A 288,358-nucleotide genomic window follows, 5' to 3' on the forward strand; every position below is an offset into this window, starting at 1 on the left:
ACATCAGATGTGTTTCTGCATTATTTATAATTATTAGTGGTGCTTACTCATGCAAGCAAGCATCCCTGTTATTATTACTCAGATTAACGTTCATTTCACACACTCTCTCTGTTCAGAAAGAGCCCTGTCTGTGTCCATTAAAGGCCCCGTGGAAGCAACACTGCCTCAAAATACAGTTGAACTTAATGCTACTGTTAATCCAGATGACACTTCAGGTACTGTATGGCCTTCTGCATACTGTATCTGCATGTGCTTTATGTGTGAACAGGCTTACTTTTCATTCTGCAGCAGTGGGTATAAATAAGCCTCCTAAAGCTGTCACTCTGCCCAAGAGCCAAGATGTGCTTCTCCAAGAAGGTTCCATCTTCACTATTAATGGCAGTCGTATGTAGCTTGTTTTGTCCATTTCTCTCAGTTTTTTCTTTAGATCATTCATGAGTTTTTAACCAAATGTGCATCCTGATGCTTCCCAGAGAGTGTGGATGATGTTGGAGTTGTCAGCTACCTGTGGGAAAAGGTGGACGGCCCTTTTTGGAAACCTGAGGGGCCTGTTGACACACCTGTACTACAGCTACAGAATCTTTCACCAGGAGAATATACCTTCAAGTAAGTTTAACCTGTCATACTCGACTTGCTCCAAGCGGGATTCAAGCCGGCGTGGGTGTGGGCGCGCTAAAGACCACTTTACACACCACAGGTTTACACACACTCAGCTCTCACTGGCCTATGTCTGCACATTACATAACGACTTAGCTAAGTTTGTACTGTAACAACAATCCTTTGTATTGTATAATTTTCATTCTTCATCTACAATTTGATGTTGAAACCTTTGGTGGGCGATTCCTCCGGGGCTTTCTTTAATTTGGCTTGACCTTCTTAACTCGATCCTGTCCTGGTTTTTGCTTGTCCTACATTAGGCTGACAGTGTCTGATTCCGATGGACATACTGACTCCAGCACTGCCACTGTAAGGGTCAGCAGCCCAAAAGATGACCCTCCTCGGGCCAGACCAGGCAGTGACCAGGTCATCACCCTGCCTCTCAACCACCTCACCTTGTCGGGTAACCACAGCACTGATGACCATGCCATTACCAGTTACCTCTGGAGTCTCCATCCCAGAAGCCTGACCCAGAAAGTCACTATGCAGGTAACTAGATCTTTATTTTAGCCAGTGGGAAAATGTGTTGCACTGAAGTGAAGAACACTTACTGGAGTTTGTCAGTAATGTCTCAGATGTGTATCCTAAAATTCCTAAGAAGAAATAAATGAGACAAATAGAAATTGGAAAACAGGGAAGAACTTTATGTAACACTTTATTTTACAGTGTCCTTATTTACATATGTTACATTAACTTACCATAGTAATAACAGTAAATGATGCATAATTACATGCAACTAACCCTCAACTAAATCCTAATCCTACCTTAAACCTATAGTAAGTACATGTAGTTGCTTAATATTACTCAGAACTTAAATGTATAATTACACTGTAACAATGACACCTTAAAACAAAGTGTAACCAAACTTTATTTTACAGTCCGGTTCCCCATGTTCATAATATGTACTTATTACAGTTATTACAATAACTGGGTAATAACTAGGTATACTAACCCTAAACCTAACCTTAACCCATGTAGGTACACTGTAAGTACATGTAATGTAAAATAAAGTTCAATAGAAAACAGAAATAAATGAGACAATTGCTGTGAGAGTAAAGAGCTGTAAAACTTGTTGTCAACTATATGTTCAGAAGAGATTGTTGTCAAAAACTGGATATGAATCATTACATTGTTCATTTTATATGATTCAAAGGATTCATTTGATAAATTATAACATGACGCATGCAGTCTCTTCTGAAAATAAAAAAAATCTGGAAAATAAAGTCTTTCTCTCCATTTAATCTCATTGCTACCTTTGAGAAACAATTGATTATTAAACAATTGACATAATTCTAGGCGGCACAGTGGCTCAGTAGGTAGCGCTGTCGCAAGAAGGTCCCGGTTCGAGTCCCAGCTGAGCTAGGAGTCTTTTCTATGTAGTTTGCATGTTCTCCTTGTGTCTGCAGAGGTTTCCTTTGGGTGCTCACAATCCAAAAACATGCAGTATTGGTGATTTGGAGATGCTAAAGTGTGTGTGTGTGTGTGTGTGTGTGTGTGTGTGTGTGTGTGTGTGTGTGTGTGTGTGTGTGTGTGTGTGAGTGTGTGTGTGTGTGTGAGTGTGTGTGTGTGTGTGATCGATCGATCCATGGACAGTATCTTGTGAATGGCAAGAGATGGCCATAGAATCACCAAGAGTCGGATATGACTGAAATGGTAATAGATAGAGATAGACATAATTGTAGAGCAGTTGATGTTTTCATATGCTGTGTTTTCAGGATGTGAGATCACCTTTCCTGAAGCTCTCTGATCTCCAGGAGGGTCGGTACACGTTTCAACTGACAGTCACTGACTCCAGAGGTCAACAGGATTCGGACACCATCTCAGTCACTGTGCTACCTGGTAAAACAAACCCACTACACCAATCAGATTCAGTGTGTATAAAGAAAATCTATACATTCTCTATAATTGAATTTTTTTGTTGTGTGGTAGCAAACAAAGCACCAGTCGCTATAACAGGGCCAGACAGGCAACTCTTCCTCCCAGTCGACAGCATCACGTTGAATGGCAGCGACAGCGCCGATGATCAGGCCATCAGCAGCTACCAATGGGACATGATCAGGTACCAGTAGCATTCTTTTAACGTTGGTTCTTTACAATGAACTGGTTCATGAACCAAATTTTTTGTTTGTAAATACATTTAAAGGTAACACTTTATTTGAAGGTACATGTACTTTGTTATTTAATTTGTATTACATTTTTATGTCATATAAATTTGTTATTACTATAGGAATAACAGTAAATTATGTATAATCACAAGTAACCCTAACCCTAACTGTACTCTATAGTAAGTACTTATAGTAAGTAATATTACTCAGTACTTATTTGAGTATGTACAATGTAACTACGTCACCTTAAAATAAAGTGTAACCCATTTAAATTATATCATATATCATTATATATTATATTTTATACAAACATTTATTTACCTACACCTTCTTATTTACTGTTCAAAAGTTTGGGCTTGTAAATTTAATTTACAAAAAAATATTTAATTTAACACACAAAAAAAAACAGTAATAATGTGAAATATTGTAATAATTTGATATAACTGTTTTCTATTTTAATACATTTTAAAATATAATTTATTCCTGTTATGGCAAAGGTGAATTTCCAGCATCCTGCTCAAGAAACATTTCATATTATTAGTAATGTTGAACATAATGTTGAAACTGTGACACATTTTTTTCATGATTCTTTGATGAATAGAAAGTTCAAAAGAACAGCATTTATTTGACATAGAAATGTTTTGTAATAATATAAATCATATTTACTGTCAGTTGAAATTTACTGTTCTTTTAAAAATATATATATTGACCCCAAAACTTTGAACCGTACTGTACATAGGCATTTTATTAATATATATATATATATATATTTTTTTTTTTTTAAAAGTAAGGTACAAAATGTCCCAGGACATCTGGGAAGCATTAAAATGTTAAAGAACCATTAAATCATATTTATTAAACCAGTTCATTGAAACAAACTATTAGAAAAAATGAATTCATGAAAATAAGCCAGACATCTCAACCTCTTACGTTACTGGACAAATGTGGCATGTTTTGCTTCAGTAGAATCTGTTCTTGCTTAACCCTGTATCAACCCTAATTTTCAGTCACCCTTAGTGTTGCATGAATAGTAAAGGATTTTTGGTGAAAATTGTATTGATGTGCCATCACCACTCTCCTATGTAACGGTGAAGTGGCCCTCCAGGCTTGAAGATAAAAGATGCCAGTAAAGCGGTTGCCATAGCAACTGGCCTGAGATCTGGGAATTACAAGATCAAACTGACTGTGACAGATCAGCAGGGACAAACAGACAGCGCAGTCCTGACCGTTAGCATTAAAGAAGGTGAGCAGAATTATGTAAATGTATAAGTAACACATAATATGCATTTCTATAATTCAAACTCTGACATTTAAATGCATGAATGTCATTGCATTACAGAAAATAGAAAACCATTTGGAATTTATTTTAGCGTATAGAATGGTGCACCCTCTTCGCATGGTGGTCAAAAATGAAGTTGTTTTTTTTTTTTTTTTTTTTTTTCATGATTGATGTACTATATTTTAGTTCTATGTTTTTTATTTAACATTTTGTTTTTGGGGGGGATTTTATGGTACTAATTATATTTATGTAGTAGTTGTAATCCATACACTTTTTGAGCATAGTCCTAAAAATTAAATATCAAACTTAAACTGTCATAAATATTGAATGCTTTGGAGCACAGACTTAAGTTTGCTTTAAAGAAGTCACTCTTGACAGATTATTGCTGAAGTGAAAAAAAGTTTTAAAAAGTTATAGAATTTTTACGTTTATAATGAAAAATGCACAAAAATACTATTTCAATTTAGTATATGAAATATATATTTTCCAAAACATGTTTTACTTTAAAACTGCTAGAAAATTAAAGCCCTAAATCTAAACAAAATTTAAGGTTTATATATTAAGAAATTAATTTTCAGTAAGATTTTGTATGGGCGCACTACCAAACGTTTGCACTAGAGGAAATTTGTTGCCCATTCATTTCCAATCCAGTCATTTTTGACTGTGAGGAGTACAAGTGTGACTATTTTTTCAGGACCATTTAACCTTTTTTAATAATGTACATACATTTTTTTTTCTGCTCACATAGCAAGTGCCAAAACCTTTTCCAAGTTTCGTACCATTCCGATGAAGTAAAAACATTCTACAAAAAAATTATAATATATATTTCAGTCAAAAATGACAGAGGAGCACAAGAGGGTTATAAAGAAAGACATCACAAGAACACCTTTCAAGTGAAATATTTCACACAAAAATAAGGACTTTAAATGACAAAACAATAGATATTCTGACAAATAGCGTTCTAGGACGTTTCCAGCAATTCAGTGTGTTGTTAAATTCACAGCCAAAAGCCTTCCACTAGTGGCCCATGCCAGCGGCAGCCACACACTCACTCTGCCCAACAACTCTCTGGTGCTCCGGGGCTCGGTGTCCAACAGCGGAACAGCAAACGTGTCCTTTCTTTGGGTCCGAGATGAACAGAGTCCTGCTGCCGGGGTGAGTGAGTTATTTGTACACCATTTGCTGTGGCTCAGTGTTTTACCTGATGATCTCTCTCTCTCTGGTTTTCATATCTTTCGAGAGTAGGATGTTTTATATGGCTCAGATCACGAGGCCTTCCTTTACCTCGCCAATCTGGTAGAAGGAACGTACCTATTCCAACTCCGGGTCACCGATGCCCAGGGACGCTCCAACATGGCTACGGCCACTGTGGAAGTACGCCCTGGTAAGATATCACTCATTCATTGTAGAAAACAGTTGCTTGATATTTAAAGTGCATAATTTATTTGGCATGTCGCATAGGCTAAGAATACACTGCTGTTCAAAAGTTTGGGGTCGGTAAGATTTTTGATTCCTTTCAAAAAATAAGCTTTTTTTTTGCATGTATTTGATTAAAAACACAGTAAAAACTGTTATATTCAGTAGTATTTATTTTTTACAAATGGAAATAATTATAATAAGCTGATTTGGTGCTCAAGTAAGACTTCTTATCAATGTTGAAAACAATTGTGCTGATTAATATTTTTGTAGAAACCATGATACGCAATTACAACTTTGATGCTTCAAAAAGTTCAAAAAGACATTTTAGAACAAATCATGAATTGAGCAGTTTAGTCCAAATTTTCTGAAGAGACTCGATCACATTGATCAGCGGAAGCTCAACCGAACCTGCCTGACACGCGAACACAAACCTCTTGCGGAAGCTCAAACTGCTTAACACATAAGAATGACCCTCATTGGTTCTTGCTGAAGCTCAAACGTGCTGCGTAACACATGAGAATGACCCTCATTGGTTCTTGCTGAAGCTCAAACGTGCTGCGTAACACATGAGAATGACCCTCATTGGTTCTTGCTGAAGCTCAAACGTGCTGCGTAACACATGAGAATGACCCTCATTGGTTCTTGCACATCAAGCAAACGTGCTTGAGTTTCCGCTTACCACAACTGATGTGTGAGTTGATGAATATTTATGTGAATAAAAGCCTAAATTCTAGTTTGATGCCATTGATATTTGTGTGCAGATCCACGTGAGCGAGAGGAGGTGGAGCTTGAGCTGCAGGTGTGTGTGGCTCAGGTCAGCCAGCTGCAGAAGGACACTGTAGTGAGACAGCTGGCCGCTCTTCTGCACGTTCTGGACTCAGACATTGCACTGAAGGGCCTGCACGGCCAGTCAGACATCAGGTACTACACACACATCAATCAAACTAAAGGACAACTCCATTTTGACTTGTGTTGTTCTTAAATTAAGCTACTTAAGAAACTAACCCTAGTTTAGTTAAAGCCTAAACAGGTTTTTTTTATGTTTAGCACAGTATTTAGGTTCTCAGTGCAGGGTCCTGATGGCACGATCCCAGGCCCAAAGCTCACTCGTCTGCTGAGAAACCAGCTGTTGCGAGAGAAAACCGACTTCTTGCTCTTTAAGGTCTTAAGAGTGGACACAGTCAGTGAGTGACTTGATTTGTTATCTTTTAAAGACATTTTTCAACTTAATTTTCCTTACAACAAATGGTAAAAGTAATTCATATAATAAATTAAAAGGTTTAATGCAGACTTTCTTGTTTTACCTGAATATTTCAGTGTGTTTGCTGCTGTGTTCTGGACGTGGTCAGTGTGACCCCGTTACAAAGAGCTGTTTCTGTGACCCTCTTTGGATGGAAAACCCCATTCTCCGTTTCCTTGAAGATGGCGAGAGCAATTGCGGTTAGTGTGACCTCTCTATTCTATCTCCAAATAAGGCAAATATGTACAGTAAAGGAGACATTTTAAATAAGATAGAAGCAAGTTCAGACCTAAGGTGTGGTCATTTGCGAAATTTTGCGTTCAAAATAACAATTTTTCAATAGGATTATGCACAAGCGGGAGTTTCCTGATGTAGATTTTGCATTGGGTTAGAGGTTGGGCCCGCAAATTGACAACAGAAAGCTGTTTGGTTGGAAAGGGATTTTTGTGTGAGCTGTGCTCCATACAGTGCTATACTATTGACAATGCACGTTTTATTCCTACAAAATGTCACTAATGTGACCAGTAGCACCTCACTGCAGTACACGAGATCCAGGGGGCGGAGTTGGATCCAGATCTAAGGGGTGGAGATTGGTAGGTTTAGGGGTGGGTTTAGGGATCAGGGGGTGGAGATGGGTAGGTTTAGGTATATGTAAGGTGGGAGGAGTTGGATCCCCCCCCCTGGATTTCATATTCTGCAGTGAGGACCATCTCAACGTGACCACACCGTCATTGATGCTTTTTGCTGTGCTAAATTATATAGTGATATTTCTGATGGGCTGTCATGAAAAATCTAGAATGATTGACAGCAGTGTAAAGGCTGAGGGCTGATCTTCTGTCTCCTCTCTGCAGACTGGAGCGTGTTGTATGTCACAATCTCTTGTTTGGTGACAATCATTTTCCTCTTGTCAGTCAGCTGGATTTGCGTCTGCTGCTGTAAAAGGTGATAAAGATTCTATTACTGCATGTAAACAAATGGCCTACAAGTCCAGAATTAAAGGGATAGTTCAGCCAAAAAAAACAAAAAATGTTTTGCCATTGTTTACTCACCCTCATGTTGTTTCAAACCCATACAACTTCTTTTGTGGAACAAAATTATATGTTTTAACTGCTGTTTTCCATCAAAGAACAGTGAATATCACATTTTTAAACTTCAGGATCAACACAAAAGCATCATAAAAGTGGTCCATTTTGTCAAAGCTATTGTCTTCAGATGACTTTGAATATAGTGTACAGGTTGCTCTGTATGGACTGCTTTTACATTTTTGGTGCATTTGTACTCATTCACTTTCATTATATTCAGTGGCCATTTTTTGTTCCATGAGAAACAATGACATAATGGTGATTCTGTGTACTTGTCGTATGAATATCTTAAAACTTTGTTTTGCGCTGTTTTAGAGGAAGACGCTCCAAAGTGAGAAAGAAAACCAAGTACACAATACTGGACAACATGGATGAACAGGAGAGGATGGAACTTCAGCCAAAGTATAGTAAGTTTCAGACCTGATTTCTTGATTCACTTATTTCATACTGCAATATTGCAGAGAGGAATGAAGACAGACATTCTTGCACTCATTGGAGGCTTGTGTTTTTAAGTGGTTCGCACCATTGTTTTTTTTTTTTTAGAGGCAGACCATTAGGTTTGTAATTGTAGTTCATTCTGCATTCACTTTTCTTTGCTTTGTCATTTTAGATATTAAACACAGGAGCACAAAGCACAACTCGAGTCTGATGATGTCAGAATCAGAGCTGGACAGTGAGCAGGACAACATTTTCAACAATCGGAGATCCGATAAAGCTCGGAACAGAGCCAATGGAGTGGTCAGAAATGGAGACACTCTCAGCCTTTGTCCTGTGGAGGGTTGAGTCTCACGTGGACAAATAGACATTTCTTAATGGTGGATATTTACAACGCAAGGGTGTTGTTGAATATTCCACAAATATAGATAAAGACTGGCTGAATGAATGAGCTACTAAACGTAATGACTACTGAATGCAGTTGGTCTTGCAATGAATAATCATGGTTTGCTAAATGATTCAGTACATTTAGTTTTTCAGTTACCAATAGCATATACAATCTGAATATAAAAAGACATGTGCATTCAACTCACACAATCGCAGTTTTCCTCAGTACTGTATGTGCTTAATAATGCTTGTATGTTCAGTGACACAGTGCAAGCAATAGACTGGTTATTTTGCTATTTATAAGATGCTTCTATGATCAATTTTAGGGAGAAGCTGCAAATAACTGATCTTTTAGAAAAGCAAAATTAAAAAAGAAAGCAAATATCAATCTTCTTTATGCAAGACCATTTTAACTGTACTGAACTTTTTGAATGTTAATGCTCCTGATTAAAATGCACTCTTTTTGTTATGATTTTTAGGTATTTCAGTCTTGTCTCTGATACTTTACTGTATCTTTTTATCGTTCTGGTTTTACAAGCTTTTCAAATTTCTGCTTCAGCTGGAATTGCAATAGAAGCCATTTGTACCAGGCACATTGTGACGGGGAGATGCATTTCTTAAATATTCTTTTTTGTTTTAATGCAGCTGGAGATGAAAATAAATAAAGACGTGGCCCTTTACAGAGGTTAAGACTGTTTTATAACTAAAATAAGAGTTCAATATTTATAGTAGCATTGTCAGAAATGTCATGAAAGTGTGCATTTACTTAGTTTAGTTGATCCAATTCATCACTAATAGCAGAAGTTGAAATGTCCAGAGGTAAAGTTTCAGCTGTATTTATTAGTCTTTACATCTTCATGCACTTATCTGCAAACATTTCAATCCTAAGTACAAAAATGTATATACTTCTAAACATACAGTTTACAATACAATTAGGTATATCAATTGAGAATTAATATTTACAACAATTAAAAAAAACACTAACATTGAGGACAGTTTAATTAAAAAAGAAATACATTGGCACAACATTTGGCCACAATGACAATTTTGTTAACTTGCTAGACAAATCTCTATACAGTACTTCAATACCTCAAATCAGAACAGTTTAATCACCCAAATATATCCCATCATTTCGATTTTTAGATTCTACATTTTGCAGAAGCTTTTATCCAAAGCGACTTACAAAAGAGAAACAAAAAACCTTCACAGTCAATGTTTCATGTTTAGCAGTCTTACTCTATTTCTAGATGTACAAAAATAGAACACTTAGTAAGTTTAACATTTACACTCTGGAATAGCATTTCTTTTTTTTTTTGCAAAAGGTTGTGCTTTTATTTCTCACTGGATCAACCCTCAATCCCTATATTTGTACATCCTTAAAGGATAATTCCGGTATTTAAGACCTTGAGTCTATATTGTAGTTTGTTTTGGATGAACAAGAGTGGTGGACAAATTTTTTTTGACAATGGTTCCTCTCTCGAGTTTTTGACTATAAAAGAATTGGCCATGGACCCATTTAACATTGGAGTCAATGTGCATGTCCGAAAATGTCATTAAAACAGCCAATGATGTTCGTTTACAAATCTGTTAAACTCACCGAGTGGTTGGTGTTAGTTGATGATTATAAACAATATATCGTCGCAATATATGATTCCAATCCGTTTATTTTGCTATAGTGGAACTATTTTTTCAACAATGGGATTTTACAAAATGACGAATAAAACACGACAGAAACTGTATTTCGCAACACTTTTTGTTTCTGGAACATCAACTAACATCACTAATCACTCGGTGAGTTGCACAGTTTTGAAAAATAATGTTAAAGGTTGTTTTAATGACATTTTCGGACATGCACATTGACTCCCATGTTAAATGGGTCCATGGCCAATTCTTTTATAGTCAAAAACTCGAGAGAGGAACCATTGTCAAAAAAATGTTGTCCACCACTCTTGTTCATCCAAAACAAACTACAATATAGACTCAAGGTGTTAAATACCGGAATTATCCTTTAATCATAAATTGGGTTTGCTTATTTTTGTGTGCCTAAATGAATCAACGACAGCTACACTGCAAAAATAAAATAAAAATGAAACTTGGTAAAAAATCATTCACAAAAACGTTACATATTAAAGAAATCTCATCTTACACAATTACACAAAAATAGGTTTGTCTTGTTTTAAAGATGTTTAGCTATTTTTACATAAAAATAAAGTTTTTTTGTAGTGTATGTTAAGTCTTATTTCAGAGCAACTAGGTTACTTCAATCAGTTATGATGGACAGAATATGAAAGAGGGTAAAATGTACCACCCCTTTTTTACAGCAAATATCTAAAATACCAGTCATCATAATGTCTCTGCTCTTTGAGAACATCAATTCGTATAGTCAATATTCAGTTACATCTGACTAAAAGAGAGAATGATTCAGTGTTTTTGTAGATTATGTTTTTATGATGGTCTTGCTCGAATAATGGTACACTACAATTGTATTATTTGCTCTAACCACTAGTACTAACCATTGTCTTCAAGGAGAGAGTCCCCCCAAACACATGTACTTTACTTCCAGATACTCATCAATGCCATATTTGGATCCTTCTCTGCCCAGTCCAGACTGTTTGATTCCACCAAAAGAGGCTTCTGTGGCGGAGATCAGACCTTCGTTGACCCCGACCATGCCCACCTCCATCTGCTCGGCTACTCGCCAGATCTGACTGATGTCTCTGGAGTAAAAGTAGCCTGTTGGGAAAAAAAACAGTCTTGAATGCTATGCCACTGAAAAAGACTAGAGCTAGCTGTTCTTGTTTGCTTTATTTACTGTCCTCTAATGGGGTGCACTCACTTGCCCATCCAGATACATTAGGGTACCGTACAATAGAGCTAAAGGAAAATGTGATTTTTGTGGTTCCATAATATATATATATATATATATATATATATTCAAAATTCTAATGTAGTCGATTGTACATGCCTTTCAACCAACAAGAAACACACATCATCTTTTCAACCATGTCTGATAATAAATAAACAGGCATGTGAGAAAAAGTGGCCAAACTCAAGACTGTCCAAAAAAAAAAAACTTTGTAAACTCTGAAATGTAGAGACTACATTAGAAAAAAAACATGATTAATTTGTACAGATGGACAAACCTGCTAAACCAACAGGAGAAGCATTGGCAATAGCAAGTGCCTCCTGTTCGGTGTTGAACCTGTAGAAAAAAAACAGAAAAAAAAAAACAGTCAGCAGCTGGCAGAAGACTCAACCAGACATGTTAAATCAATTAACCTGAAACATGTCGCTCATTAAAACCTATTCACGAAACATGTTATGATGTTAAATAAAAAAAGAAACAATTTTAATAAATCTAAATATTTTCATAAAAATGAAATTAAACTTTTCACTCAAATAATGTTGGCAATATAATGAAATCTGTAGATAGATAAATCTGTAATGAAAAAGAAAATGGTTTAAATGACTACATTTGAGGTTAACAGCAAGTTACATAATACAACAACCTGTAATTACTCACTTAACAACAGGAATAAGGGGTCCAAAGGTCTCCTCCCGCATACAGAGCATGTCAGTGGTGACATTGGACAGCAGGGTGGGCTGCATGAAGGAGCCCTCCAGCCTCTTCCCTCCTCGAACTATGACTGCTCCCTGTGCCACAGCATCTGCAACCTGACCCTCCACCTGAGAGAAACACCAGCATTAAATCCTTTCATCTCACAACTATCTGTGTGTGTCAGTGTTGCCAAGTCGGGCTACTCTTATACTGTTACCACGGGGTGTTGTTTTAGTCTGCTCAAATTTTTACCCCCTGGAACGCCAATTGGGCTAGTTTTGATTAGCAATTAGACTTTTTTTAATGCAGACCTGGCAACCCTGGTGTGTGTGTGTGGGTTACCAGGTTGCCAGTTATGAAGCACCTTCTCTGCGGCGCGGGTGTTGATGAGCGGCCCCTGTGTGGTGGTGGGCTCTGAGCCGTGGCCAATCTTCAGCTCGCCATCCATAGCCTTCGCCAGCTTTTCCATGAAAGCATCGTGAATCCCACTCTGCACCAAAAAGCGGTTGGAGCACACACAGGTCTACAGCAGAGATGAGTACAAGATGTGTTACGAGTGAGGAGAACAGCTGGTTACAAAAATGTCATACACACCATGATATTTACATGCAAAGGCAAAAAAGTGTACAAAGGCACTTCAAAGAATATCATTGTACTTAATCCTGACGAGTACCTATATTTCCAATATTTTACTCATTGTTTATGAAAAATATTCACTAAACTTTTTAGGTTAGGGATACACAATATATATCGGCCACCATATCGGTATCGGCAGATATGTTAAAAAAAAATTGGCTGATATATTAAAGCTGATAAATGATGGATTATTTCCTTCAGGTGAGATATTACTTCAAAAAGGAAAATACAGTTAAGTGGAAGAAGTGCAGCACAAGTCTGTCATATAGGCTACATAAAATTATAATGAGAGCATTATAATTGTGTGCTTGGTACACTTTTGTTTTTGTAATCAAAATGTATGTAAAAATTTTGGATTATGATTCATCGGCCAATATATTCGTTATCGGCCTTTAAATATAAAGAATTATCGGTAATCGGTATCAGTCAAAATGTTTATATCGGTGCATCCCTAGTTTAAGTGAATCTAAAAAAGAAATGTATTAGTCATATTTCTCCCCAAAATAAACAGGAAAAAATTAGAAACAATATTTTGCATAAATTAATACTATTAAGATTTTTTCATGAAAATTAACCACATTTTCCTCACAATTCCCATTACTGTAATGCTTAATATAAAATTCATGAATGCAATTATAATTTAAATAAAAAAAGTTATTATTAAAATATTATACAAATATATTTATCTAAATTAAAAAATAATTCATTCATCATGCTAGCAGATTATTTCTGAATTTACAACAAAAATAACTAAGCAATAACTTTATTGTGTACATTATTGCGATTTAAAAATGACATTCACCTGGCCTGAGTTCCTGAATTTGGAGACCATCGCTCCGGCAACGGCTTTATCAACATCTGCGCTGTCAAACACAATAAAGGGAGCGTGTCCTCCTAACTCCATGGAGACCTTTTTGACCGTTCCTGCAGCATGTCTCAGTAGTATCTGCAAAAGCATTTATTTAGGTAATTACTAAATTATGGCGAACATTAAATGTTGACTGCACACATAAATGGGTGGATGTTTACCTTGCCAGTGGCCGTGGAGCCGGTAAATGAGATTTTGGCCACTAGAGGGTCCGTGCAGAGCAGCTCTCCCACAGCGGGGGTCTTTTCTCTTGAGCAGGGCACCACATTAAACACCCCTGGAGGAATGCCAGCCTGAACCGACAACTAGATAGGAATACAATAGATTATAAATTCTTTATAATCAAAATAATTCTTTATAATATAATACAAATCTTACTGACTCCAAACTTTTGAACCGTAATGTATCTATAATGCAGACTAGTTTAATGTCAAGTTAACTAAGCTTTAATGGAAACCGACAGACCTCAGCAAGGGCCAGAGCAGAGAGAGGTGTGTCCTCAGCCGGCTTCACCACTACAGTACAGCCCACCGCAAGCGCGGCGCCAACCTTCCTGGTTATCATGGCACTGGGGAAATTCCACTGTAGGGAGAGAAAGTTGAAAATCACAACTGCCAGTTTTAGTTTAGCTCATTGATTCCTGTTGGTGTTATATGTTATCAGAACGTAGAAGGAAGTCTCACAGGTGTGATGATGGAAGCCACTCCCACCGGCTGCTTGAGTAACAGGATCTTGCGGTCCTTGGCTGAAGGTGCAACAATATCTCCATATACACGTCTGGCCTCTTCAGAGAACCACTCCAGAAAGGAGGCAGAATATGTAATCTCTCCAAGAGACTCCTTCAAGGGCTTCCCCTGTACACACATATGTGTTATAACTCCTAATATCTGGATCCTTGTAAATGGACACGTTAAGAAGTTGTACACTGAATGTAATAGGTCAGTACACCTACACACTCTGCTGTGATCAACTTGGCAAGATCGTCCCTGTGCTGAATGACCAGATCGAACCATTTCCGCAACAAAATGCTTCTTTCCTGCAAAGAGAAATCAATATGAGGAGAACTGATTTTTATATAAAATGAAATTATAACTTTGTTTATAAAAAATTATAATACTAAAACAGTAATATTGTGAAATATTATAAAAATTTCTGATTCTAATATGCTGATATGGTGCTCAAGAAAATTGTGAAATTTCTTATTAGCAATGTTAAAAAAAGTTCAGCTTAATATTTTTGAAGGAACCGGTATTTTTTTTAGATTTCTTTGATGAATAGAAAGTTAAAAAATGCAGCATTTATTGGAAATAGGACATTTCTGTAACAATGTAAAAGCATTTTGTCTCTTTTGTTCAATTTAATGCATCTTTGCTGAATAAATGTATTAATGCAACACTATGGTACTATGTAAATAGACTATATTTATGCACTATATGTTACATTTTTGTTTATTTTCGGGAGAAATATGAACTGTATTTAAGGGAGAAAACAATTGTAAACTAAAGTGAATATTTTTCTAAATAATGAATGGGAAAAGTGGAACTTTAGGTAAATACCACGGTGTACACACACACACACACACACCCACACACGCATATATCTATCAAAGCGCCATGATAATACAATTTAACCACCCCCCAGTACGTTTTTAAAAACTGTACATTAGTAAAAATGGTTAACGTAAGTTACCGGTTCGTTCTTGTAAAGAAGTATATGCAGAATAGTTATAAATGACAATCCTACAAAATAATAACATTTCCCACACATTAATTTCACCTTGGCTGTATGACTCTTCCACAGGTGAAACGCTTTGTATGCAGCATTGACAGCGTCCTGAGCTTCCTTAGTACCGCAGTTTGACACCTTCGCGATTTCTTCTCCGGTGGCTGGATCTAACACGGGGAATGTGGATGCAGCGGAGACCCAGCGCCCATCTATGAAGCCTTCAGTCCGCAGGAGCTGCGCTGACACGTCGAGGCTGTACGGCCGCTGCAGCATGATGGGTGCTGTGGGTAGGCCAGAGAACACCTGCCGAAGAATACACCGACCTCTTGAGAGATATAAACTGCCCATGTTAAAACCTGACAGGCCTAATGACACAACACCTCTGTTTGTCTGTCTGCAGGCTGAGTCAAGCGCAATCCAGAGGGCGGTCGCTTTAAAACATAGACTGTAAAAAAAAAACAAAAAAAAACAAAAAACACGTGATTATGCGCTTGTAACAGTATTTCCTTATTTCTGCTCATATAATAACGTTAGCTGAAAAAATAGCTTAGTTAATTTCGGCTCTTACTCTCAAAACGCTAAAGTCGGAGTATTAAAACTGAATTATAAGACAATAATGTGGATCGTTTGGATTGCATGTTGCATACACTCTGCTTTTCACTCACTGCAAAGCAGGAAATTCGATCGGGTTCAAGAGACGGTAGTGAGTGATGGAAGGCGACATTAGCGACGTGACGACCGATTCATGAAAGAGTCGGAACTTTTTAACGAATCAATTGAACCGGTTACAAACAGTACCAAATACCTTTTAAAGGGCACCTATTATGACATTTAAAATGTTCCTAATGTTGTTTAGGGAGTCCCCAACAACAGTTGTACATGCATGCAATGACAAAAAACACTTTTGTTTTCGTATAATATGCATTTATTTTTACCTGATTTGCTCACCGACTCCCAAATGATTCGTTTAACGACTCGTTTTCCAAACCCCTCCTTTGCGCGACGCTATCTGCGTTGATTGGTCAGATGACCCAGCAGTGTTTACAGAGATAATACTTATTTTTAACACGGAGTACAATGATGCTTTTATCAATTAAATTGTATTATAATAATGATTATAGTCCACTGCTTTATAGTTTGTAGTAAAAAACGAAAAATAAGATAAATAATTTAATGTTATGTTAGCGAGCATAGCCCAGAGTTCATATTGTAAAAGCACAATCAGTCTTTGTTTGCGTTCGCCCGATGCATAAACATAACGTTTTTACAAAAAAAAAAATGCAGTTACGTTACAGTTATTACTCTATTCTTTAGACAACTCCGAAAACAACGACAAACACTTCACATATCTCAATACAATTGTCATTGAAGACCTAGAAGCTAAACGGTGCTTACACAACAAACAAAATAATAATTAAGCATGCTACATAAAACATAAAAGCAACAATTATTAATAACACTTACAGGTTGTGATACGGAGGAGGAAGCTGATGCAAATACACTTGGAACTGAACCTTCCTTCAATATCAGCCGGCTCGCGAATCCAAGTTTGATTGCATTTAAAAAGCAATCGTCTTCAAAATGACGCGAACAAAGCACAAGGCTCGGACTATACTTCTGTGGTATAGTGAATTGTAGCCACTTAGTCTTCAAATGCTCCTCCTTGGGCAGATGAAAAAAGTTTGCTTTTGAGCCGCACTTCAGAACACAGCGTCTCGTCGCCATGATATTTTCCCCTGGCCTTGGAGCGCAATAAGTGGGCGTATCGTATTCTAATAACTTGACAAGTTGACGTCATCTAGTCAGAGAAAAAGCTTCGGTCTTCTAACGATTCATAAAAATGACTCAGAGTCGACTCTCACTTTTGAAAGACAATAACTTTATATACGGTGCACTTTCATATTTCAAACTTTGCAGGATGTTTTTGTTCACTTAGATCTATGTTACACACTACATGAAAGATAAATTTCAAAATTCCATAATAGGTGCCCTTTAATGACCACACAGTAGCCTATGCTTGTTCGACTTCAACCATGCGCTGCACAGTCCGATCGGTGAATGACATCAAAGTACCGCGAGAGCGAATAGAAAGTAGACGGCTCCTTATGCTTTTGAATTGCTCTCGCGGTACTTTGATGTCATAAACCGATAGGACTGTGCACGCTGGTTCAAGTCGAACCATAACATGCCAGATATAAGCCTTGAACCGAACTGTTCAAAGGAATCGATTCGCGGAAATGAATCTGCGTGACACATAAACAACTCTAGTCTGTTACAATCAACATAAAGCTCAACAGCGCCTTCTGTGGCAACATTACATAAGCGACTGTGCAGTTTAAACAATTTAACTACAGAAAATCTCATAACGTAAATTAAAAAAATATAAAGCATGTCCTATTCTTGTGTACACCTCAAAGGAAGAATAAAAATTGCCTTCAAACAAGATGAAACTCCATTTGCTTTCTCCTTTAGTGAGAAATCACCCATGATCCACCGCTTTATTCTCTACAGCAGTGTTTCTCAGCTTCCTCAAGACCCACCTCCCAGAATGTTTCAGATGTGTCCCTGTTTTAAATAGTGAAAGATCTAAAACACCAGGACTAAAGTTGAGAAACACTGCTCTACAGGGCCGCAGGGATGCAGGAGCCTTTTCTAATGTCTCAGGCCGGGCCACACTGGACACATCACAGGACTAGTCAGAAATGAAAATATCCACACAGTAATTATGGATTTTCCTTGAGCTTTGTTCTTGTGTCCCTTTAAACAAAAGCATTTACTTGCATCAAGCTCTTGGTGTATGTTTGTACAATGAATCTCAATGCTTTTGGTAGCACCCATTTTACTGCTACACAAAATTAACTCGGCAAGTAATGCAAACATCAAGAGAACAACAGCAGCAACTGATGATGTATTATATATCTATTTATTTACATGAAACAAACTACATTATGACATTATGTATGACTTAGACTTTCATTTGAAAACTTAGAGAACAGCACTAGAAGTCCCTCGAGCGAAAAATGACGCTCCTTTATCATGGACTTTAAAATGAAATGTTTTTCGTGGGTTGTACATGGTCTCTCCACTCTGTCGCCACCAAACCTGCATCTGGAAAACATAAGCAAACATAAAAATGTCAGCTTAAATCAGAGCCATTTCTTACAGAGTATTAGTGGAGTTTTAACAATAAACCGCACCTGTCCATGTATGTCCCTGCAGTAACCTGTGGGTAACCCCTCCACATGTAATGCCAAGTTACACTGATGAACTAGTCCCCTCTGGAGCAGGTTTGCTCCCTCTTCGTCATCATCTGCATCCTCCTCCTCACATCTCACCAGTATTACCATATTACCCTGGATATCAAGACAAATAAATAATGTCTTTACACAATGAAGCATTAAATCAATAGTCTGGCATTATTTCAGGCACTGTCCCAAAAACACTGACTCACCTGTAACTCAGTGCACACAGTGGCTTGGCAGTAGAGGGTAAAGTCTAGTATTGCTCCAACAGTAACACCTAAACTCAGGAGCACACTGAGATCATCTATGAGTAACACTGGAGGACCCCATGATTCACCATCATCATGATCTCCATTCTGACGCACAGAACTTTCCACAAATCTGAACAGACCTTTCAATCCAGCACCTGGGGACCTAGAAAAACAAAATGGCAAGACTAGTTTTTTTTTTTTTTTTCATTTTTATATCTGACTTAAACATATAGGAAGAGGGAAACGGAGAGAAATTTATTTAAACTAGATTTTCAGAGCATGCTATACATGCCTGAGATAGCTCAAATGTTGTGTCCCCTGACTGCTTTCCTCCTGTAATATAGCTCCGATAGAGTCCTTCAGTCCTTCGAGAAACACTAGCTGGCCCTTCTCTCTTGCCTGGGCCAGACTCACTCCCTGCACAGAAACATTATGAACAAGTCATATCAATGTAATAATCAAAATGTCAAAAATAGAGGAAATAGACTTACCAGCCTCTGACCGACAGCACTATAGTGGCTGAAGGACTGAACAAGACCCAGAAAACACACCTTACAGCCAGCTGGAAATATATAAGTTTATAAATCAACTTATATTAACACAAGATTTCCTCACTGTGTACAGTAGGTCACTTACCACGCAAATAGAAAGACAGATAATGATGAATGAGGAATGATGCATCAGCTTGCCTGTCAGACACCAGGATGAAGTCACTCTACAAGTACAGAAGACATCGGTTCGAGTCAATTACATTTTGTCAGTTACATAAAGCGTGTAAAGAGATGTAATTACTATATTCAGTTACCGATTTGAAACTGTCTGGAGTGGAATTGAGAATATTGTTCAATTCTGGAAACATGACAACTACACAACACTTGAGCAGGATATGCTGCTGTCTTTTCTCTGCTTTTAATTTTCTTCAGTATCGTATCGTAAAGGAGAGGAAAACGCGAAAATAATATATCTAATCTAATAATGTATCTAAAGTGTCTGCAATTACATCAATTGCTTTTACATTCTGTACATAAATATGAAGAAATATCTCACGTTTGCCTGCTGTGCTAGTAACGTGGGTACGGAAGTCGCATTAGGACAATCATTCTGAAAAACGCGTTTCGATTGAGTGGTTTGAAATCAGGACTAGCGAAAGCGAGGAATTTCACTACGAAGGAAAATGTGAATAAATAAGTTTTTTTTAATAAGTGAAAGAATATCTTCAATAAAAAAATTAGTAGTAGATATACCAAACCTCAGAAATATTTATTTTGACCAAAGATAATGTAGCTGCAAGTGCACTAAAGACAGGCCCCAATAGTGTTTCATTACAAAAATAGTATATTTGTAAAAAATATACACACAAGAAATCTTAAGGAAAAACTGTTGATCTATGTTATACATCATGTGCTTGTGTCTGTTTTAAGTTAAAACTCTAAGCATTTGCTTCCATCAAACTGAAATACAATAAGCAATTCTGCTCTTGAAATTGTAAACAAGCATGAAACTAATTTCAACAGAGATTATCTAACATCGAGGTTCCCATAAGATTGTTATTTTTTACTTATAAAGCACTGCTGAAGACATCATATACAATTGAAATTCTAAATGCATATAAAAGCAAGAAGAAAAAGGGAAAAACATGGTCTTGTCCAAATGAATCACTCATTAAATAAATAGTATAATGTCCTTCAAAATATTAATATTCATTAGTTCAGATGGAAGAAAACAAATATTTTCATATGTACAGAGTAAAAATAAACTGTGAACAATAATGGTTATGCAAGCCCTTAAAATTCACGTCATGGAATGTTAATCATCAGCTGCGTACCTACAAAAACACACAGAAAAGATAATGCAAAACTTTTCTATGAGAAGGAAATCTATAAAGCATTTGATAGTTCCATAAAATTTCTTACGGCATTCATTCATTCACATTTTAAAACCTGACATACACAGATTGAACACAACTGATGATATAACTTCACTGAAAGACTGACAGTAAAAGCGGCTAACTGGGGAATTTTACAGGGAAAGACAAAATAGGCACATGGACCACGCCATGGAATGCAAGCACAGACGTGTTGCATACTTTTTAGAGCACACAACTTTGAAATGCAAATCGTGATTTAGTGTCTAACAAAACAAAGGAAATTATGGAAGATAAAAAAAAGTTAAACAACCATTGCTCATTCTTGTACTCTAAATAGAGTAAGTTATCTTTATAAACAGCTAAAAGTGTTATAAAACATGAGTTTGCTCAAGTAAATACATAGCTACTTCGATTATCATGTCACCTAATGCCGACGGTATCAATACGACATGCCTCACACTGCAGGAGCAGGTCAATGTCACACAAAGCCATAACATAATAGAGGTCTTACCTCTCAATAACGTCTAGTATTGTTTATAATGATATACTGTTAACCTTCACTCTCATGTCACTATTTCAGGAATGTTCCGTGTTCAAGTTAAGCTATATCGGCAGCATTTGCAATGCGACTTGTCCTTCAATCATAGTTTTGAGGCAATAAACATTCAGCTTTGATGTCATGACGACACGACGATGGTAAACCCAGTCATTTCTGCACAATATGCAAGAAGATCACTGACCTAGAACATCTTCAAAAAGGATGATTTGGACTAAAATAATAGACTTTCCAACTCAGTACATTTTACTGAATGAGTAATGCAAGTAAGTGTTTTAACAGTTTTTCTAGTTTATTTTTTATTAAAAGTGCATTACTATAACCACGCCTTGCAATCCTAGAAACGGACTGAATTGAACCCAGAACATTCCTTTAAGTACACTATTGTGCGTACTAATAGTTTAGTATGCACTTGAGTTGCATAATAGGGCTTGATTGAAAAGCATCTTGCACCGCTGTATGTTAAAAGAACACGATCTTCCTATTCTACCAATCTGAGCAGCTCAGCATCATTGTGACCACCTAAATATAATTCACGCTACGTCTTTGTAGAGGTCAGTACAGAAACTGAATGCTAAGAAGAGTATAAAAAGGAAAAAAACAAAAGGTTATGATTTACAATAAATAAATACAACATGCCTCTCCAGGTACACAGACTAGAAGAGTGTATGTAATGCCTGAGTGTTTGAGTCTTTGGGTTCACTGCTACGGCGTGCCCTCAGAAGTGGCTGTGATATCTGCCGCCTCTACTAACGTCACTGTTTCTCCTGCTGTTGAATCAAGGGGCTCCTCCTTAATGATGATGGCCCCTTCTGGCAACATGACAACTTCCTCTTCACCAACCACCTCCTCCTCCTCCTCCTCTTCTTGGAGCACCACTTCCTCTTGGGGCTCTGTGCTGGAGCCATTGGTGTGGCAATTGGCAATGGCTTCTAGTTTAAGCCTGTATTGCTCAGCTTCCTGTTCCTTTCTTTGTAACTGGTGTCGGTATTCCTGGGCTTTTCTGTTTGCCTCTTTTAGTTGCTGTTCCAGTAGTTCCCTACTGTCCTTCTCATCGGACTCCTGCAGAAAACATCAAACAATTAAAGTTCCCATCAGGGTTGGGAATCAAAAATCGATTCCAATTCTGGAATCGGATACTTGTTATAAAATAATTTTTTTTGATTCCACTTATTGATTCCTTTGTGAGCATTTTAATGTGATTTTAAACCATTCAAGCCAAAGATGATGCAAATTCGGAACGTGAATACTGAATTGAGTTCTCTTTTGCATCTTCTTGCGCTTTGAACTGAGAAATACACACAAATTGATGTCAAAATATCCTCGGAAGTTGTCTTATATAGTTGGATTATATCCTCGTCAGTTATGTCTTAAGGGAACAAACAGTTGAGAAAGAAAACACATGTGTAACAGTATATTGGATCTGTGCATTCGGTCTTAAAGTGACAGCAGCCTAATAAACCTGCTGCAGTCTGTCACTCATTACTGTTAATCAATGAACAAAAGAAAATGAAAATCAGTCACTAATCTATATTTTATTTATAAAAGAAAGCTATGCTGTGTTATTTTACATTTCATTTTGCATTTCATTTGCTATTGCTAATTTGCTTATTTGTTCTTATTGTATTACTGACTGTTTACTTGTCTTTAATAATGTTTGAATTGTTTATTAGTCGGTTGTTCTTTAGGCTGCTGATTTTTCTTCATGGTATTCAACCTCAACAGAATGTTTTGCAAAAAGACAGAATAAAAATGTTCGACATCTAAATGTTTGACTTCATTTAAAGATGAAAAATGAAGTCAAACATTTAGATATCGAACATTTTTATTCTGTCTTTTTGCAAAACATTCTGTTGAGGTTGAATACCATGAATCGATTTAATTCATATTTCACTGGGAATCAATCAGAATCGGAATCGCTCAAGTTCAAAAGATACCCAACCCTAGCCCCATGAAATAATTTTTTTACAAATTTTTTTTTTTTAATGGAATGTTGAAATACTTATTATAAATTACTTATCCATGCAAAAAAAAAAAAAAATGTATTCATGCCCTTTAATCAAAATAACTTCCCCTCCCTCTTGCAGCAACACCCCTTCTCTTCTCTGATGACGTGTTTACTGGTGCGAGGGCAGGACAACCTGTCACTCATATGACATCACAGCAACAGCAAACCACAATGATCCAATCGATTCTCAATGGACAAAATCAAGTCCCGCCCTACATTTTATTTCTTGTTCGAGAAGCAGTTTCACTCAGATATACGTCACTCACAATAGCGAAGAAAAGATTACCACAACTTCTGTTTCATGCCGACTTAAACCCTGATATTAGTTTTCCAAAAGCATTCCAAAAAATACGATTTACAGTTTTTACCAACTGCTTACACACAAAATCTTTTCATGTCACACGATTTTTGAAACCTCTCACTCAAAATGCAAAACTACACACCAAATCTCCAAAACCATAAGCTATTTCTCAGCCTTTGACTCAGTTTTCAATTGCATAAAACACTTTTTTCAAAACACTACACACAATTCTCGACCTAAAACACAAAAATCTAATGGGAAGTGACTTGCTTTCCTTTTCCAAACACAACCAATCAAAATGCTACACTTATTCACCAGGCCACACACACACTCCTCACATGTGCAAACACTACAGTAATTGCTGATCACACAATCACTGCTTTACTGTAGTATAGCCTACAGTAGGCCTATGAATACAGTAGGTCACAGGTCAGATTACCTGTTTTGAACAATGGATTTCCCCCCCCCCCCCCCCAAACCCCCCACACACAACAATTGTGTTCTTTACTGTATTCTAGAATATTTTTTTGGTTTACATATGTTTATGGTTTTGTTGTATGCTACTGTAAACAACAGTAATGTTAAATATTTTCTGTTTCAACATTGCATTGGTGTTTCCAGTGTAGATAATTCATAAGGTTTACAGTGTTCTTGTTACCCCTCTCAGCAGATTACTGTCACTGTAGAACGTTACATTGAAATGTAGATATAAGCCTATGAAAGACCAAAGAGCTTTAGATTTAGAACAACAGTGTTTGCATGATATATCCAAAAATGTACTATTATGAAAGAAGTGTTTACCATTTAATGCAAATGCTTCATTCTGACTTGTGTTTATGGCATTTTGAATGAAGTGTTACATTTTGAAGGAGATGTGAGGCAATTCGCATTTTGTGTGTGCAGTTTTGGGAATTGTGTGTAGAGTTTTGAAAAAAGGAGACATAGTTTTGAAAACGTGTGTAAGTAGTTGGAAAAAACTGTAAATAAGAATCTTTACTGGTCACACCTTATGTTTGACATCTGTGTGGTTTACGGTTGATTCGAATTTCCGCTTCCGTGTTGGAACTGGTTTGGTGTCCTCTGTTATGATTTCTTCTGAAATCTGGCCCGCTGGCACTGCAACCACTAATATATACAGGCATGTCAGAAAATAAATACTGCATCAAAGTCCTAAAAGAGCTATAAACTAATGCTGCAGCAATCTACTCACTTTGCTGCCCCTGCATTGTGACAAAGAATTTCTGTCCCAAGTTGCCAGACTGCAGGTTTCCCTGTTGGTCGGTTACTATGGTGATGACTCTCTGGCCATCTTCCCCTACAAGATGCTGGATGGCAGAATCCACTGAATCAGCAGCAATCACACTCTCTGAAGCTCCTGCAGAAACATATAGAAGCCGTTAGCAAGGCAGAAATACACTATAACATTCTATAGGTGCATACAGTTCAATTTAAAAGGTTAATTTAATACTGTTTTCTATGTTCTCAAATGTCAATATTAACATGAACATTCAACAAGCACAAAATGCAAGAAGAATCAGCTTTAGTGAGTAAATAAAATGCCAGTTGGCAGGTAATTTTCTTATGAACTGCAACGAAATCAGTCGTAAAACCCTGCTAAAGAAACATGTCACAACTAACGCATATTCTAGGTTGTACCACAAGGGAAAATTAATCATCATAGGTTTACAACGTTTTTAATAAAGCTTACCAAGGTTTAATTTATTTGATCGAAACAACAGTACTATTGTGAACAGTGTTGGGGTGTAATTTTCCTGTAATTTAATTACTTCTGATTTAATTGTATTACCGTATACAGTATATAGACTATAGAACAATTCTATATAAAACAATACTGGATTTATCATCAATATGTAATGTCTAATGTTAAAATGTATGTTTTTAATGTAACCTTCTCCCTTTAAATACTTTGGTTAGTTCAAGAACAATTTATGCAATTTCATATTAAAAAAATTATTTGAAAGAGTTAAAAGAGCCGTTTCATGTTTATTCTTGTATTGTTCAACTGGTCGAGGTTGGATGTAATTAGTAGCTAGTAATTAATTACTTTTTTTATAGTAACTTACCCAACACTGACTGATTTAAAAGAACATTTTTGTATTTTAACATATTAAAAAATGTAATTTATTCCTTTGATGAATTCCTCATTATGCTGATTTGGTGCATAAGAAACATTTCTTATTATTATCAATGTTGAAAATCAATGTTAATATTTTTCTGGAAACAGTGAAACTTTTTTTATTATTATTCTTTAATGAATAGAAAGTTCAAATACCTGTGTTAGCCTTAGAATTGGTGAGAACAATATCAGAGAGATTGACCACTCCAGAAGAGGATATGATGAACTGAGGGCTGGCGGTGGCGGGTGACGTGCTGCTTAGGATAGTCCTCTCTGGGTTCATGTTTACTTGGTTCTGCATTCCCTCCTACAATAACAAACAATAAAGTCAAGTTAAGATACTGCAGCTTGATTTCACCCAAGACCATTGTTAAATACACAGCAGCTGGTGACTTTTAGATTGTGCCTTAATATCTAATAGCACAACACATTATTAAAAAGCTAATTTTCACCTGTAACAAGAGCATCAGCTCAGTGTTTCCTCGGTCCACTGCAATGTTAAAAGGCGTCTTGTCAAACTTGCTGAGGGCGTGAGTATCAGCACTGTATTTGACCAACAGCTCCACGACTCCCCTGTGCGCATGTTCTGTAGCCCAGTGCAAGGCTGTCATTTTCAGCATGTCTTTGGCATTGATGTCTGCTCCACTCTATCCCAGGTAAGAGCAATATCAGATATAACAACAATAAAAATTCAGAATGTTCAAATTCAAACAATCCAATACTATTCTGAGATCATCTGTTCTTACCTTGACCAATAATTCAACGATGCTCGAGTGGCCCTCAGCCGCAGCCATGTGGAGAGGGGTCCGATCGACTTTAGTGCGGGCATCTCTACTCACGCCGGCACGGAGAAGCACCTCAGCGGTGGAGTAGTGCCCATATTGTGCTGCTAAATGAAGCGGCGAGGTTCCCAGCTAAAACATATTACCCTTGTCATTACTGTTATAGTGAAATGCAGATTATAAATAGCAGACAATAGGCAATTGGTCTGGATTTGTAGTATGCTTTGAGCAGCACAACTCACCCAGTCTGTAGTAAAAGGAGCTCCATTGGCCATAAGTGACCTCACTTCATCATCTTGTCCTTTCCGCGCTGCCTCCAACAAACGCTTTCCCAAATCCACAAGTGACATCTACTGATGCAAATATTGATACTGAAAAGTTGCTTTATATCTTGACAACCACATGTTTACAGTCATGGGGTGTTTAACTAGATGTAGTGTTTCAAGAAAATGTCCAAAAGATGTTAATGAAATGGTTTTTCATATATACAAAATGTGTGCTAAATGACACTGTGGTTATATTAATCATAAGACTTTAGTCCACAGTGCCAGGAAGCGGATGTGTACATTAATGTTAGACATAATTCATCATCAATGACAGGACGGGAAATAGTCATCATTTTATAATAAGGCAAGTTCCGGGGGAAGTTGATTTCATGCAGGACACTTTTGTTTACAATACCCGTGTGTGGCTGGATGGACATTTTCACACACTTTAAAAAGTCAGGTTAACCGTCAATTTATAGTGTTATTATTTACAACAAAAAAGTTTGCTTTCTATCTAAACAAGGCCATATTGGTTGTCTTCAACGTGATTTAATATACAGTCTATTTATCGACATGTTAAACTAAGAAATTGTTTTTATGCGCACGCTAATAATCTGACAAGTAACGTTAAAGAACAAACTATTGAAAGTGCACATTTATCATCTTCAACAAGTTGAGTAACGTTAAGTTAAGTTACGCTTAAAAGTTTTTAAGTTAGAAAATAGCTGTCCGTATTGACCGGAGATCGTCGGCAGTTACTATATCACCAAAACCATGTAAAATATGTAATTAAAATCTCTTTTAATGACAGTTCATCAAACTCCTGCAGTCAGTTTTTAGTAAACAGAATAAAGCAAAACTTCAGCTGCTCACCTCGCCGAAATGTTTCCCGAAGACTATTACGTTACTTTATTATAACACGTTAGACACGGCAAAAACCAGGCGTATGCTTCGGTTATTTCATGCGATTTAGTGTTCTATCATACTTTTCGATACTTTTTGAAAACAAAAATAACATAGATGCACTATTTATCGTCAAAGATGGCGCACGAACGGTACCGGAAGTAGAAATATTTGATTGGTTCTTCTTTGGTAGTGTTTAAAAGTTGAGACGTCTGTTAGCGCACCCTACTGCATAACTGGTAGATATTCGTTACACCAGTAGAAAAATATAATATATCATCTAATCTCTGTTTCTGGAAGTGAAGAGGTTTATGCAAATTAATTTCCTCCAACTTGTTATTTTACTATGTAAATCTCTTTTTAGGATTGGACTGCTGAGTTAGCTATGTTTTTCAATTTAAAAGATTTAAAAGCACTAATTCGGGGTCATGTGCACGTTTGCATTGAAATAAATTGTGTATTAATCATAATGCATTGTCATATAATGAAAATTAATCTTTTTTTTCCCTAATGTAGTAGCCTATTAGTAAACAGCTCATGCTGTTCATATTTTTAATTAATATTTTAAATATATTATGCTATTGTTTTATATCAATAAACATTAATGCATAAAAATACTGTGACATACTTCATTATGTTTAATACACAATTTAATGCAAAAGTGCACACTGATTTACTGCTTTTAAATAGTTAGAAATGGCAACCTCAGCAGTTCTATCCTAAGAGAGATTTAAACACAAAGTAACAAGTTGGAGGAAATTAATCTAAATAAACCTCAAAAATTTCACAAGATAATCAACAAATCAGATGAAAAACAATCTATAGGCCTAGGAAAGACATGTGTTTCTTAAATGTTATGTTTACATACATCAGATATATTGAATGCAGGAATATACTTTTGTCCTCTGTAGTGGACATTATATTTTAATGAATTTCTCTGACAACTTACCGGTACATGTCACAGTTTTAAGTCTGGATGTTATTCAGAGATACCAAATGTTTGGAGGTTTCACAACTTCTTGGTCTTTAAATATGACTGACACATTTAGCACTCTTATGGAAATATGATAATAATTTTGTAATTATCATTTAAATAATGCTAATTTTCAAATTATTTGTCATAAATCAACATCTCATGAAAATGTCATGTGGTTTCTAATCAAAATATGTCTTTCTGTTACAAAACAGGCCATTGATTTTATACATGTCCACTGTAGAGGACACCAGGGGCCTGTTTCAGAAAGGAGGTTAAGTGAAAACTCTGAGTATGTTAACCCTGAAATGAGGGAAACTCTGGGTTTTCCGTTTCAGAATGGGAGGTATATCAAACCCGAGAAAGCAGAGTAAGTCAAGCCCGTTTCTGAAAGAGAGGTAACTTATACTCAGAGTCAGTTACCATGGCAACTTACTCTGTGAACCTAACCTGGTCGGGAGCAGGTTTTCTTCGGTAAACCCAGAGTTTCTTGTGGTCTCCTCCCCTTTTTTAAAGAGGAAGCGATGTTTAAACACTTCATTCATTCTTTCTGTAGCCTACAGTTATTTATTGCTGGTTTTTCCGCTGTTTAAAAAAATAAATTAATAAGATGAAGTATTTAACGTTAACTCCTTAACTGGCAACTGAAAATACAGTACATTAGAGTTACATCATGTAGTTCTAAACAAATTCTACAGAATTAAACTGTGGCATTTACTGAAAATCACTTGGGGGATAAGAATGTCCTTTTATACTTAGATATAAACTTCGATTCTATAGGCTATGCCACATACAAATGTGAATGTGTAGATTGTCTGATGTGTAGACACATAATATTAACATTACCCTGCAGGCCTCTGTGGCGCAGAAACTGTTTCTTCATACCCATCATCCTGTGAAGATGAGCATGTGTACACTTTATAACACTATTTGTCATAATTTCTGGTGTATTGAGTAGGCAACTTACAACTGTCTGGGGTTCTGTTGGGACATGAGGCTCCAAAAGACAGATATTAGTCTCTAGATAGATATTAGTCCCAATAGATATCAGAATCTATTGGGAGTGGGACCAACGAAAAACCCAACCCAAAGTAAAATAAATGGAAATATCAAAAATAACCTATAAAAAATAACACATACCTCTTACATTTTATGAAGGCCTTTGGATCTCCGGGAGTGACCGGCTCTGATGAAGGAATTCCCTTAGCCAAAAATGCTGCTGCACTGCTAGACACTGGATGCTATTTAGTTATGTAATATGTCAAATGTTTGTAAAGTCAGATAGCCTACTCCCATGATATGCTCAAGCCTTACCTGATTGAATTATGTTTTTATATATTTTTTTATTTTCAGCTGCTGCCACATTCTTTTAATGCCTGCAGGATTGCACCTAGCCTACATGCAAATTAAAACTATGTTGAATAACTGTTCTTCCAGTTTCACCTGATATTATAACAGTTACTCTAAAATAGTTATTTATTATAACTACAAATGACATTTTCAACAGCGTAATTAGATTAATGTAATAATTACTATCTTTAGAAAGTATTAGTCTACTTATTATTAATTACTAAGTCCCATATCAACCTCAACCACTTGAACAATACATGAGGAGAGACAAGAAACTGCACTTTTAATGCTTTCAAAATGAACAATATACAATTGCATGAATTTATTCTTGAATTGACCAAAGGGAGAAGGTTACATTCAAAATATACCTTTTAAAAATGTATGTTAAATCCACTGTTGTTTTATACAGAATTGTTCTATAGTCTATGCAGTAGCCTATTTAATGTAATTACATCATATTTTATTTTAAATTACAGAAGAATTAAGAGTAATCCCTTTAATTAAATTACATTGATAATGGCTCCATTGATAATGGCTTTTTATAGTTGTGGTGCACGCGCTCAACTTAGAGTTGATTGAACTAACTAATTCCAGCTGATCTGTAACCGAAAACTCAGAGTTTCCCATCTCAGGGTAAGTCAACTCAGAGTTCAAGTTTTAACTCAGAGTTGGTTGAACCTCCTTATTGAAACAGGCCCCAGGACTTTATCAGCATGTTTACCCACATTTTGCACAAAGTAAAATGTATATCAATTATATATTTCATAACATAGTTGAGAATCATCTTTATAAAAAGTTTGGTTTAAAACCTAAAAATTGATTGGTCAATGAAAGAACATTAACCTTTTTATATTTTAAATGAGTCCTGTATCCAGTAGCCTACAGAGGACCAGCATAACGTATTAAATATATATATATATTTTTTTAAATGTTTTTTATTTTATTTTTCATTTGTTTCTTATGCTCTAACAATGTAATGACATGAAGAAGAAAAAAGACTAAATTCAACAACTTTTGTCTTCTGGGTCTATATCAGTAGCCCATTGGTGGCGCTGATGGTCTCTGTTTTGAAGTATTTCCTCATATTAATGGGGGAAACTTCAACCACACCTCAGTGATCTGGGAAACATTTCCACCCTCGGCTCTCCACACAAGAGGCGCTTCACTGGGACTCTCTTTTACATCTAAGGAAGTAAGCATATTTCTTTATATTTTATATCGTATGAGAAAAAAATAACTTTTTCCAAGACTCTGTTGAACTTTATTAATTCATTTGAGCCGCTACCATGGCCCGGTGTCGAGCTGGATTGTTGTGCCAAAGTTTCAGTAACGTTAGCGTTAACAGTTCAGTTTGAATAAGAACAGCGCCGGTGTGCTCGAGTAATAAAGACGAGAAAGATAGTCAAGTTAACTTTAGTCGGATTACTCTCTGACAACTTAATCATCGAGGTGCTGTTATTTAAAAGAAAAGAAAAAACATTTCTAAACTTTTAGACACTGCGTTAGTGTTTTCCTTAACTTCCCCCGGGCTGTTTGTTTCTTTTCTGCTTGCGACCGAGTGGTTTGTAACGTTTGTAAACCGTTGTTCCTAGTTTGCTGAACTCCTTCTAGGTGAGTTTAGTTGACAGCTTAACAGGTCTGTTGCTCATTGTTACACCGATTTTCCGTGTATTTCTCTTTAGTTGTAAGTTAACGGTTTTGCACATTAAAGTGTCAGTGCACAAGAAAGCGGCTGTGTGTCTTTAAAAAAAAAAAGTGAACTGCCTTCCTAGACAGTATAAAGGGCCCTATGATTGCTGTCTATCTAACGTTAGACAGCACAGCTCAACGTTTGAGACCGTTACCAAGTTTGGTTTATACTAATATAGTTTGTTTATTAAGTAATTCGTTTTTTTTTTTACTATCATGGTACCATGTGTTTTTTTCAATATCCACCATACCATGCTATTCTTTGAAATTAATTGGAGTACCATGTTAATACATGAATACAATATTCAGTATAATTGTATATATCAAAGTAGGCCTACCATTACCAAATGATACGTGTGGAAATGTCATATTACTGCATGATGGCTGGTACTGCTACTGCCATACTAAATTTTATTTTATGAAAATGGAAGGACCATTTAGATTTTTTTAAAAGTTATTTGGAGTACTAACACTACCCGACCAAAAAAATAAAAATAAAAAATGCTTACGAGTCTATGATTGGATCATTATTGCAGTGATTCCTGATTATGTTTCTAGCATGTTAATATGTTTGGCAACAGTTCTTCTAACCCTAATTGATGGAGAGAGTAGCTTTTCATTTCTTAAACAACCAGTAGGAAGACACATCATGGCCACATTCCAGGATGACAATGTCAAGATTCATCAGGCTCAAACTGTGAAAGAATAGTTGGGAGGGAGCACGAAGAATCATTTTCACACATGAATTGGCACCTGTGACTCGAGACCTTAACTTCATTGAAAGTCTTTGGGATGTGCTGGATAGACTTTACAGAGTGCTTGACTCTTGCAATGTCAATACAAGATCTTGATGCACCTCTTGATGGAAATAACATCACAATATTTATTTCCGTCAAGAGATGCATACATTTTTGGTCAATATCTTGTATTTGTTTTACTGGTTTTATTTGTAATCTGTCTTTTTTAATATGTGGTATGCTAAATTTATGGTGTGCTGCTTGTATGGTGGGTCATGTCTACTTCATTAAAATCATTTATTTTTTCTTTCTTTCTTTCATTAAACAGATTTGTTTGCAACATCACTGCCTGGCATAAACACCACAGTCCTACAGCATCAACTGGAAATCAGGGGCCCTGAATAACTGTGGGAATTAAGTGGTCTTATATATACTTAAAGCACAGACATCAACAAGGATTCTGTCGGTGATCAGGACACAGGTTTTTGGACGTGCCACGGCTTATATCGCTGAGTGTTGAGGAATAGATTCTCTCTCTATCTCGTCTCTAAACGGCCTGCAGGGTGGCGAGAGAGAGGGGGGAATCCAACCGGTGCGCGCCGGAGATGAGTGCGTTCTGGCATAAGATCGGCTGCTGCGTGGTAGCCAAACCTCCTCCGGTAAGTTCCTAATTTGTAGAGATTTATAGTTTTTTCCCAGACTTTCATCATAAATCATTCTAATACAATAAAACCTCGTTTTCAAGAATCCGCATGAGTCACAGGTATTGAGACCAGGCTCCTCTTGAGATTAACATCTGGACTAATTTTGTCAATTTGGCCTTCCCCGTGGCTCATGCAAGTTTAGTGTTCGCTAATCACGCGAAGAATGACTCGCGCTGGTCTAGGACAGAAAAGAAACCTTTCAGCTGATGTGAATGTGACCCAGATAGTCTCAGGAGTTTGTCAGGAGTGCAAATGTGTTTTGGAGAGTGAACCCAGACGTGAAACCTAGATGGACAAAGAATGCTCTGTCATTGGACGGGTGGATGTGTAGAGGTAGCGTCATGGATCCGAACCCCTTCGCATGTGAAGGAAGTCTGATAAATGTGCCCATACATGCATATTTATTATTAGGATTAATGACCAAGAGTTTGGGGTCAGCAAATGTTTTTTTTAAAGAAATAATACTTTTATTTAGCAATTATGTTTAAATTTGATCAAAAGTGACTTTAAAGACATTTACAAATGTTTCTATTTTAAATGAATGCTGTTATTTTGAACTATTTGTTCATTAAAAATAAAAATGCATCACAGGTTTTGCTTTCTTGAGAAGCAAATGAGGATATTAGAATGATTTCTGAAGTATCATGTGACACTGAAGACTGGAGTAATGATGCTGAAAATTCAGCTTTGCCGTCACATAAATGCATGTTTCAAAAATATATTAAAGTACAAAACAGCTATTTTAAATTGTAGTAATATTTCACAACATTTCTTTTTTTAACTTTGTTTTTCTGTTTGATTAAATAAATGCTGCCATAATGAGATTAAAAGACTTCTTTAAAAATCTTTTCAAAACCTTGCCGACCCCAAAATCTTGAACGGTAGTGTCCAATCCAATGTAGTGTCATGTGTTCCTGTTAAATTCACCCAAAAATGAAACTAGTTGGTATTCTCTCTCACCCTGATGTCATTCTGAACCCATATAACTTTCTTCAGTAGAACACAAAAGGAGAAGTTTTACATAATGTTGATTTTTCATACAGTGACCACCATCTGTCATATTCCAAAATGAACAAAAAGCAGCATAAAATGTTGCATGACTCGCATACTATATTCCAAGTCTTCTAAAGCCATATAATTTGATGTTACTTTTATCTAAAAAAATTATTTTCCACTTTAGCTCTCAAATCTCATTCGTGCTTGTGTAGCTGCCCGGCTCAATAAGGTTTCGACTCTTCAAACTGATGATTCCCACACTTTATTTCAAGGTCCGTCGTCACAGATAAAAGCACGTCAAACGCCATAAGACGCTTTACATCACCATGACACGCTGAGAATCAACGTAAGAGCTTGTACAAAAAAGAAAACAAAACACCAAAATTAATAAACATACACAAAAACCGAATGAGTTAGATTAATGACTTAAAACATACCAAAACATCATACAAAGCAATAACCAAATATAGCTGCAGGCAGCAACACGGGGCCATGCCCTGCAGGCCAGAGCAAGCAGACCAAGCATGGCGCACATATAGCACAGCCAGCACATCATGCACAGCCAGCACATCATGTACAGCAGCACAGCAAGTACTGCAAGCACAGCAGCACAGTAACAATTTAATCACCTAGAGCAGTGCGGAGCCATAAGAGCAAAACATCTTAAATGTTATGAACATGTTAATGTACATAGAGCACAGCAAGTACTGTAAGCACAGCAGTGCAGCAATCATTTATGAGCAGTGCGGAGCCGTAAGAGCAAAAAAATATGACATTTAATGTACATGTTAATGTACATCAAGCACAACAAGTACTGTCAGCACAGCAAGTACAGCATCACATAATTTACAGCAGCGCAGCAAGCATTTAAGCACAAGCACTGCAAGCACAGCAGTGCAGCAATCATTTATGCACCAAGAGCAGTGCGGAGCCGTAAGAGCAAAAGATTATAACAACACAGGAAAAGACACAACATAATACACAATTTATCATAGTCATCCCAAGCGGGATTCGAACCCACGACCAGAATGGTTCGGGATTCATGGCACATGGTTTAGCAACTTGCGCCACTCAGAGGATGCTGGTTTAGGAAGCTGCAGAGAGGTTTCAGTGTAAGAATGATGCTAATGTAGCTAATTACTTATGATGTGGTACATGGTACAAATTATATATCCACGGATTCGTCATGATGCAAGGAGTCGATAGAAACCAATTTTATAATTTTCACTTCAATTGTTTACAAGTTACAGCCTCTGAACCAATTTAGGGTAACCCTTGTTAAATTTGTGACATCATAACTTTTGAACAGAGATGAATATGAAAAATCGGGGACAGTACTTCTGTGCGGCTTTGTCCAAAGATCATGTGAGCAAATTTTGGACAATTTTGAACCAATTTTGAAAGAGAAGTAGCAAAATAACTGTTTTACATTGGTTCCAATATGGCGGCCAGTCACATTGTTGGAAAATGACAAATGAGACATCGTTGGAATCGGCATAAGCCAAGGAATATAATGGCATAAAGAAATCAAATTTCAAGCAATGTTTGCAAAAGTTATAAGCGTTTTTGCAAAAAAACATTATATCTCTGGAACACTAGGTGGCGCTGTGATAAAACTTATCAGGTACCTTCAGGTCATGCTAATGATGATCCATACCAAATTTGGTGAACAAATTTCAAATAGTTTAAAAGATATTGCAAATTACGACAAAATTCAAAATGGCGGACACATGGTACCGCCCACCATGGCAAAATCTATATCGACAGATTCGGCATGATCCAAGGAATCGATTGACATCAAGTTTATAATTTTCTGACAATCCGTTCACGAGTTATTGGCCAAAATAGCCATTTTCCGTATCTCATGACCAGTAGGTGGCACTGTTTCCAACTTTGACATGGACCCTCAGATCAAGCTTCCGATGAAGCATACCAATATTCATTTCAATGCATTAAAGTTTGGCCGAGATACAGCCTCTGAACCAATTCTGGGTCGACCTCATTAACTTTGTGACGTCATAACTTTTGAACAATGACGTATAAAAAAAATCGGGCACAGTACTTTTATGCAGCTCAGTCCAAAGATCATTTGAGCAAAATGTGGACCAATTTGGATCAATTTTGAATGAGTAGTAGCGATCAGAATGATTACTGTACTTTTCAAAATGGCTGCTACTGTAATGGGCGTGGTCTTAATGTATTATATTGATTCAGATCAGTATGATGAGAGCAATCAGGTGTACTATGTCTCATTTTTGTGGATCAAATGGTTCAAAATTTACAGCCATTTCAATGTTGAATTTTTGAACTGGTGGTGGCGCTATAGAGTGTGTCCAACAGACTCCAAATTTGCTCCAATTACTATTCATGGTCATATCTATAACTGTGCCAAATTTCATCATTTTCCTATGTACGGTTCATAGGGCTGCCATAGACTTACAGAGGAGGAAGAATAATAATAAGAAAACTAACGGATACAATAGGTGCCTTGCCCTACGGGCATGGCCCCTAAAAACTAACGGATACAATAGGTGCCTTGCCCTACGGGCTTGGCCCCTAATAAGAAAACTTACGGATACAATAGGTGCCTTGCCCTACGGGCATGGCCCCTAACAAGTAAGTTTGACACAAAGAAAAAATCAAAACAAAATCATACAGATAACAGGAAGTCTAACCATACCTTGTTCTCCATTTAAACCAGGAGCTAAATCCTTTTAAGACTCCTTGCAAAACCGTGGACACCATGCCATCATGACATGCATGTCTGAGTCTCGTTCCATACTGAAATGTTTGGATATGCGCATTATATCCGCTCACGCGAGTGAGCGCCAAAATAAAAGACCTCCGTTACCAAAACACAAATGAAAATAAATAAATACCATACAAAATAAAGCAAACAATATGACAAAGTCATTAACAGCTTGTGCATATTCAAATGTGGGGCCACAATAAGTGTTGTACCAGTTAGAGCATGAGTTATACAATATGGATCTCTTTTATTATGGCGATGACAGTCCCTGCTGTCTTTCATTTCATTGGAAAAAGAGAACGTTTGGACATTCTGCTAAACTTCTCCTTTTGTGTTGCTTGAACAAGAGAGACCAAGTAAAGAGTGAGTAAATGATGGCAGTAATACAAATTTTGTGTGGACTATCCCTTTAACATTCCTGTAAGTAAAATAATCATGTTTTTATTTCTAGAATGGCTATGCATTTGACATATTATTTGGCTCCGTCCATTCAATCTTTGTTAGTCAGTTTGTTTAATCTGGATTGGGATTCTGAGCCAATGATGAGTGAGCCAGGTTTACCATGGTCTCCTGTAACAATGACAGGGGGTTCTGAAGGGAAGCTGGCTCCTCCGAGCTGGGAGTGCTCATTCTTTTCCTCCCTCCTTCCTCTTTTTATTTTTAGGTTCTTGTTTGTTCTATTGTCGGGGTGGGGGGGTTAGACATCAGTGGGCATCTGTATACAGACCAATGCTACTTCCCAGTGCAAGAGCAATTTTCTTAAACTGATTTGGATACAATGATTACTTTAAGTGTCTCCATACATCAGATAAAGACTGAAGCATGTGCTGTGAGCCAGTGGCTATATACGGATTATGAAAGTAAACACCTTTGAAGGATGTCTGGAGTTACATAAGAGTTTTGCATTTGTGTTGTAACTTTAGGCTGTTTTCACACTGGATGGTTCGTTCTTTCTTAATAATACTAATAATTGTATTCTTTCTTATTAAATAATAATTAACAGCAATATGCCTACACCTAGTCTAATTAGCACTTTGAGGTACATTTAAAAAAAAAAAAAGTTATATAGTTTAAAAGTAACAATAATAATGCATTTGTTATTTATTTATTATTGTTGTACATAAACTAAAAGGAAATATCTATAGCCATGTTTTATTCAAAAGTACCTTCAAGTGCTCGTTGAATTTGTTATATTGACTAATTATTTTAAAGGGGTCATGACATGGATTTTTTATTTTAATGTTTCTTATTTATGCAAAAGCAAACAAAAAACAAACCAATATATGCGGAAAGGATTAGCCTATTTTTAACCCTCATTCTGACACGTCTGAAATGATCTGTTTTTAAGGGGCGACTCCTTTAAGACTTGTCAGTAAACTGCCACTCTTATGATTGGCTAACATCATTGCATAGGAAATAGTATCAACATCTACTCCATTTGCAAATGAACGTGTGTAAGCAAAGTCAATAGTGAAACGTAACTGTTTTTAAAACCCATAAAAAAGCCTTATGAAATAATTTACTTACGGATTGTGATGCATCTGCTGTCAGATCCAATACATCTGGCTTCATCTTTTAACTAGTTAATTTTGTCAGCTATTTTTTTTTTTTTTTTTTTGTCTTAGTCCTGTGTCAAATGTACTTTAATTTGTATGATATTTAGTCAACCCTGCACTGTTTTTGTTTAGTCAAGTTTTAGTCAACTAAATGTCTTGGCATTTTATATATGATACAATAAAAACTTAACTAAATAATAATAGGTGATTATTTAGATGAAAATTATAATCACAAAGATTGTTGTCAGCAATCATAAACAATATAGTTGAGATCCATGTTTGGATTTATTACAGTTCATCACTGAGAAGCTTTGATCGCAGATTTAGCATACAGCACAACCGGCTCATGACCGAACACAGACTGGCTGCAGGATACTTTTAGTTAAGCAGAATATCTCAAATGGAGATTGCTAAACATCGGGCAGAAAATGTATCCTTTTTAACGGAAAAGCTCTGATTGGGGGATTTCAACTCTTGACATCTGGCTAGAGGCTTGCACAGCAGTCTGTAATATTATCCCTCTTTTTTTGACATAAAGAGATTTTGGTCAAGTTTAAATTTTTTTTATCTACATTTTAGTCTGGTCTTCTTTCGTCAATGATATTGCTCGTCATGGGAAAAAAGCTTGTCGACGAACATTTTTCATTAACAAAATTAAAGTTTATTTGAGAGCTCTCCGTTACACTCCCCAGTTTACAAAACAAAATGCTCTGAACAAACATATAATTATCTGATGTGATGTGGGACAGCATTAATATAAACCATCCATTTGTTCACGCTAGGATCCTTAAGTCTGTACAGAGACACAAATGAGCTGTTTAAACGGGACGCGTCAAAGTGAATGTTCTTCGCTCTTTCATTTGTCCTGTTGTCGACAGACTCAAGTGTGTGAATATGTCCGAAACTGAACCTGCATCTGTCTACTAACTGTTATATCCGTTGTAGACAGCATCAGTGATTATAATGGATTTATATTTGATTTTGACGAGACGCGAAGCTCACTTCAAATATCAGCCATTAAGCAACTGAATTTCGCCAGTGGGTGGGGCATATGATGCGATGATGTATAGCTATTCGTCAGAGTCTGGAGGTAGTCAATTGCAAATGTATTTGCCCTTGTGATGTCACAGATCCTGCTGTATCATTACGAGTCGTTTTTGGAGCTTGATTCAATAAATGCTTTGTTTATAATGAGGAGGACGTTTTAAGCGATGGAACTTGCAGGATGTACAAAGATCTCTCATATGTCAGAAGATCAAGGCAATTTTGATTTCTCATGTCATGACCCTTTCTTAAATTACTATTTAGAAATAAATATTCATATTATAAAATAATAATTCTCATTTTAATCATCATACATAAATTAAAAATAAATATTTATAGCCCTATTTTAGTGTAAATTGTACCTCAAAGTATTTATTACATTTGTCGTAGTGATGATTGTTTAATTCGAATATTACTGTTATTTAGAAAGGACTATTTGTGTAATGATACAAATAATGTTAATACATTATTATTATTATTAACATGCATTGAAAATGTATAAATATGTAATCAATAGCGACTCACTTCTGTTAGTTAGTTAGTTTCATACCTGAATTGTACCAGAGTTTACATGAACCATACACAGACGACCTTTCAAACAGACCCTGGTGCAGCTTGTACACTTTTACACTGAACACTGACATCAAATGATCTCTGGTCTGTTTCAAAACTATAGTGTGAGTTTTCAGATGAGTCTAGAAGATATATTTGATGCTTGACAATATAAATCCAGTGTTATGTGTTGTTAAACGCACTTTCTTCACTGTGGGCAGACAAGTAATGGCATGTATGACAACACCCCTATGGCACATGATCTCATCAAATAATTATTCCGGCTGTTGATACAAGTGTTTTTTTTTTTTGTTTTTTTTTGGATTTACTTATATAATCTCTCTCTCTAACTTGACCACATAGGCGAGATCTGGGAAAGAAAGAAAAGAGAAACCGTTGAGTAAACTGTATAACATTTGGGGATTTTTAGGATCTTCAGGATGTATCCAGGAATAGATTCCATAGGGGAAATTTAGTGTAATATCACCCAGGCACTGGTGTGGTGGTCACATGACAGGCTTCATTGAGTTCACTCACTACACTTATATTTTGAACACCTGTGGCTTAAGTCGTCTGCCAATCATGTGCTTTATATATTTATGCTGGACTTTCTTTAATATAAGCCTTTATGTTCACAGAAGAAGAAACGGAGGAGAATTGACCGTAGCATGATCGGAGAGCCTACAAATTTCGTTCATCTGACACACATAGGCTCTGGTGAAATGGCAGATGGCATGCAGCCGGTAAGACATGTTTTATTGTGTTGGTACAGTGGGACTCACTCATTTTAATGTTTATGACATGGCTATACTACATTTACAATGACAGAATGAATTCTTCTGCATGGATTCTTTACTAAACCTCTGGGTCATACCGAGATGTCACAGGCAAACAGGGTTGCTGGAGATTTTTGTACAAATACACCTGACACCCACTGTCAAACCTTTTGAAAATCCCTGTGGTCAAACCTTTCCCTTTCGTTTTTGCCTTCACACCCGCTGCACCTGCCAGTGGTCTGAGCATGTCAAATTTAACTGCTTGACATGGATGTTGGGTGTTTCCCAATAAAGTGGTCATCCTGTGCTGCCAAGACTTTCAGTTTTTCTTTAGAATAGTAATAATAATAATAAATAAATAAAAAAACTTTTATTTTTGAAATATTATTATGTAAAGACATAAATCTTAAGACATCTAAAAAGCATGGGAGCAATAATATTTCCAATTTGCTTATTTTAGTTTGCATAATAATACAAATATTTTTGTCATGGTTTTTTACAAAGACATCATAAATGTTAAGACTTTATAAATGTAATGAGCTTAGAAGCACTACTCTTTCGGAATTATGTAAAGGCATCATAAATTAAAAAAGGTAGGGGGTCATATATTTGTATTTAGTTTAAGTTTGTAAATACTAAATATAAATAAATAAAAAATTTATTCTGTCTAATAAATCTAATTCACATAGCAAGTGTGGTTGAAAAGAGTAGACAGGGTGCATGTGTAAGATGTGGGACTCGTGTGAGATCTTAGCTTGTGTTCATTGGGCTGTTGTGTTGTCAAATAAGAAAGGTGAGGAGTTACCTAATCCTGCAGTTCACAGAGGGTCTGAATGTGAATACCTGGGCAGAATCAAGCAGACTGCAACTTGCTCAGAGGAATGTTGGCGGGCGGCCCGTCGGAGCCAGAAAAGAGCTCTTTTAATGAGGAAATGTTCGTCAAGGTCTTTGCAGTGGTCATTGATTGATTTTTAAGTGGCGATCTTTAGCTTTATGTGTGGTTTGCAAAATGTACAGCTCTTGGTTTACTCCACAACTCTTAAGAAATGAGCAGTTTATTCAATGGCGGCTTTAATAGTTTTATCAAAGCAAAGACTGGACCTGTTAACAATACTGATAGCTGAATCTTCCAGTGATAAGCGCTATTGGTGGATATCAGCCTTTCATAGTCCATGTGATGCGCCGAGTGTTGAACAGGTGATTGACTCGCTGGGTTTTCCCTTGTGTTTCTGTTCTTTTGTGTTGTGCTGGGAACTTGTGTATAGAATGACCCAGTGAAAATGGACTTCCTCTTCGTTCTGCTGTAAGATTCAGTGTTCCTGAGACGCATGATGTAACAATGGGTGTGACGGTGTGAAGAGCAGTGTGTGAAACAGGCTTGTTGTTGCATGAAGGATGTAGTTTTCTTTTTTCTTCAGCTCCACCTTTAGAAGTGTGAACTACTTTTAGTTTATGCAGCATTTATTATGCAACAGTATGCCATATAGCCTAAACAAAAGCTCCATTTACAAAGTTGGCACAGGGTCCTTATTATAATAATAATAATAATATTTTTTGTTGTTATTAAATATCATTTTCAGATATTACCCTTTATGTAGTGTTTAATGTAGCTGTTTGTGAATGTAAAAGGTCTGCAAAGTTTTAAAGATCAAAGTGCACAACAAATAAAGTTATTCTCTCCTAAAAGTGGAGCTGAGCTTCTGAGCTGCTGAAACAAGTTGTCAACTTTCTCTTACATACACGTAACAAATTTGTATAAAGCCAGCCAATGGTCTTCATTGGGTCCTCGCAAACAACGTCTACGTTGACAGACTCAATGTGTAGTTGTTGCTGAAGCATAGAAGAGTTTGGTTTGTGAAGGATGAAGACTTGCGCTGGAATTGATACAGAGAAACCGAGCACTGAGGAAGCCTCTGGAGCTGAAATTCAGATATGGGTGCTTTTGGGGTTTCGTTTCTGAGACGCGCTGTAAGCGGTAGACCAATCACAACAGACTGGGCCATCTGACCAATCAGAGCAGAGTAGGCTCTTGGAAAGGCGGGGGTTTAGAGACTGAATCTTCGAACTAAATGTTTTTAGACTCTTTGAGAAATGAGGTGATGTACAATCTAGGTTGTGAAAAAAACTTTTTTTTTTTTTTTGTGACATTGGATGCATATTGTAGGAGACCTCCAAAACAAAATTAGGAACCTTTAAGCTAGCATAATAGGGCACTTTATTGTTGGGTTCATTTGGAAGGACTCTTTTATTTGACACAGAATATGGTTTTGCTTTTGTATTTTCCTAGTACAACAGACTCTGGCATTAAATTGAATAAACAAACCTCAAAACATCTTGAGGAATCAAATGGTCCTTTATGACCAAGACTTTTAATGAAAAATGACTATACTACTCAAAAGTATTTGTGTTTGTTAAAGTGAACTTCTGTTTGTGGACTTTTCGTTAATAATTATGCATGTTTTCTATGCCGATAACCTGATTGTGTCACTTCCTCTTGCAGTCTGGCCCGATGCAGCAACAAATGAGATCCAAAGTGCCTCACGCTAATGGACGAAACAGCTTGTTATAGCCTTTTGACCTGTGAGTATGAACACACACACCTTCCTCTTCCTCTCCATATTCTCACGTTCACTCAATTTTAACCATGGACCCTCATCTGTTCCCCAGGTTTTTTTGTTTTGTTGTTTTTTTTGTTTTTTACCCCAAGCTCCTTAAAGTGGCCTCAGCAGAACCTGTCCAGCTAGCAGCACTGAACCAATAAGGAGGAGATACAGAGCGGATTTTGATCACAAAAACAACAACCTCCGATTGCTGCAGCTACAAACATGGACGCCACGCCACCTCTGCAGGTTTTTTTTATGTTTTGGATCCTTTGGAATGTTTTAGAGGAGACATTTGTTATTACATTTGGACCGGATTGAATGAGAGCGCCTGAGAAAGAGTGTGAATGTGTGACGTGTGCATTTGAGACACTGGCTGTGCTTGCAGTGGAAGAGGAAAGGCTCTTATCGCTTTGACACAGGGGACTATTTGACTGTCTTTCCAAAGTTATAACTGGCATGTTTGTCATAGTCTGTCATTGATAAGGATGTGCGCAAATGTGTGTTTGCTTTTTGTTTTGTAATGGGAATATATGTGCACCTATACCTTTACAGTGTCTCCAGCTGCTTGTCATTAACAGTTGCACAAATTGTTGCCGATTAGTGTATGATAATAAAAAAAAGCCCTTCTGGTATGTGTATAGTAGATGGATATAGTATGAAAATATGGATTATTTCCCTGCAAGTCTGATATTGCATTTACTAAGGCCAATATGACTGGGTTGTTACTCTAAAGGAAGTGACAAACATTTTCAATTCATTTTGTTCCAACCCCATATACTTTTCTTTTTTTGCTGTGGGATCTTTGTTGTTGTTGATAAATCTTCATGCACAACAACATCAGCGCCTATCATGACTGTTGAGAAAAAAGGCCTGTATGACCTATATTACACAGTTTCTGAAGTTCTACATTTGCTTCATGAGATGAACAGAACAAATTTGTCATTATTCGCTGATAATAGTCATCTCAAGTGAGCTGTTAAAGGGATAGTTCACCCAAAAAACTATTGGTCATTTACTCACCCTCAAGTTGCTCTAAACCTGTATTAATTTCTTTTTTGTTGTTGAACACAAAATATATTTTAAAGAATATAGGTAACCAAACAGTTGATGGACCCCATTGACTTCCTAGTATTCCCCCCCCCCATACTATGGAAGTCAATGGTGCCCATCAACTGCCCAATTGGTTATCCATATTCTTCAAAATATCATCTTTTGTCATACAGGTTTGGAGCAACTTAGGGGTGAGTAAATTATAGAAATTTCATTTTTGGGTGAACTATCTTTCTAGGAGTATTGAGTCAATAATTTGGGATCATATGGCTTCAGATGACTTGGAATATAAAGTGAGTGTTACATTGGGTTTGTGCACTATATTTGTTTTTGGAAGGAAAAACCATGAAAATTCTTAAATTCACAACAGTAACAAAAAAAGAAGCAGCATTTGAGTTTGGAACGATGGGAGTGCGAGTACCTTTTTTTTTTTTTTTTTAATTAAAAATGTTATTCCTTTAATTCCTATGTATTAGTAAAAGGCTATTACCTGATTATCTGAGTTGAGACTTTGTACGGTGGATACGTTCAGGCTTCCTGCCAATAGAGAGCCACTGCCCTTTGTCATTTAAACATCACATGTAGTCTCACTTTCACACATCAAGCTCACTTCACACAAGCTTGAAAACACCCTCTCTGTGTCCAGTCCTCACACGGCACCACGAATAAATCACTGATTTACACACACACACACACACACACACACTTTGAATACTCTACTCTCGACTTTGTTTTGAATACCGCTCAGTGTAGCACAATGTTGGGCTGAAATGTTAAACAAGATGTTTTTGCTTGTAATTGTGATGTTGTATTTTAAATGCATTGCTTTGCAAGATCCCAGACTGTAATTCACTTTTAGTGTTTGGAAATGCCATTGTAAAAACTGTGCGTAGCGAAACCTTTCAGAATGTGCATGCTGCTTTAGAAAGCCAATGTTTTGCTGTATTTTTAGCGTGGAGGCGCTCTAGAAATGCATTTCATTCTTAGAAAGTGTAGAGAAACATACAGATTTGTGCATCTCAGCCAAAGACCTCAACAGCTCCCTTAACTTAATTATGCATGTTGCTTGCAGACCTTCTCGCTTTTTGGTTTTGTTTGTGTCGTGTGACTGTTTGAAAGCCATGATGTTTGTGCAAAGCACTCATTATGCCTTTATTGTCCTTGATACTTTTCTTTTTGTTCCTTTTTTAAATTTTTTTAAAAATATCTTTTAGTTTATTAGTCCAGCTGATTGATTGTGATCAAATGGGAGCAGTAATAGTGTTGTTTATATGGCATGGTGTCAATGCATCCTTTTGTTGTGCTTTGATATGTAACAATACAGTTGTACAAAGAGCGTTCTGTTGTTGTTTTTTTGAGACGCATAATAATAATTCTACTGTCTAAAGGGTATTTTAAAAATGCTCTTTGGATAGCTTGAGAGAGGTGGACTAACATTTAAGGAACTGATTTTAATGTTTTCTTACTGTAAATAATTGTATCATTTTATCTTTGCTTTGTGTCTGCATGACTTAAATAGAAAATCCAATTTTACGTTGTCACATTTGTTCATTTGCAGCTATATTGCTCAGATACTTTATCACAAGTTATATCTGTTCTATTAAACCGTACACTTTAAACATGTCCCTGGCTGCAAAAAGGTACACATGCTCGCTTCCAGTTAAACGCTCATAACTAATGCAATAAAATGGATGTTAACAGGATTTTCTTAATACTACACAGGGTTGTTCCTTGACTTGGTGTTTTTGTTTACCTTGTCATAAATGTAAGCCTTAAATTTATGGGCGAAGAAACCAAAGCTGATCCCTAAAGCAGGTTTTAACATCTACTGTAACTTTCATTAGTAAAGGAGCCTGTGTGAAGGATTGCGCAAAACGCCTACAAAAATCAAACAATGGAGCTTTGGCACAAAGTACAGACCACATTGCATTTTAATTTCCTTTTCTAACAATGGCTAGAACCACTGTAAAATAGGCCGTCATGGACTGATTGGTGCTGACGTTTTATTGATGAGATATTTCCCCTGCTAAACATGCCTCATTCAAAGCATTGTCCCATTTTCACCATTTTATTGAATTGATAGTATACACAATTGATATAGATGCCACAGATTCTTAAGAGATGGGATACAAAATATATCCTGAGAAGTTCATTTGATACATAAGGTTTCACAACACTCATTTCAAGTCAAGTAATTTTTTTTAAAACTGCATATTTCATAATTGTGATTGCAGCTCCATCACACAAAATGGGAAAAAAAAAATTGCGATCTTTATATTATTTGCCTCATTTTTATCATGATTTGGCTATTAAAATATATATGAAAAAGAATTTACACGTGACATGTATTGCGTAATTTTTTTATAGTTCAATTTTTTTATGGCAACAATTTAATATATGGTCTAAAAACGATTTAAACCTTTCTATAGTTCATTCATTCATTCATTGAAGTGAATTATTTGCTTGGAGCAATCCAAAACATGAACTTTCTACTAAACATTATTGACTGGAATCTTGTTATTTAACCTTCCAGCACTCTCTCTGTTCCTGTTTGTGATTTCAATGCATAAAGAAAAATGTTTCACCTCTCAGCTACCTCACTTCCTCACTGCCAGTCCCGGTTTCCTGAAAGGCGCAATAACTTTTCCATAGCGACTCAAAAAATAATAATAATTCCACACCACTATTTCCTCATTACAATTTATAGTAAATCACAACAGTAAATCACAGCAGTTATTTAATATAACCCTTTATTTCCTTAAATATGGTAGAAAAGACACGCGTGTAGTATATGTGTGCAGTTTGAAAGCTCAGGTTGTTCAAGTGTGGCCTTGTATAAATATTTGCACATAGGAGTCTATTAAATGAAAGCACATTCAATGGGCCACTTTACAGGCAGCAGCAGCAGCTGAATATTAGAGAACATTTCCCTACCTTATTTCAGAAGAAAACCAAGACCGATTATATATGGAACAACGTGATTCTTACAGCAATATTACACACTTAGTTTGTATTGTAATAGCTCTCTGATTTTCCATTAAAAGTTTGCTAGATTTGCACTGATAACATTTTACAGAATATTTAAAAACAAGTTCAATAAAACAGTCAATACCACTTTACAGAAAAGACGAAAACCTGGACACTTAGAAGAAAACAGACAGTAGTTTGAAGTACATATACAAATAATAGGTCATACCGGTTTCAAACAATATACAATGAGATTTTGTAACCGCTTAGTGCAAATATTAAAATAGAGCCATTAAACAAGCTTATTTAATCTAATATTTACCCTTATTTGGGTGTTCACCAGAAGTCAAAAAAGAAAACGTTTTATCACATTATATTTCTAAGGTTGTGTATATTTAACTTTTCACGCTTAAATATAAAAGCTTTTGTATAGTCTGGGAAAACACTGCATGTTTGTTTGTTTTTGTGTTCAGTTTAAATGCGATGACGTAAAGCAGGCTTTCATGTTGTTGGCGGATCTCTCCTGACCCACCTTGTGGCTTGACACAGCTGTGTCCCTCTGAAGGACAACACTGTCTTTGTGTGTTTCATCAAAGAGTCGTCTGGTAGGAAGCAGTTTTTCTTGTCATTGGGGCTTTTGCCCCTAAAGCTTGACCTTTAACCTCAGCCAGCTCCGAGTCCCCAGTGTGAAGTCTGTACAGTTTGTTCACCCCTGCTGTCTTTCCATCAGACACCTTCACCTGTTCATCTGCTCATCATACCTACACAACAAAACAAATCACTTACACCAATATCATTTCATTTATAATAAACAATTTATGGATTTATCTGAATTATTGAGAGAAAGCTCAGGAAAATTTATCCAACTTGTATATTTTTTTTATTTAATTGAAACGATAATTAATGTAATTTACTGATCAAATTTATTTATAAAATATTTATAATGATCAATTATTTAGAGATAAATTACCATATATGATGGGGAAAGAATAATTTTGATGAACTCATTTATAAATAATTAAATTAATAATTAAACGTATAAATAAATATTTTATAAATACACTTAAATTTAATAATTACATTTATTTATAAAATGTATTAATTAAAAACTAAAAATAATTATTTTATGAATACATCTAAAATTTAATAATTACGTGTAAATTATAATGTATATACATATAATTATGTATAAATGAACATTTATTCATAAAATGTGTTAATTAAAAGAGATAAATATTCATTTTATGAATACATTTATCAATAAATGTAATTATGAATTAGTCATACTTGTATAATTTGCATTATACAATTATTGCATTACTTGCATTACTATTCCTCCCTCTTTTCCCCATCTCTAAATAATTCACTTTAAAATGATTAATAAATATGTGAGTGAAGTGAACAGATGATGGGAAAAAGGAGGAATATGGTCAGGAATTTAGTTGGACTGAAGTATTTTGTATTTATTTTTTACAAATCCGTTTATTGGAAGAATTTATATGTAGGAAACACTTCACAAGGTGGTCTCAATAATTTGTGAGCAATATATTTTTAAAGCATTTACTGATCCTTGTTAATGTGTTAGTAAAAATATAGTTGGTTTCACACTCAAAGTGCATTATTAAAATCAATGTTGTGTTTGTAAAGATTAGTTAATGCCAAGAACTAATTTTAATTACAACTTTTGATTTTAATAAATGTATTAGTTAATGTTGAATTTAACATTAATAATAATTAAGATTAATAAATGTGTAGTGTTATTGTTAGCTCATGTCAACAAATGCAGTTAACTATTGTTAACAAGCTTATTGTTAAGTGTTACCAAAATGTATTCATATATATATATATATATATATTTTTTTTAGTTCAGCTGTCAAAAAATGGCAGTGCACTAATGTGGACACTCACTCTCTGATGCAGTCTGGGATTTGCAACTGGTCCACAGGAACAAACTCTGCCAGTTCCAGCAAGTTGTGGATGAAGCGCATCTTCCTGCTAAACTTCTCACTGCGAGAGAGAGAGAGAGAGAGAGAGAGCTCAGACTGAGGGGTTTAAATATTAATATGAAACGTCTAATAATGATTACGACATCTTGACCTGTTAGCCGAACGAATGGTCATCCGTGCTCACCTGATGAATGGTTTGATGACGGTGATTACCGCTCTCACGTACCAGGCCGGGTGAACAACGAAAAGCCCTTTCAAGTCTTTCCTTAACCTGCAGACGAAAAGAAAGGAAATAAAATAAAAAAGATATGCAAGACCTCACTCAGAAAAGCAAAGGAAAATACTTTGTAATACCACATACAACTATTTTGTTTCCAACATCAGCTTTGGTTTTCCCACTAGAGGAGCTGGTAAAATTCCCTGATGTGTCATGAGGACACATGAGGACACAAAAGAGCAAACGCTGAGCGGCATCAGCGCCAGCATCACCCGGACCCGTGTAAAACCATGAGACAGGCCGTCGAATCATGGGACACAGGCAGAAACTTGGAGACGACAACAATTTTTTATTCCACTGGTCTACTAGCCAAAACAATCACCCACAAATAGAACCAGTTCCACTTTTGTTTGGTTTCTTACATATGTTATTTAAGTGTTAGGACTTGTAAGACATTATTCTGAATACTACAAAATACTATATTAGTGCTGTCAAATCGATTAAACGCATCTAACATCAAAGTCTTTGATTACATAATATATGTGTATATATATTATTATATTTGTGTATATATATTCTGTGTTTTACGTGTCTGAGCATATATACATACATATAAAAATAATATGTATACACATATTATGAAAACAAAGACTTTTATTCTGATCTATATAATAATAGAGTCCAAAAGTCTGAGACTCAGGAAAATCAGTCTATTTTGCATTTTCACATTTTAATCAAATTAAATGAAATTAATTACTACTACTATTTAATTACTCACAATTAAATACAAGCTCTAACTTTAAACTTTTGGTTGGTTGGTCCCCCTTCAAACCAAAGTGCTTTTTGTGCTTCAATGGAAGCAAGAATATCTGACCTTTTACACAAAGGAGCTGATATGGTCAGTCAGATTCACTTATAGATCAATATTTTGTATTCTTATTTATTGGCATTTTAGCTTTAAACGTCAGAATTTGAAGGCGGTCTCAGAACAGAATTTTAGACCCCATATGTTTACTGAACAGGTCAGTGTTTGCACTGAAACTAGAATCGGTGTAGCTAAAATGACAGAACTGTATCACAGGGGTTTCCCTTTATTTTCCGTGGTCTTTACATAGACTTCTATCAGTTATTTTGATTCTGTGAAGTCATAATTGCTGGTGTTTGTTTGTGTTGTTTTCCGTTGCCGTATGAGTGATCTCAGAGGAAACTTCATGGAATGACGCAATGGAGCCAGTAGGAATGACAAATCAGGCTTTTTAAGAGCATCCCACACTCCTTAGTTCCTCATTTCCCAAACTGATCTCACATGATAAGCCACAACGATCCTGAATTTCCAGAGCATTCAATTTCCTCACAGCAAACATTTATAAGAATGACCCTAACCTGGGAGAGTGAAATACGGCTTTGAAATGGCTATGCCACAATATAGAGAATTTAAACATGATATTTATTTGGCTGGTCAATGATCACAAAACAACCGCTTTTAGTATCTTGACCCGATCCTGATCAACATGTCGAGTTTATTTTGGGATAACGACTGGCTGACTTTACGTTATCCCTAAGGCTTACATAAACACACAATTAAATTTCCATTTGTGTGACGTCCATTGAGAACAGCTACACTTGCCATGGAGAGCCGACAACAAGAGTTATAAACCTTAAGGAACTAATCCTTAATGAAGTATGCAATCTAAAAATGTCTAAATATAGCAGCAAAAAAAAAAAAAAACATGACAGCTGAGAACAGGTCAAAGGTTATCTTAGGAATGTCTGGAAGAACTCTGATAACATGGCCCTGTATGTACGAGTCCACGGCATTCCTATCATATTTCATACGAGGGGCATTAAGAAAGAGAGAGAGCAGAGGTGGGATCTCATGTTGAACAGGAACTAAACTACAGGAAGATGACCACAGTCAGAGCTGAGACACAGACGCCCTCTTCTGGAACTGATGGACATTTACACTGTAGTTTCAGTAAGAGTTTGGTGGCTTTCAAAAAATACAGGAATATTGTGAAATATTATTACAATTAATAAATAACTGTTTTCTATTTTAATATATTTGAAAATGTAATTTATTTTTGTGATGTAAAGCTGAATTTTCAGCATAATTAATCCAGTCTTAGGCGTCACATGATCATTCAGAAATCTTTCCAATATGCTAAATTGGTGTTAAATAAACACTTTTTATTATCAACAATGTTTAAAACAATTGTGTTGCTTAATATTTTTGTGCATGTATAATGTTACCAAAGAGTTCTGTGATATTAATGTGTATAATATACAAGCTTAAAAATTACAGTCTTTCTCTTCTGGGAAAACGAACCAAACATATTGATTATCATCTCCTGTTCAGGGGAGTATACATATTTTTGTCCAATAAAATGATCTTTAGAATGAGGATGTCCCTTCCCCTAATACCAATATATTTACAAAAAAATATTTTAATTTTTTTTCAGGCTGTCTCAAACTAAATTCTACTGACTCTCTGTTCTGCCGCAACTTCCTGTTTCAAAACCAAACGTGTTCATTTCTTGATCAGAAAAAACAAGGTTTCGTTTTGTAATCATAATCAAAATTATAATGTAATAACATTTTAGACCTTAGTCTTTATATATTCTGCATTTCTTGGAAATACATCTCATTGCGGAAATTGCATGTCTTACGATGTCGTTTCCTGTTGTCTTTAAGAGTAAAATTGTTCAATTTGATGATAGTTCACAGTGACTAGCTCACCTTCTGTCAATGGACATGTAACACTGTCGGAGCCACTTCATGCCGGGCATCTTATTGCGAGGGGCCATTCCACACAGACACACCAATATGTAATTCTCAGAGACCATCAAGTCCAACGTGCCAATAATGTACCTAAAGCCACAAAATCATTAAATGTGGATTTTCCCAGATTTCCAAAAAATTATCATTGCTTGTGGATAAAACACATACCAAATCATCATCAAGTTTTACCTGAACAGATTGTCCATCACATACTCATAATGTTCTGTTGTATTTTCTGGTAAGTAGCAGGCGGTAAAGATGATGATGGCTGTCGATCCGTCCCCGTAATACCCTATAAAAGAAGGTCGATTTAGTTTGTAATTAACCATTTCCATCCCATCTTGTCCCACAAAAACTCACCTCCATGGGAGAGAACTTGGAGATACGGCTCCAGAACGCTCATGTTAACTTGGTAGTCTTGGCCGCCGATATGGAATCGTCTCCATCGCCGCCCATTGCTGTCCACCTGATCCAAGTCCAAGTGTCCCATCTCTGCGTGCTCTAGTAAACTGGCTTTTCTGATCGCTGCTTTACCCATCCTAGGAAGATCATCTGCAATGACCACAGTACTAATGGTAAACCAGTGCTCTCTGAAGATTGGCCTGTCCCATACTTCAGCATGTGATCCCAAAGGAAACAATAAACAACACAACCCTAATGAGAGTCAAAATAATTGCTACCTTCCCACTCCAAGTCGTGCATGCTGTCTGGGAAGTTGCAAGACTCGCTGTCTGAGGGGGTCTCTAAGGCCTCTAGGTTAATGTCCATCTCTAGGTCATCCTCAGCAGATGGTGAAAGGGCGGATGCGTCAAACTCATCTGATTTCATGCTCCGGTCCATAGAGGTTTTGTCCAGCGTTAAACTAAGCGCCGGCGCCACTAGTCGCTTCTTCCTCACAGTATTACCTGTCAGGGCCAGGCTGGTCGGTGGGACTAGTGGAAAGAAAGGAAAAGAGCGGTCAGCCCTGGCAATGGCAAATACTATATATACATACAGTAGTATTTCAGTCAGTAAAACTGTTCAAAAGTTTGGGGACAGTCAGTAAAACCACAAAATTTTGTACAATAGTTTGTATACATACGAGACATATATTTTGGCCTGTAACTAAATGGAAAGATGAAGTTACCAGGCCTGTTTCCCTCAGCTCCAGGGCTTTCCTGTTCATCGTCAGGACTCTGTGTGTCCTCAGGAAGGGGCCTAAAAAGATCACATTATTTAATCCCGTTTGCACTCAAGATGAACATAGATAGCATGTACCTGTTAGTGCAGATTATTACCTGGGAAACTCCTCATCCTGCCATTCCTCACGGAGCTCCATGTCGGGGATGAGGGTCGATGTCTTGCCGTTTTCCGGATGTCTGCATGGATAAATTGAAAATGTAAAAGAAGGGACAGGGGCTTCTTGGTCCATACGCTACAATTTTATTAATTATTAACCATAACATTCTATGCATAACAACTTACTCCTCAATTTTGACAAGATAAAATTCCAGGTTTGTTTGTTTTAATTACAGAACAGGTCAGCACAAGATCAGTGTATAGAGTATTTAGGTATTTAATATGCAGCCACTTCTTAATATGAATTCCTGCAGTGAATGACAGAAACCGATTTAATCGTTGATGATTTATAAATGAATACATTTCAGAACCTTTAGAGCCAGACCTACTAGACTGGCTCTCATTTTTTATATATATATATTTTTTTTTTATGTCTCTGTTGTCAAGAGTTTGCACTTATATTGTAGGGTTCTCTGATGTTATTTTGTTGTTATTTATAACAATGACAAATAAAGAGGAATTCAATTCAATAAAGAATAATTCATTTTGCACCTCATGCAATAATTTTAGCTGCAAAAAAATAAAAATAAAAAATCAACACCATATCTGTCTTTCCCAATTCCCTTTATGTTTAAATATATCATTTATTTTTTAAACGTTTGGTGAAATAAACCTTTCTAAAGTTATATAAATAATTATGTTTCTAAAGCTACTTAGTTTAAAGTATGGGTCTTTAAATACCCATTTTTAAATCCCATATCTAGATTTCACTGCTTCTTTGCAACTCAATGAAATGCAAAACCTGCGTTTTAACAGCATATGAAAAATAATAATGATAAAAACCCTCAGTGTATTAATATCCAAAGTCTAGCTGTTCATAAAGTTGACTCATTTTGTCCTGTCTTTGAATAACACTGACATCTGATTGTTGTCAATGAAAAAGGGATAGTTCACCCAAAAATGTATATTATGTAATTATTTACTCACCTTCAAGTTGTTCCAAACCTGTATGGATTTCTTTCTTCTGCTGAACACAAAAGAAGATATTTTGAAGAATATGGGTAAGAGTTGATGGGCCCCATTGACTTATAGTAGCCTATTCAATGGGGCCCATCAACAGTTTAGTTGCCGACATTCTTCAAAACATCTTCTTTTGTGTTCAGCAGAAGAAAGAAATTCAAACAAGAACACCTTGAGGCTGAGTAAATGATGATAGAATTTTCATGTTTGGGTGAACTATCCCTTTAAGAGCAGAAGTGAGGACATTTTTTGGAAACAATTTGGACAGACAAACGGACGGACAGACTTATTTTATAGAAGATTATAGAAGTAAAACTGTAAGTGAGCATTACATCGTGTTGGATTAAAACAGCACGTAATAACAGGGCAGTGTACACTTGCAACCTCGTTAACGCCCATCTCATCGCTCTTTATGCACATATGTAAATAATGGCAATGTAAACATGCTAAACTCACCTTTTCAACAACCACGTAGATGCGTATCAAAAACAAATCCCTTCTTCATTTGACAAAAAAAACAAGTAGGCTATTGCCTAAAAACAAGTGCTACAGGTAAGGGATATATTATAGGATACTAATGTAAAACTTCGCTATTTACCTTTCCTTTGCAACGACAAGAGCGATTCTCTACCTCACTAAAGCAAGCACCTTCATGCCAAACTCAGAATTCAGCCAATCAGAGCGCGTCACACCTGATGACGCAGCCTCCGCACCTGAGAGAGCTGTTGAACGCCCTGCCCACAAACCTACAGCTGACATCATACCTGTGGCTGTTGAGATTTATGAGATTTACTCTATCGGAATTATAAATACTATTTTCCTAGTTATTAAATTGGACATGAACGCCCTCTCAAGTCAAAATTTGAAAGTGATGAGCTCGTAATCACGACTTCAGAAGTGGGAAGTAGGAAGTTTCGGATAGCACGTGAAGGAGGCATCAGATCCACAGTAGCCTACTCTAATAGGTAACAATAAATAAATAAATTGCACGACAACAAGCTTCTGCTAATAAACAAATAGGACTAAATATAATAGAATTAAAAGCTTGGAACAAAACTATGCCCTAGTTGCCCTTAGTTTTGTTGCAAAATCAGTCCTCATCCTGAAAGTCTTCTTTTTATATTTCACATAGCTTGCCATAACAGGCTGTATTTAATACATGTGTGATGTGCAAAATCTGGTTATTTTGTCAACACTGTAAAATGTGACGCTGATGATGGTTTGAGACCATCATGTAGTATCAAGTATTTATTTACTGAAGTGAATGCTAGATTTCTTAATATTTAAAATACATATTTGACATTAATTTTTCTGTCTGACAGTGTTATTTAGAGGGTATCCGTGAAAATATATGAAGCAATTTTTGTAAGAATGGAAGTAGCTGGAGATGCGCCATATGAATACCTCTAAACTGATCAGATTCATCTAAAATATGTACTATATTAAAATATTTTATATTCATATCTTTTTTCCCCGGTTCTACTATCCAAATACTAAGCCTAAATATACTGAAAATAGCAGTACCGTTGTGTCAACCTTGTCAGATTTTAACTGAAATATAAATCTTGTTCCTGTTTTAAGTATTTATTTACGTCACACATGGTAATTACACGTGGCATTAATGACCAGAAAATCTAGTTTTGTTTTCAGCTGATTCCAGGCAGTCAATGAGCCGATGTGCTCCTGTTGTCAGCAACATAAGAGCTTCTGCTATAACTGAACCGGTTTCTGCCAGTAACACCAAATCTTGACTGAATCTTGAGATCTTGATGATATTGTCTTTGCTTCAAACCTGTAATCTTTATACATACACTATTGTCCAGCAAGATTGCTCAGAGATTATACATTATTTCAAACATTACCTGCTCTTACATAATAGGCTGTATGTTTTTAGTTAACAACTGCCACTGTGTTGTGAGTAATCTCAAGTCCAGTGTTGTCCTGGCATTTAATACATTTTAAGAAATATGTAGGGCATTTTTAGGACAATGGCAATGTATGACAACTGTGGCAGACAACATGATACCTCCAATGTGAAGCATGACAGTGTATGGCTACTGTTTCAGCAATTGTTCTTGATGTAACTCTTACAAGATTTGGTAAAGTAATCGCATGTTGTGAAAACCTTTGTCCCGGCTTGTAAGATGCTTTAGCAACTCATTCTGGAACTTACTGTATTAAGGATACAGGCATTATTAGATTTAGTCTAATATCACATAAACACTGAGGGCTTTTATGACACTTCATTTATGAGTTTCACGCATTCTCGTCTTGTCCGGACATGAACATGGAATTCAGTATGGAAATTAACAAGTCAAAAGACCTATTCTGTGAATTACAGAAGCATTATTATTGCATAAAAGCTTTCATCTCATCTCCATTTTACACTCTAACAATTACAGTTTTTTTGAAGTGGTGCCAGTGTCAAATCAATCATTATAGATTGTAGTAAAAGTATTTTCTGTGTTAAAATATTATAACACCTTACTAAATTAAAGTTTTTCCATTTATATGTACATTTTTAACTCCTAACAGCAGCGCAACCCTTGTTATTATGCCTAGTGTAAATGTGATGATCTGTCAGGTGACAGGATTTGAGAGGTGATGTCTTTCTGTGGTTGTTAGGTCTCAAATATTAGTCAAGAAGTTTGGCAAAAGTGCCGGAAATCAGTTCAACTGCAACTTCCTTTTTTCGAAAATCCTCTTTTCTAAATAAACAGATACAGAAGTTGTACAAGGATTTCTCTCGTGTTTACCACTGTCCACTTCACAGCGCAACAGAACAACCAACAACATTTCATCTCTGGTTTATCCAGTATGTGCTTATGACCTCTTCTGATACTTGTTTTGATCTTATAAATCAAACCATGTTACTGAAACCTTTGAAAACAGAGGCCATGTAATCATTATATTGTGTATGAATCCATTACTTCATGTTAATTCCATATTTAGGGACAGATTTGACAACAGGCAATCTAAGTTTTGACTTACCCATTTTGCAGGTATTCTTCCTTCTGGTCTGAGTAAGTCCCCATGTCTAAAGTCTTTAAAAGAAACTGTCTAGATTATAAATGCATTCAGTGAACTCAGTTGATGACCATGACCTGAGGTTTATGAGCTTCGCCACAATGGCAGCCAGTTTCAGTGACTGTATCTTGTGTTAGGGAACTCACCCTGACTGTCAGTACAGGTTTTTCAACATTTCTGACTTCTGCTGACTGAATTGTCTGTCTCCCATTGGTTCAGCTGCTTTGAGCACTTCTGCTCCCCCACAGGGAAGGCTGGGAAGGTGGAGGAAGAAGCCACAAAAAGGCATGACTTCATGGTCCTAATACCCTTGAAGTTACAGACCTCTCCAAAGGAAAACTGTCTACATATCATTTGATTGTTATGATATTATTAGGTACATGCACTACTTTTCAAAAGTTTGGGGTCAGTAAGATCTTTGTTTTTGAAAAAAATTAAGACTTATTCATCGACCAAAAGTGAAAGTAAAGACAATTGTACAAAAACATTTTTTCAAATAAATTCTGTTCTTTAGAGCTTTCTAATCATAAAAGAATCCTAAAAAAAAAGTCCACAAAGTTTCCACAAAAATGTTACACACCACAACAAAGTTTTAAATGTTGATAATAAAAATAAATGTTACCCTGAAGGATCATGTGACTGAAGACGTAATTACGGTGCTGAAAATTCAGCTTTGCCGTCACAGGAATAAATTACATTTTAAAATAAGATATAAAGAAGAAAATTACATTGTAATCAATATTCTGTTTTTACTCTATTTTTGATCGAATAAATGCAGCCTTGTTGACAATAAAAAAATGAGATTGTAATGTAACTGTACCTTTTTATAGATAAACCTCACAAACCAGAAATGGAACAATATGAAAATGTTTTATTGATATTGAGTCCAGGAATACTTGAAATGAAAAAAAGGCATTGGCAATAAAATACTTCACAGAGGATGCGCTCTTGAATATCCTGCTTCACAACCATAGCACATTGACATTGAATCAACATTTAATACAACATTATTATGATATTGGCATTATTCAGTGTGCTTCTCCTGAGGCAGCATGCAGCAATCCTCTGCTGTCACCATGTCAAATCTCACCAAACTAACAGTCAGGGTTAATTCACACAGGATACACGACACCTCAAAATACCAACAAACCATCTAATATGTTTCAAGTCCTATATCAACTGATTATTGTGTGTGTGTGTGTGTGTGTGTGTGTGTGTGTGTGTGTGTGTGTGTGAAATCATGACTAAACTAGTTCTTTTACTTAAAACATCTTTATATAACTGTCCAATAAAACATGTCATATAATATTCATCCAATTAGGCCTTTGAAATACCATAGATTGAGCTTTTGTATTTACTAATAAAATGAATACTATCATTATAATGATAGTCCAGTACGAAGTGATCTTTAGATTCTGATTATGAATGCCAGATGGTGACTGATCTCTAATAACTGTTAATAAGCTGAAGGCCATAACTAATGAAAAGGACAGTTCATGAGAACGACCCTTTTTTAATCCTACTTTTAAAACCTAAATCATCAAATAAATTATGGGATAATAGAAATCAACAAAAAACTGATCAAATGCGTACATGCCTCACACACAAATACAACTGAGGTCTTTGGTAGTTAATGGTAAAATTGAATAGAGTAAAATGCAGGTGCCCTGATTCAAACCAGGAGCAGGTCAGGTAACACCTATAACATGCAAAAGGCCACAGAGGGGTTACACTCACTCTTTTACGATATTAATGAGGGAATCATGACAAGATGTACTAATCTGATGCATCTTCATTTACGTCCGCTGCTGCGTGAGATCAAATGAAAAGTGTTGCCATCAATTTGCACATATATGTTTATATATGCACACTGGAGGCCTAGCAGACAAGCAGGCAGCACTGTGAACATATTTATTATATATATGTACTATATATATTTTTGATGTATGTGTATATTCAAGCAACGTTCAAAGTTTAACACAAATCATGGCCAGCTAAAAAAATAAACCAGTGCATATCAGTATCCAGATGAGATTAAAACGTATCTTGCCTGCTAGGCTAACACTGTACGATGCCTTTTAAATGCCTTTTCCACTCACTTTTACAAATCAAGGAACAAGTCAAAATCATTTTAATGCGGGTTTCAATGCCATGCTGCAGATGTGGTCTGCGGACAAGCTAAGAATAACTTCATTAATACTACAAATAATGTTAGTGGCATCAAAAGCTATGATAAATACCACCTTATAATTGCTTGTTGCGTAATAACGGAAATTAATTCGGAATTCGTTAATTCTATCAATTGTCAGTCGCTAGCTTGCACTGAGTGCATATTGTCAATATTAGATCTGAATAAGTTCACGTTTACCTGGAAATAGATTGGACCACACACCAAAAAAAGAAAAAGGTGTGGGGGGAGTCAAAGCCACAAGTTACTCAATCAAAGAGTAATTTAGAAGATCAAATATGAATACTACTGAGACCAATAAATAAATGGGCTAAACCTGAAATTTTACAGTCATTTTTATGACACCCAAACTTTAAACATCTTATATATGATGCATTTATGTAATGCTCCATTTGAATAATCCTGTACCAGTCCTTAGAAAGTCAACAGAATGGTCTCTTCAGACCGTATCGTACCTTTGTAAGTTAACCCGATCAAAAAAGCGCCATTACATTCTCCTGCCCTGATGCACCCCTGTTGTATATCCACCGCATCCTCTCGAAGACGCAGAGGGACTTCACTTCTCCAGCTCTTGTCCGAGACTCTCTTGGTCAACAGGTCTTCGTCATTGTCCCTCTGGAGACGAGTCCTCCATGCTGGCCATCTTGGTAACTTTCTCCACCAAAGCCTCGTGGCTGACTTTTGGTAGGCCATTGTCTAATGGACAACCCTCAACCAGACTGTTCATTGGCGTTGGAGGAAATTGAGTATCGTCCTCAATCCCAGCGTCCTCAGGACATTGCTGTGAGTCACTCTGGTCCTGATAAGAATAATCGTCCAGTTCTAGGTCTTCGATGTTCCCACTTTGAGCCACTTTCCTTTCCCTCTCCTTCAGGAAGTCTGTGATTATGGGCATTACCTTCTTACGGGACGCCAGTGTGTTACCCTGTATATAGGCCTTCACATCCGGATATGGACCGCTCATTGGCTTAAGGTCCAGACTGGGGTTTCTGGCTTTTTCTAGTGCTTTACTCATCTATGAAAAACAATATATATAGGTATCAATTAGAACAGATTCTCAACTTATTTTATACACTACATTTCAAAAGGGGTCGGTAACCTAATTTTTTTTCAGGATTCTTTGATAATAGAAAGACTTATTCTTATTTATTAAATACATATGTAGGCTAATTTCTCTAATAAGTGTAAAGTGTACGGATACCTCTTCTCTGTAGACAGTGCTGGAACTGTAGACGGCTAGCTGTCGGAAGGGCTCCTTGTTGTCGATGAAAGAGATTGTCATTGCGACCAGCAGGTTGTAGCTGTGTTTGTGGCAGAACTCACAGAGGTCCTGCTGTAGGCCATGCCTCTGAAGAAAATCCTAAAGACAGAACAGCTCTTTTAACATAGGAGCATTACATTCACAAATTGATCTGGAGATACACATTTTCAACGCCCAATATTGTTCTCCTTTGAATTCCAACATATATCTTTTTTTCTGCTGTTAGTAACATTTTTATTATGACTGTATGGTATTTTAAAGAAATTATTTATGACTGAAAAATATAATTTTTTAAATATGCATGTCATAATTTCTTCTTATAACATCTGATTCTTTTCAATCAATTGGACAAATGTTTCTAAATATCTTTAATGTCCACTCACATTATTCCTGACAGTTAAACTAATAAAGTAATAAACATTAAATTGATGGAATTGATACTTTGAAGTAATAAAGTGAGATTATGTGGGTAATGTTAATTTACATGTGTCATAATTTACATACTGGGGCCGGTTTTGAATCTATAACTTTATTCTGCCATGTTAAAAAAATCTACAATGGTCCCCAGTCTCCTGTACTATGAACAAAGTTCTGACACACATCTGATTCAGCAACATTCGGTCTTATTACTGTATGTGTACTAACAAGAGGACCGGAGAGCCTGTCACGGAGATTAACGTCTGGTGTAATCAGTGGGTGTGTGCGAGACGGGCCGCCCAGCCCTGCGGTGAGTCTGGGTGTGTCTGAATTGGATTCGGTTGTGCTTCAGTATTAATGAGGAATTCATGTCATGAGTCATGAGGATGGGCACATGAGCACATTTTGTGCCCACAACAAGACCTTCTTACTTTTCCGAATATACATTTCCTCTTTGTGGAACCAAGTACTGAGGCTAAAAGCATAGCACAAACACAAGATTCACTTCGTTCAAGAGGAAACATGTCATTTGCATGTGATCTTCAAAATTGAAAGTCCTGCCAGAGTGTTTCAGAAATGCTGCAATTATGCAATGAGATTCCATACATAACTTAAAAGGTTATAGAGATTATAGAGATGCACCAATACAATCACCAACATTTAATTATTGATCAAAATATAAGCTATTGCGATTAGCCACAAGCATGAAACAGCTGATCTTTTGTTTTTGGCCATGAATCAAATGTCACTGTTTACTTGCGCTATAAGTATTATTAAATATCAAGATGAAATCCAAAGATATTTTTAAGAACACAAGAATACATCCTGCAGGTGCAGTGAACAATTATTATTATTTTTGTATTTAGAGTTTGACAAGGCAGGATATTAAAGAACAAAACCCTGAAATGTATCAAACATAACACATACTCAAGAGAACCTTATTTACCTAATAAAAACAATAAAAAAACAACAACAAAAACAAACAGGTGGAGTAAAACAGAACCTGAAATACATCAGGCTTCATACAATAAAACCTAGAAGTTATTTATAAACCAATTTAAGAGCACGTGGAATAAAAGAAAGTGTGTTATTCAAACAACAAATTCCATGCGCTGCCGTAGTAGATAAGTAGGTGTTGGAGCCACAGACAGGAAACAATGCAGTGGTGATGAACTGTCCTTGAGTACCGGTAGTTTAGTAAAAGTATTTATAGTGGCCTCGTCGCGCCTCTCACTCAGTGATGGGAGAGTGGAAGTTGGAACACCTATTATCCGACAGCAACGTTTTTGGACCCTCTCTAACTCATCCGGGACCTTTAGGTAGTCAACCCCGTACAGGGCTAGCGTACTCAAGAACTGGCCGTATAAAAGTCAAATATACATTCATCACAAGGGAGACCTGCGTTTTTAGCAACACAGAGATACTAGGACGCACCTTCGAAATCATGTACTTAATGTGGGCGTCCCACGACAAATCGGAAGAAATTTGATCTCCAACTCCAACAATTGTTAAAGGGGGGGTACAATGGTGTTTCATGTATTCAGAGTTGTTTACAGTGTTAAAGAGATGGATTATCATGCTAATAATGGCCAAAGTTTGAAAAGTTATTTTGAACGAATAACAGAGAATTTCTGTGCTAAAAATCATACTTCCGGGTTGCAACACGTTTCGGCTGGTTTTTTTCTATCGTAGATCTAATGACGTAGACCAGAGTGGAACTCCTTATATGAGCATTGCTCTCGGAAAAGCGCGTTCACGCACACGTCGACCAGAGGAGAGAAAGACCGCGCTCATCGACGCGCTACTACCGGAAATCATCATCAGCAGCGCTAAATAGGAATGGTTGATGTCAAGAATGTCTCCAAAAAAGTGTGTTTTGGGATGTGAGGGAGGGAAGTTTACCTTGTTCAGCTTCCCAAAGAACCCAGTGTTACTGGAACAGTGGATGCAGTTTGTATTTCCGGGACAGCAAAGGAGTTTGGCAAGTGCGGTTTTGTGTTCTGGTCATTTCAGTGACGAATGTTTTATTAACAAGGCCCAGGCCGTCGCTGGATTTGCAAACCGGTTGCAATTAAAACCTGGCGCGGTCCCAGTGATAAAACACCCCATTCATGTAAGTACAACGGTATCACGCGCTCCCGCTTGACTCTATAGCTCCACCCACGCCCAGAATCAAGGACCTCGGCTTTTTCCGGATAGAATCGGAAAGCTGTATTTTTATTTTATAAATATGATGAAACTAAAGACTTTTTGGAGATATGAAGGACACACTATTACTCTATAGGTACTCAAGATTAACATGAGATTGACTGAAACTAAGTATTTTACCCCCCCTTTAAGTACTGAATCTCACTTAATAGAGAATAAAATAGACTAAGCTTCCTGTGAGTAATTTGTAATGTTCCATCATAACTTCTTTGTAGGGGTGTAATTAAATCCTTCAAAACATAATTCGAATACAAAACAGCAATCTGGTGACATAATTTCAAGAAACATGCAAAGAAAAAAAAGTGGCAAAATATCAGAATCTGAGTATATCTACATGAATAGCTGTATAAATATCAGTTTTTGTTAAAAGCTGTATCAACCAAAAATGTCCAAATCAACATAGCGAGATTGTAGAAGCTTTTCGAGGTCAAGTGAAAGATGTCATAACAGTACTGACCTCTAGTGTCATGTAAATGACACTGACTGCCAAGTTCAGATCCCCAGTGGATGCAGCTTTCATGTCTTTCAACAGCATCTGCTCCGTGGAGAGGCCTGAAGTACAGAGCAGTATTGCAAACATTCATTTTGATGAAAGTTTTAATGAGTCTACACGCAGTTTGATTCATTAACATACACAATAAAAGAGTCTCTCACCTGACACGTCAAACTTGGCATTCTGTAGCGACTGAAACAGAGCGCCCCTCGGAGGCAGCTTTGGAAAACGCTTCTCCAAAAAGATGGCGTACTGGCTGTCCTTAGGGGTGACTTTACCTGCCTCGGGTGCCATGTTAACACAGTCTAGGATAATGCTACCTGTCAACACAAGGCAGAAATACATTCTGCAAGTTAACAAGATTTTATCTTTCTGCTGACATCTCACATCTCAATCATATCCGCTCCAGCTAAATGCCACTGAAGACCATGCTGAGCCCATCTGATGTCTAACAGTGTCTAGCAGATTGAACAGCAGTCATGCTGACATTCCTCGCTGTGTTTATCATGTCGCCATGACACTCACCGTATAAAAGCTGAGCCACTTGTTGGTCGAGTACCTCAGGTGCTTTTTGGGCAATGAGTTCTGTCACCAAGGTGGCGCAGGAGCCCACGGTCTCCACGGTGACGGGGCAGGAGGGAGATGAGGGCCTCTGTAGGAGATGATGGTCAATCACTTCTACAACTGCATCCTCCAGCTCACTGTCAACACTACAGAATAAAACAGATTTATTATAAAAGATCAGACAGACCTAAATCTTTTCAGAGCTTGGTTGGCATTTGAGGTAGATATAAATAACCATTATTGTAACAATATTCTGATATTTATTTTTTGTGGCCATTTATTTACATACATTTAGCCATATATTTGTGGTTATTATTATTATAGTAGGCTACATACATATTTTCTAGTAATATACTATAGTACGTACATACGATTTTTCAATGTTTTTGAAAGATGTCTCTTATGCTCACCAAGGATGCATTTGTTAGATAACGAATACAGTAAAATAATTATATTGTGAGATATTATAACAATTTCAAACAACTGGTTTCAGTTGTATTTTTTCAAATCTTACTGACCACAAACTTTTGAACAATATTAAAGTGAAAATTCCCTATATAGTTCAAGTTAAAATTTGACCTTTTTTTACGTGATTGTGAAGATGGAAGATGAAACATGGTGCAATACATGTATTGAACTGAACTGAACTGAACACTGACCTGGGCAGAACATTATGGTCAACCAGGGTCAGCGTCAGCTGTTTGTTCTTGTGCAGGCCATGGAGGTCCACCTCGTCCCTGAACAGCAGGTAGTCCTGCGACAGACCGGTTTCTCTCAGCAGAAAGATGTTGTCAGAGCGCAAGGGAAACTCAGCCCGTGGGATGTTGAGTACCGGCACCGGTACCCTCTTACAATCAAGACTCTACAACAGGTCAACAATAATGATGAACAAAACAATAATCCTAAACCTCCAGTACAGAATCATCACGTCAATTCAAAGCTTTCCAAGAACAACACAGCAGTTATGGTTGGTTTATATGGTTGGACATTGCATACCTTTGAAAGGAAGTAGGCGAAGGTCAGGGCTGATACCATGGAGTCCATATCACAAGCCTCATTTCCCATTACGACATGCAGCCCTGGGCTGTTCTTACTACAACCCTGAGAATGAAGGAGAATAATGTCACAGGCTATTGGACTAATATAGGACAAGAATGTATTACGTATAACTGCAAGCCTAGTTCTTCATAACAAGGCTTTGGTGGCCTCTATTAAACTGCAGGCTGAAATACAAAACTAAAATGTCTGTGGTTTTTGTGACATTCCCTACTGTATGCACACATATTTACAGCAAGTAAACTACATGACAAGCTGAAAATGTATCCAATAGGCTTTTATCTGACGGACAATGTTTAACTTATGTAATCAACCAGTCACTCTATATCACTGACAGCCAGTGTGAGGAGTGGTGCAATGTGTCGAAGATAAAACACATTCTGAGGCTTCTCAACAAACATAGTCCAGCAGTGTGTATTCCTTAACAGATGATAACATGGATGACAACAAAACTCTATCTATAGAAAACATTCTATCATAATATACTCAACTCCTTGTGTTTGAAACCTGTATGACTGTCTTTTATCCATGGAACATAAAAGGAGATGTTGACTGCTTTTTTACATACAATAAAACCATTTAGTGATGAGGGGTTATCAAGAAAAGACAAAAAGAAGCTCCATATAAGTAGTGCGTACTTACAACCTACGTACTATATAGTCAAATGGTATATTTGTGTGAGGAACAAACCGGAGTGTCTTTCTTCCAAGTCAAATCTCATTTGCACATCCACATTTTTAAACTTGCCATGTGAAGACATTTTTATGTCAACAATGTCAAGTGGCTTTAAATTTCTAGTAACCGATTACTTAGCAAGTATGATTAAAGGCCACGTTTACATCACAATTCAGTTATTTTCAGAAATCACAACCGCATTCTTGGAAACCCTGCGCCGCGTGAACGCAAGGACTGGACAGCTAGTTGTCTGCCACATCATACAGTGCGATAGGGCCGCTCTGCACAGGACAACCGCGTGTCTATGTTGAATTTAAACTTAATTTAAATAAAAGTTGAAATTGAAATAAAACTAAATATTAAAACTTCAGCAAGTTCCTAAGGCATAATTTTTTTTTTCATTTAGTTTAACTTCATGTGCTAAAACTACAACTGAAATAAAAAATAATAAAAAACTACATAGACATATTGTAAAAAAATTATACAAATTTATTACAAAAGTACAAAACTTTAGCTTTTATCCAAATTCATTCAAAATATGAATACAAACTCTAATAGTACCTCAATGATACTAAAATAACACTGGCTTCAGAAGACAGAAGAAATATACACTACTGTATAAAAGTTTTTTTTATCAAAAAAGTAGGATTTAGGCTATAGGAAAAAGGCTGGATTCATTCATTTATTTGTTATATTATGCATTTATATGAAAATACAGGGAAAAAAATGGTAAAATCATGAAATATTACCACAATTCAAATGAACGGTTTTGTATTTTAATATATTTTAATATATAATTTATTCCTGTGATGTGATGCAAAGCTGAATTTTCAGCATCATTACTCCATTCTTCAATGTCGCATGATCCTTCAGATACAATATGCTGATTTTGTGCTCAAGAAAAAAAATCTTATTATAATAATTAATGTTGAAAACAGTTGTGCTGCTTATTATTTTTAGGGAAACCAATCTTTGTAGGCTAATACTTCTTTTTCAAGATTTTTTGAGGAATAGAAAGTAAAAAAAAAAGAAGCATTTTTTGCATCCTTGTTAAACAAAAGGATTACTTCTAAAATAAAAAAACACTAACCCCACAATTTTGATCAATAGTGTAGTTATGGACTAGATTTATGTTCCTTTAAATATGCTTTCTTTTTTTGGAGCTTGAGAACCCACAACTCTATATCAAAGCCAATTTGCTGGACCACTTGTGAGATGAAGAGCACTTTTAATAGAATAACACTGAATGCATCACCCTGGATTCAACAAAGCCTTTTACATCTCCCCATGATGACTCCTCGTCCAGCGTTAATTAGCATTTGGCCTTCTCCATTACTCCAGCCGAATACAGAAGGCATTTGTGACGTCAGCATTAAATGATGTACTCTGATCTGGGCAACCAGCTGGGGTTTGTTTTAAATACTGAATGATGGACTGTCAACACAGACTGACTGAACTCACAGCTGGCCCAGACCAGGGGTGAGGCTTGTTTAGGGTGAGCTTTTGGCAAGCTCCCTCTCTTCTCATGTGATAATCATCACCAAAAACCTTGTTAGATGGGGAAGTGCAGGGGAAAAAAAGGCTTATTCATGCCCATACGTGCATGGCCGGTGGGACAGCACAGGAAGTTAGTCACCGCAATGTGAAATGGACCACGGGTTGGTGAGTAAACAGTACAGACCCTGTGGGTCTTGGGTCAGCGTGGAAAGAACTCCAGGGTGCACTCTCTATTTACAACCTCACGCTTCAATGCAGACAAAAAGCACTTTAACCACAAGTGCAACCGTATCATTTTTTCAATCATTGACTAAATTAGTTAAAGAACCCATTTCTGCTCGCTTCCTTGAGCTGAGTCTCAAAGTAAACACACAGGACTTCATAATATCTGCCCAGCAGTTGGTGAGCGCAGGTGTCAGGGTGTTTGGGTTTAAAACAACAGTGTTTAGGATATAGAGACGCACTGCTGTTGGACAGATGCTGTCAGGATCATATGCAATGGACAGTCACAGCAGGTGTTATTGTCTCTGCAAATAGGGCCACCTTCAGTCTTGAAACTGAGCACATTAAGCTGTAAAACTAGAAAAGTAGGAATTGTTCTTATTGACTAAACACACTGCCAGAAAATAGTAAACATATTCTAGATGGATTTGTACAACAAACTGACCTTTTTAAACTGCTAAGCATGGCAAAGCTGTGTATATGTATATTGTGTGTGTGTTTGTATATATACATATAAATATGTATATATGTGTGTGTGTGTGTGTCATTGCCTGGTACATAAAATGGTGATATTAAAACACGACAGTTAACCCTTTTTGTATAGAACAAATTTTATAATAAAACTGATTAATATTGTGTAACAGATGTAAACAAACAAACTTATGTGCTTTCTCTCAATGCATGTGATGTGGTCGTTTCTGTCATTGGCGCATGCGGCCAGGGTCTGTGCACGCGCGTCATACCATATGACTTATGTCAATATCAAGTGTACATCAAACGAAGCAAGCATACATACATTATATTTTCACACCAAGCTATCATATACGGCAAACATGCAGGTTTATGAATGTCTCTCAACATACAGAAAGTGCAAGAACTGGCCACTGACTAAATTTTAAGTGGGTAAAATGGTAGTATAGCCAAGCCAACATACCACGAGCAACCCTCTCTCTTTAAGCGTACAGTACCATAATCTTACCTTAATCACATCACGACAGCTCCGTAAATATGCCTCCATTGTTACACGGAGCCCGAAAGTTTTTATGTAACGATAAATCCTAACGAAGTATAAAATGCCCTTCAGTGCCTCTGAAATGTGAAGTGTCTCGGCGATTGACTGTGTGCAAGTTGCCACTCGGAATTCAGAGGTTTGCGAGCAAGGGACGTAACGTGGTCTCCTCGAGTTACGTCCTGACGTCACATTATGTGCTGAAAAATGTAGTTCTGCGGAGTTACGAAAAATGAGTGATTTTGTAGTTTTTAGTCCATTTGTTCATATACGCTTGTCTAGTGTACTACTTAAAGGTTGACAAAACTGTTTTAATCACTTTTGACAATGTTTTGAAAACCAAAAATATATATAATTGAGAATTCATCCTGCACTAAACAGATTTTTGTCCAATCAAATGCTTACTAGAATACACCTCCAAGTTCCACTAGCGTAGCACATTATGGCTCACGGCTGTGATGTAACTAAAAAGCTAAATACATTATAAAATTAAAATTAAAAAAGGGCAATGAACACTTTAATATGTCCCACTCAATCTTTCTGCTTCATTAGGAATTTTGTTTATAACGGGAACATTTTTTGTTTGTCAAATAAACTAACAGGCCTTTAAAACAATATTCATGATGCTTATAATGGAAAAATTATACAAAAAAGTGTTCCATTTTATTTTCATTCTAGGAGTATCTGAAAACAGCTTTTCTGATTTTATACAATTGCACAATATCTGTAAAAAAGTAGCATTTGGATCTTTAAAAATACAACTTCAGTAAAATACAGCACATTAAAATATTGATTTATCCATTCTATTCTCCAAAAACACATTTAAAAACCTATAGTAAAAAAAATTATAGTTTGTCTTCTACATTCATGTCTAATAATACTTTCTATAAAAAATGAATCACATAAAAGTTCATCGGGCTATAAAGAAGGATCCTACTGAATATTAACACATAGTTAGAGTGGCACCTTTTGCAGTAAACATCTGCACTTGGGGATATGACTTGGCACCAAGCTGCTTTAATTTAATGCTGATGCTTTGTTCCTCTTGATCTAATTTCTGCAATGAATCACATTTTGTCCAGGAGCATGCCAGTTTAAATCTTCTCAACATAGTTGCCAGGAAACATGCCTTCCTTTCCTCGAAGACGGCCATTCCACCAACCTGAGGGGTCTGGAAAGACAGCACATTTTGGGTTAGTGCAGAATTCACTTACCCAATATACCCTGTATAAAGTTAACTTTTAAATGGTATAAAAATAGATTACCTTCACGTAGGAGGTCTACGATTTCATCTGCTTGAAAGCTGAGCTCATCCGTGTCTTGGGCTTCATAAGCGTAAAGTGCTCTGCATTGTGGGGTGCGGGGTCTGGGTTTGGGCTTGGGCTTGGGTAGCCCTGACCCCGGGAGAGGCTTGTACTCTTTCGAACGTCTGCGTTGAATCCTGAGAGAAAAGAGCGTTTATTTTCTTTGAAAAACTAAAATAACCAGAAACAGTACTAATTGGAATAAAAAATAAAATAAAAAAAAACTGGTAAAACCTGAAACTAAACTAAAATACATTTCTATGAGTCCAAAACTAACTAAAATAATATATATATAAAAAAATCATATATTTGAAAAAGAAAATTGATTAAAAAAAATCTAAACATTATTTTTAGTTTAAGGTATCTGACAAAACTAAACTAAAATTGAAAATATATATATATAATTAACCTGTGACAGAATTTATTTCCCCCGAAAATGTTTGAGTTACTATTATTAACTTAATTGTGTCATGTATTGATCTGTGAAAACTAGTTCCAGCTGAATAATCTTTCCGATTGTTAAGTCTTCAGTTAATATAGCTTGGAGGATAAGATACTGATGATTGCTTTTATTGGAGCTTCCTGCTGTCATATTCATCTCACCCTGCCACGCCTTGATCAGGAACTTTCATGAAGCCCATATCGCTATTGGCCTGACTCTCGAGCTGACTGCGGCGAGATCCCTGGAGTCGGGGAAGGGTGGGCTGATCCATACTGGACTGCTGACGGAGCAGAGAGTTCCTAATGGCGGGCTGCCCTTGAGTTCCTCTTCCTCGACCAACAGACTTGGGAGCATCTGATATTACAAGCCATTAAACATTTTAAAACCATTTCTAAAATAGTTTAGTAGCAAATTCATTTTAGTGAAATATGTAAAACTGTGGCCTTACCACGTGAATACTGGCCTACATTGCGATTCTGGTTCCCCATGTGCCTGCTTTTTCGGTTATCACGCCGAGTGGGTCCTGTAGAATTGGTAAATATGTTACAAAAAACGTATCACAGTTTCCACAAAAATATTCTTACAATATATTAATAGAAAACAGTGATATTGTAAAAAATTATTACAATTTAAAATAACTGTTTACCTGTATTTTTGATCTAGTAAATGTAGCATTGGTGAGCATAAGAGACTTATTTCACAAACATTACAAAATCATACCAACCCAAATACCGTATATATATATATATATATATATATATATATATATATATATATATATATAATTATTTTTATTTTATATGGCCCATAAAGCTATTAAAAAACATTTTGCACACATGACTGTAAACAGACAGCACACAATCTATAAGAGGTTAAAGGGATAGTTCACCGAAAATGTTTTATTCTGTCATCATTTACTCACTCTGAAGTTGTTGTCCAACCTGTATGAATTTCTTTCTTCTGCTGAACACAAAAGAAGATATTTGAAGAATATGGGTAACCAGACAGTTTATGCGCTCCATTGACTTCCATAGTACCGGAAAAAAAAATACTATGGAAGTCAATGGGGCCCATCAACTGTTTGGTTATAGACATTTTCTAAATATCTTTGGTGTTCAGCAGAAGAAAGACATCTATTCGAGTTTGGAACAACTTGAGGGTGAGTAAATGACGACAGAATTCTTATTTTTGAGTGAACTATGCCTTTAACCCATGCACTGTAAGCCACTAAACTAGTTTTTACTAAAATACGAAATTTCAACACAGACTCACTTGCGTTTTTAGGCAGACCGGGGCCAATACTGACACCCAAGGCCTTGCTGCTCGGCTTCAGAACTGCATCGTCGCCCTGAGCCATCTGAAACTGGATCTGTCGAGAGCCAGCAGATGCAAACGGACCCCATCCCCCTTTCTTCACCTTAAATTCAAGTCTGAGTGTGAAATATGTAGAATGTTAGAACCACAAGAGTATGATGCAATACAGCACATGGTAAATTTCACAGTGAGGGAAACATTGCTCACAGGTTGTTGAACTTGAGCGGCAACTTTTTCCGCGTTTTTTCCTCGTAACGCTTGTACAGCAGACTGAGGAACTCCGTTTTAAAGACAGACTGCAACACACTGTCATATTCATCCTCGTGCAGTATGAAGAGGTCATCCTGTAGTGTGCTGAGAAAAGAGATCCACCCACCATCATCATGCAATTCAAAAAAATGACAAAAACTTGCTTAAATGCTTGCTCAAGTACTTTAGTGTTAGAAAACATTCAGATTTTTCATTCTGCTGTAATTGTATGATTTATTAGGGATATTGAAGCTGTAATGTAGGGATAACACTCAAGTCCAAAAGGTTATCAAGCATATTGCATGAAAAAGTACCTAAGAGAGACAGACTGGATCTTCTCCACCTCAATCTTCCTCTTCAAGACCTCCTGGATCTGGCCTTTCTCAGGACCCTGTTTCACCTTCTCACGTCCAATCAGATAGAGGAACTTAGGGGTGAGAATGAGGTCACGCTTGACAGTCTGTGGGTGTTGAAACAGCATGTGAGTATGTGATCACATGAAACATGTCAGATGAACTACAATGTGCAGAACGAAACATCTGTTGCTGAGGAGCTTCAGTAAACTAGCACAAAATACGTCTTGACAGTTACCAAGGAAGTGATCCATGAGTTTTTAGTGTGTTAAATGGGACTTTGAGTCATACCTTAAATCTGCGGTCGTATTTGACCACCACGTCAGCAAAGTCAATCCTCTCCCTGCGACCCACGAACTGTCGAATCTCCGGGTGGTTGTCCGTGCCGATGTAGTCTCCCATGAAATTACGGTTCAGACTGTTCTTTCGTCTCTCCTTCTTGTTCAACAGGAGGTCAGAGGCTGGTAAAGTAAAGAAGCAATGTGATTTAACATCAATTTCATCTAATTGTATTCCCAAGGCCTATTGATTGTTACAGAGGAACAATGAGATCTGGTCACAAACTTAGTCGTCTTTATCAAAAAATGTCACAATTATTATTATGCAGGTATCAAAGTAAAAAATCTGAGTTTGCGCTCACCTTCCTCTCGCATGCGGACATACTTGCGCACAGCGATGTGTTTGCGCCAGGCTTGTTGGATTACACGAGCATATCCGTTGTATTTTCTTTCCCTCATTTCCTCCAGCAGGAACAACTGTAGATCAAAATGTCATTTATTTTTCATAGTGATCACTGTGATTTCAGAATATCATCAAAATGCAAAGACAACCACGAAATGACCAAAATAACTGAGAAGTGTGTGTGTGTGTGTGTGTGCATACAGAGTCTATTAACAATGTTATATAAACAATGTTTTGGAAATACAGCTACACAAGAAGCCATTTGAACAACAGCTGAAGAATATTGACCTAATGTGACTGAATTACATTTAGTAATCTTTTGCACAACGCCAGAGGAATGCATTTAAGGAGCCAAACTGAGAAGTAATTCAATTTGTCCATGACGAAAATAAACAGACCCACTGTAAAAATGTGTAACAATGGCAACACAGGAAGATAACATGGCCTCAAATGTTCATTTAATGAATTAGATCATTGAAAACATTTCAGAAAACAATCACATCAAATCACAACTGTGAAATTATATGTTCACATTAATACCTTCAAGTTACAAACTAAACGGGTGGTCCCACTACACCTTTAGTGCCATTGACTTGCATTCATACGCATGCAAATGTGGGAGACAGGAAACGCACGCTCGAGCGAAGAAGTTTTGCATTTCGCTGTTTTCCAAATTTCAAGTTTGTTGAACTGTAACCCTGTAAATTTGTATCACGTGAAGACGTGAGACCAATAGCAGATTGATAGGCAACAGTGACATTTTAGCTGAATTAAAAGAATGAATTTTTTAATTAGCAGGATTGCAGTAAAGTAGAGCACATTTATGATGTATCAGTTGTTAAATTTAGCTTTTTTTTAAATGCGCCGCTGAGTCATTTTGCAACCATTGCAGTGTCTGTAGACATTTTGCGTGCTCAAATTCTAGTGTGACCGTGGTATAATACATACAGATTCTGGGGCCTTGATGAAGATTTTTGTCTTGCCCAGCTGGTACTGGTCAGAGTCCATGTTGACAGATTTTAAAAGGTGTAGGACACCCTGTTTCTCATCTCCACGCCACTGGGGCCATGTTTCTTTGGTCAAGATTGCATATCTGAGCAAACATAATAGAACAGTTCATTATAACACATTACATTTTATAAGTGCAACTTATCAAAATTCCCATATACAGCATTAACATGCATTATTAAGTGGCGATTTTACCTATGTAGGAATTTCTTGAAGGCACGTCGGAAGGCGTAGCCGGCCCTGCGCACTCGGATGTTCTCTCGAAGTCCAAGATACTCCACCTGGTGTTTGACTCGGCTTTCCTCCCAGTCGCGAGCCTTTTTTGTCTCGTTAGGCTTGATGCATCGAATATAGTGAGGTGTGCATTTCATTAACGTCTGGACAAGATTATTTGCTTGTTTCTGTAAAGGGAGCAGAGAGAAAAATCAGACAGAAAATAAACAATAGCATTACAAACATTTATGAGTATAATATCACATTCATATATAGCACAAAACTAAGTATACACAGGCCCCAAAACACTCGCCAAATGCAAACTGCATGTAAAGTTAGCCAGTAACTTTGTTAGGAACTGAAACATAATACATGTTTTAAATCAAATCGTAGGAATGTTTCTAGTTCTAGTTAAGCGTGCATTTCTTTATTTCGTAAATCAGTTATTTCACCTTAATCTTTGAACCTGCAGTGGAGGGACGGCCCCTTTTCTCAGCCTCGAGGTTATCTGGGAACAGATCTTTGATGAAGGCGCTGTGGAGATGACCAGGAAAAAGGGATTAACCATTTCAAGCGCATGGAAGACATAACCAGAGCTGACTCTAGTCAAGTAATGCACCACAGAATATCTCTCGCAAAATGAACTCATCATCCTCCATAAAAACGCTACACCATATTGATTTTATGATTTATTAATGTGACTTCTTATTTCATTAAGGAAATACAGCTGAACTGCAGATGTTCTGCATCGGTGCACAAGTGCATTAGGGGCTTTTAAAAAGCTTGAGCTGGCATGGGCTAAAAAAAGCCAAATAACCACTTACAACTCACTGCTCTGCATGAGCTCGATGATGTCATTGAACAGCACATCCCTGTTCCTCTCACAGAAGCCGCTCACATCATAAGACACCTGGAAATAAGGGCTCTTATTACTCTCAACAAGAAGAGAATCAATATCAGTGTGACTCTACTTGCTGTAAAAGCAATCTCTAAAACACATCTATATTCAGTCATATTTCAAACCATCCATTCTCCAAACAGCTTGTCCTCTGTTATGTGCTGGACCAAAGAACAATTTGATAAAAAGAGATTCAATCAGTTTAATTAGTAAAAAGTCAAAGCTATGAGATGCACACACTGCATCCACAGGGGGCAGTGTTGTAGCCATAAGTTTTACATGAGTCCACTTCCCTATCCGAAAAACCTGAGGTCTGTCTGACCCGAGAGTCCCTCGGACACCGGTCTGGTATTAGCAGTCTTGAGTAATTTAATTTAAAATCAATTCTTTACCTAATGGACCCGAGAATACCCAAATTATTTTAAAATATGCCTACTTTCTATGTGCAAATTACTAAACCCTCCATTCGAGAGAGTAATTGAGGGGATTTGTTTATTAATATTAACTTTAATATAAATGTCCTTGTCATTTGGAGTACAGGAGAATTACTTTCATCTACAAATAATGTAGAAAGATGGGCATACTTTTAAATCTATGTATTGCCATCGGGTCTCGACTGATCTCATTTTATTGGGTCGGTCTTTTAAAAAAAAAAAATTTTGCCTGTCGGGTTAGGGTAAGAAGTGATTGGGGTCAATTTTGGTCGGGTACATATCTTAGGACCCGAAAAGCCCATTACTTCCAACCATCAAAAAGATGCATTTTATACATATAACCTGATTATGTTTACCATTTATTCATGAGTTTGAAACTTTATTTAGCTAAAGATGTTTGCTAAATAGACATTTACCAACTTATAGAGCTCTATTTGAACATTTGAAAAGTGTCTCTTACCTTGCCTGCATAGTGGTGCACTATGAAACCTTTGTTCCAGCTGTTGAAATGCTCATGGGTGCCAATTTGTGACTGCAGTTTTTGCAGCAGAGTCTGGTCTGCACCTTCTCCTTTTGCATGCATGGTGGCACACACATCATCCAAGATGCTCATGATGCCAATTGGATTCTGGGTTATTAAGATGCCCATTAGATGTAATTAGTCTAATGGGTGTTGTTATGCATGACAACCATTTTGATGCAGAAAACCCAGAAAGTGTGAACTCACCACTTTGGATTCAATTAAATCACATACGACTTTGTTGTTAAAGTACTCAATGGGGGTCCATTTGATTCCCTCCTGCACATACTCTTCCTGCAAAAGAGTTAGTGGAAAACATCAGCAAACACTTCCATAGTGGTCTTTTAGTATTGGGTTATTAAAAATCATTATTCTCACCTGCTCCGCTTTTAGTGTGAGCTCGATAAAAATCTGCTGCAGTTTTTCATTCACAAAGTTAATGCAGAATTGTTCAAATCCATTTTTCTGGAGAGGAAAAGACATGAGGTTATTTTAAATGAATGCGAGTTTAAAAAAAAAAAGGAAAACATTTAGACTAAATTAGACTAAACTAAATTCACCTGAAAGATTTCAAAGCCATAGATGTCCAGAACTCCAATGTTTAAATCCTCACGGTCTTTCTGCATTGCCTTGTTTATGACCTGCAAATGAAAGCAGAATCTAATTCAAATTAAAACATGTTTGCTTTTTGAGACATATACACTACCGAAAAGTTTGGGGTCAGTATAAGATTTTAATGTTTTTTAAAGAAGTCTTTTACACTTACCAAGGCTGCATTTATTTGATCAAACATACAGTAAAACAGTAATACTGAGAAATATTACAATGAAAAAAAAAACTCTTTTCTATTTGAATATATTTTAAAATGTAATTAAATTATTAATTTCTTTCCACAAAAAAATATCGTACTACTAACCCCAAACTTTTGAACACTATTATATACCATATGTAAAAACACAAAACAATTTGGTAATTTTAATCTAGCAGATTGACTTACATCAACCAAGTAGTCAAAGAGCCTAGAATACAGTGCTTTAGACAGGGCGTCTCGAGTGAATGAGGCCTGCTCCGTGTTTAAGGTGACCGAAATAGTCTCCGTCTTGCCACCCCACTTGCTGTCCATGATGCGACTGGTCAGTTTGTTCTTTAGACCATCCTGATTGATTCCCAAAAGGTACGACGGGAATGCCAGGACTGCAGCAGAGTGAAAGTGAATTAGGCAAGATATTTATCCATGTACAATGCAATCATTTCTTGTTTTTACTCAATGGAATCAGATACACAGACCAGCGAAATGAATAAATGCAAGCATAAACTCACAGTCTTCACTCTCCACCACAGCATAGTTGCCCTCCTCTCTAAAAGTGATGTTTCCAAGATGGAGGATTGCCGCCACAATCTGCAGCACAGTATCCTGTGCATCCACAGACAGGCCGACCACAGACATGGCAGCCTAAAAATGTAATATTTATAATGTATCATTATGAGATTGTTTATATTGAATGGCAGGGACACAACCAGATGGTTTGTATTAGGATACAATGTTTTACACCCACCATTGTGTCTTGAAACTCCTTCTTGTCATTGACTTCCTCCACGGTGTAGGTGCTGGACTGGTTTAAGTAGAAGTAGTAATCAGGGGTTGTCACGCCTAAATTCTCTCTTTGCTCCTTGGTGGCTCCTTCCAAGAGCTGACAGAAACATTGGAAATAAACCAGTGGTGTCAACAACATACAGGACTTTTATGCAATTTAAAAACTCTAATCTTCAATACGCCCTGATTAAGTAACATAAGCTATTAGTATGACACAATACAAACAATAATGGCCTTGAAATCATACTGTCCTAACATGACAACAATTTGCCAACTTGCATTACACATCATTCCCTGCAATGACCTTTTCTTGGACTTGTTTTAATGAGTTCACAGGTTTACCTGGTAGTATATATGGAAATTCCTTTCCCCGTTGTTTTGAGACACTACTCTGGATTTTTCCAGGAGGAAGTTGGAGATCTTTCCACCATCAGGTTCTCCTCCTCGGCTGAACTGTATTTCAAAGTATTTTCCCTGAGGTATGAAATAAACACATCATGCAGTGAACTCAAAGCTTGTGCACTGACATTATTACATATTACGAGTGATGACATACAGTACCACAGCAGAAAAGGGAATGAACAGTAAAGCCTACTGAACTACATCTTCACAGTCTACACACACACAAACTGCACTCCTGCAAACAAGCTAGGACATGTTGAGAACCAGCATGCTCCAAATGACATTCTTAAAACTAGACAGCACACTGATTCAAGAAACTGAACAGCAGAGAGGCTAATATGCTCCTCCTTACAAAAAGATTTTAAATAATATTTCAAAAAAAACAATTAAATATTTTATAATTTGCATATAATTATAAATATTCAATATAATTTAAAATAATGATATGTACTTTTAAAATTAAAGATTACATTTTGTAACTTTTATAAAATTAGATGTATATTTTACTGTATATAAAATTATACACACAATATATACACAAAATTATATATATATATAGACACACATATACATGCACGTGTATGTATGTACATATATATATAGATAGAGAGAGAGAGAGAGTGTAACTAAACATTGCAGCAAGACTTACAAAGCGACTGGAGTTGTTGTTGCGGACGGTTTTGGCATTCCCAAATGCCTCCAGGAGGGGGTTAGACTGGAGAATGATGTCTTTAACATGCTAAACGAGGAAAGAGGAAACCACATGATGTCACAGACAGTTAAAGTATGCCATGTAGTATATACACTAAACACTGTTCATGTATTTAAACTATGAAAAACAGTTTAAATTATAATTTTATAGTTCCTGTTTCGTTCCATTTACTTAGTCAGATCTGGTAATGATATGTTCAATGTCACAGAGGAACAAAGAGATCCCTGTTTCTGATCTCAGATAACAGTCTGGGTGATTTCAAGGGTGCAACATTTCACATACAATGGGAAAAAAATGTGGGCAATATTAACAAAAGAAACAACCACACCCATGAGTTCACAGATTTTGGGTTGAGTTCAATCTGACTCTTTTTAGCCAAATGGCCATCTAGCCCAGAGATTCACAAACTTTCTTGTCAGCCACACCTGTTTGACCTAAAATACTTACTTGAAGTTCCTCCCTGAGGTTTTAAGTTAATTTAATTTACCTCTGGTAAATGGTGACATGACATGCAAGTCAACAAATAAAACACTTAATCTTTTTTAGTAAGCATTTTATTTATTTATTTGAAAATGCTTTAATTTTTAATGAATTATCAGCTTTTCATCAAACCCCCTGAGGTTCCTCCCAGTTTAGAAAACCCTGATCTAGCAGATGATAAACTCACCTGAACTTTAGGCCCACCTCCTGAGACTTTCGAGATGTAGCTCATAATGTACTTGGCTGCCACTGTCTTTCCTGCTCCACTCTCTCCGCTGTATCACAGACACATTTAGATCACATATAAAGCAAACATTTGATGTCACACGAATACTTGGTGCCTCATGGTGAGGGCGTCAGATCCTTGATCCCTGACCTGATAATGACACACTGGTTCTCTGAGTCAATCATCATGTTGCGGTACACATTGTCGGCGAGAGCGTAGATGTGGGGGGGATTCTCGTACTGTGCCTGGGAATGACAGCATACATGTGCAGTTTAATACGGCTGTCTTGGAAATTTAAAAGTCACATTTGCATGAAATTGAGGCAGTGACATTATTCCGTAACACCTTCTGATTTGCATATGTGCTTTCTATGATTTGGGCCATCCAGGGGAAGATGTTAACAAATACATATCCGTAGGCAGTCTCTGGAAGCACAATGGCAAGACTGGACATGCAATGGCATTGCTCTGCTCCGTCTGGCCATGTTTAAATGTCTTATCCTGCAGGAATGATTATTCATCTGAGCTTTAATTCCATTTCGTATTCATGTATTTAGGTGTGCTGTACGGTTGTACTTACGGCTCCCTGATACAGTTCAATCTCACGGTCTGTGAAATATGGCAGCTGTTTAAAGGGGTTCACTGATATCAGCACAGGACCAATGTATGTCTGAGGAGTTGTGGTTATGGAAAAAACTAAAACTGGTAGGTTGAAGAAAAAAAAAAAGAGATGAAAACGATCACTAGAAGCAGTATTGACATAAGACTAAATTCAAGAACAATAACTAACCAGATATGTACTAGGGCTATTATAGGTAACCAAACAAAAAACTAAAACCATTAAAAATAAATAAATAAATAAATAAAAACTTGAAATAAAATGTTAACTTTTCATTTTGAACTTAATGAACAAAAATAACAAAAACAGAAATACAAGTGTAGACATTTAAAAAAACCTAAAACTTGGCAAAACACGCAACTAAATTACTAAAAATATAAAATTATATAAAATGAAAACTAAAAATATAAAAATATTAATAAAAATTATAATAGTAATTCAAAATATTATAAAAAAATATAATAGTATCGATAATAGTTTATATGATACTAAAATAACACTGATATTTTGATATTATGGTGCTTGCCAATGCAAAACTCACCACCACAATGTTAGGGTACTGAGGGCGGTTGCCAGGGTGTTGCTATGCAGTTGCTAAGGTGTTCTGCATGGTTGCTAAGTGTTCACTTTTTGGTGTAAGACATTGAGACCACCCCAAATATCTGGAATATTTAGATATGATATACCGGACTCCCTAAATAAAGTATTATACTAATAAGGCTGCATTTCTTTGATCTAAAATATTGTGAAGTATTATTACAATTTAAAATAACAGTTTTATGTTTTCATATATTTTTACATTTAAATTATGCTTTGATTGCAAAGCTGCATTTTCAGCAGCCATTACTCCAGACTTCAAAAGTCATTCTAATATGCTGACTTGGTGTAACATTTCTAATTGTTATCAAAGTTGAAAAAAGGTGATGATTAATATTTTTGTGGAAACAAATTATTATTTGATGAATATAAAGTTCAAAATAACAGAATTTATTTATAATATAAATATTTTGTAACATTATTTATGTCTTTATTGTTAATTTATCAATGTGATGCATCACTGCTGAATAAAAATATTTATTTATAAAAAAAAACAAAAAAACCCTTACTGAACTTTAGAAAGGTAGTGTATAAGTATGCCAGACCAAATAACCAAATAATTATTGTACATTATAAACATAAGGATACAAAAATGTAGTCATCCATGTATCTTTTCTTGAGGTTCTCTGTGATGGCTTCTTCACTGATCTTGGAGAGGAGGACCATGTCGTCCACACCACTGACCTTCACATTCTGGGTCTGCCAGTGATATTTCTCTTTGCTCCCCTGTGCGAGAGAGAACGAGGACAGGTTATTTATTCAAACATCTCTTTGGTCACCTGGGATCAAATGCTGACACACTGTTGGGTAAATAAAGCTTTAAATGCTTCTTACAACTTTAAACATTTGCCGGCACTGCATTAGAGACGGGCTAGTGTTCAGCAGAATTAATAAGTTAACAAGTTAATTAAAGAGTTAATAAGTGTAAGAATATACTGATTAACTGAGAGCCAGTGGTAACCATGCACATACTGTAGGAGGAAATTACATTTACTGTATAAAATACTTTCTGTTATGAGTGCTTTCATAAGACGTTAAATGTTAAAGCCTCTGACACTTTGACAAGACTGGACTATGACAAAAACAAAACTACTACTGAGCCTTTGAGCTCACTTATAGATTAGATTCACAAGCATTATTATGGGATAGTTCACCCACAAATTAACTATTCTATAAAATTGTATGGAAGTCAATGGCTACCGTCAACTGTTTGGTTACTAACATTCATTAAAATATCTTATTTTATGTTCAACAGATCAACGAAACTTATACAGGTTTGGAACAACTTGAGGGTGAGTAAATAATGACAGAATTTTCATTTTTGGTTGAACTATCCCTTTAAGTCAGGCAAATGCGATCCAGGTCTACAACAAAACGTGACGTAAGCCATATTTCTATAAGCCTCAAGCAATAAACTTTAGGCAAATGCCATAGCAAATGCTCAGTTAAGTATGACAATTCAAATCTGTGATAAACATTACAAAAGTATCTCCTCCTTGCATAAATCTGAGAATATTTGAGCTTCCCTCCAAGAATCTGAATAGAAAAATAAAATTCCACAAATGTTTTATTTTCAGGCTTGAATTGACTTTGAACTCAAATTACTCTTATGTAATTTATTAATGTATGATTTTTTTCCAAAATGGAACTCACTGGTATTTTCATCAATAGAATTTTAGGATATAAATTGGACATTTAATTTTCTTTCCTTCCATGAATCCTAGGATTTTATGAAGTTATTGTGCTTTAGATTGATTTCTTCTTTATGTAATGTTATGTACCAAAATCGAGTTTGATAGAGTGTTTGACGAGCAAAACATTTTCCAGCTAATATCCTAAATGTTTTTCAGAAGTTGTTTCTGGACCATTTATTTAGGCCATACTCATGAGTTGAGAGATCAACTCTGATAGGAAAAATAAGGCGTAAGTTAAATGTCTTCAAGTCTTTTAAATCTTCATAAATCTTCAATTAAAATGCAACTTCTATGTTGTGTAGTAGCTTAGTAGCCATGCCTATCGAAAAATCACAACTTTGTGAACAAGATTTAGAGCCAGCGGCAGCTCTTCATTTATTAACTCAACATTTAGAGCCAGCTGCAGCTCTTTATTGACTAACTCTACATAACAATTTTAATAAGCAATTTCAAGTTTTTTAAAAGCACTTACCATGATGAATTAAAGGTAGCCTACTTCCTGTATCACACCCTTGATTAACTTCCAGTCCTGTGTTGGACTCCTCGAGGAACTCTTGCAAGCTTCAGGTGAAACTCCAGGATTAAACTAGTCGTCCATTTGATATTCCATCTACAACCTCCAATACAATTTCGTAATTATATCCCAAACCGTAAACGACTGTAGATATAGTGGTTAATGTATCGGAAACACTGTAAAACGATTAAATGATTGGTTCCACACGGGTGTTGTCCATGCAGCGGCAAGTGTAGGCAGGTATCGGAGAGTTTTTCCTTCTCTCGGTTGCGGAAGGAATCGCAGATACTCACACATAACGGCGCCACCCCACGATCCTGAACGGATTTACCTGCGCCACAGGTAATAATCACAGCACACTACAAGCACATGGAAATTAGCCTTTGGGCCAGGGATGTAAGCCTAGCTAGTGAGGTTAAACGATTTTAGTGCAACACATTCAAAATGTTATTTATAAAAAGGTAAGGGGTCAAAATGTCTAAATACGACCCTCCTGAGTATCCTATAACCTGATGAAACCCATCATACATGTTTTTAATTTATTTATCGTTTTACACACCCATCAAATGCTTTTCAGTTAACCATAATTTCCACCAAAATCACTCCAATGTTGGTTAGTGTATTATTTTACTTGACACTATCTGTTAGTATTTTATCATTTATTAAAAAAAAATTATTGTAAAGGATCCACCTAGACATACACTACACTAAAATTGTGTCATGCACCAATATATAAATAATTAAAAAGAAATATCAATTACTGGGTCTCAAAAGACTTTTTGAAAATATACCATTTGTGGAACGGGAACATTTAATTTATTATACAAAGGAACATTCACAAGGAAGGTTATTCACATGATCTTAATAGCTGGTCCGTTTTACAAGTTTCAAAGGAAAGTTTGACGTTGAAACAATAGAAGTATAAAATAGTAAAGAGAAAAGATAAGCTGTTGAAAACATATACATTGTCTAAATTGCCCTTCGCACAGGCAAACAAATGAAAGGAAACTGGCTTCTGCTGAAAGGATGAATTAAAACTATTAAGCGAAGCACTGATGTCGCAGGGAAAGAAGACGAGGCTCAACACACGCCCCAAATTCTATGAAATTAAAGAACAATAATAAAAAATGTTTTTTAAAAAAATTGAAATTTTACGCAGGGAATTTTACACCTGTACATGTGTAGGAAATAAAAACAAATAATTAATGTGTTGATTTCTCTCAATTTTTTTATAGCCCTTTCCATTTCTCATGTGCAACAGATCTGAACTTCTCTCCCTTAAAAAAAAATAAAAAAAAAAAACCTCCAGTGGCTTACAGTCACACATTTAAACATGGCTGCCCACCTCAGAATGAGGTCAGCGGTAAGAATGCACATTAGAAATTCAGGTTAGCTGTACAAACTAGCTTGCATTGTAACTTGTGCCAAACAAAATGAAATCCACAGAGAACATGTTGAGAAAGTGTTATTTCATACATGTCATGTAAGTATATGAAATATTTGTAAAAGGGCAATAAATAGTGTTCATATCTCAGTCCACCATATTTCAGTCCAGACTTTTGGAAACTCAAAATAGTTTCTTTATACATTTATTTTGACCTAGAAAAACCAACCAGGATATTTGAATTAAGTCCTAATTATTTTATATTACCTTTTGTATCAATCAAAGATTAATACTCTCATATGATTGGCAAAGCCACTGGTCTGTGTCTTTGGTGTTTAGATGTTTAACAAATCCATATTGAATTAAAAAAAGCTTAATTTACCCTATTATGGGCAAAGCGCTCTTCAGGATCAAATGAGAGCCCTTTAAGCAAATGTTTCATGGCTTAACGGTTCTTTGTGCGGCACTGAGCTGAAGATCTCTTAAACAGTTAATGTAACACTGACTTCACAAAGCTGAACAATGCAGCAATGTTTACCACCTGATTCCCCCAATTCACAATGCAATTTACAGGCGTAGATACAACATTCTCCTGTTTCCCATCCCATTGTATGTGTGTATGTTGAAATTTTGAATGTTATTCATTCAAAGTATACAGCAAAAGTGGTAATGCAACGAAAAAAGCTGATGATGATGATGATATTGGGTGTTGAAGTCAGTACACAGGTGAGAGTAAAACCAGAAGTCACAGCAGCTTAGTGTTTAAATGAGGCACTGGAAAGCTGGATAAAATTCAACTCTGGGCATCTTGAGTACTGCAAGAAGACAGTACAAAAAGGAAGGGTTTAAACAAAAGGAAAGGCTGTTGGGAAAAAAAGACGACAAGGTTACTTCACAGCTCAAGACCTCTTCAGTCAGGATAAAAAAAACTAACAAAAAAAGTCCATCTTTAAAGATAATCAGTCTGAAGGGTGCAGAAACACAGCGGTGGTTATGGGAAGCGGGCATTGGGAGTGGTTTTTAAAGTGGTGCAGCCTTTTTTTTTTCTTCTTCCAGTTTTAGCTCTCTAGTCTGTATGCACCCCGCTCGCCGCTCACATGATGCCATTGGTGAGATACTGGAAGCCGTCGTAGAGCTTGGTAGTGATGGAACGCATGGAGGCGTCCACCATCTGCTCCACCAACACCTGCAGCTGCTCCTCCGTCAGGTTCATGTGGAAACGCTCCTTCAGGTTACGGATGGTGCTGGAGCCGTGGAAGCAGGGAAGCTGAGAACCTGCAGAACATACAAACAGTTCTGTAACAAAAGCTGATTGATAGTGTCCTCGGATGATTAAAGAAAGGGAAAAAATGCTCCATTCCCTGAAGCTTCGGACTAACGGTACCTTGCTGCATGATTTCTACAATCTGGATGACCTTCTCCATGTGCTTGCGTGCAGCGATGAGGCCTTGGAGCATAAGCATCTTGTAATAGTTGAACATGTCTCCATCCAGACCTCCCATTACCTAAAACAAGAGATGCACAGATATAAAAAAAAGATGTTGGCGAATGAGCGTAGGGCTATGCCCTTCTTGTTTTACACTTCATGTACGTTTATTGATAAATAATGATAAGAGTGGAGAATGTAATTTTTTTCCACCAACTAGCTCTTTTTTTTTACTTAAAGGAGCACTCCGGTCAATTTTAACATTGAGCTCAATTTTTTGTAAATTTGGAGTGCTGTCAATACAGAGAACAACGACAAAAATCAGTGTTGCCTACACCGTTATCCTCTTTTTAAAATTTGCACCCTGTTGACTTGAATGGGGTCTAATTTTAAACCTGCTTTTATTTCTCTTATCATCCTTGATGTGTCATACAAGTGCCCAGCCATGTTGAGTGATTCCTTCAGAGTGAACACGAGTGAATCTGACTGCAGTAGATGTGAAAGATATTAATAAAAATGATGTTATTTCAGCCAGCGCACATACCTGTATTTAGTTCCTGTTTTCGGTCGAAGTCCAAAGTAGTCGATTGTCGAGTTCACGCGCATAGGTTTAGTTACCTATGATCACACGCGTGAACTCGACAAACATGGCTGGGCACTTGTATGACACATCAAGGATGATAAGAGAAATAAAAGCAGGTTTAAAATTAGACCCCATTCAAGTCAACAGGGTGCAAATTTTAAAAAGAGGATAACATGGTGTAGGCAACACCGATTTTTGTCGTTGTTCTCTGTATTGACAGCACTCCAAATTTACTAAAAATTGAGCTCAATGTTAAAATTTACCGGAGTTCTCCTTTAAGACTGTGTACCATTGTGATTTGCTCTAAACAAGCCTAACAGACAGCGACTGAGAGAGAGAATAAATGAGCGTGTGTGATTACTATCAATGCCATGTGGCCTGTTGCATGAAGCCGGTTTCAGTTCCTACACAGGTAAGTTTGAGATTAACTTGAACAAACTCTGGTTTTTCGGGCTCAAGAAGGTGGATCAGTTTTTAACAGGTTTCATTGCAATGGTAATTTACGCTACATGGCTGACCTGTTCCGGAGCAGGTTTTAATCTGGGTTAAAGATCACAGACCAAAACTGGACCAATCGGCTGAGAGTAAAGTGACAAGCATCTGTTTAGAGTGAAAGAATTTGAGACAAAAGTGCCCATATTTTGCTGCTAATTTATATTCTATGAATTGGAACTGTATAATTCAAAAACTTATATTATAACTAATATTAATGAACATTAGCATTTGCTTTTAAATTTATATAAATATATATAAATGCTTTAAACAGATTAAGCTTACTTGTATTCTTTTAAGCTCTTTTTGAAACTAATTTATAAGGCCTATTTGTTTGATTCACTTGCATTAATATAGTCAGATATTTTCTTTCAGCTGCATTCTCAAACTTTAGCTACAGCCGCAGTGTTTATTCCTGCCTTGTAAATTCATTTAATCTCATGATATTTTTTCATAATTATCTCTTAATCTTCAGCAGAGAAGTGAATCAAACTGACGATCTCAATGTTCCGAAGCGTTTTATTGTCCTACGCCATCTACAAATGATATACATTTATAAAAATACATTTAGACCACTTAACATAGTGATTGCTATCAGGATATGAGTAGAATTACCTATTGCACCTTTAAACCTAAGCCCGGTGACCCTGATCTAAACCAGGTTGGATTTATATGGATTTGTCAACTCTAAATCTACTCTGAATTTAACTCAAGAGTTTGTTCAACTAGCTTCATCCAACAGATCTATGGTCTCTATGGCCACGTACACACTGTAAAGTTTCAGGAGTGGCAACAGCATTTAAATGCGGGAGTGAATCCCCTAAATTATCGTTCCATGTGTGTACGGAACACGACTCGGTCCCGAAACTGTGATGATTGACACCATGGTAACTATAGCAACGGTCTGGTGGTATCCACTATTTGGCCAAAAAAATAATACAGTGACAAAAGACTCCTTGTGTTCAGCATTTAGTCGATGGAGGAGTTGTGTTTACGTTTGTAAGGCTGCTTCACAGAGCGCGCTATAGTGTTGCCATGTCCACTTAGTATAAGCGTTTTGGGGTTGTTGCTTATACAACGATCAAGTTTATGGAATTATTTAAGTGAGCAGGTTTTTCATACTTATTTTCAGCATAAAGCATGTCCATATATTTCGTTTTTTTATGGGCTTGTTTGCAATTTTTTTTTTTTACATACAGAGACGACTCTCAGATGCATATTAAAATACGTATTTTAGCGCGTTCTCTCATCGTACGTCATTAATAACTTGTTGTTCAGTTCGGTTCTGTACACACTGCATAGAAGTTTTGTAAATGCGGTTGTCACTACCTGCATTTTTCGGGGGGTTAATTTGAATGTAGAATGCGGTTGTCATTCCCGTAAATTACTAGATTAAGCACTAAAATAAGAGTTGACAACTGAATTTAGCTGCAGTTTGTACGTGGCCTAGGAAGTGAAGCATCAGCTTCAAGTTAAACAATTTCAACACCTTGTTTCATTAGTGAATAAATCAGCGTTTTTGAACGTATTAGTTGAATGAACAGTTTAATGGCTGACTCAGACAGTCCCTTGCCGCCATCTAGTGGTGTAACAATGTAACCTGCACTGACTGACAGCCTGTCTAGTGGAGAAACGAGCAGTGCTGCTGATACTGGTGAAATATACGCAGTCTTAGAAAGCCTCTCGTCCAGTCAGATTTATCAGGTTTATGTTATGTCCAGGGTTAGGTGGACCCTATTTTTGACCTTGTGTTCCGTTTTCTTTCTTGTTCCGTTTCCTTTAGTTCTCGTTGCGTGTTTTTGGCTGCTTGTAACACTTATGTATATAGCCAAAAAAAAAAAAAAAAGCGATATTGAGCCACTCAATCACAGCAAGTGAAATTGCTTCACCACGACAGCCCTAAGAGTGCAAGATCAAGTGAAAGGTGCATCTGTGATGGAGAGCTGCTGTGAGGGCGCAAATGAAGCAACACTATGTCTTCAATAATTTGTTCAAGCCAATAAATGATGGTTTAGAAATGTTTTAAAATGGAATGATAGTTGATGGAATGATATTATAGATGCATCTTGAAAATGAGGCAATTGTTACACTGTAGTAGACAGCCAATACGGTACTGATTTGATTTATCATGCAAACTTAGCCATATAGCCATAAAAACCAAGAGCACAGTCATCGTCCTTCTCCGAAATTAGGACAAGAGTACTCCACCAATGATAACTATATCCTATATAAACATAGCTACTTACATCAACAAATTCACTGGTTAGTTTGAAGGCAGACGTCTCGAAGCCTAGGTTTCGTGGAGAGCTGGAAAGGATGAAGCCAAAGTCGATGTGAATGATGTGGCCCTCCGAGTCCAGCAGGATATTTCCATTGTGCCTGAAAAACATGAGTGGTTACAACTTATCTACATTATTTGGTTTCCAACATGATTCAGAAATGATTTTGCCATTCACAGTGTCTCTCACCTGTCCTTGACCTGCAACAGATAGCAGATGAGACAGTAGCCAGCGCAGCTCTGAACAAAGTTACGCTGAGCAGTGAGGAATTCCTCTGTAGTGTAGTTGCCGTGCTCTTGCCGGAAGTAGTCGAGCAATAAAAGCTGACTCTGTTTCTTCACCTGGTGAATGGACACAGCATTGACCACTGGCTCAATCATGCCACTGTCTGAAGAGATGACCAGGATCTTGTAGGGCTTGATCCACAAGGGAACCCGTTCTTGCTCCCAGATAATCTGGAAGACCACAAAGATGGTGAGAAAATTCAGTATAGCAACACTGCCTCAGCAAATCTGAATAAACACTTTTCTAAATTGTAGAAAATGATCACTTTTATTCAGCAAGGACTGGAGGCATTAAATCGATCTAAAGTGTCAGTAAAGACATTTACAAAGTTACAAAAGATTTCTACTCCAAATAAAAGCTGTTCTTTTGAACTTTAGAATTTATTTAATCAGATCCCACAAAAATATTAAGCAGCACATTTTCTAAAATTGATAATAAGAAAATGTTTAGAATGTTTAAAATGTATTAGAATCATTTCTGAAGGATCATGTGACATGATGTCTGAATGATGTTTACTGAAAATTTTGCTTTGCCATCATAGGAATAAATACATTTTATTCAATTTAAACACTGAATTTATACTATTCATAATGGTTTATAAAATAGTAATATTAAATTGTAAAAGTATTTCACAATATTCCTATTTATACTGTATTTTTTATCAAATAAATGCTGCTTTGGTAAGCATAAGACTCTTCTTTCAAAAAACAAACAGTAGTTCACATTAATATACATTACATATATATATTGCTACTTTTTGAAAATGGCTTTGGCTGCAAACCAATTTTATTTAAATTTAAATTAAAAACACTAAAAGCTAAAATAAACCTTTTTAAATGCTACATGAATTTAGGCATCATAAAATTAGTGGTAAGTGAATTTAGGCATCATAAAATTCTAATGAAAATATTTTAAAAGTAAAAATAGGGGAAACAAGCAAGCACAATTACATAAACAATATTGGCCAATAACCAATAGGATACAGATATACTGTGCATCCCTAGATCTAACCCCATTTTGAAAGAAAAAATATGATGATAGCAACCTGCAGTTGTTTCAGAACTTGATAGGCGAGAAGCTCTTGTCTCAGGTCATCGCCACATTTCACAATAACAGAAAGTAGACGCCAGTTGGGCAGGTGACCATAGGGGGAGCCCTCCCTGATCCGTCTATTCAACAGCACAGGAAACACAAATTCAGACTCAACAAATGAAGAAAACAATCTACCCTGATGGAGAATGTTGTACACTTACCTCACTTTCTCCTCCCACGGTTCCTTTAAGGCTACAGCTGAGGGATCCTCTGGGTCCTTCCTAAATGTGGTGGGGGTGTGGGCGAGTTGCTCGGATAGGCGTCGTCTGAAATAAACAAAACATTTCAGTTAAATTTTAATTTGTCTTTCTTAATGCAAATTCACACCGCACCAACCAACCAACGTCGACAGACGCAGACAATCACCAGATTGCTGTACGTCACTTTTCAGACATTCCACAACCCGATAAACACCGATTCAACACGTTCAATAGACAAAAACAAGCTCTGACAGACGGCAAAAGGGGTAACAATATTCATCCAAAACCCGACGAAGTGTCTATTGCCGTCTGTCGGAGCAGTGTGAACTGGCCTTTACTGTATTCGACCACACACACCAGCTCCAAGTGTACCTGATATCTCCAGCTGCAATAAAAATAGGTTCCTTGCTCTCCTGGCTGGTGATGCTATCTACCGAGAACTGGGAGATGTTGTCACAGCTGTTGGTGTGGATCTCTGGAAGCTTAAGAAAAAAAAAGCACAGGTCAGCTCTCTGAGGATAAAGACAACCACAAATTTGTGAAGGATGTTTTGATGGTCACATTTTCCGAGTACCTCCACTTGCAACTCTCCGATGTCATCTACAGACCATGCCTCATCATCGTTATCGTAATTGGGAACCGTGGAGAAGCTGCTGGCTCGCTGGTCGGGTGTGATGCCACAATCCGGAAGATTCTCTACGGATCGCGTGCTGCGGATCCGTGTTTCCGGGATCCTCACTGGGATACTCGACGTCTCAAAGTTCTCACATTCCAGAACTTCTACATAGATTAAGTAAGGTGCCTGAAGAAGCACAAAAAGGCAGTTAGCACTGAAATTAGGAAAGATAGTGTCTTTCAAAACCCAATAGAACAAAACAAAGAAACATTTCAAAAGAATCCATTTAAAAAGTCTGGATTCATATCCACATTGATCTGAGCACAACCTCACCTTATCCTTTGAGTTGAGCACGACGGCCTGCGTGTGGGGCACACGCACCACGTGGTGGTCAAAGGCAGCCGTGGGCAACCAGACCCGGGCAGGCAGCTTGTGGTTAAGAAGGGACAGCTCTGAGATGAGCCTCTGGGTCTTCTGTTCTTTAGTGGGCAGAGTGGCCAGCCTCTTCCCGATCCCCATCAGAGACTTAATAAACTCCCTCTGAGGGGTCAGACGCACCGGCTGAGAGCAGAAGATTGAGAGAAGAACAAAAAAGGTGTGGGGAGAAGAGAGAAACATTACTGTACCACACAAAATTAAATGTATGCAAACATATTTGGGCATTTGCAAAGGAATTATTCTACCAAAAAGGGTTGCACAATATACTGGGTACAAAAAATAAAATGGCTTAAAAACGTACCACTGATTTACAATGGTATGATACCAATATATCACATTTTTTGTTTATGTACTGATTTCCAGCACAGTTTGTCTATTCAGACAGGAAACAAAAAACAAAGTTAAATGCGATGTGTCCTTTCATCCCATTTCAAAATACTTCTATCCCAGCTAAATGGCATATTATGTAGAGATTTCAATTATTAATGTTCACATTATGCAAATATGTAAATCTATCACAGTCTGATTTAGTATCAATACTTTAGTATAAGAGCTGGTATCGTACCAAAGCCTAAAATTTGGTTTTGAACCGACACTACAACCAAAATAAAACCAATCACTGAATTTCTACGGATGTATGAGTTATTGCATTTTATTATTCAGCACAGGAGTGTGTGGAGCAGTGCTCAAAACTGCTAAATATTGGCATGCATGATCGGTACAGCATTCTAAACTCAAAAGTGAAGCATGGGGGTAAAAATAAATCAGAAATGGCAAGAGAGAGTAGAGCGTTTTAGCAACAGCTGACCACAGGGTAGAGCAAGTGAGTCATGAATGAATAGCATCACCTGAAATGAGGAAAAAGTATTAACACAAATACATAACGTCAAAGGACAGGAAAATGTGGAGAAAGACTCATCAAACTCCTCCACATGTGCAACCTATGGTTTATAGATGTCAAAATAATACATGGATATCTGTAACCCATGTAGAAGGGGTTACAGGAACAAATGACAAGGTCATAAAATGATTTTTCATACAACTAAGAATACCATTTAATCCTTTGCAAATGTGCAAAAGAAAACCCAAAGCACCCATTGAAAGAATTCAATCCACCAAATTAAAACACTTTACAGAGAATTCTCCTTTGCCCAGGTTTACAAAGTCTCTGTAAGAAACCACAGGTCTTGCAGTTGATCACAGAACCCAAAACAAATTGAATTGTCCCATCTTTATTGACTTTATTAGTCAAAAAAGTATACACTTACACATTGATTGATTTAATCAGAGAACGTCACATCCAAATAATTAAATTACAGATAAAACGGAAAAGAACAACCACACAAAGAACAAGTGTTTGCAAGCATGTCATCAGTTCACATTAATATGCAACATGCAAAAAGAACCTCATTGAAAAAAGGGGGGAAATATCCCTATTTTCATGTGAAGAGCCAATATTATGCCCGGTTTGTGATGTTTGATGGCATGATTGCAAATCTTGAAGGCACACATTTGAAGGAATCTGTGGAGTCAACCCCGCCTGCAAACAGACACAGCCATCATCCCACTACGCACAGAGGAGCGTTATTAGACGGTGAGAGACTTACTGTACCAGCCTCTAGCTCGAGACTGTCGGAGCTGGAGCTCAGATCCTGGGAAAAGGAAGAGGGAGGGAGGGGGGAGTTACAGTGCAAGAGCAGGGGAGGGTGGAGCAGGGTCAGAACAAGACAAAAACACATCTCAAGGTTACACTCGTCCCATCTGTTTGAGCAGCAGGGCCTGGCCATGACTCCGCAGGCCTATAAAATGTACTGTGTCATATTTATCTCTGGCTGCTGATGTGACTCTTGAGAGCCGCTCTGATTAAACCCGTGTAAAGCACCGTGATTGGTGGTGAGGACAAGCTGAAGGATTACAGGAGTCACTCGCACACATACACACTCCTCCGACAAGGCCAGGGCTTACAGCTGGATTAGTTTTATCATCTAAATATTAACATAAATCTTGCATGATTTAGAAGACCAACCATAAAGCATTATCATCATGGTGTATTGCCAAGCGAACACTCCCCATGATCTTTGATCATACCGATTACTATTTTCCAAAAAAGCTGTTGATCACAGCCAATCAAGTCAAGTCAACCTCATTTATATAGTGCTTTTAACAATGTAGATTGTTTCAAAGCGGCTTTACAGTAATAAACGGATAATTTAAGGTAACAGAGATTGTTTTGGCTTTATAGTGGTTCTTAAATAAAGATATTTTCCAGATACAGTTAGTTTTGATTGATTCAGTTCCTTTGCAACGATCATTTGTTATTAAATTAGAGGCCGCTAAGACGACACCGTTCTCTCTACACAGACTTTAAACGCAAACCTCTAAGAATCAGGAGATACGTAATGTTTAATGTACTGTAATGAGAATCAGCAGTTTTTACGGTGGGTGTGGTAAGGCCACAGGAATAACTGTCACTAGTCATGGCTGGTTAGGACATGAACATGAAAGAGAGCGTTAAATCGCATTAATGTATCACACCACGCCTGGTTAAAATGCAGAGCTAAGCATGAAACTTTTACTAATATACTACTAACATTGAAACTACTATTATCCTATTGTTAATTATTAAATTAAAATAGTACTACTAGATTACTTACTGACAAAAAAGAGTGGTAGACTTGAGTATGTGGACATGATACACAGATAAACACGTTGTGCTTACGGCACTATTCATTATTGCATTAACCTCCAGACTCAGACTGCATAAATTAATCATGCTTTTACTCACATGACACAGGCCGTGTTCATGCTCACTAACACACAAGAGCGAAGAAGCCCCAAACAAAAAATGGATTACTTCCTCCTAGATACTAAAGCAGTAAACCACTAAAGTCTGTGAGTTAACAGTGGTTTGGCCAGTGTTAAGTTGTGTTGACAAGAACAATGTCAAATATGATTCAAACGTTAAATTAATAATAGCATTTATTAATATAATATGACCAAATATAATATTTTAATATGATACACATGTTTGGGATCAGTACGATTTTGTATTTAATCAGAAATTCAATAAAATCAATGAAACATAATATTACAATTTAAAATAACTGTTCTTTATTTTAAAATATATTCTTGTAATGGCAAAGCTGATTTGTCCAGTCTTCAGTGTCACATGATCCTTCAGAAATCATTCTAATATGCTGATTTGGTGCTAAAGAAACACTTTTTTTTATCATCATCATCATGTTTAAAACAGCTGCTTAACATGTGAATAATTTGTGGAAATTAATTTATTTTTCAGGATTCTTTGAAGAATCGAATGTAAAAAAATATTCTTTCCCAAAAAATGTTTTTCCTGACCTCAACCGTTTGAATGGTAGAGTATTTTTAATGAAAAATAATAATAAAAAAACGGCACCAGGCCAGCAGGAAACATCCTGATTGTTGAGCTCTGGTCTATGCTGCACTAGTAGGAAATGTAAATAAACAGATCCACACTACTCAGCTGGGTGCACTAAAAGTGTAAGCACAGTGAGCACTGGAGCCTGACTATAGCCCCTAAAGCAGAACATCCTGCAACTGAGGAATCTGCCATCTGAAAAAAGACACCAGAGCATCTGAGCCAGATCGGCCAGGCTTCTTCCCCCACATCGTATGACCATTGGACACCTAAGCTGCTTGTCGCCCACCTGAAACTCAACGGATCTGCACACAAACCTGCATTGCACACCAATAAACATACTTTGCATTTAACTTGCATTGAGCGAACTCTGTTCTCCAGGGTCGTGTAACAGCTGTCAAACAACTGTCGTGTCTCAGTTCTCAGGGCGTGCCTAACAGCGGCCTTGCTTCAACTCTCATGGAGTATCAAGCAGCTGTCATGTTTAGTTGTACCTCATCCAACAAACAAACAGTCAATTTACACTTCAGTCTTGTTTACAAGATGTGGTCAAGCATCATGTGTGGGCAACTCTTGCACAGGCAAGCACCACTTGTGTAAAGACTTTGGAAAAAAAACAAGAATCAAGGTACTTAAGTGAAACTTACAATGGTGCCATTTTTTGAGGAGTAAAAAGCAGAAATGTGAAGGTTATAACCAATTTTATATAATTATAACCCTATAATTTTAGCACTTGATTTATTGTTTTTACTTCTTGTGAATAATTTGATCTGTAAAGTTGTTCTTGTTATTTTTATGGTCGTTTTAATGTTTTAGGCATTACATTGTCATGGCAACAAAGTAATACAAATTCAAATAACTTGTGGCTATGTTATTCAAACAGTGAGTATTTGAATCTTTACAATTTGGCCCCATTCACTTCTATTGTCCTCACTGTAACTCAGGTTTCTGCTCTGTGTACTGGTTGAATTGACATGGTGAAAGAGTTGTCTGGCCAAACAGGGGTCCAAATTCCACATGATGACACACAGTGGACTTTCTCTAATGGAAAACATCTATTCTGAAAAGCTTTCAAAAATGAGGGAGATGATAAGACTTGTTTTATCTTTCTAGAATAAATCTTCACTGTTTGGAGAAAACTAGCAGACTGAAATATTTACATGATTAGGTTGAAAAACTGCAGCTTAAATGTGCAAATAAATCACAGTAGATCTGATTAACTTATGATTAACTTGAGACCCGAACAGCACACGTTGCTATCTGTGTTTAAACTCATTTAAGCCTTGCCAATTTAAACATTCAAGTCTTAGGCTTGAACGGACAAACTCACACAAAAAAATTATGTCAACACAACCATGATGGCGAGTATTCTAGCAAACATAGTCGATTATGTCTTAAAGGGGTAATTTACCCAAAAATGATACCATGATTTACGCACCCTCAAACCATCCTAGGTGCATGACTATCTTTTTTCAGGCGAACACAATCGGAGTTATATTAAAAAATATCATTGCTCTTCCAAGCTTTATAAAGGTAGTGAATGGCGGTCCTGAATTTGAAGTCCAAAAAAGTGCATCCATCCATCATAAAAGTAATCCATACAACTCAAGGGGGCCTTCTGAAGCAAAGCAATGGGTTTTTGTAAGAAAAATATCCATATAGAAAACTTTATAAACTAAAATAACTAGCTTCCGGCAGACGGCCTACGGAAGTCGACTTACGCCAAAAGAGTAACCCCCCGATAAGATGTATGACGAAAGAGTAGCGCAAGCTTTGACGCCTCTCGCAGTTCAGACAAATATAGGGCTGGGCAACAAACTCAAGAAGCTCCTCTTCCCTTATATCAAAATCCTCCGACATTTTTCTTTAAAAATTCACGTTTTAGACTTCCAATTCATGACCGTGTTTTGTTTTGCTCTATCATCTGAGCTTTTGCGGTCATCAATACGTCATGCGTCAGGTCAGGGGTTACTCTTTCGCCATAAATCGATGCGTTGAAGTCTGTCAGAAGCTAGTTATTTTAGTGTAAAAAGTTATAAATATAGATTTTTTTTTACACAAACAGAAGGCACTTATTAACCAATGTTATTTTACATTTCATTTCTTTATTCAATTTCTGTACCTGAAAACTACCGTTAGGCTAGATACCTAAATAACCTGAAAAGACATTTGTATCTTTGCTCGATTGTATTTACTTGTTCGGTTGCTTGTAGTTTGATTGATTATTTGTTCCTATTTTCTGTATTTTTATTTGACAGTAGTCTTTTTTTCCCCCTGAACATAACACATACCAAACCGTACCGAAACCGTGACCCTAAAACCGTGACAAAAACCAAACCATGAGTAATTTAAACCGTTACAACCCTACAATACAGCATTTCTGTATTTTTTATTTACATCATTCAGCTGTTCTTTCTCAAAGAAAGGCCATCAAGCCTGAGCAGCGCTATACTGATTAATGTTTATTCTGACAATGCAATTCCCATTAGACACCTACACTACACTTCACATGGTGGAGATAAAAGCAAAAAGTGGCATTCCTACGTTAACACCTTCTGCTCTCAAAAGAAGTTTGCTGAAGTGTGTAAACACAGTGTGAAGGAGTTGTGGAGCAACGCATTTCATAACCGCTGATCTTTACTCCATTTACCAGTGGAGCGGCTCGCTGCCATGTGAATGGCAACATCGCCGTTGCCATAGCAGCACATGCTGCACCAAGATCATGTTCGAGGAAGAAGGAAGGGAAGAAACTAAGCTGCAGGAAGATAAAAGAGGAAGGCGAGTGATCATGTGCACATCACTGAACGTCAGAACCGAGTGCGTGCTGTATGACAAGGTTGAAATCTGAAGGGAGCTTTAAAAAAAAAAAAAAAGTTAAACTTCAGAATAGAACTTGATCCAAGGTAGGTTATTATATAACGTTCTGCCATACAGTTTAACTGACACAATATAATGGTCAGGAAATACAAATGGCAATGGGCACGACTATACTAACAAACAGTTTCCATCTAGGAGCTGAAAAGCTGCTTCTTGAGCTTTGACACATATTGGCCAGACCAACTAAACAATCATTTTGACATTAATAAGATTAGGTAATAATTTTGTCAAATGGGTTGGTTGGCAAGGACAAGCTAAGGGATTTCAGTATACACAGGTGCAAAATCACACTGATACACAGCAGTGAATTAATTTCAAAGTCTACATATGAAAATGTCTTTCGAATACAAACCATAAACTCTTATCAGAAAATAATTAAAGAGTGTATTATGGTGCATTGCTACATTGTAATTACTCTCGACTCCCTTTGACCACATCGATTAGCCTACTAATAAGGGGAAAAAAGATAAATGCACAATCTGAGGTTCAAAGTCATCACAAGTCTTCCTGTTTGACAGAGAAAACCTACTTCATATAATTCTGCATTAGGGTAAAAACCATACACTACGAATACTACTGATCGATACACTACCATTTGGGGTTACTATGTTTTTTTATAAAGAAATTAACACTTTTATTCAGCTCGGGTGCATTAATTTCAAATCTTATAAAGATTTCTATTTAATTATTATTTTTTTTTTTCTATTTCTCAAAATATCCTGAAAAAAGTATCACACGGTTACCACAAAATGTTCTATTTGAAAAAAATAACCGTTTTCAACATTGATAATAAGAAATGTTTCTTGAGCAGCATATTATAATGATTTCTGAAGGATCATGTGAAACTGAAGACTGGAGAAATAATGTCTGCTGAAAATTCAACTTTGCATCACAGGGATAAATTACATATATATTTAAAATAAATAAAAATAATATTGCAAATTACTACTGTTTTTTTATCAAATAAATGCAACCTTAATAAGCATAAGATACTTTGTTCAAAAATATTTTTCAAAAATGTTCACTTTGAAAGGTGCATTTTAGTCTTTTATATATGTGTAGCAGTACTTCACTTGTCTAGCAGTTACAGAATCTACTTGCAGCTCTCAATGAAGATTTGTTCACATGCTTTGAGTAAATACAGTGTTTCAGCTATTTTTTTGTGCATGTCTCATCTGCTATTATTAAAATTTACTGTCGGTGACCTGAAATCTCCCATGATACAACAATAATCCGATGCATGCGCTACAAACTGATCTGATCTGTCTGCCACACTGACCTCAGATTTAATCCTAGAGCTGTGATTCGCAACGTGGCAATTATTAACAGTGTGAGAAGTGATTTGTTAGTGGCATTACATTTAGGCCTGAGGTCTATTATCATGACTGTGCAAATGAACAAAGAGAGAGGGGACGTCTTAACAGAAGAGCTGCAGAGATGTCATCATTCTTCCGGAAATCAGGCAGCAGTGGTAGTTAATTATTTTCTGATAGCAAAAACAAAAATCTATTCATCTCCCTGGTGGCTTCTGCCTTTCCTGGGATTAGCACTGAAAAATGAATATTCGTAGCTATATACGTGGCAGACCAACTCAAGCACAGTAGGACGACACAGCTCTGTTCCAAAACCTAGTGAGCTACGTAGACAACATTTTAAATTCTTGATGAAACGGAAGTAGGGACAGATTTTTTCTTCAATATTGTGACGTACATCCAAGTAAAAGAATGTAAATCGGAAAAAAAAAGTAAGGGAGATTTGTTTCAATCCATGGGTTGATTGGATGAAAGCAGCTCTTGTGAGCTTGCAGTTGATTGTAAGAAAGGGGCAGGGATTGAGCAGACTAAATTTGGTCAAAGTCTGTTGTTTCACCAGAAGATCAAGTTATGACGTTTTGATAAAAAATTAAACATATTGCATGGATGAATCGTTCACAATAAGATCATCAATAACGCATTTTGAAATAGAGAATTTTCATTTCATGCCAACTTTAAGGCATTACAGGCGTACTCCTGACACCAAGTCTTTTGTTTTAAAGACTGCCTTCTAAGATAACTTGTTTTGGCCAAATTGTAAGTCACCATCACAACAGTATCAGTGGAAAAAGTTAATACAAAAAGTCAGATGATATCAAGAGGAACAATGACGATATATATTTTTTTCATGTTAAAAAAAAAATTTAATGAAAAAAATCTGTATTATGCTATTAGATGCTAACATAAAAGTCTATGAGAATCAATTGTAAGTTGACTCTCCCATGTTTTTACATTAAGAGTGTTTGTCAAAGTTATTACCTATGAGGACCGTGCCAAATCAGACTTTTTTTAAGGTTCAATTTAAGTTAGGATGCTGCCTAGGAAGACAGCTCACGGTGTGTTTAAAATAGTAGCTCATCCATCTGTCATTAAAGTAACTCCATGAAATTCGATTTATTTTACAGAGCTTCACATCATGTGGCACATCGACGCGCCTTTTCCAGCGCAGCCATAGAAACCACACAAATCTGGGCTGTTTGCCTTCCTCGTTTGCATGAAACAGCTGAGAAACGCCATCTGTGGGAGGTGGAAGCGACGGCCAGACACTGATCAACTAAAATCAGCTTACGTGTGACTAACTAGGCAAGCAAGCATTTGACATCACAGGTGTCTCACCTCATCCTGGCTGGTCTCTACTTTGGGGTTGCTGGCGGTTCTCTTCAGGTTGCTGCTGAGGCTGATGCTGACCGTGGCGTCGGATTTGGAGCGTTGGTGGGTGCGTTTGGAGGGCGAGAGGCTGTGTTCGCTCATGCCCTGGCCGTGGTGGAGGGGTGGGGGGCAGGAGGGGGGAGGCTGCGGCACCTCCCTGCGGATGCGCTGGCTGGAGGGCTTGAGCTCGTCTGACAGGATGAGTTTGCGCAGTTTGGTGCCACGGGAGTAGCGCTGCGTGGAGATGTGCATGTCAGAGGAGTAGGCCCCCAGCAGCCAGGCGCACTGCAGGGAGAAATTTATGCTCTGCCGGCAGCGATGCACCACATAGGGCTTGATGGCATCGCCCACATCCTCGTCCATGTGGATGTACATATTGAGCAACTGGGGCAAGTAGAAGTCTACTTCTTCATTCCGGAAGCTGAAGAGGCGATTGCCGATGTAGGCTTGCACGCCGGGCTCCTTGGAATTGTAAAGATAGGAGATGGCCATGGAGATGTCGAACAGCTTGGACTCGAAGAGCCGCAGGAGCCAGGACTGCTTGGAGGAGTTGTTCTTCTGACGACGACGCACGCTCTTCACGGGCTCCGGTTCCTCCGCGGTGATCTTAGGAGGTTTTCCTCCATCGGTGGACTCGGGGTGTGCTGTACCGTTCACCAAAACTGGCTCTGAAGTGGCTGAAGATACTTCTCCATCAGGCTTCAGGAACTTTACTTTTTGAAGGACCTCCTGGCAGGCTTTTTTGGCCATCTCGGTATCAATGACCAGGCTGAGTTCGCCCACTCCCTCTGAAATGACATCTAGAGTGGGGCTGGAGGTGGGCAGGCCTTCGCTGGTGCTCGGGCTGGAGCTGGTGAGGGCCCGAGGGCCAGAAGAGGGAGACGAGGGCAGGGACAGTGAGGAGGTACTGGAGGTGGAGGAGGTGGATGGGCTCTTCTGTAGTTCCTCAAGCCGGGCGGGAGAGAGCTCCAGCTCTGTGTCACCCATGGCCACTGCAAAACACAGAGAGACACAATCAGCAAGCTTGACAAAGCAGAAAACATGATGACATCCAATGCATTTAAACTGCTGTAATGTGAGGTTTATGAGTGGAATAGAAAATGTAGCATATTAATGCGAGGCAGGACATGATCTTATCCATCAAGATTTGATTGGATTGTGTGAAACGTTATATTATGATATAATTGAATTACTTTTTTCACAGATTGCATTTGTCCCTTATGTCAGCAAAAAAGTTATTACAGTAGCAGAAAAAGATATTATTGACACTACAAAGGGGTCAGTCATTTTTTTTTTTTTTTTAAAGAAATTACCTCTTTAATTAAGCAAAGAGGCATTACATTGATAAAAGAAAAACGGGACAGTAAACACATTTGTACCATACAATATAAAATATTTCTATTTCAAATAAATGCTGTTCTTTTCAACAAAGAATCCTGGGAAAAAAACAATGTATCACAGTTTCCATAAAAATATGAAGCAGCACAACTGTTTCTTGAGCACCAAATCAGCATATTAAATGATTTCTGAGGGGTCATGTGACACTGAAGAATGGAGTAATGATGCTGAGAATTCAGCTTCAGCCATTCAAATATAAAATTCACAATAACTCAGAGGAACAGGCTTTACTAACAGTCACTTCCCCAGGGTCACGGCGTCCCACTGATCCACAACTACGGAGGACAGCGCCATAATCCGCCTCCAGCAGATTACCTCACCATTACCAGCAGGCCAATATCAGATAAAGTGAAGCATCAGTCTCAGATTCCACAAAGCTGCTGCATTATAAAACCCATTGTGCTTTAAAATATTTCATTCTGTCAGAAAGACGCAGTTCACCAGAAAAGATCATGAACTTTAGGAAGATATACCCCTGCTTCCACTTTCATGTTGTTAGTGGTAATGATGGAAAGTCCTCAAGTTAACAATGGAAATTCAGATGAGTTTGATTGATTAGTTTAGCTTGATGAAAGAGAAATCATCATGAGCAAAAGTGGTTGTTCTTAGATCACTGAAATGTAAGAACAGAAAGTATAACAGAAGAAATGAAAACTGATTCTGAAAGTGATGAGATTAAAGCACATGTCAACTGGTGGAGACTGAGTCATCTTTGACGGAGACACCAGCTCTCCTCTTGCATATCACATGCATCCAACTCGGATAGTTTACTCTGGACTGACAGTTTGTGTGTTGTTCTAGCTTGCCAGCTCTTTCTCCAAATTAAATTCTGCACAACTGAAAACAAAAACAAAAACAAAAAAACACTACAAGCATAAAGTGGTAACAGTTGAAACACTGATTCACACACTCAAACCACAAGCACAGGACTATTTTTATTTCTCGGTATCAAAACGTTTCACTGAACCTCTCAGATTGCAATGGAAAAAGTCAATTCAATCAGCCTTTGCCCTGAAATGTGATAGCAGGACAGTGTGAAACAGTGATCTACAGGAACACATAACATGTACCGGTAGGCTAGATCATGAATGATCTGTCTCAAGAGTCTCCTTCTGCCAACACCCTCAACACTTTCCACAATCCAAAACCATTATCAAACTATTTGATGAAACACTTGAGTAACTAGATAACAATACTGTAATAACATAAACCATGAAATCAAACATTCTTCAGATTAAGCACACTGAAACAAAATCAACAAACGTAGAGTCAAGCCAATAAAGGCAATATGTAGCTAATAATTTGGACCGAAGCGATGCATCAGTTGTCCCAAACAGGACATAAAGATCTAGATAAACTAAAAGTATAAAGGTAAACTGGTTAATCAACTTGCCATAAAAACATTATCAATGTTAGCCTATTTCCTTTCGTAGTCAATTGGGAGTACAAGCACATCAAGCTAAATATGTGCAGTTGTGGGTGCCAAACTGCCAAACCTCGTAATAACGCCCATATTTACACTCTGATACATTTTATAATCATAATATTGCCTGTTTGTTCTTACTTCAGACGCTAAAAAGTAAGCAGTATATCATTCAGAGGACTTTTGCACTCAAGTTAGCATCTAAGCATGTTTAGCTGAGACCTTTAAAATACGTCAACAACTTTTCTCTCTTGTAGGACTCAAGCTCATTAAAAAAAAATGCAAAACAGTGTAACAGTAAGTGTGCTGGACTTGAGAATAACTAAACAATTACATTATTACAAAGCTCCACTGTTATTAAGGCCTGAATGGTTCAGCCTCATAAAAACACAAACGGATGCTACACTTAGCCAAGCAGCTAACGCAACGTCTCTACTTTATAACGTACTTCTACTTTTGAACCGACCCAAGCGATCATGCTTTCATATGACTTACCTCAAAATAATCCAGGTGAATGTATAAATAATCGGTTTATCTGTGTTTTAACTGCCCCATTTGGGAGGTGCGGTTCTCCTGTTGCTGAATAGCCGGTGTTGTTCGCTAAGAAAGTGAGTGGGGAGATGACACACGCAGAGGCTGCCCACATCAACTGCCTGATTCCAGCATACACACTTACATACGGTGGCTCAAAACACAAGATAACATTTCTGTCCGTTTATACAATGCCCACAAATGTTATCTAGGTAGGAAGCTCTCTAGGCTATGAGACACAGACACGGTGTGTGTGTGATACATATTTTTGATGCTTGCTCTTTTTTTTTATAGGATGTTAATGCATTAAAAACGTTGAAACGTTTTGCTCAATATTTAAGAACAAGAAGAACATTAACAACAATAATACTAGGATAGTAAATTAATTGAAAAGTAATACATTACATATGAGTGTGTTTACAGAAATATATAAAGTAATTATTCATTTACATTTTCACTAGCACAATCATTACTGCAGATTTCATCTGGTTGTCAGTGGACGACATTTCACTTGATGCTTGTTATATTACTAACCATTTTACCTATTCCTTCTATTTATTGTTTTATTGTACTTACTCATGTTACAGTACGTTACTTTGTTAAAAAAGAAAATAATGTGATGTAAACAAAAATAATGTGTCCTTATCTGCAGACTTGAATAGATAACTTTGCATACTTGTATTGTATGAATGGCAATCAACCAAACTATACTAGCCCAAGTACAAACAAAACTCCTTGATTTTTTTTTTTGCGCTGTTGTATTCTCTTTATCTGCACATTGATGAAAAATAAAATGTAAAAATATTCACATTTGTTATTACAGTTGTTATATGTCCATGTAGAGTTTCTAAACACAGAAAACAAAAATACAACATACGTAATCGATTGCTTTATGTTAGAACATATTCGAAACCGGCTACTTCAAAATATGTGCCCTCATAGTAATGGTGAGTGTGTCCTCTCTCTGTGCGCCTGCATCACGTGGTTAAAATCTGCTTTGCAATTCTAATGATTTGGAAAGCCCTTACAACAACAAATCACAAAACCTTTGAGTTCATTGGGATGCATAATGTGTACAATAGTAGAAAGAGTACAAAGACAATCAAAATTTGTTTTTGTAGTTGAGATGTCATTTACAACATAATTCACTCTTGGAATCGCTAATAGACACATAATATGATTAAGGATTTGGTCCATACATAGACTAAACATGATTATAAAATGATGATATACATCTCCATTCAATTGTGAGAATATGGGAATAATAATTCTGCTCTTAGAAACATGATGGATTGGCCCTAATTTCATAACCAGATATCAGAAGTACAGTCTCCACCAGGATATCTGAGCTCATGAGCAAGAGCAGGACCTTCTGGCTCTGCTCCGAAATCCACAAGGAAATTCTCGTTGAGCTTCAGGCCACCTTTATCTGTGTCCACGTCAATCTGCATCATGACTGACCCCTCCCTAAAGTGAAATAAGAGCATAATAAATAAATCAGAGGTTATTTCTGAAACAATTTAAACAGCCTTTACAAGCCTATAATGCTTGACATATACTATGGAAGCTTGTTTCTGCCACAGAATAAAATAAAATAAATATAGTTTTTATTATATTTTATTAAATATAAGAGATACATTTTTTTAATCTCACAATTTTTACTTTTTTATCTCAGAATTGTGACTTTATTTCTCAATAATGTTAGATAAAAACTTGCAATTACCCATTAATTTTTTTAATTCCATGGAAAAAACAAGCTTTCATTTCTATATTTATATTTTATCTTTCAGAATTGCAACTATTTTAAAAAGTCAGAATTGCGAATCAAAAATCAAATCAATCTCATAATCAAAAAATTTAAAAGGTAATTGCAACTTTTTAATCACAATTCTGAGAAATAAAGTCAGAATTTATACCTCGCAATTCTTCATTTTTTTAAAAGTCTTTAAAAAAACGAAACAGTCTTTAAAAAGTCAGAATTGCGAATCAAAAATCAAATCAATCACAGAATAAAAAAATTGAAAAGGTACAGTAATTGCAACTTTTTAATCACAATTCTGAGAAATAAAGTCAAAATTTATACCTCGCAATTCGTAAAAAAAAATTTAAAGTCTTTAAAAAAAATTAAGTCTTTAAAAAGTCAGAATTGCGAATCAAAATAAATTTTTTTAAAAGGTAATTGCAACTTTTTAATCACAATTCTGAGAAATAAAGTCAGAATTTATACCTCGCAATTCTGTTTTTTTGCCCCTCAGAATTGTGTGATATACAGAACTTCAATTGAGTTATAAAGTCAGAATTGTGAGATGTAAACTCACAATTACGAGTTATAAAGTTAGAATTACATGTTTATATCTCGTAAATCTGACATAATTTCTCAGAATTGTGAGATAAAAAGTAGCAATTACCTTTTTATTTTATTTTTATTCCGTGGCGAAAACAAGCTTTCATACCTATATTATTATTACTTACACAAAATACTCAAATAACATTTCAAAATTTTTTTTTTTTTTTTTCTCACTTGACAAGGTCAGGGTAGAACTGCTTGTCCCAGGCACTGTATAAAGAAGTGGTGACATACAGTCGCTTTCCATCCAAGCTCAGCTGAAGCATCTGAGGACCGCCCTGTACCCGCTTTCCCTGATGAGGAAAAGAACATTTTAACCTCCAGCAAATGATGTGCTCTAATTGCTCTGTTTAGCTCTGTATGACCTAATGATTTGGAGGACATTAAGCTGGGTCATCTGTCAATTAGTTAGTTGCCAACAGCTTTAGGCTGCTTTCCTCTGCATAAATGTCTAACTCAAATGTATACACAGAGCTCACATGAAGCATACTTGGAAATGAAAAGGTACCTTCAGTATCCGTGGTGTTGGCTGGCTGTCCAGTTCTTTGTCCTCCAATACTTTCACTGGTCCATCTTTCAAAATACTGCCACCAAGGAAGACCTCAAAAATGCATTTCATGAATTAAAAATGCAAGTTTTGCTGTTTTGACACTTTATTCATAATTGACATGATTCTATAAATGTAGAGAAATCTTGATCCTGCTAATCGAAGTTGTCTTACCTGACCAACCATACGTGGATTCCTCCTGTCGGTGACATCATACTGTCGAATGTCTCCATGCAACCAGTTACTAAAGTAGAGGAAGCGATCATCCAATGAAATCAAGATATCAGTAATGAGACCTATGGCAAAAAAAAATCCATGAGTAACAGTGTCTTATATATTTTTTTCCTTTTTGACATTAAAAAAATTCGAGAAATTCATGTATTAAATCTTTATTACGACATATTTTAAACATCTACTAAATGTAATTTTATTACAATTTCATTCTTTTTAAAACGAGTCCAAAACTGAGAAATAAATCCCATAAAATATATTTTTAAAAAGTATTACTGTATACATTACACAAAAAATATATATATATATATATATAAACCGGTACACAATCTCCAGACAATATTTGAATATTTTCACTTTTTGCCATTATAGGCTTTATAGCAGATTGTAAAACTGTGGTCCAAGGAAAATTTAGTAATGTTAGATATCAGGGCTGTTACATATCAATGTTTAGTACAAGATTTTTAAAACGTTTATTACATTTGATTTAATATTACAGTATCATTCTTTTAAAAACTAGTTAAAATAAGAAATTAATAACTATAATAATAACTATTTTATTGACAGCCCAAGTTTTTAACAGTAAGATATAAAAGTTGATAAATCTTACATCACATTAACAATACAAAGAAGAAAAAAAACACAATATTTACAAGAATATTTTAATAATTTCTTTCACAGAGTATAAATGGGTCTTTATACACAAAAATATATAGCCACCTTTGTTTGAGAAAGGGGGTCCTTTTCAAGGAGATCATCATATTTGGGAGTTATTGATCTACTAGAGTATATTTCTGTTTCTTTTCTTTACTTTTTCTTTTCTCTGTTCAGCCGTGTTATTTTGGAAATCACATTGTTGTCACAGTGTCTGGTTCATGTTCCCTGGTGTCCACTACAGGTCCCCTTCCCCCACAGTGTCATTCTCATTAGGAACTGCATTCCCCACAATCCTTGTCTGCACTCATCACTGTTCATTATACCCAGCTGTTTCCCATCATGATAGTTAGTTCTGTGTGTATTTATACCCTGTCTGTTTTAGTGTTTGTTATGGAGTCCTTGTTATATGTCACCACACTTGATGTCTGTGCTTGCCCAGTTCTTGTTTGTTTCTTGTACCTCGGATTGCCTTGTTGGATTTTTGACCTTTGCCTGGACTGTTGTGTGTATGGATTAACCTAATAAATAACTGCACTTGGATCTGACTTCCCCTGTGTGTGTATCGTGACAATTGTGCATATGCTTTTTTCTAAAAGCACTTACCTGGCATTTCAGGAAGAGCCCAACCTTCTACTTTTTTACTAGGAACTTTGATGACTTTCTCTGCAGCCCAGTCTCCTTTCTGTAAAACAAAATTTGAAGCTAAAATATGAACTGCCTAAAAACTGAAAAAGGAAGGCCTTTAACGTTCATGGTTTAGCCTAAAATAAAGATTTTAACTGTGAAAGGGTTTTTTATGTGCTTGCCGGAGTCTTGTAGAAACGGTAGACGGTGCTCTGAAGCGCACAGCCCACGTATCCTTCAGCCGCAGCGGGGTCGTGCAGGAACCGGATCTCTAGAGGAATAGCACCCTCTTCCCCCAGATCCAGAGTCTGAATCCGCTTGTGTGTGGTCCAGTCCCACACATGGAGGTGCTGCCCATAGTGACCTGCAAACAGATCCTCAGTCTGATCACTCCCAGTCGGCTGCAGTGCATCAAACATACTGTTTTAACGTACACGTACCGGCTTTGACATCTTCAGGGTTGAAGCCATTTCCCAAAGCTTTAGGTGCACCCCACTCAGTGCTGATCATGACATTGTGGCGAGGCTGGTACCAGAAGTCATAACCAAACGGCGCTGCTTCACCTGGCTGCTCCCAGTTGCCAATGACTTCAAAAGTCTCGCCATCCAGCAACACAAAACCACCTTACAAAGAACACAAACAAAAAGTAAGCCAAGTGTGTATTGTAAATACAGTGAGGTAAACACAGCATCTTACCCTTGCCATTGCCAGAGGGATCGCCCATGGCACTGATCATGATTTGGCCACTGCCTAAGCAGTGAGAAGTGTGGGGGTTGGCAAGGCCACACTTCCAGAACACATCTGTGGGCTCGACTATCTGGAGAAGGACAGAGATGGAAAGAATTCACGAGCTTGGCAAGAGCAAAACATTCTCAGAGTCAACAGTCATGTATAAAGGGGCGGTCACTCTTGATGTTAATCATTGTGTTGTAGCTGTTAAAGAAAATTACTTCGGACCGCAATCAATAAAGGCAACAGGACATGATGTCATGCATCATGAAGTCAGTCATTATAAAGTTTTAAATATGGAAAATTTTCTTACAAAACCTATAGTTTCGCTTCAGAAGGCATTTATTAACCACTGGAATCGTATGGATTACTTTTATGATGGATGGATGCGCTTTTTGGAGCTTCAAAAACTCTGGCACTATTCAATGCCATTACAAGGCTGGGATATTATTTAATATAACCCTGAAGAAAGTCATACACCTAAGATGGCCTACGGGTCAATTATGGGAAATTTTTCATTTTTGGCTGAACTATTCCTTTTATAATCAAGATGATATGAATTCACTTCAAATATTTTGTTTGATGTTCACCCAAGTGGTTCATCTTTTATATTGTGACATCCATTGGTCAAACTTTTTTTCATGATACAAATTAGCTGGTCTGAGTTTGCCAAACTTGAAGTATTAAGTACTTTAGCAAGCAGTAAAAGATACAAATCTCAAGTGTATGCATATAAGAATAGCAATTTTCGTTTAGGGGCACAAGAGTGAAACAGTCATTTAAGTAACCCTCATGAATTGCTCCTTCTGGGTTTTTACTACCTCTAGCTAACACCATCCAAATATGTGTATTCCTATATAGACAGACTATTGTGAACCTTGTGAAGCCGTGGAGCCCGAGGATCCGTCCCTACATCAACGACGTAGATACGGGAGGAGATCAGGGAAGGTAGAATGAGACGATTGCGCCTTTTGGAGGAATCATCATAACAACTGCTGCAGGCGTTCCAACCAGAATGATGTAATTCATCCTTCAGATTGGGCATGGGCAACCTATGTATCACCTAGACCATCACAAAATGGAGAAAATGTTACTAAAGTAACAGTTATACTAGGAAATAATTAAAGTAAATGTGTTGCTGCCACACTCTGATCTAAAACAGTTTTAGTTTTGAATCATATTTGCTTTTACCTTGCAAAAATTGGGAGATTTTGGATTGATATCAACAGTTGCAAGATAATCGGGTTTCTGGATGTCTGTGTTGCGATAAATGCATGGCAGGTAGACGATCTCTTCTAGAGGACCTGTTGGAAGAATTTATTTTTAAGTTTAGAGTTTAAACATTTATTGATCTTTGTTTCCTATAATTTAATAATTAATTTCCTAAAGGGTGTACTAATTATGTCTAAAATATTTGATGAATTGCACTTAACATCTGCACTTAACATCTGCAAACACCACCAGTGGGGTGGGGGTATTTGGACAGGGCAAATGTGAGGTAAAACAGAAGGCAAACCAAACAATGCAGAACAATGCCAATCTAATCTACAAGTAAGGGAGACCTCTGGTGGTAGGGAGGAGGAGCTGCCAAATCAGATGATGACAGGAAATCTCTAGTAGTGCAAAGGTCACGCTAGCTTGTAGTGACTTGCAAGCAACTATGAACTACTAACTCATGCTAATATACTCTACCAACCTATTCATTCACACAATAAGTTGCCTTATGCTTTTAAAGCAACTCACCTTTCATAGCATCCAGAGGGGTTTTATATCCTGGTCCACATCCTGAACAAGTTGAGGCTGTAAGCAGGCAATATGTCAGATCTCAAATATCACAATGTGAGTTACACTCAAACTATCAAAAATGAAAGCAGGCCAGACTCAACTCAATTCAATCTGGGAAGTATACACACAACTTTGCTTGTTAAAGCATGACATCCGTAATAAAAATCTGAGAGTTTGAATAAAAGCATGATGTTTAAAAAATATATTATTTCAAAGTGGGATTTGTGATGATCTATTTGCCTGCATAGCGCACCATCATATGAGTATGAGTCCGTTACTGTGTACTGTGTTCTTAAAATGCCTGAATGATGTCTAGCCAAGTGAACTGAATACATCTTACTGTTCTATAGACGTTTTAAAAAATACACGTACATGTACAAACCAACTACAACAGATGGCCAATGTCACGATCTAGGAGACAACATGTCTTGCCAAGAATTGTTCAACATCCTTCCCTTGAGAGCCAGACAAATGTTTATGGGTTAGTAAGTTCAGCCCCCTCACTGAACAACTATCTCAGAATGAAAAGTATTGTAGAAATAAAGCAAAATTGTAACTTTTTTTTAAAGGTCTGTCTTAAATTGTCAATTCCTTGTGGAGTGAGTCTAATGAGGCATCAATACGAAATATGTTGTAGTATACGTTTTTATGTATTTATTATTATTTGAATTAACATAATTACTTCTGTATTGCACTACTGCTCGAGATCAATTAATATAGTAAAACTGAGTATAAGAACTGCAATAGCAGCATGTGTTTGCTGTAAACACTGAAAAACTTAAAGGCTTAAAGGGTATAATGGCCTTTTCACAAGATATAAAATAAGTATCTGATGTCCCCAGAGTGTGTATATGAAGTTTTAGCTCAAAATACCCCACAGATTTGAAAGTGATCACTTTTTGAGGGTGAGCAAAAACAAAAAATGTTTTGTGTCTGTCCCTTTATATGCAAATGATCTGCTGCTCCAGAGGGCGGAGCTTCAAGAGCTTGTGTCCTTTTACCTCACACAGACATGCACTGAAAATTTTGAATGTAGAATGCAACAGGACATTTCTGAATAATTTATGAATTTATGTAGCTTATGTGTAGTTATTTTCTAGTCATTGATTAGCATATTCTGTCATGGTAATCTATAAATCGCGTTTCCGGGCGGGGTTTATATACATTTTAGGGTTAGTGATGTCACTAACCCGGGAGGAATATCCTGTAGTCAGGGCCAGGTAAGTGCCCTGGGGCACCAGCCAATAGGGGGGCATTATCCAATGGGCATTATGGGGCCCAAGCGAGTGGAAGAAAATAAATCCTTATTCTTTTACATTTCCGATATACGGACAATATATTTGCACTGAGTGCCTGTCTTTTTTGGCAAAAAGACGCCCACTACTAAATATCGCCCACTACAGTGGCGTGGGTCGTAGGCTGTGAAAGCCGCTTTTCGAGTTCGAATCCGCCTTTCGAACTCGCTCTTCTCCCTTGTCCCATGAGATGTAAAATTTATAGCCTAATTTAAATGTCTCTAGCGTTATAGTTTGCCAACAAACTAAAATCGAAACCGTGATATAGCTTTTGTGCCTTTAAAACAGCAAGACTTAAAGTAGCCTAGCCTATACTTACATCTTATCCCGCACTTGACCGTAAACTGAAGCGCGTCGAGTCGCTCTGCTAAAATTCGCGCTCAGCAGCTTCTGTGAACATAAAGCCTGCCTACTTTGATTGGTCATCTCAAATATTCTGATATTGACGAGCAGTGAAAAACCAATAAGGCTCAGATGAACACACACACACACACACACACACACACACACTGTCCTCTGTTTCGGACGTGCGCTCTTCTCGACGCCGTACGCGGATTGAAGAGGAAGAACGCGCTGAATCTGATTATAACAAGACTGAAGCAAACACGAATTTGTGTAGCCTACACTTAATCACACATTTTCAATGCAAATGTTTAGGGCAGGGGGGCTAGGCAGAAGTTTAGGGCAGGGGGGCTAAAGTTCCCCTTAACCCTCAGACGGTTTTCGTTTCAGAGTCACCTCCTGGGCCTTCCCGGTCAGAAGTGACCGGACACCTAAAAATTGAATTTCCTCCATCCCAGTAAAACCAATGCAATTTGCAATTATGATTAGTCAAACCTAAACATTGAGTTAGAAAGAGAAGCTTGCCTAGAAAAATTATCCTAGAGTGGAAATCACACAATCCATAATTGTATAAATATAAATATTTTTAATATTATGCATTAAAAAAAAAAAAAAAAAAAAAAATTATCTTGATATTTTAGAGCAGCCTTTCTCAAAGTGGGTGCCGCGGCACACTGGGGTGCCCCCTGACTGTGTCAGGGGTGCCGCCAAAAAATTACGTAGGCTAAAAAAAATTAATAAATTGACATTTCATATATAAATATATTTTAATTTACATAAATACATTCTTCTTCTTTTTAAACATATAAACGGATTAATAAAATTAATTCATTTTAGATAAATATATATATAAAATTAAAGCTGCAAGCAGCATTTGTCGGTGTTCAAGCTTTTAAGGCCTTTAAGGCCTTTAAGCACATTAACGTTAAAAGACATTAAGATTTATTTAGCAAGCATTTAATCACTGACATCATAGATGGAAAAACACCATTTACAGCCAATACAGTCAATTTACCATAGGAAATATATGGTTTAAAAGCTTTTTAACAGTTATAGCGCCACCTATGGTCCGATCTCCATAAAATTTTGCTTGCTTGTTAATGATGTTATTGCACATATGCTCACCAATTTTTGTGAAGTTTTGAGTTTTAATTTAGGATTTATAGGCTTTTGAGTGTATTTTGACACGCCCCTTTTCTTAAATTACCCTCTTATAGCCATCCAAATGCAAAAGTTCAACTTTTTTTAATAATTATTGATCTAGAGAGTCCAGAGAATTGTTCTAGACTGGTCTGGTTCCGATCGGGCGAAAAACCAGGGACTAGTTCGCAAAAGTAGGTTTTTAACGTAATTGCGAATAATTAATGAACAATTCAATTGACAGCATTAGTTCTAGAGGCAAAGTTGTTCAACATGAGGAGATCTATCTAATGATATGCATATTCTGACGATATTTGTTACACCACGTGATTACAGAGCCGTAAAACTCGTTAGCGCCAACTAGTGGCCGATTTCTTTCAAAACTCTTACAGACCTCTAGGGCCATGAGTTGAACATGTCCACTGAGTTTCGTTCTGATTGGCCATCGTTAACCTTGTCTTAAACTTAATTGGCCAATGGCGGCCATGTTTTTTTAGATACGCCAATATCCTTCTAGACATAGATGGCCCCTTGGGCCAAGACACTGCATACCAAATTTCAAGTCAATCGGACAAACGGTCAGGTGTTTATACGTTTTTTCTGTGTTATAGCGCCACCATGTGGCCAATCGACGCGGTTTTTTTATCGTGACCTCAGATTGACCTCCTACACATGTGTACCAAGTTTGGTAAAGTTATCTCATTTACTACTTGAGTTATAGGCATTTTAGTAAAATAGGCTCCGCCCATATTAACGTTTTGACGCCCCCTAGCAACCGTGAATCGAAATTTCAACTTTTTTTCAATAATTATTGATCTTCAGACTCCAGAGAACATTTCTGCACTGGTTTGGTTCCGATCGGGCAAAAAACCAGGGACTAGTTCGCAAAAGTAGGTTTTTGACAAAATTCAAAATGGCGGAAAATCTATCATGGCGGAAAAAAAAAACCTGCGCGATTTTTTGTTCGTCTTGAGCCAAGGATTCCAATGATATAAGACACTTGAGTCTAGGCCAAAGGGTTATTGAGATATAAGCAAAATAGTGAATTTTTTTTGTTTTTTGCGCTATAGCGCCACCTATGGGCCAATCGAGCTCATAATTTGATAACCTCTCCTCGATTTTTGTACTACCTACTGGCAAAGTTTCAAGTCTCTAGCTCTTACGGTTTGGGCTGCACGATGCGTTTTACGGCAGAATAATAATAATAATAATAAAAATTAAAGCTGCAAGCAGCATTTGTCGGTGTTCAAGCTTTTAAGGCCTTTAAGGCCTTTAAGCACATTAACGTTAAAAGACATTAAGATTTATTTAGCAAGCATTTAACCACTGACATCATAGATGGAAAAACACCATTTACAGCCAATACAGACAATTTACCATAGAAATATATGGTTTAAAAGCTTTTTAACAGTTATAGCGCCACCTATGGTCCGATCTCCATAAAATTTTGCATGCTTGTTAATGATGTTATTGCACATATGCTCAACAATTTTTGTGAAGTTTTGAGTTTTTATTTAGGATTTATAGGCTTTTGAGTGTATTTTGACACGCCCCTTTTCTTAAATTACCCTCTTATAGCCATCCAAATGCAAAAGTTCAACTTTTTTTAATAATTATTGATCTAGAGAGTCCAGAAAATTGTTCTAGACTGGTCTGGTTCCGATCGGGCGAAAAACCAGGGACTAGTTCGCAAAAGTAGGTTTTTAACGTAATTGCGTATAATTAATGAACAATTCAATTGACAGCATTAGTTCTAGAGGCAAAGTTGTTCAGCATGAGAAGATCTATCAAATGATATGCATATTCTGACGATATTTGTAACACCACGTGATTACAGAGCCGTAAAACTCGTTAGCGCCAACTAGTGGCCGATTTCTTTCAAAACTCTTACAGACCTTTAGGGCCATGAGTTGAACATGGCCATCGAGTTTCGTTACGATTGGCCTCCGTTAACCATGTCTAATGGGTGCTTAAACTTCATTGGCCAATGGCGGCCATTTTTTTTTTAGATACGCCAATATCCTTCTAGACATAGATGGCCCCTTGGGCCAAGACACTGCACACCAAATTTTAAGTCAATCGGACAAACGGTCAGGTGTTTATACGTTTTTTCTGTGTTTTAGCGCCACCATGTGGCCAATCGACGCAGTTTTTTTATCGTGACCTCAGATTGACCTCGTACACATGTGTACCAAGTTTGGTGAAGTTATCTCATTTACTACTTGAGTTATAGGCGTTTTAGTAATATAGGCTCCGCCTACAACGTTAATTTTACGCCCCCTAGCAACCGTTAATCGATAATCGAACTTTTTTTCAATAATTATTGATTATCAGACTCCAGAGAATATTTATGCACTGGTTTGGTTCCGATCGGGTGAAAAACCAGGGACTAGTTTGCAAAAGTAGGTTTTTGACAAAATTCAAAATGGCGGAAAATCTATCATGGCGGAAATTAAATCAGAGATATACGTTTTTTACGTCAGGTGGTCAGCTGTCCAATGATATAAGACACTTGAGTCTACGACATACGGTCTAGGAGTTATGACCAGTTTCGCGCAATTGATCGCTATAGCGCCACCTATGGGCCAATCGGGGTCATAATTTGATAACCTCTCCTCGATTTTTGTACTACCATATGGCAAAGTTTCAAAGCTCTAGCTCTTACGGTTTGGGCTGCACGATGCGTTTTACGGCAGAATAATAATAATAATAATAATAAAAATCAGTACAATTACAATAGGTTTTCAGCACTTCGTGCTTGAACACCTAAAAATCGGTACAATTACAATAGGTTTTCAGCACTTCGTGCTTGAACACCTAATAATGACGGTACCTTTTTGCCAGTTTTAGCGCCACCTAAGGTCCGATCTCCATGAAACTCGGCATGCTTCCTCACCATGTTAAGACACATATGCTGATCAATTTTTGTGCAGTTCTGAGTTTTTGTTTAGGATTTATAGGCTTTTGAGTGTATTTTGACACGCCCCTTTTCTTAAATGACCCACTTATAGCCACCCAAATGCAAAAAATACACTTTTTTTGATAATTATTAATCTAGAGAGTCCAAAGAACTGTCCTAGACTGTTTTGGTTCTGATTGGGCAAAAAACCAGGGACTAGTTCGCAAAAGTAGGTTTTTAACGTAATTGCGTATAATTAATGAACAATTCAATTGACAGCATTAGTTCTAGAGGCAAAGTTGTTCAGCATGAGAAGATCTATCAAATGATATGCATATTCTGACGATATTTGTAACACCACGTGATTACAGAGCCGTAAAACTCGTTAGCGCCAACTAGTGGCCGATTTCTTTCAAAACTCTTACAGACCTTTAGGGCCATGAGTTGAACATGGCCATCGAGTTTCGTTACGATTGGCCTCCGTTAACCATGTCTAATGGGTGCTTAAACTTCATTGGCCAATGGCGGCCATTTTTTTTTTAGATACGCCAATATCCTTCTAGACATAGATGGCCCCTTGGGCCAAGACACTGCACACCAAATTTTAAGTCAATCGGACAAACGGTCAGGTGTTTATACGTTTTTTCTGTGTTTTAGCGCCACCATGTGGCCAATCGACGCAGTTTTTTTATCGTGACCTCAGATTGACCTCGTACACATGTGTACCAAGTTTGGTGAAGTTATCTCATTTACTACTTGAGTTATAGGCGTTTTAGTAATATAGGCTCCGCCTACAACGTTAATTTTACGCCCCCTAGCAACCGTTAATCGATAATCGAACTTTTTTTCAATAATTATTGATTATCAGACTCCAGAGAATATTTATGCACTGGTTTGGTTCCGATCGGGTGAAAAACCAGGGACTAGTTTGCAAAAGTAGGTTTTTGACAAAATTCAAAATGGCGGAAAATCTATCATGGCGGAAATTAAATCAGAGATATACGTTTTTTACGTCAGGTGGTCAGCTGTCCAATGATATAAGACACTTGAGTCTACGACATACGGTCTAGGAGTTATGACCAGTTTCGCGCAATTGATCGCTATAGCGCCACCTATGGGCCAATCGGGGTCATAATTTGATAACCTCTCCTCGATTTTTGTACTACCATATGGCAAAGTTTCAAAGCTCTAGCTCTTACGGTTTGGGCTGCACGATGCGTTTTACGGCAGAATAATAATAATAATAATAATAAAAATCAGTACAATTACAATAGGTTTTCAGCACTTCGTGCTTGAACACCTAAAAATCGGTACAATTACAATAGGTTTTCAGCACTTCGTGCTTGAACACCTAATAATGACGGTACCTTTTTGCCAGTTTTAGCGCCACCTAAGGTCCGATCTCCATGAAACTCGGCATGCTTCCTCACCATGTTAAGACACATATGCTGATCAATTTTTGTGCAGTTCTGAGTTTTTGTTTAGGATTTATAGGCTTTTGAGTGTATTTTGACACGCCCCTTTTCTTAAATGACCCACTTATAGCCACCCAAATGCAAAAAATACACTTTTTTTGATAATTATTAATCTAGAGAGTCCAAAGAACTGTCCTAGACTGTTTTGGTTCTGATTGGGCAAAAAACCAGGGACTAGTTCGCACAAGTAGGTTTTGGACAAAATTGGCCATAACTTTTTTTTTTTTGGTCCAAATCGAATTTGGAGATGTACATATTGACCGTCTGGAGCCAAGGATTACAGTGATGTGGAAATTGTGAGCCTAGCCCAAAAGACCTAGGAGTTATGGGCAATTTAGTCTTTTTGTTGCTCTAGCGCCACCTATGGGCCAATCTGGCTCATAATTTGATAACCTCTCCTCGATTTTTGTACTACCATCTGGCAAAGTTTCAAGTCTCTAGCTCTTACGGTTTGGGCTGCACAACGCGTTTTACAGGAGAATAATAATAATAAAAATCGGTACAATTACAATAGGTTTTCAGCACTTCGTGCTTGAACACCTAATAATGACGGTACCTTTTTGCCAGTTTTAGCGCCACCTAAGGTCCGATCTCCATGAAACTCGGCATGCTTCCTCACCATGTTAAGACACATATGCTGATCAATTTTTGTGCAGTTCTGAGTTTTTGTTTAGGATTTATAGGCTTTTGAGTGTATTTTGACACGCCCCTTTTCTTAAATGACCCACTTATAGCCACCCAAATGCAAAAAATACACTTTTTTTGATAATTATTAATCTAGAGAGTCCAAAGAACTGTCCTAGACTGTTTTGGTTCTGATTGGGCAAAAAACCAGGGACTAGTTCGCAAAAGTAGGTTTTTAACGTAATTGCGTATAATTAATGAACAATTCAATTGACAGCATTAGTTCTAGAGGCAAAGTTGTTCAGCATGAGAAGATCTATCAAATGATATGCATATTCTGACGATATTTGTAACACCACGTGATTACAGAGCCGTAAAACTCGTTAGCGCCAACTAGTGGCCGATTTCTTTCAAAACTCTTACAGACCTTTAGGGCCATGAGTTGAACATGGCCATCGAGTTTCGTTACGATTGGCCTCCGTTAACCATGTCTAATGGGTGCTTAAACTTCATTGGCCAATGGCGGCCATTTTTTTTTTAGATACGCCAATATCCTTCTAGACATAGATGGCCCCTTGGGCCAAGACACTGCACACCAAATTTTAAGTCAATCGGACAAACGGTCAGGTGTTTATACGTTTTTTCTGTGTTTTAGCGCCACCATGTGGCCAATCGACGCAGTTTTTTTATCGTGACCTCAGATTGACCTCGTACACATGTGTACCAAGTTTGGTGAAGTTATCTCATTTACTACTTGAGTTATAGGCGTTTTAGTAATATAGGCTCCGCCTACAACGTTAATTTTACGCCCCCTAGCAACCGTTAATCGATAATCGAACTTTTTTTCAATAATTATTGATTATCAGACTCCAGAGAATATTTATGCACTGGTTTGGTTCCGATCGGGTGAAAAACCAGGGACTAGTTTGCAAAAGTAGGTTTTTGACAAAATTCAAAATGGCGGAAAATCTATCATGGCGGAAATTAAATCAGAGATATACGTTTTTTACGTCAGGTGGTCAGCTGTCCAATGATATAAGACACTTGAGTCTACGACATACGGTCTAGGAGTTATGACCAGTTTCGCGCAATTGATCGCTATAGCGCCACCTATGGGCCAATCGGGGTCATAATTTGATAACCTCTCCTCGATTTTTGTACTACCATATGGCAAAGTTTCAAAGCTCTAGCTCTTACGGTTTGGGCTGCACGATGCGTTTTACGGCAGAATAATAATAATAATAATAATTAAAGCTGCAAGCAGCATTTGTCGGTGTTCAAGCTTTTAAGGCCTTTAAGCACATTAACGTTAAAAGACATTAAGATTTATTTAGCAAGCATTTAACCACTGACATCATAGATGAAAAAACACCATTTACAGCCAATACAGGCAATTTACCATAGGAAATATATGGTTTAAAAGCTTTTAAACAGTTATAGCGCCACCTATGGTCCGATCTCCTTAAAATTTTGCATGCTTGTTAATGATGTTATTGCACATATGCTCACAAATTTTTGTGAAGTTTTGAGTTTTTATTTAGGATTTATAGGCTTTTGAGTGTATTTTGACACGCCCCTTTTCTTAAATTACCCTCTTATAGCCATCCAAATGCAAAAGTTCAACTTTTTTTAATAATTATTGATCTAGAGAGTCCAGAGAATTGTTCTAGACTGGTCTGGTTCCGATCGGGCGAAAAACCAGGGACTAGTTCGCAAAAGTAGGTTTTTAACGTAATTGCGTATAATTAATGAACAATTCAATTGACAGTATTAGTTCTAGAGGCAAAGTTGTTCAGCATGAGGAGATCTATCAAATGATATGCATATTCTGACGATATTTGTAACACCACGTGATTACAGAGCCGTAAAACTCGTTAGCGCCAACTAGTGGCCGATTTCTTTCAAAACTCTTACAGACCTTTAGGGCCATGAGTTGAACATGGCCATCAAGTTTCGTTACGATTGGCCTCCGTTAACCATGTCTAATGGGTGCTTAAACTTCATTGGCCAATGGCGGCCATTTTTTTTTTAGATACGCCAATATCCTTCTAGACATAGATGGCCCCTTGGGCCAAGACACTGCATATCAAATTTTAAGTCAATCGGACAAACGGTCAGGTGTTTATACGTTTTTTCTGTGTTATAGCGCCACCATGTGGCCAATCGACACGGTTTTTTTATCGTGACCTCAAATTGACCTCCTACACATGTGTACCAAGTTTGGTGAAGTTATCTCATTTACTACTTGAGTTATAGGCGTTTAAGTAATATAGGCTCCGCCTACAAAGTTAATTTTACGCCCCCTTGCGACCGTTAATCGATAATTGAACTTTTTTTCAATAATTATTGATTATCAGACTCCAGAGAACATTTCTGCATTGGTTTGGTTCCGATCGGGCGAAAAACCAGGGACTAGTTCGCAAAAGTAGGTTTTTGACAAAATTCAAAATGGCGGAAAATCTATCATGGCGGAAATTAAATCGGAGATATACGTTTTTTACGTCAGGTGGTCAGCTTTCCAATGATATAAGACACTTGAGTCTACGACATACGGTCTAGGAGTTATGACCAGTTTCGCGCAATTGATCGCTATAGCGCCACCTATGGGCCAATCGGGGTCATAATTTGATAACCTCTCCTCGATTTTTGTACTACCATATGGCAAAGTTTCAAAGCTCCAGCACTTACGGTTTGGGCTGCACGATGCGTTTTACGGCAGAAGAATAACAATAACAAGACAAATTAAAGCTGCAAGCAGCATTTGTCGGTGTTCAAGCTTTTAAGGCCTTTAAGGCCGTTAAGCACATTAGCATCAAAAGACATTAAGATTTATTTAGCAAGCATTTAACCACTGACATCATAGATGGAAAAACACCATTTACAGCCAATACAGGCAATTTACCATAGGAAATATATGGTTTAAAAGCTTTTTAACAGTTATAGCGCCACCTATGGTCCGATCTCCATAAAATTTGGCATGCTTGTTAATGATGTTATTGCACATATGCTCACCAATTTTTGTGAAGTTTTGAGTTTTAATTCGGGATTTATAGGCTTTTGATTGGATTTTGCCACGCCCATTTTCTAAATGAGCCAATTATAGCCATCCAAATGCATAAATTACACTTTTTTTCAATAATTATTGATATAGAGAGTCCAGAGAATTGTCCTAGACTGGTCTGGTTCTGATCGGACGAAAAACCAGGGACTAGTTCGCAAAAGTAGGTTTTTAACGTAATTGCGTATATTTAATGAACGATTCGATTGACAGCATTAGTTCTAGAGGCAAAGTTGTTCAGCATGAGGAGATCTATCAAATGATATGCATATTATGGGGATTTGTGCAACACCACGTGATTACAGAGCCGTAAAACTCGTTAGCGCCAACTAGTGGCCGATTTCTTTCAAAACTCTTACAGACTTCTTTGGCCACGAGTTGAACATGCCTGACGAGTTTCATTCCGATTGGCCTCCGTTAACCTTGTCTAATAGGTGATTCAACTTCATTGGCCAATGGCGGCCATGTTTTTTGAGATACGCCAATATCCTTTTACACATACATGGGGCCTTGGGCCAAGACACTGCATACCAAATTTTAAGTCAATCGGACAAACGGTCAGGTGTTTATACGTTTTTTCTGTGTTATAGCGCCACCATGTGGCCAATCGACGCAGTTTTTTTATCGTGACCTCAAATTGACCTCCTACACATGTGTACCAAGTTTGGTGAAGTTATCTCATTTACTACTTGAGTTATAGGCGTTTTAGTAATATAGGCTCCGCCTACAACGTTAATTTTACGCCCCCTAGCGACCGTTAATCGATAATTGAACTTTTTTTCAATAATTATTGATTATCAGACTCCAGAGAACATTTCTGCATTGGTTTGGTTCCGATCGGGCGAAAAACCAGGGACTAGTTCGCAAAAGTAGGTTTTTGACAAAATTCAAAATGGCGGAAAATCTATCATGGCGGAAATTAAATCGGAGATATACGTTTTTTACGTCAGGTGGTCAGCTTTCCAATGATATAAGACACTTGAGTCTACGACATACGGTCTAGGAGTTATGACCAGTTTCGCGCAATTGATCGCTATAGCGCCACCTATGGGCCAATCGGGGTCATAATTTGATAACCTCTCCTCGATTTTTGTACTACCATATGGCAAAGTTTCAAAGCTCCAGCACTTACGGTTTGGGCTGCACGATGCGTTTTACGGCAGAAGAAAAATAATAATAATAATAATAATAAAAATCAGTACAATTACAATAGGTTTTCAGCACTTCGTGCTTGAACACCTAAAAATCAGTACAATTACAATAGGTTTTCAACACTTCGTGCTTGAACACCTAATAAGAACGATACCTTTTTGCCAGTTATAGCGCCACCTATGGTCCGATCTCCATGAAACTCGGCATGCTTGTTAATGATGTTATTGCACATGTGCTCACCAATTTTTGTGAAGTTTTGACTTTTTGTTTAGGATTTATAGGCTTTTGAGTGTATTTTGACACGCCCCTTTTCTGAAATGACCCTGTTACAGCCAGCCAAATGCAAAAATGACACTTTTTTTCAATAATTATTGTTCAGCAGAGTCCAGAGAACTGTCCTAGACTGGTTTGGTTCTGATCAGGCCAAAAACCAGGGACTAGTTCGCAAGAGTTGGTTTTGGACAAAATTGGCCATAACTTTTTTTTTTTGCTCCAAATCCAATTTGGAGATATACATCTTGTTCGTCTTGAGCCAAGGATTACAGTGATGTGGAAACTGTGATTCTAGCCCAAAAGACCTAGGAGTTATGGCCATTTTAGTACTTTGGGTTGCTCTAGCGCCACCTATGGGCCAATTGGGCTCATATTTTGATAACCTCTCCTCGATTTTTGTACTACCTATTGGCAAAGTTTCAAGGCTCCAGCACTTATGGTTTGGGCTGCACGATGCGTTTTAGGGGAGAAGAAAAATAATAATAATAAAAATCAGTACAATTACAATAGGTTTTCAACACTTCGTGCTTGAACACCTAATAAGAACGATACCTTTTTGCCAGTTATAGCGCCACCTATGGTCCGATCTCCATGAAACTCGGCATGCTTGTTAATGATGTTATTGCACATGTGCTCACCAATTTTTGTGAAGTTTTGACTTTTTGTTTAGGATTTATAGGCTTTTGAGTGTATTTTGACACGCCCCTTTTCTGAAATGACCCTGTTACAGCCAGCCAAATGCAAAAATGACACTTTTTTTCAATAATTATTGTTCAGCAGAGTCCAGAGAACTGTCCTAGACTGGTTTGGTTCTGATCAGGCCAAAAACCAGGGACTAGTTCGCAAGAGTTGGTTTTGGACAAAATTGGCCATAACTTTTTTTTTTTGCTCCAAATCCAATTTGGAGATATACATCTTGTTCGTCTTGAGCCAAGGATTACAGTGATGTGGAAACTGTGATTCTAGCCCAAAAGACCTAGGAGTTATGGCCATTTTAGTACTTTGGGTTGCTCTAGCGCCACCTATGGGCCAATTGGGCTCATATTTTGATAACCTCTCCTCGATTTTTGTACTACCTATTGGCAAAGTTTCAAGGCTCCAGCACTTATGGTTTGGGCTGCACGATGCGTTTTAGGGGAGAAGAAAAATAATAATAATAAAAATCAGTACAATTACAATAGGTTTTCAACACTTCGTGCTTGAACACCTAATAAGAACGATACCTTTTTGCCAGTTATAGCGCCACCTATGGTCCGATCTCCATGAAACTCGGCATGCTTGTTAATGATGTTATTGCACATGTGCTCACCAATTTTTGTGAAGTTTTGACTTTTTGTTTAGGATTTATAGGCTTTTGAGTGTATTTTGACACGCCCCTTTTCTGAAATGACCCTGTTACAGCCAGCCAAATGCAAAAATGACACTTTTTTTCAATAATTATTGTTCAGCAGAGTCCAGAGAACTGTCCTAGACTGGTTTGGTTCTGATCAGGCCAAAAACCAGGGACTAGTTCGCAAGAGTTGGTTTTGGACAAAATTGGCCATAACTTTTTTTTTTTTTGCTCCAAATCCAATTTGGAGATATACATCTTGTTCGTCTTGAGCCAAGGATTACAGTGATGTGGAAACTGTGATTCTAGCCCAAAAGACCTAGGAGTTATGGCCATTTTAGTACTTTGGGTTGCTCTAGCGCCACCTATGGGCCAATTGGGCTCATATTTTGATAACCTCTCCTCGATTTTTGTACTACCTATTGGCAAAGTTTCAAGGCTCCAGCACTTATGGTTTGGGCTGCACGATGCGTTTTAGGGGAGAAGAAAAATAATAATAATAAAAATCAGTACAATTACAATAGGTTTTCAACACTTCGTGCTTGAACACCTAATAAGAACGATACCTTTTTGCCAGTTATAGCGCCACCTATGGTCCGATCTCCATGAAACTCGGCATGCTTGTTAATGATGTTATTGCACATGTGCTCACCAATTTTTGTGAAGTTTTGACTTTTTGTTTAGGATTTATAGGCTTTTGAGTGTATTTTGACACGCCCCTTTTCTGAAATGACCCTGTTACAGCCAGCCAAATGCAAAAATGACACTTTTTTTCAATAATTATTGTTCAGCAGAGTCCAGAGAACTGTCCTAGACTGGTTTGGTTCTGATCAGGCCAAAAACCAGGGACTAGTTCGCAAGAGTTGGTTTTGGACAAAATTGGCCATAACTTTTTTTTTTTTTGCTCCAAATCCAATTTGGAGATATACATCTTGTTCGTCTTGAGCCAAGGATTACAGTGATGTGGAAACTGTGATTCTAGCCCAAAAGACCTAGGAGTTATGGCCATTTTAGTACTTTGGGTTGCTCTAGCGCCACCTATGGGCCAATTGGGCTCATATTTTGATAACCTCTCCTCGATTTTTGTACTACCTATTGGCAAAGTTTCAAGGCTCCAGCACTTATGGTTTGGGCTGCACGATGCGTTTTAGGGGAGAAGAAAAATAATAATAATAAAAATCAGTACAATTACAATAGGTTTTCAACACTTCGTGCTTGAACACCTAATAAGAACGATACCTTTTTGCCAGTTATAGCGCCACCTATGGTCCGATCTCCATGAAACTCGGCATGCTTGTTAATGATGTTATTGCACATGTGCTCACCAATTTTTGTGAAGTTTTGACTTTTTGTTTAGGATTTATAGGCTTTTGAGTGTATTTTGACACGCCCCTTTTCTGAAATGACCCTGTTACAGCCAGCCAAATGCAAAAATGACACTTTTTTTCAATAATTATTGTTCAGCAGAGTCCAGAGAACTGTCCTAGACTGGTTTGGTTCTGATCAGGCCAAAAACCAGGGACTAGTTCGCAAGAGTTGGTTTTGGACAAAATTGGCCATAACTTTTTTTTTTTGCTCCAAATCCAATTTGGAGATATACATCTTGTTCGTCTTGAGCCAAGGATTACAGTGATGTGGAAACTGTGATTCTAGCCCAAAAGACCTAGGAGTTATGGCCATTTTAGTACTTTGGGTTGCTCTAGCGCCACCTATGGGCCAATTGGGCTCATATTTTGATAACCTCTCCTCGATTTTTGTACTACCTATTGGCAAAGTTTCAAGGCTCCAGCACTTATGGTTTGGGCTGCACGATGCGTTTTAGGGGAGAAGAAAAATAATAATAATAAAAATCAGTACAATTACAATAGGTTTTCAACACTTCGTGCTTGAACACCTAATAAGAACGATACCTTTTTGCCAGTTATAGCGCCACCTATGGTCCGATCTCCATGAAACTCGGCATGCTTGTTAATGATGTTATTGCACATGTGCTCACCAATTTTTGTGAAGTTTTGACTTTTTGTTTAGGATTTATAGGCTTTTGAGTGTATTTTGACACGCCCCTTTTCTGAAATGACCCTGTTACAGCCAGCCAAATGCAAAAATGACACTTTTTTTCAATAATTATTGTTCAGCAGAGTCCAGAGAACTGTCCTAGACTGGTTTGGTTCTGATCAGGCCAAAAACCAGGGACTAGTTCGCAAGAGTTGGTTTTGGACAAAATTGGCCATAACTTTTTTTTTTTTTGCTCCAAATCCAATTTGGAGATATACATCTTGTTCGTCTTGAGCCAAGGATTACAGTGATGTGGAAACTGTGATTCTAGCCCAAAAGACCTAGGAGTTATGGCCATTTTAGTACTTTGGGTTGCTCTAGCGCCACCTATGGGCCAATTGGGCTCATATTTTGATAACCTCTCCTCGATTTTTGTACTACCTATTGGCAAAGTTTCAAGGCTCCAGCACTTATGGTTTGGGCTGCACGATGCGTTTTAGGGGAGAAGAAAAATAATAATAATAAAAATCAGTACAATTACAATAGGTTTTCAACACTTCGTGCTTGAACACCTAATAAGAACGATACCTTTTTGCCAGTTATAGCGCCACCTATGGTCCGATCTCCATGAAACTCGGCATGCTTGTTAATGATGTTATTGCACATGTGCTCACCAATTTTTGTGAAGTTTTGACTTTTTGTTTAGGATTTATAGGCTTTTGAGTGTATTTTGACACGCCCCTTTTCTGAAATGACCCTGTTACAGCCAGCCAAATGCAAAAATGACACTTTTTTTCAATAATTATTGTTCAGCAGAGTCCAGAGAACTGTCCTAGACTGGTTTGGTTCTGATCAGGCCAAAAACCAGGGACTAGTTCGCAAGAGTTGGTTTTGGACAAAATTGGCCATAACTTTTTTTTTTTGCTCCAAATCCAATTTGGAGATATACATCTTGTTCGTCTTGAGCCAAGGATTACAGTGATGTGGAAACTGTGATTCTAGCCCAAAAGACCTAGGAGTTATGGCCATTTTAGTACTTTGGGTTGCTCTAGCGCCACCTATGGGCCAATTGGGCTCATATTTTGATAACCTCTCCTCGATTTTTGTACTACCTATTGGCAAAGTTTCAAGGCTCCAGCACTTATGGTTTGGGCTGCACGATGCGTTTTAGGGGAGAAGAAAAATAATAATAATAAAAATCAGTACAATTACAATAGGTTTTCAACACTTCGTGCTTGAACACCTAATAAGAACGATACCTTTTTGCCAGTTATAGCGCCACCTATGGTCCGATCTCCATGAAACTCGGCATGCTTGTTAATGATGTTATTGCACATGTGCTCACCAATTTTTGTGAAGTTTTGACTTTTTGTTTAGGATTTATAGGCTTTTGAGTGTATTTTGACACGCCCCTTTTCTGAAATGACCCTGTTACAGCCAGCCAAATGCAAAAATGACACTTTTTTTCAATAATTATTGTTCAGCAGAGTCCAGAGAACTGTCCTAGACTGGTTTGGTTCTGATCAGGCCAAAAACCAGGGACTAGTTCGCAAGAGTTGGTTTTGGACAAAATTGGCCATAACTTTTTTTTTTTTTGCTCCAAATCCAATTTGGAGATATACATCTTGTTCGTCTTGAGCCAAGGATTACAGTGATGTGGAAACTGTGATTCTAGCCCAAAAGACCTAGGAGTTATGGCCATTTTAGTACTTTGGGTTGCTCTAGCGCCACCTATGGGCCAATTGGGCTCATATTTTGATAACCTCTCCTCGATTTTTGTACTACCTATTGGCAAAGTTTCAAGGCTCCAGCACTTATGGTTTGGGCTGCACGATGCGTTTTAGGGGAGAAGAAAAATAATAATAATAAAAATCAGTACAATTACAATAGGTTTTCAACACTTCGTGCTTGAACACCTAATAAGAACGATACCTTTTTGCCAGTTATAGCGCCACCTATGGTCCGATCTCCATGAAACTCGGCATGCTTGTTAATGATGTTATTGCACATGTGCTCACCAATTTTTGTGAAGTTTTGACTTTTTGTTTAGGATTTATAGGCTTTTGAGTGTATTTTGACACGCCCCTTTTCTGAAATGACCCTGTTACAGCCAGCCAAATGCAAAAATGACACTTTTTTTCAATAATTATTGTTCAGCAGAGTCCAGAGAACTGTCCTAGACTGGTTTGGTTCTGATCAGGCCAAAAACCAGGGACTAGTTCGCAAGAGTTGGTTTTGGACAAAATTGGCCATAACTTTTTTTTTTTTTGCTCCAAATCCAATTTGGAGATATACATCTTGTTCGTCTTGAGCCAAGGATTACAGTGATGTGGAAACTGTGATTCTAGCCCAAAAGACCTAGGAGTTATGGCCATTTTAGTACTTTGGGTTGCTCTAGCGCCACCTATGGGCCAATTGGGCTCATATTTTGATAACCTCTCCTCGATTTTTGTACTACCTATTGGCAAAGTTTCAAGGCTCCAGCACTTATGGTTTGGGCTGCACGATGCGTTTTAGGGGAGAAGAAAAATAATAATAATAAAAATCAGTACAATTACAATAGGTTTTCAACACTTCGTGCTTGAACACCTAATAAGAACGATACCTTTTTGCCAGTTATAGCGCCACCTATGGTCCGATCTCCATGAAACTCGGCATGCTTGTTAATGATGTTATTGCACATGTGCTCACCAATTTTTGTGAAGTTTTGACTTTTTGTTTAGGATTTATAGGCTTTTGAGTGTATTTTGACACGCCCCTTTTCTGAAATGACCCTGTTACAGCCAGCCAAATGCAAAAATGACACTTTTTTTCAATAATTATTGTTCAGCAGAGTCCAGAGAACTGTCCTAGACTGGTTTGGTTCTGATCAGGCCAAAAACCAGGGACTAGTTCGCAAGAGTTGGTTTTGGACAAAATTGGCCATAACTTTTTTTTTTTGCTCCAAATCCAATTTGGAGATATACATCTTGTTCGTCTTGAGCCAAGGATTACAGTGATGTGGAAACTGTGATTCTAGCCCAAAAGACCTAGGAGTTATGGCCATTTTAGTACTTTGGGTTGCTCTAGCGCCACCTATGGGCCAATTGGGCTCATATTTTGATAACCTCTCCTCGATTTTTGTACTACCTATTGGCAAAGTTTCAAGGCTCCAGCACTTATGGTTTGGGCTGCACGATGCGTTTTAGGGGAGAAGAAAAATAATAATAATAAAAATCAGTACAATTACAATAGGTTTTCAACACTTCGTGCTTGAACACCTAATAAGAACGATACCTTTTTGCCAGTTATAGCGCCACCTATGGTCCGATCTCCATGAAACTCGGCATGCTTGTTAATGATGTTATTGCACATGTGCTCACCAATTTTTGTGAAGTTTTGACTTTTTGTTTAGGATTTATAGGCTTTTGAGTGTATTTTGACACGCCCCTTTTCTGAAATGACCCTGTTACAGCCAGCCAAATGCAAAAATGACACTTTTTTTCAATAATTATTGTTCAGCAGAGTCCAGAGAACTGTCCTAGACTGGTTTGGTTCTGATCAGGCCAAAAACCAGGGACTAGTTCGCAAGAGTTGGTTTTGGACAAAATTGGCCATAACTTTTTTTTTTTTTGCTCCAAATCCAATTTGGAGATATACATCTTGTTCGTCTTGAGCCAAGGATTACAGTGATGTGGAAACTGTGATTCTAGCCCAAAAGACCTAGGAGTTATGGCCATTTTAGTACTTTGGGTTGCTCTAGCGCCACCTATGGGCCAATTGGGCTCATATTTTGATAACCTCTCCTCGATTTTTGTACTACCTATTGGCAAAGTTTCAAGGCTCCAGCACTTATGGTTTGGGCTGCACGATGCGTTTTAGGGGAGAAGAAAAATAATAATAATAAAAATCAGTACAATTACAATAGGTTTTCAACACTTCGTGCTTGAACACCTAATAAGAACGATACCTTTTTGCCAGTTATAGCGCCACCTATGGTCCGATCTCCATGAAACTCGGCATGCTTGTTAATGATGTTATTGCACATGTGCTCACCAATTTTTGTGAAGTTTTGACTTTTTGTTTAGGATTTATAGGCTTTTGAGTGTATTTTGACACGCCCCTTTTCTGAAATGACCCTGTTACAGCCAGCCAAATGCAAAAATGACACTTTTTTTCAATAATTATTGTTCAGCAGAGTCCAGAGAACTGTCCTAGACTGGTTTGGTTCTGATCAGGCCAAAAACCAGGGACTAGTTCGCAAGAGTTGGTTTTGGACAAAATTGGCCATAACTTTTTTTTTTTTTGCTCCAAATCCAATTTGGAGATATACATCTTGTTCGTCTTGAGCCAAGGATTACAGTGATGTGGAAACTGTGATTCTAGCCCAAAAGACCTAGGAGTTATGGCCATTTTAGTACTTTGGGTTGCTCTAGCGCCACCTATGGGCCAATTGGGCTCATATTTTGATAACCTCTCCTCGATTTTTGTACTACCTATTGGCAAAGTTTCAAGGCTCCAGCACTTATGGTTTGGGCTGCACGATGCGTTTTAGGGGAGAAGAAAAATAATAATAATAAAAATCAGTACAATTACAATAGGTTTTCAACACTTCGTGCTTGAACACCTAATAAGAACGATACCTTTTTGCCAGTTATAGCGCCACCTATGGTCCGATCTCCATGAAACTCGGCATGCTTGTTAATGATGTTATTGCACATGTGCTCACCAATTTTTGTGAAGTTTTGACTTTTTGTTTAGGATTTATAGGCTTTTGAGTGTATTTTGACACGCCCCTTTTCTGAAATGACCCTGTTACAGCCAGCCAAATGCAAAAATGACACTTTTTTTCAATAATTATTGTTCAGCAGAGTCCAGAGAACTGTCCTAGACTGGTTTGGTTCTGATCAGGCCAAAAACCAGGGACTAGTTCGCAAGAGTTGGTTTTGGACAAAATTGGCCATAACTTTTTTTTTTTGCTCCAAATCCAATTTGGAGATATACATCTTGTTCGTCTTGAGCCAAGGATTACAGTGATGTGGAAACTGTGATTCTAGCCCAAAAGACCTAGGAGTTATGGCCATTTTAGTACTTTGGGTTGCTCTAGCGCCACCTATGGGCCAATTGGGCTCATATTTTGATAACCTCTCCTCGATTTTTGTACTACCTATTGGCAAAGTTTCAAGGCTCCAGCACTTATGGTTTGGGCTGCACGATGCGTTTTAGGGGAGAAGAAAAATAATAATAATAAAAATCAGTACAATTACAATAGGTTTTCAACACTTCGTGCTTGAACACCTAATAAGAACGATACCTTTTTGCCAGTTATAGCGCCACCTATGGTCCGATCTCCATGAAACTCGGCATGCTTGTTAATGATGTTATTGCACATGTGCTCACCAATTTTTGTGAAGTTTTGACTTTTTGTTTAGGATTTATAGGCTTTTGAGTGTATTTTGACACGCCCCTTTTCTGAAATGACCCTGTTACAGCCAGCCAAATGCAAAAATGACACTTTTTTTCAATAATTATTGTTCAGCAGAGTCCAGAGAACTGTCCTAGACTGGTTTGGTTCTGATCAGGCCAAAAACCAGGGACTAGTTCGCAAGAGTTGGTTTTGGACAAAATTGGCCATAACTTTTTTTTTTTTTGCTCCAAATCCAATTTGGAGATATACATCTTGTTCGTCTTGAGCCAAGGATTACAGTGATGTGGAAACTGTGATTCTAGCCCAAAAGACCTAGGAGTTATGGCCATTTTAGTACTTTGGGTTGCTCTAGCGCCACCTATGGGCCAATTGGGCTCATATTTTGATAACCTCTCCTCGATTTTTGTACTACCTATTGGCAAAGTTTCAAGGCTCCAGCACTTATGGTTTGGGCTGCACGATGCGTTTTAGGGGAGAAGAAAAATAATAATAATAAAAATCAGTACAATTACAATAGGTTTTCAACACTTCGTGCTTGAACACCTAATAAGAACGATACCTTTTTGCCAGTTATAGCGCCACCTATGGTCCGATCTCCATGAAACTCGGCATGCTTGTTAATGATGTTATTGCACATGTGCTCACCAATTTTTGTGAAGTTTTGACTTTTTGTTTAGGATTTATAGGCTTTTGAGTGTATTTTGACACGCCCCTTTTCTGAAATGACCCTGTTACAGCCAGCCAAATGCAAAAATGACACTTTTTTTCAATAATTATTGTTCAGCAGAGTCCAGAGAACTGTCCTAGACTGGTTTGGTTCTGATCAGGCCAAAAACCAGGGACTAGTTCGCAAGAGTTGGTTTTGGACAAAATTGGCCATAACTTTTTTTTTTTGCTCCAAATCCAATTTGGAGATATACATCTTGTTCGTCTTGAGCCAAGGATTACAGTGATGTGGAAACTGTGATTCTAGCCCAAAAGACCTAGGAGTTATGGCCATTTTAGTACTTTGGGTTGCTCTAGCGCCACCTATGGGCCAATTGGGCTCATATTTTGATAACCTCTCCTCGATTTTTGTACTACCTATTGGCAAAGTTTCAAGGCTCCAGCACTTATGGTTTGGGCTGCACGATGCGTTTTAGGGGAGAAGAAAAATAATAATAATAAAAATCAGTACAATTACAATAGGTTTTCAACACTTCGTGCTTGAACACCTAATAAGAACGATACCTTTTTGCCAGTTATAGCGCCACCTATGGTCCGATCTCCATGAAACTCGGCATGCTTGTTAATGATGTTATTGCACATGTGCTCACCAATTTTTGTGAAGTTTTGACTTTTTGTTTAGGATTTATAGGCTTTTGAGTGTATTTTGACACGCCCCTTTTCTGAAATGACCCTGTTACAGCCAGCCAAATGCAAAAATGACACTTTTTTTCAATAATTATTGTTCAGCAGAGTCCAGAGAACTGTCCTAGACTGGTTTGGTTCTGATCAGGCCAAAAACCAGGGACTAGTTCGCAAGAGTTGGTTTTGGACAAAATTGGCCATAACTTTTTTTTTTTTTGCTCCAAATCCAATTTGGAGATATACATCTTGTTCGTCTTGAGCCAAGGATTACAGTGATGTGGAAACTGTGATTCTAGCCCAAAAGACCTAGGAGTTATGGCCATTTTAGTACTTTGGGTTGCTCTAGCGCCACCTATGGGCCAATTGGGCTCATATTTTGATAACCTCTCCTCGATTTTTGTACTACCTATTGGCAAAGTTTCAAGGCTCCAGCACTTATGGTTTGGGCTGCACGATGCGTTTTAGGGGAGAAGAAAAATAATAATAATAAAAATCAGTACAATTACAATAGGTTTTCAACACTTCGTGCTTGAACACCTAATAAGAACGATACCTTTTTGCCAGTTATAGCGCCACCTATGGTCCGATCTCCATGAAACTCGGCATGCTTGTTAATGATGTTATTGCACATGTGCTCACCAATTTTTGTGAAGTTTTGACTTTTTGTTTAGGATTTATAGGCTTTTGAGTGTATTTTGACACGCCCCTTTTCTGAAATGACCCTGTTACAGCCAGCCAAATGCAAAAATGACACTTTTTTTCAATAATTATTGTTCAGCAGAGTCCAGAGAACTGTCCTAGACTGGTTTGGTTCTGATCAGGCCAAAAACCAGGGACTAGTTCGCAAGAGTTGGTTTTGGACAAAATTGGCCATAACTTTTTTTTTTTGCTCCAAATCCAATTTGGAGATATACATCTTGTTCGTCTTGAGCCAAGGATTACAGTGATGTGGAAACTGTGATTCTAGCCCAAAAGACCTAGGAGTTATGGCCATTTTAGTACTTTGGGTTGCTCTAGCGCCACCTATGGGCCAATTGGGCTCATATTTTGATAACCTCTCCTCGATTTTTGTACTACCTATTGGCAAAGTTTCAAGGCTCCAGCACTTATGGTTTGGGCTGCACGATGCGTTTTAGGGGAGAAGAAAAATAATAATAATAAAAATCAGTACAATTACAATAGGTTTTCAACACTTCGTGCTTGAACACCTAATAAAAATCAGTACAATTACAATAGGTTTTCAGCACTTCGTGCTTGAACACCTAAAAATCGGTACAATTACAATAGGTTTTCAGCACTTCGTGCTTGAACACCTAATAATGACGGTACCTTTTTGCCAGTTTTAGCGCCACCTAAGGTCCGATCTCCATGAAACTCGGCATGCTTCCTCACCATGTTAAGACACATATGCTGATCAATTTTTGTGCAGTTCTGAGTTTTTGTTTAGGATTTATAGGCTTTTGAGTGTATTTTGACACGCCCCTTTTCTTAAATGACCCACTTATAGCCACCCAAATGCAAAAAATACACTTTTTTTGATAATTATTAATCTAGAGAGTCCAAAGAACTGTCCTAGACTGTTTTGGTTCTGATTGGGCAAAAAACCAGGGACTAGTTCGCACAAGTAGGTTTTGGACAAAATTGGCCATAACTTTTTTTTTTTTGGTCCAAATCGAATTTGGAGATGTACATATTGACCGTCTGGAGCCAAGGATTACAGTGATGTGGAAATTGTGAGCCTAGCCCAAAAGACCTAGGAGTTATGGGCAATTTAGTCTTTTTGTTGCTCTAGCGCCACCTATGGGCCAATCTGGCTCATAATTTGATAACCTCTCCTCGATTTTTGTACTACCATCTGGCAAAGTTTCAAGTCTCTAGCTCTTACGGTTTGGGCTGCACAACGCGTTTTACAGGAGAATAATAATAATAAAAATCGGTACAATTACAATAGGTTTTCAGCACTTCGTGCTTGAACACCTAATAATGACGGTACCTTTTTGCCAGTTTTAGCGCCACCTAAGGTCCGATCTCCATGAAACTCGGCATGCTTCCTCACCATGTTAAGACACATATGCTGATCAATTTTTGTGCAGTTCTGAGTTTTTGTTTAGGATTTATAGGCTTTTGAGTGTATTTTGACACGCCCCTTTTCTTAAATGACCCACTTATAGCCACCCAAATGCAAAAAATACACTTTTTTTGATAATTATTAATCTAGAGAGTCCAAAGAACTGTCCTAGACTGTTTTGGTTCTGATTGGGCAAAAAACCAGGGACTAGTTCGCAAAAGTAGGTTTTTAACGTAATTGCGTATAATTAATGAACAATTCAATTGACAGCATTAGTTCTAGAGGCAAAGTTGTTCAGCATGAGAAGATCTATCAAATGATATGCATATTCTGACGATATTTGTAACACCACGTGATTACAGAGCCGTAAAACTCGTTAGCGCCAACTAGTGGCCGATTTCTTTCAAAACTCTTACAGACCTTTAGGGCCATGAGTTGAACATGGCCATCGAGTTTCGTTACGATTGGCCTCCGTTAACCATGTCTAATGGGTGCTTAAACTTCATTGGCCAATGGCGGCCATTTTTTTTTTAGATACGCCAATATCCTTCTAGACATAGATGGCCCCTTGGGCCAAGACACTGCACACCAAATTTTAAGTCAATCGGACAAACGGTCAGGTGTTTATACGTTTTTTCTGTGTTTTAGCGCCACCATGTGGCCAATCGACGCAGTTTTTTTATCGTGACCTCAGATTGACCTCGTACACATGTGTACCAAGTTTGGTGAAGTTATCTCATTTACTACTTGAGTTATAGGCGTTTTAGTAATATAGGCTCCGCCTACAACGTTAATTTTACGCCCCCTAGCAACCGTTAATCGATAATCGAACTTTTTTTCAATAATTATTGATTATCAGACTCCAGAGAATATTTATGCACTGGTTTGGTTCCGATCGGGTGAAAAACCAGGGACTAGTTTGCAAAAGTAGGTTTTTGACAAAATTCAAAATGGCGGAAAATCTATCATGGCGGAAATTAAATCAGAGATATACGTTTTTTACGTCAGGTGGTCAGCTGTCCAATGATATAAGACACTTGAGTCTACGACATACGGTCTAGGAGTTATGACCAGTTTCGCGCAATTGATCGCTATAGCGCCACCTATGGGCCAATCGGGGTCATAATTTGATAACCTCTCCTCGATTTTTGTACTACCATATGGCAAAGTTTCAAAGCTCTAGCTCTTACGGTTTGGGCTGCACGATGCGTTTTACGGCAGAATAATAATAATAATAATAATAAAAATCAGTACAATTACAATAGGTTTTCAGCACTTCGTGCTTGAACACCTAAAAATCGGTACAATTACAATAGGTTTTCAGCACTTCGTGCTTGAACACCTAATAATGACGGTACCTTTTTGCCAGTTTTAGCGCCACCTAAGGTCCGATCTCCATGAAACTCGGCATGCTTCCTCACCATGTTAAGACACATATGCTGATCAATTTTTGTGCAGTTCTGAGTTTTTGTTTAGGATTTATAGGCTTTTGAGTGTATTTTGACACGCCCCTTTTCTTAAATGACCCACTTATAGCCACCCAAATGCAAAAAATACACTTTTTTTGATAATTATTAATCTAGAGAGTCCAAAGAACTGTCCTAGACTGTTTTGGTTCTGATTGGGCAAAAAACCAGGGACTAGTTCGCACAAGTAGGTTTTGGACAAAATTGGCCATAACTTTTTTTTTTTTGGTCCAAATCGAATTTGGAGATGTACATATTGACCGTCTGGAGCCAAGGATTACAGTGATGTGGAAATTGTGAGCCTAGCCCAAAAGACCTAGGAGTTATGGGCAATTTAGTCTTTTTGTTGCTCTAGCGCCACCTATGGGCCAATCTGGCTCATAATTTGATAACCTCTCCTCGATTTTTGTACTACCATCTGGCAAAGTTTCAAGTCTCTAGCTCTTACGGTTTGGGCTGCACAACGCGTTTTACAGGAGAATAATAATAATAAAAATCGGTACAATTACAATAGGTTTTCAGCACTTCGTGCTTGAACACCTAATAATGACGGTACCTTTTTGCCAGTTTTAGCGCCACCTAAGGTCCGATCTCCATGAAACTCGGCATGCTTCCTCACCATGTTAAGACACATATGCTGATCAATTTTTGTGCAGTTCTGAGTTTTTGTTTAGGATTTATAGGCTTTTGAGTGTATTTTGACACGCCCCTTTTCTTAAATGACCCACTTATAGCCACCCAAATGCAAAAAATACACTTTTTTTGATAATTATTAATCTAGAGAGTCCAAAGAACTGTCCTAGACTGTTTTGGTTCTGATTGGGCAAAAAACCAGGGACTAGTTCGCACAAGTAGGTTTTGGACAAAATTGGCCATAACTTTTTTTTTTTTGGTCCAAATCGAATTTGGAGATGTACATATTGACCGTCTGGAGCCAAGGATTACAGTGATGTGGAAATTGTGAGCCTAGCCCAAAAGACCTAGGAGTTATGGGCAATTTAGTCTTTTTGTTGCTCTAGCGCCACCTATGGGCCAATCTGGCTCATAATTTGATAACCTCTCCTCGATTTTTGTACTACCATCTGGCAAAGTTTCAAAGCTCCAGCACTTACGGTTTGGGCTGCACGATGCGTTTTACGGCAGAAGAATAACAATAACAAGACAAATTAAAGCTGCAAGCAGCATTTGTCGGTGTTCAAGCTTTTAAGGCCTTTAAGGCCGTTAAGCACATTAGCATCAAAAGACATTAAGATTTATTTAGCAAGCATTTAACCACTGACATCATAGATGGAAAAACACCATTTACAGCCAATACAGGCAATTTACCATAGGAAATATATGGTTTAAAAGCTTTTTAACAGTTATAGCGCCACCTATGGTCCGATCTCCATAAAATTTGGCATGCTTGTTAATGATGTTATTGCACATATGCTCACCAATTTTTGTGAAGTTTTGAGTTTTAATTCGGGATTTATAGGCTTTTGATTGGATTTTGCCACGCCCATTTTCTAAATGAGCCAATTATAGCCATCCAAATGCATAAATTACACTTTTTTTCAATAATTATTGATATAGAGAGTCCAGAGAATTGTCCTAGACTGGTCTGGTTCTGATCGGACGAAAAACCAGGGACTAGTTCGCAAAAGTAGGTTTTTAACGTAATTGCGTATATTTAATGAACGATTCGATTGACAGCATTAGTTCTAGAGGCAAAGTTGTTCAGCATGAGGAGATCTATCAAATGATATGCATATTATGGGGATTTGTGCAACACCACGTGATTACAGAGCCGTAAAACTCGTTAGCGCCAACTAGTGGCCGATTTCTTTCAAAACTCTTACAGACTTCTTTGGCCACGAGTTGAACATGCCTGACGAGTTTCATTCCGATTGGCCTCCGTTAACCTTGTCTAATAGGTGATTCAACTTCATTGGCCAATGGCGGCCATGTTTTTTGAGATACGCCAATATCCTTTTACACATACATGGGGCCTTGGGCCAAGACACTGCATACCAAATTTTAAGTCAATCGGACAAACGGTCAGGTGTTTATACGTTTTTTCTGTGTTATAGCGCCACCATGTGGCCAATCGACGCAGTTTTTTTATCGTGACCTCAAATTGACCTCCTACACATGTGTACCAAGTTTGGTGAAGTTATCTCATTTACTACTTGAGTTATAGGCGTTTTAGTAATATAGGCTCCGCCTACAACGTTAATTTTACGCCCCCTAGCGACCGTTAATCGATAATTGAACTTTTTTTCAATAATTATTGATTATCAGACTCCAGAGAACATTTCTGCATTGGTTTGGTTCCGATCGGGCGAAAAACCAGGGACTAGTTCGCAAAAGTAGGTTTTTGACAAAATTCAAAATGGCGGAAAATCTATCATGGCGGAAATTAAATCGGAGATATACGTTTTTTACGTCAGGTGGTCAGCTTTCCAATGATATAAGACACTTGAGTCTACGACATACGGTCTAGGAGTTATGACCAGTTTCGCGCAATTGATCGCTATAGCGCCACCTATGGGCCAATCGGGGTCATAATTTGATAACCTCTCCTCGATTTTTGTACTACCATATGGCAAAGTTTCAAAGCTCCAGCACTTACGGTTTGGGCTGCACGATGCGTTTTACGGCAGAAGAAAAATAATAATAATAATAATAATAAAAATCAGTACAATTACAATAGGTTTTCAGCACTTCGTGCTTGAACACCTAAAAATCAGTACAATTACAATAGGTTTTCAACACTTCGTGCTTGAACACCTAATAAGAACGATACCTTTTTGCCAGTTATAGCGCCACCTATGGTCCGATCTCCATGAAACTCGGCATGCTTGTTAATGATGTTATTGCACATGTGCTCACCAATTTTTGTGAAGTTTTGACTTTTTGTTTAGGATTTATAGGCTTTTGAGTGTATTTTGACACGCCCCTTTTCTGAAATGACCCTGTTACAGCCAGCCAAATGCAAAAATGACACTTTTTTTCAATAATTATTGTTCAGCAGAGTCCAGAGAACTGTCCTAGACTGGTTTGGTTCTGATCAGGCCAAAAACCAGGGACTAGTTCGCAAGAGTTGGTTTTGGACAAAATTGGCCATAACTTTTTTTTTTTGCTCCAAATCCAATTTGGAGATATACATCTTGTTCGTCTTGAGCCAAGGATTACAGTGATGTGGAAACTGTGATTCTAGCCCAAAAGACCTAGGAGTTATGGCCATTTTAGTACTTTGGGTTGCTCTAGCGCCACCTATGGGCCAATTGGGCTCATATTTTGATAACCTCTCCTCGATTTTTGTACTACCTATTGGCAAAGTTTCAAGGCTCCAGCACTTATGGTTTGGGCTGCACGATGCGTTTTAGGGGAGAAGAAAAATAATAATAATAAAAATCAGTACAATTACAATAGGTTTTCAACACTTCGTGCTTGAACACCTAATAAGAACGATACCTTTTTGCCAGTTATAGCGCCACCTATGGTCCGATCTCCATGAAACTCGGCATGCTTGTTAATGATGTTATTGCACATGTGCTCACCAATTTTTGTGAAGTTTTGACTTTTTGTTTAGGATTTATAGGCTTTTGAGTGTATTTTGACACGCCCCTTTTCTGAAATGACCCTGTTACAGCCAGCCAAATGCAAAAATGACACTTTTTTTCAATAATTATTGTTCAGCAGAGTCCAGAGAACTGTCCTAGACTGGTTTGGTTCTGATCAGGCCAAAAACCAGGGACTAGTTCGCAAGAGTTGGTTTTGGACAAAATTGGCCATAACTTTTTTTTTTTGCTCCAAATCCAATTTGGAGATATACATCTTGTTCGTCTTGAGCCAAGGATTACAGTGATGTGGAAACTGTGATTCTAGCCCAAAAGACCTAGGAGTTATGGCCATTTTAGTACTTTGGGTTGCTCTAGCGCCACCTATGGGCCAATTGGGCTCATATTTTGATAACCTCTCCTCGATTTTTGTACTACCTATTGGCAAAGTTTCAAGGCTCCAGCACTTATGGTTTGGGCTGCACGATGCGTTTTAGGGGAGAAGAAAAATAATAATAATAAAAATCAGTACAATTACAATAGGTTTTCAACACTTCGTGCTTGAACACCTAATAAGAACGATACCTTTTTGCCAGTTATAGCGCCACCTATGGTCCGATCTCCATGAAACTCGGCATGCTTGTTAATGATGTTATTGCACATGTGCTCACCAATTTTTGTGAAGTTTTGACTTTTTGTTTAGGATTTATAGGCTTTTGAGTGTATTTTGACACGCCCCTTTTCTGAAATGACCCTGTTACAGCCAGCCAAATGCAAAAATGACACTTTTTTTCAATAATTATTGTTCAGCAGAGTCCAGAGAACTGTCCTAGACTGGTTTGGTTCTGATCAGGCCAAAAACCAGGGACTAGTTCGCAAGAGTTGGTTTTGGACAAAATTGGCCATAACTTTTTTTTTTTTTGCTCCAAATCCAATTTGGAGATATACATCTTGTTCGTCTTGAGCCAAGGATTACAGTGATGTGGAAACTGTGATTCTAGCCCAAAAGACCTAGGAGTTATGGCCATTTTAGTACTTTGGGTTGCTCTAGCGCCACCTATGGGCCAATTGGGCTCATATTTTGATAACCTCTCCTCGATTTTTGTACTACCTATTGGCAAAGTTTCAAGGCTCCAGCACTTATGGTTTGGGCTGCACGATGCGTTTTAGGGGAGAAGAAAAATAATAATAATAAAAATCAGTACAATTACAATAGGTTTTCAACACTTCGTGCTTGAACACCTAATAAGAACGATACCTTTTTGCCAGTTATAGCGCCACCTATGGTCCGATCTCCATGAAACTCGGCATGCTTGTTAATGATGTTATTGCACATGTGCTCACCAATTTTTGTGAAGTTTTGACTTTTTGTTTAGGATTTATAGGCTTTTGAGTGTATTTTGACACGCCCCTTTTCTGAAATGACCCTGTTACAGCCAGCCAAATGCAAAAATGACACTTTTTTTCAATAATTATTGTTCAGCAGAGTCCAGAGAACTGTCCTAGACTGGTTTGGTTCTGATCAGGCCAAAAACCAGGGACTAGTTCGCAAGAGTTGGTTTTGGACAAAATTGGCCATAACTTTTTTTTTTTTTGCTCCAAATCCAATTTGGAGATATACATCTTGTTCGTCTTGAGCCAAGGATTACAGTGATGTGGAAACTGTGATTCTAGCCCAAAAGACCTAGGAGTTATGGCCATTTTAGTACTTTGGGTTGCTCTAGCGCCACCTATGGGCCAATTGGGCTCATATTTTGATAACCTCTCCTCGATTTTTGTACTACCTATTGGCAAAGTTTCAAGGCTCCAGCACTTATGGTTTGGGCTGCACGATGCGTTTTAGGGGAGAAGAAAAATAATAATAATAAAAATCAGTACAATTACAATAGGTTTTCAACACTTCGTGCTTGAACACCTAATAAGAACGATACCTTTTTGCCAGTTATAGCGCCACCTATGGTCCGATCTCCATGAAACTCGGCATGCTTGTTAATGATGTTATTGCACATGTGCTCACCAATTTTTGTGAAGTTTTGACTTTTTGTTTAGGATTTATAGGCTTTTGAGTGTATTTTGACACGCCCCTTTTCTGAAATGACCCTGTTACAGCCAGCCAAATGCAAAAATGACACTTTTTTTCAATAATTATTGTTCAGCAGAGTCCAGAGAACTGTCCTAGACTGGTTTGGTTCTGATCAGGCCAAAAACCAGGGACTAGTTCGCAAGAGTTGGTTTTGGACAAAATTGGCCATAACTTTTTTTTTTTGCTCCAAATCCAATTTGGAGATATACATCTTGTTCGTCTTGAGCCAAGGATTACAGTGATGTGGAAACTGTGATTCTAGCCCAAAAGACCTAGGAGTTATGGCCATTTTAGTACTTTGGGTTGCTCTAGCGCCACCTATGGGCCAATTGGGCTCATATTTTGATAACCTCTCCTCGATTTTTGTACTACCTATTGGCAAAGTTTCAAGGCTCCAGCACTTATGGTTTGGGCTGCACGATGCGTTTTAGGGGAGAAGAAAAATAATAATAATAAAAATCAGTACAATTACAATAGGTTTTCAACACTTTGTGCTTGAACACCTAATAAGAACGATACCTTTTTGCCAGTTATAGCGCCACCTATGGTCCGATCTCCATGAAACTCGGCATGCTTGTTAATGATGTTATTGCACATGTGCTCACCAATTTTTGTGAAGTTTTGACTTTTTGTTTAGGATTTATAGGCTTTTGAGTGTATTTTGACACGCCCCTTTTCTGAAATGACCCTGTTACAGCCAGCCAAATGCAAAAATGACACTTTTTTTCAATAATTATTGTTCAGCAGAGTCCAGAGAACTGTCCTAGACTGGTTTGGTTCTGATCAGGCCAAAAACCAGGGACTAGTTCGCAAGAGTTGGTTTTGGACAAAATTGGCCATAACTTTTTTTTTTTTGCTCCAAATCCAATTTGGAGATATACATCTTGTTCGTCTTGAGCCAAGGATTACAGTGATGTGGAAACTGTGATTCTAGCCCAAAAGACCTAGGAGTTATGGCCATTTTAGTACTTTGGGTTGCTCTAGCGCCACCTATGGGCCAATTGGGCTCATATTTTGATAACCTCTCCTCGATTTTTGTACTACCTATTGGCAAAGTTTCAAGGCTCCAGCACTTATGGTTTGGGCTGCACGATGCGTTTTAGGGGAGAAGAAAAATAATAATAATAAAAATCAGTACAATTACAATAGGTTTTCAACACTTCGTGCTTGAACACCTAATAAGAACGATACCTTTTTGCCAGTTATAGCGCCACCTATGGTCCGATCTCCATGAAACTCGGCATGCTTGTTAATGATGTTATTGCACATGTGCTCACCAATTTTTGTGAAGTTTTGACTTTTTGTTTAGGATTTATAGGCTTTTGAGTGTATTTTGACACGCCCCTTTTCTGAAATGACCCTGTTACAGCCAGCCAAATGCAAAAATGACACTTTTTTTCAATAATTATTGTTCAGCAGAGTCCAGAGAACTGTCCTAGACTGGTTTGGTTCTGATCAGGCCAAAAACCAGGGACTAGTTCGCAAGAGTTGGTTTTGGACAAAATTGGCCATAACTTTTTTTTTTTGCTCCAAATCCAATTTGGAGATATACATCTTGTTCGTCTTGAGCCAAGGATTACAGTGATGTGGAAACTGTGATTCTAGCCCAAAAGACCTAGGAGTTATGGCCATTTTAGTACTTTGGGTTGCTCTAGCGCCACCTATGGGCCAATTGGGCTCATATTTTGATAACCTCTCCTCGATTTTTGTACTACCTATTGGCAAAGTTTCAAGGCTCCAGCACTTATGGTTTGGGCTGCACGATGCGTTTTAGGGGAGAAGAAAAATAATAATAATAAAAATCAGTACAATTACAATAGGTTTTCAACACTTCGTGCTTGAACACCTAATAAGAACGATACCTTTTTGCCAGTTATAGCGCCACCTATGGTCCGATCTCCATGAAACTCGGCATGCTTGTTAATGATGTTATTGCACATGTGCTCACCAATTTTTGTGAAGTTTTGACTTTTTGTTTAGGATTTATAGGCTTTTGAGTGTATTTTGACACGCCCCTTTTCTGAAATGACCCTGTTACAGCCAGCCAAATGCAAAAATGACACTTTTTTTCAATAATTATTGTTCAGCAGAGTCCAGAGAACTGTCCTAGACTGGTTTGGTTCTGATCAGGCCAAAAACCAGGGACTAGTTCGCAAGAGTTGGTTTTGGACAAAATTGGCCATAACTTTTTTTTTTTTTGCTCCAAATCCAATTTGGAGATATACATCTTGTTCGTCTTGAGCCAAGGATTACAGTGATGTGGAAACTGTGATTCTAGCCCAAAAGACCTAGGAGTTATGGCCATTTTAGTACTTTGGGTTGCTCTAGCGCCACCTATGGGCCAATTGGGCTCATATTTTGATAACCTCTCCTCGATTTTTGTACTACCTATTGGCAAAGTTTCAAGGCTCCAGCACTTATGGTTTGGGCTGCACGATGCGTTTTAGGGGAGAAGAAAAATAATAATAATAAAAATCAGTACAATTACAATAGGTTTTCAACACTTCGTGCTTGAACACCTAATAAGAACGATACCTTTTTGCCAGTTATAGCGCCACCTATGGTCCGATCTCCATGAAACTCGGCATGCTTGTTAATGATGTTATTGCACATGTGCTCACCAATTTTTGTGAAGTTTTGACTTTTTGTTTAGGATTTATAGGCTTTTGAGTGTATTTTGACACGCCCCTTTTCTGAAATGACCCTGTTACAGCCAGCCAAATGCAAAAATGACACTTTTTTTCAATAATTATTGTTCAGCAGAGTCCAGAGAACTGTCCTAGACTGGTTTGGTTCTGATCAGGCCAAAAACCAGGGACTAGTTCGCAAGAGTTGGTTTTGGACAAAATTGGCCATAACTTTTTTTTTTTTTGCTCCAAATCCAATTTGGAGATATACATCTTGTTCGTCTTGAGCCAAGGATTACAGTGATGTGGAAACTGTGATTCTAGCCCAAAAGACCTAGGAGTTATGGCCATTTTAGTACTTTGGGTTGCTCTAGCGCCACCTATGGGCCAATTGGGCTCATATTTTGATAACCTCTCCTCGATTTTTGTACTACCTATTGGCAAAGTTTCAAGGCTCCAGCACTTATGGTTTGGGCTGCACGATGCGTTTTAGGGGAGAAGAAAAATAATAATAATAAAAATCAGTACAATTACAATAGGTTTTCAACACTTCGTGCTTGAACACCTAATAAGAACGATACCTTTTTGCCAGTTATAGCGCCACCTATGGTCCGATCTCCATGAAACTCGGCATGCTTGTTAATGATGTTATTGCACATGTGCTCACCAATTTTTGTGAAGTTTTGACTTTTTGTTTAGGATTTATAGGCTTTTGAGTGTATTTTGACACGCCCCTTTTCTGAAATGACCCTGTTACAGCCAGCCAAATGCAAAAATGACACTTTTTTTCAATAATTATTGTTCAGCAGAGTCCAGAGAACTGTCCTAGACTGGTTTGGTTCTGATCAGGCCAAAAACCAGGGACTAGTTCGCAAGAGTTGGTTTTGGACAAAATTGGCCATAACTTTTTTTTTTTGCTCCAAATCCAATTTGGAGATATACATCTTGTTCGTCTTGAGCCAAGGATTACAGTGATGTGGAAACTGTGATTCTAGCCCAAAAGACCTAGGAGTTATGGCCATTTTAGTACTTTGGGTTGCTCTAGCGCCACCTATGGGCCAATTGGGCTCATATTTTGATAACCTCTCCTCGATTTTTGTACTACCTATTGGCAAAGTTTCAAGGCTCCAGCACTTATGGTTTGGGCTGCACGATGCGTTTTAGGGGAGAAGAAAAATAATAATAATAAAAATCAGTACAATTACAATAGGTTTTCAACACTTCGTGCTTGAACACCTAATAAGAACGATACCTTTTTGCCAGTTATAGCGCCACCTATGGTCCGATCTCCATGAAACTCGGCATGCTTGTTAATGATGTTATTGCACATGTGCTCACCAATTTTTGTGAAGTTTTGACTTTTTGTTTAGGATTTATAGGCTTTTGAGTGTATTTTGACACGCCCCTTTTCTGAAATGACCCTGTTACAGCCAGCCAAATGCAAAAATGACACTTTTTTTCAATAATTATTGTTCAGCAGAGTCCAGAGAACTGTCCTAGACTGGTTTGGTTCTGATCAGGCCAAAAACCAGGGACTAGTTCGCAAGAGTTGGTTTTGGACAAAATTGGCCATAACTTTTTTTTTTTTTGCTCCAAATCCAATTTGGAGATATACATCTTGTTCGTCTTGAGCCAAGGATTACAGTGATGTGGAAACTGTGATTCTAGCCCAAAAGACCTAGGAGTTATGGCCATTTTAGTACTTTGGGTTGCTCTAGCGCCACCTATGGGCCAATTGGGCTCATATTTTGATAACCTCTCCTCGATTTTTGTACTACCTATTGGCAAAGTTTCAAGGCTCCAGCACTTATGGTTTGGGCTGCACGATGCGTTTTAGGGGAGAAGAAAAATAATAATAATAAAAATCAGTACAATTACAATAGGTTTTCAACACTTCGTGCTTGAACACCTAATAAGAACGATACCTTTTTGCCAGTTATAGCGCCACCTATGGTCCGATCTCCATGAAACTCGGCATGCTTGTTAATGATGTTATTGCACATGTGCTCACCAATTTTTGTGAAGTTTTGACTTTTTGTTTAGGATTTATAGGCTTTTGAGTGTATTTTGACACGCCCCTTTTCTGAAATGACCCTGTTACAGCCAGCCAAATGCAAAAATGACACTTTTTTTCAATAATTATTGTTCAGCAGAGTCCAGAGAACTGTCCTAGACTGGTTTGGTTCTGATCAGGCCAAAAACCAGGGACTAGTTCGCAAGAGTTGGTTTTGGACAAAATTGGCCATAACTTTTTTTTTTTTTGCTCCAAATCCAATTTGGAGATATACATCTTGTTCGTCTTGAGCCAAGGATTACAGTGATGTGGAAACTGTGATTCTAGCCCAAAAGACCTAGGAGTTATGGCCATTTTAGTACTTTGGGTTGCTCTAGCGCCACCTATGGGCCAATTGGGCTCATATTTTGATAACCTCTCCTCGATTTTTGTACTACCTATTGGCAAAGTTTCAAGGCTCCAGCACTTATGGTTTGGGCTGCACGATGCGTTTTAGGGGAGAAGAAAAATAATAATAATAAAAATCAGTACAATTACAATAGGTTTTCAACACTTCGTGCTTGAACACCTAATAAGAACGATACCTTTTTGCCAGTTATAGCGCCACCTATGGTCCGATCTCCATGAAACTCGGCATGCTTGTTAATGATGTTATTGCACATGTGCTCACCAATTTTTGTGAAGTTTTGACTTTTTGTTTAGGATTTATAGGCTTTTGAGTGTATTTTGACACGCCCCTTTTCTGAAATGACCCTGTTACAGCCAGCCAAATGCAAAAATGACACTTTTTTTCAATAATTATTGTTCAGCAGAGTCCAGAGAACTGTCCTAGACTGGTTTGGTTCTGATCAGGCCAAAAACCAGGGACTAGTTCGCAAGAGTTGGTTTTGGACAAAATTGGCCATAACTTTTTTTTTTTGCTCCAAATCCAATTTGGAGATATACATCTTGTTCGTCTTGAGCCAAGGATTACAGTGATGTGGAAACTGTGATTCTAGCCCAAAAGACCTAGGAGTTATGGCCATTTTAGTACTTTGGGTTGCTCTAGCGCCACCTATGGGCCAATTGGGCTCATATTTTGATAACCTCTCCTCGATTTTTGTACTACCTATTGGCAAAGTTTCAAGGCTCCAGCACTTATGGTTTGGGCTGCACGATGCGTTTTAGGGGAGAAGAAAAATAATAATAATAAAAATCAGTACAATTACAATAGGTTTTCAACACTTCGTGCTTGAACACCTAATAAAAATCAGTACAATTACAATAGGTTTTCAGCACTTCGTGCTTGAACACCTAAAAATCGGTACAATTACAATAGGTTTTCAGCACTTCGTGCTTGAACACCTAATAATGACGGTACCTTTTTGCCAGTTTTAGCGCCACCTAAGGTCCGATCTCCATGAAACTCGGCATGCTTCCTCACCATGTTAAGACACATATGCTGATCAATTTTTGTGCAGTTCTGAGTTTTTGTTTAGGATTTATAGGCTTTTGAGTGTATTTTGACACGCCCCTTTTCTTAAATGACCCACTTATAGCCACCCAAATGCAAAAAATACACTTTTTTTGATAATTATTAATCTAGAGAGTCCAAAGAACTGTCCTAGACTGTTTTGGTTCTGATTGGGCAAAAAACCAGGGACTAGTTCGCAAAAGTAGGTTTTTAACGTAATTGCGTATAATTAATGAACAATTCAATTGACAGCATTAGTTCTAGAGGCAAAGTTGTTCAGCATGAGAAGATCTATCAAATGATATGCATATTCTGACGATATTTGTAACACCACGTGATTACAGAGCCGTAAAACTCGTTAGCGCCAACTAGTGGCCGATTTCTTTCAAAACTCTTACAGACCTTTAGGGCCATGAGTTGAACATGGCCATCGAGTTTCGTTACGATTGGCCTCCGTTAACCATGTCTAATGGGTGCTTAAACTTCATTGGCCAATGGCGGCCATTTTTTTTTTAGATACGCCAATATCCTTCTAGACATAGATGGCCCCTTGGGCCAAGACACTGCACACCAAATTTTAAGTCAATCGGACAAACGGTCAGGTGTTTATACGTTTTTTCTGTGTTTTAGCGCCACCATGTGGCCAATCGACGCAGTTTTTTTATCGTGACCTCAGATTGACCTCGTACACATGTGTACCAAGTTTGGTGAAGTTATCTCATTTACTACTTGAGTTATAGGCGTTTTAGTAATATAGGCTCCGCCTACAACGTTAATTTTACGCCCCCTAGCAACCGTTAATCGATAATCGAACTTTTTTTCAATAATTATTGATTATCAGACTCCAGAGAATATTTATGCACTGGTTTGGTTCCGATCGGGTGAAAAACCAGGGACTAGTTTGCAAAAGTAGGTTTTTGACAAAATTCAAAATGGCGGAAAATCTATCATGGCGGAAATTAAATCAGAGATATACGTTTTTTACGTCAGGTGGTCAGCTGTCCAATGATATAAGACACTTGAGTCTACGACATACGGTCTAGGAGTTATGACCAGTTTCGCGCAATTGATCGCTATAGCGCCACCTATGGGCCAATCGGGGTCATAATTTGATAACCTCTCCTCGATTTTTGTACTACCATATGGCAAAGTTTCAAAGCTCTAGCTCTTACGGTTTGGGCTGCACGATGCGTTTTACGGCAGAATAATAATAATAATAATAATAAAAATCAGTACAATTACAATAGGTTTTCAGCACTTCGTGCTTGAACACCTAAAAATCGGTACAATTACAATAGGTTTTCAGCACTTCGTGCTTGAACACCTAATAATGACGGTACCTTTTTGCCAGTTTTAGCGCCACCTAAGGTCCGATCTCCATGAAACTCGGCATGCTTCCTCACCATGTTAAGACACATATGCTGATCAATTTTTGTGCAGTTCTGAGTTTTTGTTTAGGATTTATAGGCTTTTGAGTGTATTTTGACACGCCCCTTTTCTTAAATGACCCACTTATAGCCACCCAAATGCAAAAAATACACTTTTTTTGATAATTATTAATCTAGAGAGTCCAAAGAACTGTCCTAGACTGTTTTGGTTCTGATTGGGCAAAAAACCAGGGACTAGTTCGCACAAGTAGGTTTTGGACAAAATTGGCCATAACTTTTTTTTTTTTGGTCCAAATCGAATTTGGAGATGTACATATTGACCGTCTGGAGCCAAGGATTACAGTGATGTGGAAATTGTGAGCCTAGCCCAAAAGACCTAGGAGTTATGGGCAATTTAGTCTTTTTGTTGCTCTAGCGCCACCTATGGGCCAATCTGGCTCATAATTTGATAACCTCTCCTCGATTTTTGTACTACCATCTGGCAAAGTTTCAAGTCTCTAGCTCTTACGGTTTGGGCTGCACAACGCGTTTTACAGGAGAATAATAATAATAAAAATCGGTACAATTACAATAGGTTTTCAGCACTTCGTGCTTGAACACCTAATAATGACGGTACCTTTTTGCCAGTTTTAGCGCCACCTAAGGTCCGATCTCCATGAAACTCGGCATGCTTCCTCACCATGTTAAGACACATATGCTGATCAATTTTTGTGCAGTTCTGAGTTTTTGTTTAGGATTTATAGGCTTTTGAGTGTATTTTGACACGCCCCTTTTCTTAAATGACCCACTTATAGCCACCCAAATGCAAAAAATACACTTTTTTTGATAATTATTAATCTAGAGAGTCCAAAGAACTGTCCTAGACTGTTTTGGTTCTGATTGGGCAAAAAACCAGGGACTAGTTCGCACAAGTAGGTTTTGGACAAAATTGGCCATAACTTTTTTTTTTTTGGTCCAAATCGAATTTGGAGATGTACATATTGACCGTCTGGAGCCAAGGATTACAGTGATGTGGAAATTGTGAGCCTAGCCCAAAAGACCTAGGAGTTATGGGCAATTTAGTCTTTTTGTTGCTCTAGCGCCACCTATGGGCCAATCTGGCTCATAATTTGATAACCTCTCCTCGATTTTTGTACTACCATCTGGCAAAGTTTCAAGTCTCTAGCTCTTACGGTTTGGGCTGCACAACGCGTTTTACAGGAGAATAATAATAATAAAAATCGGTACAATTACAATAGGTTTTCAGCACTTCGTGCTTGAACACCTAATAATGACGGTACCTTTTTGCCAGTTTTAGCGCCACCTAAGGTCCGATCTCCATGAAACTCGGCATGCTTCCTCACCATGTTAAGACACATATGCTGATCAATTTTTGTGCAGTTCTGAGTTTTTGTTTAGGATTTATAGGCTTTTGAGTGTATTTTGACACGCCCCTTTTCTTAAATGACCCACTTATAGCCACCCAAATGCAAAAAATACACTTTTTTTGATAATTATTAATCTAGAGAGTCCAAAGAACTGTCCTAGACTGTTTTGGTTCTGATTGGGCAAAAAACCAGGGACTAGTTCGCACTAATGGCGGCCATTTTTTTTTTAGATACGCCAATATCCTTCTAGACATAGATGGCCCCTTGGGCCAAGACACTGCACACCAAATTTTAAGTCAATCGGACAAACGGTCAGGTGTTTATACGTTTTTTCTGTGTTTTAGCGCCACCATGTGGCCAATCGACGCAGTTTTTTTATCGTGACCTCAGATTGACCTCGTACACATGTGTACCAAGTTTGGTGAAGTTATCTCATTTACTACTTGAGTTATAGGCGTTTTAGTAATATAGGCTCCGCCTACAACGTTAATTTTACGCCCCCTAGCAACCGTTAATCGATAATCGAACTTTTTTTCAATAATTATTGATTATCAGACTCCAGAGAATATTTATGCACTGGTTTGGTTCCGATCGGGTGAAAAACCAGGGACTAGTTTGCAAAAGTAGGTTTTTGACAAAATTCAAAATGGCGGAAAATCTATCATGGCGGAAATTAAATCAGAGATATACGTTTTTTACGTCAGGTGGTCAGCTGTCCAATGATATAAGACACTTGAGTCTACGACATACGGTCTAGGAGTTATGACCAGTTTCGCGCAATTGATCGCTATAGCGCCACCTATGGGCCAATCGGGGTCATAATTTGATAACCTCTCCTCGATTTTTGTACTACCATATGGCAAAGTTTCAAAGCTCTAGCTCTTACGGTTTGGGCTGCACGATGCGTTTTACGGCAGAATAATAATAATAATAATAATAAAAATCAGTACAATTACAATAGGTTTTCAGCACTTCGTGCTTGAACACCTAATTAAAGCTGCAAGCAGCATTTATCGGTGTTCAAGCTTTTAAGGCCTTTAAGGCTTTTAAGCACATTAACGTTAAAAGACATTAAGATTTATTTAGCAAGCATTTAACCACTGACATAATAGATGGAAAAACACCATTTACAGCCAATACAGGCAATTTACCATAGGAAATATATGGTTTAAAAGCTTTTTAACAGTTATAGCGCCACCTGTTGTCCGATCTCCATGAAATTTTGCATGCTTGTTAATTATGTTATTGCACATATGCTCACCAATTTTTGTGAAATTCCGAGTTTTTATTTAGGATTTATAGGCTTTTGAGTGTATTTTGACACACCCCTTTTCTAAACGAGCCAATTATAGCCATGCGCAAAATGCAAAAGTTCAACTTTTTTTTGATAATTATTGATCTAGAGAGTCCAGAGAATTGTCCTAGACTGGTCTGGTTCCGATCGGGCGAAAAACCAGGGACTAGTTCGCAAAAGTAGGTTTTTAACGTAATTGCGAATATTTAATGAACGATTCGATTGACAGCATTAGTTCTAGAGGCAAAGTTGTTCAGAATGAGGAGATCTATCAAATGATATGCATATTGTGGGGATGTGTGCAACACCACGTGATTACAGAGCCGTAAAACTCGTTAGCGCCAACTAGTGGCCGATTTCTTTCAAAACTCTTACAGACCTCTTTGGCCACGAGTTGAACATGCCCGACGAGTTTCGTTCCGATTGGCCTTCGTTAACCTTGTCTAATAGGTGCTTAAACTTCATTGGCCAATGGCGGCCATTTTTTTTTTAGATACGCCAATATCCTTCTAGACATACATGGGGCCTTGGGCCAAGACACTGCATACCAAATTTCAAGTCAATCGGACAAACGGTCATGTGTGTATTAGTTTTTTCTTGATTACAGCGCCACCATGTGGCCAATCGACGCGATTTTTGTATCGTGACCTCAAATTGACCCCCTACACACGTGTACCAAGTTTGGTGAAGAAATCTCCGTTACTTCTTGAGTTATAGACATTTTAGAAAAATAGGCTCCTCCCACAACGTTCATTTAGCGCCCCCTAGCGAACGTGAATCGATAATCGATCTTTTTTTCGATAATTATTGATCTTCAGACTCCAGAGAACATTTCTGCACTGGTTTGGTTCCGATCGGGCAAAAAACCAGGGACTAGTTTGCAAAAGTAGATTTTTGACAAAATTCAAAATGGCGGAAAATCTATCATGGCGGAAATGAAATCGGAGATATACGTTTTTTTCTTCAGGTGACCAGCTTTCCAATGATATAAGACACTTGAGTCTACGACATACGGTCTAGGAGTTATAAGCAGTTTCGCGCAATTGGTTGCTATAGCGCCACCTATGGGCCAATCGGGGTCATACTTTGATAACCTCTCCTCGATTTTTGTACTACCCACTGGCAAAGTTTCAAGTCTCTAGCACTTACGGTTTGGGCTGCACGATGCGTTTTACGGCGGAAGAATAAGAATAATAAAAATCAGTACAATTACAATAGGTTTTCAGCACTTCGTGCTTGAACACCTAATCAGTACAATTACAATAGGTTTTCAGCACTTCGTGCTTGAACACCTAATTAACCATAAAAATCCGTCTCGCATCAGTAACTGTCATGACGTCCCCACCGGGGTCGCTCTAAAATTTAGAGTGTCACCCCTTTACTGCTGTGTACTTTAAAAAAAAGTTGTGTTTTTGTCAATTTCCCATTAATTTCCTATGGGGGCCATTTTTGACCAAAGACCACAAGTGTGACTATTTTTTTTATGACCACTTAGCATGCTCGGATCATGACCTCAATTTTTTTTTGTGTGTTCAAATACATAATCCCATAAAAGTCACCAAGTTTCATAACATTCCGATGAAGTTGTGATTTTTAGAAATTCAAAACAGAAAATATTTCGGTCAGAACCATAGACTGTGGTCAGAACCGACCGAGGACCGTGTGAGGGGGCCTAGGCATTCTGTTTGTGCTGCGTGATTTAAAGAAAAGTGCGCACTTTTCTCACGCGATCAGCATGATGATCTGGTATTTTCTCCAAAATAAAAGCTCAAGGGTTTATTTCTTGCAAGTGAAGAAATTAGGACAAAAGTATTGTAATTTTTCCTTTACTATAGTGTAATGTAAAATTAAAAGAAAATATCTCCCTTTGTTTTGAACTTTGAGCGTTGTAACTTTGCAGATGTTGTTTAAACAGCTACATTAGGCTAACGTACACGCTAACTAAACACACAAAGTTTAAAAATGTTATCATAATCAACCACCTTTAATGTGCAGCACCATCATGCACTGTTAAACAACAACAGCAACAACAATTTTGATTACATGGGGCTTTAAAGTCTTCAACATGCCTCGGTAAAAATGAAAAAAAACAAAAAAAAAACAGCTTCAATATTGCACGAATCTACCTCAATGACTTTAACAGGTGGTCTCTAGGCCAATAGAATTGAAAAGAATCCGAAGCAACACTTTCCTCCAAACTGGGGCTATTGCGTACTAAACAAGAGCATGGAAATGTCGAATGCTTGAAAATAAAGTGTAATCAACAATTCTGCAATGGTCATTACGTGCATTAGAAGTCAAAACTTACCCATGTTGCTGCTTGCACAGGCGGAAACTCACTGACTCGATAAAGCGCGTCGGACGTGATGAAAGATTGTATTTACTGTTTCTGGATTAACCCTTTCAGCGTGAACACCACTGGGACTGTGAGATGATCCTGAAAAACCACACCCGTACGCTATATTCAATTAAAGATTAAAAAGATCAAATGTCGTTTGCTACCTCTGTCCCTGAAAATCAGCACACAGACAGGAAATTCACCCCCTTCTTGGGTATTTGCCCTATTGAATAACTAATTTAAAGTTAGTAGGTAAGAGAAAAGCAACTCTGCAGCCAACTCTTTCCACGGCCGAAAACAAATCACAAAACTTTGTTAGAGATTCGTTTTTTTTTTGTAGTGAATGCTTTAGTACAGCCTCTTACATTCCAAATCGGTTTTTAAAAATTAATTAAGGTAGCAAGGGAGCATACCTGTCAAAACATTTTAAACTACTTATACATTTAATCATATTTACTTATTTCACTTTAATTTAATGGGCCACAGTTGATAAACATTACAGACATTTCCCAGAATGGTTAAATTTGCCTTAAATGTAGAATGCTATGTTTTTTTTCTTTCAATTTAGCCCTAAACAATTTGGTAGAAAATTTGTGGTGCTGTATCCCACAATATGTGAAGAAGAAAAAAAAAGAAAAAAAAGAGTGGGCTTTATGCACAGACTGAGTTTATTTAAAGTTTATTCATGAGGAATTGTCAAAGAATGTCAAGTCACACATGTAACACTTTTTTCTCTTAAATTATCCCGTTATATAAACTCCTACTTACCTTCGTAATCAGACTGTTTACATGGAGTCTCACCATTCAGTACATCACATGTATATAACATACAAAATTGTTGCAGCAAACAGAGATGAAATCAAAGCATCTTTACAAACGAGGAAGGGCACCAATAAAGTGCTACAGAACATCTTTGAATTGAATGTCAATGGATGTCACCTGGAGTGTATTTACACCATACTGTGGGTGCTACGGTAAATTCAGATGCTGAAAGTAATACTGAATATACATTCACTGATACTACTCCATTCACTGCTGCTGCAATACCAATGCTAAGACTCTTCAGCATGTATCATGGTTTATGCGGTCTGTAAGTAGATAAATTACTAAAATGGAAGAACTTAAGAGTGTTGCCAACCAACAAAGCAAACTGGACTTTAGTACAGCCACATATGGTAATCGTGTTGCATCTCGAACAGACACTGTGAAGCTATGGAATAAAAGTTGTATTGTTCAGTAATAATGGCCTATCCAAATGCAAGAGCTAAATAATAATAAATGATCGCTAAATTAAAGAATATTAATTAGTACTGTTTGAAATAGTATTTGCTTGATTTAAATTTTTTAAGTGTGAACATTTTTTTTAATCGCCTGCCACTGTGGGCCTCAATCTGGCTTGATGAATTGAAATTTCTTTCCTTACAGTTTCAAAATGACAAACATAAGCAGATGTAAAACACTGATTTACTTACAGAGGATGTAGAATCTAAACACGTAATATCTGTCCATAGACAAAAAAAGCCTAACACTGTGGAAGATATTAGATTGTTTTATACAAATGAATAAACAAAAAAAACCAACAGTAGAAAACTTAAGTCGATCATGCAATGTTTCATCTGTAAATCTATACATTATTTAGGGTAAAAAAGAAAAAGATTTTCAAATGTTTTTATATTTTCACTCCACCACATAATAAGTTGTAAATTAAATATCCAGTCACATTCAGCCCAAAATAAGTATGTCTGACCCAAATCCTTCACCTTCACAACGTCTCTTAGTAGATCAAATATCACCTGTTTGCAGAGTCTGTTTGGCAAGCACTGGGATCCAGAGCGGATTCTGAGAAATGGTCTTGCTCAGAGTTATGTGAAGGGGTCTCAGATACATGGGATGAATGTGAAACATCTGTGGACTCACTTGCAATTTCCAAACATTCATCAGTTTTTTCCTTTTGTTGTTCTGTCTTTTTTATCTCAATTGGCGTTGCGTCTTCATCCTTCATTTGATCGACTTCATTTTCTGTTTCGTCTTGATCCAGAGTCAGATCAATTTTCTCAGTTACCTGGTTCACTTGGTCTACAGTATGTGTGTCCATTGGCTCTTCTTCTGACTCAAGATCTACTACTTCTGACTCCAGATCTACTACTTCTGACTCCAGATCTACTACTTCAGGTTCAAGCATGGCCTCCGACAGCATATTTAACAGCTCCAACGGAGTACCAGGCAAATTTGTATGTGCTTCCTGATCAGGAAGCAGACGGGCCAAGCAGAACGAATGCTGAATAAATTCAGGCCTACCAGAGAAGCAAGACATGGCCTCTTCCAACCATGATACGAGACTCTGCACAAGGTCTTCAGATTTAACCCCAGATGCACCATCACTAGGTTGTTGTGCCCAACGAGCAATAAATAACCTTTGCAGTACAGGACGTATGCACATCTCTAAAGGTTGATGTCGGCCTGTACACCCAGCCGGAACGGTGGCGAGGAATGCTTTGGTGCTACTGATTGTGGATATGACGTTCTCAGATGTTTGGCTATGATGGCTATCCATAACCAGCAGGGCTTCGTTCTCATTCTGCGAGTCCAGATGCTTCTTCCACACTTTGGTGGCCCAAACGTCCAGCTCTTCCGTTGTGCTGAAACCTTCCTCTTTGGCCATTAGTAGGATTGAGTCTGGTGGGTTTGCGGGCTTGCTTGCGGCATGACTTGTGAAGAGAGCTGCAGGTAACATTGTACCGTTTGCAAGCATTGCAATGTAAATCTTTACAAAAGGCTTCCCAGAACCAGTAAACTGAAAAGCAGTCTCTCTGCTTATTCTGGTATTCTCCTTCAGCATGTTGAAGTCCACAAAAACAGAAAGCTGGTCCATAGCACCAATGACACAATGTGGGACGTTGTTTGTCTTTATTTGACTGTGGACCAACTCTGTGAAGTGACGACAGTTTTCCTCCATGGCATTAGGGAGTTCCCGATGTACTGCGAAAGAGGTATCCAAGCCCAATTTGTGCTGCATCATGAAGCTCACGGCCCACTCGTAAGAAATACGGAAAGAACTGCCCTCATTGGTTTGGCTTTGGAGCTCTGAAGCTTTTTCGAACAGCTTCGCCTCACTGATAGGACGCTGCTGTTCCCGTTGGGTCAGAACCCACTCCACTAGATGATCAACGGCCTCTCCACAGCTCCTGCTGCAGCATTCATTTAATTGATTCTCTTTGGCTTGAAGCCAGGTCTTAATGAGCTGAGGTTTGGTGTCCATTTCTTTAGCTGCTTTCTGGATCCCAGAGCACAGCGCAAGGAGTAGTATTCGACGTTGATGAATAGAAAGAGTCTCCTCTCTGTTTTTCACAGGTTGTGAAAGTGTATTGGTTACCGTTCCCTCTACTTTATGTTTTGTCACTGTTTGATGTGGCATGTCCTCATCGCTTTCAGTCGTCTCAGAGACTGAGTCAGAGTCTTCCTCTTCTAGAGGGGCCATTTCCTGGTCCACGTCTTCATCCAGACTAGAATTTGCAACACGTGAAAAAGTTTTGACGTCCACTGAAGCTCTCTGCTGGCCTCGTTCCAACATTTCAGTTCGATATTTAAGTCCAGGCTCTGTGCCTTCCCTGGAAGGGAAATAGTGCGTCACTTTCCAGGGTCTGTATAACATGAACAATTTTGAAACTTAAAGTTTGAGAGTTAAAAGTAAAGAAGCCTTTGCACATTACATTTACATTTCAAATTTCAAGGGTTTTAGAATTTATCTATTGCAGGTTGCAATTTTGAATCCAACAATTATTTCAGTTAGTCAGAAAACAACTTTGGTTTCCAGTATACGTACCTCTTAGAATCAATAAATCCAACTTTAGCGTTACCTGTACAGGAAAAAAAAATGAACATGAATTATAATAATCTAAGACAATAAATGTAAACAATGTGTTTAGCCTATCTTCCATGTTAAAAATATGTAATACAATGCATTATCACTTTAATGCATGCCAATTAAAAAGCTGTTTAAAAACTGTATTCTTTATTTTTCTGCAACATCTGAATATAAAACAAACATTCAGAAATACACTTATATTTAGTGTCAGAATTTGAGCTTTATAACCTTGGTAATTAGGTGAGAAACCATGGTAGTCCCAGAAGCAGCAAGAACGTTTGCACAGATTCACATGGCATGCTGTGCAGCCATATACACTCTCATGACGCTCGTTTTTCAGGTTGCAAACTTTACATCTCCTTGTCCTACGAGTAATTTTGGCTAATCGATGTCTGACCCCTTCTTGAGTCTCCAGATTTTCTTTTTTAACAATCGGTTGCTCAAGCATGCTATCGTGGACTTGGTTTTGGCGAGCATATCTTTCGGCACACTTGGCCAGCTGGTACCCCAGACGTTTACGGTAGATGGCCTGGGAAAAGTGACCCCCCGGAAACCACCCTGGTGGGTTGTCTTTGCGGGTCTCTCGTAGGACAATGAAAGAGTTGATGATGCTCAAGTTGACAAGAAACCAGAAGAGACGCCGCCAATTTGTGTCAAGAACCAGCCCGCCGAGTTGGTTGCACGTCAGAAGCTGGTTACAGATGTCTACACCACGCATGTTGTCCTGGAGCAATTTAAAAGCCTGGGGTCTTTCAATGGCGCAAAGTTCACCAATCTTAGTGGGAGATCTCCTCCACACCACGTCTGGATGGCCTGCATCTGCATTAGTGGAGAGACATACCAGCTGCTTGTTATCTTTCCATCTGGTGGCAAGGAGTGGGGTGAGTTCATTCTGTTGGAAATCACCTGGATTGTTCAGTGGAGGTTCATCCCAAAACTCCTTGGGCAAAATTGGACTTTGGGGCAGGACGGAGCTAGAGCAGTATATACCAATGTCATACAGCTCCCGCATGAGTGGCACAGACACAAGTGAGCTGGACAAGAAAATGTGGTGATGTTTACCCTCAAAGCCCTCTATGAGTTGAGGTACAACTAATTTTCCCAAGTCTTTGTTTTTCTCCTGTTGTGTTAAAACCAGCAGTTTATGGCAGTAGCCTGACTTTGAGTCACACAGTAGCCATATCCTCGGCTGGGAATTTCTACTCTTCTCCTGAGCGATTCCTTTGTCATGGCTTGGTAGAAAAGCTTGATCGACTGTCAGACACTTGTTTGGCCTGTAGGCCTCCAGCATACTTGTCTGCAGGATGCTCAGCATTGGCTGAAAAAAGGACAACTTGTCAGCACTCTGGTTATCGTTCTCCACAAGCATGCTGCTCATTCGGATGTGAGTTCTGATCTGCTTGAAGCGTTTGACTGACATGGTCCTGTAAAAGAGCTCACATATTCTTGAGCCATAGCGGCCATGCTGATGGTCCCAGGACCAGTACAACTCTGGCTCAACCTGGCCTTGAAGCCCCATGAGGATAGAGAGACCAAAGAAGCCTTTGACTTCCTCAATGGACACAGAGTTCCAGGAAGGATCCCCCTGCCCCAAAGAGCAGCTATAAGTAGCATAAGAATTGGTCTCAAAAACGATCTGCTCAAAAAGGATGTCGGGAAAAAGAAGCTGGAAGTAGTCGAGGACATCGCTATTTCTGGCCATTATTTGCTGTGGGCCACAACTGTCCATGAATTCTGGCACAGTTCCTTCCTCTTTGGGCACAATCCACTGCTTCATGGACAACCAGTCAGGCTGTGTCCCAACATCACTAGCTTCATCCCCTTGTGGACCCTCCACCTCCTCCTCAACCTGGCAGAACTCAATATCTGTCTCCAAACACTCTGTAGGGGAGGGGAGGGATTATAGGAACACAGAGTTAGTCTTCTCCTTGGAGTCTCTACCATCACCAATAATCCATTTTATAACACCATGCTCAATGTATATGTGGTTCTGATAGGTCAGTTAGCTTTTGAAAAAAGAAAACAATAAGCAGCTCAGAAGCAGCAGATAATTTCCCGATGGATAGTCCTTGTCGTTATTCATTTGTCATGTTTCTAAATTAACCCATTTTAGGTTTTTTTTTTGTACTCCTCCTGATATTCTCCAGTTCAGGTGGTGTGCAGGTTTTGTGTAAATACTCATTTACTCATCCAGAGTGCTCTTGCAAAGGCTTGCCAGTAAGTCCTGCAAAGTCACACCAAGTACAAAAGGCCCACATTTGTCCATTTTGAAAATGGACAGCTTGAGCTCATACCCCACACGTGTGATTGGTGTGCATCACATACTTCGGGCTATTACTCAAGACTTTGCAAAAGTTTTTAAGCATATTTGTAATGTTTTAGTTTAGCTAAGTATGCATGGAAAAATTATCCTTCTTTATTGTAGGTGTCGATCAACTGGATAAATAACATTCAGCCTGTGAAAGTATATACAGTGCTATGCAGGGTGTGTCAATCAAGCCGCAAGTTTAACAGTTTTTACATGAACAATGTTAAGATTCTCTGACAAAAAGTTGTTGCATGTGTAAAAAGCAGATGTCGTACATTTACTAAAAAAGCTATTCCGGCAGTTCTACAGCAATTTAACGGGTCTTACAATGTGAATAAAACTTGTATTATATTGATATTACAAAATTATTTTACAGATCCAGGGAAAAAAAACAACTTTATTTATTCCCCAAAAAAGTTTACACATGCATTTGGCACTTGACAAACATTCATTTTGGACCCTGTTGTTTAGTAGATGTAATTTACAGTTATACGTTGTACTAACAACATCCAAGTAGCAATGTATGTCATGACACTATTAATTTAGTTCCAAGGTATTTTTTACTTTGTGTCTACACTGTATTAGTACTATTAACATGCAATTAATGACACCTACAATAGAGTTGGATGCCTTCTAACTACAGAAGTAAAAAAAAGCAGAGAAAGAAAAACAAGCATGCAGTAAGACTTCAGGAAAAACATGAATTAATGTTCTATTGAGTTGGAGTACACCCACCTTTATGAGTGAAGATGCAGTGGGAGTGATTAGAGAACTTAGTGAGATGTTTGGCCATCATATTCCCCAGAGCAGTGGAGTATTCACAACCCGCACAGCTCAGCTTCACGCCGCTACAAAAGAGCAACAAATTACCTGTACGGTTTCAGATTTTGTAAAATGGAACTTAAAATCGAAACATTAATATATTACCTCGGCGGCCCCTTTTTAGAAGCTTTTGGGACTCTTCCAGGAACGTGATTGCTGAAATTAAAAAATTAATTGCAATCAGTATATTGTCACATTGACTGCCTGGCATACCAAACTAAACTTCAAACTGCAATTTCAAGTGGCACAGTTTTTTAATTTAACAGAGGTACAAGAGGAAGTAAAGAAATATATATGACTTGATTTACTTGATCATGTGGTTTGCATAAGCACGAGAACAGCATGTGCTGTAGAAGCAGAGTGAGCAGTGAACATAAGTAGGGTAGTGATTCGCAAAGTCTGGAATGTCAAAAGTGCACTCCACACACTTATGTCTGCCCAGTAATGCCCTGGAGAGAGGAAGACCAAAAGTACACAATTCAAAATTCTGATATCTAGTCGAAATGGTTCAATGAATCCGTTAAAATTAAACATGAGCTTACCTCTGCTCTTGGAACTTGGACAAGAAGTCAAACGTCTTGCTGACCTGTTTCTTCACAGGTCCATGTCGTTGTGATTGCTGGTCACCACTACAAGTTGATGTTTGTGAAGTGCTAACATTATTCTTCTGAGAGTTGGTGGATGCTTTTGATGCCTGACCTGGTGACTTCTTCATCCCAACATATGCCCTAATGGTCACCTAGAAATAAACAGATGACATATAAAGCAAAATATATTTTTGCAATAATTCTCAAACAAACAAACAAACAAACAAACAAACAAACAAACGTATTTTACTTTTGTCCCAGGCTGGAGTCCTTCCAATTCACAAGGCTTTCGGAAAGTCCTGTGATGATTGATTTTATGCTCAACTTTGTCTTTTGTGAACAAGAACTGGAGACGGCATTTGTTACAGTGGTAAACTGTTGATTTCTGGAGAACAAAAAAAAAATGTTCAAAATGTCTGTTGAGTCAAGCAATAATGGACATAGGAGCACATGCACATCTTTCTTTGCAAAATATTCAAACAATGCATCCTTATAGGCCCCTTCACTATTAATTAACCAGTAAGACTTTGCAAAAGCAGCATAGTCTGCAAAGGAGAATGTGTTGAAAATATTTATACATGCAATTATTATTTATTTTTATTATAATATAATTTATTCTCATAACTTATGCTCACCTGATGACGAATATAGTGCTGCTGGTAACTGGTGGAATGCTTGAAAACTTTGAGGCAGTACTGGCACAGAAGGTGGCGGGTATCCTCATGCCAGGTACGAAAGTGGTTAAATACATCCGAGTAGAGGGAGGAGCGGTATTCACACACCTGAAAGTGTCAAGGCATTATGGACTCAGAGACACTCCTCATATTATAAAGACGGGTAATAAGGTTCATGCAGGTCAATTTCACTTAATTTACCTGGCACACATAAGGCATCTCTCCAGGTTTGTGGGTGTTCTTCATGTGCTGCAGGAACACTGGCTCACTCTCAAAGGACCACTCACATATCTTACACTTGGCTGAACAGAAAGCATAACAATCACTAAATCAGCTGATAAACTGAATTTACTGCAGTTTACAGTTACTGTAGCAAAAAAGTCAGGCAAACATGCACCATCTGAATACAATACGCGTTAAAGTTAAATGTGTTAACATTAAAAATACATTTGTTGCCCCAGTCACCTCGTCAGTCTTCATGTTTGAATTTAGTCAAATATACTAGTGCACATGGCAAGAGTGTGTCTGTTGAAAAAACTGTATCTGCATAGGCTCTAACCAGCATAACCAGTCTTGCAAGCTCGTTTTTTTTTTTTTTAAATCTGGTTTATAATACTATAATATATAATCCAACAGGTTGCCAACTAAGTGTGGGATGATGAACAACCTCTAAAAGCTTTATCTGTGTCTGTATGACCTGCACGCACGCATGCACACACTGCTTCGCAGAAATAATGGTTGTCAACTAGGTGGTGGGAGACACAAATGTGAAATCCAAATTTGTGAGGACATTTGACAAATAGAACATCACAGCCCATCTACAAGTTTAAATGGAATAACACAGACTGAATGTTGTGAACATCATTAGATAATTCTGGAAAACAAACAAATACAGTTGTATCTAAACATTACTGTACATTACCGGGTCAGTGATATTTTTTTTAAAGAAAATTAGATATTTTTCTTATACTTTTCAGTTTTCACTATTTTAAGGTGTCATTGTTACGGTGTAATTCTATATTTAAGTACTGCGTAATAATAAGCAACTACACGTACTTACTATAGGGTTAGGGTAGGATTTGGATTTAGTTGAGAATTAGTTGCATGTAATTATGCATAATTTACTGTTATTACTATGGTACGTTCGTGTAACATAATGTAACAAGGACACTGTAAAATAAAGTTCTACCGAAACAATTATGCTTATATTCAGCAAGCATGCTATTCTTCAAAGAATCCTGAAAATATTCCATGACAATACTGTGATTGTAATAATAATAAATGTTTCTTGACCATCAAATCAGCATATTAGAATGATTTCAGAAGGATCATGTGACGCTGAAGCCAGGAGTACTGATGCTAAAAATTAAACTTTGCCATCACAGAAATAAAATACATTTTGAATATATATTACAATATGAAACAGATATTTTAATTCATAATAGTACTGTTTTTTATTGTATGTTTCGATCAAATAAATGCAGCCGTGTGAGCATAAGTTTCATTTAAAAAAACATAAAAAACCCAAAACATAATAGAGCCCTAACTATAAAGTTCTTACTAGATGACTCAATGGAAGTGTGGACGCTCTCCAGGTGGCATTGAAGACGAAATGGTGTGGGAAAGCGGCGGAAACAGTGCTGGCAGGAGGTGTGCGTGTCCATCTCCCCATTTTGCTGCTCCAACTCAACATGGTACCTCATATGGTTCATAAGCCTGCAATGATGAGAATAAGGACTTACTAAACGCAGCATTCTAGTATATGAAAGAAAACATCTTCTGTCCAAGTTTAGAAGCAGCACTGGGAAATATCCTAATAATGAAAAACATCATCTGTAGACAGATATATCCATAATTCCTACCCTGACTTGACTGTCCATCAACATACCTAACATTATTTTTCAGTCTCTTGTGACAGGAAAGGCATTTGAACGATAATGGTTCCTTTGAGTTGTCCATTGGTACATAGACTCGATTCCCCTCAAATGTGCCGTAGTAGAAATCATCCACCAGCATGACAAGTCTGGGCGGAGCATCTCCAGTCTTTTTAGGTGGGCTATCCAGCTTGACACTAGGCACAACAGCGAGGCTCTTAGGTGTTGTGGCTGGTGTGTTCACAGCAGTTGCTGTACTGCTTGTGTCGGCCGTCTGGACAAGAGCTGGGCAGCAGAACTGAAGGGGGAATAATAATTAATTGACAACTTTTTAGGTGACCAGACACATATATAGTTTCTGCAAAAAGTATATACTTACACACATATGACCCCGTAGAGCCTCGATCATTTTGAACTGAGCTCCACAACGAGGACACAAATGAGTGATCGTTGATGGTGTTGTATGGGTAACAGGGATTGCTACAAAGAAAGAAAAGTGTTTGGAATTTATCAGCGTGGCTTTACTCTAGTATGAAACATGCATTAACAAAGAAGAGAACAGCAAACTTACTTTGGACAACATTATGTGTCATGACAGGAACAGCAGAGGAAATAGGGCCGTTATTGGTTTTTTGATTGCTCATGACAACAAATGTCTGTGCTTGAGCCCCACCGGGAAGGTTAACAGATTTCACAAGGCTCATTATGTTCTGCATGTCCAAGGGTCCATTTCCTGGCTTTATTGTCACTGTAAATAGGAATTATACCAAATTTTAAAACACATAATTGCAGTCCTGGATGCTGATTGGACAACAGTGGAATGAAATAAATATTACCATCTGTAATAAATACTAATTTACGTGAATTTATCTTGTAGCAGATGACGGTGCTTAACTAATTTGGGTGGTAATTTTTTTTAACCAAAATTTGTGTCCCTAGTTTTTCAATTATATATATATATATATATATATATATTAAAAAAAAATTTGTCTAAAAAACTTAAATATAGTTTAGTTCTCAAACGGAGCATCTTACCGATTTTAGTTGTGGTTCGTGCAGTGGAGGGCTGAGTAAGGGTTGTGGAAGACATGGTGGCCAGAGAATTGACTGCAGGTGGGGCGACCGCTGTTGTGGTACGAATAGTGAGAGTAGCAGGGATTTGCATCGTGCTAAAAGTGCTAGGTGTTTGGGCCCTGTTTGCGACCGGCGCTCCGGCCCTTATCTGAGCTGGCTGGGTAATTATTTGGGTTCCTCCAACAGCTGGTTTAAATATTTGTGTCCCAGGTGCTGAAAAGACATAAAACATTGTTAAATCAATGAGCAAATCAAACCCTGTAAAACTAAAACTGAAGTTTAAGGCACTTTGACATACCTTGGACTAAAGTAATGGGTCTAACAGTCTGGCCTTGTTGGACATTCAGCACCAAACTCATTGGGCCCTGGCCAGGCTGGCCAGGATGGATATTCTGCACAGGAAGACCCTATATCATACAAAATAGGAAACATTTTGATTAACAAATTTTGAGATAACCAGAAATGAGCTGGGATCTGAGGTGGGATGGCAGCACCTGTGTGGTAAAGTAAAACGGCTGGCTGTTGGTGGCATTGGCAATAGAAGATGTGACAGGCAGGAGAACCTGCGACAGAGACACAGTGCCCAACCCTCCTCCTCCTGATGTTAAAAAGACCTGCTGCCCTTGCAATGCTTTAGGAATGTCCGCCGCAGGAACCATGCGTTGAGTCACTGAAAGAATAAATAACCGAGTAAAGTTAAAGTAGTAGTGCAGCTAAATTGCTGTCATCAAGATAGTGGCGATGGCCCTGGTGTACCATTTTTGTAGTTTATACAACTTTTGTGCTCACACATGACATCATACAAACCACTTTTATAATAATATATTTTTTTAATTGAAAAAGAGCAGCCAATATAGTATTCATAATTAGTTTGTCTTTAACAGAACGGAGCATGTCATACGGGTTTGGAACAACATGAGGATGAGTAAATAATGACACAATATTCCTTTAATAGGCAAAAGAACTGATAATACGGAACAGGATACTCACATGTATTTGTGATCAGCGGAACCGCATTTGCCGTATTTACTACGGGTGGCAGTTTTGGGATCACCACAGTCTTAGGCTCAGCTGGAATATCAACCACCGTCTTCGCAGGAGTGGAATACACTAAACAACAATGAACAGGTTTTAGATAGCATAATGATATTAATATAATTATTAAAATACAAATATTTCTTAATTACACAAAGAATCTCAGGAATATGTGTGATCTAAACATACATTTAACTATAAACAATACAAAAATAATATATTAATTTACACACCAGTGGGAGTACTACTTTCAGCATTTCCCTCTGAATCATCCATTGGATTTTGCTGTTGCCATGGTTCCAGCTCCTCCTCCTCACACTCCATAAACAAATCCGCATCCATGTTTCTGAAACAAAGTGTATATTGAGCTAAACGGTTAATGTGCTTTTACAATCTACATGAAAACCCCCCAGTAATGTTATTGCTGCCCATGGTAATTAGTGTATTAATAAATCATAAGTCTGGAAATTTTAGGGTTTCATTTTAGATTTGACAGGTGAATGACGTCTGAAGTGAAGACCCTCACAATATTCACCGGGCTCTGACAGCATTCAGGTCAGACCAGTTTCAACGTCAAGGTTGGCGTTTACAAAACCGCCTCATCCTGCAAATTACATAAATAAATAAAAGAGTGAGTAAACCACATTTCGTGTTCACATATATTATATATAAAATATCTGCAATAAAATGGGTTCGATATTCAGTGTGCTGCCGTATCACTTCAGGAAAGCCTTCAATAAATTGTCTAACTACGCGCAATGTGATTTCATCCAACTGAAAGAGGCGAAGAGAAAAGTAGTTCCTGTGCCCTTTCATCCCATGCTTGAGACTAGATGATTTGACAGACCTAAATAAAAGCATAAGCCTTAGATGTGTACAATAACAATAAATGCGGATTAAAATCTAAAGTAGGTTGGAACGAGTGACAGCGCGATGTTTATTACAATTACTCGGTCACAAATGATGCAGCAACCACCTCGCGCGCTAAGTGCGCACTCCGCATACTGTCCCCTGCGCACATAATGAACGACGATCACCTAATGTGTGGATTAAAGCGCGAATATAACGAATATTGTTTATAAATAATACTTACCGGATTATAGTCTATATGGAAATATGTTCAATGTGATATATTGAAAGCACACAAAGCCAGCCGGTACGTCACAGACGAGACGAATAAATGCGCTAAATGGGCAGAGGTTCTGCTCTTTCTGCGGCAGCGATTGGTTGATGCGTGCAAAACGCCACATCCTGTTTTGGATTCGGACCTCTGATTGGCTGTAATCTCTGAAATAAGAAGGAGTGGTTACTGGAACAAGAAAATGGCTTCCTTCCTTGCAACGACAACATTTTACCTATCTAACCAACTGCTGGCTTAATAGTGGCAAGCAGATAGTGTTTGGATTTTATTCAACATGTTGCTGGTGTTTTGCAGATAAACTGTCAAGACCAGCATAGACTGGTGTTTTCTGAACTCAATTCATGTTTTAAAATTATTGATCACCTAAAACATCTCCCATATAAAAATATTGGCCAATATATAACTTATATATATATATATATATTTAAATTAAATTAAATATTAATTTATACTCGCTTCACAAATAAAGCACTGATAAATAGTTTAGGAACCAAAAAGCAAAAAACAGTACTTTTTTAGAACCGGTTCTAACCGGTTTAAGATGAGATTCGGTTCTCAAGCGTGCGTCCTTCCGCCAATGTGGATGGAACATCCCATTGCAGTGTTTACTTCACTACTATTCCAATTCACTGCAAAGTCGCTACTAAATAATTCAGCACGAAAAAACGAGTGATGATGTCCGATTCAAGAACAAACGACTCTTAAGATTCGATTCTTTTTAGTTCACCAAACAGTGCGACCAGTGTAGTCGGATTAAATGACTCGTCTGAACCGATTCTTTTTAGTGAATCAAAAACATTATGACTCAGAAGAAGCGGTAATCTGACTGAACCAATAACTTTATTGTTTTTATGTTGTACTTTATTTTAACATACATAATTTATTTCAAAATATACACCGCATGTGTCCCAGGTCTGTACTCTCAGCGCTGAATATTATTAAAACCACTATCTGAGTGAGGCTATTCATCACAATAAACTGATGCTGAGATAAACGTTTCATAACACAATGAAATCTGCTGCTAAATGATGAGACGCGCGTAATCAGCCAGTTGGCAAAACGGACAGCAGGTAAGTTAGGCCACTAAGCTGCAAGACCTATATATAGCATTCTGCACAGGACACAATGTGAATGTAACACCCCAGGGTTATTCTTCCTTAGATTTGTACACCTGCTACATGAGATGGACCGAGTCACATCTTCTGATAGAGTGAACTATGGCATCGTCCTCGCGCTGCTGACGTCGATCAGTAAGTTACGTGTATTATTTGACATCTTTAGAACCTTTAAGAATTAAAATAAATAATCTCTCTCTCTCTCTCTCTCTCTCTCTCTCTCTCTCTCTCTCTCTCTCTCTCTCTCTCTCTCTCTCTCTCTCTCTCTCTCTCTCTCTCTCTCTCTCTCTCTCTCTCTCTCTCTCTCTCTCTCTCAAGTAATACTTTTATTCAGCACGGGTAAATAAGGTTAAAGAGTAAAGCCATTTAATGGTAGCCTATACAAGATGTTTCTATTTCAAATAAATGCTGAACTTTTATTAATCAAAGAAAAATTAAGAAATTTTAAGCAACACAACTGTTTAATTTAATAATAAGAAGAAATGTTACATGCGAAATCGGCATTAGAATGATGTCTGAAGTATCATGTGACACTGCCGATTGGAGCAATGGCTGCTGAAAATTGCTATCACAGGAATAAATGACATGTTAAATATATATAAATAGAAAACCAATATTTTAAATTGTAATATATTTCTGAATACAGAATACAGTTTTTACTGTATACTTGATCAAATAAATGCAGCCTTGATGAACATAAGAGACTTTCATTAAACACTGTATGTAATTTCATCTCCCATACAGGCTTTATGCTGCTGCGAAAATGGATAGCCGGTGGTGTCTGCAAAAGTTTTGCTCGTTTGGATGGAAAGACAGTTGTGATCACTGGTGCCAACACTGGGATTGGCAAGGAAACTGCAAAAGATATGGCTCGTAGAGGTATGACACATTACCTACGTCCTCATCTATTGTTCCCTTACTTCCAGACAGTGTATAAGTATGTGTGTGCATATAGGGGCTCGGGTAATTATGGCCTGCCGGGACTTGACACGTGCTGAGAAAGCTGCAGAATATATTCGCCGCTCCACAGGAAATGGCAATGTAGTCATCAGACACTTAAATCTAGCCTCTCTCTATTCTGTCCAAGAATTTTCCAAAGAGTTCATATCCACAGAAGAACGACTGGATATACTCATCAACAATGCAGGTGAGTAAGATTTCCCAAGAATTAAGCAAGCAATACAGTACAGAGACGGATTTGAAAGGGGACCTATTATGCCCTTTTTTTACATGCCCATGTTTTCATTCATGTATCTTAAAATGCAAATGAGCTGCTCCTCTCCACGCTTTCCAGAAGAGGGCAAAGCCTTTACAGCGCTTGCCTCGTAACGGTCTGCCAAAAACTAAAACATCTGTTTGGTTTTGATTATCATCTCTATTGTGGTTACGCTCACGTGACATTGCAGTTCTTCATCATCATGAAAGTTTATTATCTGCGTGCGTTTTAAAGCCATATCAGTCTAAATTTCTGATATGGTTATCTGAGCGCACGCACACATAATGCTGGATGTCACACGGCACGTCCTGTGAGTATTAAACTACCGTAAGTTATTTTTTTCATGTTATTGCGCTTAAACTGTCAAATACACACAAGGTTATGTCAAACACAGTTCACATAAACATACCGGTAGTCGTTTATGTCTGTGAACGTAAACAGCAAGTACAGAAATTGCATGTGTATATTAGTATTAAAGTGAAAGCAGCGTAATATACATGTGTTAATATGAATCAGATAACAAAAGAAAAACAGAAAATCACTCTCTTCTCTTGATTGAATAACTTTAGTAGCTTTAATAAGAAAACCTTTCTGACTTGAATGCTGCTGTTAAATGCTCTGGCGAGGAGATAAAAATGGCGGGCTGAGTACAGGTCTATGCTAATGAGGCAGAGTCTGTCAGCAATTGTGGGCGGGGCCTAAGCATATGATGTCACAAATGCTAAATTCTGCAAACGGCATGTTCTGAGACACTGCTTATGATTTATGGGGATTAAAAAAAGAGCTGGATTTTTACCATTATTGGGTACACACTGCTGACACACATTTATGTTCAAACACCTTGTAAAAGTGAATTTTGCATAATAGGTCCCCTTTAAAGTTTTTTTTCTGACAGGTGTGATGATGTGTCCAAAGTTGATCACAGAGGATGGCTTTGAGACACAGCTGGCTGTCAATCACTTGGGACATTTTCTTCTGACCAATCTACTACTAGGAGTGCTAAAGAGGTCCTCCCCCAGCCGCGTAGTGAATGTGTCCAGTGTTGTACATGTTGGTGGTAATTTAAAAAAGTTCACTCATTTCCAAAAGTTATTTTATGCTTACCAAGGCTGCATTAATTTGATTAAAAATAAGAGAGATAAAAAAAAAACAGTAATATTGTGCAATTATATTTCTGTTTTCTATTTTATTATGTTTAAATTTTGAATTTATTCCTGTGATGGCAAAGTTGAATTTTTAGCATCATTATTCTAGTCTTCAGTGTCACATGATCCTTCAGAAATCATTCATGCTGATTTGGTGCTCAAGGAACATTTCTTCTTATTATCAATGTTGAAAAAAGTTGTGCAGATTAGTATTTTTGTGGAAACCTTTTTTAATCAAGATTCTTTGATTAATAGAAAGTTCAATTTAATGCATTCTTGCTGAAAAAAAAAGTATTTCTTTCTTTACAAATTAAAATCCTTTGAACAGTAGTGTAGATGTTAAAGTAAAAGACGACAAAACAATGGGACATTTTTAGTCCAATAAATACCCATATTTGTCACTGTTTTCCAATAGGTAAGATTGAATTTGATGACCTTTTCTTTGACAAAAGGCCTTACAGTCCTTTGGCCAGCTATAAACAGAGTAAGCTGGCCAATGTGCTTTTCTCCAAAGAACTTGCACGAAGAATGAAAGGTAAGATACTACTACAGTTTTTGGTATAGCAAACAAGTTTAAGCAAAAAGTAGACAATATTCTATGATTTATTGTTACGTCATTGTTGATTTTGTCAAGTTTGCAACCAGTTGCTTTATATATAAATGGATGCTTCCATAGGTACAGGAGTTTCCTCATACTGCCTGCATCCAGGAGTGATTCGAACAGAGCTGAATCGGCATGTTCTGTTATGGTACCCAATGCTGAAGACTATACTGTCTCTGCCCAGCATGCTGCTGATGAAAACTCCCTGGCAGGGCGCACAGACCTCCATCTACTGCGCCGTCGCCGAAGGCTTAGAGATGAAGTCTGGCTGCTACTTCAGGTAAACACAATACTTTGTCAATTGCTAAAGCATTGACCATTTTTTTCAAACACAATTTGCAAGCAAAAAAGTTACATTCTGATATAGATCACAATAGGGAAGAAAAGACGGTCACAACTTCCGTTTCGTGCTGACTTAAAGACTTGGCAAGACAACTATAGATAAACTCAGACTGGTTTCTGTGCATCTGTGTTGTGTGCAGTGATTGTGCTGAAAAAGACCCTGCTCCAGAAGGAAAAGATGATGCAGTGGCAAGAAGGTTGTGGGAGGAAAGTGCTCTACTGGTCGGACTAAACAACCAGCACTGACACTCTTCCTGATTGCAAGTGCGCCCCCTAGTGGTGATACCTGTGACCCAAAACTGCAGAACCACAGATAAAAGTCATGGCAGAGCTAGTACCAAGGCAAATATCATGATTTGCATCGAGAGATGCATATTTGCCAGCATTGCTTTTTTTCTTTTTCTTTCATTTTTGGAACAGTTTCCAAGAAAAAAAAGCACAGGTGTGTGGCTGTTTTCTTTTTAATTGATCACATTCTTAGAAATTATAAGTGGACCACTTTAGAGAAAGAACAAGAAGCAAATCATGCTCTGTTTATTAACCATCCAACAATAGGTTCTGCTTTTATTTTTATGTTTTATCTTTGTTCTCAGGATTCATTCTTGATGACATGATGGTGCCCAGCACTTCTAGCACATTTTATCAGAACAAAGTCCCGTAAGATTCTTTAAAAAGAAACGAGAGGTACATTGTGTCCAGTATGTGCATACCTAATTACGTATATAGATCATGTTTATTATAATTTATACATAATTTAACCACTAGATGGCGTTAAATATGTGTTTTTGGAAACATGGCATGCAATGCATTTCCCTCTACTTGAATTATGAGACAACAAGCCTGCATCCTTCCACAATGAAACACTGCAGGTCAATTGAAAACTAAAGGAAAATATGGTTTGGAAAGATGCAGACCCTGGATCACATGATCACCCTGTGATGTGGTTGGGTTACAGTTGCAATTATGTAACAAGGACACTAAATCAATATAAAACAGCACAACTCCTATTTTTTCTCTTTATTGAATTTTACATGTAAAATTCTAAGATGTCCAAGTTGCCTGGTTATGTTGTGGCTGTAAAAAAAAAAAAAAAAAAAAAATTGTAGCCATTTCATGGTTATTCATTTTTATTCTTATTCTCATATTGCTATGATTTCATAAATCTTTCATTTGTTAAAAATCATTATACACTACCGTTCAAAATTTTGTTCTCAGATTTTTTTTTGTGCCAGAAAGTAATATTTTTTATTCAGTAATCAAATTCATAATGTTACAAAATAATTATTTTTCAAATAAATGCTATTTATTTTATTTCTATTCATCAAAGTATCTTGAAAATTAAATATATTTCATACTGTTTTATATATATATACTGTACCATGTTATATATATATATATATATATACATATATATATACATATATATTATGTATATATACAGTATATATAATGACTTATCATGATTTCATACAATGTCCAAGATATGCACTGAATACTGGAGTAATGGCTGCTGAAAATTTTGCATTACCATCACAGGAATAAATTACATTTTAAAATATAAAAACAGTTATTTAGAAATTACAATATTATTACAATAAATTACAATAATTTACAACAATATTACATTTTTCGTTATTATGTTTATATTGCATTTTTTTTATCAAATAAATGACCGCAAACCCAAAACTTTTAAATAACAATGTATGTGAAAAAAGGTGCTGCATAATGTAATGCTAACATTTTTGGAAATAATTGTTTGATTGAGACTGAAATGTTTTTGCTGATGAATTCCCTGCCAGCAAATAACAAATCTTCCTCTTCAATTGAGCCTGAGAAAGTTTCCTGTGTGAAATTAGCTTCCAAACAGCGGAGTCATTTTCCTATATTCAATTCTTTGTATGCTTATTACTGAAAACAAGTGATAATAATAAAGTGTGCAGTGTGGCTGACAGTGGCAAACAGAACCACTTTTGCACCTCGACAGGACAAAGATGTTTCGTATAAACATAAGATGAATCAAGGCATGACAATGCTCGACACCCTGAGTCATTTCTGAGTGCCTTGCAACAGAGAATAAAGATGAAATCCAATTAAAAACCTATTGCCGGGCCATTCAAACCAACTCCCAGCGCAATCTAGCTTGTAGCATTAGCACATCATTTATGGTCGACACAGAGCATAATTCACTAAACTCATTCCATCATATCCAGCACCATAATGCTTGTCAAGAGCTGAACCCAATCAATGAGCGCTCTGCATGCGTGGCCCCTGTGGGCAATGCCTGGCGCCGGCTCGTCTCCACTGGCCTCATACACAAGAGGAAGAGCATTAAACAGAGATGTGCTGATTCTCTTTTACATGAATATAAGAAAAGAAATAACTCATGTGTCACGAATCTTTCAGACTTGAATATCCATAATGTGCTGATATCATCAGATGCGGATATATTACAGTGTGTCATTCCTGCAGATCGCACTGAGTATAATTTACATGTAACCAATATGAATTTTGTATTCAAATGTGATGTGGTCTGTCGTTGAGCTTATTTTTAGGGGAATTTGATCAACGGCTCTTGTATCTGGAGCCATATTGTGAAGAGTATTTTTTTGCCATGCAATAAAAATATAAAAAAGGTAATTGTGATTTTTTTAATCACACTACTTTTTTTTCAGAATTGCTAGTTCATATATACCTTAATATACCAAATATATTATACATAATATACCAAAATGTATGTGAAATACATTTATTTTATGCTAACAACTACAAATACATTTACAAATGTATGTACTTTAATATAAATTATAAATTTAAAGTTGTACTTTTGGTGTAATAAATTGTTATACTTAAAGTCTTTAGTTATCCAAAAGTAGTGCTGAGGTGCAACTAAAGATATAATTATTTGATTGTGTTAAAATGGAACTATTGTAATTAGCCTACATTTAAAGACTGATTTTATACAATGATTTTATTTATAATATTTTTTATTTATTATACAACTGAATTTATTCATACTATCCTTACCAATAAAGATATTAAAACACATTTTAGGCTTAATAACAAAATGTTCAATAAAGAAGTACTCCAAATAAATTTTTATTATAGCATTCATATCAGTAAGTCTCAAGCGATATGTCAGTAAATGTTAATGGATTTGTATATACTTAGTAGACACTAGAGTGACCACATGCAGAATTTTGAGGGGAAAAGTCATAATTGTGAGAGGCAAACTCAGAATTATGAGGGGGAAAAGTCAGAACCGCATGCAATATAAACCTGCAATTCTGAGAAAAAGTTGAAATTGTACAAAAAAGTATGACAAACCTGTATGACTATCTCTTTTTAAGGGAGTCAAAATTGTGATGCACTTTCAACAACAGACGTGAGTGAGTCTATAAGTCAAAAATGGCTGTTCTTATAAAAGTTCGTCATCGTGACCATCTCTATTTTGTTTTGCCCCGGGGGTTAATGTTGTGCTCAACCCCCTATCCATTGTGGCTTGATGAGGCTTTTGGGAGGATTTGTGGGAAATGGGAGGGCCGTAGTAAAACCTCATTGGAGACCAGCTGAGCTTTGAAAGATCATAAAAGCGTCATCTTCCTGAGTCAGTGTGCTTGGCTCCAAGAGCTTAGGGGTCACGGCAACTGCTGACCCGTTCGCTTGACTCGACTGTTAGGGGCCCCATTAAAGTCAGCCCTTCGCTAGCTCTGGGGGAATTTGATTCAGCGTAACTGCGGTTTTCTGGCCAACTTAGTGCTGGAATGCAGCAGACCCAATAATAATGGTACATGAAGAGGTCTTTCATTTGAAAGAATGGACTAGTGTACGGGACTCAATTCCGGGCAAGCCCGGTCTGATTTGCAGTCCCTTAGGGGTTATTGTCTCCCAGTACACACACACACGCACACATGCTACCTCCACAGCTATTTGAATCATGGGGTGCCGGGACAAAGGGAACTACTAACAGAAATAGCCTAGGGACAAGAGGGAGGCATGAAGAATATCACTCTTTTACTCACAGATTAACTGTTTTATCTCGAGAGATAATCAGTTCAGCGAGAACTGCCATGCATAACAGTCCATTGAAACCCGAGAGCTCATCTCCCCGATCTTGGATCGGACCGCAGTAAACATGCTGCAACTGTGAGAGAAGGTGGAGGATGTGGCGGGGCAGTGGGCCAGGGGCGAGAACAGGTGAGGGAGAGTGAAATCCGAGGCCACCAGTTATCATCAACAGCTGATGGGATACCGCAGTCGTTCCCTGTCTGCTTACTCAGCACGACACCCCCTGCAAACACACATGTAGGGATTTTAAGTCTTGTGAGGATACTGATGTGTGTGTGCGTGTTTGTACTTGTTTTGCTATAGTTGCCAGCGCCAAAATCTCTGAAAATGTCCTCACATAAACTATACATCTTAAAATTGACCAATGTGGCATTTTATAAACTTTCAAAATGAATGCAATGTACGTTGATTTGGATAAAATGCCAATAAAACAAAGTTGAATAAATAAATATTTGTAGTGGGAGGTTCTCAATATGAAAACAAGCTTGATTGTGTGTCTACATATATGTGGATATAAAAAGTCTACACCCCTGTTTTAAACAAGGTTTTTGTGATGTAAAAAAACGAAACAAAGAAAAAAATATCCACGTTTTTATAATGTTTTTCTCTGAAATATGTCACTTTGGTTTTCAGTGGCATTGCATAGATTGTAATCTTTACATTAAACATGCAAATTTAAAGACTTGTTTATACGTCAAAACAAACAGACTTTTGGTTACACTTCATTTCGATGGTCCACTTTAGACATTCTAACTATAAAACTGCATGTCAACTAACTATCATTAGAGTTTGTAGACTGTTAGGGTTAGGGTTTGCTTTTAGGGTTCAGGTTAGTAGAATAAGTTGACATGTAGTTGCAAAGTTAGTCAGTAATGTCTGAGGACCATCGAATTAAATTGAGAGCAGATATTAAGCAGAAAGTCTACTTATACTCTAATGTAGTTGCAAAGTTACTTAGTAGAATGTCTAAAGTGGACCATCGAAATATCCACTCTATCGACTGAATTTTAAAAAAACAATATGGTCAAATATTAGAAATACTACTATGCTAAGCTGATAAAACTGAAAACATCCAGATAAGAGGTATATCTTCCTCAAACGTCCTTCTTCTGTGCTGTTCCTTGTGAGGATAGGTTCCACAGAACAAGAGCGTAATCATACCAAGCACCCATCAGCTTCTCATCTGCAGTGGTCTGATGGGAGTTTAAGCTGGGCTCTTTAGAGGAAGACGGCACATCAGGGCTGCTGTGTAATTAATGCTGATCTCTAACGGAAGCTTGCAGCTGTTTGGGTACAATAATCGCTGCGGACTGCTTTCTGTTATACAGATATGTGTGGACATGCTCACAGATTTAGTGTGAGTGATATAGAAACAGCTGGCTGCTTTTATAAATGCAGGTCAGTAAGCCTTGGCACACACACAAGGTTTCATGGTATCTGTGGGTGTTGCATGTTGAACTTTTAGACTTTCCTTGATGAAACTAACTGATGTCCCACAACCAGCTGTCTCAGACACATGGCAAGTAGGCACACGGGACTCAGAAGACACAGAATACTCAATGTTTTAGAAAGAAATAATCACTTTTAGTATTCAGATATTTTCTGAGTTATTAAATGATATATCATATATAAGTTTGAGGTGCACACATTTTTAATGCTTTGAAAAAATGCACATTTAATCAATTACAATAAAAAACAGTAAGTTAATGTGTTAACATTAATAATGCTAATGTGTTCATATTTATTTATTATAAAATGTAATTTATTCCTGTGATGTCAAAGCTGAATTTTCAGCATTATTTAGTCTTCAGAGTCACATGATACTCAGAAATCATTGTAATATGCTGAGTTGCTGCTCAGGAAACATTTCTTATTATTATCAGTGTTAAAAACAGTTGTGGAAACGGTGAAACAGTTTTTCTATAGTAATTATATTTGCACCGTGACATTTTCATGATAATCAAGTACATTTTCCATTCAAATTCTCAATCTGTAACATAATAACATATTTTTAAATTAAAAACCTTAACAAAGGTCCTTCACAATTAAAATAATTAGGTAGTATTTTTCCACATTATACGATTTTTTTGCATTTCATATTTTTTTGTGAAATTCACCTTTGTGTTCTTGAGATTACTGTATGCTGACTATTGTTGTTTTGGATGAGTGATCTTCATTTATACCGGCCTGGTGTTTTTCATTTTTCCCGTCATTTTGATCAATACTGATGCATTTTTAATCCTATCCATTTAGACCTAATCAACCCCACAGACATCTTTCAAATGGAACAGGAAGAAAACCTCCTGACTGTTAATCTACATCCCTTTATTGTGATAATTAGGAGACCAATCCTGACATTATTGTAACCACTAACTACTACTACCGGTAACTAACAATTGAACTATTAAAATCAGTGCTGTGGCTTTTTAAGTAGTGCTGATAGCTCAATTAGAGCTGTATTAGAGCTGCACTAATGTTTAATCATCCGTAGTTTAGACTAGCCTAATTATGAAACTTAAGTGCAAATTTTCCCACTGTTTAAATGAATGATACCTTAAAACCATCCAGAATGTTCTGGGGAGGAATGCCATTACTTATATAAGTGATCAGATTTATGAATTTCACCTTGTGGTCAGTAAAACAGGTAAAACATCTTGTAGACTGAGCATAGGGACCAGAACTAGTGACAGACTAGAGCATTGCTAGCAACCATATAGCAACATGCTAACAGACTCAAAACACATCAACAACCACCCAGCTAACATGTTCTTAAAAACATTATTCATAAATAATGTTTTCGGTCTAAAGTTTTGAGAATATTATTAAAGACCATGACTTTGAACAAATGTTCTATTAGCGTTACTGGAATAGCCTAATGTTTGTTCATAACTTTGAGAGAACCTTTCCAGAACGTTAGCCAAACAATGTTCCCTGACACGGGAAAACACATATATACTTCAGATCATCTAAAATGGCAGTTTTCTTTCACGTTTTCATTTAAGAACTGAGGAAGAAAGTACTAATTGCAAGGAATCAGGAAACATTTTAACATAAAAAAAAGGATTAATAGGCCTACCTGTACATACAAATTTTCAAATTAATGGTCAATCAACATAGACATTTAAATTACATTTTTCTTTTACATATTTCCTTTGTGAACTGAATCAAAATAATGCTTTCTCATCCATATTTTTCCAAAATCATAAAAAAAAATCAATCTGAAATGTTACATTATATGTTTCATCACAACATCGGATGTTCACTGAAAGTCACTGTGACATTGATGCATGATCACAGGCCTTGTGATGAGTGAGAGAGAAGGCTGTATTGATCTCGAGAGCTTCGATTGCGTTATCTAACCTAATGTAGCCGGCAGACATTTTCAAGTGACCACACTGTGCTCTAAATGGAAAAACACAAAACAGTGTCTGTCTGTGATGGAGAAAGATCATATGGCACACAACAGCGCTGTGCTGCAGTGGAGCAGGTCAATATCTAAAACCCAGTGACCTGGTTTGAACTGACTGGACATGGTGGTGTCTAATATTATTGCATAACTGGCAGAGTCAAGTTATGTTTTGTGTTTGGATATACAAAACATTGCATGTTGAGTATATGAAAATGATTTGTATTACCTCTAGCCAATTGTAAAACAGATGCCTGGCTAAATCCAGCGTTCCATGGTGGTACGTTTAGGAGTCTGTGAAGATAATAAACATATTCTTACATTTTCATAACTTTAAAGGGATAGTTCCCCCAAAGATGAAAATACTGTCAACTGTTTGATTACCAACATTCTTCAAAATATCTTCTTTTGTGTTCAACAGAAAAAAGAAACTGGGAACTTGAAGGTGAGAAAATGTAAATTTTTGGGTGAACTATCCCTTTAAGTATTTCAGCTAATAAATGAATGATCTGAAATTGATCATAGAGTGTCTTGTTTTTTTAACATTTAACTTGTTCAGAGACTGTGTGGGGGGGTTCAAGGATCTGTAAAGGTTGAAACCCCCTGCTCTAAATGCTATATATTTTTTTTTCTGGTATGGATTGGTCTAATGACAAGACTGGATCTCTAAAGGATGAGTGAGAGGACACCGCTCCCTTTTTAAAGCTTATAAATAATGTGCAACCCAATAAAAGATGCTTAAATAATGAATGAGGGCACTCAGATCACACATAAACCTCAGACCAACCTGTAATGCTAAAACACAGTCCTAAAATGACACTCTGCTGCAAAGGATGCACTGTGGATTTTGACTCCACATCCTCATTAAAGCCTGAAGAAAAATATAATAGAAAATGCAGAGAACCATACAAAAATAAATCGGATGCTGATGTCATAAAATGTTGATAGACCTTTTACAAAAAATAAAAACTAATGTTGTTATGCAGGAAATGTGATCTACTAAAATCTGATGCCGATGTCATAACATTTTGATAAACCTTTTACGAGACAGAAGTCCTTTTCTAATTTTGAAATGAGCTTGTATGCAGGAAATGTGATATTATTTCTAGAATACCACAAGATCTGTCAAAGGTTCAATAATTCCTTGATAGTACGCACTGTTCAGTGATGCAAAGCATGCAGAAATCTGGATGGTTAAGAGAGAGAGAATCAACACACCTGTGTGCATTTCCCGCTATTTCCTGAAACCACAATGAGGCTTGGGAAATGAAACTGCAGCTATTCTTCTGTTGTTCTGAATGGCGCAGAAATATTTTAAAGAAAGATAGCAGGCAGGAGAGAGTGTCACTAAAGGTCCCTGACGTTGATGTGCTTTATAATTGATAGGTCTCCAGAGTTGAATTTCACAGCTAGCATTACAAGACCCGGTTGTATCTCCTTCAGCTATTGTCAGATCTGTCCAAACCATCTTTTGTCCAAAACATTCTCGCTAAAAATACTAGAAGCTTCCCTTGCACCTAATTTTAATATCTAGAACATTTATCATTTGAAAATTGAATTAACAACAGATTGGGCTTGTTTTTTAACATTCTCAAATATATCATTCTGGAGTGGACTGTCTGTCGTAATGTGACACTTACTTACAAGTTACTTCAAAACAAAATAACAGCATTTGTGGTAACACTAGAACAGGGATGGGCAATGGTCCGGGAGGGCCACTGTCCTGCAGAGTTTAGTTCCAAATCTAATCAAACACTCCTGAAATAAGTATGTATATTTTATATTCAATAAAGACAAGCATCCGAAACTAACTTGACTCTTCTTTAATGAACTTATGAGCCCCACACACATCTGAGGTTAACCCTAACCCCAGGTGTGTTCCTAATTTTGAAGTCCCCACTACAACAAAGTATACAACAATTGTTCCTACTGTCACATGAACAAGCTTATTAATATACTCATGATTACTAGAAAGCTACAGGCAGGTTCGGTTTGACCAGGGTTGGAGTTAAACTCTGCAGGACAGTGGCCCTCCAGGAACCAAAGTTGCCCATCCTTGCTTTAGAATAATGATCCGTCATTAATAGGCAAATAACTATGCAGGAAGAGATGAGTAGTTCTACAATAACACTTCAACTTCTGCTATTGAATAATATGGGACTAATATGATCCAAATCTCTAGTAGTTCCTGCAGAGTGCTAGTTGATTAGTGATTCATTTTATGGCCATGTTCATACATTTTTTTTTGTGATTAGTAATTCTTTAACATATCACCTACTGTATTAACTAGTGAAGCATGATTAACCAATAAGCAAGTAATCTCACATTAAGACTGAGTTCGTTATTAGGTAATCAACATTTACTGAATTTACCCTCATAAAGAACTATTAGCTATGACCAAATTTAAAGAATTATCAATTAATTAATCACAACATTAATGTGTTTGAGACATAAGCAATTGGCTTTATTTTATTTTATTTTTTACAATGAGCATGGCCATACAGTCAAGTAGCTTTGCAGAAAGTGATCTGGACCATATTAGTTCCATATTAGTAAATATCGGCTAGTTAAAGTGTTAGAACTAGGTTACTTATTAGTCATGCATTACTTACTGCATAGTTACCTATTAATGAAGGACAATTATTCTAAAGTGTTACTGCATTTGTTATTTTATACAGCTTGCCGACCCAAAAGAAAATCAGCAAAAATATATATACAGTATATTTTTTAAATAGTTTAAAATCCCACAATGAATAAAATGCTGCATATATTTATTTTTACTTTTCTTTACACATTTTATAAACAAGGTAAAAAGAGTACCAATGTGGTTTACAAGTTATGTAATCAGATTACATTTTTTCAAGTAACATAAAGTAACGCGTTACTTTTAAACTTACAACAAAATATCTGAGTTACTTTTCAAACAAGTAACGCAACTTATGTTTTGCCTTTTATTGACTGACTCCTCTCCTGTCCCCATGTTGAGAGGAATCAAGTGCAGAGGTGTTGGGTGCGCTGGGTAAAACATGATGGTTATTGTAGTTCTAAATGTGAGCCGGCATCTCATCACTTGCACAAAAACAGATTCAAAATTCCTCAAAAGGAATAAAAATTGAAAAACAGTGAAATGCAAACTCAGAAGATTGTGCAAATATGTCAAATAAAACATAATATACTTAAACATAATTTAATCTCACTTTAATAACCAATGTCCAGCTGCTGAACTTCGAAGATCCAATTCAACCATACAAATGAGCTAATTTAGGCCTATATAAACATATTTGTTTCATATTTTTTTTTAGTTTCTGAAGATTGTTTAAACATTTTTGAACAGTAACTTAGTAACACATTACGTATTGTATTGTAATGCTACTTTTAAAAGAAACTTTGCCCAACACTGAATCCAAATTCATAAAGAATGCTCTGTACCTCTGAAAGAGAGCATCAGCTTTTATAGCACAGTAGACTGTTATGCCCTCCCAAATCCACCTGTTTTCATTTATAATCCCAATGAAGCTGGGACATTTGCTCAAGAGTCCATTCTCCATGAGATTAGCATTGCATGACCCGCTGATGTAATGAATGGAGTGAAACAACATGCTGTTGTGGTACATTTCTGGAACTAAATGTAGAAGCAGCTGCTCTTTTGTATGCAACATCAGTCATATTGTTCCTTCTCTGTGCAATTTGGAATCAATTCAATCCATCAATTCAAGTGCCTGTCAGAAAAGAGAATATGAAACGGACTTAACCCTGACCCTGGTTATGTTTTCGATAATAAAGTGCTCCTGTGTTGCGGAGCATTTTAAAGTGGTGAAATCAGATCCTCTGTGCCTGATATTTCCTGAAAATGTTAGTGGGACAACACGTCTGAGAACGGATACAGTTCCACAACTCACTCTACACTAACATTTTACTACTTGGTCACTCAAAGGTTGACGAGTAGATTCATCAGTGTGAAGGAGATGAGGTTTCACTGAATGTTTTATTGACTAGTGTAAGGTAACAATACAAACGACAGAGAGCCAACAGTGACCTGATGGGCATTTAGCTTTATGTTTTCATTTAGCTTCTCAAACGTATATGCAAATCAAGGAATATAATTAAAGTAAATGAATAAAAAACAGAAGTCAGTTTGTATTATTTAAAAACAAATGAATAATTAATGTAGCATCCCAATTATTATTGCACTTAGTTCGGAAACCTATGTTAGTCTAAAAGTGAATCTTCAGGCCAGAACTGTTGCGGAGTGGTGTGTTTTTACTTTCAAAGCAAAGAATGCATGTTGTCCAGTCCAGACTGAAACAACAAGATAATTAGGTTGGAAAAGCTTTTATTATTGCGGCGTCTTTTCTGTCGAATCAGCACCCGCGGTATGAGGATGTGGGATGGTGTGTCTTGATTGTCTGATTGTGTCAGCACAGTTGAAACGCCACTTCAAATTTTAAGGCTTTTATTTTCACATTCCACATTCCCTCTGGGCCGCAATAAACCTTCTAAAACCATCCCAAAAACTCATGCCTTCAAACTTAAGTATATGTTTCTGTCCTGTGCAAATGGCCAATGAGACGTGGTTAGAGTTACCAAACATTTCGCTTCATTTGGATGAAGATAACGTATGAGAACAACATAAGCAACACAGCTAACATTGCAATTATAATTCAAGCACCTGTGATTAAAGAATTAAAGGGATAGTTCACCCACAAATTTAAATTCTGCTAGAATTTACTCAACCCCAAACCTAAAAAATAATGGGTTAAAAACAACCCAATTTGGCTCATTTTGGAAACCCAGCGCTGGGTTAAAAAGGGACGTAACCCGTGCTGGGTTGTTTTGGGTTAAATGTTTAGCCCAGCATGCTGGGCTGTTTTTTATGTTTTAAAATTACTAAAAATGTACCCAAAATAACTAGAAATCTTGGTCATTTTAAAATCACTTTTACACACACAGAATGACTAAAAACAAAGACACGGGCAAACAAAGTAACAACAACATGCAGAAATGCAGGAAAGAATGGCAAATTAACAGCAACAATTAACTATAAACAATTTATAATGAAATTGAAATGTTTTTTTCATCAGTTCAATGAACATTGTTGAATATATCATTTGAATATAGGCTAACTGTTAAGACCAAATTTGACAGATTTTGTTTTAACTCTGTCTCATGTCATTCAGTATCTTTAATGGTATTTATTTAATTGGTATTTCGTTGCCGAGGACAAACTGAAACATTATCTCTACTTCAAGCAGCATAGCAACATCTGGTCATTATACAGTTGGTCGCTTAGATCAATTTCTTATCAGCATCTGTCATGTGATTCCACTAAGACTACATTACTACACACTCATCCGTTTCTTCTCAAATCTGGAGACAGGTTGGATTCTTCTACTCTCTATAGATTTTTTGTTGCTTTCTACACCAATGAAGACCATAACCTTTAAATATTAGCCGTTTAAAAGACACTCCACCACTTATAAATGATGTCTGTATTGTGGCCTATACTTTGGTGGATAAACCAAGGCCAGCTGCGCCCCCATAATCTACTGTACAAATGACTGTTCATCTCCACTCAAGAATATCCAGCGGAGCAATAGTGCCCATGTTGTGTCTCTTCCCCAACATCACAAGATCAATATAAAAACCAGCCAATTACACAAACTTAACCTTGAAATCAATATAGCTTTTAGCACTCGATTGCAAATGAGAATGCTATTCTGAAACAAGCGTCTGGATTAAAAAACAAACAAACCATACATTAAACTATAAATGTGTTCAATCACAATTAAGAAAGACAAAGCCTGATGTGTGTCAGAACAGAACACTTGAACCGATCAAGTATGATAAAATAAAGTGACATTCATTTTAGGACAGATGATTAGCAGTGCAAAACGCCTAGTTCTTCACATGGACAATTTAGCCCGATGAGAAAAGCGACCTCAAGTCTGGCCGTTTATGTTTCGTCTTATTTTCGGCAGCAGTTGAAAGCCTTACGAGAAGCAACTGTATAAGCTGATTTCCGCAGCGGTTGTGCAAGAGCTCTGTTTAAACTGGGACAGCGGCGCTGCTTAATTCTACTTCAGTGCTGGATTAGCGTGTGTCATTACAATGATGCCACTGTAAGATTACCTGGGTTTATGAACACCAGCATTAACTAAAAAATGGGCATTATACAAGCAAGGATTAGAAAACTATTTCACATAAAATGGCGAAATGCAGAAAGATAGTTTATTGTGTTAAAAGCATTAGGCCTACTCAAAAGAAAGAAAGATTGGACCATTTTGTTGTTTTCAACCCATTCCTAGACGGATTTGCTTTCAGTCTCTTGTTTTGGCCGAGCAGAAGGATTGTGTGGTGAATACTGATCTTAAGGAATGAACTCTACAGCAATGCTCACAAAAAGGACATTCATTTACTAAATGGCAAATGACAGCATTGAGAATTCAGCACAGACTGTGAATTATCTTTACACTTACAAGTCTCACCAGCCAATAAATAAGAAGAGATGAACATGGCCTGGTATACAAGCCTTAGCTTCCTGTTTTGATACAGCTTTTAAATGCTCTCATTTCTCACTTAATATGTGGAATTTTTTATTAGGGGACTAACATAAATGTGTCAGGCTTTGTTTAACAGATAAACAGCCGTTCACCCCGTCATACGCCCGACAAACAGATGCTCCGACTGACCCATTTTGACCCCTCTTAAATGCACTTAAACTGTAATCCGTGATATGATAACCATGTTCTCAGCTCGACTTAAATTTTGGATCATTATATCTCTATATGTATAACATGTTTGTTTTTGCATTTGCGATTATATATAGAACGTTAATCCAGTTATTACCTTCTCAGGTAACCTAATTATCTCTCCTGGCTTAACGACAAAAACATTTAGCAGTGAATTCCTTATTGTTGAAGTAATGAAGAAAATAATATTTAAGAATAGGGGCATTTTAGACTCAAGCTTATCAACGCAGCATTCATTACTATTTTTAAACTCTTAAGAAGGACTATGATGGTTTTAAGACGACAGGTGGACATGTTTATATTGCTGCTGAGTTACATCACTTTATGAGAGCCTTATCACAACACCTCATGGGCTGCTTGCCGTCGGAACGGCAAAATGTTTGTTTTAATCTGTAGGTGAAAGAATTCATCATTTATGTTTATATCAAAGGGGATTAAAGAAATTAAAAATCTAAATATATCAAATCATTACATTTATTTTGTACATATTAAAATTGGATAACACTTTATTTTAAGGTGACAGTTACACATGTACTACATGTACTTACTAAAGTAATAACATAAATAATGCATAATTACAAGCAACTAACCCTAAACCATACCTTAACCCTTTCTCTTTAAATAGCCTATGTAGTTCATTAATATTACTCATTTGAGTAAGTACAATGTAACTATGTCACCTTAAAATAAAGTGTATCCTAAAATTGTAAAAACTGAAATAGCCTTTGAAGGTATGCACAATTTCAATCTTACCTGACCCTTAAAAATGACTTCTGTCAACTAAAACATAATGCAGCAAAGTTGCTTCAGTCATATTAAATAATATTTATGACTTTTAAATCTTTAAAAAAAGAAGAAAGATTTGACCACATTTGTTATACCTGAAATTTTATTAATATATTTATAGATGACTTTGTTTACTTATTTATTTATATTTATATATTTATTTTATTTACTGCTTAGTAAATACAAAAAACTGAAATCAGCTCAGGAACACATTTATCACTTATAAAGCCATAAAACCATTAATTTAGATATTACCACAGCATGTAGAAAAACACAGAATGTGAAGAAAATGCTTCAAAATATAATTTACTGCTGCGTACAGATCATAATTGCTCAGATTGATTTTCTTTCCTCTTAATTGACACTCAAGAAAGATATGGTTAGATTTTTCTCTAACCTCCGGCCTCTATCATCGGCATGTCATCCATTTTTTTTGTCATGTCAATTAGTTCAACAAGTCCATGAGGCAAATATTGTTCCATAATAAAAAAAAGTAAAATTTTTGACTCTATAGGCCTACTTAGTAGGCATACTTAACACGTCATTATTGATATTTTTAAAATAATAATAATATGCTATGATGATATATGCATACTATTTTCGCTATGGCCTACAATACAGGCAAATACTGTGTTACACAATGTAAAATTATAGCAAAATATTGCACATTCCTTTCAGTACAGTAAGACTCCCTCTCTCTTTCCAGTGACATCACCGTGGTGTCCATAGGTGGAGCTGTCGAGGACAAAGAGAGGGACCACACATCTTCAAGTTCTCCAGCTCACTCACACAACTCCACGAAAGACACACATGACGGCAGGAGACCAACCCATACGAAACGATCATGATGTTGATGCCACCATCACAGACTTATATGCTGCTCTAGAAAGCACATTTCTCAGATCTGTCTTCGTGACCACTGAGAAAAAGCCATTGGATGATAATCTGCGCGGATCTGGAGGACACTGAATGGGAGTAAATAGACAAGAGGCGTAAGAAACAAACGGGGGAGCGACTCATTCAGCAGCACCGTGCTTTTCTTTGAGTGTAACGTTTCGAGTCCACACCAGGATTCTGTTTCGTTGTAGACAGCACATTGTGCACGGAAGGATCTGGATTTAGCGGAGGGAGAGTCGGAAAGCTCCGTTTTATTGAGCCATGAAGAAGAACAGTTCAACAAAGCGGGTAAGACATCGAGTTCACTCTATTGTCAGTGAGGAGCGCCGTGAGCCTTTGTGCACTAGTCTGAAACACTGCAGCACGAACACTTCAGTTTACTATAACACAACGTTTAAAAACATTTTCCAACGTAGCACATGCATTATAATTATTTTATTCTGGTTGTAAATTTTAAAGTCGACATGATATTCTTCTGCACGCCCTTTTTGGAAGTTGTTGACCAGGCTGTGTGAAATGAGTAGGCTAAGTGACCAGGCAGAGTGAAATGAGTAAGTTTTTGTTGTAATTATATAAATAAATATATATATATATATATATATATATATATATATATATATATCATATAAACAAATTATCCATTCTAAAAACCAGAAAGAAAATTCCCAAGGGAAGCATGGCTTAAAAATGCTAATTCTCTTCTGGGTTTTAGATCTACAAACTGAACACTTAACATGCACTATTAATGAGTCGATTAAATTACTGTCCAAAAACGACTAAAAAGCATAATAAATGGCGCCTCCAATATTTCCAGACAAGAATAGCAGGCAAAGAATGGGCATGACATGTTTCATCTGAAGTACAGTGATCTTAAGGTTACTAATAATGAGATTAGAACACATTTTAGGCTTTATATTAAGAAATGTGCATTGTGCAATAAAGAAGTACTCCAAATAAAGATTAATTATAATATTAGTCTCAAGTCTCAAGTAATGTGTCAGTAATGTTAATGTATTTGTACTAAGTATGAAATAAATGTATTTTAAATACATTTTGGTTATATGCTGATAGCATAAAGCTGAGGAGCATTTAAACATATTTTTCAAAATAAAGTCATAACCAGATTATGGATGTAATGTTTGTTTTTGCACTCTTTGAGTTTAACACAACAGACAAAAGCTTTTTCTTTCCATTATTTTGCATGCACACAGCCTTTTAATCTCATCATACTCAGTTCAGATGGCAAGATCACAACTCAGGCAAAATATCGAGGAAACACTGGTGTGTGTATGTGCTTGTGCTGTGTGAGAAAAGTGAGTAAGCGCCAGGAATGTGATATGATCTACATGACAAAGGCAATGTCTTTAAGAAAGTCTCCCCCTTGCTAGAGATTACGGCGGTCTCAAAAACTTGTGAACTGCCTTCCTAGACGGCATAATGTGCATCATAGATTTATGAAGGCCCCAAAATGCTTTGAAACAGACAATCGACCATACCTCACTGGGAACCTTAAGTCTCACTGGCATGCTTCTGTGTTCTCTCTGTAAACGCAGGGCCCTCAGGAAGCCAATCAACAGCCCGTGCAGCCTGACAAAACTGGCTGGATTCGCAAGTTCTGTGGCAAAGGAATTTTCAGGGAAATTTGGAAAAACAGATTTGTTTTACTGAAAGGAGACCAACTCTACATTTCCGAAAAAGAGGTAAGTTTTGGACAAAACCTTTTTTCTGTTCATGCTTTCCTCCACATCATCATCATTTGACTGATGAGATTCTACTTGTGTAACATTCTTACAATGATATTCAGTACTGCTTTCAGTATAGTGTGTGAGAAAGTGTGTAAAATGTGTTCCAGTTGCTTGGAGGCATGGACGAGTTACATGACATGCCCTCATCCTCGAAAACCATGAACAAAACTACACAACGTAAAAGAAAATATGATCCAGACTACAATATAAGGGTATACTTCCAATGCAGATAAACATGGTTTGTACTGACCACAATGTATTCAAATTCAGGAGACAAGAAGAAACCCATCACTCAATGGCACACTCATGGTACACCATGGTAATAATAATAATAATAATAATAATAAATTTTATTGTTTTTCGATTCCGATTAATGATGAAAGTAGGCAGATTACATAACTTTGAGTTTATGTGTATAACGGGTCTGTGATCATTCATTTTTAAAACTAGAGAGTCAGGCTATTCAAATGCATGCATTTAATGTAAACAAATAGTTTACAAATATCTAGTGTGATCCAAGTCAAACCGCATGAGGTTTATCTACTATCTTTAGCATAACATTTGCAGAGGTAAAACATCATCATATGATTATAATGATGAATGTTCTGGTGATGGTATGTTGTGACATACAGGAAGTTAATTGCCACACGTCCTAGCAATGAAATCACATGAGTTCCTCCGGTTGTTCCTCACATGAGCTGCACAGAAATAAATAGATAGTTCAGCCAAAAATAAAAGTCATCATTTGCTCATGTCTTTCGAAACCCGTATGGCTTTCTTTCTTGGAAATGAAAAGTTTAGCAGAATGAAAGTAGATTGGAAGCAGGGGCTGTCAAGCTCCAAAAAGCACCATAAAAGATTATAAAATTAGTCACTCATTATATTTCACTGTATGAAAAGCAGCAGTTTGAACTTTCAACACTATAAAAAAAAACTAATTTAGTGTTCCACAGAAGGAAAAAGTCACACAGATTTGGAAAGACATGAGGGGGAGTAAATGGTAGAGTTGTGATTTTTGGGTGAACTATCCTTTAATATCCTGCTCTATTCAGGTCAGGCTACATCCAATTGCAGACGTTGTTCTGGAATTAGAGCCGGTTGTGATGAAAAGCCAAGCATGACAATATAAACATGTTAACATTCAATTAGCAGACTGTCATTTCCAAGTTCCATGCAACACATACTGTCAGCATGTGCATGCCAGCATGTTAGAGGTTTAACAAGTTCAGTAAGCATGAAGGAACAGGAAAATAAAGGGCCTTTATTCTGGAGCGAGGCTGATTTACTGCAGTGTGGGAGGACGAAGGGAAGGAAAGCAGGATTGAGGTTGAGTCATGGTCACGCAGAAGACTGTTTGCTGTGCTCAGCATCAGATCAAACAATGCCGAGGCAGCATATGGGCTGTGGCTCACAGCTCAGAGGGAGGATTGACCCTTTTAGTGCTTAACAGACTGAGGTTTCATCATGCTGTCGTCTAGATGTTTCTCTCCAGCTGTCTAGACAGACAACAGATTTTAATGATCTGATGCTGTTGTTTTTGGTATCATGTTTCCTAAAAGATAAACGCCAAAATGATTCCCATATTTATATGCCAATCTGAATATCCCAGCTTGAGGAGTTAAATATATTTCTAAAACATATATATACCATCAGGTATCTGGGCTTATACTATACAAAATATTATTTGTGATTTTTTTTTATGCTGTCTCCTAGGTGTTAAATGCACAGTTCACCCAAAAAATGAAAATGCTGTCTTCATTTATTCACCTTCATTTCACTCCAAAAGCATGTGACTTTTTCTTCTGCAGAACACAATAGGAGAATATTTGTAGAAATTGTAATGAATAGACTAGTTTCATTAACAATAGTTCTGTCATGACAACTCTGAGTATTTGGCATGGTAATGGATATGACATTGTTGATCTGTTTGGCCTTGGTGGAATAGATCTGCTGCTGCTGTTGGTCATTGCTGCTGCTGCAGAGCAAGTACAGGACTTGCTACTGCCAATACATGCATGACGCTGCTGTGAGCAAGTAAGACATTTTGCATTCAGCTGACATTCAGCTGTACAATATAACATACATGAATTACTCAAAGCAGATTTATACAGGTGGAGTTGGGGAAGGTGGATGGTTTTTGGAAGCATACTACAAACTGCTACAGCAAATGCTGACCAAGTATTTGAAAGTTGATCAGCGAGCTCATTGGCTACTGATACAGCAGGAACCAATCAGCTGTGCCCTATAGAGAATGATGTAATTGCAAGCAGATTGAGTTAAGGATCTATTAGCATGTGCCATCTAGAGTTTCATGATTGAACTTTGTATTTTGTCAGTGAATAGGAATTAAGACTTCAAAAGTACCATCAAAATATCAGAAAATGATTAATTGTAAATAAATTTTCAAAAATGTATCATGGAAACTAGTTTTTGCCAAAACACCACAATTAGCTACAACAAAGTTGTGGGAACTTAATAATACTACTTTCCTCAGCAAAAAATGTATTATGGTAAACTGTCATATTCTGAAAGTGCCCCAATTAATATAGTATAATTTTACAGTAGTAACAGTAACTTTAGAAACTAAAGTTACCATCTTATATTTAGGGTACGATTACAAGACAACAATATGCTTAAAACTGAGAAGTTTTTCCTTTGAGTTTTCCGCGTACAGACTACGCCATTGTAAAAACAATTCCCATTCACACGGATACGCGAAAATGACTAAAAACTCTGTATTCTGCTGCCAGGCTATTAGATGCGATGAAACACTATAGACTGAATATGTAAAATGCATGTGCAAAACGTCATCGTTTTCACAGATTTGCGTTTTTGTTGTTTACATGAGGATTGTTTTGAAAAACTTGCACTTTGAAACCTGTTTTCAGGCACCCAAAACGCTGTTGTCATGTAAATGAACGGCCAAATGCATAAACATTTGAAAATGCTGTCGTGTAAACAGTTTTTGGGATTTTATGATGAAAATGTCAGTGATACATGCTTATGCAAAACTAGCTGCCATGCTACTAGGGAGATGTATTGTTTTTACTGCATTAATGTGTGGTTGCTTGGAGGTTGCTTAAAGTCGCAATGAAACCGAAGTAGCGGCAGATCTTTTCTTCCATATTGTGACATGATAACTTCAACCATGATAACTTCAACAATCAGAAAAAATATACAGCGGAACTTGGTTCTTTCATTTGGTTATTGATTGGATGGAGGGAGATTGGCTGACTGTGAAGCCCTATACGTACAGGACTTGATTTCCAAATTACGTTTGAGTAACAATTCTTATCATTTGAAATCTGAGATTTCATGTACCGATTCAGACAGGACTAACAGCGCTGTGTTTATTACAGAGGAGGTGGGAGTATGTGTTTTCTACATGTGGGCGTTATAGAAGCTCATCTGCTCTGCTTGTGTGCATCACATATGAAGTATATGTCTTTTAATTTATTATTTACTGATATAATTTTAATTTAGGCTATTGTAAAAACCCTTTTGAACTAATCTTCCAAATCTATAGAAGGGGCTGTTTATAATAAACTTACATAAGTAAGCAGAGAAATCTAGACAAGTATCCCACTCTTACTTGACACTGATTCAACAAGATTCAACTCATTTAAGTCAGTTTAATGTAATTTAAGTTGAAATTACTTAAACATCCAAGTTGATTGTACTTAAAAATTCATAACAAAATACAGAAACTTTTTATTTTTTTACAGTGTACCAGGTATAAATTTCAAGTAAATTGCTTTGAAAAGTATAAGCACACCTATCCTCAACAAACTGCACAATTTATGGCATTTGCAGAGTTAGAGGGTTTGTTGAAATCTAAGTATGAGAAATTGTAATAGCAAGCACCACTGGACATTCATTGTATGGGATTCTGCTTAAATCAAATTGACATATTTCAGTCAGATGATAGTAGACTGAAGGGTGGCAGTAAGCTGAGAATGTGTCCTGCAAAACTCTCCCTGAACAGATGTCCATGCGAGTGTTGTTTGGGGTCAGATTCCTCGGCGTCGATGTGGCAGATGTAGGGCGAGTGCACAGATACTATGAGAGATTCGTCCCACTCACCCTGGACTGTCTTCACATTCACACACTTATCCTGATACATTTCTCTCTCACGATTGCCCAAGACAACCAATCAACACAAACTCTGATTTTGCACTTTCAATAAAGCACAATTTCATGTCTCCGTCAAAATGTTTCTTCCGATTACCCTCAATGGCATCAACCAGAGCTTCGACACACAAGAAAAAGAAAAAGATAAGAGCTGCCTGTGTCTTCTGTTTGCCAACTCAAGCCCAAATAAGGAAGTTGTGATCTTTGACATATATTGCTCTTCTGCTTTTTGAAGTCATAAGATGATAGACGTGGGTATAGTGGTCACAACCTGTTTTGGACTTGACACTTCCTCTTTCACAAAGTTCTTCCCCTTTGCTTTCCTTAAAAGACGCCACTAAAACTGCATTGAAATTACAGCCCTTCCATTTAGATGATTCACAATCAGTATCCACCCTAAAAAGAAACAGATCATGTTATATTGCATTTACAGTTTGATTCAAGCACTTTACTTAAGTGCTTGAATTAGTTCATGCGTCCCATTTATCTAAATTCAGTTTACTTGTCATATTTGTACGTGTATTGCTTTTCCTAATAAAGAGATCTGCAGATGGGCTGCATTATTCTAGCGCTGTGAATTGATGTAAATAGAAAACGTCATGAAATGATGAGATCATGCAGTGCAATAGTAAAAGTAACATGTCTTCAGACACGTATGTCATACGCGTGTAAATACTCAAGGGAACATGTGTGAAGTTTTCCTTTTACAATTGCGGTCAGTCATCGCTCTCTAAGGTAATGGGGTGCAGTCGTTCAGCTACATTAACACGAGTGGAGTCGCAAATGAAATCGAAGGATGAATCATTTCACACGTCAGGGCCTGGCACCGCTCTGACTCACTTACTGGAAAGTGAGATCGCTGGAGGTTGTCATGCCCTGTATAGTCATCAAAGCATTTCTTCTCCATCTGGTTCCTTTAGGTGGTGTCTTTAAGGGATCTTGGTCACATTGTGTCAGATGATTATCACTGCAATTGCAAGTTGTTTCAAAGAATTTGAATGGGCGTCAGGGAGAAATTCCTGTTGCTGGCTGGTTTTACCCTGGAACAACAGTGTGCTAAATAGCATCGGGGCGTTCAAAATCAGAAATCATAAACTCTACAACAACAGTGGTTCTCAACTGATGGGTCATGACCCCGAAATCTGTTGTGATCAGAATAAAACTAAATGTTTAGGAAAAAATAAACACGATTGTTCAAACTTTTTCCGCATAGCCGACTCATAGCGGAATTATCCTTTACGTTTCCAGTCTTTGGTGTTTCTAAACAAATTATTGTATTTTTCGAGCTGAAAATGCAACATTAAACCTATGAAAATGGTTTTTAAAACCACATGGCTCTATAGTGTCATGACTTTACTTTTGACTTGTGTCAGTGCCTCACCCGTCAAAGTTTAATGACTGTGTAGATGACATGAAGCTGTCATAAATTAACTACCAGTACACTGAAAACAGATGGGTGCTCATATCCTACATACAGCTCCTGTTCAGGGGGTCTTGTCCTCAAAATGATAAGAGCGCACATATTTTATGGGGAGTATTTTAACTTAAGTGCTGCAAGCCATGCTCGTTTTCTCTTGCCAGTCTTAAAATGCAAGGCATACGGCACAATATACGGACATTCTTTTCAGATTTGCAGGTGCCAAAAAAAGTACTTCCCAGTTCCCACAAATTTCTTCAGGTTATTGCTGTTTACAGGTTCTTCATGGAACCGCCTGTGCCAAAAAAAAAAAAAAAACCTTTGATTTTTAAGAGTGTAAACAATTTTGCCAATTTTGTGCTGGGTCGCCACTTGTAAAGCAAAACCAGTTGAAAACAACTTTGCTAGAAGAGAAAAAAATCTTCAAGCTATCTTTGATTTGTTTGCGGTTGCTGATGTCAACTTGTCAAGAAACTTCCCCTTCTCTCACCTAACTAAACCAACATGCTGGATTTAACCCTTTGAGATCTCTCCAGCAGCTTTTATATCATAAATCAGGATTGGCTGTATAATTCACATAGTTCCAAACTTTTGCAATTAATTTTTCATGTGTGGGCCGATGGGACACATTGCCAGGGAGTATTCATTTCAAATTCCTCTTCAGGGTATTTGGCCTCTCTTACACACCCTCTCAGCTGCAATGTTTTGTGACCCTAATGGACGTATATGAAATGTTAGACTGGTTAATGGAGAAAGTAAATGGCTAAATTCAATTCAGACAGTCCTTTGAATGACATGAAATACGAGATGATGACTGTGTCTCTGAATTGTCCACCTGCTCTCAAATCTAACCGAAAGGACACCTGCACAGGAAATGCTCCATAATACAGTTTATTAGTTGAATAACATGACTATGAATACACTTTGGAAACGATGGTGGTGAGCAAATGTTTCACACAACATATAAAGTGCAAACTTTAAACGATTTTTTCCAGGTTTGATACAAGTTAAGGTCTAACTTTCTTCCATGTTGTTGATAAACAGAAAATAATTGTGAAAAAAAAGTATTTATTTTACAATATTTTTATTAGAATGGAATCATTAAATTGATCAAAAGTGATGCTAAAGATACTTTTATATTTTTAAAACATTTTATTTATTATATTCTAACTTTCTATTTATCAAAGAACCCTGAAAAAATATATTACAGTTTACACAAAAATATTAAGCAAGACAATTGTTGTCAACACTGATAATAACAAGAAATATTTTATTTATTGAGCAGTGTATATATATACATTATTTTAAAATGGACAATAATGAAATTCTATGGTCAAAGGAGAATTTTGTTTTATTTTAGTTGTATTATACGAGATGTAAAGTTGTTAATCATCCTTTTTTTCTTGATATAATCAATTTCCTTCCTACATACTATTCCCTATCATGCATCAATGTAAACACGAATGCGTCAAAATGATTTTCTGTGGTATTCAACAGCATGCCACAGATGCTGTTTGTATAGTTTACTTTTTTTTTTGAGCCCGGAACATTTCTCTAACATCACACACAACAAAAATATTGTTTACAGCTCCAGACAGCTTTAGTTACACAACAGCAAGTAGCTAGATTACAGAGTACATTTCAGACAGCCTGGCAAGACGACTTGTTTTTCCTCCCTTCATTCTCTTGTTGGGTAGGTCGACCAATTTTCTCTAACTGTCATTTGGTTGTTTAGGATGCCATTTTTGGCTATTCACACACTTTGTCTCCTCTGCAAAGGGATGCATCTTTTTAAAAAGCATAATGCACACAGTATTAAATATAGATGATGCTCTTTATTTACAGTTAAAATGGTCACTAATACTAAAATTGGCTTGTTGCTGGTGCATCTGCCAGTTCCTGTGGCGGTTTCAAATGCTATGAAGTCCAAATAGGGCATAAAGAAATGGTGTTAGATTCATATACAATCACTCAATTAGACTCAGGAGAGCTGCGCCTACTCAGTTTAAAGGAGCAAAGAGCAAAACAACAAAAGTAGTAGGCCTATTCTAGTTCACATTCATTCAATAAATTTGACCACTGAAGTTTTTTGTTTCAGTAGGATCTCGGATTACAGACTTTTACTCAGCCAGATGTGTTGTCAGATATATCAGGGTCATTTTACATGCAATCTTTGTGAAATAAATATCCTTCAATGTGGTACCACACTTAAAAAACAAAACAATTAAAAACCACCAAATACATATTTTCGCTTTCTTCTATACCTCCTTTTAATTCACTATATAGTGCATCAGAAGTCACTACAGCAAACTGCAAAATAATCTTGAATCTAGTTGTATTTAAAAGTTTTCAATGTCCGGTATTGAGTGCAAATGTACTGTGCCCCGGCTGTCCTCTCCTGGAAAAAAGGATTGGATCAGATTGCTAGTTAATTGCCGCCTTTGTACTGCTGGAACAGTAGATGTACTATTTGTACAGCCATTCCCTGTCGTGACACCCCATAGTGCACTGGGTGTGATGCCAATACTCTTAAGTACTGCACTGTAGAGCGGCTCTGTAGTACAGCACACCACCAGATGTGGCCTTGCGTGGACAGAGCTTTATTTGTCTTTAGAAGAGCACTAATGGAAATTGATTGTGACTGAATGAGATCGTTTGGCAGGTGATACCAAATCAGACCATGGTGTTCACTGTGAATCTGGGTTAAAAAGTTCTTTCACGCCTAATGATGTTTTCGAGCTACGTTTTGACGTCTGCCCCAGTTAAAAGTCAGATTGGTCATCCAGATGTCCTTAACTTTTGTAGCTGCACCAACTAGACTAAAACACTGACCTCAATCATTGTATACTTTAAAAATGCTGTAGGGATTGACAATATAATCAGTACATTTTGAGTAATGATGCACCAAAATGACTATTCTTTTTTGAAACAAGACACCTGGACATCCAGTGCCGAAACCAAAAGTAAAAGGGTCATTTTAAATTTGCCTTTGTAAGGAAATTATATTTATATTTTTATTATTTATGGAAAGCGCACCACTGCATGTCGACTGTAAGCACAACCTTGTTTATTTATCATCCACGAGCCATTCATATTTTTTAATTAGTGATTTGTGTCATGCAGAAATAAAATGTAATGAAACTTTTAATATATATAATGTTTTTAAATAATAAAATAATATTAAAATGCTATTATTATTTTAAAATTACAAAATTAAAACATTTATTTGTAAATAACATAGTATTATTATTAAAAATTAAAAACAGCATTAATTAATAATAAGGTTTTTAGTCATTACATGAAACATTAAAACTACTAAAATGGCAATTATAATGATGGTTCTTCTGGGGAGAAAAAATGAAATAAAAATCACCCTTTTAAATTATTTCTGAACAAATACTTAAAGGATTAGTTCACTTTTAAAGTGAAAATTATGTCATCATATACTCACCCTTAAGTTGTTTCAAACCTGTATGAATTTCTTTCTTCTGCTGAACACAAAGGAAGATATTTAGAAGAATGTCAGTAACCAGACAGTTTTTGGTTCCCATTGACTTCCATAGTATATTTTTTTCCTACTATGGAAGTCAATGGGAACCAAAAACTGTCTGGTTACTGACATTCTTCTAAATATCTTCCTTTGTGTTCAGCAGAAGAAAGAAATTCATACAGGTTTGAAACAACTTGAGGGTGAGTAAATGATGACAGAATTTTCACTTTAAAGGTGAACTAATCCTTTAAATATTGAGATATTTGTGTCGAATATACATTTAAAGCACAATATTGACACTAAATCTGTACTTTATCCCACAGGTCAAAGATGAGAAGAAAATCCAGGAGGTGGTGGATCTCACCGACTACGAGAGGTCTGAGGAACTTCGCAAGGCCAAGAGCAGGAGCAAAAAGAACCACAGCAAGTTCACGCTTCTGCGTTCACGGCAGCCAGGCAACACGGTCAGTCATTACAGGAAGTTGGGTTTGTCAGTACAGGATAATAGCTAATGGGTTTAGCCCAGTCAGGGCTGAGGGCTGGTTTATTAGTCAGTTTGTAGTCATGAAAAGCAATCACCTGTTGCACAACTCAGATATGCGTCTCTACATAAATTCACACATATGAGCAAAAGGAGAATAAAATAGGTGCTCTTAACTGGTTATTCAGCCATACAGACAGTATTCAAACTGCTTCTGTAATCTATTATAAGAATAGGACAATTCAAGAGTCACACCTGTTTGTAAATGCGGTTATAAGTACAAAACACAGACTCGAGTCTGAATGGCTGCATTACCAAAAGTCAAAGACATGTTGATGTTAGTCTAAGAAAATATTAGACAATAAATCATACTCCAGCATGTTACGAAGCACAAACTTGGACCGACCTCTGTAGTCATCCTATCCGGTGTAATTGGCTTTCAGTAAGAACGGCTCAGCTTATTGCTTTCACTAGCAAACCACAGGCCACCACAAATATCCTTTATCCTTTAGACCAACACAAATAGTACATCTTACCAATTGAGTTAAAGCTCCAAGTTTCTTAAAGGTGAAGTGTGTCTATTTATCCATTCATCCATCTACCTATCTACCTATCTACCTATCTATCTATCTATCTATCTATCTATCTATCTATCTATCTATCTACCTATCTATCTATCTATCTATCCATCTTCCAATCCATCTACCCATCTACCAATCCATCTATATATCCATCTATACATCTATCCATCCATCCATCCATCCATCCATCCATCCATCCATCCATCCATCCATCCATCCATCCATCCATCCATCCATCCATCCATCCATCTCTATATATTTTAATTTAACCTCTTCTGAAATACATTTTATCAGTAAAAGGAAGATTGGTTTTAGAAGTCTGCTTTAGTTCTTGATTGTTGATAATTTTTCTGCCAGTCTAGACTCTGCAGCACATTTGCAGGATTTCTCACAGCTAGGAGAAACATACTGTAAGGGGTTACGTCTGACCAATCCTTTAAAATCCAGCACTGAGACAAGGGGTTAATCCCTAGGGAAAAACATGGAGGGTCTTAGGAAAATCCAGCAGCACCCAACCTCCCAAACACACCCCTTCACACACAGAAACACACCACTACATGGTTAATAAGTCCTTCTGCCCCACTTACAACAGCTGTTCCATATGCAGCTCAACAGGGGAGACACCCTACTACATGACCTCATGAAAATCATCATCTTTCTGCTTTTTTCTCTCGCCTGCCTCTTTTTTTGCACCCTTACTTGGGAGAACTTGGGAGATTCTGCACCTAATTTTTATGATTACCAAAGAATTCAAAAGCCGTACATGATCAGTATGCACTTTTGTAGTATAATGCACATTGCAGCATTATATAGCTAGTCATAGTTACAATAATTTAAAATTTAATTTTTTGCACCCTCCCTGACACCAAGCTGAATTAACCAAGCTGTTTTTGCTGCTGTAAGCATTCACCTAGCAACCATCCAAAACACCCATGAAACTACTTAACAACAGACTACAATATTTTGAACACCTTAAAAATCATATAATGCCTGAGCAACCAACCATCTGCATAGTGATAGCAAGTTTTGCACTGGAAAAGTACCACCAATGTAAACAAATCTAGATTATTATAGGTGTTTTTGCAACTCAAATAATTTGTGTTTTTAATTTAATTTGTGTCAAATAAGTCTCTCTAATACTTTAATTTGATGGTCCCCTTTAGACATTCTGTTGACTTCAAGTAACGTTTATTCACTCTCAATCAAAGTATTACAGTAGTAGAGTATTAGTAGACTGTCTTCTTAATATCTGTTAACACTTAATGTTCTGCTCCACCAACAGACATTCTACTGACTATAAGTAACTTTGCAGGTCAACTTGTTCTACTAACCTGAACCCCTTAATCTACTCACCTTAACCCTAACAGTCTTTTAATACTGAACTAAAACTCTAATGAGAGTTAGTTGACATGTAGGTGCAATGTTACTTCTTATAGGCTAGTCAACAGAATGTCTAAAGGGGATCATCAAAATAAAGTGTAACCGAAGTCTCTTAGGCTCACTAAAGCTGCAATAGTTTATATATATATATATAGTTTTTTGTCTGCAATCAGCGATGATTTTAAAATGATATGTCTTTTTTAATTGTCAAAGTGTTGTGTCAACAACAGTACAAATACGTAGCATTGGGAGCATATCAGAGTCTTATCTACACAGCTGCAGCATCAACAGAAGGGCCGCCTGTCTGTCACGGCTCCAGCAGACTGTGTCGGTAAGACCTGCAGTGTTGTTGCCTAATATGGTGGTTTCTGCCTCACACTGTTGCTGCATCAGCTGTCCATAGACAGAGCCATATGGCTGTACCTGCTCATTTATGCTTGGCTCACTACATGTTTGTGTCCACCTAGCACAAGACTGAAGAAATTTTCACCATGTTAGTAGGCGTAAAATGAAACGCCAGCAGGGTTCAGAGCAACACTGGTCATACATCACACTGTACAGTTACTCTATAAACTGCACTGGCCTGTATATTTGTATTTGGATAAATTATCTTTTCCAAAAAGACATGTTTTTAAGTATTTTTCATCCTCAAAATGCAGGTTCCAAATCTGGTGTTTTTGGCCGTCAGTCCAGAAGAGAAGGAGTCATGGATCAATGCTTTAAATGCAGCGATCACCAGGGCCAAGAACCGCATATTGGATGAGGTAAGCTAGACATTCTTATGTCTTTGCATATAACAGTGCTGCTTGTTTAAAAACCCCCGCCAGCGTCTAAAAAAAAAAAAGTTCCTAGCCACTGTCAGTATCTTTGATAATTTTCACAAAACTTCCATGGCCCCCACAATATTTTATTGAATAAATATCTTAGCATGCAATATAATCAAAACACTTTTATTCTAGCTTCATGTATTCTTTATTTATCAACAGTTGAATGCGGGTTTCGAAAAAAAAAAAAAAAAAAAAGCATTCATAAACAATGCTTTTATCGTTTGTTTCTGCTTCTTTTTCGCATGCGTTTTGATCCGGAGATTCTTTACTCTTTCAGAAGTTGCGTAATAGCGCCCCCTACCGCATAACAGTGAAAACACGGAAAGCAATAAAATTCCATCAATGGCAGGAAAAGAGTTAAGCATTTTCAACCAGAGCGAAAGCTATGCATTGACCATATGACAGCATACTTCCATTCCAGCATACAACATCTTGTGCTACAGATATAAATGGCACCTCCAATCGTGTGGTGTGTTGAAGAAAACTGTGCTACTCTGCGTCCGAAATTGCCCCCCTTTTACCCTTAAGTAGGGCATTATTTAAGGGGACAGCCATTTGTAGTGGTGTCCAAAACCATAGTGGACGTTACTACTGAGTGCACTCATTCAATCCCACAATACACCACAATAACGAGTGTACAACTGCTGTATGCTCAACGGCTAGATAATACCCATAATGCATGCAGTGTGAGAGTCACGCGTCGATTGAATTTCCGCGTCTGACCAGAAGATGGCGCTGCAGCTGAATCATCCATCCATTTTCCAAACCACTGGTCCAATGTGGTTATCATTAATGTGGTTAGCATTATCATACAGGTATTAATTTAATTGATTATTGTTTAACTACGGTTTATGTTTGCTAGTTTGCATGACAGAGTTCAAGATAAATCTTTTAATTACTGGAGCTGCCAGTTTGCTACGTTTTAAATGATTATTAAGAAGCACGCTTCTGCCACACTCAGTGCATGTCCAAATTCACTCACTCGTTTTCATTCACTCCTTCAGTGGACTAAATTAGGGGAGAAGTGTAGGGAATAGTGAATGAGGGTCTAGGGGGAGATTTCGAACACAGCATTAGTTTTTTAAGAAGTTGATTGACAATAGGGATGGGAATATCATACAGTATGCTTTCACCTAGCAACCACACAAAACACCCTAACAATGTGCTAATAAGTAATAACATTATGAACACCTTTGTAAATGCATAGCAATGCTCAGGCAACTACCTACAACGAACTACAATGGTGGTTGCAAGGACTTTTTTTTACTTGGGTCAGTGAGCATTCACCTAGCAACCACCCAAAACACCCTAGCAACCAAATAGCCACCCAAATAATGCCAGGCAACCATCCATAACACCCTAGCAGTGATTTATATGGGCAAGCACCGCTCTATATTTTCTTCTTCAAAAAAAAAAACTGAATACAGATTGTCATTCACAGGTCCTTGGAGAAGCCACTTTAATAAAAACTTTTAAATCGCAAAGTTTCCTGCCCTCTCATTCCCTGTTTTTTTCCCAGTTTGTTTGCGAAAGGGATTTGCTCAATTTAAAAGCGGATCTATAATCACGCTCGACACACAGTGGGAGAAAATGAATCACTCCACCAAAAATAGACGGCAGTCACGACTTTCAGTGTTAAAGCAGCCATATCAGAGCCTATCTTCACCTTCAGCTAATGAACGAGATTTAATCTGGCTTAACCATGCATGCTGTCTGCTTTTTCCAGATCAACACTTGACATGTCATGTCATAGGGACCAGGTCATTGCTTAGGTCCATAAACATACACACAAGCAGATGAGGACACCTGACTGTGACACAGTCAATGTTCTAGAGATTCATTTAAATAAATGAGAGAGAGCGTGTGCTTTCCCTTTCACATGCGACTGTGGTGTGATTCATACCCTACATCTAGTTGAGTTAAACAGGCAAGGTCTCCCATACCACTCAACAGGAGAGGAAACAGACTGAGTCAGCACACGATAACAGCCGGTTATGTTGAGAGTGCTTCTGTTGAACCTTCCTCATAACTAGACTGTTCTTATACCAGTTTAAAATGATAGAATGGTACTGTATCACATTGTTCTTTTTGCGGTTGTCAGTCACGATATCAACATAAAATAATTAAAGGGATAGTTTACCCAAAAATTTAAATTCTGTCATTAATTACTTTTGATGAAATCTAAGAGCTTTCTGTCCATCAGTTGGCAGCTACGCAACTTACCGTAAAACAAATCCATATGAATCTAGCGGTTTGTCCAAATTTCCTGAAGAGACTCGTTCACTTTATATAATGAACAGATTAAATGTAGGATCAGCGAACATAGACAGAAGCTCAAACGAATCTTCTTGACGCACGAACACAAATTTGTTTTTTTGCAGAAGCTCAAACGATCAAAACTTGGACTAAACGCTCAATTGATACGGATTAGCTTTACGATCTCTTTATGAACTTTTTGAAGCATCAAAGTGGTAGTTGCGCATCTGTCAACGGAGTGACAGAAAAGTCTCAGATTTCATGAAAAATGTCTTCATTTGTGTTCCGAAGATGAACAAATTCTTATGTCGGTTTGGGCGACATGAGGGCAAGTAAAGACAGAATTTTCATTTGAGTGAACTATCCCTTTAAAACAACAAAAAACAGAACAAAAAACAATAAAAAGGTATTTTGCACTTTCTATTTTTTCCCCAAGGCTGGTTATCTATTCAGTCAATTAAATTCCAATTGACAAGCTTTCGATTCGATTTTATTTTTATGCGTTTCGATAATAACTCATTTGTGATGATTACACTTATAATGTCAACAGGCATACATCGATTATTTGAGGTCGTGGAACTGAAAAATGCAATAGTCACTGACAGTGGTTTTAGTTTTCTCAACATCAGACGTATTCTTTTTCTGATCTGGATGGTTTGGTTTTTCTAATTTCAGTATATCAATGCGCTGCTTATCCGTTGCCAAGCACTGCTGCAAGTGTGGGAAATGTGTAGGCAGGTTTAGTGCCTACTAGACAATGAGAATATGCTTTCACTAGCCACAAACAACACCATGCACAAATATATTCTAGATTTTAAATATATTCCTGAGCTTAACTTCGCGAAACTCAGTCACCACCACAAGTAGGGTAGGGTTTGGGTACATGAAGCAGTCACCATGCTGTTGCTAGATGAAGAAACAAGATGCTAAATGCTAAGAAACAAAGGTAATCTTCTAAACAAATATTTGGTTTCGTTGTGTACTACCCTTTCATTGTGTTCCATAAACCCTGACCAAACACAGTGAGATTAGACATGCACTCCATTGGCCAACAAACACAAGCCAGCTCAGAACACAAAGTCTTGGTTGTTAACATTTACAGCTTAAGCTTTCTCGTAAACAAGACTTGTGTTGACACGTTTGATGCATGTTGTTATTTTTCAGTGTAACAAATTCTCAGATTATGCCCTCTAGCTTGTACAAGGATTTTGCCCAGAACTCAAACATTCATCTACTCTTCCCAATTGGTCATGTGTCATTATTTGTACATCACAAACAAATAATAAACTACTCATTTGAATGTCCAGTCATAATTCTGCTCCTCCTGCAGGCTGGCGTGAAACATGTAGCTGCTGATAGTTTCCATGTGACTGATTTATTCAGTTGGGCTTTATTCCAGTGCTTTTTGTCTGACCCCTTTAGGTGACGGTGGAAGAGGACAGCTTGTTGGCCCATCCGACGCGTGACAGAGCTAAGATACCTCACACACGCCGCCTGCCCACCCGCGGGCACCTCATGGCTGTGGTAAGAAGTACATTCGCTTTGAATGTCACCTCATTAAACGTGAACAGCCTGTTGGGAAAAGGCTGTAATGATACATATAATAGTATGTACCTTTTTTTTTTCAGTGATGAAATACTTTCTTCTTTATACTATCAGTTTTAAGACAATTTAGAGCCCAACTGTATGGAATCTTTTCTGCTTTTCAGGTCAGACCAGTGGTTCAGATTTATACTTGCCCTGCCAACATCTTCACTAGCCCCAATAATTTTTTTTTTTTGTAGTAAAATCAGATTTTTGAAAAATATACATTGCATTTATAATTAAAAATGCTTATATTTTACATATATTATAATAATATCTAATAAAATATATAAAAAAATTCCCATCAAATGTTAAACTTTCTTTACAAAGAAAATTGCCAATAATAGCTGAAAATTATACATACCATAAATTATAGTTACTTATGCTGCAAAACAATGCATATATAGTAAAAGATTAATAATCGTTTTGTAATTTTAAACCCATTTTTACTGATGCAACCAAGACTATTACAATACATAGTGGAATTTTTGATAATACATCATCTATGTCGGTCAGATAGATCATTTTATATCCTCCTTGTTGAGCCCTGCTATTTAAAAAAGGTAAACTCTGAGAACATAAGCAGCGTGAAGTACTTCTTCACCTTAAAATGTAATTTCAAATGCCATCACAATGAATGAAGCGGTTACATTTTAGCATTTAACCTACAGAAAGACTTTTTTCTAAAATCTCCGCACCCTTTTCAGGCTTCTACCACAAACTCGGATGGGATGCTGACACTTGACCTCATCCAGGAAGAAGACGTCCTTGCAGAGCAGTGTCAGGACTCTCATGAGGATACCCTCGATAAAGCCGCTTCTCAGCATACCCTAGATTCCCAGCGCTCCAATCCAGACACCTTGAAGCTCTCAACATGTAACGAGACCCCCGGAAAGTCCCAGAGTCTGCCGCGGAAAAGCGAGAGCGCCTTTGACTGGTCGGAAAACCATCGGACGCCGCAACTCCGCAAAAAACCGCCTACATCCGAGAAGAACCGCTGTGCTTCCATGGACGAGATCCTCACGCACTGCGAGACGCGGGCCCTTCCGCACTGCTCGACTTCAGCGCCAGTGCAGCCCATCAGCCAGCTCCAGGACCTCATCACCCAGAAACTGGAGAGAACTCAAGAACTGCTGACAGAGGTGCGGGCACAGGGCAAGGGGAAGGGATCGCCGGCTGGAAAGAGCTCCAGCCCGGAGGGTCAACGGATAGAGGCGGAGCGGCTTCTGGAGGAAGCAGCGTCCACTTGGGGTCAGGCTCGCGACGTACTGGAAGAAGTGAAAGAACTCAGAGCTTTATACAAGCAGCTTGACTCCGCCCCAATCAGTCCTTCACAGAACGGCAAACTAAACAGCCCTCAACAATCAAACCACCGGAAAAGCATGATGTGAGGACACAGAAGGTCCTCTAACGGTTTAATGGCGTCGTTTTTTCAATGGACTCTTCCTGTTGACTGCTTTAGTATCGCTGGAATCAAATAACATGAGCTATACGTGTATGTATGAATTGTTAAAGAGCTTCCACTCCCTAATATCAGCGTCAGAGCAAAAGTACGAGGGACCGGTGGTTTTACCAAAAACAAGCTGTTGCGCTATACCCTGCAGTATCATTTTTCACAGTGATGTCAACAGGGATTGTAAAACCACGGAGTCACCAAGCGGTCTCGAGACAGGGTGAAGAAGCACCAGATGGCGGTGATGTTGTTGTCATCACTAGCCTATCACAATGTGAATGTTACACTGGAGGAGCTTTGTTTCAAAATGGTCACAGACTCCCAGGTCTATTTTACTCCCTGGGTCATTTTTGTACGTAATAATAATAATTCCCAGCATACTTGCTCTGCTGTTAACACAAACCATGCTCATAATGAGATGCAATCAGAGTGCAGCCAAAGGCGATTGGCGGAAAGCTCACGGATAGTGGAACGTGCTGTGTCCGGCGGTGCTCTGTATCCCATCAGATGGGCTCCAATTGTGAACAAAGCCATGAACATGAACACAGATGACGTCTGGTGCCAGAGTTGCTGCGGAAAGTGGAGGAAGAAACAGCTGCCATTAAAGACGAGACTCCATGCAGTAAAGGAAACGATTAATAATAATTACACATTTGCACTATGGAGAATGCTGTAAAACGAGAGTGACACTGGCAAGCTATCTTTTCAAACCTAAGAGGCAGAACAGACAATCTACTGTAGGCAGGGAAATATGGGTCGTGTAGCTCCAAGTCTTTACACCTAAGTGGTATTTCCGAAAATGTTGGTATCTTTCAAAATCAAAAGCTGCCTTAGCGTATTTTCATAAGGGCACATGCAAACTGCATTTCAAAGACTCTGAACGCTTGTATATGTACATTTTCGAAAAGTTCGCCAACAAGTTGCCTGCACCTGAAGAGGAGCTTTTGAAGCATGATTTTATTTTGCTTTGCTTTTTGTCTTTGGGGAACTATGCAAGGTTGCATGGGTGAATCTCACGAAACCAGTCAACAACATAAACGTGTCATATTTCACTCCAAAATTTCTTTGAAAGAAACAAGAAATTTGTATATTTTTATGACAATTAAGCACCCTCCCCAATATGTGCGCATATCCCCACCCAATTCTAATTACCGTAATGCAACAAATTGTCAAGTAAGTACGATTGAGCTTCCTTTTGCCATATTTGAGTGTGCTATGCATGTTGACTGATCAATGTTTATAAGTGAATAAAAGCCTAAATTAAATCTGTTCATCATATAAAGCGATTGAGTCTCTTTAGAAGACTTTAAACCGATCAATTCATATGGATTTCTTTTACAATTTCTTCATGAACAATTTGAAACATCAAGAGTTTTGGGTGAATACACTTTCAATGGAGGGACAGAAAACTTTCAGATTTCATTCCGAAGATGAATGAAAGTGTTGACAACATGAGGGTGTGTAATTAATGACACAATTATACTTTTTGGGTGAACTATCCCTTCAAACATCATAATGCATCCATTTATGCTGATTTGCTTAATTCTCTTAATTTTGGCTTAAAATGTGACTTGGGCATGTTTCATGAGATTCCCCTACATATAAGCTTGAAATAATCCACTGGTATCAGGATTCACTGGCAGTGTGCAGTACGGTATTGTGTTAAACGACCAAAGGGTATGTCTTGCCAGTATAAAACACCTTGTTTTACAGTTAGTAGCTAAATAAATGTGTTTGCACAATTCTATGGGTACAGGTCAACCTGTTCTGTTACGAAGACTTGATTATAAACAGTGTTATATTTTTTTGTACATTTTATTGTAAAGTGCTTTTTTTGTAGAGGAAGACTACGAGGAGAGTTTTTGCTTTTAAAACGCTTGATTAAAAAAAAAAACACTTCCCTGGAAACGCAACTCGACCAGGCATTCCTCGCTTCTGGAATCTTGTCATAACCCCCCCCCCACCAACTGTTAATCTCCATTTCCAAAGGTAATAAAGCACAAAGCCTATGGCAGTCCTTAGCTTTTTTTTAAAAGTACAGGTGAATGACTCAAAGGTTTTATTCACTACCCCTCACATTTTAAGTTATATTCTTATCATATTATCGCCACACAGATGCCAAAGGTTTTCTGTACCTCATACATTCGTATCTCGAACAGAGCTATGTTGAGTGATCTTTTCAGGTTTAATCAGATGAACTGGTTTTGTTTGGTCAGCTGGCTGTGTTATGATCTGATTTTTCTGACAGTGCCAGCGGAAGGTGAATCTAATTAACAGAGCATCTGTCAGGTAGCCAGGATCAGCCGGGCTCATATTAGATTACATCAAAACCAATCCTGACATCTTTCCTATATCCAATAGATCCTATCGCAAAGGATAACAGAAACCAAGCCAAATTGCTCCTGTACTTTGATAGTCATACATTAAATTTCTCATTTATGACACGTTTACTTTATGTTGACATCATAAACCATGTGACTGCCTAGAGCTGATGTTTCCTTCATGCTTTTTTGAACTATATATGTATGCCATAACATTGTTCATCTGTTGTCTCTATTTTTCTGAACTTCTGCAGACCTTTGATAAAATGTGAATGTGAATGAAGAGGAAAACCTCTCATTTGGTTCTTGACTGTGTTATTGTGGTCAGACTAGTCATTTTGCATATAGGGATGTTGAATTTGTGTAAGCTAGTGCGTCAGTGCTAGACTGCCACTGCAAAAAGGACTTATGCAATCAGAAAGAAACGGACAATCGATTTTACCTACTTCAAATGACAGACTCTGGCTATTTTAAGGTTTGAAATGCACATTTATACAGAAGAAAATCTGAATGTTTTTGGAATTTTTCAATTCCGTCATCCTCACAAACACACAATCTCTCAGATGGACAGTTCAATACAAAGCTGCTGGTAAACAACTCAGATACTCAATTGTCTTTTCTGCTCTAGCTAATCACATTTATATGGAAAACTGTAAATCTCTGTGTACATTATTTCACATTTCTGTAGCTAATTGTAAATGGGGGTCAGTTTGCAGTGTGAAGAGAGAGCAGAACCCTGTGGGTGTTTGTAAGCTCAGGACCGGCGAATCTCTGATGTACTTGAGACACAACCACTTGTGCAATTAAATTGATCCTCATGTAACGTCCCTGAATTCTGAGTGTTCATATCATAACAAAATTCTGATTTAGTTTTCATTTTAATTTAGTTTTTCCAGGTTGCATCCATTGCTGGACGGCTGAGAAAAGTCTGTTGTCATTATACAGTACGAGAGCGGCCTCTAGAGACGAAATAAAAACCATCACTGACGCCACATGGAGTTTGTTTTGACAAAGACTAGTGACATGAGTAAGCAAATTGTATCTTCGCTTGTGCAGCCGAACAGAAACATAAAACGCATACAATATACATAGGCGTCTAATTTCAATGCTGTGGCCTTTGTGTAGATATTTAAAGATGGCCATCTTTAAGCATGACTTTTTGGATTTATATGAAATGGGAACACTTTACAATAAGAGTTCATTTGTAACATTAACTGAGGTTGATACAAGTATTGTTTGTTAATTTCAACGTTTACTAATACATTTTTACATTTTAAAGCTGCATTTCTTAATATTAATTAATGCACTATGAACTAACATTAATGATCAAGGTATAATTAATATCATTTTTTTATATTTTAAAAGTACAGCACATTTTCATGGTTCAGTGCTGTTTTTCAAATTTTGTAATAAAGTTCAGCACTATTTTACGTGTTATGTTTGGTTTCATTCAGTATCCAGTTTAACAACTATTTGTTGATTAATCAGTTATCAGACCAACCTAGTTATTGGTAAAATCCACTATTGCTCGACCTCTAGTCTCATTTGCCATCATTAAATAAGCAAGAATTGTTCATCAGAAATGGGCACAGGTTTCAGCTTATGCTCAAAATTGCCAAACATCTACAAATTAATTGGCCTGGCTGGCATATCAGTCTATCACACTATAAGCAATAAATTCACTCCAAATGCATATATTTAATCCATAAATATATTCTCAATAGACTATTCTTATATTTAAGCCAACCTAGAAATGACCTAAACATTTTAAATTAATTATATATTAAATTAAACTTTAATTGAATATTAATTTATTATTTATTACATTAATAATTAAATACTGTCAAATTAACCATACATATTTCATTTCAACCACAGTCAATGTATGGTTTACACATTTACACTGAAATAAATCAATTGGGTGCAAATACACAGTACTGAGGGAGCTGTAAGAACACAACGAAACTCAGCAGGTGCTGCGTGTGCCAAACCGCATGTGGCCTGAAACGTAAGCAGTCTGACTGACAGGAGACGGGAGAAGCCACTGATTGGCTATGAGCCAAGTAGGGTGTGTTGCCATGGCAGTATAGAAACGTTTCACCTGGTTAGGACTGTGTCAAGAGGTGTCAATGCATTCCTCACACCCCGAACAGAAATGAGAAGGTGTTACCAGGATCTTCCTAATCAGCCAGTCTGAAGCTGAATGATGAACCCCAGGAGTGACCGGGGTTATTAACTAAAACCATATATAAAACGTTAACTGAAATAGCTTAGTTAACTATATATTTTTTTTCAACTATAGTTGTCAAAAGACGATTTTTCTATTCCATTTCGTTTAATTTGATGAATAGTAAGAAAAAAAAAAACTAAAACGGAAATTAAATTATAGACATTTAAAAACTAATAAAAAGCAGTTTACAGATCTAAAATTCAGCGTAAACTAGTAGTTTTATTTTATTTTATATAGTTGCTGGTTTCTAGCTGATCTAAACTGGTCCTTAGCTGGTTATTAGTCACTCCAATAGCTTGTTGGCCATCAAACATGGTCCAAAAATCAGCTTGGACCTGCCAATGACCTTCTCAGACCAGCTAGAAAACAGCTAACATGTTCTTAAACACAGCTATCAAGCAATGCAAAAAAGCACTTTGAATCTGGCAAGAAGGGTTTCCATGGCGACTTCCATGGGAAGGGATACATTGGTGGTACCAAGCAATAATTAATCTCAAGGGTCCAGTAGGGCTGAACCCCACAGCTGTTGAGCTTGTCCATATGCTCCCATACACTACAGGGGACTGTTGGAGGAGGACATCAACACACAGAAAGAGGAGATAACGTTTCTTTAATGCTTTTTTGGTCCACATTAGAGCTCGTTTATTATTATATTAATCTATGAAAAATTATTTGTGACCCTACTTCTCCCTGCACCCCAATGTGCATACTATCCAAATAGTATGTGAGATTAGAATAATTGTGTTTTAAAGGATAGTATGTTGAAAAGAGTATGTCAAAAGTCCACTACTCCGGTAGATTTTCCAAGTGTGGATCCGTGCACACTCTGGCCCTGTCCCAAATGGCACACTCCGGACTTGTGGACTTCCTCAGAGTACACACTTTGGTGACACCAATAGGGCCTATAGGTCCACCTATAGGTCCACGAGGGCGCATTGAGAGGTAGGCCCAGGGGTGTAATTTGTGGGGGGGTTGGGGGAGATAACAGACTCAATATTTTTGGGACAGACTCGTTCATCACGCCGGAAATAACGGTCTGGTTGTTGTTGGACAGGAGCTGCAGGTTCGGGGAAATATGCTGCATATTGTTGTTGTTGTTTTTACCATTCTGTTTGCGAGATGCCTTGCCATGCAGTGAAATCACATTTTTCTTATCACACTGACTTATCTCCATGTCAACTACACAGACGGTTAAGTAGAGACTAGAGAGGTTAGATAAAGGGGTTTGGGCAGGGTTGCCTCACGCATCTGGCGTGATACTCACGCTTTCAGCATCAATCTCACGCTCTCACGCACAGGCAAGAAATGTCACACTAAAATCCATTTTTCTCCCCTCTCAATCCGTTAATTTTCTATTGATGACTATATTGACTAGACCAGATGTATTAATGACAGGAGAGGAGTTTAGCTGAGCCCTTTGGGTAACTAATAATCAACATTTAACCTGATAAAATATTTGGCCACTCACTTTTAAATCCATCATTATGCAAAAATATCAGTGTGTAATTTATAAAATACCTTATATCCTACATCACATATTTTGATTTTGGACGTCTGGTCACATATCTTATATCAGTAGGCTATTACTGTTAAGCCTATGAATATTAAAATACGCCGAACCATGTGTCCTGTATATCATAGCTACATGAATGACATTTGCAGAACCCCCCCCCCCCCCCCGCCCCGCGTGAAAATCAGTTCGGTATCAGTTCGGTATGATTAATTAAATGCGCTAATTAATAATTAATAATAATAATTAATTAAACAGCTCATTGCACCTGCCATACAGATTACACTGAGTGGAGCGGGTGACCGGTTTAAGATGGCGGCCCCACGGCTCGACCGCGCTAGTAGGCAGTAGCGGTCGATAGGGCGTCTATATGATGTCTATGGTTCTCTTACGTAGAGTTCTCTCCTACTGCGTCGAATCGACGCTGCGGGAAAGATATTTCTTTGTCGAGATTGAAGCCCAAAAATTAATCCTTAATTTTGTAATATGTAAAACGCTTTTCTGTAGCATACAACCCTAGGCGGAGCAATACAGCTCGCCCATTGGCTGCTCCGCCAGAAAAGCACAGCCTATGCGAGGCCAGTGACGCTGACCAATGAGGGCGCTTCGCGCCCTTCTGCGTCATCTCCCGCCGAAACAGGCGTGGCCTAGGTCTATAAATACCAAGCATAGCTGCTTCCACTCCGATTTTCTTTACTTCACGAAGCTACACGCATCGTTGGACCGGATTCGAGCCACCACAGCCGTCTGACACAGCACCTCAGCAGGACGAGCCCTTACCTGAAGCCGCTGGTCATCGCCGCCTTCAGCCGCCGTTCCCTGCTGCGCTTCTCCGGCGTGGAATATCCTTTCAGTCTTTGTGTGTGTTTTGTGTGTGTGTTCGCCTACTGCGTCACACATTTTTTCCTCACAAAAGAGCACGAGTGTCTTTTTAAAGATGTCTCGCGTTTCCTGCGGCTCCTGCCGAGCCGCGCTCATCGACGGGGACCACCACGAACTATGTGTTTCCTGCTTGGGCGAGGAACATGCAGCTATCGCTCTCGGTGATGGCGGCTGCCATCACTGCGACATGATGCCAATCGCGACTCTGCGGACTCGCCTGGCATCTTTCGCTGAAGCTGCTCAACCGCCCCCTGTAGCGCCGCGCCGTAAGAAGCGCCGCGCTCAGCGGGTCCCGGAACCTCCCTCCACGAGGAGCTCGCCGCCGCCGCTAGCTCCTCTCAACGTTTCGCTCGAGTCGCTCACCAACGGACAACAGCCGCAGCACGCCGCTTTGTCCGTTATGGAGGACGACCAGCAAGCTGTATCTGAGGGGGATGACGACTGCTGTTCGCTTCTCGCTTCGGAGAGCGAGGGATGGGCGAGCTCTGTGGATCTCCCCTCCCCCGCCGTTCCGGAACGTCGAGGAGGGAAGATCAGCATCGAGACAGAGCTGATGCGTCTGCTCACACAGGCCGTGTCGAGCCTCGGCCTCGAGTGGTCGACGCCCGAACAACCTGCACTCAACCGGCTGGATGGCCGCTTCCTCGCTGGAGACCGCGCTGCGCCCCCCTCCAGACACGCACCATTTCTTCCTGAGCTTCACGAAGAGGTAGCGAAATCGTGGAAGGCGCCTTTTTCAGCCAGAGTGCGTACTTCTGCCTCGCCAGCATTCTCCGTAGTGGACGGTGCTCGAGACAGAGGCTACCACGCTCTCCCTCCGGTCGAGGAGGCCGTAGCGACTCACCTTTGCCCACCCTCTGCTGGACGGCGGGCTAAGGGAGTCCTACCATCGAAAGCTTGCCGCACATCGTCAGCTCTGAACGGCCGCGTGTATTCCGCCGCCGGACAAGCTGCATCGGCGCTGCACACCATGGCGGTGCTCCAAATCCACCAGGCTAACCTCCTCTGCAAGCTAGACGAGGAAGGCCCGGGCGCGATCAGTGTTCCGGACTTACGTAGCGCCACAGACCTAGCTCTTCGCGCTACAAAGTCCGCCGCACACGCCATCGGCAGGATTATGGCCTCAGCTACTGTTTCCGAGAGACATTTGTGGCTGACTCTCTCTGAAATGGCGGAGTCGGAGCGCTCTGCGTTCCTCGACGCTCCCATTTCAACGACGGGCCTCTTCGGATCCTCCGTGAAGGACTTCGCGGACCGATTCGCCGAGGTACAGAAAACTTCGCAGGCCATGAGACATTTTCTGCCAAAGCGCTCCAGTTCCGTAACAGGCCGCCCTAAACAGCCGCCTGCCCGAACTCAGCAGCGCCCCGCGCCCGCCGCACCGGCCCAGCAGCAACAGGCCCGAGAGAGACCACGGTCTCGCTCCGCCGGACGCCGCCCGCCACCGCGTGGTCCTCGGCCCAAGATTTCACTCAAGCCCGAGGCCTCGGCGCCATCCTAGCCCTGCTAGGAAAAAGACGGTGTTCGGGTCCCGCTGCGGCCGGACTTCCACCAAAGATTTTCGCTTGTACAGCCCTAAGTTCCGTGTTTGTACCAGTGTATTTAGCAGCCAACAAACCGGCCGTAAAGCCCGTTTGCCTGCACACAAACGCCGTTTTCACGGCGACCCAGATAAATCTAAAAAAGAGTTTAATTTCTGGTGTTCCGGCCAAGGCCGATGGTGTAATGTGTGTAACTGCAATGCCCACCCAGTGCCCATTCATTCACACAAGCACAGCCCCGTTCAACACAGGGTTTGCACACATAAAATCGGCTCATGCCGATTGTGCTTTGCATGTAGTGAGCGTGCCCACTATCCAGTGCCCACAACCACTACACACTGCACGTTCCGCGGTTTCTGTAAAAACGAAACTAACGAACGGTCAGTCAGTACACAAACACAATGTCCCCGGTGTTATAAATGTGCCCGCCACCAAGCGCCCACGTTTATTCACAAACATATCGAGCCCTACGGGACTCGTCCCGCGCGCTCTCTCTCGACACAGAGAGCCGAGCGCGCGCGGGATGCATACTGTGTTAAACATGCCCCCCGCCTCACACACCACGGCGTCCATGTCACAGCACACGGTTGCTCTCGTGTCGCCACCATTTCGCGACCAGGGCCCAGATTACATTCAACCCCTAGTCACACGTGCAGATGCATGGGAAAGACTTCCCGGGGTCTCAGAATGGGTGCTAGAGACTATAAAAAGAGGCTATTCGCTACAGTTTCATCGACGCCCTCCCCGTTTCACGGAGAAAGTCGAAACAACGGTAAAAACAGAAGTAGCACATCTACTTCGAGCCGAAATAGCGAAGCTATTGAGCAAAGGGGCCATAGAGCCTTTATCTCAAGCTCAGAGCGAAGGGGGTCTGTACAGCAGATATTTTCTGGTACCGAAAAAAGACGGGGGTCTCAGACCCATTTTAGATCTCAGGCATCTGAACAAAGCGCTGACAAAGCGAAAGTTCAGAATGCTCACGACCAGAGCCATCCTCGCGCAGGTTCGCCGAGGAGACTGGTTTATGGCAATAGATCTGAAAGACGCGTATTTTCACATACAAATTGCGTCACGTCACAGGCGATTTTTGAGATTCGCCTTCGAGGGCCAGGCATATCAGTACACAGTCCTGCCATTCGGCCTGTCTCTAGCACCTCGTACATTTACAGTGTGCATGGACGCGGCGCTGGCACCCCTGAGACTCCGCGGCATTCGAATTCTGAATTATTTGGACGATTGGCTGATTCTAGCTCAATCACCTTCAGAACTCATCCGCCACAAGACCCTAATTCTCGATCACCTCGAGTGCTTGGGTCTGAGAGTCAATTGGGAGAAAAGTTCACTGTTTCCCAGTCAAAGGATCTCCTTTTTAGGACTGGAGCTGAACTCCCTGTCTATGACAGCTCGACTGTCATCACAACGCAGGCGAAATTCCCTGCGGATGGCGAAATCCTTCCGCAGCGGCCACATAGTGCCGCTCAAGAGATTTCAGAAAATGCTAGGCCTCATGGCCGCAGCATCGACAGCTCTACAGTTGGGCCTGCTGCGCATGCGCCCACTGCAGTTCTGGCTAAAAGCGCGTGTACCGCGCCGAGCATGGGTCCACGGTCGTTATCGCCTCAAGGTCAATCAGGAATGCGTTTCAGCCCTGACACCATGGAGAGCGTCAGACTGGTACCGGTCAGGTGTAAGCCTGGGGACTTCTTCGAGCCTGAAGGTGGTGTCCACGGACGCGTCCACCTCAGGCTGGGGAGCACTGCTCGAAGGCAGACCGTTTTTTGGCCAATGGGCAAAACGAGTCGAACTACCGCACATAAACTGCCTAGAAATGATGGCAGTGGACTTAGCGCTGAGGCGCTTCTGTCCTCGGATAAAAGGACACCACGCCCTAGTCCGTTCGGACAACACGTCGGTAGTAGCCTATATAAACCGCCAGGGTGGCGTGAGATCCCGAAACCTTTACAGGCTGACGGAACGCATACTGGTATGGGCCCAGCACAACCTGCGCTCGCTGAGAGCGATCCATGTGCCTGGTCGCCTGAATGTAGGACCAGACAGACTCTCACGGAACAATGTTCCGACAGGAGAATGGTCCCTACACACACAGACAGTGCGTCTGCTGTGGAAAACGTTCGGCAGAGCGGAGATAGACCTGTTTGCAAACCAGGAAAACGCTCACTGCCCGGAATTCTTTTCAAAGAGCACGAACGCGCTCGCCAGAGTCTGGCCCCGCCGTCCGCTCTATGCTTTTCCCCCTGTCTCGCTCCTGCCCCAAGTGCTCGAGCGAATCAGGAAAAGCGGATGCTCAGTGCTTCTTGTAGCACCATACTGGACGAATCAACCCTGGTTCCCAGTCTTGATGCAGCTCAAGAGTACTGCTCCGTGGCCGATCCCGGTGAGGAGGGATCTCCTCTCGCAGGCCAGGGGCTCGATTTTGCATCCTCACCCAGAGCTATGGTCCCTTCATGTGTGGGCCATAAACGGGTACCCGCTAAACTCCCAAGAGGAGTGTTAGACACGATCGAGCAGGCTAGGGCCCCGTCTACTAGACGGCTCTACGCTTCCAAATGGTCGGTGTTCTCTGACTGGTGTTCAGACCAAGGTCTATCACCTCTTCAGTGCGGTGAAACGGAGGTTCTCTCCTTCCTGCAGGAGCTGTTGGATAAGGGTAGGACCCCATCCACGCTCAAAGTCTATGTGGCAGCCATATCAGCGTTCGTCAATCCGACGCTTGGCCATGCACTGGGCAGAAACGACCTGGTGGTACGTTTCCTTAGAGGAGCCAGAAGGTTAAATCCTCCAAGGCCTCCCTCAGTCCCCGTTTGGGACCTTTCTACAGTGTTGAACGCTATGAAAGGGGCCCCTTTCGAGCCTATTCACTCAGTTGACATGAAACATCTGTCTCTCAAGACCATGTTTCTTTTGGCTCTCGCTTCAGTGAAGCGTGTGGGGGATCTGCAAGCGCTCTCAGTAAGAGCCTCTTGTATGGAGTTCGGGCCCAACGACTCTATAGTCGTGTTGAAACCGAAGCACGGGTATGTACCTAAGTCCCTCAACACACCGTTCAGGGCTCAGGTCATCTCCCTGTCGGCTCTGCCGGCCTCTGAGGACGGAAATAGCTTTCTTTGCCCGGTCAGGGCATTAAGAGCTTACGTGTCCCGCTCCGCTGTTTTTCGACAGACGGAGCAGCTCTTCGTTTCGTTCAGTGGGCGCTCTAAAGGGCGTGCTGCGACGAAACAGAGCCTATCTCGATGGGTAGTGGATGCCATTGCGCTAGCCTACGCATCTAGAGGTTTGGAATGCCCCCTGGGCATCAGAGCACATTCTACGAGAGGCATGGCCTCGTCGTGGGCTTGGTATAGCGGAATCTCTTTGCATGATATTTGTATGGCGGCAGGCTGGGCCTCCCCGTCTACATTTATAAGGTTCTATAACCTAGAGGTTCCCGCGTTGCAGGCTAAACTGCTCTCGGTCTAAGACCAGGTATAGTGTTTCTGCCCCGCACTGCGGCCCAGGTCACTAATGTTTAAGCATCACTCACCGACAATGTGTCCCATGAGCATGCTATTTACCCCCCCCCATATATATCTATTATTTACATATATATGTTATTATGCCCCTAGGGGCCCTATTATAAAGGGATGATGCTATCCTAGCCGCTCTCCCTGTATACTCTTGGTGTAGGCTCTGGCATGCCGGGGCGCGTGCGCGCGCCCTCGGGTGTCTGGGTCGGTCCAAGAGCACGCACGGCGTCTTACAGGGGTTCCCGCAGCGTCGATTCGACGCAGTAGGAGAGAACTCTACGTAAGAGAACGTACTCGGTTACTAACGTAACCTCGGTTCTCTCTAGGAGAGGGAACGAGTACTGCGTCTCATGCCGTGCATGCCCACGATGTGTCGCTTCTGTGACAAAAATCGGAGTGGAAGCAGCTATGCTTGGTATTTATAGACCTAGGCCACGCCTGTTTCGGCGGGAGATGACGCAGAAGGGCGCGAAGCGCCCTCATTGGTCAGCGTCACTGGCCTCGCATAGGCTGTGCTTTTCTGGCGGAGCAGCCAATGGGCGAGCTGTATTGCTCCGCCTAGGGTTGTATGCTACAGAAAAGCGTTTTACATATTACAAAATTAAGGATTAATTTTTGGGCTTCAATCTCGACAAAGAAATATCTTTCCCGCAGCGTCGATTCGACGCAGTACTCGTTCCCTCTCCTAGAGAGAACCGAGGTTACGTTAGTAACCGAGTACGTTTTAACCCTCGGTGCTCTTCGCGTGTCGCTCAGAAATTTTTTTTGTCAATGAAATTAATGCTATATTTTAGTTTGATAATGTTTTGTTATTTTCTTGTACTGGTGCATGCCTGTGACGTAAACGCATACACGCTTCACTGTCTAGCAGACTTTTGTGTTTTTACCCTTCAGACGGGAACGCGATGGTGGAGCGTTTTTAAGATTTCCACTCTGGAGGGTGGTTTCACTTTTTTTGCGTTTTTAAGCCCCCAAAACGCCGTCGCCGTGTAAACGAAAGGCACATCCGATAAAATATTTTTACGTTTTCACCCGCGAGCGTTCTCGTGTAAACAGGGCCTAAGCTACAGAGAAAAATAATATTAGGCCTAGCTAAAGTAAAAAACAAGTACAGCTAGCTAGTTACTGCAACACACGACTTCATGATTGTAAAAATATGTAATATTAAATGTAAGCAGATGTAATTTGACCAATTAAATTCGTGTTTTAAACATCGCCAATAAAATTAAACCCCGAAAAATAAAAAGTGTGTGCACTGAATGATTACCTGCTTCAATAACACGGCATACTGTTAGGCTATTGTTTTAACGTTAATTCTCTTCTGGCTAGGAAATGTTTTACCTGCAGTAGCCTACTTCAGACTACACGTGGTTGCAGCTGTTGTAGGATTTTTCTCTAGTGAACCGTCCTAAAGTCCGAAATGAATCCAATTCGTTTAAAGCAATCGACTCGTAAGAACAAACCATTCCTGAATCGATTCAGATTATTTTGATAATCGGTGACTGATTCATTATGCAATTGACTCGCAAAAGTGAATCATTCACGAATCGATTCAGACCGTTTTGATCATGTTTTTGATAACGTGCGAACGATTCATTCATCAAGAGTGATTCATTGGCGTATCTAGTTCTGCTACAGTCTAGTCTAGAGTCTTCTAATATATTGTAGTAGTAACATCCTTGCCCAATACTGCACCTGGGTTTTAAATATTTACCAACGCATTTCTCAAATTAGCTAGTTTAACACTTTAGTAGTTTTGCCCCGCACTTTCAAGTTTTATGACTAGCAGAAACCTAACACTAATCATTAATAATTATTTAACAAAGGAAAGACATTTAACATTTTCGTATATATCCTATTTTCTTATATTGTTGTGTGTCTCATTAAAACATTTGGGGGAGCTTGAGGAAACTACAAAGGTTGTTTTAGCTGGTTCTGCATGAAATTGTAGTATTTAGCGCCATCTTGTGGAAAGATTCTTCATTGACAAGCCGCACATAAACGTTTTTTAGATATGAGTTTAGACACTTCAGAATTTGAATTCACCTGATTGTTTTTGATTAGCACATTTGAACATTGTTTTTATACTTTGCATAACAGAATCCTGTCCTTGGGGCTAAAGGAGGCTACTTAATTGGAACAAAGTGGACTCACAATATGAAACCATACAGTCAGAATAATATATATAATAATTTTGGTTGTTTGTTTGCCGTATTGAAATGTAATCGATCACCACCTGAAGTCATGGTTGGCAAGGGAAAGTGGTGATTTCCAGATACTTGTCAGAACTTATTCCGTATAATGATGTTGATGATGTTGGCTAACAGGTTCACCGTGTAACTGCTCACAGCTATAAAACTTGAAAAGCAATAGGCTAGATTGCATCCAGATTAGGCTATTTGAAAATACAAACATTTTAACAGTTGTACTACCTATTTGGGAAAGAGACGAGGATAAAACGTGAATAAGAAAGAATCTTCTTACATTCAAAATGTAACAAAATCCTTTAAAAAATAGTATATAAAAGACAGTTAGTAAAACAGAAATGGCCTTCGAAGTGTTTATCTTTTGTGAGATTGTGAAAACAATTCTTATAAAGTAATAGCCTAAAAAGCCACCTGCGTAAGCCATTTTACTTTCCCAGAATCATTTGTTTTCAATCTAATGTTTGTGTTAAAACAGTAACGTTCAGTCCACAAAAGCGTGAAAGCTCATTTAAATCAAGCGAAACATGTCAAGATGAAACTGCCGATAAATGTCTAGAGCATGTCTGGATTTGTCAGTAGCCTATGCGAAACTTATAGCTTCATATTCTTTTAGTGGTAGCTAGGACATGAATTTAACCTTAACTCATAAAGAATTTTAAAATAGGGCCTATGCTCTTCATACTTGAAGGAAAAATAGCAAAGAGAATAAATTAAATATGTTAACACTTTTGGCCTGAAATATTACCGGTATGCAACTGAAACTGAATGACCTGCGTAGCAATACTGTCCTGCCACTCAGGAGATTTCTCGTAACTGTTTTAAACCCTCCCCGGTCTTCTTGTCTCCCACTCTTTCACTTCAGCACACGCTCAGATAGTAAGACACAAAGCACTCAGTTCTCCTGTCTCCTCCAGCATGTTCACACGGCTGCTCTTTCTCTGGTTGACTGGGGCTTTGCTGCTGCCCCTGAACTGCGGTAAGTAAAAAACTGTAACAGACATTCATGCATATTATAAGATGCCATTGTGTCTATACATTTCTTCTGCACAGTAAAATGCATCTTTCCATTTGTAGCTCTTCAACTTTATTTGTTTTTATTTGCCTTAAGCCTACTTGGGTTTATAGCAGAAAAGTATACTGTAGGCCACCGAAGAAATGTCAGAATGCTGTTTTACTGTTTTTCTTGGCAATTTGAGGAACAAAATGTGTGATGTGAAAATATGTGGTTAGCTAAGAAGACATTATTTACGTCAGACATGACCGAGAAATGTTCTGTTGTCACATTGCAGGAACTAAAGCTTATACTAGTCTATCCTTCGAAAGTTTGATCAAAAGTGACAGTAAAGACTTTTACATTATAAAAAAATGTATATAATAAATGCTGTTTAAAGGAATAGTTCACTTCCAAATGGAAATTCTGTCTTGTTTTGAAATTGTCTTGAAATTCTTCTGCTGAACACAAGATAAGATATTTTAAAGAATGTCGGTAACCAGACAGTTGATGGTAGCCATTGACTTCCATAGGAAAAAAAAATACTACGGAAGTCAATGGGGTACATCAACTGTCTGGTTACCGACATTCTTCAAAATATCTTATTTTGTGTTCAGGAGAAGAAATAAATTCACACAGGTTTGAAACAACTTGAGGGTGCAGTAAATGGTGACAGAATTTTCATTTGGAAGTGAACTAATCCTTTAAGGATCCTAAAAAAAGTGTCACATTTCCCACAAAAAAATTAAGCAGCACAACTGTTTACAATGATAACAAAAAGAAGAAATGTTTCTTGAGCACCAAATGAATTCTGAAGGATCATGTGACACTGAAGACTGGAGTACTGATGCTGAAAATTCAGCTTTGCCATCACAGGAATAAATTACATTTAAAATATATTAAGATATAAATCAGTAATTTTACATTTTAATAATATTTCACAATATTACAGTTTTTACTGTATTTTTGATCAAATAAACGCAGACTTGGTGAGCAGAAAAGACTTTTTAAAAAACCTTACACTCTAAAGAATGCTGGGTTGTTTCAACCCAATTTTGGGTAAAATATGGACAAACCCAAATGTTGGGTTAAAAATTTAATGTAAAAATGTAACCCAACGGCTGGGTTTGTCCATATTTTACCCAAAATTGGGTTGAAACAACCCAGCATTTTTTAGAGTGTACTGAAATCTTACTTAAACCCAAAACTTTTGAACATTGCTGCATAAACAATAAATTAAATATTTTTATTTATAAGAGCAATTATATAGTTGCTACTGATGTGATCAAAAAACACCGTAAATTTAGCTTGCGTTGATGCCCATCAGAGGGCATCACAAAAGAGCCAGCATTGGGCCTTATCTGTGGTGGGGGGCATGACTGGCATGGTTTACATAGATGGCATTTGCTGGGAATTTCCACTGCAATATTGCGGACATTATCTCCATCTGAAAGAATTCCGAAAGAATTTGAGAATGCTTAAACCACATCCGGAATAGCACTGAAGCCAATATGCCAACAGCACTCAACAGCAGAGCCTAAGCATGATACTTAAAGGGATAAAACACACACACACACACACACACACACACACACACACACACACACACACACACACACACACACACACACACACACACACACACACACACACACACACACACACACACACACACACTCACACTCACACTCACACTCACACTCACACACACACACACACACACACACACACACACACACACACACACACACACACACACTATTTAACTATATGCTATATCTTTATTTATCCATTATTCCAAACCTGTATGACTTTCTGAAAGAAGTTTTGTGAATAAAATAAAAATGATTCAATAAATGTGAATGGTGAGTTTGGAGCGACATGAGTGTGAATAAATGATGACAGAATTATTTTCTGTCTTTTATTTATTATTTTCATAAACTATTCCTTTAAATGATGTTATTAAGGCAGACAGTTATTTTAAGTAAATTGTATGGCCTCTGATTTAACCACGAGAACATGAAGAAACATCCACACTGGGTTCATCTTACACTCAACAAACTATAGCCCAAGGTAGTGTGTCTCAATAACAAAAGAAAGCGAGGGAGGGAGAAAAGGACAGATTTTAGGGAAGGGAAAAATGGTTTAATCTTGTTTAAGTTTAGAGCAAATCTATATCGTGTTTCTGCCTGTTGTAAAATGCAGGCAAAAATGAGCCTGCCAAATCGATGGAGTCTGCCAAGGACTTTTTTTTTTTTTTTGACAGATGTTATGAAGAGGTCTATTCTGTAATGCCCAGTTCCACTAATGTTGCTATAACACAACCCATTCAAGTTTGGTGCCATTTGTCCTTCCAGGAATAATGCGGTCTTTTTAAAAATGAAATTACAGACAGATTGTTCGATAGCAAAGAATGGCTATGGCTTGAAATGGCTGTCGTTTTAATGCATTTATTAGTTATGGAAAAGTAACGTTTAAAAATAATTGAACGCACCTGCCCCAGAACTACGTAGTTCAGCTTCTGAAAAAAATTCATGACCGTTTATGTGTACTTTAATTTAAGTTGAATCAAATAAAATATTTATTTCTAAAGCTACGTTTTGTAATGTATATTTGATGCTTTTCTCATCAATGATTCTCATGGCTTGAAAGCCCTTAAAATGCATAAATAAGTAAAAATGTTCTTTTTGATTGAATCATTGTGCATGGTTGAGTGATGGAATCCGATAAAATGGACTTGCAATGGCATGCTTAAGAGATAAATAAAATGGAAAATCATCAATAAATGAAAGAAAGAATGTTGAAATGAGAAGGACACAAATGTTCAGTAGCACAGAAAAGTCCATATAAATGGACCATTTGATCTTCATCTAAGGCCAAACAGGACTAAAACAGGTTTGGATCATCTGTCTTCTGGCTGTTTTGTTATCCGACTCTCATTCTCTCAGTGAACACATCGTTCTTTGGAATGAATAATTGCACCACTTGAACACAGGCCCAGACAAATCTTGCATTTCCCATTCTTGGCTGCTGAAGTTAAAGATGATATTATCAACACAATGAATAATAGTTACTCAACACTCAAATAGTTTTAAATAAGAAAGTTACAATGGCAATAACATCATTCAAATTCAAAGATGCTTTTATTATTTTAATTCCATGGTTCTCTGAATACTTGATTTGGATTATACTATTTCTAAGAATACATCATTTTAATAATGACTCTAAGCTTTATCATTTATCTTTGCCCCATTCAAGGTTATTATAGTTAACTAAAACTAAAACCATAAAACACTAAACTGAAATAAAATATATAAAAAAAACTTAAAGCTATTTTATGTCAGCTAGTTGCCAATGCAACATTTCTCATTTTCAATTAGTTTAACTTGATGTACTAAAAACACAAAAACGGATCAAAATAACAACAAAAAAACATAAAATTTACTAAAACATTAATGAAAATGTATGAAAATGAATGAAAACAAAAACATAGTATCTCAATGATACTAAAATAACTGCCCCCATTCAAACAATCTACTGCGACAAGTTTTTTTTCCCTATATGGCAGTTAACTGCTCACTATCCCTTACAGTACATGCTTATTGTTGTATGATTCATTCAAAAGAATCAGAAAGCCATTAGAAAGAATTAAAGCTCTTCTGATAGACATCCCAATGAAAGAGAAATTATTATTTTCAAATCCTCTCAGGTACTGCATTTGGCAATGATTATGAAGACACGACACCAACACCAGACTACGACTACAACTCTACCTTCGACTACTATATGTACAGTAAGTTACCATTATATTCCTGTCTACTGGTCAGTGCATTCAGCCAACAGACGTCCTGAAGTCTTCTGAGGTCATTTTCAATACGATCTGAGAGTGAGAGTCCACGGTGGGATTCGAGATACAAAGTGGAAGACGAAAAATATTATGAAATAGGCTATCTGACCACTCAATGGCACAATTTTGACCAATCAGAATCGAGTATTCGAGAGATATGTGTAATGAAAAAATGATGGATAATGTTGTTACCCAATATTTAGACGCTGTTTTAGCGAACTCACATTTGGTCTCGATTCTGGCATGTGACACTTCGTTTTCATGGTCCAGTTGTACAACTCGTACAATTCCCAATGGATAAAATTGTATTTTGTCCTAGAAAATGTAATGTTATATGCAAAATATGTGTATTGCCATACATGTAACTGTTTTTTATGGCTTGTTTCCATTTCAGATATCACCGAAAGTATTAATTATGATATATATGCAGTTCTACACGATACTCGAAATCAAGGGAATACGGTAAAGTGGCATAAACTCTCCAGGCATCATATTTCTAAAAGCCGAATTAACCACCTTCTTTTTTGGTACTTGTGACAATTGAAATGAATAGAACTAATTTTGCTATTACTGTCACTACATAAAGTGAAGGAATTAATAATTAAACAGACACATAAAAGGAAGGATGACAGGAAATATGAGGTAGAAACTTTAGAATATCTCTTGAACAAGCAACTGCTTGATGGCTTTGCTTTACCAAGAATGCTGAAGGCCAAATAGGAAATCAAAGAGCAAACTGTCTTGACTGGGAGAAAATATTTTTACAGACTCCTTAAACTCTTGCTGTGTTTTTTTAGGATTCAGTGTCAGTGTATAGACACTATGGAATATTAGTAGGATTGCTGGTGCTGCAGATCTGCCAGCAAACATGAAAATGACAGTTGACACCGGACCAAACAAAAGTGAGTTGAAAAAGCCAATCACAAGGTCACTGTAAAAGTAATTTCATTGGCTCAATCTCTCTTTATGATGTTTTACAGAACATTCACAGCCTGGAGTAAGAAATGCATTGTTCAGGCACAAAGTCTATATTTAGCCAAAGCTAGGATTTAGGAAATCTCTATTGATTGCACCGCACTGTTAGTATATCATAATAGTCTAGAGGCACAGCAGTGTGATAATTTATGATCGTGCTATACATGTCAGTGTCACAATAACATGTTTTTTTTTATATTTCAAAGATATTATGCAACTGATATCATCTAAGAGGAAGGACCGGAAACAACCTTTCACTGTCTGCACACTGTGGCATCAATACTGACATTTTCACTGAATTAAAGTCTGGAGCTTTAAAAAAAAAAAAAAAAAAAAATCCTTATACTAAACATATCTGTGTGGTTGAAACTTTTGTATCTAACTTGAAATGGGCACATTGCATACTGTTTTGTTTTACATGCTTTATTGGGTCTATTCATTATCTGAGGAGCTTTTCTAACTAACCTTTATTCTCACACTTTTGCAAAAAAAAAATAATTGAAATAAATAATTTGTAATATATGTTGGTCTGATTTACATGTCTGCAACTTCCAGCTCGAAGTGTGAACTTTATTTATATATTTCACAAAATCTTAATGAGGTACTAAAATAATAATTTAAGAACAAAAATAGGCAGGCTAAAATCATTGAGAACTGGATAAGAGACAGATGTTGTTATTATTTACATTTAATAATTTAGCAGACGATTTTATTCAAAGCGACTTACAAATGAGAACAATAGAAGTAATCAAACCAACAATAGGGCAACAACAATGAAAGTGCAATATGCAACAATAGACCAGCTAGTCTAGCTCAGTACACTTCAAGGTTATTTTCATGAACAAAAACTGAAACTATAAGACAAAATCTAGGCTATTGGTCAAAAAACATTTTCGTAAACTGAAATAAAGTAGAAATTTCAACATAAATGAAAAATTTAAACTAAACGAAACTAACAACAGTTACTGAAAAACTAACTGAAATAAAATAATAATTAGCAAAATAAATATTAGTTTTCGTAATTAATAAGCTCTCATCCTGTACCGGAAAAACACTATTAATGAGAAGATGAGGTTAGTTAGTGGATAGATAGGATATTTAGCCTATTTATTATTCAGAATGCAGAGTTGGAAAGAAAATATATTTATAGGAACATTTTAGCCGGCTCAAGATAATTAATACAGAGATCATTATTCATTGTTTTAATAATTGGAAGCCATAAAATATAGTGAGAATCTGCATTCTCATGTATGTAGGTGCGGTGAACGGTCTAACCGGAAACTCATAGGCTACTAACTATGCGGAAGTAGTTGTGCAAGTCCGTTCTTAAAAGAACCACATTTTCTTAGCGTGAATAACACTTTAATCATCTAAAGAACATTTTTCCACTATAAAGAACCTTTTGTGCATTGAAAAGGTTTCACTGAACCATCAGGCTAATGAAAAATTCCAGCCCTTAATATTTAAACCTTTCAAACACTGGTTTATACTGTAGTTGTTAATACAATACACTCTTTTAACACAACATAACTTTCATTATCTCCATCATTTGAGTGACGTGCTGTTCCTGGATCAATTATTTATTGAAAATGCAAGGTTACCCTTTATGTTTCTGAGACAAGAACTAGAGAATACTGCACCCTGTTCAGCAAACTGTCAGACATATTTGTGCATAGGCAGACGGACGCTTTAATGAGATTCTTGGGTCTGGAGCCGTGGGACTTGTCTCACAGTAAATAAGACGAATGCTATTTATGATGCATGCTAATTAAAGCAGAGTGTCTGACTACAGTCTCATCTGTATAAAAGGTCAGATGTAAGACATTTAGCTTTGTTTAATAATGATTACAATTTACAAAAATCACAAATCTACACATATCACATTACTTTAAAAAATACATTACTTTAAATACAGTACTCTTCTTGCTGGATCTGTCTGCCGCTTTTGACGCAGTTAACCACCAGATCCTCCTTTGTCAACCCTTATGACAATGGGCATCTCAGAAACTACACTACAATGGTTCAAGTCTTTCTCAGGTAGGTCCTTCAGGGTGTCTTGGCGGGGCGAGGTGTTCAAGTCACAACATCTAGCTACTGGGGTGCCTCAGGGCTCAGTGCTTGGACCACTTCTCTTCTCCACCTACAGTACATGACATCGCTATGATCTGTCATTCAGAAACATGGCTTTTCCCATCATTGCTATGCTGATGACACACAACTCTACCTCTCATTCCAATCAGATGATCCGACGGTAGCAGCTCACATCTCAACTCAACCTTTCAAAGAAAGAAACTGATTGTGGTCTCAGCCAACCCAACACTTCATCACAGTTCCTCCATTCAGCTAGGTCCGTCAACCATAACTCCTTCCACGAGAGCCAGGAACCTTGAGGTTGTGATTGACGATCAGTTAAACTTCACAGACCACATTTCTAGACTTGTCCGGTCCTGCAGATTTGCCTCATACAACATTAGGAAGATCTGGCCCTTCCTATCAGAGCATACTACACAACTCCTTGTCTAAGCTCTTGTTATCCAGTCTGGACTATTGTAATGCTCTCTTGGCAGGCCTTCCATGTACGGTCAAAGCTCTGCAACTGATCCAGAATGCAGCGAGAGTGGTCTTTAACTAATCGATGAGAGCGGACGTCACACCAATCTTCATCAATTTTCACTGGTTGCCAATAGCTGCTCACATCAAATTCAAAGAAGTGATGTTTGCCTACAGAACAACCACTGGCTCTGGACCCCCATACCTAAACTCACTGCTTCAGATCTATGTGTCCTCCAGAAGCTTGCGTACTGCCAGTGAATGACACCTTGTGGTGCCATCCCAAAGAGGCACAAAAAACACTTTCACTGACCTTTACCTGGACTGTTCCCTGCTGGTGGAACTCAACCTGAGCAGCTGAGTCTTGGGCCACTTTCAAGAAAACACTTGACCCATCAATACTACCACTTACTATTCTATCTATTTGTTTTAAAAACCTTACTACAAACCAAGGTTATTTTATAGGTTTGCATTTTTTAAATAAGTTTTTATTCGAATATCATTTTCAAATTTTCTATAAATTTCAGTTTAGATCAAAACAGATCTTTTGCTTTTCCCTGCATGATTTGTTTCATATTTCTAAAAATTTAAATGTTGCCGAAGCACACAAAATTGCTTGTAATTGTGACAGCTTACCCCACATAATGTAACAGGACCCATCCCACCCAAGCATGTTGTACTGTTTCGATCTGTTTCTATGGACAGGAAAAGGAAGGTAACAAAAGTTGTGAGAGAACTCCCGTCTCCAGGTCCGAGGACAAGCACACATGACAATGACAACAGTTTGTAAAGAAGTTTTCACAAGTTTTATTTGTACATAATCAGTGGGATATAAAAGGTAGAACTTCAGGAGGGGAAATGGCAAAAATAAACAAACAAAAGAAATTCTTACTAAAGGTTTTTAAAAATAACTTACCTATCTTCAAAATTAAAATAAACCAAAAGACAAACCATCCCCTATAGGCCTACTCCCTCTCTATATAACACAGGAGAAATCTAATTCTCAAATAAAATGGCATCCACCTCCCTACAAATGATTCCAATAAAATAAACTTTAAACACACACACACACACACACACACACACACACACACACACACACACACACACACACACACACACACACACACACACACACACACACACACACACACACACACACACACCAGTTAGATGATGTTAACTAACTACAAACACAAGGTTAGCACAAAGTCACATAGAAGTTAGCACCCACCTTCGTTCACTCTGAACTATGAATTATAACCACTAGCTGACACCACAACCACAATGAAATCAACTAGTGCTGGGACCGGAAGGTGACAGTCTCTGGGAAAGCCTCAGTCTCTCTCTTGGGTTGGAACCCTCTAGATTCTTATCTTACTGCTCCACTCACACCTTAAAAAGAAAAAGATCGCTCTCGGACGCCCCCTGAGGCGCGTGAAATCTCTCCATTCACAACGCACGCGAGCTCATGGATGAGAGAGATGCGTGATCTCATCATATATTCAGTACATTCTCCCGAGACCACATGAGACCTCACGAGTAGCGATGATACTTACAGAACGCCCACCTACACCCCAATCTTGTCTTGGAGCACGCAGACGTGAGATGTTTGCAGGATAAGGATGAAATCAGCGTCAGCATCGGTGTTTAAGAGCTCGTTTTGTTCTCTGGATGCAGTTGATGATTGAGGCGCTCGCGTGGACCGCACACTGGCTGCTATGAGGAACTGAACTGGGATGCTTCTTTCCCGTAAGAGCTGTTATTATCAGTTTTGATCTGTGATTTAAGATGCCGAGGTTCCAGTTTTTAAACAGCACTAGTATGCCAAATCACAATTATGAATGGAGCTACGAATACTACGACGACGAAGAGCCCGTGTCTTTCGAAGGACTCAAAGCACATCGATGTAAGTCTGTTTCTCTGCAGCATTAAGTCCACAATAGCTTGATGTGTTTGATTCTGTTTTTTTTTGTCAGCTTTTTGTTAACTATGAAACAAGGATAAAATATATTCTTAGATATAAAAATGCCTTTTTAAACGTGTATTGAATAAAATAAAAGTTTATCCAGCATACAGTAAGACATGAAAATAATGCAAATATAATCAACCATATATACCTTTTTATATATAAAATGATATGTATATATTTACACTCGCACACACACTGTATATATATATATATATATATATATAGCCTATATATATATACATACATACATACATATAAAGTAGCATTGTCATCTCTTACTCTTAGTGCACCATTTAGTAGCCTATCCTTGTTTGTCAAAATGATGAAAACAGAAATATATCCGTAATTATATATATATATATATATATATGTATGTATATAATTACATTGTTTATTATTATTTTGTTATTTATAATTAAATTATTTGTAGTAACATTTTTATTAAAGTCCATTAAAAAAAACTATTCAGGTTAATAGAAGTAGGCTAGATACATTTGAATGAAACAGTTTAGCATTTCAGTTGCATTTTCACATCACTCAGCTTTGTTTCTTCCTCCAGATTCCATTGTGATCGGCTTCTGGGTGGGTCTTGCAGTTTTTGTCATATTTATGTTTTTTGTTCTGACTCTTCTGACCAAAACAGGAGCCCCACACCCCGAGTAAGTATTTTTATACAGTAAACTGTGAAATACAAGCTTTGTGAATCTGTGGCAACGACAGAACAGAACAAAACAAAAGTAAAGGCAGTGTAAATTCCCAAAGGAATGATCTCGCTCACATCTGCACCACAAGCACGATGTACTAGACCGAGTCAGCATTTCAGCACAGTTTTTCTGTTTCCCACTGCCTGCGCTCCGGCCAGCTAGCTGCCTCATTATCCTTTGCTTCAGAGAGCTGTGTGTGTGTGTGTGTGTGTGTGTGTGTGTGTTTTCAGCCTCCTCACTCTCATTAACTCTCTGCTAGGTCAGTGTCTCCGATGTTGCACTCCTTTAGACCAACAAACAATATTTTCAGAAAACTTTGATTAAACCAGCAATGGTCTGCAATCTCGGCCTAATTAACATGAAGTCTTTATCCTAAACTCAAACATTCATCCATTTTATTTCAAGGCGTTTTAATCCAATCTATTATTCTAGTGGTGCATTCTCATGTTTATTAATGTGAACAAATGCACTCATATAATGCATACACATACACAAACAATAATTATCTATGTCAGTGTTCTGGTAGCAATTCAGAATTCATTTAAAAGCAAATTAATGTCCACTAAAGCCCTCTTTTTACACACAAATATATTGGCTAAATAATTTTAAGGGCGTTTATTGTTTATTGCGTATAATTACACTCAGTTATAATAGTAAAGCACTATTAGTCCCCATCCTCTGGTCTAATGGAGCAGTGAGGAAGCTCAGGGGTCAGGCTGAGCGTCTGTTTAGAGCTCTTTTAATTAAACTGCTCTATAGACGTGAGTCATCCATTAACACAGCCCGGCAGAAACCTCTTACACTCCAAATCATTTAAAAGAGGAAAATGTGCTCACGCACACACACAGATGGAGGATAAAATATAAGATGAGGGTACTCCCACTCTTCAGAAGCACCGGTGCTCATTTCACCTCTATATTAGAAAAGGGAAATAAAGCTCTTTAAACGTTGCTGATGAAGCTTCGAGTTCAATATTCTTCTCTGAATCCCACAGGCCTGCGGAGCCGTACGAGAAAAGGATGCGTCTCACCAGCTGCGCAGAGGGTCTGGGACGCCAACGTGAGGCGGAGACCCGAACGGGTCTCTCCCGGCCATTGCTGGAAGAGTCCCGGTCTCTGTTTCACTGTTATATTAATGAAGAAGAGCGAGATGGAGGCAGGGTCACGAGTGACGCTGGACGCACGGGCAGCGGCCACTCCAGAGGGCAGGTGGAAGCGGTCGGCCTTGTCGTCCAAAGCATGGGAATGGAGACCAGGGCGGAACGAGAGGCAGCGCTCTTGGCACATTTCAACATTCCCAACTTTGTGAACTCAGAACTGAGCTCCGCTCTTGGAGACGAAGATTTACTACTGGGCGATCCACCGATCATAATGGAGGAGGCCCGTCCACGCTGTACCCATCACATAATTGACTAAACCACCGGTTTAAAGACGGTCAGATGCCTTTATTTACTCATTATGGCTCCATCACTGTCCTCAACTCAGTCTATTATCTCTAAAAGCGAAGAGTGATGTGTTTCGCTTCAAAAGTGGAGCTATTTTCTGACATCTGGGGTTTACAGTGAGAAACGGCAGCAGCGTGAAAGATGAAAAAGATTGGTAGCACGAATGGGATTTTGAGAATATGCTCTTGACAGCATGTTAAAAGAATGTTGGGAAGCCTGTGGTTAGAAAGTGATATTTAAAGAAAATACGTAGGAAGACATTCCAGCAGATTGCAATGCCTTATTGGTTCATACTTCATTCCTAATATCAGCATTATTAAAAAAAAAAAATCTCTAGATGTGCAGTAGGAAGACGTCGATGCCGCATTGTACTTGTGTAGCCTAATGACAAAATTGCAGCAATTTGGTATCGCACTCTCTGGTTCTCTGGGCTTGTCGTGTGAGCAAATGCCTGAGTAGAAAATAGTTTTAGCTGAATCAGTGGCTCTCTGCAGAATATCTGCAGTATACTTGCATACTAACTCTCTGTAATTGTTTGAATACAGCTGTCTGAGCAACTCAATGCTTCAGTTCTGTCTCTCTTGTTTTATTGAACACCTATATGCCAATAAAATTCAGTGCGTAGTTTCCTGTGGTGATATTGGCTGACGCAAACAAATCCCTAACCTTAAGGCCACACGTGAATGAAACCTCAAATCATTCAGCCACATATAGAGGCCAGAATATCATACAAACTTTTTTGGCAAGTTGCTACCTAGCAACCACTCAGAAAACCATAGCAACCAACAATACAGCAATGTCCAGGCAACCACTGAGAACACTCAGGTGGAAATACTGTTGTAGTTTATAGTGTAGAATTATGGGATAACATACAATGTTTTAACCTTTAAAAAATATGATTATTATTATTACAGTATCTATCATTAGCTAAGATAAAAACTTTGCCTGAGGAAAAATTCTAAATGAAATGACTCTACTGAGCAACATTACACATTCAAACCTGCAGACAAATAATTCATAATTTAGACAGGTGACAGCCAAGGACAGCTTTGAACAGAGATCAAATGAACCTTAGCAGGATATCGGTACTTATTTTGACTCAATCACTAGACTTTGTCATTTTTGCGATTATGCAAATGTAAATTTTGAAAGGCAATGATTTTGCTTTCATTAAGTAAATTTCCCATTCAAATTTCTTAACACTTCATGACCTCTCTCCACACAAATGTATCCTATGTACCCAATTAAATTTTATTTTGTCAGGACCCTTGGTGTTTATAAACAGTTCTGCATGCTGATCAGCTCTTAATAATCATCACACAATGCAGCAGCTTCATCTCCAGTCACTTATGTAATTTATGTTCTTTTAGTGGTTCATTAGCATTCAGACTGTGTCCTCTAAGGCGAGTAATAAATCATGACGTCTACAGTATTTTATATTGTGTAAACGTACTTTTAGTTTAAGCTTTTAAAATGAAGCCTTTTTTATAACTCTTATGTGGGCGGTGTATCATCAAACATTTTACTGTTGTTTGTTCATGGGTTTTGCATTCTGCTCAATGTTGTAAAAGCAACGGAGCAGCAAAACAGGACAAATAATTGTGCACGTAATAATTAACTTTAATACAAAATAACATTTGGATTTATGCTACAATTACTAACACCAAATATCTTGTATTTGATGTTACATACCCAAAATGTTCGTTGACAATAATTAAATAATCTTTACAAAAAGAAAACGTTTTGAGTGGTGCAAAGGCAGCTCAGGATCGGAGAGGCAGGTATGTGTGGGTAATGGTGGAGGTGTGTTCGGGGATGGGGATGACTACACCCTGTCTCTGGAGTTCTCGGAGCACATCCAGTATAGAGTCCAGCTCCAGTCTGAAGGCATCCAGCTCTTTAGCCCTGCCGTGAGCGAGTCTCCTCCAGCGCTCCACCTCACCCTGCTGCTCCTGTTCCACCACCCGCCGTGTGTCTGCAATCACCTGCAACACACCTAACATCAGTGTCCTCGATCACCACATAGAGGCAGTTGTGGTCTAATGGTTAGAGTCAAACTGGTAACCCGAAGGTTGAGGGTTCGATTCTCCTTTGAGCAAGGCACCTAACCCCCAATCACTCCCCGTGCTGTGTGTCCACAGTTTGCAATGCGTGTTCACTACTCCTAATGTGTGTGCTGGTGAAAGCTTAAAACGTTTGAACGGTAGAGTGTGTGTGGGTGTGTTACCTGCTGAAGCTGTTTCTCACGCTGATGGTAGCGGAGCTCCATGGACTGAATCTTCTGCTCCAGGCTAGTGAAGTGTCTCAGTTCAGGACTGTGGGCTTCTTTGGCCTGTTTCAGCTCTTCCAGAAGCTTAGACAGCTTTTTACACACACACATAACAGGAAATATGGAGAGAAAATTCAATATCCAGTTTAAAGAAGAATGGAAATTGAATTACTGAGTAACTACCTGATTCTGCAGGGTTTCCTCTCTGATTTTAGACACAGCCAGAGCATCTTTGGTTCCCTTGAGCTCCTTTACTTGACCCTGTAAATGCTGCACTATGATCTGAATAGAAAAGTTACATGAATTCAGAATTCAAAATACATAAAGCTTTTATCCAAAGCGACTTACAATGCAAGCAAAGTATTTAATTTTCTTTACCCATGACATAAGTGTTTCTAGTGCCAAGAAAACATTTAGCGGCAAACAAATGCACACAGTCATATAAATAGATATGTTGGAGAGAAATAAAAAGCTACAATTTCATTCATTCAAAAACCAACCTCCTGTGTGTTCACTTGATTGCTGAGTTCAGCCACTTTGGAGGAGGAATGCTCAAGGGCATGGCAAGCTAGAAGGCGTTCAATCTCTCTTTGATGCTCAGCCTTGACCGAGGCAAGTTGCTCAGAATTCTGCTCCTGAATCCTGAAAAAGTGATATTTTAATATTGTTACACGATACTCGATTACACTGAATCATCATGTTAACTCTTTCCCCGCCATTGACAAACTTTCTGTCATTTATGACACAACGCCTCCCTGCCATTGACAGAATTTACCAACAAATCCATGTTTTCACTGTTCTACGGTAGAGGGGGTGCTATTATGCATTTTCTGAAAGAGTACAGAATCTCCAGATCAAAACACAGGCAGAGAAGAAGCAGAAACAAGCGACAGAAGCACCAAGGGTTCTTCTCATTACTTATTTGAGCATCCTCGTTTCCTTCCCTCGTATCCTAAGGGGTGGAGCTAAGACGCGAGGGAAGGAAACTAAGATGCTCAAATAAGAAATGAGAAGCACCCTTGGTGTCCTCGCTCATGATTCCTCAAGAAGCTTCCTCGCGGTGCAATTAGAGAATTGAGACGTCTTTCAAATTGGCTGAGTTCGATCGGTATTGAGTCTGTGGTAGCGGGAGTGTGGGCAGGACCTTGATGCCTTGGCTCCACCTCAAAATCACTACTGCGCATACTCAGGCTCCGAAATAAGTAATCGGCAATGACCGTTACTGGGATATTTTGGCTTAATTTTTCTACAGTGGAAGGAAGCGGAGTTGCGCTGTCCATCTTTTGGCTATGTTATATTATGTAAAATAATGCGATCATCAAACTTTAAACGGTATATAAATCAAAACTGGCTAACGTTAACGAATGAAAGGTCGAATGAAGGTATAGGACTGTGAAACTTTGAGGGTGTTGATTGATTCAATCTACTCCATGTTTTGATCATCATTCTGAATCCGATTCGGACGTAGTCTTTGACAAAAACGCGATTTTCTCAGCTTTTTGTTCAAAATGTTTTTTTTTTTAAAAGAAACTTGTTGATAAAAAAATAATTCATTTAGTTAGAATAAAAGGGTCTAAAATATAATTTCTCATTTCCTTTTTTTTTTATTGTGGGATTGGCTGACCCCTGCAGAACAGGACGGGGTTGCACGTGTACCCATAGCTCCTCTTGATTGGCTCGATCGTCTTTCATAGACACACATGATAGGAAATGTGTTCATAGTTGTTGTAGGATGAAGTATTTGTTGTGCAAATCTATATGAACTGGAAAAGCTGTGAAGTTTCAAAAAAGCCTTCATTATAATGCAGAGAAATGTCCCTGAAATTATTTTGCTAAATTAAGCTGGTCTTTAGATTAACGCACGAACAACCCCGCAATATTTAAACAAAAATGTATTTGTTGATCTTCCACAGCAGGAGGGTGAGGTCTTCAGGTACAGGGATGAAATGATTCATGAAATGTGATTACTTCATATACCCATAGTATAAGAAAGGAAATTAAAAAGATGTATCAGTATCGTTTTAATTTAAATAACATGGGAAGACATTTATTCTACAGAATGTGTTATTGGTTTTTATAAGCCATGTTGGGTGCAGTTGTATGTAAACTAAATGACACTGTAATAGGCTAATGTGTCTGCCTTGTTAATTTAGATTTTATGAAACTATCTTTTTTTTTCACTACACTGAATAATATCAGACTTTTTCCTCCACTTCATTTCAGGAAAACATACTGTTCCTCATTATTTTAACGTGAAGGAATCAAGATCTTCTTCTACGGGATGTAGGCTAATGTTGTATTGTCTGTGCATTATAGTGAAGACAACTCCGAGCACATTTCCTATCATGTATGCCTGTGAAGGAAGACCAAGCCAATCAGAATAAGTATAGGGCAGAGCGACACGTGTAGCCCCGCCCCTTTCTGCAGGCTGCAGCCAGGTGCTTCTTCGGTTTAACAGGCTCAAATCATGTGAAGAGAATTGTGGGACTGTTTCAAGGTTTCACTTCATGTAGTATGACTGCTGTTTTTCATCTGTTGTTCAGAACATTTCTAGGGTGCTTCAAATGGTTTATAAAAACATGAACCACTCCAAAAGACTTTACCTGAGGAGCTGATTCTGTGCATGTGTGACTGCAGCCTGCAAAGAAACCTTCTCTTGATCTCTATGTATCTCTAGTTGTTCCAATCTCATCCTCAAACTATCATTCTCCAGTTGCACCTCTGAGATGTGTGATCCTGAGAACGCTCCGGGATGGTAGTCTTTCTCATCTTGGGTAGGGGGGAAAGTCTCGGCTGCATTTTTTTTGGGCTCTTTGGCTGAACCCAAATGTCGCTTGGGCTCATCACGATCCAAGCCAGGACCCGTCAGCATGGTTTTCCTCTCCCGCTGCAGACGCTCTACAGTGCGACTCAGCTCCTGAATGGTGCGGCTCTTGGAGCTCAGCTCTTGGGTTAGTCTCTCGATGCGGGTTGCTTGTGCCGCCTCTGCATTGAGTTGGTGGCGTGAGGGGCTGCGGGCAGGCTTGTCTGTTTGCGTCAAAGCTTGGGCCTGGCGGAGCTGTTCTTGCAGAGAGGCCACCTCTGCCAGGAGGGTGCTCTCTTGCTTCTGATGAGCCATCTTCACTTCCTCCAGCTCTGCCTTTAACCTCTGAGTTTGTGATTCAGACAATTCTGATGAGATGGCCTGATTGTTTTGATTCTTCTCAGCCAAACGCTGCTCCAGATCTGTGATCTGTTGTTCATATTGGAGCTGAAAAAGAAGAGAAGAATATATATAAAAGTGCTAACATTTTTGAGCTGGCATAAAATAGCATTTAAATATATCAGTCCTTAACGTGTAATTGCATCAGGGCTGGGTTATATCGCTTAAAAAAAAAAAGTTAATTATATTTAATGAATAAATTAAATTGATTATTTTTATATTTATTTGTTATATTTTATTAATTATATTATAATAATACAGAGTCTTAATGACAGTCTTTAGCAAACTTCATGGACTAATAAAAGATGCATTAAAACAATTGCGATTTTTTTTCAAGAAATGTATAATTTTATTCAGCAAGGATGCATTGAAGTTATGAAAAGCGACAGTAAAGACTTTTACAAAAGATTTCTATTTCAAATGAAAATTGTTTTTTGAACTATATTCATCAAGGAATCCTGAAAAAATGGAATCCTGGAATCCTGAACGAATGTATCAGTTTCCACAAAAAAATATTAAGCTGTTTTCAGCATTGATAATAATATTAAATGTTTCTTGAGCAGAAAATCAGCATATAACAATGATTTCTGAAGGTTCATGTGACACTCAAGACTGGAGTACTGTATTTTTGAATAAATGCAGCCTTGGCGAGAATAACAGGATCCTTTCAATATATATTTAAAAAATCTTACTGACCCTGAACTTTTGTTATGTATAGTATGAGTAAATATATAGTGAATTTTCAATATATCACCAAGCCTTACTTTGCTTCGGTTTCTATTTCTAGTCATGAGGACACACAGCAGGGTTTAGAAATGAGAGAAATGCTGCCACTCTGAAAGCATATTAAAGGCCCTGTGCACTTAAGACTTAAAATAGAAACCTAATTTTCTTGGCAAACTTGTTTTTCTAGAAATCGATCAATCCAGCTGTGGGCTCTGGTAAATAACATGCTTGGAAAAAAGAAAAGTATTTGAGTTGCTTTTCCCCATATTAATTAAGAACACACAGCACTTCAGTCAGAGAGTTCAGGGCCACCTAGATCCAATAGTTCAAAACTTGTTTCGTACATGGTCTCAATTTTAGATTATTTAGATTTAACATTTAATTCTTACTGAATACTGAATCTGATATGAGTACCTTGATTCTGTGATACTGTTGTTCCATTGCTCTGAGACTGCGTTTGGCTGCTTCATCGCGGCCCTCTAGCTCCGCCTCCAGTCGATGTACTCGTCTCTCCAAAAGAGCCGCTGTCTGGGAGGACTGAGGGGCAGTTGAGGAGTGGACGTCCAATCCGCCAACTTCTGCACCGGCAGACGCAGCGGCCAAGATCAGGGCTGGCAGGGAGTTTGGATGCCTCCGTTTCAAGAGCTCTTCCATCTGTTTGAGCTGAGAGAGGAAATGGCAACATGAGTGAAAGATGGAACAGAATCTAAAAAGTTATGATGCACACACATGATGCAGCCATTAATAAATATTACAAGACACTCAGGAGGCGGAAATCCAAATTCATTCATGACTTTTTTTGGTATTATTTTTTTTTCAGAAAGATACAGAAGCAGTGACAGGAAACTATTAAGGGTTTGTGAAATGTTGCAAGCCAAACTCAAACCTACTGTACATGAGCAACACGGCTCAAACTGAATAGAAAAAGTGCGCTAACCACTGAGCCAATTCAATACAAAGTTAATCATTTAGTTGCAGATGCACATCAGTCAAAGAAAGGAGTTTAACATAAAGAGGAGGTCTTAAGGAGAAGGTGGTTGGAAAACTGACTACCCGGATGGTCTGCTTCTCACGGACACGGTTGAATAATTCCAGCTCTCAGGAAATAGAGCACTAAGAAGAACGTGCCCTGAATGATATGTACCTGCAGAACAAGGCAACAAGAATATTTAGAGAGGGAGAAAGCTGTTTCTGACCTGTCGTTCCATGTCCTGGATTCTTTTAGCTTCACCCGCCCTTTCCTTTGTCTTTCTCTGTTGCTCATTGGCCCTCTTGCTGACCTCCATCTTTAGCTTTTCCACCTGCTCAGTGAGCCTTTGAGTCTCAGCGGTGGCGGCTCGGAGTCTGGATGCATCTTTGTCCAGTAGCTCCTGGTTCTCAGCATACCACTGCAGTCTTTTCTTCATATCTGCGACCTCCTCCCGGTGCTTTTCCTGGAGCACCTTTAGCTCGAAACCTTTATCACCTGCCAGAAGCTTATTTCTGTCAATATGGCTATTACATCGCCAAAAATAGACTGCTTCCATAACACTTCCATATCTGAGGCTCTTACCTGAAGTACAGACAGCCTGAACTCTGGCAAAATCTCGCTCTTTCCTCACCATCTCCAGGTCTACATGCAGGGCTTGTTTCTCCTGTTTTAACCTGTGGATCTCATCTTGCAGTCGTTCCTCCTTTTTCTAAACAGAAAGACGTTGCATCAGAAGCGCACGTAAAATGCAGTCTAGGTTGGCAGCTCACAAGGTTTTGGAACAGATCTGTTGATATTATGTTGTTCTCTTACCTGTGCAGATTGTACCTGACTTGTCAACTCTGCAATGCTGAAGCTTTGGTCAGCAGTGCTTCTCCCTGCGACGGTTCTTTGAAAGCTGTTCATGTTCAACCGGTCCCTGGGGAATGAAAATTCTTTGCTTTTATATCAGCTGCTGCAAAAGAACAGCATGAATAGTAAAAACCTGCTTTGATATGTATTATAACACTACTAGCACACTTTTAGAGCACTGACCTGGTGAGGGCAAGCTCAGTGAGAAGTCTCTGGTTTTCCATGAACAAAGCCTCCTCGTTTTGTTTGCTTTGAGCTTGGAGCGCTTTCATTTGTAGATATAGCTTTTGATTCTCCTGTTAAAACCATCGGAAAGAAGTTTCACATATTCTGAACCTATTTGTAGCATATGAATGCTAATGACCAAAATGCAAATATATTCAGTGCATGTATTACATTGAATATAGTTCCAGATAAGAATTAATTGGATTTGGTTTCTGGAAAGGCCACAAGTTCTTCTGTAATTACAGGAAACGTGAGAAGTAATTACCAACGTTATTCTAAATTCTGAGTAGTAATAATGTCATTTTAAATAACCGTGTTTAATTATGCACCCCATTATGCTGAAATGGTGTATAATGATCTAAAAAATGAGAGGCTACAGAGTTTTGTGTTGTATCATTCATTGACATTTATAAGACCTCACCATAGAAAGAGATCTAGGACAAGGGATAAAAATAAAGCCTAATTATAATAAATGCACGTTCATGCGAGTCATGTTTCAGCATGCCTCATTCTAATATATGCCAGAAAATGAGCAGAGTTGGAGAGAGAGACTCACCTGATGGTAGCCCTGAATCAGAGTCTCCTGTTCCTTCATCTCTTTCTCTATGAGCTTGAGTTTCTCTTCAGTCACAGGGTCTGAAGCTTCGCCAAAACTCCACTTTCGTCCGTTACTTGCCTCCTCGGCACGGTGTAGCTATGGAATAATGAATGTTACAGCTTAGAACCTAAGCTTGAGAAATGACAGGGAATTGTTTGCTCAGACTTTAGGCTGAGGCTGTTAAGATTATTAAAGTAAAAAAATATTGATGCTACTAACTTAAATGCATTTTCAGGAGTATGTAAATAGTTATGATTTTTTTAAATAATAGTGTAGCTTTTACATTTAAAGCTTTTCTTTTTGTGACTGCTACATTGTTGTTTTTTTAACAATTGCATAAGCCTTTCAACAGAGTGGGCAGAGATGTACTGTCTTCCTCTGTCAATCTCAAACAGTTTTGGTAAGTCCAAATCATTAAGCCGGTTCATTTAGACAGGTTCACATAAATGAACTGGTTACAAAACTAATTTAATTGAATCACAATGTATTTGTGTAGCAAATAAAATCTTTAGTTACAGGTTAATATAGCTGTTTATCACAATGATTTCACTATGGCAGGTAATTGTGATTATTGATTTAACTGTATTATTTCGTCATGCCAGTTAGAATGTAAGGCTTATTTCACAGAAAGGAAGAAAAGTTGTTTAATGTTCCCCTTATTCCACATGTGGAAAAACAATTTCAAGTTGGTAACCTGGCAAAAAAATGTAGTGCTGAACACAGAGCTTGTTGTGCTCTCGAACCGTATTTGTAAAATCCAAGACAGTCAATTGCATAACACACTCTACTGCACTGGATAGGGCACTTAACTCAAAAAGTAGAGTGATGCACTAGCAAAGCCAGGTTGTTTGAAAATGTATCTGATCATAGGAAATGTATGAACTAAGAAAATGTATCTACTGAAAATGTAAGATGCTCTCCATAAAAGCATTTGCCAAATACATAAATATAAATGGAAAGCCATAAAAATGGTCTTTGCACATTTGCAGTACAAAGTTAGTTAATTTGGAATTATAATTATGTAATTGGAAATTAAAGTGCAGAATGATCATGAGGCCAGACTAGATCAAATAATTAGGTGGTTTAACAATTTTGAAAGGTCTAATGGTGTGGTTTAATGGCTCAGGGCTCCCTGTAAGGAGTGAGCTGTGAGTCATCTCCATTGCCCTTAACTCAAGGTTGCTCATTGTGTATAAATCATGAAAACAAATTCAGCCTTGGTCATTTTCTATGGTAATTTGTTCAAATGTAATTAATTCTTCTTCCTGTAATCTGCTGTCAAAATAATCAATATTTAGACTTCACCAGAAGGGTCAGGGTGGATAAAGTGCTGCGTGCCCCCATGTGCCCTGTTTTATGTTCATTTACTGTTGAAAAGTTACGTTTTAAAAATGAGACTCATTATTTGCCAGAACAACAAGAAGCACTTCCAAACTGAATCACAGCATGGTAATGCACAATAAAAAAAGGGTATTGAAACAAATAACTAGAATAAACCTTACATAATGTACTTGTGCTAAAAGCACAAATTCATCATCATATTGAACAGCTACTTAAACAGCATACAAGTAAAATCTATGTTCATACTGTTGGTAGAGCAGCCACTGAAATATACTGCCATAGACGTTATGAATGCATTACCAAAACATTCATCTGCAAGTACAGACTGCCCTTTTTACCAAACGCACTTATACAGCATGTTACAAAACATACAATTTAAACTTCATTCATACTTAAGGAGAGCTGCCAGACAGCAGAAGGTTTTCTATTGATCTTCATCAAGAAGCTCCTATGTGCGTTAAGGCTGGTTAAATAGGCCATGAAAATAGATGAACTTGAGTAAATTTTAAAGGGATAGTTCACCCAAAAATGAAAATCCTGTCATCAATTACTCTTATGTTGTTCCAAACCCATTAGACTTTCGTTCATCTTCGAAACACAAATGAGGATATTTTTAGTGAAATCTTAGAAAAAAGTAAATTCACCCAAAGCTCTGACAGTTCAAAAGGTTTTTAAAGAGTAAATAAATAAATCCATCATATAAATTCACATATAAACATTGATTAGCTAACATACATTGAGCACTCAAATATGGTAAACGCAAGCTGAAACATACTTGCTTATACCAATGAGCTTTGCTCTTGTGCACAAAGCGAGCATGCTTGAGCTTCTGTTTACCAAATTTGCTCTATATGTTCATTCGCTTAGCAATGTTTATACATATATATAAAAAAAAAGAATAAATAATAAATTAAATCTGTTCATCATATAAAGCGACTGTGTTTCTTGGATTAAACCTCTCAATTCATATGGATTTTTTTTAACGATCTCTTTATGAACGTTTTGAAGCTTCACAGCCTTTCAATGGAGGGAAAGAATTCTCTCAGATTTTACTACCAAATAATATCTTAATTTTTGTCCGAAGATGAAAGAAAGTCTTGTAGGTTTGGAACAACTCGACACGAGGGTGAGTAATTGATGACAGAATTATCATTTTTGGGTCCTCAGTCATAATTATGAAGAGGCAGTAGAACAGACAGAACACACAAAATTACCCGCTGGTAATGTAGAGCCCTGGCAAAACTATCCACCAAACAACAAAATGTCCTTATATTCTAAAATATTCAAAAAATATAAACTAAGCTTTATAACTACCGGTACACAAGAGCTTACCTTGCTCTGTAACGTATAGTTCTCCAGTCTGAGTGCTGCCAGCTCTTGCTTGTGCTCCTCTTGTAACTGGGTTTCCCTCAGATGGAGCTCTCTCTCTTTTTGGGCGAGCTGAAGACGGAAACGCTCCAGTGATGAGCGCTCCTGCTGAAAGGGCATACCAACATCCATATTCTCTTGCATCACCTCACGCTGACAGACACACAGAACAGGTGGTTAATGAGCTGGAGGATTTGATCCAATGCTCTGATTCAGTCCCAGTTAACTCACTCCTGTCACTGCTTCTGGTGTGATTCTGCTGGCTTCAACCTGATGCTGTAGAAATGTAGCAAAGGACTGCACTGATGTAACCAGTTCACTGCTTAGCCTTAAACTCGTGTCTAAACCTGTAAGGGATGCAAACAATTAAAAAAGACCATTTATTATCAAGCAAGCAAATATGGCTGTGAATTTACAAAGAATAGTCAGATTAAAAAAAGAAAAGATTTAGCATATTTTCAGGAACACTATTATTATAAAAATTTTTTGCATTGTGACATTATTTACATAACAATTAAGACTATTTAAGATAATTATGTTCCCCCCAATTTCTCATTACATCACAAAACTCAATAATTATCTTCTTCATTTTGATAAATATTGATACTTGTGATTAATTGTAATCAAATTGGCAAATTGGAAATCTACATTTAATGAAATTAAAATGGCCTACTTCTATATATATTTATTGCATTAATGTAATGATCATGAGTTGAAAATGAAAATAATAAAAATGTATCAATAAATGCTAAAAAAAATTAATGAAAATCAGCTACATTTTCTTTATGCAAAACATATATTTTTTTGACTCAATCTTGGTGAGGTTAACCCAGGTACAGGTACCTTTGACTGTTTGTGTTTGACTGAGGTTGGGAGTTTTTTGGGGGGTCTGGTTCTGAGCTTTTCTCTGTGTTAGTGGAGATGGAGGTTTAGCAGCTTGGCCGGTTCTGCTGGTTGCAGGTCCTCTGGGTAACAGTCTGGTCTCAGGTTTTTTGGCCCTTGTTGATGGAACAGGAGTTTTTCTAGAGGACGCATATGCAAATGCATTGGTTCTGGCAGGAACCTGAGAGAGAGAGAAGTTAATATTCATCATTATCTTCATAAATATGACTATCATCACCATGTGAATGAAAAAGGCACGTAGTTACCCACAACAATTATTATACCTCATTTACTTTGCAGAGTATGTGCCTCTATCTTTGAATTTTCATTTCTCTAAACCCCAGACATTACAGGATCTAATTTACGAAGGAAATTCATGAGGCAAATGACTCATAATAGCAGAGTCTCTAACCTGACGTGTCTTGGGTTTAACAGGAGGAGGTTCCACAGAGGAGCTGTCCTGTTCCTGCATCAGCCGTTTGATCTCCTCAGCGATGCTCTTCTGAGTGTACTGAAGGGAGGCTGGATGTTCCTCTCCTGTAAGACTAGCTTTAATACCCCCTCCACAGCCCTCATTAGTGGAACTGAAAGGGCTGTCATCTGAAGATATCCTTAATGGACTATGATTTTTGCTGCCTCGAGGCACAGCCTCACTGTAAGACAAATACTTCTTCTAAAGCTGCTGTACTGAGAATATATGACTCACGGTGTGTGAAGGCGAACAGTGAACTCACCTTATAGGCTGGAGAGAGAAGCCACGCGTGAAAACAGAGTCTGGTCTAATTGGCCGCATCAGTTCCTCAGCAGTTGGTAAATCTACAGTACATAAATGAGACCCTGGTGACAAAAAATTTACTAGGGCCTGAGTCACACTAGCCAATTTACAGTCTTCATTTTTTATTTTATTCTAGAGATTTGGAGTGATCAGATACAAACTTCCTCAGCAAATGCAAAGCCAATTATCACAGATTTTGATTGTCATCCATGGCGAATTTGAAACCAAGCTTTTGTTTCTGATTCACTTAAACTTAAATAACTAACAAAATGAGCAAGAAGTAGGGATGAACCGATTCTGTCCCATAATCAGTAATTGGATGATATTATAAATCCATTCTACTGTTTAAAAAAAAAGTAAAACACACAAAAAAATCAATTAAAAGTTTTGTATGCTGAAAAAAGTGATTTCAGACATCACAGCATTATAATGTATAGTATGATAAATCAATTCAATCAAATATACTTCCGTTCAAAAGTTTTTTTTTTTTTAATGATTATCAATGTTTTTGAAAGAAGTTTAATGCTCAGCAAGGCTGCATTATTTGATAAAAAAATCAGACCAACAGAAGACAGCTGGGAGGAAAAAAACAAAAATATAATGTAAATATATATATTCATTATATATATAAAAATATATATAATGAAATATCATCATAATTTAAATGAACTCTTTTTACATTTTAAAATATAATTTATTCCTGTGATCAAAGCTCAATTTGATCAGCCATTTCTTCAGAGTCACATGATACTTCAGAAATCATTCTAATATTTGGTGATTTAGTGCTCAAGAAATATTTAGAATTATTACCGGTATCAATGTTGAAAATGCTTAATATTTTTGTGGATACTGTGATACCTTTTGTCAGGATTCTTTGATAAATAGAAAGAGCATTTATTTTAAATAGCTTTTTTGTAATATTGTAAATGTTGTTAATGTCTTTTGATCAATTAAATGCATCCTAGCAGAATAAAATCATTAAAAAACTGTAGTAAATAGTTGAAGTAACATTAATAAAGGTCGCTGTACTTTCAGGAAAGGAGCTCATTTAATGCCCAAATGCACAGAGCTCTGATGTTTGCTTTTAAAGTAAAGAGGGTAGAGCAGTCATAATGTATTGCTATTTTTAAAAGTCATATGACCATTTTGGTCCATAAATATCCAATATTCAACTGATTTGCCAAAACAAGGCACTGCAATTCATGCGACAAGGAATGAGAAAGAAATGACAGAGACAGCTGTTTAAGTCCATCACCCCCTTCCATTCTTATTCAGTCAGGGTGACAGACCTCCAACAGAAGACAGCAAGGTTTCAGGAAAAATTGTTGGTGTGACACCCTCATGCAAAATCGAGCTGTTTAGAGTCAGCTATCAGGACTTCACCTAAACTGATGACGCAAACAAAGCGGCTGGTAAAAACCTCACGTATTTGGTTTAAAGCATAACTGGAAGCATTTGTGGGGGGAAAGCTGCAAATCAAAAGGTTTAAAGCGCAGGCATGCACACAGTGACTGGCAAAAATGAGCTAGGTGCTGAGTCTGACCTGACTCCACCGTGGAGACAGGTTGGAGTGAAGAGAGAGAGAGGGGTGTCCTGCCGGCCTCGGCTCGTCCGTCCTCACACTCCCCCGCTGAGCTGTTGATCTGCCTGTACGCCTCCTGCAGCGCCTCGATCTCACTCCCTCCACTCTGACCATATGATTGGACTGCAAAGATATGGAGGAGAGAATGTGTCACATCACCTGTTGGAAGTTTACTAAAACAATACAAGCTTTAAGAAAATAAACTGGTTCTCAAACCTGCAGGTTCCAGTGCTGTCCTCACTGCTTGTTTGGTGTCTGGACATTTTTCTTTTCCAGCTGCCAAACTGGGAACTGCAGGAGGTAATGCTCCATCCGTAGAATTTAGAGAGTCATGTAGTGACACTGGGACATAAGAAGAGCATTTTACCTCCTGATCTGAACATTTACAACATCTACACTGAAAATTGAGATTCTGTTTACCTTTGGCCAGCATCCCATGTCTTTCAGGTTTCTGAAACAAAGAGGATCAAGGAATTGTTAAAATTAGAGATTTTGCCATAAAATCTAATTATTTTTATATTGACAAATATTGCGATTGAGGTGTAGGGTGTGCAAAAAACAAACAAAAAACAGCAAAATGAACATTTAGATCAATTTTGACTCCAGATGACTAGGGACCTGCGATGCAAATTAGCATGTGCTATAATCCTCTTTTTTTTTGTTTTTCAGCCAATAATCTCTCCCTAATACTGTACATAATAATAATATTATTATTAACAGTCATCATAATAATAAATACTTCTACAAATAACACAGAAGACCAACGGCCAAGGAATTTTCATGAAATAATATATATTTTTATTTTTTTTATTTTACCAAACCCTATTGTATACCCTAAGAACACCTGGAATATACAGTACGACACCGGTCACAAGGGATCATTTTGTGATACTTATGCTTATTTTTTGTTAAAAGCTTGATGCTGGTCGCTTTTTCCTGCCATTAAATGGACAAGCGCAAGTGCGACCTTCATCTGTTTCCATGCATCTCTACATAACTCACTACTCAATTCCCCAGTTTATAACAGGGATCATATTATAAGCTTAAAGTGCATTAACAATTTATATTCACCTTCTCTTGAAGCCCCTCGTCACTTTTCTCACTTGCCTCTTCCTCAAAATCTTCACTATATGCAGGAGATCCTGACAGAGAAGCAATATGCAAGTGTTTTATTGCTTCAGGAAGTAATAACAACAAAACACATCCATTTCAAATTCTTATTCTCTCAGCTCTGCTCTTACCAGCAGTGTCTTTATTTTCCCTCTGTTCTTCTTCATTTGTTGAATCCATTTCTTCTCTCCTGAAAGGAACAGTGAAACTAAATTTAAAGAAGGACAATAAGCAAATGCTCCTTCACAAACTGCATTCTTGGAATTCATAATGCTTTTGAGTCACATAAAGCTTTTTTCAGACACCTTTGTGGGCTGGTGGGGGTGAACTGCTCCTGTTCTTGATTCAGTCTGGAATAGTCAATGGAGGATGAGAACTCTTTCTTCAGATTGGATAAAAACCTGGTATTGTCATTCTCATCCAACTGGTCCAGGTGAAGAGCACCTGCAGTTGGTACTGTTCCAGAGACCATCACATAATTTGTAAAGAAGCAAAAACAGATGCTGGTGGTCAAACAAACAGAGCAATGGTGGATGTTATGGATTCAGAGGTAGGCTTGATTGAAGGAAAATGGGTTAGACTGACCTTCAGACTCAAGACTGTCTCTGCTAAAGATTACTAGGTCTCTATTCCTTTCATCCTCCAAGAATAGGTCATTCGACTGCTCTTCATCCACCTCCTTAATGGATGGAGTCTTTCTCGTTGACTTCAGGAAGGACTTTCCGGTTGACGACATCCCTATATGCCAAGCAAATATGTTGTAAGTATTAAACAGTGACAGTTTTTTACACTTCAAATAAAGCAAACTATCTAGAACAGATTTTTCATTTTACTAGCCACTGTATAGAAGCAATTCAGCAAAGATGCATGTCGGAGAACTTCAAAATAGCACATAAAAAAAAAAGAACGTCTACACAGTTCACCAGATTTCCTTAAAAATTGTAAAATACTTATTTTCACTAAAGGTCCATGTACACCAAGGATAATACGGTAACTATAATGATTACCATAACTTAATCAAGTTTTAATAATCATTAAAAATTCTTTGAGAATTGGGAAGTCCACACCACAACTATAACGTTAACGACATTGAGGAATTATATACCGGTAGTTGGAATAACTCTCAGAACTATATTTTCCAGCAAACGAAGGATTAAAAACCATTGGCAGCCAATAAAAATCCACCCGACTTCAAAGAGGCTGAGCCATTTCATAAGCCACATGGCTTAACTGCAGTGCGTGCTTGTAGTAAACAACACGTTATCATCCGTTGGTGTGGACGCTAATATAGTTAGCGTTCTTGGTGTGTGAAAAGGCCTTAAATCCACTGTTTGATGTACTGGCCCTCTGTGTGGCACATTATCATTCTGAGCTGCACATATTCAATTAACTAGACATTAGAGAAATTACTAACTGGCACAGCACATGTTCTTAAAACATGCACTATTCCAGGAAATTTGTTTACAGCGAAAACTGGTTCTAAAAACACTGCAACTGCAATTACATATTGCCAAAACAACAGCTCTGGTCTGTTGCGTTTAATTATTGCATATAATTATATAGGATATTAAGGTAAAATTATAAGGGAAAAAAGCAAAAAGATTAGTTCCAACTATAATACCACAGAGAGCGTCTTAAAAACTAGATAGATATAAGGTCAATAACGGGGAGTAAATATACACAAAAACAAACATCATGTTAAAAATCAAAATAACACAATCTATTAATGCTTCACGTGTTGAAACTTTACCATCTTCTCTCTCGACTGAATCACTAGCATTGCTTTCCACAGAAAACTCATTAGAATCAGTGTGAATGGGACTCTTCTGTCCTGATGTACTGGAAGAGTTATCAGGTGCTGGACTTGGAACACAGCAAGAGTCTTCCTCTGAGACCCTGTTCTCCTCTAAACAGTAACTATGTTCAGGTGATGGCATCTTCTCTACTGCATCATATTCAGGACTCTTCTGATGGCTTGCGTAGTGGGATGCCCTCTGATTGGACAGCTGGCTCACCCTATCAAGAGCTACGCTACGAGGTTTGGGGTTGGGCTTAATAGGGACTACAGTGTATAAGGGCGACAGACAAAGAAGGAACACAAAAAAGTTAAACAGGTAGACACTAAAGAGACTAAAAAGTCGTACAGTGCGCTAAGCAATAGGAAAGATGATCCTTGAAGTTTAGACAACTAAACTAGATTATTTTTTCAATTAAGGAAACGAAAACAAAAACAAGATGGATCTAGAAACTGTCTAAGTCTAACACATTAAAAAATATAAGGGAATAGCCTAGTAATACTGTTGAATGAAGTGTGTAGTTTTGCAACGTTACAGTACTTTCAGGAAACCTGTTTGAAAACTATTTTTTGGCAATTCTCTGTTGCAGAAATTACACACTTCATTGAATACTGAGTGAGATGTACCCAGAGGGGGGCTTTCTCTCTGTCTGGATCCCATCTGAGGGTCCACAGCTTGGTACTTTTGAATTTTAGAAAAACGATGTTTAGTGTTTTTTTCTGCAAAATTAATGGACAAAAAGAAAAGCAGAATAAAGGGAGTGAGTACAAACAAGATGATTATGTCAAATACAAAGAAAAACAGAAACACTACAGCTTGATGTATAAAATGTGAAATTGGACAAATGACATAATAAGTGGTGCGTGAGGTGCAGAATTTTTCATCCATTGAAATGCTGAACAGTAATAACAGTAAATGACACATCTCTGTGAACAGCACTTCAGATGTTCAAGGAACAGAGTACAAAAACCATTCTTGGAATTATTACTATTTATCAGACACTATACACACAATGTTCTGTTATCAGTAGTAAACAGCACACTTGTTGAATAGAAAACTAGATGTATAGAATTTATAAATATAAAATAAAAATCTTCCATTGTTCTCACTATGAAGCTCTTTTTGATTAAAGAAACAAATTCATTATAGATATACACTGTCGAAAAAGTACACCAAAAAAAGTCACTGTTTGGATTTAAATCAAATCTTAAGAGTAAATGCTTAAGAGTCTATGATTGGATCATCACTGCAATACAATACAATATTTATTTATAAAGCACATTCAAAAACAACCAAGGCTGACCAAAGTGCTGTACAGAACAGAAAAATATATAAATAAAACAACCAATAAAAGGAACACACAACAATAGATAAACAATAATAAATCAAGGAGTATTAAAAGCCAAAGAGAATAAATAGGTCTTTAAACAAGATTTTAAAGTGGAAACAGAGGGAGCTAATCTGATGTTAAGACGTAGACTGTTCCAAAGTAGCAAAAGCACGATCACCTTGTTTTTTAAGTCTGGGATCTAGACATGAGTAGACAGTCATCACTGGATCTCAGAGTTCGAAAAGGAGTGTACGGACAGAGCAGAACGGTCAGGTACTGAGGCTCAGGGGCCAATTTGTTGAGAGTTTTATAAACAAATAATACAATTTTAAAATCAATTTAAAATTTGACAGGTAGCCAGTGCAGTGTGGATAAAATAGGGGTGACCGTATGGAAGTAAAATAATGGCAAATGTTTTTGAAACAAAGAAGTCTGTTGAATTGCACTACTTAAAAAAAAAATATGCATTGCATTACAATACTTGCATTTTTTTTATTGGCTGAAATTCAACATGGTTGAATATTTAAGCTGTGAATATTTCAATTCAAAACATTGCAAACACGTTTTCATTATTAAAATTAAATAATCCATATTCACCTTTCAGACTGTATTTCACTTCCAAAATATTCAAACTTTTTAAAAGTACAACCTATAATATTCAACAGGTAATTTTCGGTCCATTTAATTTCGTTTTACAAATTCGCTTCCACAAATTCAGTGGTTCAAATTCGACAGTAAATTCAACATTGACATCCAGGAACTGCAGGAAAAGCTGAAAAATTCAGTGTCTTCACGGTCCCTGTATAGCCAAATCTAACATTTGATCTGTACATCAGCATCGGACCGTGCACCCCCTGCTGGTGAGATCCACTAACAGCAGATGGAGATTATGCTCGGTAATCTACTGCTTTTCCTGCAGTTCCTGGATGTCAATGTTGAATTTACTGTCGAATTTGAACCACTGAATTTGTGGAAGCGAATTTGTAAAGCGAAATTAAATGGACCGAAAATTGCCTGTTGAATATTATAGGTTGTATTTTTAAAAAGTTTGAATATTTTGGAAGTTAAGTATTTTATTTATTTAAAAAGTTTAAATTTACAGGGACAGTGCACATTAATAACATTTATGAAAATGTAAATGTGCCAGTTTAGTCTACTTGACAAATTTTCAACTGTAGTCCCTGGGCAGGTGTGATGTCAGGTAAAATACATAAAAACATTCAACAATACTTAACATACATTAAAACACATTTCATCAAAAAACACAGTTACATTAAAACATGAAAGGTGAATATGGATTATTGAATTTTTAATAATGAAAACGTGTTTGAAATGTTTTGAATTGAAATATTTACAGCTTGTTGAACCATGTTGAATTTCAGCCAATAAAAAAATGCAAGTCCTAAAAATACAACGCATTAAAATGCAAGCATGGTTAATGCAATGCATATTTTTTAGTAGTGCAATTCAACAGGCTTTTTTGCATTGAATTTCATATGGGGCAAGAGGCCCAATCAACATCAAGCAGTTTTATTTTAATTTAAATTTAGAAAATTTCTTGAAAGCCAAAGCTTAAGTTAATTTAAACAGTGATTATTATGTTTCTAGCATGTTATATGTTAGGCAACAGTTCTCCTAACCCTAATTGATGAACTGTGCAGCTTTTCAATTCTTAAAAAAAAAAAACATGTAGGAATGGCCATATTTCAGGATGACAATGTCAAGATTCATCAGGCTCAATTTGTGAAAGAATGTTTGGGAGGGAGCATGAAGAATCATTTTCACACATGAATTGGCACCTCTGACTCCAGGCCTTAAAGGGTTAGTTCACCCAAAAATGAAAATTCTGTCAGTAATTACTCACCCTCATGTTGTTCCAACCCCGTAAGACTTTCGTTCATTTTCGGAACACAAATTAAGATATTTTTGATTAAATCTGAGAGTTGGATCACTCCATAGGCTTCTATGGGATCGAAACTTGCCGGCCCATAAAGTTTGTAGAGATAATGTTTAAAATAGTCCAAGTGACTACAGTGGCTCAACCATAAGTTTATCAAGCGACGAGAATACTTTTTGTGCGCAAAAACAAACAAAAATAACAACAATTTATTTTCTTCTCTGTGGGCCTCTGAGTGAGTTCACGTAGTGTAACAGTGCAGCGCTTCTGTGTTGTATGTAAAGTATGAATAAAGTCGTTATTTTTGCGCACAAAAAGTATTCTCGTCGCTGAAAATGGCAACTCCTCAACCACAGAAGAGAAAGTAATTAGGCTGTCTAGATAAACAACATCAGGTGAAGACTAAATCAGGTTTAATCATATCAAATCAAACATGCATCAGTTCATATCCAGAATGATGTATTAAACAAAAAACATCAGTCTAGCTTTGTTTGTGTTATAATGTGCCCAAAACTCTAATCAGCTATCCTATTCAATTTATTCTATTCAGAAAAAATAAAACAATTTGCTGATCAAATTGCTAAAAAAATAAACCACTCAAGTTACAGATGTGGATCATTCAAGCAATTTAGAAACAAAGCAAGTGCAATTCATAGTTGCAATTTAGGGGATTCCTGATGACACATCTGATATAAATCTTAAACTCACTTTGCATAATTTATTTTGTCTACTGCTTTGTGCTTGCTGCCCTCAAGTGGACAAACACCTAAACTACAACATTGTTGTTTAAAAACCCCAACGACAGTTAGACTATGTTCAAACTGCAAGGAAATATTTTTTTTTCTCAAAACAGATCTTTTCAGGCAGAGTGTCTGCACTATTAAATGCAAGTGACCAAATAAGATTGGTTGATTGATTTGGTAATGATGAAAGCGTACCCACGCATGTGATGAGGCTTTCAAAATGGATGAAGGAAAAATGCAGGTGTATCATCATCTCAATTTTCAAATACCTCGTCTTTATCTCTAGGTCATGTTCCAAGATCGTTCAAGCCGGTAGTTATTAAGCCTCTCATAAAGAAATCACAATTAGACCCAAATGAATTAGCAAATTAAAGACCCATTTCAAATCTTCCATTTATATCTAAAATACTAGAAAAAGTTGTGTCCGCTCAATTGTGCTCTTTCTTGCAAGAAAACAATATCTATAAAAAATTTCAGTCAGGATTCAGGCCGCACCATAGCACAGAAACTGCACTCGTTAAAATTACAATTGACTTACTTCTAGCTTCTGACCAAAGCTGTATCTCAATACTAGTTTTACTTGATCTTAGTGCTGCGTTCGACACTATAGATAGATCATAAAATACTCTTAGATCGACTACAAAATTACAATGGTAATCAGGGACAGGCATTAAGGTGGTTTAGATCGCTACCTATCAGATCGCTGACATCATGTCTATTTAAACGGGGAAAAATCTAAGATAATGTCAGTCAATTATAGAGTGCCGCAATGATCTGTGTTAGGCCCTCTGCTATTTTCAATATACATGCTGCCACTTGGTAATATTATAAGAAAACATTAAAATTAGTTTCCACGGTTTTGCCGATGATACTCAGAGTCAGTTATATATTTCATCACGACCAGATTAAATCTCTAAATTATCTCTAAAATTAAAGTTGACAGATTTGTTAAAGATATATAATATTGGAGGACCTGTACTTTTCTTCTATTAAATGTATTACTTATTGGACCAACAACCTGTACACAGAATCTCTTAGAATACAATTTGCATTTAGAAGGATGTACTGTTACTTTATTCTCTACAGTTAAAGACCTGGGTGTTATACCATATATTAGACAGCAACTTATCTTTCTAAAGTAATATTTCATATGTTACAAAAACAGCCTTCTTCCACCTCAGAAACATTGCTAAGTTACAGAACATGCTATTTGTTTCTGATGCAGAAAAGTTAGTTCATGCATTCATGACCTCATGATTGGTACCTATAGTATCTAAGTCCACTAAAGGAGGGAGAGCATGTTCACCTTTGGCCACTAAACTCTGAAATAGCCTTCCTGATAATGTTTGGGGCTAAGATTCGCTCTCCCAGTTTAAATCTAGATAAAAGACGTATCTCTTTTAGTCAAGCATTCATATAATGCATCTCATAATCTTATAGTCCAGTTATATCAGATCAAATGTACATGATTATCCGTGCTTAAAGTTATGAACGCCAGCTACGCTAATTATTTTCTACTTGCTTCTCTGTTTTAACACGGGATGCCCATCCTGAGGTAACTAAAGAGTATGTCAGCTCCAGTTTGGATCCAGCCTATTATGAAGACTTCAGATGCCCAACACCTGTGAAGAGACGGCACCAACTCCTGCCAGGACTTCAGATGACGCAAACTCTGAATCAACATGCACCAATGCTACAATTTTCTTTATGTCATAAATATTTGTTAACAAACAAGTATTCATTACTTCAATGAGCTCATTGTTTCTGCCTTAAATTATTACATTGTTTAAATAAATAAATGTTTAGCTAACTGTGTGATTTGTATATGTACATTTATGAAATACAGTTATCTCTGATAACAGACCACTCTAAATTGTAATGTGGACACATGCATTTTCTGTAAAGCTGCCTTAAAACGATGTGTATTGTGAAAAGCGCTATACAAATAAATGTGAATGGAATTTAATTGAAAATAAGCACCGTCTAATCGCAGTGCAGATCGTCATACAGGAAAATGCCACAATCTGTGGACGTACCATTTGAACACCGTATAAATACTTCCTGCATTTCCGTCACTAGTCATTATGGTTTTGTCTCGTTAGAGTGAGGGAAAAGACCGTTTGAAATCAATTTGCGTTTGAAATCGATTTGAGCAGCCAGAGCGTAAGACTGAGACGCATCTGTACAAATCTGATTGGAATTACATTTCAAACTACCTCCATATGAGGTTTTGATCAGATATGAAAAAAAAAAAAAATCTAATTTCGTGTGTGTTTTTTTGCTGTCCAGAGACTCCAGACTTTCCAAAACCCACGTTGATAAGTTTTGGCTGGCAATCTGAACAAGGCCTAAGATACATGCACTGACACCACCTTTTCTCAAAAGTATTTACAATACACTTATTACAAGATCAACACGCATCCCTGGAAATCTGGGATAAAGTGTCTTTCTGTGGATCTCAAAAACTCTCCAGGATGTGAACCATAAAATCTTTCGCTTTCAAACCCAGAACGAAGATTATGCTAAAGCTTTCACACAGGCTGGAGATTTCAGCCACGCTCTCATTTTAATTCAAGTAACACCAGGACTCACCAGTTCCCTCTTCACTGTCATCATCGTCCTGCCACCACGGCACAGACACAGAAGCCTTCTTCACTGGCCTGACAGGTGCTTTTCCCAAGCTGTCAAGGACACTAGAGGGCTTGGTGCTGGAGCCCAAATCAACAGAGTCATCAGAGACAGACTGAAAACAGCAGAAGTACACGTACACAAAAACATAAAGTTTAGGTCTACATGCAATACTGGACAGCATATTATAGAATTATAAAATAATTTGAATTTGCAGAAAAAACATGTTTAAAGTGATTTTAGATGGAGTACAGCATCATGCATGTCATACAGCAAGAGGCATATCAAAGCACAAACGTAATTAAACAAACAATTGTAAGAAGTAACGTAAACAAAAGACTATCAAAAGTACCTCTTTCATGAATTGCTCGAACTGTTGATCCAGCTCCTCTTTAGTCAGTCTATGAGCCATAATTCTGTGACAAACATATCAAAATTCATATCAGAATCAGGCCTATACGTTTTATATAAACGTATTATTATAAGAATAACTCATTTAAGACATATAACGTTAAACAAAGTTCAACCTGCTAAACATTAAACATCTAACGTTAAAGAGAAGGATTCTGGGAGAGAATGCATTATAAACAAACAGCTCGCTAGCTCATTTGGCATGGTAACCGAGAGAAACGGACACCATGTTAAACTGAAGAAAACACAGGACGCAAACGACTCACCAATACAGAATGAGATAGAATATGAATACAGTAAATCCTTTAATGTTCACATTGTTTTTGAAATGATACAGTTTAGCATAAAGTTTCCCGCTACAATAGCCGGGGGATTACTGACAGCTTATTGGCCGTGTGACGTCACATCGGTCCGGAGATTTGATTGGGCGGTTCAGTTCCGTCTAGTTGGGTTGCCATGTTGGAGAAAGTCATACTTTACTGCATGCCTTCAGTGCCTTGCTTTACCTTGAGATTCTTATACTATTTTTGTGAGATACGTGTAACCTATCCCCTGTGATATTTGTTCAAACAAGAAAAAATTGTTCAGGAAATGCACTTTTACTAATTCAAGCCTTCTTCTGATATTGTGTGTAGCCTATACAGCACTGACTGTGAATGACCTCGAGGGGCAGTATTGCTCCACAGATTAGTCACTCTTGCCTGTTCAATTTTTGCATAGGCTACACATTCTGTAGGTTACAACTTTTGCAGATAACAAATAATAACAGTCTACCCAAAACCTAAAACCATACTGTGTCTAGGCTACTGCTGCTACCACCTGAATCTGAAATGTAACATAATTAAGCATGTGCAGTATGAATATATGAACCTTAAGTGAGTGAGATCATAAAAAAACGTTAAAAAAAAAAAGCTCCATCCATTGCACATCATTTGCCTTGTCATTTCTGTTGCATTAGCCCCCTGATGGGTGCCTGAATGGGACAATCAGCAAATCACTGCCGGGAATACAGAAACAAGAACATCTGAGTGTGGTTCACGCTCATCTTTGTCTCCGATTTCTCTAAATGAATGCTTAATGCATTCTAATCGTGACCCTGTGTCATCAGAGCTCTATCTGACTCTGTCTGAATGAGATAAGTGAATGAGTGATTAGGATGTGAATGCTTCCCTTGTCCCTCGTTTCTCATGTAAATGCTCCCCCATCGTCCACCAAACCCACCCGCTACCTTAATGAAGGCAGTGTCCTCTCCCGTCGACTTGACATTGGGATGCTGGTGTACTCACTGATAGGATCGGGACAGGATCACCCTGACCACCCCACCCTCACTGTAATTCATATTCATGTAAGGCCCTGTTAATATTTTGGTGGGGTGTGCATCTTGAAAAGGGAGGGGCTCCATTACAGATAATTGGACTGACCTTCAGTTGTATTTCAGGATCATACAGTACACTGACATTGACAGTCCTTTAGCAAACTTATATATTTAAAAGCCACATGGAATGCAGTTCATCAGGATCAGCTTTTTTGGAGATTGCAATGGCTCTGAGTTTAATTTGTCAGGCAACTTTGAATAAATCCAACGGATTGATAACCAGTTCTTCAGATGCTATAGTGATATGTAGTGCTGTCCTTCCAAGGTACATGAACTTTGTCATACTTGTATATTTAAATGTTTTTAGGGAGATTATTTCAACCAAAAATGATTTCGTCCAAGTGGATTCAAAGCAAAGTCAACCAAAACACGGTCTATTTTGTTTTTCAGGCATAATGTGAATATAATAGTATTAATTAATTAATATATTTTCAATTTATAAATTAGTTTTAATGTAATATATAATTAATTTATATGATTTTTTTTTTTTTTTTTTGGAAAAACAATAATTCATATTACATTTCTAGTCCACTCTCCACTCTTGAATTTAAAGAAAAGAGGGATATAAATGTAGATTCCTCTTTAAATGTGGCTCAGATAGATTGAGAAGGGGTGAAGAAAAATGAGCCTGCACGTGTGAGAAGAGATGAGCCCCATTAGACACTGAGGCTGGCAGTCTCTCCAGACATCATCTCCTTCACTCGTGCTCTTCTCCTGGCCGATCAATTACTACTGCCTCCTGAAACACTTTGGCGGGGGACACTCAAGCCTGGCAGCCCGCTCCATCATCAGCTTTCTGGGCTCTTTGCCTCAGGCCTATTTCTGCCACATAGAGGAGACGACGAAGCTGTTTATGATGGTATTAGTGGGGATTTTGGCTATTGAGACGTGTGTGTCCACTCCTGACATGACGCTGCACGCACACGCACACACACACACACACACGCGCACACACACACAGGTTCTTCACTGTAATTTCTTCCTGAACAGACTCATATTATCTATAATTGTGATTCATGACCTATGTTTTACTATAGTTTTAGGCCATTTTGTTCAGTTTTGTTGACCTGTCATAACATCTGCTGATAAAAACCAAGTGTTTTGGGAGATATATAAACCGGTATATATTATAGAATAAATTGAAGATTATGAGGGCTGGACTGGGAGAACCTTTTAATATCCAGAGATGTCTGAATTAATGTTTAAGAGCACTTACTATTGGATTTATATAAAATTTTAGATGTAAAATACACAATTTAAGCAATTTAATTAATAAAACACTACAGCACTATGAGTAGAAAGACATTGTAATAAACTTAATAGAAACTAAATATTTTCCAAATAATATTTTTTTGACATATTTGATTAATCTACAAAAAACTATATAGATCCTTGTTCAGTTTTAGGGCATTATGTTTTGGGGTTCCTTGGCATGAGAATGAGCATATTTGGGGGTTCGTGGTACCTCAAAAATGTAAATCCCCTGCTCTAGAAAGTGAAAAATGTAACACTGCATTTACTGTAAAAGTCGTAATGTTAGTGTACTCGCTGGGAATCGAACCAATCACCTTGGTGCTGCTATACTGGTGCTGACATATTGTTTTCGCAATCTGTTATATTCTAGAGAAGCATGCTTATTATCGGATGCAGCTTTAGTTTAGTCTGCTAGTGAGGGCAAATTGCACATCCACCATCTTCCAGAAGGGGGCAGGATTGCTCTATGTAAGCGTTTTCAGCTGTAACATCCCTGACCACTAGAAACAGTCACACTTGGCGTCTGTTCATCTTTCTGCCCATCTCTGTCTGTGGGATTTAGGTGTAATCCCCTGAGCATACAAACCTGCCCTCCAAACTCCTCCTTAACCGAACAAAGCCCATTGATCACCAAGTGCATCTGTCTTAAGACCACTACAAAGGTGTCAAAATATAACCCACTATGAGAAAACAGAACTGCGCTGTTTAATACAGCTCATTATCTTCACAGAATCACTTCATCTCTCAGAGGCCCTTCACCTAAAACCCGGTCTCCAGTGAGCTGTCCTGCCCTCAACGTTCACGGGCGTTGGATTTTCAGATGGCACATTATTGTGTCTCTCAGTTGACTGGCTCTTTGCAGCTCACCTTCTCATGATCCCTCGGTTAAGAGTGAGATGGGTAGCGAGACGCAGAGCTGGAGGGTGGCCCTGACTCTGGGGGACGGGAGGGAGGGACTCTGCACAGTAACTCTGGAGAGGCACAGACTCACTGCTCTTCAGTGGAGAGGAGGAGAGCCACATTAATCATCCCAAGACATCTGTTCTTTCTGCTGCTTTAGAATTCTGTCAAAGCGCTCCTGACTTCCACCCTATTGCCGAACAGAAAAATGGTAAAAAAAGAAAAGAAAAAGAAAGACGAGACCTGGTGGAAAAAGCCCAACATTCTCATCTCTTTGTCATGGTCAGACTGAGTGAAACATTAGATTTAAGTCTATGATCTTCACATCTCATTAAATTCCAATTCGTTTTATTTGAGTCATTGACAGGCGGCTATAGTGGGCATTTAAAGTCGGCATGAAACGCTAGTATGCGATAGTCTTTTCTTCTGTGGTGCAGGGATTACGTCAGATCCCGGAAGACTGATTCGCCTCTGGTTTCTTTGAGATATTCCTATGGGGTTTTTCAATTTATGAGTAAAATAAAGTCTGTGGGAAAAAAACACAACTTGACGATACTTTAACGTTTTGTTCTACAATGTAAATTACACACACCCTTCCGAAAAAGCGCATTTTGAAGCAGTTATGTTTATTCTTGGAAACGAATGTTTCTAATCAGTAACTAAAGAGAGTTTTGGAGTGTGTGCAGTTTACATTGTAGAACAAAACGTCAAAATATCAGCAAGTTAAGTTTACCGTGGGCTTCATTTGACTAATTTTGCTCTATTGTGATGATTATCTGAGTAAAAAAAAAAAGAAATGTAGGATGGGACTTGATTTTGTCCATCAGGAATTGATTGGATCGTTGTGGTTTGTTATTGCTCTGATCTCATGTGAGTGACAGGTTGTTTTTCCTTTTGTAAACTCATCATCAGAAAAGATAAGTGATGGAAAAGAAGCAAAACGTGGGCGGTTCTTGTGCACCCAAAATCCTGCCGCTTTCACATGCACGGCTCTTGTGGCTGCCGGAGATTAAAATATTTGACCTATTTGTGAGCGGCAGTGGCAGCTTTAAACAATCATCGATCTGGTTATTGATAGGTCTAGTATTATATTATATTATATATATTATATATTACAGGTCAATTCACATTTCATTTCACATTCAATTCAGTTAACATTTTAATTAAATTAAAATTCAATTCAATTCGATTCACAATCGATTCAATTCAATTCAATTCACATTCCATTCACTATGGATTCAATTCACATTCAATTCAATTCACATTCGATTAACATTCGATTCACATTCGATTCAATTCAAATTTGATTCACATTCGATTCACATTCGATTCAATTCACATTCGATTCACATTCGATTCAATTCACATTCGATTCAATTCACATTCGATTCAATTCACATTCGATTCACATTTGATTCAATTCACATTCAATTCAATTCAATTCACATTCCATTCACTATGGATTCAATTCTCATTCAATTCACATTCGATTAACATTCGATTCACATTCGATTCAATTCAAATTCGATTCACATTCGATTCACATTCGATTCAATTCACATTCGATTCACATTCAATTCAATTCACATTCGATTCAATTCACATTCGATTCACATTTGATTCAATTCACATTCAATTCACATTCAATTCACATTCAATTTACATTTGATTCAATTCACATTCAATTCACATTCAATTCACATTCAATTCACATTCGATTCACATTCAATTTACATTTGATTCAATTCACATTCAATTCACATTCAATTCACATTCAATTCATATTCGATTCACATTCGATTCGATTCACATTCGATTCACATTCGATTCACATCCAATTCATATTCGATTCGATTCACATTCGATTCACATTCAATTCACATTCGATTAGATTCACATTCGATTCAATTCACATTCAATTCACATTCAATTCACATTCGATTCACATTTGATTCAATTCACATTCAATTCACATTCAATTCACATTCGATTCGATTCACTTTCGATTAAATTCACATTCAATTCACATTCAATTCACATTCGATTCAATTCACATTCGATTCACATTCAATTCACATTCAATTCACATTCGATTCAATTCAAATTCGATTCACATTCGATTCAATTCAAATTCGATTCACATTCCATTCACATTCGATTCACATTCAATTCACATTCAATTCACATTCAATTCACATTCAATTCACATTCGATTCACATTCGATTCACATTCAATTCACATTCGATTCAATTCAAATTCGATTCACATTCCATTCACATTCGATTCACATTCAATTCACATTCAATTCACATTCAATTCACATTCAATTCACATTCGATTCACATTCGATTCACATTCGATTCACATTCAATTCACATTCGATTCACATTCGATTCACATTCGATTCAATTCACATTCGATTCACATTCGATTCACATTCGATTCACATTCAATTCACATTCAATTCACATTCAATTCACATTCAATTCACATTCGATTCACATTCAATTCACATTCGATTCACATTCGATTCACATTCGATTCAATTCACATTCGATTCACATTCGATTCACATTTGATTCACATTCAATTCACATTTGATTCACATTCGATTCAATTCAAATTCGATTCACATTCGATTCAATTCAAATTCGATTCACATTCGATTCACATTCGATTCACATTCGATTCACATTTGATTCACATTTGATTCAATTCACATTCAATTCACATTCAATTCACATTCAATTCACATTCGATTCACATTCGATTCAATTCAAATTCGATTCACATTCGATTCAATTCAAATTCGATTCACATTCGATTCAATTCAAATTCGATTCACATTCGATTCACATTCGATTCAATTCACATTCGATTCACATTCGATTCACATTCAATTCACATTCAATTCAATTCACATTCGATTCACATTCGATTCACATTTGATTCAATTCACATTCAATTCACATTCAATTCACATTCAATTCACATTCGATTCACATTCAATTCACATTCGATTCACATTCGATTCACATTCAATTCACATTCAATTCACATTCAATTCACATTCGATTCACATTCGATTCACATTCGATTCACATTCGATTCACATTTGATTCAATTCACATTCGATTCACATTCGATTCACATTCGATTCAATTCACATTCGATTCACATTCGATTCACATTCAATTCACATTCGATTCACATTTGATTCAATTCACATTCGATTCACATTCGATTCACATTCGATTCACATTCGATTCACATTTGATTCACATTTGATTCAATTCACATTCAATTCACATTCGATTCACATTCGATTCACATTCGATTCACATTCGATTCACATTTGATTCACATTTGATTCAATTCACATTCAATTCACATTCGATTCACATTCGATTCACATTCGATTCACATTCGATTCACATTTGATTCACATTTGATTCAATTCACATTCAATTCACATTCGATTCACATTCGATTCACATTCGATTCACATTTGATTCACATTTGATTCAATTCACATTCAATTCACATTCGATTCACATTCGATTCACATTCGATTCACATTCGATTCACATTTGATTCACATTTGATTCAATTCACATTCAATTCACATTCAATTCACATTCAATTCACATTTGATTCACATTTGATTCACATTCGATTCACATTCAATTCACATTCATCTGCCACTCACAAAAAGATAACTTATTTTTATCTTCGGCCATGTTTGTGAAAGCGGCAGGATTTTTGGTGCACGAGCACCGGTTGCGCGTCGCTTCTCTGCCACCAGCGAAACCCACCGTGTTTTGCTGCTTTCCGCATATCTCCTATTGAAAATTAACTGGACACTCGCGACTGCCGTGTTTCGTGTAAAAGGGCCTTAATACAGAAGCACGCAGGCAATTCGAAATTCAAGTAATTTAGAAATTACGTGGAACAACGACAGCATTTTCTGCGTACCGCTGCAGTAAATTGAACATTAATCATGGCGAAATCATAGCTGAGCGATCATGTTTAATTGTTTTCTGGACATTTAATTGACTCTATTAGTACTTCAGACATAAACCAGCACCGTTTAGGTGCTAAAATATATTTATACAAATAACGGCATTGATACAGTGTAATGTCTAATCTTAACACGATGGAATACTAAGGCAATTATGCGTGTCATTTGTTCAGAGCCTGTAGTGCTATAAAGAGTTTGCCAAAGAAATGGGTTGTGGTGTGTTTATGACAGTTGTTAGCCTAATATTAGTTCTACCAGAAAGACTCGGGAGATAGAACGATGTAACGAAGCATACATTTATTGACAGCCCAGCAAGCATCATTTATAAAGTTCTTTGGCGTAGGCCCCGTCCATAGTTCGTAATCCGAGGGTAGCGGATCTTCATCTCCTGCCTGAAGACGAAGGCAGGGGCGCAGCCGACCCCCCCGGGAGGTATGGACAGGACCATCCTGGTTGTGGTGGGGAGGGTGGAGGTTGTTGTCGCGTTGGCATCTGCGAACTCAAACATGTGTAAGTACTGATCTTTTATACAGAAAGTGGTGATAGAAATGAAGGTAACAGTGACGTAGTAATTAAGTCTTCGTGGCAGAACTTAAGCTAAGCTTTCATATCTCTTGACTTATGAAAAAAAAGACTATTGTAAGTTTGTTGTCCTATGGCCATGGGCTGACGCTTTTGACAAATCGTCTACATCCAACGTACATGGCACCCTTTAGCGTCAATATGAGACGCACAGAGCTTTGTTCTGTTATGGTTGGGTTTAGGTCTGGGGTAGGATTAGGGTTAGACCGCTGGGAGGCGCCTTCTGGCCCATATCTATCTGCGTCTCATATTGACGCTAAAGGGTGCCATGTGCGTTGGATGTAGACGATTTGTCAAAAGCGTCAGTATATGACGCCTTGGGATGAGATCGGGCTGTAATGAGATATAATTGACACTAATGACATTTCAGAATATAGATTCTGATTTCTGTCTATTCAGTAGCTATATGTCTATAAGCACACGGTGTTTGGTGGCAGTGCTGCTTTGTTCATGTTCTTACATCATTTGTTTCATCCAAATATTGATTTGGATCTTTGATTTGCAAACTATTGTAATGTTGTCCACACTTCTGTCACATGATTTTAACTGTCCACTCACATTTTAAAGCTTGTCCAGATCTTTAGTGAATGTGTTGCAATTCTTGAATCATGTGAGGTTTAGACAGTTTACATCCATCACATTACGTCACAATACAATACAATACACATTATTTTGTCCATTAGTAGGCATTACAGTAATCTGTCACTGTTACTGTATACATAGGCAGATGTTTACATTGTGCAAAAATGCTGTATAATGTTTTATTGTCAGATGTCTTATTATTTGTAGAAGGGAAATTGTCTTGCATTTACATTAATACACATAATTAATGAATACAACCCATTAGCACTTCTTCAGTGATTTTAACCATTTGAATTACATCAGAATTAAAGGTGAAATGTATAATTTTTCCACCACTACATCATCAACTAAAATTGCAGAAATGATAAATGTTGTAAGAAATGTTTATACAGATATTCCTGCCCCAAATTCAAACCATATATAATACACATACATTATATACATATAATGTAAAGGAGTAATAAAGATTCATATATTTTTTAAAGCTGTTCATTTATACTTTTATGTTTAAGATGCTGTCAATTTGTTTGTATTGTATTTACAGTGTAAATAATTGTATATTTAAACATACAAAAATATACATTTAAATGCTGAGAACACCAATGAACACCATGAGATCAGACTATATATATTAAGCTGGGATAGTAGAAAACTTATTAACAAAGAAAACTTGCACAGAATGCACAGTTCAGCTTAAAGCCTATATTTATAATATAATATATGACAAAACGTATAGGCAAATGTTAATCATTACAGTAAGCCAACCCAGGTTCAAAGTCCACATTCAACTTCATGGAGGAAGTTTCTAAATTGTTTCATGGCATGTGATGGAGAGAAGGAAATTAAGAAGTGGTATAATATTGGTTAATATAGAAGAAAAAAGAAGAAGAAGAAGTGGAAGTTGTTTAAATAAATCTCTAGTAAACTGAAAGTGCAAAAGGCATCTGCTGTGGGGAAATATACAGTGATTTTTGTAATAGAATATCTCAGCTAAAAATGTTTTGAGAGATTATTGGGAAAACCTTCTGCGTTGAGGTCTGATGCCATCGTAAGTCATCGATGAGAGAGGTTCCTAATTGAAAAGTTCTGGGAGGATTATAGTGCTCTGATATGTAGATCTCTTCGATTTTATTCTTGTTCATGTTGAGTTTCACAATGACTCTGTCCATGTTGCTCATTTTATTATGTGGATCATAGTACTTCCTCACTTCATAGGGAAGATCCTCAGAGTGTGGGTAGTGAAGGTTTCCTATGGTGAAGTAGGAATATGTCCGTTTGTCCTTCAGTGGAGGGAGCAGGAGCCCGCTGTTGTGAAACACATGGAACCCAAACTCTCCAGCCACAGGATTGCAGAGAGCCACCATGTTATTGTCAATGCAATTTTTCACATACCACTTAATTAGAGCAAGTCCGTGTCGGGGTGGTGGAGTTCCAAACCCAGTCTCCTTTAGCTCCTCTTCAGTGTTTAATGTTTTAATGGCGATGACCAAGATGGCAAACAAAAGGCTGAGATGTTTGATCATTTCTGTATGCAGTTTGCAGGGAGAATGAGATATTAATTTAACATCAAAACATCTGATAAAATGACTACAAGCCTACTTAGAGTCAACATGAAATCACAATTCACCTTATTTACTTTCTTAATGCACATTCCCAGCTAACAGGGAACATTCTCAGAGCTTTGGCTAACATTCTGCCAAGGTTCCCTCAAAGTTATTTTCTATATATATTAATACTGATAGGATACTGATCTGAGTACTTTCAACAATCTTTTTTCCCCTTTGTATTCTATCACATATTTTTATCATGTTGGCATGAAAAGAATGTCTTGTACCTTATTTTCCTGTTGGTATTGTTATACATCTATACATAAACTTGTTTAAATTAACAGGAACAGACACTTTTAAATTTCAGAGTGTTTCTTGCATCTCATTTACAGTTTGTGCAGAGCTTTTTTTAAACAAAGAATAACAGCAAAAATCGTACACGACGTCATGTTATTTTACCTGAATGATGCAGCAGAACATGGGTTTGGAATTTCTTGAGGAGGCTGTGGATATTTTGTGAAGCTAACTGCGTTCGTTTCGAATCTTTTCAGTGTATGGGGGCCCTTGCTTTGAGAGTTACGATTTTCAGGCTTATTTTCTCGCCCTATCTAAGAGGAAGTGGTTAAATATGTGAAGTCTACATGACAGATGTGTTCTGCCCTGTTGCCCGGTCTCAGTTCCGGATTACGAATTATCAAAATGCATTCATCTTAATCCTAACAGCTCTGATTCAATTCAAAACATGACAGCTGTGAAATTAAAACACATAATGTGGTGACTGAAAAGAGAAAAACCCCATTTCTTCTTCCCTAGAGAAAAGCAAACAGGCATGCGATAACCTACAGGATCTGTGCTTTGAGGTTTTTTTCAAAGAATATCTGCAGGTGGAAAGTCCAGTTTCTGTTTACAGATTATGTCTAAACTCCCTTTAAGGCAATTCAGTTCACTCGTGGCTGTTTTGGAAACCCCCTCCCAGGCAGCTATTTTAGGTAATAGGCATGTAAGTACAACTCTTGAAATCTGTTTAAAATAGTAAGATGTCCATAACTTTGTCAAGATAATATTTTAATAACATTTTTCAAATGAGCTATAAAATCAGACAACAATGGTATTATACAGTACATTTTTCAAGGAGGTCCAGCTAACGTACTTTTTATATTTTTGAGTAAGCAAACTATTCAAAAGTTGAGTGTCTTTTATATTGCAGAATGTTAATTTCAACAACATTTTGCCGTATATATTAACATATTAGCATATATATAGCATATTATTCAACTCTTCCCTTTCACTTTCACCATATTTTACCAGAAATTAATTGGTTTAGCACATGCCTTGATGTGGGCAGAGAAAGTGACAGTTACTTTCCTGTACACATTTCATGTAAAACAGAAATGTGGCTTTTCTCTTCACTGTTCACTCATTCCAACTCGCAGTGTCATATCAAAGCTTCCCAACTTCATTACAAATAGATTATACTTTTAAATGATCCCAGCATGGCAAACAAGCCCAGCTTTTAGAAGAAGGTATGAATAAAAAAGAGACAGCAAAGAGAGAGCGAGAGAGTGCAGGCATTAGCATTTCATTTCTACAGATTTAACACCAAATAATGTTCCATTTTACCGCAATTATTTATTTATTTTGCCATCTTCCTGCTTACATTGATGCGTGCATAAAAGCGTGCTGGGCTAATCTCCCTGGCAACGTGGCCGCTCTTGCTCTTGGGTAGTTTCTTTAATTCCTCTGGTGTATGTATACACGACTTTAGGGTCACACCGTATTAGTTCCCCCTGCCTCTGGGTGCTATAAGCCATCCAGAGCTGCACTGAGTATAAAGATCAGTTTCTTCCATTCCATGCCGGGTGTGACCTGAAGTTAACCAGCTGAGCCCTACTGAAACGACTCGCTGGAATACAAACTCTGGAGCGAATTCTCCTAAAAAAAAAGAACCGTTCCCACTAACAGAGAAGTTAATTTGTGTGCATTGTTTAAGTAGCCAAATTATTAATGAAATAATTTAAATGAAGTAGTGATAAAAACATTGCATGCTGTGCTTGTTGAGGATGATGGAGCAGACTACTGTGATCTAGTGTACTTTATTGCTACTGTACAGTCCATCACTGCGATCGAGACAACTGAATTAGCTCTTCAAAATGTAGATCTATACCTTATACAGAGCAGCGCCATGACAGGTATGAAACCGAGGCTGTGAGGGATATACTAACAGTGTTTTCAATGGTATCCCCTGTCAAACGCTGTATAAAGCTCATAGGCCCTGTTTACATCTGGTATTAAGACGTGTTTTGGTCAATTGGATCACAAGTGAATGACACTAAATACAGGTATAAATAGGGTCTAAAATGTTATGGACTTGTCCGCTTTCGTCCACTTCCAGAGGTAGTTGAAGACGCATTGCTGAGTTGCGTTTCTTTCTTTCTTTGCTCATGTAGTCGAATGCGTTCGAACAGCCACAAAAGACCGGCTTCTCTCCGCCTATACTGACCTAATGCGTAAACATTGGGAAGCGCGCTAGCCATATGGGATTTAAACTTTGTTGGCTGGAGACCCAAGTTCGATTTGAAGACGAAAAAACGTGTCCTCTCACCATTCCTGGTTTCTAACACACACTCACAGTGCTTGCTGTGGTCTTGCGGCTATCTAATATAATGATACTGTAGTTAAAAAAAAAAACTATTTTGAACTCATTGTATACTACTTTTATTCATTTAAACTAATTAATCAAGAACTGCAACGATTTTACTTTGGATATGTTATTTTTAGGCTCAAACTTTAAAAAAAGGTGTGGGTGTTATTGCTTCTCTATTATTTGAAACAGCTGGTTAGCACTCAGTTAGCAGGGAATATAAAAGTTAGTTTAGATCACCATGGAGTTGAAGACTTTGATGCAACCCTAATGAAGTGATATTAGGAAGACGTATGTTGTGCACTCAGCCATCTAATGTATTTCCAGCCAGCTATGCCTTCATCTGACGAACCCACTGAAGACTGAGCAGAAGCCACTTCTTGTTGCACTTTTGTGAACGTATATATATTTATATCTCTGATGAATTGACAGCCGAGTCCCACTGAGGCACAATAGGAACACAAGCTGGTGGATCCTTTAGTGTCTGTCTGCATTGACTGCGGGGGCTAGAGAGGCAGTAAAAACTCTCTCATAAGCGTGTTTGACACTTCTATCGCAGTGCTGCCAAGCGCTCCAGGGTCTGCTTTATATTTTATCCCCTCACTGCAGTGTCAGCCTGCACGAGAAGGCACTTTTTAAATTGCTCTGCACACTCGATTTACACTGTGTTTCTCCCCAATGAAACGGGTCTCCATCAAACCCACAGCAGAAGCCACGTGTAATCACTCTTACATGTAGTCACATATAAGGAATCTGGAGTGCATCATCATATTGCATGTCTGATGTGTGCTTGCTTTTACAGTGGGAGAGTGGTTGTAGGTGGTTCTGCTTATAATATGTATGCTACATGTCTTGTATGTATATGTAAGTGTAGGGGAGAAACTTGTTGAGTTTCAGCTTGGGTTCAGGTCAAGAAGGTCTATATTTTGTGAAGATAGATATGTTAGCAATCCCATTTATTTAGCCATTATTCTTGTCTTCAGTGTCACATTATACTTCTGAAATCATTCTGATATTCTAATTTGAAGACAAACTCGATTTAACTGGTTGAACGAATTGTCCATAAGCTACGCTTTGATTTTAGGTCAGTTTTTGTGTTTGTATAACTTCAGGTTTGCTTGGGTGCAGGTTCATAATTATTGGCAAAATACTATAGATGTACAGTAATAGATCATGAAAAAGAAAAGTGATTGGAGTGTTTTCAGGTTTTGGTCGGGTTATATCTCATGTTGCTTTTGCTTCTGACAAATAATAGACCTGAAGGAATTTGTTTCCATATAGTGACTGTGAAGAGCGGATGTGCGATTTTCTAATTTAAAGGCACACCGCGGAACTTTTGGCCACTAGGGGTGCTCGACGTGAAAGTTACAGGTCTAGTGCCCCTAGAGGCCACAAGCGCCGCAGAACTGTCGCAAAAGTCAAGAAGACATCCACGATCCCTCTCGCGTTTTCTCTCTTTTGCCCCCTCAGAAGCAGTTTAAAACTTTTTCCTTGCCTCAGCCATAGCCAGGAGTTGAGCAGGCGGAAAAATAGAAGCAAACACGTTAGCTCCTTGAGTATATCAGAGCTTGTGGTCACTTGACGGTCGTAAAGTGATTCGTTCTCCAAGCATTCTCCAGGTCACATGACCTGGCCAAAGACGGTGCGTCTTCTCCAAACATACATAGGCGGTATTTCAAGAGGGCAGCCCCACTTGGAGCATTGATAGTGTCAAGCGCTGTATATCGGCTTGAGGAATCATTTAAAATAACTCATATGCTTCAAATCTTTAGGTCACAAAGTCCGCGGTGTGCCTTTACAACGCTATCTCACGACCAATTCGTACGAATTTGTACGAGTGATTAAAAGGTGGCTAATTCGTACGAATTTGTACGACCTCACTCGTACGAATTTGTACGATTTGTCTAAACCCACGTGACGGTTGGGTTTAGGGGCGGGGTCAGGGGTAGGTCATTCGTATGAATTCATACGATTTTGGCAAATCGTAAAATATGTACGATTTAGCAAAAAACGTACAAATTCGTACGAGTGAGGTCGTATGAATTGGTACGAATTAGCCACCTCGTAAAATTCGTACGAATTGCCGTGAGATCGGGTTGGCCTTTAAGCATCTGAAAAGACAGAGAAACATGTCAGAAGAGCAAATGTCCGTCTAGCATGTTTAACATGGATCCAAATTGGACAAAGATAAACCAAACCAATCTCATGAGAAACTATAATTATTTCGCCAGGTGTCGATTTCGCATGAATTTGTACAATGTGATAAGTACGGAAACTTATTTTTAGAGAAAAAAAAGTAAGCAAAAAGGTCCACCCCTAAACCAAAGCTTCGGTGGGGAGTAAGTAGATCATGTAAAAATATACAAATTAGATTATACAAATTTAAAAGAATTAGCCACTAATTCGTCACTAAGTGTAAACAAATTTGCCATGAGATTGTGTTTGATAAACCCAAGAAAATGTCTTGCGTGTATAACCCCTAACATCTTAACTAAATAAGCCATACATATATGTTCCAATTGACAATGTTTTGCTAACAAATTGAAAGTGCATTATCACTGCTGCCACTACATACCAATTGAGACAGGGAATATCTTCTACCTGGCAAATTAGGAGTGAGTGGTGTGGCTAATATCTTATATTATGGTATGAGTAGTTTAATCTTAAAGAAATGGTATACACAGCCATACCACACACATTCCTTATTTTGCATAAAACAATCTATTTATGTGAAGTGTTGTCACCTGTGAATATCAAGTGGCTCGTAATTTCTTGTACAAACTCCTACCTATTAAGCAGCAAGACAACAACTTTAGTGAAGTATACTCAATCTGAGCCGTTTAATTGTCCTTCTATTCTTCTTCTTCACTTTTTTTTCTACTTGTGCAGAAGCCATCAATCAGAAATAAAGCTGTCACTTGCAGATTGGAAAAAAGTGTGTCCTTATGACAGCTAGTTTCACACCTGAAACACAAAGACAGAAAATGAACTTCAGCAACAGGGGGCTGTTTGAACGAAACCAGGTGCACAGCCCAAAAACAATCATCTAGAAACTTTTAGAGAATCAAAGAATAATGATCGAAAGCATCTTTGTCACACGGCAGCGCTTTTATGGACGAAAAGTATGTTTTGCAATCATTTAATTCAAATGAGGGTTCAATTCGCGATGTTATTTCTATTCATCAAACCGTGCTTTGCAACAGGCCACGGTCCCACCACAAAAAACCTATCATTTGAAGAACAATCTCGTTGTCTGTGTAATCAAAGGTATACTATGGTCTGTGCCATTTGGCAAATAATAATTAAAGTGAATCAAGCTGGTGAACACGAGTTAGTAAAATGAAGTCACAGCAAAATAAATAAATAAAGTATATGGATGACACATGCCAATTATATTCCTTTATACGGTGGGAGTGTATCTGTCCGTGTTTGTGCGTCCCTGTGCCAGCAGACCATTAATTGATAGGCTTTTAGTGTGTGTGTGTTAGTGAGAGAGGGATGTGGCGGAGTGGCAGGTTGCCAAGCATGTCGATGTGGGCAGATAAAAAACAATGGGAGAAAAATAGGGAGCGAGACCTCCCTGAGGCCAAGAGGGAGTAAGCTATAAAGAGATAAATGAATACTAATGGAAAGATGATTGGCACCGAAGATGGGACACAAATGGAAGGGCACGAGGACAGGGCAGGGATGACGAGTGATCCCATAAAAAATGCTACAGCCCTGTCTTTGTAGAGGTCATTGTAAAAACAATACACATTTTGACTCTGATTTGGCCGTGGGAGCTTGAATAACAAGGTGTTTTAGGATAAGAATAAGAAACCCTGTGGGACTTGGTTTTTGGCTCACCCACCTGGAAAGATGCTGAGCCGACCTGAGAACAATGTTATGAGGATTTGAATCTAGGATGTGTCTCCACAACTTTTTTAAATGAAATGCTAGGGTCAGGGCTTGATAAGAATTCGTATTTCTGCGAGTGATGAAGTCATTGTTGATTTCAAGAATTAATATTTTTGACTAGTGGCTATTGTTACTAGTACAAATCCAATTCCTGATATGAAGAATTAGCATTTTAACTAGTGAAAATGGAATTGTTGATATCAAGAATTCACATCCTGGGAATTAATAAAAGTCAAAACGGCTGCAGTATTAGGCAGTATTTGAAATAGTTAAATGTGAGATGGCGTATTGCTAAATTTAGAATTTCATTGCAGTTACATTCAATCATTTTCCCACTAACCCATTTCAATTAATTTCCACTCAAGGGTCATCTAAACCGTGGGGCCATTTTTAATGACTGTTTGAATGCTGGGGCTTTTCCGAGCACTTTGTTATGATGGCTTGAGTACAGCTGCATGGTATTTTAATATTTCTTAAAGAGGAAATTTATTACAGTGGATAAAGGGGTCAACCATAAGAACTCGAGTGCCCGTGCAAGTGCCATTTTTCCATAATTTTTTTCCTCAAACTTTTTTTGTGTGATATTCATGAGCTCTTAAGTATTCTTATTATGAATTGACACTAAGACTCAAAATTAATTGTGGAACTGCCCAGTTGTCAGATGAAAATGAAATCTGCTGCATGAATTAATGCCGTAGTCACCCGTCAACATGAATAAAACTGGTGAGACTTGAGGTCTGTAATAGCAAATGGTTTACAATGGTGATTTTACAGCCTGGACCTTTTTATACAAACTTGAAAAGATCAGTAAAATTTTGTGGCTGGGGTCCATTTCCCACCCCTATATTGGGGATGATTGTTGTTAAACTCAGTCATCAAACATCAAATCAAATCATCTAATGTGCCATCTTTTACCTCCAGGTCATTCCATATCTGAGCCATTTTACAACTTGCAAATGTTTCATTCTACTGAAAATGGCTTAATCAAAGCAAACTGAACTACAAATATGTGATGCAGTAACTGATTATTTAATTGTGGACTGTTTTGAATGGTTTAACAGACTGCAAATGCTTAACCAAATCATTCTAACATTGTTAATGTTAATTACATTCAGTGTTTGTGACAATAGTGGATAACAGGATGAAATGGCCTAACTGTTGTAAATCAAACCAATCAAGTGTCAAGAAGTTTCTTTATAAACTGAGACAGATGGTCTGAACTGGGATCAGGACTGCAGGTGCAGAGAGTTTGTCATATAAAGCAACACATTTAGTTTGGTATTTATGTTATATATAATGTTATTTTCTTATTATATAATTAGCAAAAACATTTGTGACTTTAAGGGCAAGATTTACCAACAGCTTGCACCAGTACAAACCCTCTTTTGCAGTTAAAAACGACTGTCAGGAATCACTATGTACTAAAGACACATAGTAAGAAATTAGAAATGAAAAGGAGTGGACAGTTATTTTTGTGCCTGACCTTATTGGATATTAATTTGTTCACTTTCAGATGCAAAATTGAAGGGAGGAGACTATTCAAATGAATCATGCCATGAGATTTACTAAAGGCAGGGCCCCACTGAAAGAGTTTTAATATATTTTTTTGTTATGATTTTCAAAATGTGAGAGACCAGAAACATGATGATAGAACAACAGTTTTTAGTGTGTGGAATGCTGTGATGGGACCAAGACAGAACACCACACACAAACAGATTCCATTAATAAACAACCAGAACATGAGAAATCTCGCAAGAATCTCTCATGGTCAAACGTAACTTTAGAGAAAACAAACATGGCGGACGACGGGCAAGAAGAAATGGCGATAACAGTGTTTGGACTGCTTTTTACAGAAAATGTGCAAAAAAAAAAAAGGTTTGAATCAAGTTGTGTTATGCTTCTGTCTTCCGTCAGCTCATTTTCTGATTGGGTATCGTTTCCACAATCTACAGTGCGCATGTTTGTTCTCGTGGTTCCCCTCACACAACAGGATTTATGATTGTAAATATTCAACATGTTGGATATTTGCGATTTGAGATCGGTTCACTCTTAACACAAGTCACACCACAGGAAAATCTGATAAAATAATCTGTAGAACCATCAAGATAATCTGGACTTTACCTATTGTCGGATTGGGCTCAAAATTGACCTGATTATCTTGTAGTGTGTGGGTGCCTTAATGTAGTCAATTTACTAGTATTTGTGCCATGATTTAATGCCCCAAAAATGTCTTAACCCATTTTGCGCTTGAAATGGCTGTGATAGTTGCTGCTAGGAGGAGGCATCGCTGAGAATAGAGAGGGGAGAATTTCTCCACTCTTGTTAATTTACTTGGAATGCCAGAGGAAGACGTTATCCGAACATATCGATTACCAAGCCACGTTATTTTTTAATTTGCTGCGACCCTACGCTAATTTTCGTTGCTCTTGGTAGATTGCCTGGGTCATTATGGAAATAAGCTGGCTGCGACTGTGTTCTTTAATTTGCACATTGTCAGCAGATCAGCTGCAGAACTTTCCACTCCCATCTGCGCTTTTATGGGATTGCAGTCTCACGCTATTTTTTTGCACCGTTTAGTAAATCTGGCCAGAAGACATTTAAAATCCAGGACTGTCATTTTAATTATACAGCGTATTGTTGGGCATATTTAGTTAATACATTTCAATGTTTGATTTTAAGGTCATGTTTGCTTACTTTTGTATGATGTTGGTGTTTGGTCGCTTGTTGATGTCCAATGTAAACCTGGGTCCTGAAGCAAAACTAAGTGAGAACCACTGCACTAAAATATGAGAAACTCAAAAATGTATTTACACCGCCCCAAGTTTGTCTTAAATAAAACGGCATTTCCAGAGTTTCCAGCTAAATTACAAGAGTCTATTTTAGACTCATGTCGGTGGTGAATATCAAATACAGATGAAAAGGAGATGAGTTCAGTCCCTCTCGCCCAATGAAATCTAGCACAGCTTAATGATCTAAGAATCCCATCAAAACTAAATGGCCACATCCATCGCCTGCTCTTTCAACACATTCCACACACTTTTTAACATTAGATTAAGCGATAGCTTTCCGAACAAAGTCTGAATTTACTGTCCAAAATGAGAAACACATTGATTTGTTCCTGTCGCTGAGCCCGGGCTTTGAGATGAATTTATTTTTGGAGAGAAGAAAATAAATGATGGTGGGGGAAAATATGAAAGTGCATGAACAAGCGACAAGATAATAAATTGTGTCTATCAACGGGGCTGAGACCACAGATGAGGGCTTCTATCTTCTGATTCAAGGTTAAATGAAGATAAGGAAAGGAAATGTGTGAATTGTGAGGGGAGGGGGTCTTTTTGCCGCTAGGAAAACCTATCTGGAGTATTGAACATTTGAACTTCATCTTTATCTCTTGCTTCTGGACCATCAATTACGGTTTGGACTCTGACGTCCCCTGACCTCTGGGCACAAGTGACCTTAAGTTTTAAAATGACATTTTCAGAGAGAACCAAAAATGGTTATGTTTGGATTAATGAAACAAAAGGAAAGTCCACTGAGGCGAGTTGCAGCTGAACCCAAGTGCAGTTTATTGAAACCAAAATATCTATCTATCTATCTATCTATCTATCTATCTATCTATCTATCTATCTATCTATCTATCTATCTATCTATCTATCTATCTATCTATCTATCTATCTATCTATCTATCTATCTATCTATCTATCTATCTATCTATCTATGACTTAAGACACACCTGAACACAATGAACCAATAAACAAATAGGAGGTGACACAAGAGACTAGGGAAGCACATGACATGGTCACATGATGGGAAATGAATCACATGATAAAACCTGGAACATTAGGCTTGTTCGACTCTGCGCAGACCGATCGGCGGCTGACTTGAAGCAATGCATGCCGGTTAGAAATTTTTACATCGGTTACATCCAGCCTTATCCAGCCTTACATCCAGCCCATGCAAGTAACATACATACATTTACATCCATAAAAAACTTTCCACCATTTCAGTAATAAAAGTGTACATCTTTAAACTGCATGCAAATTACAGCGAAGTGCAACAGTTATCATACGGTGCTTGGCAATGGTCAAAAAGGATTTAAACCGTAAATGGTAACACTTTATTTTGATGGGCCCTTTGAATTGATCTCTTAATGTAAACTCAGAGATGTGCATTAGACGGAAACTAAATGACCACCCGACCTTGGTATTTGTCAAAAAACAGTAGGCAATTTGGCCAGGAAATTTACGTGGTGGGAAAAAAACTCTGACATTCTGTCATTCGGACGGCAATAAAATCACCTACTAGCCCCATGAGAAACAATTACCGTCCGAATAGGGCTTAAGACTATAATGAAACAGCACTGGAGGTGAGAAATGGATCAGTTTAGGACCAGTGCTAGACTTTGTTTGCTAACTTTGTTCTCGTCTCCCAGCCATGGCCAGTTTTGGGTCTGAGACCTTTGGGGGAGATTCACTGAATCCTTGCAAATGAACGATGCAGAAATTGTCTTTTTTTTTTTAAGTGCAAATATCAGAATGTATAGCCTCAAATATGCAACCTTTGCTTTTTATCTACTATTGGATGCCACATTCAATCTGATACCTGTCTTCATCATAAAGTCATAAAATCATACATTTATTTAAAATACATAAATTAATAATTAGAAACACATAAATGCAGGAACTGTCATTTTCATTTTTCATAATTTTTTCATGCAGAATGTGAAAATGTATAACTACACTTGGAATTTAAACTCACACTAATATTATAATAATAAAATTCCAACAGAGCAGAAATAATAAAATACTTCATAGAGAGAACCGTAATTGAAGCATCTTAATACAGAACAAAATGTAGACCTCATGCTCCTTCTGTATATAAGGACACTAATGTTTTCGTATTTGTGCTTGAAGAATGAAAAGCAAAAATGAAAATGAAATGCCTGATGAATGAAAAGTGCTTCTCATTGCTCTAAAAGTCTCCAGTGTATTGTAGAAGTTTGCACGAAATCAATTTGACCAATGTTCCGAGCTGGTTTTGGGTGAGTAGTAGGAGAGATGAGTTTGAGCAGTGGGTGATGGAATGACTTGTCTGGGCTAAATTTCAGATCAAGTCTGTTTATCAGGGCAACATAATGTACCATAAATTCCACTTTCCCTTTCTGGCTCTTGGATAACATTTTATTCAATTTAGTTGTGCTTCTTTCTTTTGATTAAAAGCTACTCAGCACAGTTTGACTTGTGGAGAACGGCTCTCCTTCTCTTAATGTCTATAAAGTTTGATTTGTCTCACATACTCCTGTTAGGAGCAATGTACCCAGTGGCTTGCCAAATTGCCTGCCTGTAGACTTCATTATGGTTAGTTTAACCTCACATGACAAGATATCTCTCAGAGGTAATATAGCGGAATTAAAATCAACTTTAGTAGATGTCAACAAACTGTGAATGCAAGCTATCTCCAAGAAAGTACATTTAACGGCACTCTGTGGAGGTGTCTGATAAAGTTGAAGAAATATGGTGAAGTGGTGTTGAATCTAGTCTTACCTTCTCAGACGTTTGATTTCCGGCAAAAGTGCTCCAGATTACGACAAAAACAAATTGGGAACCGATTATTGTGATGTGTCTTCTAGGTTTGTGAGATTTACAACAGATTATTGACTTGTTGATTGTTCATATGATGTAACTTGAGTTTTATTGTATAAGTTAATAATGGTATGCTGTAATGGACTTATTGAAATTGGTTGTTTCAGTAGCTTATGATGTCACTTCTCAGGATTTTTTTTTTTTGGAGAATAGTACTTTATAGCCTGAAAAATTGCTCCGATAATACAGATGACTACAGATTAAACAGATATTTATGCTTGACAATACTGGACTGTTGTGCTGGAAAGAGGAAAATATGATTTTGAGTGGATTTTGACTCATGCAAAGCAAAAGGCAAAGCAAAATTTCTCATTATAATTGGAAAACTATTCGCAAGTTCTGGTCCCTTTCTGTGTAAGGGAAGCGAGAGCACACAAAGTCAAAGACATGAAGGAAAGTAGCGATTTTCCTTCTGCAAAGCCGCTGTACAATAATTAGTGGAAAGAATTAACGGGTGCAAGCTATGTGAGAAACATTCACATTTATCATGAGGCACACCTGGTGAAACGAAACATGTTATTAAAGCTTCAATGGAATGAATGAGTAGCGGAAAAAGTGTGCAAGAAGAATAGACTCAATGAAAGGGTGCAGATATAAGAGGCTCTGGATGGATTTCAACTCAAGAACCACAATGATAAATTTAAATAGTTGCTCATTTTTATGAAGTTAAATGGGAATGTTCTTTTCTGTGAAGTTAACAAGGCCAGGTGTTTGCAGGCTGACTTCGGGGGCAGAGGGAAAAAATGCCATTGGAAAATGCAATGAATGGAGTTGGAGTTTGGTGGGTATTTATGCTTGAACATTTTTAACAATCTGAGGTACCCTCAATCAGAAATGTATCCTCCGCTGATAAAGAGACAGAACTGGCATCGTGTGAGCCTGGCGCAGGTGTGCCTGTCAAACTCTCATGCTAACCTGCCATCATTAGAGAGCACAGACTTCCAGAGCAGACAGTCTCAGCAGCTTCATTCGAGGGACCCAAAAACACACAGAACAGCAGGCAAATAATCGAGTTCTGCTTAAGGGACAGCCAAGATATCACAGTGTCTGTCTGTCCACCTACATACCCACCCACCCACTCCTTTAAAGTGCCCTTATTTTGCTTTCTTCATATAGTGTTGTAAGGTTGGAAATAATCCAAGATTATTTCAAAGCAACAAAGACACTTACTTTTCTCTCAGACATTTCCAGTACAGCAATGCTAAGACTGATGTGGGCCTATTAGGCCAAAGCTTTTGGACAATGGGGGAAATGGTGATGGTCTGATTGGTCAGTTTGAATATCTCACACCTAGGTGTTAGTCACATGGTCGGAGGAGATGACAAAACTTGATTGCAAATGTTCTTCTGGTCTCTTTGCTTTGGATGCTGAACTGAGACAGAGGCTCTGTCTGTCTCTCTCTCTCTCTCTCTCTCTCTCTCTCTCTATTTCTCTCTCTCTCTCTCAGGTAACATTTTACATTTATGCTGGGTACAAATGGTTTAAATTATCATTACATCATGTTGTAACTATTTTAAGTGTAAACATAACCTTATTGCACATTGAACCTTTTTAATTCATGGAGTCAGATTAAAACGAGATAATTGCATATGAGAACATGTGTCTTATTTAACCAAAATTCCTTTGAGACGCTGGAAAGACTTAAACACGCATGTCCTTTACCGGCTGTTCGAGAAACCGGAAGTTGGGCCGAATAGCCGGCTTACAAATTGGTGACCCCGACGTGATCTCGCAATAAATGGATTTCGCGAGCAAAGTTCTTTCCAGAAAAATATTGGGAATCTAAAATCAACAGAGGTTTGAACATCTTCTTTCTTCCGCCGCTGTGGTAAGTCAACTTTTTCTGCCCTTTTTAGAAGTGTTGAGAAAATGTTTGCATTATTACGGGTCGGAAGGCTCTTTGTCTAGAAACACGTGTGAGGACGTGATTAGATTAGCAGCGGCAGCGCAGATGAAGAATGAAAACATTTGTATATATTTGAAAGATCTCCTTGTTTGCCTAAGCAACAAGAAACGAAACCTAAAATTGGAATAACATCTTCCAAATAATGAATAACTCGACGAAGAACCGAAAAAATAAAGCCTAAAAGTTTTAAAATCAGCCGCATGTTTTTTGCCATTGTTGCATTGGCTTGTAAACAAACCAGTAACACAAAGAGAATGAGCAAACAACAGAAATACAAATCTAAGTTTGTAAACGATCGGAAAACACGTGATTTTATAAATAAAAAGGCAGATCGATGCATTGTTTATGGAAAGAAAATTTTGGGAAAACAGGATGATATGATTAGAGGTCGACCGATAGTGGATTTTACCGATAACGATAGCTAGGTTGGGCCATACTTGCCGATAACCGATTAATGAACCGATAGTTTTTAAAATTGATACTGGATAAAAAAACAAACATAACACTCCAAGTAAAACAGTGCTGAACTTTATTATAAAAAAAAAAAAAACTGTATTGAACCATGAAAACATGCTAAATGAAATAAATATATAAATGTGAATAAATATTTAAGTCAATAAAAGACATTCATTCAAACTGAAACAAAAAGTAATACTCTAAATAACAAATAAAACCAGTTACATTCAAAATGTAACTATTTAACTGTTCTTTTCAAGCCAACTTAATTAATAAAAAAGTAACAAAATTTGTATTAAAGTGAAGATGAAGAAAAAAAAATAACCGAAATCGAATGCTTTTCTGATTCGTTTATGTTTCTGTCGGCTGTATGAACATATCAGTTTGCTTACGTCTCTAGCTTTAAATATGCAACTTCTCTGCATATTTAATGCATAAAAGTGACCAGCTGGATATGAACTAATGCAAATATAGAGGTAACAATTGTGACATTAAACATTCGGGTCGGACTTACGTTTATGTTTGTCAGTGTTTTAACCGCTTGAGGTACTACTAATGTTAGCGTCCTCTCAGCCTCGAAGGCAAATAAACATACTGTTGTGCTGTTCTTTCTCTACTAATGCAGCATTTAGTCAACAAATTTATCACTTTATAATGATATGACAATGTACTGTATACATACATTTGAGCTGTCGGTGCTTTAACCGCGCGTCTGATGTCAGCGCTCTCCACGCAGCATGTGCTCTCAGTGCAGCACGCAGAATCACGTGTCGAAATAAACAACACGAGGCACAAGTTATTATTACACCTCTAGAGGCCGCTCTTGTACTGCATCATGCCAGCAGACCCTTCTCAGCTCTTACACTGTGTAATGAATGACAGCGCGCGCTTCTCAGCCGCTCCAGGAATAGACGCAACCAGGAAAAACTATCGGTATATATTTTTGCCAATAACGATAGTTCCACCAGTCAACAATCGGTGCCGATTAATCGGCAAAACCGATGAATCGGTCGACCTCTAGATATGATGTACAGGCTACAACTCAAATATTAAGGCTAATACTAAATGCTATTGGCATGCTGTTTTCAAAACGCTCAAGGCTAAATGCTAAAGCCATGCTGCAATCAAGGATAATGCTAAATGCTATTGTCCATGTTGCTTTCAAAATGCTCAAGGCTACGCTAAATGCTAAAGCCATGCTGCATTAAGGCTAATGCTAAATGATATTTAAGGCTTCAGAAAACTAAATATTGTTATGTTTGAATGTATTCTGAATTACTCTGAGATTTGTTTTTTCCAAAATAGATTAACGGATTCGTATATTTCCACAAGTTTGCGCCAGACATTAGTGACAACTAATACTGATATCAGATTCAAGTGTACTTGAATGAGGGGAGCGAGTTATTTCCGTCCAGAATCAGCGAATGCTTTTTGATCAACCTGGATTCGGGTGCGTTCCATAACCTCTGTTCTCATTTAAATGTTCCTTTAGATACGTGTACGTGGTTATACCACGGCCTTGATTAAACCAAAGCCATATTAAGAAAAGTAAGTTGATCGACTAACGTCTTTTTATGGTGATCATGACCTCTACTAAAGTGAAACAATTTGATTAAGTTCCTGAGGTGGCATTCAAGGGGGCTATGTAAGTGTCTGTTATTTTGTACGTGTGAATACGGCAAATCTCAGATATTTAGCCAATTACCTCTGTTTTGAGAATCAGACTGGCGAGATTGTGTCGTGCATCCTTAGGAGAAGGACTGCAAAGCGATATAGTTTCCTTATCTATAAACAGAAAAATATAAAGTAAGAGTAAATAGAAGAATCAAACGTTAAAATGGCCATTTAAAAAGACTAAATGAGAAGAAAATATATTTGAAACCAAGCAAAGAGAAATACAGCTTTTTGTAAATGTTAAAGGTCTGCAAATTTTCAAAGATTAAAATTGCAAAATAAATGAAGTTATTGTCTATAAAAAGAACCGATTCTGAAATTTATTGACAGTAATTCCAGTCTTAAGGCCCATTCACACCAAGGAAGATAACAAAAAAACCATTCTAAATATAAAAAAGAATAGCATCACACAATAGTTCAGACCACATCTATAACGATAACGGAACAGAAAAACTTTATCATTGGAATAATTTATAGAACTTTTTTTTTTTCAGCTGATAAATGATAAAAATATTGATAGGCAATCAGAATCATTTCTGCTTTAAAAGGCACACTATGTAATTTTTCGCCACTAGAGGTTGTTTATAAAAAAGGCGTAGCTTAATGACGCCTTGATTTCGCGGAATCATGGGAGTTGTTGTCTTCACCTCTACAGCCGGTGGAGAATAGATGGGGACTCTGGCAGAAATCATATTCATGGATGACCGGTAATGTATTAAAGATTTATTAATGTTACGGAAGCCATTTGAGCGGAACGAGGCCGCTGGAGCGATTGCTAATGAGAGACAAGCACGACACACGGCTCGAGAGCAGATTTTATTATGCTATAGACCGCTTCCGCTTCTTCCGGTCATGCGTGTGGGGTAACGCAGCGCTGTTTTATCATATTAGATATTTGAGTGTGTTGAAAGTTGTTCTAATGCTACTCTGTGCGTTCCCTTGGTTTATGAGGAAAATATTCCAGGATTTTTCTGTGGACATTGTGCAATGGTTATCAATGGGTTGAAGGTCCAAATTGCACATGTAATGCAGCTTCAAAGGGCTCTACACTATCCCAGCCTAGGAATAAAGGTTTAATCTAGCGAAAACTTTTAATGTTGTTTTGGTGTATTTTATGGTTCTTTTTGTCAGTCCCTGTATAGGAGAAAACGTCTTTTGTGTCTCACGGCAAACAAACTAAATATTACAAAATGGTTAAACGATTAAAGAAAATGTTATTCATTTTAAGGTTTTAAAGAATAGTCTTGTTTAACATCAAGTAATCCTCAGAAAGTTTGCAGCAGAAGTCATGAACAGAGCGAAATGTTATTATTTCTTATTAAGTGAATGCGACTGAAAACATGTCAATTGATAAGTCAATTGAACACAATAGAGTCAAAACATTAATGCCACGATTTTAATATTCATAAATCGTAATACTATTGTAGTCTTGTATCAGCTGTTGCCTTGTGGGTCCAATATTGTGTGTATCTGTGTTATGAAGTAATCTTAAACTGTGCATATTTTATATTTTTGATGAGCGTTGTCTGAACGTTTTCACAGTGTAACTTTGTTAAATGGTGAGACTGATTTAGATGGGCAATAAAACCTCTCCCTTACCATATGTAATATACAAGTACACATTAAAACTGGAGCCGAGAGCAAGAATAGAATCTCCAAGGATTTATCGATCCATCCATGACAGACAATCAAGACAGATATTGTTCAGTATGTATTTAGTGATATACCGAAACACCATTAAGCAGTTTTAAGTTGTGATGAGCCAACAGAAACTGTCAGCATTAGTTTTTCTGAAATTGCCTTTTCAGACTTATCACTTGATGCAATCGATGAGCTGAATAAGAGGAGATTAATTGGCTTTTCTA

The 288,358-nt window shown here is 37.8% G+C and overlaps 16 protein-coding genes across 32 annotated transcripts in view; 5 read left to right on the forward strand and 11 right to left on the reverse strand.

Moving 5' to 3' along the window:
• kiaa0319 (KIAA0319) overlaps window positions 1-9,240 on the forward strand; it is a 12,086-nt gene extending 2,846 nt beyond the window's left edge. The window contains exons 5-19 of the mRNA XM_079626068.1: window positions 117-215; window positions 289-384; window positions 474-606; window positions 918-1,146; window positions 2,373-2,496; window positions 2,587-2,716; window positions 3,857-4,005; window positions 5,045-5,196; window positions 5,287-5,425; window positions 6,222-6,381; window positions 6,508-6,644; window positions 6,778-6,900; window positions 7,552-7,642; window positions 8,098-8,189; window positions 8,393-9,240. Of these exons, the coding sequence (XP_079482194.1) occupies window positions 117-215; window positions 289-384; window positions 474-606; window positions 918-1,146; window positions 2,373-2,496; window positions 2,587-2,716; window positions 3,857-4,005; window positions 5,045-5,196; window positions 5,287-5,425; window positions 6,222-6,381; window positions 6,508-6,644; window positions 6,778-6,900; window positions 7,552-7,642; window positions 8,098-8,189; window positions 8,393-8,565 (2,027 nt within the window). The 3' untranslated portion in view covers window positions 8,566-9,240. The remainder of the gene's footprint in view (window positions 1-116; window positions 216-288; window positions 385-473; window positions 607-917; window positions 1,147-2,372; window positions 2,497-2,586; window positions 2,717-3,856; window positions 4,006-5,044; window positions 5,197-5,286; window positions 5,426-6,221; window positions 6,382-6,507; window positions 6,645-6,777; window positions 6,901-7,551; window positions 7,643-8,097; window positions 8,190-8,392) is intronic.
• A 1,423-nt stretch (window positions 9,241-10,663) lies between these two features.
• aldh5a1 (aldehyde dehydrogenase 5 family, member A1 (succinate-semialdehyde dehydrogenase)) lies at window positions 10,664-17,478 on the reverse strand. Of its 4 annotated transcripts, none has more exons than XM_079624890.1 (11): window positions 17,382-17,478; window positions 15,444-15,837; window positions 14,620-14,703; window positions 14,351-14,521; window positions 14,133-14,249; window positions 13,829-13,972; window positions 13,602-13,745; window positions 12,528-12,686; window positions 12,128-12,291; window positions 11,748-11,806; window positions 10,664-11,337 (listed from the first exon to the last, which is right to left on the reverse strand). In XM_079624890.1, exons 2-11 carry the CDS (start codon window positions 15,738-15,740, stop codon window positions 11,126-11,128), a joined length of 1,551 nt encoding a protein of 516 aa, XP_079481016.1. In that variant the 5' UTR covers window positions 15,741-15,837; window positions 17,382-17,478; the 3' UTR covers window positions 10,664-11,125. The 4 variants fall into 4 exon arrangements, with proteins under 4 accessions (XP_079481016.1, XP_079481015.1, XP_079481017.1 ...); XM_079624889.1 differs by lacking the exon at window positions 17,382-17,478 and adding an exon at window positions 16,058-16,175 and having other exon boundaries at window positions 10,824-11,337; XM_079624891.1 differs by lacking the exon at window positions 17,382-17,478 and adding an exon at window positions 15,961-16,058 and having other exon boundaries at window positions 10,824-11,337.
• An 816-nt stretch (window positions 17,479-18,294) lies between these two features.
• Window positions 18,295-19,990, reverse strand: elp6 (elongator acetyltransferase complex subunit 6). Its single transcript, XM_079626892.1, has 7 exons — window positions 19,691-19,990; window positions 19,522-19,600; window positions 19,377-19,447; window positions 19,178-19,302; window positions 18,844-19,048; window positions 18,590-18,745; window positions 18,295-18,500 (listed from the first exon to the last, which is right to left on the reverse strand). Exons 1-7 carry the CDS (start codon window positions 19,742-19,744, stop codon window positions 18,378-18,380), a joined length of 813 nt encoding a protein of 270 aa, XP_079483018.1. The 5' UTR covers window positions 19,745-19,990; the 3' UTR covers window positions 18,295-18,377.
• Window positions 19,991-20,067: 77 nt separating this feature from the next.
• On the reverse strand, window positions 20,068-27,921 carry gabpb2b (GA binding protein transcription factor subunit beta 2b). Its single transcript, XM_079626889.1, has 8 exons — window positions 27,676-27,921; window positions 26,779-26,886; window positions 26,501-26,668; window positions 26,207-26,401; window positions 25,911-26,061; window positions 24,828-24,992; window positions 24,624-24,742; window positions 20,068-22,370 (listed from the first exon to the last, which is right to left on the reverse strand). Exons 2-8 carry the CDS (start codon window positions 26,884-26,886, stop codon window positions 22,014-22,016), a joined length of 1,263 nt encoding a protein of 420 aa, XP_079483015.1. The 5' UTR covers window positions 27,676-27,921; the 3' UTR covers window positions 20,068-22,013.
• Window positions 27,191-45,820, forward strand: cdc42se1 (CDC42 small effector 1). Of its 2 annotated transcripts, XM_079626893.1 has the most exons (6): window positions 27,191-27,257; window positions 31,065-31,220; window positions 32,783-33,113; window positions 40,694-40,798; window positions 43,332-43,411; window positions 43,499-45,820. In XM_079626893.1, the coding sequence occupies exons 3-5, from the start codon at window positions 33,060-33,062 to the stop codon at window positions 43,398-43,400; spliced, it is 228 nt and encodes a 75-aa protein (XP_079483019.1). In that variant the 5' UTR covers window positions 27,191-27,257; window positions 31,065-31,220; window positions 32,783-33,059; the 3' UTR covers window positions 43,401-43,411; window positions 43,499-45,820. The 2 variants fall into 2 exon arrangements, with proteins under 2 accessions (XP_079483019.1, XP_079483020.1); XM_079626894.1 differs by lacking the exon at window positions 27,191-27,257 and having other exon boundaries at window positions 31,086-31,220; window positions 43,332-43,413; window positions 43,500-43,634.
• A 717-nt stretch (window positions 45,821-46,537) lies between these two features.
• Window positions 46,538-57,949, reverse strand: bnipl (BCL2 interacting protein like). 2 transcript variants are annotated; one of them, XM_079626890.1, is made up of 10 exons: window positions 57,682-57,949; window positions 53,670-53,750; window positions 53,519-53,589; window positions 53,073-53,324; window positions 52,753-52,944; window positions 52,582-52,684; window positions 52,351-52,482; window positions 49,582-49,668; window positions 49,360-49,458; window positions 46,538-48,212 (listed from the first exon to the last, which is right to left on the reverse strand). In XM_079626890.1, exons 1-10 carry the CDS (start codon window positions 57,723-57,725, stop codon window positions 48,188-48,190), a joined length of 1,086 nt encoding a protein of 361 aa, XP_079483016.1. In that variant the 5' UTR covers window positions 57,726-57,949; the 3' UTR covers window positions 46,538-48,187. The 2 variants fall into 2 exon arrangements, with proteins under 2 accessions (XP_079483016.1, XP_079483017.1); XM_079626891.1 differs by lacking the exon at window positions 57,682-57,949 and adding an exon at window positions 55,147-55,465 and having other exon boundaries at window positions 46,539-48,212.
• Window positions 57,950-58,926: 977 nt separating this feature from the next.
• prune (prune exopolyphosphatase) lies at window positions 58,927-69,483 on the reverse strand. Its single transcript, XM_079626888.1, has 8 exons — window positions 69,278-69,483; window positions 65,845-65,949; window positions 65,508-65,710; window positions 64,810-64,994; window positions 64,446-64,604; window positions 64,249-64,343; window positions 61,107-61,265; window positions 58,927-60,920 (listed from the first exon to the last, which is right to left on the reverse strand). The coding sequence occupies exons 1-8, from the start codon at window positions 69,314-69,316 to the stop codon at window positions 60,510-60,512; spliced, it is 1,356 nt and encodes a 451-aa protein (XP_079483014.1). The 5' UTR covers window positions 69,317-69,483; the 3' UTR covers window positions 58,927-60,509.
• Window positions 69,484-69,739: 256 nt separating this feature from the next.
• On the reverse strand, window positions 69,740-83,950 carry myo1eb (myosin IEb). The gene is made up of 27 exons (XM_079625634.1): window positions 83,519-83,950; window positions 81,941-82,078; window positions 80,717-80,806; window positions 80,288-80,382; window positions 80,099-80,186; window positions 79,369-79,458; window positions 78,660-78,791; window positions 78,280-78,414; window positions 78,044-78,176; window positions 77,721-77,917; window positions 77,284-77,364; window positions 77,102-77,188; window positions 76,931-77,017; window positions 76,664-76,831; window positions 75,696-75,781; window positions 75,324-75,405; window positions 74,854-75,059; window positions 74,599-74,743; window positions 73,610-73,724; window positions 73,261-73,430; window positions 72,931-73,076; window positions 72,575-72,721; window positions 72,326-72,483; window positions 71,502-71,576; window positions 71,215-71,407; window positions 70,573-70,748; window positions 69,740-70,478 (listed from the first exon to the last, which is right to left on the reverse strand). The coding sequence occupies exons 1-27, from the start codon at window positions 83,519-83,521 to the stop codon at window positions 70,402-70,404; spliced, it is 3,300 nt and encodes a 1,099-aa protein (XP_079481760.1). The 5' UTR covers window positions 83,522-83,950; the 3' UTR covers window positions 69,740-70,401.
• A 391-nt stretch (window positions 83,951-84,341) lies between these two features.
• pi4kb (phosphatidylinositol 4-kinase, catalytic, beta) lies at window positions 84,342-104,895 on the reverse strand. 3 transcript variants are annotated; one of them, XM_079625638.1, is made up of 13 exons: window positions 104,627-104,778; window positions 101,278-102,302; window positions 93,963-94,007; window positions 92,657-92,728; window positions 92,251-92,478; window positions 91,876-92,103; window positions 91,674-91,783; window positions 91,263-91,367; window positions 91,055-91,178; window positions 89,914-90,179; window positions 89,692-89,824; window positions 86,329-86,449; window positions 84,342-86,219 (listed from the first exon to the last, which is right to left on the reverse strand). In XM_079625638.1, the coding sequence occupies exons 2-13, from the start codon at window positions 102,295-102,297 to the stop codon at window positions 86,038-86,040; spliced, it is 2,634 nt and encodes an 877-aa protein (XP_079481764.1). In that variant the 5' UTR covers window positions 102,298-102,302; window positions 104,627-104,778; the 3' UTR covers window positions 84,342-86,037. The 3 variants fall into 3 exon arrangements, with proteins under 3 accessions (XP_079481764.1, XP_079481765.1, XP_079481766.1); XM_079625639.1 differs by lacking the exon at window positions 92,657-92,728; XM_079625640.1 differs by lacking the exons at window positions 92,657-92,728; window positions 93,963-94,007 and having other exon boundaries at window positions 104,627-104,895.
• Window positions 104,896-105,202: 307 nt separating this feature from the next.
• On the reverse strand, window positions 105,203-155,830 carry selenbp1 (selenium binding protein 1). Of its 2 annotated transcripts, none has more exons than XM_079626973.1 (12): window positions 155,536-155,830; window positions 111,541-111,597; window positions 110,989-111,101; window positions 110,675-110,860; window positions 109,765-109,885; window positions 109,509-109,691; window positions 109,251-109,432; window positions 109,048-109,126; window positions 107,731-107,852; window positions 107,518-107,610; window positions 107,184-107,302; window positions 105,203-106,129 (listed from the first exon to the last, which is right to left on the reverse strand). In XM_079626973.1, the coding sequence occupies exons 1-12, from the start codon at window positions 155,537-155,539 to the stop codon at window positions 105,967-105,969; spliced, it is 1,422 nt and encodes a 473-aa protein (XP_079483099.1). In that variant the 5' UTR covers window positions 155,540-155,830; the 3' UTR covers window positions 105,203-105,966. The 2 variants fall into 2 exon arrangements, with proteins under 2 accessions (XP_079483099.1, XP_079483100.1); XM_079626974.1 differs by having other exon boundaries at window positions 105,412-106,129; window positions 111,541-111,621; window positions 155,513-155,581.
• Window positions 155,831-157,100: 1,270 nt separating this feature from the next.
• pogzb (pogo transposable element derived with ZNF domain b) lies at window positions 157,101-169,025 on the reverse strand. 6 transcript variants are annotated; one of them, XM_079626950.1, is made up of 21 exons: window positions 168,898-169,024; window positions 168,340-168,408; window positions 168,038-168,150; window positions 167,760-167,879; window positions 167,264-167,439; window positions 167,068-167,176; window positions 166,731-166,982; window positions 166,267-166,443; window positions 166,075-166,175; window positions 165,710-165,993; window positions 165,383-165,537; window positions 164,023-164,123; window positions 163,783-163,929; window positions 163,398-163,532; window positions 163,103-163,299; window positions 162,869-163,009; window positions 162,666-162,716; window positions 162,474-162,586; window positions 159,659-161,311; window positions 159,389-159,422; window positions 157,101-159,206 (listed from the first exon to the last, which is right to left on the reverse strand). In XM_079626950.1, exons 3-21 carry the CDS (start codon window positions 168,144-168,146, stop codon window positions 157,355-157,357), a joined length of 5,907 nt encoding a protein of 1,968 aa, XP_079483076.1. In that variant the 5' UTR covers window positions 168,147-168,150; window positions 168,340-168,408; window positions 168,898-169,024; the 3' UTR covers window positions 157,101-157,354. The 6 variants fall into 6 exon arrangements, with proteins under 6 accessions (XP_079483076.1, XP_079483077.1, XP_079483075.1 ...); XM_079626951.1 differs by having other exon boundaries at window positions 157,101-159,173; window positions 168,331-168,408; XM_079626949.1 differs by having other exon boundaries at window positions 168,331-168,408.
• A 703-nt stretch (window positions 169,026-169,728) lies between these two features.
• LOC307005685 (retinol dehydrogenase 12) lies at window positions 169,729-174,673 on the forward strand. Of its 3 annotated transcripts, none has more exons than XM_079626058.1 (8): window positions 169,729-170,015; window positions 170,107-170,195; window positions 170,805-170,939; window positions 171,016-171,207; window positions 172,172-172,333; window positions 172,837-172,956; window positions 173,098-173,302; window positions 173,505-174,563. In XM_079626058.1, the coding sequence occupies exons 2-8, from the start codon at window positions 170,129-170,131 to the stop codon at window positions 173,608-173,610; spliced, it is 987 nt and encodes a 328-aa protein (XP_079482184.1). In that variant the 5' UTR covers window positions 169,729-170,015; window positions 170,107-170,128; the 3' UTR covers window positions 173,611-174,563. The 3 variants fall into 3 exon arrangements, with proteins under 3 accessions (XP_079482184.1, XP_079482183.1, XP_079482185.1); XM_079626057.1 differs by having other exon boundaries at window positions 169,997-170,015; window positions 170,091-170,195; window positions 173,505-174,673; XM_079626059.1 differs by lacking the exons at window positions 169,729-170,015; window positions 172,172-172,333 and having other exon boundaries at window positions 170,040-170,195; window positions 173,505-174,442.
• Window positions 174,674-189,116: 14,443 nt separating this feature from the next.
• On the forward strand, window positions 189,117-212,368 carry plekho1b (pleckstrin homology domain containing, family O member 1b). Of its 2 annotated transcripts, XM_079626490.1 has the most exons (7): window positions 189,117-189,555; window positions 190,821-190,967; window positions 191,120-191,224; window positions 200,374-200,514; window positions 203,152-203,256; window positions 206,998-207,099; window positions 207,867-212,357. In XM_079626490.1, the coding sequence occupies exons 1-7, from the start codon at window positions 189,529-189,531 to the stop codon at window positions 208,548-208,550; spliced, it is 1,311 nt and encodes a 436-aa protein (XP_079482616.1). In that variant the 5' UTR covers window positions 189,117-189,528; the 3' UTR covers window positions 208,551-212,357. The 2 variants fall into 2 exon arrangements, with proteins under 2 accessions (XP_079482616.1, XP_079482617.1); XM_079626491.1 differs by lacking the exon at window positions 191,120-191,224 and having other exon boundaries at window positions 189,120-189,555; window positions 207,867-212,368.
• Window positions 212,369-232,532: 20,164 nt separating this feature from the next.
• Window positions 232,533-235,937, forward strand: mrap2a (melanocortin 2 receptor accessory protein 2a). Its single transcript, XM_079626493.1, has 3 exons — window positions 232,533-233,099; window positions 233,722-233,821; window positions 234,861-235,937. The coding sequence occupies exons 1-3, from the start codon at window positions 232,982-232,984 to the stop codon at window positions 235,279-235,281; spliced, it is 639 nt and encodes a 212-aa protein (XP_079482619.1). The 5' UTR covers window positions 232,533-232,981; the 3' UTR covers window positions 235,282-235,937.
• A 213-nt stretch (window positions 235,938-236,150) lies between these two features.
• cep162 (centrosomal protein 162) lies at window positions 236,151-260,418 on the reverse strand. The gene is made up of 26 exons (XM_079626352.1): window positions 260,282-260,418; window positions 259,957-260,020; window positions 259,569-259,719; window positions 251,796-251,948; window positions 251,516-251,666; window positions 251,342-251,400; window positions 251,172-251,242; window positions 250,521-250,551; window positions 250,317-250,442; window positions 250,062-250,223; window positions 248,478-248,559; window positions 248,156-248,396; window positions 247,705-247,924; window positions 247,093-247,208; window positions 246,826-247,014; window positions 244,111-244,248; window positions 243,513-243,625; window positions 243,291-243,396; window positions 243,060-243,186; window positions 242,704-242,972; window positions 241,922-242,170; window positions 240,183-240,829; window positions 238,080-238,221; window positions 237,763-237,861; window positions 237,538-237,672; window positions 236,151-237,295 (listed from the first exon to the last, which is right to left on the reverse strand). Exons 2-26 carry the CDS (start codon window positions 260,014-260,016, stop codon window positions 237,074-237,076), a joined length of 4,059 nt encoding a protein of 1,352 aa, XP_079482478.1. The 5' UTR covers window positions 260,017-260,020; window positions 260,282-260,418; the 3' UTR covers window positions 236,151-237,073.
• Window positions 260,419-269,585: 9,167 nt separating this feature from the next.
• LOC307005554 (uncharacterized protein) lies at window positions 269,586-270,872 on the reverse strand. The gene is made up of 2 exons (XM_079625809.1): window positions 270,737-270,872; window positions 269,586-270,255 (listed from the first exon to the last, which is right to left on the reverse strand). Exon 2 carries the CDS (start codon window positions 270,251-270,253, stop codon window positions 269,717-269,719), a length of 537 nt encoding a protein of 178 aa, XP_079481935.1. The 5' UTR covers window positions 270,254-270,255; window positions 270,737-270,872; the 3' UTR covers window positions 269,586-269,716.
• Between the last annotated feature and the right edge of the window lie 17,486 nt (window positions 270,873-288,358).

Source organism: Phoxinus phoxinus (genome assembly GCF_949152265.1).
Source record: "Phoxinus phoxinus genome assembly, chromosome: 10".
NCBI classification, from domain to species: domain Eukaryota; kingdom Metazoa; phylum Chordata; class Actinopteri; order Cypriniformes; family Leuciscidae; genus Phoxinus; species Phoxinus phoxinus.

What these genes read in the sequence shown, in the direction of transcription:
- pi4kb (XM_079625638.1), bottom strand. Translation starts at nt 102,297, where the DNA reads ATGGGTGACACAGAGCTGGAGCTCTCTCCCGCCCGGCTTGAGGAACTA. An exon ending in CATACCATTGTAAATCAGTG is followed by an intron (nt 92,479 to 92,656) that starts GTACGTTTTTAA and finishes TTCTGCTCTCAG; the next exon opens with CCGGTGCGTCTGACCCCTCA. An exon ending in CTGTTGCAGGTCAAGGACAG is followed by an intron (nt 89,825 to 89,913) that starts GTGAGAGACACT and finishes CATGTTTTTCAG; the next exon opens with GCACAATGGAAATATCCTGC.
- pogzb (XM_079626950.1), bottom strand. Translation starts at nt 168,146, where the DNA reads ATGGATGCGGATTTGTTTATGGAGTGTGAGGAGGAGGAGCTGGAACCA. An exon ending in TGAAAGTAGTACTCCCACTG is followed by an intron (nt 167,880 to 168,037) that starts GTGTGTAAATTA and finishes ATTGTTGTTTAG; the next exon opens with TGTATTCCACTCCTGCGAAG. An exon ending in TATGCAAACCACATGATCAA is followed by an intron (nt 162,717 to 162,868) that starts GTAAATCAAGTC and finishes TTTTAATTTCAG; the next exon opens with CAATCACGTTCCTGGAAGAG.
- cep162 (XM_079626352.1), bottom strand. Translation starts at nt 260,016, where the DNA reads ATGGCTCATAGACTGACTAAAGAGGAGCTGGATCAACAGTTCGAGCAA. An exon ending in TCGAGCAATTCATGAAAGAG is followed by an intron (nt 259,720 to 259,956) that starts GTACTTTTGATA and finishes TGCTGTTTTCAG; the next exon opens with TCTGTCTCTGATGACTCTGT. An exon ending in ACATGGGATGCTGGCCAAAG is followed by an intron (nt 250,443 to 250,520) that starts GTAAACAGAATC and finishes CTTATGTCCCAG; the next exon opens with TGTCACTACATGACTCTCTA.
- bnipl (XM_079626890.1), bottom strand. Translation starts at nt 57,725, where the DNA reads ATGGGGACTTACTCAGACCAGAAGGAAGAATACCTGCAAAATGG. An exon ending in CCAAGTTCTCTCCCATGGAG is followed by an intron (nt 52,685 to 52,752) that starts GTGAGTTTTTGT and finishes CTTCTTTTATAG; the next exon opens with GGTATTACGGGGACGGATCG. An exon ending in ATCCCAGACTGCATCAGAGA is followed by an intron (nt 48,213 to 49,359) that starts GTGAGTGTCCAC and finishes TTTGTTGTGTAG; the next exon opens with GTATGATGAGCAGATGAACA.
- plekho1b (XM_079626490.1), top strand. Translation starts at nt 189,529, where the DNA reads ATGAAGAAGAACAGTTCAACAAAGCGG. An exon ending in TCTACATTTCCGAAAAAGAG is followed by an intron (nt 190,968 to 191,119) that starts GTAAGTTTTGGA and finishes AATGTGTTCCAG; the next exon opens with TTGCTTGGAGGCATGGACGA. An exon ending in CACGGCAGCCAGGCAACACG is followed by an intron (nt 200,515 to 203,151) that starts GTCAGTCATTAC and finishes CTCAAAATGCAG; the next exon opens with GTTCCAAATCTGGTGTTTTT.
- mrap2a (XM_079626493.1), top strand. Translation starts at nt 232,982, where the DNA reads ATGCCGAGGTTCCAGTTTTTAAACAGCACTAGTATGCCAAATCACAAT. An exon ending in AGGACTCAAAGCACATCGAT is followed by an intron (nt 233,100 to 233,721) that starts GTAAGTCTGTTT and finishes TTCTTCCTCCAG; the next exon opens with ATTCCATTGTGATCGGCTTC. An exon ending in ACAGGAGCCCCACACCCCGA is followed by an intron (nt 233,822 to 234,860) that starts GTAAGTATTTTT and finishes TGAATCCCACAG; the next exon opens with GCCTGCGGAGCCGTACGAGA.
- elp6 (XM_079626892.1), bottom strand. Translation starts at nt 19,744, where the DNA reads ATGTTTCCAGAATTGAACAATATTCTCAATTCCACTCCAGACAGTTTC. An exon ending in GTGCTGTCGGTCAGAGGCTG is followed by an intron (nt 19,303 to 19,376) that starts GTAAGTCTATTT and finishes GTTTCTGTGCAG; the next exon opens with GGAGTGAGTCTGGCCCAGGC. An exon ending in CAACATTTGAGCTATCTCAG is followed by an intron (nt 19,049 to 19,177) that starts GCATGTATAGCA and finishes TTGTTTTTCTAG; the next exon opens with GTCCCCAGGTGCTGGATTGA.
- aldh5a1 (XM_079624889.1), bottom strand. Translation starts at nt 16,116, where the DNA reads ATGTCGCCTTCCATCACTCACTACCGTCTCTTGAACCCGATCGAATTT. An exon ending in CTGCTCTGGCCCTTGCTGAG is followed by an intron (nt 13,973 to 14,132) that starts GTCTGTCGGTTT and finishes ATTCCTATCTAG; the next exon opens with TTGTCGGTTCAGGCTGGCAT. An exon ending in TTCTCCTGTTGGTTTAGCAG is followed by an intron (nt 11,338 to 11,747) that starts GTTTGTCCATCT and finishes TTTTCCCAACAG; the next exon opens with GCTACTTTTACTCCAGAGAC.
- gabpb2b (XM_079626889.1), bottom strand. Translation starts at nt 26,886, where the DNA reads ATGTCACTTGTGGATTTGGGAAAGCGTTTGTTGGAGGCAGCGCGGAAA. An exon ending in CTCCTTTTACTACAGACTGG is followed by an intron (nt 26,669 to 26,778) that starts GTGAGTTGTGCT and finishes AATATGTTTTAG; the next exon opens with CTGGGAACCTCGCCGCTTCA. An exon ending in ACACAGATGTCAAACATAAG is followed by an intron (nt 22,371 to 24,623) that starts GTGTGACCAGTA and finishes TGTTTTCTGCAG; the next exon opens with GAGTCCGATGAGAAGGACAG.
- selenbp1 (XM_079626973.1), bottom strand. An exon ending in CCCTGAAGATGTCAAAGCCG is followed by an intron (nt 109,433 to 109,508) that starts GTACGTGTACGT and finishes ATCTGTTTGCAG; the next exon opens with GTCACTATGGGCAGCACCTC. An exon ending in CAACACCACGGATACTGAAG is followed by an intron (nt 107,303 to 107,517) that starts GTACCTTTTCAT and finishes TTTCCTCATCAG; the next exon opens with GGAAAGCGGGTACAGGGCGG.
- LOC307005685 (XM_079626058.1), top strand. Translation starts at nt 170,129, where the DNA reads ATGGACCGAGTCACATCTTCTGATAGAGTGAACTATGGCATCGTCCTC. An exon ending in CAGTGTTGTACATGTTGGTG is followed by an intron (nt 172,334 to 172,836) that starts GTAATTTAAAAA and finishes GTTTTCCAATAG; the next exon opens with GTAAGATTGAATTTGATGAC. An exon ending in AAGTCTGGCTGCTACTTCAG is followed by an intron (nt 173,303 to 173,504) that starts GTAAACACAATA and finishes TGTTGTGTGCAG; the next exon opens with TGATTGTGCTGAAAAAGACC.
- myo1eb (XM_079625634.1), bottom strand. An exon ending in TGTGGTGGAGAGTGAAGACT is followed by an intron (nt 77,918 to 78,043) that starts GTGAGTTTATGC and finishes ACTCTGCTGCAG; the next exon opens with TCCTGGCATTCCCGTCGTAC. An exon ending in CGGTCTGCCTAAAAACGCAA is followed by an intron (nt 71,577 to 72,325) that starts GTGAGTCTGTGT and finishes CCAATTCTACAG; the next exon opens with GACCCACTCGGCGTGATAAC.
- LOC307005554 (XM_079625809.1), bottom strand. Translation starts at nt 270,253, where the DNA reads ATGATCAAACATCTCAGCCTTTTGTTTGCCATCTTGGTCATCGCCATT.
- prune (XM_079626888.1), bottom strand. Translation starts at nt 69,316, where the DNA reads ATGGAGGCATATTTACGGAGCTGTCGTGATGTGATTAAG. An exon ending in GCTGTCGTGATGTGATTAAG is followed by an intron (nt 65,950 to 69,277) that starts GTAAGATTATGG and finishes CTTCATTCTCAG; the next exon opens with GGTTGTAGTAAGAACAGCCC. An exon ending in AGTGGCTCAGCTTTTATACG is followed by an intron (nt 64,605 to 64,809) that starts GTGAGTGTCATG and finishes TTGTGTTGACAG; the next exon opens with GTAGCATTATCCTAGACTGT.
- cdc42se1 (XM_079626893.1), top strand. Translation starts at nt 33,060, where the DNA reads ATGAGTGCGTTCTGGCATAAGATCGGCTGCTGCGTGGTAGCCAAACCT. An exon ending in TGGTAGCCAAACCTCCTCCG is followed by an intron (nt 33,114 to 40,693) that starts GTAAGTTCCTAA and finishes TTATGTTCACAG; the next exon opens with AAGAAGAAACGGAGGAGAAT. An exon ending in TGGCAGATGGCATGCAGCCG is followed by an intron (nt 40,799 to 43,331) that starts GTAAGACATGTT and finishes TTCCTCTTGCAG; the next exon opens with TCTGGCCCGATGCAGCAACA.